The sequence below is a fragment of the Sarcophilus harrisii genome, chromosome 1, assembly GCF_902635505.1.
Source record: "Sarcophilus harrisii chromosome 1, mSarHar1.11, whole genome shotgun sequence".
NCBI lineage: Eukaryota > Metazoa > Chordata > Mammalia > Dasyuromorphia > Dasyuridae > Sarcophilus > Sarcophilus harrisii.
In genome coordinates, this window is record NC_045426.1 from 443,537,456 (window position 1) to 443,825,813 (window position 288,358).

General features: G+C 33.0%; 1 long non-coding RNA gene across 2 annotated transcripts; it reads right to left on the reverse strand.

Moving 5' to 3' along the window:
* Positions 1-68,140: 68,140 nt before the first annotated feature.
* On the reverse strand, positions 68,141-201,021 carry LOC116421288. Of its 2 annotated transcripts, XR_004231597.1 has the most exons (7): positions 200,931-201,021; positions 173,508-173,577; positions 163,031-163,141; positions 98,731-98,835; positions 82,440-82,573; positions 79,478-79,595; positions 68,141-68,317 (listed from the first exon to the last, which is right to left on the reverse strand). It is a non-coding gene; the product is annotated as an uncharacterized LOC116421288 (long non-coding RNA). The 2 variants fall into 2 exon arrangements; XR_004231598.1 differs by lacking the exon at positions 163,031-163,141.
* Between the last annotated feature and the right edge of the window lie 87,337 nt (positions 201,022-288,358).

The window sequence follows — 288,358 nt, forward strand, 5'->3', positions numbered from 1 at the left end:
AGAAGTAGGAAAGGAAGAGATTAAGTAAAAGTGGGGAGGCAGGCTGGAGACTGACGGAAGGAAGGACAGATCAGAGGAGGTGATGGACAGAAGCAAAACACTGGTAAGAAGGAAGAAGGGATGGAGAGAGAGGACAAACAGAAGAAAGAATAAGATAAAGATAAAAAACACAGGTAGTAATCACCACTATGAATGCGAATTAGATGAACTCTTCCATGAAATGGAAGTGAATAGCAGGGTGGATCAAAACTGGAATACAACAATAAGTAGTTACAGGAAACACATATAGAGAAAAGGTAAAGGGTTGGATCAGATCTATTATGTTTTACCTGAAAGCAAAAAAGCTGTGTTAGAAAAATATACCTAATTTTAAAAGATAATAAAATAAATTATGTCTTGCTTAATAATACCATGGTAATATAAATATTAAACATATGTGCATGAATTCTTTGCTGTCTGTTTCTTCTTACAACTTTCTTTTCCTCTAAGAATTTGGATGCTATATAGTACTTGGTGCATATATGTTTAGTCATTGTACCCTTTAGCAAAATGTAGTTTCTGGGGGCAGATAGGTGGTGCAGTGGATAGAGCACCAGCCCTGAAGTCAGGAGGACCTGAGTTCAAACACTTCCTACCTGTGTGATCCTGGGCAAGTCACTTAACCCCAATTGCCTCATGGGGGAAAAAAAGAAAGAGAAAGAGAATTAGAAAGCAAAATGTAGTTTCCTTCCTTATCTCATTTAATTAAATCTATTTTTGCTTTTGCTTGATTTGAAATCAGGATTTCTAACCCTACATTTTATTTTTTACTGCAGCTGAAACATAATAGATTCTTGTCTAGCCTTTTACCTTTACTCTGTATGTATCTCATTCATTTTTTTTTTTCTTATAAACAATATGTTGTTTAGTATGCTGGCTTTTCATCTACTCTGATGTCCACTTTGATTTTATGGGAAAGTTCACACTATTCATATTCACAGTTAAAAACACTAACTGTATTTCCTGCCATCCTATTTTCCTCATTATATTTTTCTCTTTCCTTTTACCCTTTCCCTCTTCCTGTTTGCTTCTGACCACTTCTTCCTTCAATCTGCCCTCCCTTTCTTCAGCCCTCCCCTTCTCATCCCTTTCCCCTTCTACTTCTATGCTACCTTCTATTAGCCTGTCTCTTTCCTTTCCCTTTCCTCTCCTACTTGCCTATAGGGTGAGAGAAATTTCTGCACCAAACTAAAGATGTATACTATTCCCTCTTTAAGGTAAATCTGATGATATTAAGGTTCAGTGTTTATAACATTCCCTTCTTTCCCTCAATTGTAATAGGTTTCTTGTGCTTCATCATGTTATGATAATGTTAATTATAATTACTATATATATAAATATAATTATAATAACATGTTATGTAATTTATCCCATTTTACCTTCCTTTATCTTTTCTCTCTGTACAATCCCTTTTTAATCCCTAATTTTTTATATCACCACATTAAAATTAACTTATCTTTTCACCCTCTAAGTATATTCCTTCTAACTACCCTGACAAAGATACAGTCCTATAGAGTTACATGTATCATTTTCTCATGTTGGCATGTGAACTTTTTAAACTTTAAAAACATAGGTTTCCTTCCATTTAATTTTTTTTTTTTATGCTCTTCTTCAGTCTTGTGTTTAGAGACCAAATTTTCTGTTCAGTACTGGTCTTTTCATTAAAAATGATTGAAAATATGCTATGTCATTGAATATCCATCTTTTCCACAGAAAGATAATGCTTTATTTTGCTTGATAATTGATTCTTGGTTGTATATGAATCTCCTTTGCCTTCTGAAATATATTCCAGGCCTCCTGATCCTTTAATGTGGAACTGTTAAGTCTTAGGTAATCCTCGCTTGGGTAATCATGATTATGGCTCCTCAATATTTAAATTGTTTCCTTTGGGATGTTTACAGTATTTTCCCCTTGATCTGATTATTCTGGAATTTAGTTATTACATTTCTTGGAATTTTCATCTTGGGTTTTTTTTTTTTTTTTTAGGAAATTATCACATCATGCTTTCAATGATTATTTTGCCCTCTGGATCAAGAATATCAAAGCAGTTTTCTTGGATGAATTTATAAAAGATGTCCAAATATACTGTGACTTTCAGGTAGTCCAATAATTTTTAGATGTTTTCTCCTAGATCTATTTTCCAAGTTAGTTGTTTTTCCAATGAGATATTTTACATTTTCTTCTATTTTTTTCATTTTTTTTCACTTTGACTGATTCTTGATGTCTCATTGAGTTATTCATTTTTATTGGTCCATTTCTAATTTTTAATAAATTATTTTCTTCAGTTAGCTTTTTTTTTTTTAATCTCCTTTTGCATTTGGCCAATTGTACTTTAAAATGAGTTGTTTTATTCAGTTGATTTTTCCCCCTATTTCTCCAATTCTGTTTTTTAAAGAGTTGTTTTCTTTTTCCATTTTGCCAAATTTATTTTTTAAGAAATTATTTTCTTCAGTCAAGTTGTTGGCTTTTTTATCCAAACTCTAATAACTCTCCTACATAGCGCTTATTTCTATTCCTCCATCTTTTCTTCTCTTTATCTTTTAAGATCCTTTTTGAACTCTTTCTAAATAGCCTTTTGAGCTGAAAATCAATTAATGTCCTCCTTTAAAGCTTCATCTGAAGACATTTTGCCTTGCTGTCCTCTTATGGGTTTGTATTCTGATCTACCCTGTCTCCATAGTAGCTCTTTTTGCTCTTTTGATCAAATTTAATGGTTGAAGTCTGCTCTTAGGCCAAAGGAGAGATTGTTCTGAACTTCTTTTGCAAGGCAACAGTGGCTTCTCACTGATTGCTGGTGCTGCTGTGCTGGGTGAGCTTGGTCAAATGCTGCCTGTCATGCTGCAGTTTGTGGGTTTAAAATTTGCCTTTTGTAGTTGTATTGGTGGTCTCACAGCTGATCTGCTGATCCACTGGCCTTGTGAACCAGGATGCAGTAGCTAATGCTATTGTATTTTGGCTAAGAACATCCTGCTAGATTCCCCTGCGCTAGGCTGTGCCTGTGCTGGAACATGTTCCCACCTGCCCAATTAAAACAGATCTTTCCCAAAGTCCTTGCAAGATATCTTGGGCTGGTAAATTATCACACACAATACCTGTGGGTTATGTAACTCCAAAATCCATTCAGAGGCTTGATCTAATGTTGATTCTGAGAGAAACTGGGGAGAGCTCAGGCAATTTTTTGTTTACTTTCTATCATCTTGGCTCTACCCTCTAGCCTCCAAATTCTTTTTTTTTTTTTTTTTAATGCTACTTGGGAGTTTTATTTATTTTTTATTTTTTTAAAATAACTTTTTACTGACAGAACCCATGCCAGGGTAATTTTTTACAACATTATCTCGTGCACTCACTTCTGTTTTGATTTTTCCCTTCCCTCCCTCTACCCCCTCTGCCAGATGGCAAGCAGTCCTAGACATGTTAAATAGGTTACAGTAGATCTTGGATACAACATATGTGTGCAGAACTGAACAGTTCTCTTGTTGCTCAGGGAGAATTGGACTTAGAAAGTATAAATAACCTGGGAAAAAGAACAAAAATGCAAGCAGTTTACATTCATTTCCTAGTGTTCTTTCTTTGGGTGTAGCTGCTTCTGTCCATCCTTGATCAATTGAAACTAAGTTAGATCTTCTCTTTGTCAAAGAAATCTACTTCCATCAGAATACATCCTCATACAGTATCGTTGTTGAGGTATATAATGATCTCCTGGTTCTGCTCATTTCACTCAGCATCAGTTCATGTAAGTCTCACCAATCCTCTCTGTATTCATCCTGCTGGTCATTTCTTACAGAACAATAATATTCCATAACATTCATATACTACAATTTACTCAACCATTCTCCAATTGATGGGCATCCATCTAGCCTCCAAATTCTTAAAGAAGAAGTTAAGTGAGATAGAGGCAGATATAGACATCAAAACTATACTAATGGGGATCCTCAACTTCTCTCTCTCAGAACTTGATAAATCCAACCAAAAGAAAACCAGAAATAAATTAAAGAGGAAAATAGATTAATAGATACAATAAAAAAATTAGAAAAGTGAGGGTGGAGCCAAAATGGTGCAGAGGACACATGTTTTTCCTGACCTTCTCCTACTATGACTCACACAAATTATGAACTCCAGCCTTTGGATTAGCTCTGGACTGGCAGAATCCCCAAATATTGGGAGTGTAACAAATTACCAGTAGAAGACAATTTCGAAGATCTCCAGAAAAGGTCTGTTTCAATTGGGCATGGAGGGAGATTGACCAAGTGCAAGCAGGCCAACCACAGACACTAAGACCAGGCAACACAGAGTCCCAGGGTGTGGGAGTTTTGTGTGGTTTGAGAATCTACAGGGAAGTACTGGTAAATGTACCTTGGCTGATAGCCAGTAAATCAGTAGAAAAGTTATAAAACACCCAACAGAAACACAAAAGGTAAATAATAAACCTCCAAATGCCAGAAACTCACAGGACCTGGCCATGCCCACCCAGCAGCTGGAGTGAGTCAATACAGACACAGCACAGCTGCTGCCACTTATAGAGGAAGCTTGGACAACCTCCCTTGCCCTAAAACAGGTCTCAACTTTAAAAAAAAATGAATAAACAAACAAACAACAACAAAAAAAAAAAAAAAAAAAAAAAAAAAAAAAAAAAAAAAAAAAAAAAAAAAAACCAACTCTGACCATAGATAGTTTTTATGGTAAAAGAGAAGAATGATTTCAAACCCTAAGGAGACTAAAATAGCAAATCATCTCTGGATGAAGCCCCAAAGAGTGATATAAATTGGTCTCCATCACACAAATCTCTCCTAAAGAAATTATAAAAGATCTTAAAAGAGCGCTGGAAGAAAAATGGGGAAAGGAAATTAGAACTTCACAAGAGGGTTTGGAAAGGAAACACAGAAATTATCTGAAGAAAATTCACTACAAAAAATGGAAAAAACATATAACTCCTTAAAAATAAATTTGACAAAATGGAAAAAGGAAACAACTCTCTGAAAAAAGAGGATTTGTGAAATGGAAACAGAAAACAACTCCATGGAAAACTAAATCTGTGAAATGAAAAAAGAAAATAATTCCTTAAAAAACAGAATTTGTGAAATGGAAAAAAATATATAGAACAAAACAACTCATTTAAAAATTCAATTAGACAAATGCAAAAAGAAGTAAAAAAGTAAATGAAAATAATTCACTAAAAATCAGGACTGAACAAATGGAAATGAATGATTCAAAGAGACACCAAGAATCAGTCAAGCAAAACCAAAAAAAAAGAAAAAAAAGAAAAAGAAAAAAATAGAAAATACCTACTTGGTAAAACAACTGACCTGGAAAATAGATCTAGGAAAGACAATCTAAGGATTATTGGACTTTTGGAAAACCATGATTAAAAAAAGAGCTTAGATATTATTTTCCAGAAAATCATCAAAGAGAACTGCCCAGATATCATAGAATCAGAAAGTAAAATAGCCATTGAAAGAATTCACCAAACGCCTACTCAAAGAGACTCAAAATTAAAACTCTGAGGAACATTGTGGCTACATTTTAGAACTATCAGCCCAAGGAAAAAATATTACAAGCAGCCAGAAAAAAAAAAAAAAAAAAAAAAAAAAAAAAAAAAAAACACAATTCAAATACTGAGGAGCTGTGGCTCCTCATAATAATAATAAGGATTACCCAGGACCTATCAACTTCCACCTTAAAGGATCAAAAGACCTGTCATCTGCTATTTCTGAAAGGCAAAGGAACTTGGAATGCAGCCAAGAATAAACTAGCCTGCTAAACTGAGCATTTTCTCTCAAGAAAGAAGATAGACTGTTGGAATACACGGAAGCTGTTGGAATACACGGAAGCCACCTGAGAGTGGCTGCTGGAGATCCAATCCAGATCTGCAGAATGGATCTCTTCTTGTGAGAGGATGATACAAAGAGACTGAGAGGCAGTTGCTGTTCTCTGACCACTCTGACTGAGAGACCATTGTGTTGTTTGACCTATCTTCTCTTCCCTCTGCCTCCAGTTTATCTCATTCTCAGTCCACAACATCTGTGTCAGCAAAGGCTACTTTGCAACTCCTTCAGATGTTATGATTCATAGCTGTGGAGGCTCTAGGAGAATTGACCTGTCTTTTAACAATAGACATTCAATGAAATAAGTGAATTCCATTCATTTCTGATGAAAAGACCAGAGCAAAAAAAGGAAAAAAAAATGACCTACAAATATAGAACTCAAAGAAAACATAAAAAAGTAAAAAGAAAAGAACTCTTGATAACTGTATTTCTGTTATGGGTATACAAAGAGAATGCATGTATAATTTGATTTTACAGTTGTGATATAAAAAAGAAACTAGAGATGGAAAGAGGATTGTAATAGAAAAAAGGGGGAAAGTGAAGGTAAAATAAGGGAAATTACATCTCAGGAAGAGTCAAAGAAAACTTAATATTATTGAGGAAAAAAAGGGAGAGGGGTGAACATTTTGTGAATCTTACTCTCATCAGATTTGGCTCAGAGAAAATATTATTCATATTTGCTTTCACAGAGAAACTTCTCTCCCCTTATAGAAAAGAGGGAGGGAAAAGATGAAAAGGGAAGGGGTAAGCTAAATAGAAGGGAATACAGAAATAGTAAGGTAAAGACATAAGAAAGGAAGAGGGACTCTAAAGGGGGAGGGCTGCTTGAGGCAAGTGGTGCTCATAAGTAAAATACTGGGGGGAGAGAAAGGGAAAAAGAAAAGTAAAATTCGGGGTTAGGAAGATGGCAGGAAATACAAAATTAGTAGTTTTAAGCATAAATGTGAATATTGTGAACTCTCCCATAAAGCAGAGCAGATAGCAGACTGGAAAATTAGAAAAGCAAGGAATAATATACTTGTCAAAACTGTGAAATTGGGAACAATTCTAAATCCAACAAGAGATACAGAGTATTATGAAAAACAAAATAGATAATTTTAATTATATTAAATTATAAAGTTTTTGTACAAACAAAACCAGTTCAACCAAGATGAAAAGGAAAGCAGAAACCTGGGAAACAAGATTCACAGCAAATGTCTCTGATAAAGGCTTCATTTCTCAAATATATAGAGAACTGAATCAAATATAAGAATACAAGATATTTTCTGATTGATAAATGGTCAAAAAATATGAACAGGCAATTTTTGGAAAAAATCTTTGCAATGAATTCATCTGTGGCTTGAGACTCCAGGAAGACCTCTACCATCTTGGTAAGATGGTCAACAATAACCACTAGGCAGACTTTTTTGTTGTTATTCAGTTATGTTATTTTAGTTGTATCTGACTTGTTGTAACCCTATTAAAGATTTTCTTGGCAAAGATATTGAAGTTATTTCCCATTTCCTTCTGCAGTTCATTTTACAGTCGATGAAACTATGGTAGACAGTGACTTGGCCAGGGTCACACCGCTAATAAGCATGTCAGGTAACATTTGATTTCAGGAAGCTGTCTTCCTGACTCCAGCTTTAGTATGTTTTCTACTTTATAGTTGCCCCTGGAAATATGCCCCTGCATATAGGAAAAAAATCAATCTGCAAATGTTCAAAGGTATATATATATATATATATATATATATATATATATATTAAGAGTGTCCAGCCTATAATGAGAGCCACTTGGTTAAACACAGGGAAAATAGGGGAAGAGGCACACACACAAATGCTAGGGGAAATCCAAGTCTTTCTTGTCAAATCTACAATTCCCTGATTGCCAAAATTGTCCCAATTATGAATGAACAGACATTTACCTTGAGATAAAAATCGAGAATTCAGCCTGGTTTGCCTTCTATAATCAATCCATTTCACCAAGCAACCTTTTTTGTCTTAATCCATTGGTTCCACTTCCTAGTTTCAAAGTTTCCCTAGGAAAGAGAGAGATTCTATTACAAAAAGGAAAGAGATTAAAAATATGTATAAGAATTTGTCAGCAGCCTCAGCAAGGTTGTTCCCTTTTTGAAAAGGGTAGCTTCCAACATTGTGGAACAAACAATTGTGGTGATTTTTTCCCTTAGCTGGTAAAGATATAATTTTGTCATTGAGATTATAGGGGCTAAAACTGTGCAGTTGTGGTCAGAAACTCCAGCAATGCTCTTCTAGTGAAGACCTGTAAATATTGAAAACATGAACAGGATTTAGCCAAGAGGTGTCAGAAAAGTCATCATAGACTTTTTTAGCTATATCTGCTACTGAAGTACTGTCATATAATTACTCCTCAGAGGTTGGTAGCTCAGGGAGCAATGTGGCAGGATTGAAAATAGCACAGCAATTGATGATAATAGTTTTTTATTCCTCATGTTCTTCCAAAGTCACAACATATTTGATAAGTCTCTGATCTGAAAAATCCTGAATTTGGTGATTAAATATGTGGACCTTGATTTCAAAGGGACAATGCACTATTAAGTTTAAGGGGGACACCCTTAAACTAAAACACAAGCCTTCTCTACTAAACAGGCACTTGTGGCCACAACAGACAGGCAGAATGGAATTCCAGCAGCCACAGCATCAAACTGAATGTAATAACAAGCCACTGGGTTCAGAGAGGGTCTAAAAAGTTTGCTCATGTATAAGAAGTGAGAAAGATTTACTGTAATCTGAAATTTCTAGAACAGAGAGAGAACTTAAGAGAGTTAAAGTCACCAGTGGTAGAAATAGGTTGACTGTCAAGCTTCAGAGGTTCTGGAATAAAGTTTTTAATCCTATTTAGAGACTTAGTAATCTCACTGAATGAAAGAATCCACTGCCTGTAGTATTTGGCTGCTCCAAGAATGCCACTAAGTTCCTGCTTAAGAGGGGTGTAGAGAATTGCTGGATAAGATGAATGCACTTATGAGAAACAGAATGATTCCTAACAGCCAAAAAAAAATCCAAATATTTTATCTCTGTAAAGAACTACTGAACTTTTTGATTTAATTATTTTATGGTCTTTGGTAAAGTTCTAGTAATAGATAATGACTTTCCTTCTGACCAATCTCAACTTCTGGAGTAGCTAAATAGGGATCATCCATGTACAATATTAAGATGACACCTTTAAAAGCAATGGAAACTTCATCCTGTTGTAATATTTGAGACAATAACATGTGACTGTGTGACTCTCTACATACCCTATGAAGTAAATTAATCTATGTCCTTGTCTATTTTTCCAGACAAAGGCAAATAAGTTTTCGGTATCTGGGTGAATAGAAATGCTCTTTATGTATGAAGGAATTTGGGATATATTCTCTAGATTTGTATGTGTTATGCTTCTGCTGAGTTACTTCAATTCTGCTTTGTTTATATAGCACAGCACCTTCTTTGATGTGGGCACTCCATTGTGGGTGGTCCTGTGCAAGTGTCTCCCATGACTTTCAATAAATTCCAAAGTTCTTGAGAAATCTTGAGAGTGTTCTTGCTTCACTTTCTGACCACTGTGTGAGCACTTGCCTTCTGTGAGTTCTCCAAAAAATACTCTTTTAGGCAAGCATATATTCATTTGGCATTCAAACAAAGTAGTCAATACATCACGGTTTTACTCTGGGCAATAAAGTTTGAATGGTTGACAGTTTAGTTCAAGAAAGGACCTCAATGTCTGGTATCTTATCCTGCCAGTTAACATTCAGAATCTTCCTAATATAATTCGAATTGAAGCGATTAAATTTCCTACCATGACACTGGTATTCTGTACAGTTTTCACAGGCATACAACAATTAGGTCAGACAATGACTCTTGTAGACCTTCTCTGGTACTCAATCTAATAGCTTTTCTCTTCTTATACTTTTCTTTGGAGATTCCAAACACTGAATTAACTCTCGCAGTGTTTGTGTCAACCTCACTGACAAAATGTACATCCCTTGAAAGTATATCATCAAGGTAAGTAAACTTACCCATAATATTCAAAGTTTTTCCATTGGTTGTAACCAAATACTTAGCACATATGGCTGATGTGGTGTTGCCTGGTAGAGCACCTATGTTTTCTTGACATTAATTATTAGGCCCAAATTAGCATTAACAGCAAAGATCCAATATACACTTTGTTGCATCTTGGTTTCAGAAACTGCATTGAGTGCATAATCACCTGTAAACAAATAAACAAATAAAAAGCATGCAACAACTCCACTGCAGTCTTGGTTTGTAGCCTTTTCAAGATAAATAATTTTCTATCCTTGTAGTAGTCTATCTTGATTCCATATTCATTCTCAATAAAGGTGTTTGCAATATAGTTGAAAACTTCATGCTAAAAAGCATGGAAGCAAGTACACAGCCTTGTTTTACTTCATTAATGACTCAGAACCTGGAAAGCGTTCTGACATAAAATCATTTGTGCAATACTGAAGAATTTCTCCTAGTAACCAAATTTTGTCATAATTTTATAAGCCCTCAGTAAAGATTCAAAACACTGTGTACAGACCTCTGTTTTCCTCCTTGCATTTCATGGCAGCAAACACCATATTGACCATTCACCATCCCTTTTTGAAATTACACCGGCTCTCAAGTAGATGACCATTTTCCAGATGAAAGATCAACATTATTAAAGATGATTCTGAAAAAAAAAAACCTTTCCAGCAATAACTAAAAAAAAGATACTCTTCACCCCTCACCACTGTGATTTGTTACAAGAAAATCTATTTCTTTTTCCTTTGTAAAGATGCTCAATGGATGGCTAAGATAACAGGAAAGGCTAATGATGAATGTTAGAGGGGATGTGGGAAAACTGGGAAATTAATAAATTGTTGGTGGAGTTGTGAACTGATGCAATCATTCTGGAGAACAATTTGAAACAATGCCCAAAGGGCTATTAAACTGTGCATACTAGTTGATCCAGATGTGTAGTATTGGGCTTGTATACCAAAGAGATTATAAAAAAGGGGAAAGGACCTACATTTGCTAAAATGTTTGTAGCAGCTTTTTTTTGTAGTGGCAAGGAACTGGAATTTGAGTGGATGCCCATCAGTTGGGGAATGGCTGAATAATTTATGGTATATGAATGTTATGGAATATTATTGTTCTATAAAAAGTGATCAGCAGGATGATTTCAGAGAGGCCTAGAGAGATGAACTGATGCTAAGTGAAGTGAATAGAACCAAAAGAACATTGTATACCACAACAAGAAGATTATATATGATTATTAATTATGATGGACATAGCTCTTTTTAACAATAAGGTGCTTCAAGCTAGTTCCAATGATCTTATGATGGAGAGAGCCATCTGCACCCAGAGAGAGGACTGTGAGGGCTGAGTGTAGTTCACAATTTAGTATTTTCACTTTTTTGGTGCTATTTGCTTGCATTTTTTTTCTCATTTTTTTTTCTTTTTGAGCTGATTTTTCTTATGCAGCATGATAATTGTGGAAATCAAAAATTGCACATTTAACATATTGGATTACTTGCTTTCTAGGGGAAGAGATGGTGGGAAGGGAGGAACAAAAATTTGGAATGCAAAGTTTTGTAAAGGTAAATATTGAAAATTATCTATACATAAGGGCCTTTTAATGACATTTTTGAAGGAGTATTGATGATGTGCATCTTTGAACCAGAAGCACCATTTGAAGTGGAAAACTTTCTTTAAAGGTTTTACTCGTTAAAGGAATTTCCTTGCTTATCTACTGTAAAATATTACTAAACAGTTACTCAGAATACAATAACTGAGAAAAACATTCAAAGTTGCAAGTTTCCCAACAGTGTGGGAGCCTTAACTTATCTCACAAGAGTTGGGACTAATGGCAGAGTCAGATTTTCACTGCAATATTCTATTAACATATAGAAATATGTCTAATATGTCCTGGGGAAAATGTCAACAAAACATTCTGGAGGTGTCCCCCTGAGAAATGATCCAGTCTCTCTCTCCTATAATTCATGGTCATTGATTGTTGTACTTGAGATTATGATAAAGTGTGGCACAAAATTGTGAACATAATCAATTTATCAGCAAAGCATGACTTTGCCCATAAATAGGGTCTGAGCTTCCTCACCTAAGACCTCAGCTGAGTGCTAATAGATCTTTTTCTTTTTTTAATAGCTAGAAGGAATATTCAAAAACTTTAAGGTTGCATGATAGATGGGAAAATAATGGAATTATTTGCCATCAGAAGCATCATAAGCATGAGAAACAATATGATTGGTTGGAAATTGGAAATATGAGCTTAGTAACCCCTCTTCCTATCTTGTTATTAGGAAATTTCTGATTGATTGAGTCCATCTGCATACTACAAGAATAAATAATGTCATGTATTTAACATATTAACTTTAATTGTGCAAGAACAGCTAGTGGTATAGAGATAACAGATTATCCTTTATTAAAAGTGATTTATAGGACAGTCGAACTTTTAAACTTAACTCAGAGAGAAAAAGTAGTCATTATAGGAAAGTTGAACTTTTAAACTAATGAGCCTAACTTAAAGACAAAAAAATGTGACTTTAGGCAGTCATAAACAATATTAGTTATACAGAATAGAATGTTATAAAAATAGAGACAATATCAATTTAATTTTCTCAAAAGAAAAAAATATATCTTTTATCTTGGAAAATCATATGAAATATATAAACTGAAGTAAATAACCATTAAGAAAGCATATACAAAATTAACTTACAGATCCATTTTGGATTAAGATAATTTAAACTAATAAACAATATACTCAAAAATTTTATTCCATATATTCAGGATACATATCTAACATATATGTGTGTATATGTACATATAAATAAAATTCACATATGTGAACATTTTTAATATATTTGAAGAGACATAAAGTACTGATAAATTGAATGTATAGGTTCCGGTAAAGAAAATTTAGGAAATCCAAACTTCAAAGTGTTAAATTTTGCCATTTTAGTAACTAACAGAAAATTTACAAAGAAAAAAGTAAAAGACCTAATTTCAAATAGCATGTTATAAACTCATTAGTTATGTGACTTTTGTCAAGATACAAACTCTGTAAGCCTCAATTTCTTCATTTGTAGAACAACAACAACAATAATAGTTCCTATCTCACAAGATCGTTATGATAACCAGAAGAAACATGCAGTGATGGTAATTGTTTAACTAAATCACCAGATATCTAGCATTATCCATTTATATCTTTATTTATCATTTCTAATTACTCATTTGTGTCTTTTGCTTTTGCTGGCATTTAAGCAATACACTTCTTTATAAAAACTACATTTAATGTGTCTGTTTAATTATGTATCTCTTGCATATGTTAATCTGTAAGTTCATTCATGAGTCTATATAAACAACAAATACAGTACCCACTAATTTAGTATTCTCTTACATTTAAGAGAATACTAAGGTTTAATTTCTAGCATTTAAATAAATTTCATCATCCTATTCCATGACCCCACATGCAAATTTGAAAGATGCTTATCTAAAAAGAGCTGGAAACATTTTCTAAAATCTAGGCAAGTTTTTCACATAGAACTTTTTTTTCTAACTTTCATGTATGATAAAGTAGTCTACATTCTGACTTATACGTCATTTACTTTTAATGTCACCCATCTGTGACAGCAAGGACAAAAGAATTATAATATAGATCTTCAAAAGAGATGTATAGTTAAATGTAGTAGATAGGCACCAGAATAATTTGTGTTCCTCTTTAGAAGCAGATAAGACTGATCTGGTTGTAATGGAAAATGCATGTATAGTTGGAAGCCTAAAGTTTTTTAGTTTTCTGTGTATTAATTCTCAACTATTTAAATCCAATGAGCACATTTGGGAAAACAAAATCATTCTAGTAATCAAATGGTAATTTAACTATTTTAGACTTACAAATATTTATTTTTTTTAAAAAATCATTTATCTGACACAGTATGCATGTATTTAATAAAAGAAAGGTAGGATATTATCTGAGATTTGAAAGAGGTCAAGAAGCAGAGATGAGAAAGGAGAGAATTTCAATGAAAAGCAAGGAAGCCTGGGCCACTAAATTGAAGATGTAGAAAAGAGTAAGCTATAAGAAAACTGGAAAGATAAGAAGAGGCAAGAAATTCAGAAATTTAAAAAGCAAACAAATTTTATATTTAATCTTAGAGATGAAAGGGAGATACTAGAGTTTATTGAATGGATTACTAAATGAACTGGAGTAGGAAGATAACTTGAGGTAAAGTGAGATCAATCGTTATATTATTGAAATACTTTGTAGACATGAGGTGATAGGGAACTAAACTAAGGTATTAGTATTGTTAAAGGAGAGAAGGTAATGATATAAGAAATGGTATGAGAGGTAAAATAAACAGAACTTTGCAATAAATTAGATATGGCAGTATAAGTTAAGAAGACTATTTTGGAAGAGATAATGTGTTCAATGTGTGGAGTTTAAGATATCTATCTACAAGACATTAAATTTGAATGCCATTGAGTCTAGTAAGCCAGGGTTTAAAATTGAATGTCAGAAGAAAGACTGGGACTAGACATTTAAGTATCATCTCCATAAGAATAATATTTAATCCATAGTCAGATGTGATATATTATTTTGAACTATATTTTACAGATGAGGAAACTGAGGCAAACAGTGTTAAGTATCCAGGGTCACCAGCTGGTAAATATCTGAAGCTAGATTTGAACTCATGAAGATAAGTCTTCCCTATTTCAAGTCCAGTGCTCTATTCAGGGTAACACTTAGGAAGATATGAAAAGGATTAATTGGCTAGAGTGAGGGCTCAGTCATTATAACATAATATAAATTTTGTAGTAGACCTAATCAGGAAGACTTTTTTTTATTTCCTCCAGCTTCTTTCAGCAATATAAAATAGTGAATTCAGTAGATTTAGAAGTAATCCAAGACTACATTTAGTATACTGTTTTCAATAGGAAAAAAAAAAGGGCAAGGTAATGCAGAAAAGAAAATAGTATGGAATTGAATTGATTCACCAAAGGGTAATGCTTTGAAAGGGAAGAGAGTGTAACCAGTAGAGGGGTAATGGTTTGTGAGAGAACTGAAGACTGAAAGATGGAGGTCAAATAACAGGACTTGGGTTTAGATGAAAGAGGGTGAGGTAGAATGACAACAGATTTTGATGATTCAAAGGAATTTTAAAGTTCTTGAAAATTGATATGCAACAATTTGGGGTTATGGCAAGATCAAACTGAAGTAAAACTGGGGTGGGGTGGAGAAATAGGTTATGAGAAATAAGTAAGTTGAGGAAGTAGAAGCTTGGTATTAAAGATTTATGTTGAAGTCCTTTAGAAAAGGCAAGATTTGAGGAAGAGAAAGGAACTGAATTTGATGAGGAAGTTAGAAAAGTGTCCTGGTTGTCAATGCACAACAGACTCTAGCATTTAGATTAGGTAATAAATGTAGTTTGAGTGAACTTCAAAAGTGAAGACATTATGAAATGATATTTGCAGTGGAAGAAGAGCTTGGAAATGATGAAAGGAGTCAAGTAGTACTATAATTCCCTCACTGCAATCAGTAAATTGAGGAATATGAATACAAGTATGGATAGGTAAGTGGCACAGTCATTAGAGCTACTGGCCTGAAGTCAGGAAGACTCATATTCCTGGGTTCAAATCTGGCCTCAGACAATTACTAGTTATGTGATACTAGGCAAATTACTTAACCCTGTTTGTTATCAGTTTCTTCATCTGTAAAATAATCTGGGGAAACAAAATGGCAAAAAACTTACTTCTGTGGAAATGCACTTGGTATCTGGCACATACTAAGCATTTAATAAATGTTTATTGAATAGATTGATTATAGATAAACCTTGTTTCTTCAAAACAACTAATGATGGATGTTGAAATACATTTTATTGGTGCCTTTTGTCATTACTCAGAATAATTTTTCAAAAAATAACCCTTCTCCCAGTACTCCTTTTTGAATCTTCTAATAAAAATGAAAAACAGTTAAGCAAAAATACTATATAGAATCATTCATCTGGCAAAATAAAGAACATTTTGACCTATTAGCCCTCCACTTCTCTAACTAGTGGCATATGCTATAATCTGACCTCCATGAGTAAGTCTCTAATTTTATTATCGTCGCCTGCCTACTTATCAACTGTTTAACCTCTACTAACATTTCTATACTTTTTCTGAATAGGAGGCTCATAAAATATGAATGTTAAGAAAATTTAAAATAGTCAATTTTGCCTTACAAGGGGAGAAAGTTTGGTATTTTTGTCTAAATTCAAGATTTGGGACTCCGTGTAGATTTTATTTGTAGAAAATCAATCCATGCATAATCAGAAATAATTGCCCACAGCAATTTTACAAAGTTAGTACTTCCTAATGGATCTACATGTCTATTTTGATTTTCTTGAAAATTTCATTGTTTTATTGTCATATTGGTTAAGAAAATTTTTCTTTCTAAAGAAATTATTTCTTCACCATTATCATTATGGTCATCTTGGCTTATCCAGCCATTCCTGATGTGCTTTTCCCTAATGGTTCCTTCAGAAAGAACAAACAATTGTTTATCCTAATGAATAACAATCTATTAAACTCCAATATTTAGGATTTCAGTTGCATGTCAACTTCACAAGGCTGTGAGGTCCCTTCTCTTTCTGAAACTGTAGAATCATGTCTCAAATGCTGTCTCCGTTTTCTACTAGCAGCATCATAAGCCTAAAATTCTTGAAAGAAAATGGCACCTCAAGAAGAACTGACCAATGTCATGATAGAAACAATGATATAAAGTCTCCCTTTTAAATATTTCTACGTCTCATCTTTCTTTGGAAAAGGGGATCCATATTTCCAACTAATCAGGAAGTAAAACTCTTTAGATGTGATTCTAGAACTTCAATGTGACAAAAATATTGCTTCTTGTTCTTGCCCCAATTCCTTCTCCTGATTTCCATAATTATTTCTATCGCAGCACCAGTGTTTTAACCCTACGTAAGATATTTGACTTTTCTATCTATCTTCCTCTCATATCCAAGTATTTCTTAAATTCTATCCATTCTATTTATGTAATATCTTATTTAAATACCTTTCTTTCTGTTCTAATGTATTTTTCCTTATATCCTTATTATCTTCTAATAGTAGTCTTCTAATGAGTCTTCTTGCCTCCTACAGTCTTCCCAATACATATCTCAAAATATCTTTTTTCTTCCTTGAAATATTTTAACCAAAACAACAATGATGACCACAACAAGAAATATGTGATGATTCCTGAGGGTAATTTAATAAACTACTGATAATATTATTTTAATTTTGTTCATCATTTTCTTATAATGAAAATGTTTGTCCCTCAAAGATCCTAATTAACCATAACTATGAAATACTAAAAATTTAACTATGATGAAGGAAATTGTAATTTGGAAGATGTTTAATGTAATGATATGAAATTTCTTTTTGTAAGGCAATTAGAATTGAGTTACTTGCTCAGCATCATATAACTAGTAAGTGTTAAGTGTCCAAAGCTGGATTTGTACTTAAACGCTCCTGACTCAGGGTTGATTCTCTATCTACTGCACATCTATAAAAATAATTTTGGCATTAAACTTTTTATTTGAAAATAAATGTTTGCAATATTTGGCTCAACATTTGACAAATCAGTCTTAAATCTGGTTCTTTACTGAATTTATTCCTGTATTTTGATTAAAAACAATAATAAAATGAAAATGCTTGCTCCTACAAATGTGTGGGAGAAAAGGTTTCCAAGTTCTCCTGGTGAGAAATGAAAACAAATTTAAAGTAGTTATGCACCTAACCAATTGATGAAAATTAAAAGCTAGTTATAACATAAAATATTTACTTTTCTTCTACATAATGACAAATGCTGTATTAAATGATAAATATATTTAACTTCAACTAATTATATTAAATTTTACAATTTAATTTGTAAAGAAATAATCTCTTCAGACATAACTTTCTTCTTTTCTACCTACTCCTATGATATTGGCTACATTTTCACAGAAACTTTAATCATTGAATAATTAGTGTTTTCTACCAGTTCATTTGAAAAGCTACCATAGTGGGGAAGGTAGGTGGCACAGTGGATAGAGCACCAGCCCTGAAGCCAGGAGGACCTGAATTCAAATCTGGCCTCAGACACTTAACACTTCCTAACTATGTGACCCTGGGCAAGTCACTTAACCCTAATTGCCTCAGCAAAAATAAAATAAAATAATAATTTTTTAAAAAGCTACCAAGCTACCATATATAAATAATAATAAGTTTAGGAAGATAAGTTTAAAACAGAAAACAGGTTTAATAATGCAATGAAAAGCCACTTAAAAATTATCGCTGTAAAATATTTGTGATGAATAGGGACAAACTTCTGATCCATAAGCTCAGTGTTTCCCAAAGTGTGCCTGATCCAGGGGAAAGTCTGATTGTTGCCTTCCTCACTCCACCTCATACAAATTTCTGATCTTAGTTTCAGTTGGAGCAACTGTAGATTTCTGAAAAACTCAAGTACTGTCAGTCATCTTGACAGCTCTGTTGTTTCAGAATGTTAGAATTACAAGTTCCTCTTTGGTATGAGATTCTTGTGCTGGTTATCTCTCTGAAGACTGAGTTAAATGCTAGAACCGAGAAACCTTCAGCATGTGTTGTCTGAACTACACAATTGCTATTTGTTTCTAAGCTTTCTTTATGTTTTAAATTCAGGGCTTCCCCATGAGGGGATGCCACTGCCACATAGTCCCCCTTTTAAATTTACCTTAAATCTGTTATCTAGAACTAGACAGTGAGTGACAAAGGTGTAGCTTATATCTTCTCCAGTTATGGTACCCCATGTGGGTCTCAGTGTCCTTTGAATCTGAAACCTTGTCTTGCCCTCATGCATAACCTTTCATTGTAGTGCTCCACTCCTGAACTAATGCTGTCTCCAGTGTCTACAGACTTCTCTGTTCCCTAAAAAGAGTTGTGGTAGACAAATGATTGTCACTTCTGCATTTTCCCATCAGGAATTAATCTAGTGTATAGTCTAAATTTATTTAGAGTTTTGCAGATGGGAACTCTGCTTTACTTCTTGATTCTACTCTGTTATTTTGGCTTTGTTTCTCAGTGATCATAATTATATTGTTATTGTCCAATCATGAGTAATGAATATTCTTTTAACTATTTAAATCATTTTTTAAAAATTGATCTTTTTATTTTATCTTCTAGTTCTAGAATATCAGGACAAATTTTTTTGATAATTTCTTGAAAGATAATGTTCAGGTTATTTTCGGCTAGACCAATGATTTTTAAATTATTTCTCCTATATCTATTTTTCAGGTCAGTTGTTTTTCCAATGACATATTTCACATTGTTTTCTATTTTTTCATCCTTTTGATTTTCTTTTATTTTTTTAAATTTCCCCTGAAGTCATTAGTTTCCATTTATTCAAATTCTAATTTTCAAAGAATTATTTTCCTCAGTGAATTTTTAGATCTCCTTTTCCATCTGGCCAATTTTTCTTTTTAAGGAGTTCTCTTTTTTTTTTTTTTTTTTTTTTTTTTTTTTTTTTTTTTTTTTTTTTTTTTTTTTTTTTTTTTTTTTTTTTTTTGTTTGCTTGTTTGTTTGTTTTATTTTATTTTGTTTTTGTATTTCCTTTTACATCACTCTCAATTCTCTTCCCAATTTTTCTATTACTTGATTTTCAAAATTCCTTTTGAGCTCTTCCACAAACTAAGAACAATTAATACTTTTAAAGGCTTTAGATGTAGGAGGTTTGATTTTGTTATCATTTTCTGAGTGTGTGTTTTGATCTTCCTTGTCACAATAGTAACTTTCTATGGTCATAATCCTTTTCTATTGTCTGCTCATTTTCCCAGTCTTTTATTTGGCTTTTAACTCTTTTTTTAATGTAAGGCTCTTTTTCTGGGTGGAAGGTGAACTGTGCCAAGCTTCAGGAGTTTTATGGCATTGTTTACAGAGATCCTTCTAAGGACTTGACCACAAGCACTCTTTTCTGCACTAGAATTGTTAGGAGTGTCCTTGCTCTACTGTAGCTCTAAGTTCTAGTGTGATAAAGCAACAGAGGCCTTTCTCAGTGCAAGTAGAAAAACTTCCTCTGAGATAAGACCTCCAGAATTTGCTGCCACTACCCCTACTTACACCCATTCCTGGTTTGCTGGTTTCCCAAGGTTCTCTCACCCTAATGACAAACCTTTGGTTGACTTTCCAGATCATCTTTAGTATCTCTGAGCTGACAGGTCTAGAAATTGCCAACATTATCATTTATTTGGAGGCCCAAAGCCCATTCCTTCTTTGCTGGGACTGGGATCGGGATCAGGGTTAGAGCTGCCTATGCCAGGAATGTGTGCCAGACTCCCATCCTAGTGCCCCAGATCTTTCCTGCCGACCTTCTAAGCTTCTAAGCTTGTCTTCAATTGGACAATGTTCTACTTCATATTTTTGTATGTTCTGACACTTTAAATTTTGTATAGAGTCATTATTTAAAGGAATTTGGAATGGGTTGGGGGAGAATTCAGTGAGTTCCTCCCTTGATTCTGCCATCTTGGCACTATCTTCCATCTATTTATCTTTTTAAAAAAGTATTTCATAATTGTATTTTTATAAGTCTTTTAATAAATGTTTAATTAATATTTATGTATTGATCCATTTGGTTTGAATATACTTGACCATTTAAGGAATTATAAATCCATAGTTCCTCATTTTATCCACAAGAAAAACAGCAAGAACTTTACCAGATGTTTTGTCAAAGCAAAAGTCTGTATTTTTAATATTTATTTCCAGGTGGAAACAATGCTATTTTTATCATATATTGAACAAGTGTAGATCACACAAGGGCAAGAGAGTAAAATGAAAACTGGATTCTGATTGCCTTAGTCTTAACCAAGAACTAGTATTAATCTTCCTTGATGATTCCACACATAGAGTTGGGATAAGCATTTCTATTGAGCCTAATATATACCAGACATTTTATTACTCCTTACTCTATTTCTATTAGATCTTTCTTTGAAAAAATGTTAGTACCTGAATTTCTATGCAAGTATTTCTAAGATATAAGTTGATTTATGATTTCTCTGGGAAACCTGTGCCTCTTTAGAAAGCTTCATTTTTTTTCTCATTAAAATGGTTTCTGTTTACATCATTAGTTTTTAAATCTTGAGAATTAACTCTCTTGAAATGGAATCCTCTTAAAAATTTTAGACCATAGTTTAATAATTTCTGTTCTCTGTAATGTCTTCTCTACAAATTTGAGATGTGTTATACTTTATTTAGCTTTTCCCTTCTATAATTCTAAATTGGCATTGTTAATTTCTCCTAATAATCTCATTTCTATTCTATTACAATTTTTTTCCTTAATAGGTCAGCAACAGATGCAGAATGTCAGTCCTCTATCTTTTTTCAGAATAAAATGATCATTTCCAAAGAGCAACAGTTCATTCATGGTCTGCTTTTGACAATGTCCAGAAGATGTCCAGCTGACAATGTCCTTCCTCCAGATATCAAGAGTTGAAAGCTTCTGCTGTTAGTATATTATGCTTCTGACTCAAGTATGTGATTTTTCTTAAATTCTTTCTTCCTTCTGCCCATGTGGAATATAGTACATTCCCAAGGGATTATTGCTTCTGTTTTTCCCTCCCTTGATCTTAATCTAAGTACTATCTATCTTGTTTTCCTTTCCTGGGGATTAGATTTTCTCATGTGAATATATTTTTTCTTTATACAATGTCACTACACCCACATTTAATTTTTTTTCTTTTCTATTCCTTTAAAATAAACACTATTTTGAGAAACAGCATACATTGAAGAATTTTTTGTGTATGTTCTTTCATAAATGTTCTATCACTACCATGGCTTAACAACTCTTCCTCCCACTCCATCAATAGGTACTACAACCTATTCATGTCTAAATCCTTTAACATTTGTACAATCCAATTGATCTATGGGCTCATTAATGTGTGTACTCTATTGGTACTAATAACAACCCACTTATTATCTGTCACTTTGTGTGATTCTTGTCATTGTTCTTCCATATATCCTCTACAGGGTATCCACCTAATATTCTAAAAGTCCTCATCTAGATTTTTTTCCCTTTATTTTTACATTTTGTGGTTATCAGTACTATACTGTTAATGTCTATGTGTTTAACTTTACTTTTGTACTTGACCAGGCCATTTCTTTTCCTTACATATTTCCTTAACTATTTGTCTTACAATGTTTATTGGTGAAAATGTTGCTATGTTACTAATGCTTTCATTCATTATATCCTTTACCATTATGCAGTGAGTCACACACATTTATTCTTTAGAGATTGTGGCATTCCAAAATGAAAAGTATTTAATATGACTGGAAAAAGAATTTGGAGACATAGGATTGTGTTTTCTTGCTGCATTATATTATTTAGGATTTCAGGAGAAAGCAAAAAAAGGTCCTATAATTTTGACATGTGTGTGTGGTGAATGGAAAAACAGATGACATGTATATTGGTTACTTTCTGAATCATTACAGGGAATTCTCATATCTATAATATAGATTTATTTGAGTATTATGGCTAATGATGAGAGACTTTAATTATCTAGGAAATTGGTTATTCTTTGTCAAAAGCAGAGTCATAAATAGCTTACTAATGTAACATATGATAAAGTCAATTTTTAAAAACTAGAAAACTAATAATAGAATAATTTTTAATGACTCAGATTATTACCAAAAAAAAAGAACTAGTTGCTGGGGCAGAAAATATGAAAATATTGATGAAAAATTACCCTCTTTCCCAGAATTTGTGATAGAGGAAAAGGAAGACAGTTATATTTTGAAAGACATCAAAAATTTCAGGAATCAGATTTCAAATGTAAAGAGGAAGGATAAACATGATTTCATTAATTAAAATGGCATAACTTAGAAACTAGTTGCATCATAAACAAATCTGAGAAGAAATTACTTTTAAAATATATGAATGGGAAAACTCCAAAATATATGGATGGGGAGAATGTTCATAACAAAACAAGGGATAAAGAGTATCACAGAAAATGACATGGGCAATTTTTGTTAATGACAACTGAAAACTTTTTGCACAAAATAGAAAGCATAGTTAAAATAAGAGGATAACAGATAACTGAGAAAAAAATCATTTTTACTAAATCTATTTCTAAAAATTTTCTTATCCAAAATATAGCAATTGAATTGAATATATAAGACTAAGAACCAATTTCCATTAGATAAATGGTCAAAGAATGTAGACAAGCTGTTGTCAAAATACTAAATGCAAACTATCAAAAACATATGAAAAATGTTCCAAATTTCTAATTATTATAGAAATGCAAATTAAAAGCAATTCATACTTGCTAATACCCATCAGTCTGACAATGTGAAAAAGACTAAAATAACAAAAGTTAGTGCACCTATGAGAAAATAAATATACTAATTCACTGCTGGTCAAGCTAAGAATTGGGTCCAGCAATTATGTAAAGTAACTTGGAATTATTTTATTGAAGTTTATTAAAGTGCATAGCCTTTGCCTCAATTATTTTACTAATAAACCTATCACCCAAAGAGATGAAATAAAGAAGAAAAGAACCCATTAGTACAAAATACTAATACTTTTAAAAAATATCCTTAAGTTGGAAAATAAGGGGTGCTCACTTAATGGTGAGTGAATGTTCAGAATACAGTTTCAAAGGTCCACTATAAAATCAAAAACTGAAATGAATATTTGCCCTAAACAGTAGGAAATGCAAATGGAGAATGAAATAATTGCAATTAATAAGCCAATCATGCTGAAATAAACTTTTTACTATTATATAAATTCCATGGATTAGAAAATTTTCTAACAAAATATTTTAATACTATTGCAAATAATCCATGTGTTCACTAAATGAGTTAACATAATATAATAAAGCACAAAATCTTAATTATAAATATCTCTTTTGATAGTATAAATAAGCAATACATAAGGAATAATTTTACAATAATAAGTTATTAGAACTGGTATTTTACTATATCATTATCTTTAGAAAAATGTTGATTGTTATGAACAAAATGCCATATATACAATATTAAAATGGTTAAAATGGAAATAGTTTTTACAATGACAATATGTTACATCTTACAAGGAAAATAATATTATAAAATAAATTAAAATTAGATCTGAAATATGAAATCTATTTCTTTGATCTACTATTTTGTTTACATGTTGGTTGGTTGGTTGTTGTTCATTTTCTGGGACTAAAATGACATAACTAAGCTAGAGTCAAGTTAATGTGTCTGACTGTGACTGATCAGGTCAATACAAGTTTGGAATGCTTGGCTACAGTCCCTATGCACATTTGGGGTGGATTCTCTAACTTTGTACATCTTGAGTTTCTTCTGAACTAATTCAATTCTGCTGTGCTTACAGAACACAGCACTTTCTTTGATGAGGATATGCCATGTTGGGTGGTCCTGTGTCAGTGTCTCCCATCTCATACAATTAACTCTAAATGTCTGGAAAGACCTCGAGAGTATTCTTATAACCTTGTGAGCACTTACCATGTCTGAGCTCTCCATAAAATATTTTTTGGCTATATCCATTATATTTGATATTCAAACATGGCCAGCCCAAAAGAGTTACGCTCTCTGAAGTAGATTTTGAATACTTGGCAGTTTACTTCAAGAAAGGACCTCAATGTCTGGTATCTTATACCGCCAGGTGATATGCAGAATCTTCCTAAGACAATTCAAATGGAAGTATTTCAGTTCCTTGGCATGGTGCTGGTATACTGCTCAGGTTTCACTGGCATGCAACAATAAGGCCCTCCTAGTGTCTCTGTAGACCTTCAGTATATTATCAATATTAGTCAATATTAGATTGACTTGTCTTCCACTGTTTCCTTCAGAGCCTTCCAAGCACTGAGATAGCTCTGGCAAACCTCATTATCACAGTGTAAATCTCTGGAAAGTAATGCTAATATAAGGGAATTCATCTACAGCATTCAAAACTTCTCTATTTGCTATAACCAATGGTTCCACATATGGATGGTGTGGTTCAATTTATGGAGTACATGTGTCTTCTTAGAGTTAATTGTTAAGCCAAAATTAGTACAAGCAGAAGAGAAGTGATACATACTTTGTTGTTTCTTAGCTTTGGGAGCCGTATTGAGTGCACAATCATCTGCAAACAAAATTTCATGTGCCAGCACTCCCTTCACTTTAGTTTTGACTTATAGCCTTGTCAAGTTGAAGACTAACATCAGTGAGGAGTTTTGAACCCATGTTTGTTCTCATTTTGTGGAAACATAGCTGAAAACATCATGCTAAAAAGCATGGGAGCAATTACACAGCCTTGTTTCACTGCATTGATGACTGGGAAAGTTTGAGAGATTGTCCAGAATTTGGGCATGTCATCATGAAGTCACACTGGCTTTCAGGTAGATGACCTTCTTCCAGACTCTGGCAAGAATATTGCCAACAATGACTAAGAGAGAGAGAGCTCTCTTTCCCTCTGTCCATGACATGACATTCCCTTTACTTTCATAGAGATGGACAGTAGAGGCATCCGTGAACTCCTGGAGCACAATTTTCTCTTACTATATAATATGGAAGATTTCAGTCAACTTTTATGTGAACAATGGAGCCCCCACATCATAAATCTCAGCTAGAATATAGTAGTAGCACCAGGTGCTTTGACACATGAAAATAATCTAATAGCATTCAAAACCCCGTCTTCAGTTGGAGCTTCAACTAAGGAGTGATTGATTTCAACCTGAAGTACAATCCATAGCTGCAGCATTGATGATGATCAGTTGAGAACATAATGAAAGTGTTCAGGCCAACTGTCTAGCATCATATCTTTGTTTTTTTTTAATTAAATAACTTTTATTGACAGAACCCATGGCCAGGGTAATTTTTTACATTATCCCTTGCACTCACTTCTGTTCCAATTTTTCCCTCCTTTTCCCCTCCCCAGATGGCAACATCCATCATATGATTACATAGATCTTGGATACAATATTTGTGCAGAACTGCAGTTTTTTTGCTCAGGGAGTTGGATTTAGAATATAAATAACCTAAGAAGAAAAAAAATGTGCAGTTTACATTCATTTCCTAGTGTTCTTTCTTTGGGTGGCCCCCTCCATCCTTGATCAAGAAACTAAGTTAGATCTTGTCTTTTTTGGGAAAATTCCTTCAGAATACATCCTCAGAAAATATCTTGTTGGGTATATAATGATTTCCCTGGTTCTGCTCATTTCCTCAGCATCAGTTCATGTGGTCTCCCCAATCCTCTCTGTATTCATCCTGCTGGTCAAACAGAACAATAATATTCCATAACATTAATAACAATTTACTCAAATTCTAAAATGGGCATCCAATTTTCCACATCTGGCCAATACAAACAGGGCCACAAACATTTTGTCACATACAGGTCCCTTTCCTTTTTTTAGTATCTCTTTGGGGGATAAGCCTAGTAGAGACCTGCTGGATCAAAAGGGTATGCACAGTTTGATAACTTTTTGGGCATAGTTCAAATTGCTCTCAGAATTGGATTATTCCCTTCCCCAAACAATCAGTGTCCCTGTTTTCCCACATCCCTCAAATTCCTCTTATCTTCCTTCATTCAAATCGTTGGGTGTTAGTATCTCAATTGTCTTAATTTGTTTCTCTGATCAATATGATTTGGAACACTCTTTCATATGAGTAGTAATAGTTTTAATTTCATCATCTAAAATTGTCTGTTCTATTTTGACCATTTTTCAATTGGAAAGGCCTTATAAATTAAGTCAATTCTCTATATTTTTTGGTAGTCCTTTATCAGAACCTTTGATTGTGAAAAATGTTTTTCCCAGTTTATTGTTTCCCTTCAATCTTGCCTGCATTGTTTTTTTGTACAAAAACTTTTCAATTTGATATAATCAAAATTTTCAATTTGTAATAATGATCTCTGTTCTTCTTTGGTCAATTCCTTCCTCTTCCATAGGTCTGAAGGGTAAACTATCTATGCTCTTCAATTTTATTTTGATCTCATTCTTTTCCAGATCTTGAACCCATTTACCTTATCTTGGTGTATGGTGTTAAGTGGGGTCAATGCCTAGTTTCGCCATACTAATTTCCAATTTTCCCAGCAATTTCTTAAATAATTCATTTTATCCCAAAACTGGGTCTCTAGGTTTGTCAAACACTAGATAATTAAAGTTATTGGTTGTTTTGTCCTTTGAACCTAACTATTCCATTGATCCAACAATTATTTCTTAGCCAATACTAGATAGTTTTATAACCGCTGCCTTATAATATAATTTTTAGATCTTAAGCTAAACCCACCTTCATTTGACTTTTTCATTAATTCCCTTGAAATTCTTGACCTTTTTTTTCCTAGAATTTTTGTTATTTTTCTAGGTCATCAAAATGTTTTGGGAATCGTTGGTATGGCTTAAATAAATGGTTAGTTTAGGTTATTGTCATCTTTATTATTTTTGCTCACCCAATCCAAGGCATTTAATTTTTCAGTTAGTTAGATCAGACTTAATTTTTTGTGGAAAGTGTTTTTATTTTCTTGTTTCTGTTTTCCCTTGGCGATAGATTCCTAAATATTTTATACTATCAGTAGTTACTTTAAACGGGATTTCTCTTTTAATCTGACTTTGTTTTTTAGTGAAATAAAATTTATATTATGTAGGTTTTTTTTAAACCAACAACTTTTAAAATTTGGATTTTAATAACTTTTATAGAATCTTGGGGTTCTTAAGTATACCATCCTATCTAAAAAGGTGATAATTTAGTTTTCATTTTTCTTATTCCTTTAATACTTTCTCAGTATTAAAGCTCATTTCTAATACAATATTAAATAGTAATGGTATGGTGGGCAACTTTGCTCCTGATCTTATTGGAATGGTTGCGTTTTCCCATTACATATGATGCTTCTTGGTTTTAAATAGATTTACTATTATTTTAAGGAAGGTCCATTTATTCCTTCTCAAGTGTTTTTTAATAGGAATGGATGTTGGTTTTTTCAAATGCTTTTCTGCATCTTTGAGGATATATGGTTTTGTTGTTTGGTTATTAATATAAATTATGGATAGTTTTCCTAATATTGACCAGCCCTGCATTCTGGTATAAATCCTACTTGATCATGGTAATTATCCTGGGGATGATTTTCTGATCTTTTGCTAATATTTTATTTAAGATTTTAGCATCAATATTCTTGGGAGTTGGTCAATAGTTTTATTTCTCTTTTCATACCTGGTTTAGGTATTATCCATGTCTGTGTCTAAAAGGTTGGGGTTCTTCATTTCCCCTCTTTTCAAATATTTATAAACATTGGGCTAATTGTTTTTTGAATGTTTGGGTAAATTCACATGTAAATCCATCGGTCCTGGGGTTTTTTTTTAGGTTTGATTAATAGCTTTTCTATTTCTTTTTCAAATGGGACTTTAAACAATTACTTCCTCCTCTTATAATCTGGGAAGCCTATTTTTTTGGGGTATTCCATTCATTTAGGTTATCAAATTTATTGGCTAAAAAGTTGGGCAAAAGTTTTATTATTTCTTTATTTCCTTCATTGGTGGAAAGTTCTCCCTTTTCATTTTAAGACTACTAATTTATTTTCCTCTCTCCTTTTTCTAATCAGTTTACCAAAGGTTTATCAATTTATTGTTTTTCTAAAAAATTAGTTTTTTTATTAGTTCAATAGTTTTTATTTTCTATTATTAATTTCTCCTTTTAATTTTAGAATGTCAAGTTTAGTAATTTTGGGGTTTTAATTTGGTCTTTTTCTTTTTAATTTTAAGCCCAATTCTTGACCTTCCCTTTCTCTATTTTTGTTATGCCTCTAAGGTTAAGTTTCCCTTATTACTGCTTTGGCTGCATCCCACAAATTTTGGTATGATGTCACTGTTGTATTATCTTGAGTGAAGTTATTAATTGTGTCTATAATTTGCTTTTCACCCAATCATTCTTTAAGATGAGATTATTTTTTCCAATTACTTTTGATTTTTTACACCTAACTTTTTGTTGAATTAGTTTTATTGCATTGTTTCTGAAAAGAAAGCATTTTACTATTTCTGCCTTCCTGCATTTAATTTTGGGTCTTTATGTCCTATTTATGGTCAATTTTTGTAGGTCCATGAACTGCCAAGAGAAGAAAGTATTTTTCTATCACCATTCAGTTTTCTGAGATCTATCTTATCTTTTTATTTTATTTACCTCTTTAATTTCTTTCTTATTTGTTTTGTGTTTGGTTTAACTAGATCTGAGGTGAAGATTGGGGTCTCCTGCTATTATAGTTTTTGCTGTCATTTCTTCTCTTCTCTTAACTTCTCCTTTAGGAAGTTAGATGCTATACTACTTGGTGCACATATTTTTCGAATTTGCTTCATTGTCTATAGCCTTTTGAAAGGGTTAGTTTCCTTTTATCTCTTTAATTAGATCAATTTTTTGCTTTTCATCTGAGATAAGGATGGCTACCCCTTTTTCTTTACCTGAAGCATAATAGTTCTGCTCAGCCTTTTACCTTTCCTGTATGTATCTCCCTGTTTAAATGTGTTTCTTATAAACAACATATTTAGGTTCTGTTGATCCAGTCCTTATCCCCTCCCTTTTGGGGGGTTTCCCTTCCATTTGATTAAGATTACTAATTCTGTTTTCCTGTCCTAATTCCCCAGATTTGCTTTTCTTTTTCTTGCCTCTTCCCTTCCTTATATTAAACTTATTGGTCTCCGTCCCAGCTCTCCCTTTTGTATCCCCCCTCCTCCCTTTGAATCCCTTCCCTTCCTTGTACCCTTTTATTACTCTTTTTTCCTTTTCCTTTTCCCTCCCACTTTTTTGAGGTGAGAGAAGATTCTCTAATAAAACAAATGTCAATTATTTCTTCTTCAAACCAACTCTGATGGAGTAAGATTCCACAATGTTCCTCCCCTCTCTAAGTTCCCTCAGATATATAGGTTTCCTTTGCCTCATCGCGCTAAGTTTCCCTCTTTTATCCCCTTTCCCCTTTTCTGACACTATCCCTTTCCAATTTCTACTTCCCTTTTTTTACTATATCATAAAATCAAATTATACATGTGAATGTATTCTAACAAATACAGTTCTCAAGGCTCCTTTACCTTTTCTGCTTGGTCCTATTTTTGGAATCAAATTTTTTGTCTGGTTTTTTCTTTAGAAGCAGATGGAATTGCTCTGTTTCATTAAATGTTCATCTTCCATGGAAAAAAATCTCGTTTAGCTGGGTAGTTTATTCTTGGCTGCATTCCAAGTTCTTTGCCTTTGGGAATATCAAATTCCAGGCCCTTTGATCCTTTAATGTTGGGCAAGATCTTGTGTGACCCTTATTGTGGCACCCTTATTTGAATTTTTCCTGGATGCTTGTAAATTTTTTCCTTTAATCTGAAAATTCTGAAGTTTTACAATATTCTAAGGTCTTTATTTTAGGGTCTTTTCAGAAGGTGTTCAATGGATTCTTTCCACCTTATTTTACCTTCGGTTCTATTACTTCTGGGCGTTTCTTCAATAATTTCCTGTAAAATAGTATCTAGGCTCTTTTTTTTCATCTATTTTTCGGTGTCCATGATCTGGTTTTTCTCCTTGATCTATTTTCCAGGTCCTTTTTTCAAGTAAATATTTGACATTTTTTAATCTTTCAGTTTTTGGTTTTTTTGACCGATTCTTCCTGTCTCAATGGGTCAGTCGTTTTCTATTTGTTCAGTTCTGATTTTTTAGCGGTTATTTTTCTTCATTGCGTTTTTTACTTCTTTTTTGTATATGTCCGATTGAATTTTTAAATGGTCATTTTGCTCTATGGAATTTTTTTCCATTTCACTAATTTTTTTTTTTTTTTTTTTTTTAGTAGGGTTATTTTCTTTCTCAATTCACAAATTCTGTTTCCACTTCTTGGGGTTTTTTACCTTTTCAGTTCACATTTCAGGGGTTGTTTTCTTTTCCACTTTGTCAAATTTTTTCTTTTAGTGAGTTATATGTCTTTTCTGTACTCTCTTGCATAGCTTCTCTTTCCTTTCCCCATTTTTCTTCTAGTTCTCTTTTAAGGTTTTTAATAGTCTCTTCTAGGAGAGCCTTTTGTATTGGGGACCAACAATTGTCTGGCTACTGTCTGCTATTAGTCTCTTCAGGGTTGAAAAGCTGTTCTCTTTCTGAGTAGAAACTATCAATCATCCTTTTGATTTTCTTACTCATTTTGTTAAAGCCTTTAGGGTCTGCCTTCAGGGCCAAGAGGTTACCAGCTCCCTCTGCAGAGCAGTGAGAGGTGTATGGATGGGTAGCTGTCCTGCTAGCCGGCTGCAAAAAAACAGTGAGCTACTGGAGTGCTCTGGGAAAGAGTTCCCCACCTGGAAGTAACTCAGGCCTTCAGGGGAGAGTTGGGAAAGTGCCCTGCAAAGAACCCCTACTGTGTGAGATAATGACTGCCCTGGGGCTAGACGCTGAGCAGTGAGAGTTTCACTATCCCAAGCCAAATCCTGCCCTGGGGTTATGGGTATTAGCAGTTGAGAAGTGAATGGATTTGCAGGACAGGAAGTGTCTCTGCTCCTGAAAGCACACTCCTGTTGGGGAAGTTCTATTGCCCTAGGCCGAGTCCCCCACTGTCCTGATTCGAGGCTGCCCAGGCTGTGCCCCCCTGCTGTGTGGGTTTGTAACTGTCTCCCCAAAAGCCCTGAACTTCATGATGTGGCTGCAGGACTGTGTTTCAGTCTCCTGAGTCACTTCTGGGTTTGAGTAGCTACAGCCAGTGTTAGCTTCTGGTGTTTTTTTAGAGTACCCTCTGTTCCAGGTTTTAATTTCTCTGCCAGTTTACTGCTTTGTAATCAAGGCAGAGCAGTTAGCCTATAGCAGAGTGGTCTCTATAACTTCTCTAGCCACAGAGATCATCCCCACCCCTGGTCTGCTCAGGACGCTAGTCTCTCACTGCCTGCTCTAGTCTGTTCCTGGCCCCTCAGGACAAACCTTTCCTGGCGATCTTCCAGATTGACTTCAGCAGGTAAGTTGTATGCTTCTGATCTTCATGAATTTAAGCAGTGAAGAGCTATTTCTGAGGCTGGATAAAATAATTGGTTATGAGGGGAATGAGAAAAGCTTAAAAAGTCGCGTGTGCCTTCTCTGCCATCTTGGCTCCGCCCCCTAGCATCATGTCTTTAACAAGAATTAATGTAACTATCAGCACTGAGTAGTTGAGATGTACCCTAAGTTTTTGGCTCATAAATAACCTTCAGTGCATCATAAAAGTACTCTGGATTGTTATTATCAGCACAAAACTTTATTTCATCTGCCTTCTTACTGAGTCAATAATCCTGCAACAATTTAAGTTTTTATTATACTTTACTTTTGATGGAATTGAATTCTGCCTTCTAAAAGATGGACAAACTATCTTGCTGGCATACCTTGTGGAGTTCTTGTTTTTCATTTACTAGCTTCTGAATTTTCCCATCATTTTCATCAAACTAATCTTGATGTTTGCAAGGTTTCTAACCCAAATGAGCAAAGGCAGTTCTGTATACCAAATCTTTGAAATCTGCTCCTTATTTTTCTGCTCCATTGTTGCCAATTCTGAATTGGTTTAACTTACCCTCCAAGTTAGCAACAAACTGTTCCTTCTCAGAGAAGTGCTCTCATCTCTTATATTAATTCTTCTAATGATTTTTTTTTTTTTTGCCTTAAGGCTGCCACTTTTGTAGAAGGTGAACATTCAGCTTATAGAAGATAAGTCTATGATTAGTCCCAGCACTCTGCACCACACATTGCCTTTGTCACTCTTTTGTCCTGCCTGTGTCTTCTCTTCATAATCACATAGTCTGTTAAATGCCAATGTTTGCTGTGAGGGTATATCCATTAAGTTCTAGATAAATGCAATATAGTGTTGGTGTTGAGAAAGTCATGAGATGCACAAGTCTTTAACAGTAAGTGACCGTTGCTATTTCTGTTTCCAACTCAATTTCTCCCAAGTACTCCCTGCCATATCTGTTGTCTGAACCTACTCTAGCATTAAAGTCACCTAGAACTATGATTTTGTCCTCTTTTGGCACACTGATGATAAAGATCTTTAGATCTTTATCAATATTTTCTTTGACTTCAGGATTTGTCATGTTGACAATGATGGTGATAGCATGGCATTATCCTGTAAGTGACAATGGTATCATCCTCAGTTTGTCATTCACTCCTTGTTTACTATAGTAGTAAACCTACTCCAGCTTCAGAGCATTTCCCTTTACTGTGGTCATTCCAGAAAAATGTGAATGCAGCTCTTGACTATAATAATCTAGCTTTCTTTGCCAACCTTGTTTCACTCAGAGCTACTATTTGAATGTAATACTTGTTGAGTTCTCGCCAAACGAGAACTGTTTATCTTTCAGGTCTAATGTATTTTGTGTTGTCTATAAATACACACACATTCAATGTACTAATGGTGAGTAAAATCAACTTTGCACTAATTTTTGTACATTTTTTGGTGTTTTGACCACAGGGTGGGATTCAGGATTGCTCCAAAAGAAAGGCCAGGGCTGCATAAAGCAGAGTTTTTAAAGCATCTTTTCTATCCCCTTCCTCACATTTGGAGGTGAGCAATATGATCCTTAGAAAACTGCTCAGATACCCAGAGGGTTAACAAATTCCATTGCTCCTTCCAGGGAGAAGAAGATCCTATAGCTTAAGTAGCCTCCATGTAGGGTTGACTACAACTCCCAGTTTATCTGTGTCTGCTGCTTCATCACTCACTCATTTGCCACAGGACTTAGAAAAGTAGAAATGGTAAAATGTTATCATAAGTTATCATAACTTTTAATTCATGTGCAAATTGATACAATACCATAGTAAAACATTTGGTAATAAATGTAAAACAGATATTTACCAGTTATGGGAAGCAATTTCATAAATGAATTCTTGATCTTTTAAAAAATTTCCAAATTTAAGACCATCTCTTACAAATGTCAATATGTTAACTAAGAACCTTGATAAAGTATTGTCTAATACTCCAAGTTATTAATTTTCTATTGAATTAACTTAGTACATTGATTGATGTAGAGCATATTGCCTGAATGACAACAACACTTCAAGTAATGGTGTCTATTTAAATAACAGAATTGTAATTGGCCATAAACCTGGCTGATAATTGCTTGAGTGATAACTACTGACAAAATTTTATTATCAATATCTAAATTTTCAGTCTTATGTTTTCTCTTTCTTAATATCAATATATTTTCCATCTTTTTCCTTCAATTCAATTTTATAAACTTTTATTATATATTGATTTTATGCAAAGCACTAATGAGGAAGCAAAGACTATATTAGTTAATATTCATATAGACCTTTAAGATTTGCAAGTACTTTACTAATGATGACTCATTTGATCCTCACAACAGGTAGATAGGTAAGTAGGTGCTATTATTAGCCACATTTTTGCAGAAGAGGAAACTAATGTATAGTGAAGTTAAATGACTTGCCTAGAGTCATAGATCTTATAAGTGTGTGAGACTTCATTGAAACGGAGGTCTACTTGACTCCAATTCCTTGCTTTTGTGAATTGTGCCACATCATTGCTCAACTGTCCAGTAGTTTATCATGTGTAAGTGAAATACAATAAAAGTAGAGATCAAAAAGTGCATTAAAATAGGGCCACTTAGAGGAGATTTCACAATAGAGATAGAAACTGAACTAAACCCTGAAAAAAAAAAAAAAAGATTCTCTGAGGGAAAAGTGAGGAGTCTATTCTGAGCATGGGAGAATCTTTCTTGTACATGCTTTTTGAATGGGAATAATGAATCTTTTATTTATTAATAATCCTTTTTCTTTCCAGTTATCACCATAATCTCTAGGTAATACCTATGGATATCTATAGGACACATGAAAATTCCGCTTTTCATGCTGGATAACTGCACTGAGAAGAATATATTTGATTCAAAAAAAAAGAGATAAAGGCAAAATAGTTTAAAAAAAAAACCCTCTACCTTCCTGCACATGGAATGATAGTAGGTCACATATTTCCATTCATTGACACAACAATAACTGATTTTTTTTTATTCTTCCTCAAGTCTGCCCTATAGAAGTCATTTTCTTTGAGAAAATGGTAAAAAGTACAAAATAATAAAGATTGAAAATTTTATTGTTCTTCATACGATGATAATTTAATAAATATTCAATTACACAAATGTTCCTCTTCCTTCTCATGCTTTATCTCACAAAAGCCCCTTTTGCTAAAGTTCTCATTTTGATTTAGCTTTTTTCCACCTAATAGAATAACATTATAGACTTGAAAATGAAAGCTCTCTCAAAAGAGGTATGATATCCCATTCAAATCATAATTATTACTTACTATATTCTATATAAGTTGTCTTTTAGTGCCTGATTAAACATTTGTAAGTGACAGAGTACTTAATTTGCCCATCAAGACATCATGGCCTGTGCTTAGATGGCTCAAATTTATATAAAAATATAAACGTAGTACATATCGCTGAAAAGAACATACTCGAATAAAAACACAGAGTAGCATCATATATAATCCAAAAATACATTATATTCCACTTGTAATATATTGGTATGAAACATAAATTAACAAATGAAAAATGAAAATAGTTTCTGATGAATTGTATTTATTAGATTATAGAGCTATTTTGAGAATCTTCCTCTGAGATTCATTAAAATCAAAATATGGCTGACACAATTTTATATTTATATTAAAACTACCAAGTATCACATACCAAGTACACCTGACAGACTAGAGGATCTTAATAAGTGCTGATTAACTGACCTCACTTAGTATCCCAAACATGACTAAAGATTTTATACTAATGTTATAAACTTTCCTAACTTTATGAAACTTACCTAAGTCCATTCAGAAGATCATAATTCTAGAGGTGAAGGAGAACACAAAAGATACTTAATATAACATCTTTATTTTACTGTTCAGGAAACAGATGAATTAAATTACTTTCCCAAAGCCACACAAGTAATAAATTGCAAGGGGAAGGTTCAAACTAAATCCTTCTGACTCTAAACCTAGATTTCTTTTGAATGAGCCTCAGTAGAGATGGATTCCATTTTATTGGTTGTCTCCCCCAAATTAGAGTATGGCTTAGTTGAGAGTAAGAACTAGTTCTCTTTTTCTATAAGTATCCCCAGAATTGAGCACATTCTTAAGAATATAATAAATGCTTAAAAATGATTTTTGTTCATTTATTCAGTCTGAACACATTATAATGGTTTAACTGACCCAAAACTTTTGATCTTGAACTAATTCACACTTCTGAATTATCTGAGACTTTCAATTCAATTCTGGACCAAATTGTTGATTTGGAGTAGTTTCTTTTTTAATATAGCAGTTTTTGAAGATTTTGTTGAATCTTTTTTTCTTGATCATTATTAGAAGTCTCAAAATCGGAACATCCACTTAAGTCAAGGTAAAGGATAAAAGTTTTGGCAGCACTTTTGCCAAATCTAAGTCATTACTTTGGTGATCAAAGTTTGAATGGATCATTATTTCCTGATATTGAAATATGATTAACAGACAGAACCATTTTCAAAGTGAAAATATATTATTGCATATATAATTACAGCTGGCTGTAAGATATGGTGACTCACTGATAACTCTGAGCCAAGGATAAATTTTGTATGTGCCAGGTTTTAGTAGGTTTAAAAAAAAAATCAAAATTGAAACAGCCAACCAAAAAAATAAATGGAGGCATGAGACCATCTTCTGTGGCCTGCCGTTAAGTGTAGAAATATCTTATTCTGTCAATGTGATTTCATAGCAGGATGAAAAATGTCAAAAGTGAGGATGACAAATCAGTCTAGTGAGGAAAAATGACTCTTGGACAAGGGTTGTCGTTTGTCATGATTGCCATTTGACTGCACTTTTCCCCTTTTTTCTCTTTCAGATTAATGTTACTTTGTGAGTAATTTAAAATTATACTATATTTGCAACAGGGTGATCATGAAAATAAAAGATTGTTGTTTTTTTAAGAATTTAGTAATAAGTCATTTTCAAAATAGAAAGCCACTTAAGTTAATCTGCATATTCAAAAAGAGGGTTTTTAAATTCCTTAATAGTTAACTTATCAAATATAATAGCTCTTTAGTTAAAGTGTCTATTTTTCCTAAATATAGGCAACAGCATGACTTTTTTTTTTCGAAACTGACACAGCTGAGCACAGCTCTCTGAGCCACTGCATAATACGGGTGGTAATTAAGCCACAGCTTCAAGGTTGCATGGGCACAAGACAATTCAGCCTAATGAAGTATCGATCCGCTGCAGTCGAGGTAAAACAAGTTGACATTCATTTAGGGGTAGCAATGCGAATGTACCATAATGCCACCAAAGAAATAAGGGGAACAAACAATGAGGCTGAATTTTAATCTTGCAAACACAATTAAGAATCTTATTTATAGCATGTTGCTATCACTTAAACTAAAGCTAATTGCATACTTACTGCTCTGATATAAGAAACCTAAATCAGCAGAAATTTAGATAGATAGATAAATAAATAGCCATCTAGATGGCTAGATACATAGATATCACAGTCAAAAAAAAAAAAAAAAAAGACAGGGGTGAGGAGAGAGAAAAGGCATATGAAGTTCAGTATTTCAATTAGAGCCAATCATAGTACTTTAGAAAATTTTCCTGATGACAAGTACTTGGAATATCCCCAATTAACTATTTCGCACAATTGAGTTTAGTTTAAGGTGCTATGCTGAATGTATTAGAAAAGGAAGAATCCCAACTAGGTTAAAACAACTTTATAAGGAAGTAAGTTAATCACTTTGAAAATAATTAATAATAATATTTTATATGTTCAATTCTTCATGCAAATAAAACTTGTCACATATTATCAAGGATGCATTTCTGAAGCAAACATAGCATATTCCAGGAGTTGTAAGATAAGTTTTAAACATCTAGAGAAACTAGATTTTATCTATCAAAATGTAAATACCATTTTAGGCTAAACAATGATAGGGTGTTGATACTAAATATTCAGAACACATTTTACAAAAGGTAATAAATACTTTTGTTTTTAAAACTCTTAAAAATATGAAAAAGGAATGGTATTTATTTTTTTTAATCAAAGAATTTTTTTTCTTTACTTATATTAATTTTTAAAGATAGAATCTCTTGAGGTTTATGGTAGTACCTGCTTTCAGTAATGAAAAACTCATGTGATTGATGTGAAAAAGTCATTATCTGTTCAAGATGATTAGCAAAGTTCCTATACTGATTACCAAACAATGCATAAACTTTAGCTGCATTTAGCTGTTTTCATGATTTCTTCAAATTCTTTTTATGTTTATTTTAGTATTAAAACATCTAGAAAAAGATATGGACAGTTCAAGACTATCACTGACATTAATCACAAACCTATTTTCTAATGCAGTGTCTGAAAAGTTCATTTTTGACAAATGGAGTCTTTGACTTTATAAACTAGTATGGGCAACTTGCTTCCATGAAGAGTATAGCTTTAAATCTTTCAAGGAGACACTGAGAAATGTTTATAAATGCACAAATGCTACCTAGAGAAGTCATTCAATCAAAGCATTTATAATAGAGTCAGAATACAAATGTATTCTGGCTAATCGGCCAAAGGTGCAAGCACTTTACAGCTTGCACCAGTCACATTTTCTCATGAAAAATACCACCAAATAAATGAGAAAGTGCTAATGTGTTTAATTGCATTGCAGACCTCAGGCAGATAGACATTTCTTTTAAAAAGTCACTCATTAAAACACTGAATGCCAGATGTTGTGATTCACAGCAATTGCCCTACTTGAGAGATGAATAAAAACATTATCTATCTCTGTGGGGAAGTAGATCTGAAAATATTTAGATAAGAGAATAGCTAACTAAAATAAATAAATAAATGAAAATATGGATTTTTCAAATTTCAATGTATTGCTTTGGATTTGAAATGTATCTTTTGTTGCTATATTGAACATATACTCCTACTTACTAAATATCCAATGTCTTTAAGAAATGGAGTTCAATGTACAGCTAAAATTTTAAAGTTTAAAAAAATGGTCTAGGTTATGATCCCAATAACTTCTTAGGCTTGAACTACCTTTATCCAAAGAATTTTGTATCTACACTCCAAAATATCACCATCATTCTGGCTTTTGTCTTGTAAATATGTATTGTTTTGTTGGGGATTTGGAGAGAAGAGATGAATAATAAACCTCAATGATTTAATAAGCCCACCATTATTAATGGGTAAGATGATAGTTCAAAACATAGATACTATTAAATCATACCTCAATTCAAAAAATATATTTTTTTGAAAAATCAGTCATTTTCATTTCAATGGGGGGAAGGGGAGGGGAAAACTTCTGTCTTCAAATTGCTAAAAGTGTTTTGGAATTAGTTATGTATTTCCTACAAATTTGTTCATCTGGTTTTTGTCTTTTCTATTGTATTTATGTAATCATGTAGACTTTATGGTAACTATCACAAAATTCATCTTAGAAATTCATAAATTTTCCAAATTATATGAAAACCAGTTAAATTTTCAAAAGAGAATAGATATTAGATTTATAATTTTACTGGTTTAGGTAATTCCCAGGTGAGCAAATTCCCTCTATCAATGCAAGTTTGCACTTTCTCTTTAATTTATAATCTTAAGGAATTGCCTGGAGGACTGACAGGTTAAGTGACTTCCCGGGGGGCACACAGACATTAAGTTTAAAAGAAAGGAATGGAGCCCTTGTCTTCCCAGTTTAGAGACTTATTTGCAAACCACTCTATACCATGCTACTGCTCACCTTTTCTACAATAGGACAAAATACAAACCTCACATAGTGCACTTGCCTTCAGGGCTGCTGTGATAGCATTCCTGGCTAGTAATATCATTTTCTGGAAGTACAGCATTGTTACCAAGCAAATTATTGTAACATATGTCCTGAGTATGATTTTCTTAAGGCTTTAACATAAAAATGATAATGATTAAAATAATGATGATGTTGATATAGACAAAGTGATGGGAACTGATCAAAACAAAGTAAAAGGACCCAAAATTACAATCCACGAATAGATGTATACATAGGAATGAACATTTGTGAATTTATAGCAGATAAAAGCTGCTGGTTTCTTCAGCTGCTCAGAGCTAATGAGGCCAAGGTCAGGAGGTCAGTTTCCCTGTGGGCCAGTTAACTTTATTCTTTTGCATAACCACATTCTGCAACTCAAGTCCTACTGAAGAAAGGTCAGTAACAACATCTTTGTATGTACAAATGATAGTATGTTATTAATATTAGTGGTATTATCCAATCAACATGTCTGTCTTTGATTGACATTTGAAATAGTTTAATATTTAATGAGTAAATCATATTATTCTAATTCTTAATGTTTATAAAATTAATTCTTCTTAGCAGATTTAAGAAGTTGTAGGTAGTGTAATATTACCTCTTTCTTGCAGATGAGAAAACTGAAATGAGAGACATTAAATTATTTGCCCAGAATTTCATGTTTAATAAATGCATTCTGATTCCATGACATTAAAGAAGATATCATTTTTGACATGGGTTCTAAGTACATAGAGCTATGTTAAGTGCTAAAAATGTAAGAGAAAACTGAAACAGACTCTGCCCTCAAACAGGATTTCACAAATGTACGGAGGGGAAGATGCTGTAAACCAAAATGCGTATGATTTACAGTGGAATGGGAAGAATAATGAGGAGGTCTTGGTAAGGCACATGAGGAGAGGTTATTTCCACTTTGGGTGCTCTGGAGAAGCTTTGATTGATTAGGTGACAATGGATCTGGCTTTAGAACGAAGAGAAAAAATGGACTAACAGGTAGAGATATGGAGGAATTATATTCTGGTCATGAGAATGGAAGTATGGTGGTGTGAATGAATGAAAATGGAAGACAATGAAATTAAGGAAGAATAAATCATTTTACATGAAAACACCACCAACAAGGATGGTATTACATTATGGAAGGCCTTAAATATCAATCTAAGGAGTCTGCATTTTATCTCATAAGCTCTTTCTTCTTGTTGTTCAGTCATTATTCAGTCATGTCCAAGTTTTCATTTCCTCATATGGGGTTTTCTTTTTTTTTTTTAATTTTTTTTTAATTTGGGATTTTCTTGACAAAGATACTATAATATTTTGCTCTTTCCTTCTGTAACTCATTTTTACAGATAAGGAAACTAAGGCAGGCCTACTTGAAAATTACATACTAAATCTTGGTCAGAGTCAAACAGTTAATCAATGTCTGAGACTAGATATGAAGTCAGGAAGATGAGCTATGCAGACCCACACTGAGTATTTTATCCACTAGTTGCTCCTTAGACAGTGTGAATTATGTGTCATCAAAATATATGCTCAGTGAAGAGATGTGGTCAGACTTGTGGATTATTAATAATTATCTTAGTAGTTATATTTGATGGGATAGACAGAGGAGATATGAGGGATAGGAAAGCCAATCAGAAGACCATTATAATAGTTCAGGTTAGAGTTAATGAGGATAGAATTAAGTTCAAGAATCTAACTGTGGTGAGATGTATATTGAAAACTTTAGACTTCTTTCATTAATATTAAATACATTAAAAATGGCTGCTTTACTATAAGCTATTATTGTTGTCTTCATATTGATAATAATTAATGGTAGGATTATATCTGTAAAGTTACAGTGAAACAGTGACCTGCAGTCAGGAAAATTCATTTGTTCACGTTCAGTTCAAGTCCAGCCTCAAAAATTTAAGTCACTTACCCTCTTTGTCTCAGTTTCCTCATCTGTAAAATGAGCTGAAGAGGAAATGACTAAGTACTCCAGTATCTTTGTCAAGAAAATTCCAAATGAGGTCACAAAGTATCAGATACAACTAAGAAACAACGTCAGTTATGTTACAGTCAATTTCTAGTTACCTAGTTATATTGTGCACATTTTATTCTAACATTCTTTTCCACAGGGGTAGAGAGACTGATTTATAAAAACAGAGCATTTCTTTAGCGTTTACTATCTATTTTTGGTAATTAAGACTATCCTTTCCCCTTAGAAACCATATTCTAATACAGGGCGGGAGGGGGAGATACAATACTGAAAGCAGAGATAAAAATTACTATGGGGACTGGAAAAAAGTTATGAAAAGCAAGATATGGAGACATCCAAAAAGTTGTATGGATGCTTGATTCCAGAAAAGAGGAAACAAAAGCTCATCCATCAAACTTTGATTTTCTAGGAAGTTGAAAGTCTGAGGGATTATAAGTCATTTACATAACTATGAAATATGAAATAAGTTTTATCAAGATTTGAACATCAATGACTGAATTTTTTAAAAGATATAGAATTTAGATATCATCTATTCCAATCACCTCTTTTTCACTTGTGAAAACTTAAATTCATAATGGTCAAGTGATAAATTCAATGTCACATATAGATGCTAGAAATCTTTAACCAGACTCCAAGTCAGAATCTTAAAGGTAAAAGGGACCTAAGAGGTTATCTATTTCAAATATATTGAGAATTGTAAGATTATTTACCAAATTCCCGATGTCCTTACCCTTGATGTCCTGTGATGGCAAACTTACTATCCATCTTTCTTCAGTCCTTCTACTTTGTTATAGATATAATTGTTAAGAAGTACTTCCGGATAGTTAGCTGAAATCTATCTCTGAAATTTCTATGAATTTGTTTACTTTTTGTAGAACAAAAAGAATAATTTTTTCTACTATGTGACAATCTTTCACTATCTTCCAAATATGAAAATACCAACATTTCACTCCTAGATCTTTTCTTTGCATTAAATATACTTTGTTGTTAAGGACCGTGCCTTAGGTGAAGGGGCAGATCAATTCTCCTAGCACCTCCACAGCTATGAATCATAAACTCGAAGGCGTTGCAAAGCAACCTTTACTTACTCAGATGTTCCTTGTGGATTGGGAATGAAATAAATTGGAGGCAAGAGGGAAGAGGAGAGAGGTCAAAGAACAGCACTTGCCTCTCAGTCTCCTTGTAACAGCATCATTCTCTCACATGAAGAGATCCGTTCTACAGGTCTGAGTTAGACTTCCAGCAGCCACTGGCAGATGACTCCTGTATCACAGGAGTGATTGTTGTATCACAAAACTTCATTTCTTTAATAAATCTTTGTATGGTTAATTGATAGAATAGTGAGTGGGTCAAGAGGCAGGAATACCCAAGATCATAATTGCACTGTGAATACTTACTTACTGTGGGAACCCTAGGCAAGTCACATAAAGCCTATTTACTTCAATTTCCTCAAATGGGAATAATAAGAGCACTTGACTCCCAAAGTTACTTTTAGGATGTTTGTCCTTGTGGGCATTTTGTTCTAACATTCTTTTCCACAGGGATAGATAGATGAATAGATGGATAGATAGATGAATGGATAGATGGATAGATAGATAGATGGATGGATAGACAGACAGACAGACAAATAGATAGATAGATAGATAGATAGATAGATGGATGGATAGATAGATAGATGGATGGATAGATGAATGATAGAGCATTTACTAAGTATTTACTGTCTGCTATGGATATTATGCCACAACAAGATATTTGTAAAATGCTTATTCCTGTGTCTGACACATAGGTGATGTTATATAAATACTATTATTGTTATTAACTGGTTTTCAGTTCCTTCACCATCTTAGTGGCTTTTGAAGTTGTCAATATTTTTTTTTAAATGAAGCTTTATACAGAACACAACAGAAAACTTATGAAGCAGGAAGGCTTAACAAAACTATTGCCTCTCCCACTCTAGACTTCCATAAAGGGATCCTGCAATCACATTAATTAGGTTTAATATCTACAGGAAGAATGACAAGGAGAAATATTTTTCTTTACCACATGATGACTGTTTTCCTTTAATTACTTTTATGGCTTAGTGGACATATTTGGAGAGGGAGGGAAAGAAAACCCCGGATGGGAAAGTAGAAATTTGCTATCAAGAACTGACAGTTACCAAGATAAAGTGTACTAAATGTGGCCAGAACCTGCATTAAATGAACTAATAGGCTTGAAAATGAGATCCAAACAAGTTAAGTTGAAAGGAGTTTTTTGATTCATAGGTGACAAGTTGCTTTTGATTCATAGTTAAGAACATTAGCCTTTATATCAGAATGCCTGAAACCCTGGATGTGCGGGTTAGGGGGTGGATAGAGATAAAGACAGAGATCTCTGAGAAAGTCATTTGTATGTATGTGTGTGCATGTATATGCATACATATATTTTTACATTTTTACAAGGTTTGTTAATAACTATCTCTGATAAACCCTATTATTTATATCATATACATCTACAGTATTAAAATAAATGGCTGATTTAGCACATTGATGTGAAATGAATGTTTATTTCATCATGGTGTGCCTCATCAGCCATTTATTTCAATACTATAGATGTCATCAGCATTTTGACTGATAGCCTTTTCCTAAGACTTTTCTTACCTGAACCACTCACCCAACAGTTTAATTTTAGATATGGCATTAATCTTTGTGGGTTTGAGGATAACTTGAGCCCAGAAATCTTTGCCTATACAAATTTGGTGTTACAAAATCAGTCCATTGTGAAACATTACAAAGATTAGGAGGACCAACCTTAGAGGCTGGAAATTGAGATCAAATTCAGACTTACTTAAATTCCTAATGATGATAAGACTAAGGGCAAGAAAAGTATCCTTAATATTTCTGAAGTAAAGAAAATATGTCCTTTTCTTTTTGTGGGGTGAGAGTTTTAATAATAGTCATTGGAGGAAGCTATTCTGGGTCAAATATATAGAATAAAATATTGAGCTTATAAATTAGAGTGTAGAGATTAGAACAGGAAAATATCTTCCATTTTCACTTATAACTTTCTTTCCATGTGAGAAAAAGTTTTATATTCTAGTTGTATAACTATATCTATACCAACTTGACTTGTAAAATCAGTATTTTAAATCCAAGTATAAGAATTCAAATTTGTCCCTAATAAATTTCATACAAATGAAGTTGAGTTAAAAATAATTTATTGAATACCTACTATGTGCTAAGTTTTATATTGTGAGGATACAAAGAAAGGCAGAGACCCTACCTTCAAGGAACTTAAAGTTTATTCAATGAGACATGTAAACAGACAAGATGAAATTGGAACAAATTAGAGATATCAGAAGCAAGGCACTTGCATTAAGGGGGAATCAAAAAGTTCTTGCAGAAAATGAGTTTTGAAGTTATGATTTGAAGCCAGCAGTGGTATTTGCTGCTTGGAACACCATTGATTGAAGAAGAAAGGCTTTCCCTGAACTGTTTGCTACTTATGTGGGACAAGTGGAAAGGATCACAGACTAGCCAAAAAAGAAAAAATGGAAAAGCTCTCCAGATGCTGGAATTGGGGCTTCTGCTTTTTCTGAAAGAATGTAACACTTTATTTGCAGCAGAGAAGAGAAGCAGCCCATGAAAGAATTGATGTAGTGTATCAGGAGAGGAGACATAAAAGACATTTAGCTCGTGTTGTATTCTGTAGAGAAGCAGTCCCATCATTGAAATTTTGTGCATATTGTACTTGAGAAAAACAAAGCATATCAAAAATCAAAATTCAGAATTGTGAATTGTCCTGGACATATGTGTTCCTTATGTGCATGTCGTCTGTCCTGTCACAGTTCTGCAAATGTGTGCACATAATCCACTATCTTGCCCACCCAGAACAATTTGGACATTTCTAGGAGAGAATGTTCCCAGTTTTCAGGTGAAATGTGTGAAGATTGTGTATTTTTAAATCAGCAGGAGTCAGGAATTCAGGTTAGGGGAAAATCGTCAGTCTTTATTCTCAGTGAAGAAGGATCGCAGGTGGAAGAGAATTGGCGATAGCAATGTGTGTAGCTGAGTTAAGAAGCTAGCTAGACCAGCAGCCACACGACCAGCAGCCAGGAGTATGGAACCCAGGCCCAATCTCCCCCAGCTTCTCTTCCTGTTCCTCTGTCTGCCTCCACCCACCAAAATCGTCATTTCCTGTACAACACATCAGGACTTGCACAGAGAGTGGGCAGGGACCATTCTTTATCTAATCATGTATATTAATAGAGTATAGCCCAATTACTATTTAGCCTCATGTACTTGGGACCTAAGTGCATCAACTCAAACTTCAGCCCATTACAGAAATGTTTTATTATTCTTGTTTTATTTTCTGTTTGGTAAATGTTTCTGATTAAGAATTAATGTCTCACCATGATTGACTTATTAAATTGTAAACATATTAATAGGAATTTTCAAGAACTAAAATATGCTGCAATAGGATAGTAGTGCCTTTCACCAAAACTTCCAGAACCATTCAAGTTAGCAATGGCTACCCCCTTTATAAAGAAAGCTAAGTGGCACAGTGTATATAATGCCAAGTCTTGAATCAGATAGCTGCATCTTTCTAAGTTCAAATCCAGCCTCAGACACTTAATTGCCTGTGTGAACCTGGGCAAGTTACTTAACCTTGTTGGGAAGTTACTAAACCCATGTTTTGGAAAAGAAAATAGCAAGCCACTCCAGGACCTTTGACAAGAAAATTCCCAAAGGGGTAATAAAGAATGGGAGATGATGAAACACATGGACAACAGTGAAAATCGCCTGTGTAAACCCTAAATTTGCCGGTGTGAGAATAGGTTGAATAATCCAACTAACCTAGAGAAGAAAGGAGGAAGAGGGAAGAGGTGTCTAATACAATTAGAATTGTATTATAGAAGTACAAAGATATCTATTCTAGTCCAAGGAGAAAGGTCATTAAGTCATTGCTTTTTTTTTTTTTTTAATTGGCATATATTTATGTTTTTGGAAGATTAGCCTGTTGTCATTGTGAAGAATGGGAGAAGAATAAAGAACATATTTTAGGTGAGTATAATCTAGGTATGTAGGGAAAGATTTGCATGAGGATTTGAATTTGGAAATACAGAGGAGTTCAGGAGTAAAAGAGACAGGACATAACATGGAATAGAAATAAAAAAAACGAAGGACAGGAAAGAGTTAGCGATAATACCAATATTTATAATATCCACTACCTGGGTGAATAACATCAGAACTGATAGAAATAGTAAAGTCAGGAAAAGAAGCAAAATTCCAGGAAAAATAAATTCTGTTCCGGACATTTTGAGATTTTAGAGTATAAGGACAGTTCTTTTTAAGACAAAGAGTTAATTAAATTAGCTTAAGTGAGACAACTGTAATGAAAACCCAATATCATCATAGTTATGGGTTTCTATTTATTTATCTATCTATTATTTATTTATTTAATTTCACTGACTTCTTTGACTTATATGGATTAAGCCAGGGTTTAGAAGGCAGAGTGCTCTGGACTTCACAGTCCCTAATCCTTGGCCATGGACCAAAACCACTGTAACTTACTTCTTACTTACATGTATTTACATCTCTTGGTATCATTGACCCTGAACCTTTAAAAACCATTTATTCATAAATGTGAGCCCCATATCACAGTTGAAGGGGTTTATCTGATAGTTCTATGATTTGCTATTTAAAGCTTTGAAACCTGAATGGTTTTTTTGTAGACTATCATGTTTCAAATTCCATTCTCTTCCTTATCCAATGATTTCCATATTAGCTTTTCTTTTTCAGTATCTATAGTATTAATTAATATTTGGCTATGGAGCCAATAATATGGAATAATATAAAAATGATTAACTATAAGTTCTAATTTCAGTTTTTCCACCAGAAAGTTTTATTTATTGTATATTTTAACTTAGAATTTTTTTTTATTTTCTGACCTAGAATATTACAATATATATGCACATATAAGTGTATGTATATACATGTGTATATAAAATATACCTATATCACCTCTTTCCATTTTCATATACATATATTTCACATCTTAGATATGGTCTATAACTGGAAACTAAGGGGAAATATTTGTCAGAGAAACAGTGCTTTGTGAATTTGCTGAGGAAAAGTTTAGGAGTATGCCAAAAGCTGAATGTGTTGTAATATTAATATTGCTTTCTACTTCTATATCTGGTTTGAGTGAGAGACCCAATGGAGACCAATTCTCCATCTTCTAAAGAATAAATTTGATTAACTGAGCTCTGACTGACAATGAAGAAAACTGTTGAATAAAGAGTTGAATGGAATTATCTGCGTTGCTCAGAGCCAGTTTGAACAGTTTTGTTTTGACCTTTGCTTTACTGTTAAAAGACCCTCAGATAACATAAATGAGACATCCTAGTAATTGATTTTGTTTAAATGGAAAACAGTCTAAAGGAGGTTGAGGAGGTATAGTGTCAAGAAGTAATAATAAATCCCTCTCTCCACAATATATGACTATGAGGACTTTGAGAGAGTATTTCATAGTTGTATGCTCATAGTTTTTTCTCTGGGAACCCCAGACTTTTTTTATTTGCGGGCATATTGGGAAAAAAAGAGCCACTACAGAGAGAGAAGAAATAATCATGGACCACTAGGGCAATGGTCAGAGAATCAGCTTCTTAAAAGCTTTTCAAATTTTTAAGACGTATTGAGACTGATGCCATACTGGCCTAGCCTTTGATAGTGCAGGGTCATTAGAAAACCAGGATTAGGCATCATAATAAAACTTTTTTGGAAGACAAAGACACATAAAGTTCTAAAATAGTAATAGACTATTCATGTAATCTCAGTGAATTAAAATAATGAATGCATGTATTTTGCCATGTTAATTATATGCTTAAGAATTTAGGTGGGCAGCATCTGAAAAGGATGAGTATACAAATAAATTGCTTCTTTATGATTACTAAATATGTGCTCATTTCAGCTGCAAATAAAATTTTTTGAACAGTCACATGAGTGGTGATTTTCTGACCTTATAGGTTTTCTTGATTATTAATATTATATAAATGAACTTTTACTAAATACTTAATTCCCAGATGATAGAAATTATTTTAAAACTACCACTTAATTGAATCTGATTTATTTTTTAAAAATTCCTTAGTACATTAATCATCTCAAATATTCTTTGTCAAAATGAATCAACTATTGGATGCATTCCAAGTGTAGTTAGGGAACATTTTCTATACCAAATTCTTTTCCATAAACCACTAGGATTTTCCCAGACATATTTAAATAACAACATGACTAAAACAATTAGAACAAATTTATGGATTTGGGTGAAGTTGAATAAATTTTTCTCATATGAGATCTTCAGTTTGTCCCACATGAAAGAAGAATGATCAAAGTAAATGGAAAGACTGTTGATACTGGAAAAGATCCATTATTTCATCAGTATGCCATTGATGCAAAATATATCCCTTCGATGTCTTGTCATCTTTTAATTTCTTATTCGTGTTTTTCCATAAATTATCCTACTAGGTATCAAGCACTGTACATTGTATTGAGAATATAAGTCCCTGCCCAATTCTGAGAGTCCTGAAAAGGTAATGCATTCTAGGAATGGAAAGTCAGAGAAAAGATGGGGGGTACTGAGTGAGGAACAGTTTATAGGCTAGTATAGCTGGTGTAATATAGGGAGGGAAGTGGTATTTATGAAAATTGGAAAGGTAGAAATGAGTAGATTGTAAATAGCATGACTTGTAGCTTTAATTGCCAAGCAAAAGATTTTATATTTGACTCTAGAGGTAACAGAAAGTATTTGAAATTCACTGAGAAAGAGGGGGAGAGTGGAGGCAAGAGTAACGCTTATCTTTAATTCTTTTAATCTTGTAATTCTTAAATTATGACAATAGCTTCCTAATTGGTTGGCCTGCTTTCAGTTCCTATTCAATCCATCCTTCAAAAATAACAATGATATATTCCTGAATCCAAGTTCTGATTGTGCTAGTTCCCTGCCCATAAAGCTCTTATGGCTCAGTATTGCCTCTGGAATAAAATACAAATGTTGGAAATTTGGGAATCCTTCACAATCTAAATGCAGTTTATATTATGGATATTTTTATAGATTGTTTCCATCCATGCACTCTAAACTTTAGCCATACTAATCTACTTGCTTTTCCTTTCATACAACATCCTATCTCTTCTAGCTTTATCTTTCCACTGGTGATCATTCATGTCTGGAATGTATTCTGTCCACCATCCCCCTACCTCTTTCTCTTAGAATCTTCAGTTCAACATATGTAGCAAGTCTAAAATTTTCTCATTCCCCCAACCTCTATCACCCTACCCCAAATACCACCTATTTATTTCAATTCTTCTCTTTAAAAAATTAAAAATTTTAATCCTTCCCTGAATTTATTGCTGTTATTGGTTTAGTTGTGTCCACAGTATCTAACACAAGAAGATGATCAATTCTAATGGATGTGACTCTTTTCAACAGCAAGGTGATTAAGGCCAGTTTCAATGATCTTGTGATGAAGAGCCATCTGTACCCAGAGAGAGGACTATGGGAACTGACTGTAAATCACAACATAGCTTTTTCACTTTTTTGTTGTTGGTTGCTTGCATTTTGTTTTCTTTCTCTTTTTTTTTCTTTTTGATCTGATTTTTCTTATGCAATATGATAATTGTGGAAATATTATAGAAAAACTGCACATGTTCAACATATATTGAATTACTTGCTGTCTAGGGAAAGAGGTGAGAGGAAGGGAGGGAGACAAAAATTTGAAATGCAAGGTTTTGCAAGAGTGAATGTTGAAAACTATCTATGCATATGTTTTGAAAATAAAAAGCTTTACAAAAATACTGACACTTTGTGACCCCATTTGGAGTTTTCTTGGTGAACACTCTAGAGTGCTTTGCCATTTCCTTCTCTCATTTCACAGAGGAAGAACTGAGGAAAACAGGATTAAGTGTTCTGTGTCAGGTTGAGTTAAATTAATTGCTGGGGCATACTCGTGTGTGTGTGTGTGTGTGTGTGTGTGTGTATGTGTGTGTGTGTTCTACCCTCCTTTGATCCACTGGGGTGAAAGTAAGTTTAAACAATGCCCACTGCTCCACCCTGTTCCTTTCTTCCTGGTGTAATGTTCTACTTATACACAGTGATTGTGTAAGATAGTAAATTTCCCCTTCATATCCCTTTCTACCTCAGTGCATTTATCTTTTTCTTTTTTTTCCTTTCTTTTATGATCATCAAAGAGCTTATGATCTAGTATAAATTCCTGTGTACTGCAAGAGTCTAGTAGATACTACACAGGAAAAATTAAATTTTATAAATCAATGGTATTTGTAGGGAAGTAGAGATTGTAAGGGACTCACATAAGGAATAAGAGAAACTGATCTTAACATTATTATTGAAATATGTTCAATATAATCACATTCATTCAAAAGAAAATTTGAAATTTAAAAATAAAAGGCTCACAGCCCTAGGCAGCCCATTTTAGTCACATAGGCCAAAACAACTTTCAGAGAAAAATATGAGTTACAAATAAGTTGCCCTGAACAGAAAGAGCCTTTGATAGGAAACCAAGAAAGATACAAAGAACCTTGGACAAAACTACCCTCCTCCCTGACCCTGATAAAGCTTGAGTATTCTGGGAATCCAAATAAGCAATCCATGACTTCTATTTTAGGAATGATATAAAATGCAATTAACATACATTGTCTAATGTCAAACATTATCTAGTTAAGTTGACTCTCTGATAGACTGTCCAGTGAAAGGGAAGTTACCAAAGTTTCTGCTAAACTAGATGGTTATTTGGTTTTCTTTCTCTAAAAGAGAACAGATAATCCACTTTTTATGTCGCACAAGTAACTAATTTGCTTCTTGTTACTATGGCCGAACTAGTCTATGCTATATATCATACCTGTAACAAAGGTATATAAGCCAATATTACTTGGTCTTCTCCTTGCCTTCAATATCACACTGAACGATCAAGTACATAAGTTTTTCAGGTTATTTTGACCCCCAGAACTAGAATAGTTCTCTTCTAAAGTATCCCACTGTGGAATAACTCAGGTGCCAAAAATGAGTTTTATTCTTTCAACTAAAGTAGAGTTCAAAACTTCATAAAGACAAGCATAAAATGAAGGAGATAAGGACAGAAGTCTTACAAATGAATAAAATTTGAAGATTTTAGTGGAATTCAAGCTCCATATGAGACAACAGGGTGATACAGTAGCCAAATAAATTAATTTTATGCTGTATTTAGAGAAAAATCATATCAGAGAGATTAGAATCTTAGTCATACTTTGGCCTATTGAGAACTTATCTGGAATATTGTATTTATTGTGGGAGCCAGAGTTCAGGAAAGACATTGATAAGCTAGAAAGTGTTCAAAGTACAATGACGATAATGAAGGTCGTCAAGTTCATCCTACATGACGTTTGATCTAGGAACTTGATATATTTAGCCAAGAGAGAACCCCAGAGGAAACTTATAGCAGCCATCAAGTATTTTAAAGATTGTAATAATGAAGGGGATGTGGCATTTTCTATTTGGTCCCCAAAAATAAATATAGAAATAATTTTCAGCTACTGTAAACCCACTGAAGAAACTCTTCAGTGCCAAAACTCTTGACATTATCAAATGGTTTAAGGATAAGAAATGAATGTAGTTCTCTTAATGGAACTGAAATTAAAAAAGCATTGCCAATCCCATGCTGCTACATGGCATCTCACCTTATTGGTATTATATTAGTACCCTTAAGAAAAAGGACATAATTGATTTTCTATTAGTATCTCCAGTACAGAGAACTATCTGTGCTTTGCACATAACAAGTGATTAATAAATGCTTTTTTCTACCAATCAATTAACAACATCAACTAACACTTCTATGGTGCTTACTCTATGGCAGTTATTATGCTAAGTGTTTTACAATTAATATCTCATTTGCCTTTCACAACTCTAGGAAGTCAGTTCTATTAGTAGCCCCATTGCAGTTGAGAAAACAGAGAAAAATAGATATTAAGTAACTTGCCCTGAGTCACAAAACTACTCTGTGAGACTAGATTGGAGATGAGGTCTTCCTGACTCCAGCCAGATGCTTTATCTACTACACCACCCAGCCACTAAAATTGCTCAAGATGAATCATTTAAGTTCCTTGTGTCTCATTTTCTTCATCTGTAGAATAAGGAATTGGAACCAGCTGGCCTCTAAAGTCTACTCCAGGTGCTGATATATGATCTTATGATTCTAGATCATCACCCTTCTCCCCACAGCTGATCTAAGACAACTTGTTGGACATGCTATAAAGGAGATTTTTAATTATTTATGGTTTGAAGTAGATAGACTCTGAAGTATTTACTTATTGTATTAGTATGAGGGACTACCATAGTTGGTCGCTGATCTATCAGCCTGAGAATTGCTTAGGTCCCATACAAATTTCACCCTCCTTTTAACTCCTGGCTTTCCTAATCAATGAACTGAACATTCCTGGATTTCAATTCTATTATCAAGGACTACTTATCCAGAATCAGGAGGATTTCTCTGTTTTCTATTTAGTCTTCTTTTAAACCTTTTTTTTTATTGTTTTCTTATTCTTTGGTTATACATGTACATTAATTTTTAAAAGACACATTAGGTTATGAATCATGTTGGGATTTCTTGATTCTTCTTTATAAGGTTAGAGAACACTAACCCATAAGAACTTCTTGCATTTAAGTCCCTTCATGTGCACACTGGATATAATGGTCATATTAGAGACAATCGTGGCTTCTTCTGTTTCCTAGAAATCAGATTTGATGTGAAAACCTGCAAAGAGAAGGAAAACAAGATAGCAGATGAGAAAGCTTGATAAATGTATTCTGTTGCATTTGCATTTAACTTCCCAGCTGATTGGCATTACCATTAGGTTAAAATATTTATTGCACTTGTTCAAGATAAATTGCATCAATATAATTTATCATTTAAGAACAAATGAAAAGAATCGGCATCCAGGAAGATAATATTTAGGATTCACAGTACTCTCAGCAGGAGGATTAAGCAAGTGCTAAATTATTTGTTTTATAATTTATAAAATGCAAAAATAGAGCTAAATATTTCAACAATTTTCACAATAGCAATATTAAAGGGTATTACAAAGAAACTTCACTTCAAAAAAAGTTCAAAGAATCTTTCAACCGCATAAAAAGTTGTGTTTTATTTCCCACTATGCCACGAATATGCCCAGTGACCTAGATATGTGAATTGCCTCTCTGGCCCTCCATTCCAAATCTATTGAATTATGAAGTTAATACTAGTAGGAGTTTGTGTTTATATGTGATTGACAATCACAATACCTATGTGACCTAAGCCATGAAAATATTAGCGCCTGCATTTGATAACTGGGGAAATTGAAGCTTAGGGAGATTTAGTGCTGTGATCAAGGCTCCATAGATTGAGAATGAGGCCCCAAGAATTAAATCCAAGTTTTTTGATGTTCAGTTCATTATACCTTCTACTATGTTATGTTGCTCAATTCCTCCCAGCTCTCATATCCAATGACTCTGTGCTATTCAGTCCTTTGAGGACCACTTCATCTAGATTATTACCCTAAAGGTTCTTCCATGATTGAGGAAAATAATTTATGTAGAAGAAGGTTTTTTAAATAAATAATTCCCCTAACATCTTAATGCTTCCCAGTGTTTCACTATAATTTCTGTGGTTAAGCATTGTGTTTCCAGGAATTTCAAATGAAATCATAATGTCTGACAAGAATGCTCTATTAGATAAGTATAACTTTCTTTTAGTTTCAGTAGATTTTCTAAACTACTAGGGAAATTTATATTGATAATTTCTTTTTAAAACTAACATCATAAAGGAAACTATAACAGTTTCCATTGTCTTCATTTTTGTTATTATTTTGACATCACCAGTGATATTGTTTCCCTATCATCTAGCTATCATAACATAGTCTTTACAGACTTGTTCTTAGCCTGCTTTTAACATCACAGTCTGGTCTATGTAGATTTGTATTGACCTCATTTTGCCATCAACTTGACATTGTAATTTGGTCTCCATGGAAACATTGAAACCATTTTGTCATTATAATTTGTCATTATAATGTGGTGTCCATAGACTTATCAAAATTGTTTTCATATAGCAATTTGACATCACAACCCAATCTCTGTAGGTCTGCCCCGAGACTGTTGTGACTATAGTAAATTACATTCAAATGAGTGGGAATAGAACTGTGATAAACATAATGAAAAATATCCACTGTGTATACTCAGTACCTTTTTTTCAATCCTGAATATGTGCATAATTTATGTTAAACTTTAAAATAATAACAAAAAATGCTTGGACTTCAGTATAGCTTTTGTTAACTAGAAAAGGAAGCATGTACTGAGTGTATTATAATGGAGAAAACAAACAAACAAAAACCAAACATACAATGAATCTAGAGTAAGGGATCTGAGATTCCAGTCCTACTGCTACATTTGATTTCACTTATTAAGTAGATAAGGGAAAAATGTCTTGTGATGTTTGACATGTCACTCAACCTTTGTAAGCATCAAATTATATTAATTGACATTCATATAGTGGTTTAGGGTTTGCAAAGAACTTTCAATACAAGTATTTCAATAAGCCTTAAAACAGCCCTCTGAATTTAGTACCATTATCCCTATTATATAATAGAGATTAGGAAAGAGATTCAGAATGACTAAGTAATTTGTGCATCCAGCTAATAGGGTTGCAGGTAAGATTTTACCACAATTCTCTCTCAATGTCAGATCTAACACATTTAACATGCCAAAATCCTTTTATAAAATGGTGGCAACAATTGAAATTTTATTTAGATCACATGAAATAATGCATGTAAAGTGTTTTAGAAACCAAAAGTTTCATAAACTATCTATAATTCTTTTGTTATTATTTTCAATGTCAATTATTTACTAATTTAATACCTATTCATTCATTTTATTTATTTATTAATAATTTCATTATTAGTATCTTTTTTTCCCTGAGGTAATTGGGGTTAAGTGACTTGCCCAGGGCCACACAGCTAGGAAGTGTTAAGTGTCTGAAACCAGATTTGAATTCTGGTCCTCCTGACTTCAGGGCTGGTGCTCTATTCACTGCTCCACCTAGCTGCCCTTCATTATTAATATCAAGAAATCAATGGTTTGATGGAGCTCAAATTGAATAAGATAAATATATTTCCAGATAAAGTATTTATTTATATAATGCCTGACTAAGTTTTGAATATAAAAACACAAGCAACATTAAAGACAATTCAAGACCTTGAGGAGTTTCTTGCACACACTTGAATGTGTGCATACGTGTGTGTACGTGTGTATGTAGAGGAGGTAATCATCATGTCAAGAAAATGTATAGAAGTCCAGAGCATCAAGAACAGAAAGAGAAATAGGAATACTTGGCTTGGATACTTCCTCAAGTGGAAGATCTGAAGGAATTAAAATGGAGATGAGGACAGGGTAAAAAAAATGCTGAGGCGGAGGTAGAAAAGTCCAGAGTCAGAAGGAGAACAGAGACAGGAAGTTACTGTTTTCCTATTATTATTTTTTACATATTTAATGTTCAACAAATTATTGCCCAAATGGATAAATGTTTCCAAATAGATATTAGGATCTAAGCTAAGTTTCTAAGGTTCATAAAAGGGATCCTCATCTAACTTTAGTAGCAGAGTGACAAGAATAATTATTTTATTTCCACATTGTTTTGAGTTTTTTCCTTATGTCTCTATATTTTGAGAGCTAAATGTTCTATACAATGTTGAACATGATCATTTAATATGATAATATCTATTAATTATTGCACTTAAGGCTTTTTTAAAAACTGATCAGTGTTTTCTGCATGAGCATGAGAAATACTTTGGTCTATAATTATGCTTCTTTTCTAGCATAGTTCCTTTGTTAAGTTCTCAAGGATATCTTGAGGTCTTTTTGTAGAATGGTAATTTGTAATCTGTCAGTTAAGGAAAGATCATGAGCTTCTGATGTGTAATTATGACAAACAGGTCTTATATTGCTAGATTTTTGATAACTATTAAATTTTTTGAGTCTGAAATAATGTCATAGTTTCTATTTTTTCATAACCTTCCCTGATCTATATAGCATATTCTCAAGGACTACTCTTTCATTTCATAAGGATAGATAGATAGATAGATAGATAGATGAATATAAGAATAAATATATATATACCCCCAGTTAAAAATCTCTAAGGGGTACACAATTACTATGGCCTCCTTAGAGTTCTCAGAGCGAAGAAGGGGAATTCTGTTTTCTGAGATTATAGCTCCTGAACCCCCATTATTGTGTGATCCTTGCTATCATTCAGCAATTGAATTCCATTTACTTTTAGAAAAAGGATTTCTAAAGAAGGCATGTAAGCAAAACTGGTACAAAATATTCCCTCTCAAGTAGAGGTACATGAGATCCATGGGGAAAATTCAATTTTAAAGTACTAAGTTATTGAGAACCACTTTTAGAGAATGCAAATCGTCAGTTTCTAATTCAGGAATACATATTAAGTTGCTTAGTTTCTATTCCATCATTTTTTGTACTATACCATGATCTTTCTACATTAATTATTGTTGACTTTTGAGGGAAAAGCACCTGTAAACTAATTCATTAGAAATATAGAAATGTCTGAATTAATAAAAAAAAAAAAACTTAATGAATTCCACATCACGTATTTGTTAATTTCTTCTTGCTTTTCATGATTTTTCATATCCATCAATATGGTCAGATGATATATAAAATTAAAGGATACTATTTGGAAGAATTTTTCTACATAACATTTTGAAAACTCAGTATAATCTTATTCACTATCTTCTCTTGCTTCCCTCAAACAGACAATGACCAGATTATAGAACAGCTCTGAAAATGATATCCTTTGTACTTGGTACAAAAAGAGTGATCTTATGTTGCCAGGAAATTCATTTTATGCACAGTGTTAATATGTTAATTTTGCTTGTAAAGCTGTAACTTTAAAACTTGCATATTTATCTTCTAATTATTATCCTCACAATTTACTCTTAGGAAAGATTTTTTTTTTCCATTTTAATGATGCTGTTGTCTTTTATTTCCAAACAAATAAGAAATTAGTGATATGAGCAGGATGGGATCCAAACTCTCAGCCATTAGAAAAGCATTGTATCTGGAGGCAGAGGACTAGAGTTCAAATCCCACTTCTTTGACTTGATATCCATGTGACCATAGTAATTTCAGCTTCATTTCTGATATGATAAATAAAGGGATTGTCTCTATTTTATATACATCATCCCTAATCCTTATGTGAAGCATGATTTCTAGTATATACCTCTTTCCATTTTAGAATAGTTTGAAATAATTTGTTTCCACTCTAAACGCCTTGCTCCAGGTCCTAGGCTTCACGCTTCAGTGATCTATCATCTGTTTTTTATGGAATCCCTTTTCACAGGATTCTTCACTAGAAGAAAATCTTTAATGTTTTAGCAAAAATTACTGACTTTAAATAATTCATCAGCTGTGTCATATCCTTCCTTAATATATAATACTGAGATCACTCCATGCTCAAATAAAAAAACCTATCTTTTCCCTTTAGTAAAAGAATTTCTGAAATTGGTAGATCCTGGAATAAATTTTTGTTTGGAGCAAGATTTGAAATATAAAGTACTAATGAGATTGAAGAATGGTGTTACAGGAGAGATACATATTTCTTGCTCCCTAGCTACTTGAACAGGATTAACCCACTCAAGAGAGATTTATTTGAGTTCTTGAAGAAGAAATGCATGAAAATGACTAAAATCTTTTTTTAAAGCTTTTTATTTTCAAAACATATGCATAGAAAATTTTCAACATTCACCTTTACAAGACCTTGTGTTTCAAATTTTTTCTCCCTATATACCCTTCCCTAGATGGCAAGTAATTCACTATATGTTTAATGTACAATTCTTCCATACATATTTCCACAATTATAGTGCTGTACAAGAAAAATCAGATCCAAGAAAAAAAAAAGGAAAAATGAGAAAGAAAACAAAATGCAAGCAAACTAGAACAAAAAAGTGAAAACACTGTTGTGTTCTAGTTGTGATCTACACTGAGTCCCCATAGTCCTTTCTCTGGGTGCACATGTCTCTCTCCATTACAAAACCACTGAAACTGTCCTGAATCACCTCACTTTTGAAGAGCCATGTCCATCAGAATTGATCATTTTATAATCTTTTGTTGCTGTGAGCAATATTTTCCTGATTCTACTAACTACCATCAGTTCACTTAAGTGGCTACAGGCTTCTCTGACATCATTCTGGTGATCATTTCTTAATATTCCATAATAACATCCTATTCATATAGCATAAATTATTTAGTTTTCCAATTTATTCTCCAACTGATGGGCATCCACACACTTTCCAGTTCCTTGCCACTATAAAAAGAGATGCCATGAACATTTTTGTATGTGGGTTTTTTCCCTTTGGAATGCATACAGGTCCAATGACAACACTGCTTGATCAAAGAATATGGTATAGTTCCATTTTGCTTTCTAGAATGTTTGGATCAGTTCACAACTCCACTAGCAATGTATTAGTGTGCAGTTTTCCCACATCTCCTACAACATTCATCATTAAATTTTCTTGTCATCGTAACCAAAATGAAAAGTGTGCAGTGGTACCTCAGAGTTGTTTTAATTTGCATTTCTCTTATCAACAGTTATTTAGAGCATTTTTTCATATGACTAGAACTAATTTTAATTTCTTCAGCTGAAAAATGTCTGTTCATCTTCTTGGACCATTTATCAATTGGAGAATGGCTTATATTTTTATAAATTTGAGTCAATTTTCTATATTTTTTAGAAATTAGACCTTGATCAGAACTCATGGATGTAAATTTTCCCCAGTTTATTGCTTCCCTTCTAATCTTGTCTGTATTTCTTTTGTTTGTACAAAATTTTAAAAAATTAATATAATTAAAATTATCCAATTTGCATTTCATAATGTACTCTAGTTCTTTTTTGGCCACAATCCCTTCCTTCTCCAAAGATCTGAAATACAGACTATCCTTGGCTTTTCCAATTTATTTATAGTACCACTCTTTATATAGAAATCATGAACTCACTTTGACCTTTTCTTGTTATAGGATATTAAGCATGGGTCAAAGCCTACTTTCTGCCATACTAATGTCCAATTTTTCCAGCAATTTTTCACACAATGAGTTTGTATACCAGAAGCTCCAAATCCCCAGAAAGTGTTTTTGGATTTATCAAACACTAGATTACTATTGTCATTTTCTATTGTGTCTTGTGAACCTAACCTATTCCACTGATCAACTATTCTATTTTTTAGCCAGTACCAAATGGTTTTGATGATTGCTGCTTTATAATATGTTTTAGATCTGGTACAGGTAAGCCACTTTTATTTGCTTTTTTTTTTCATTAATTCCCTTGAAATTCTTGACATTTTGTTTTTCCAAATGAACTGTTATTATTTTTTCTAGCTCTTTAAAATAATTTTTGGAAGTTTGATTGGCATGCCATTAAATAAGTAAATTAACTTAGATAGAATTGTCATTTTTATTATACTAGCTCATCTAGCCATAAGTACTTAATATTCTTCCAATTAATTAGATCTGATTTTATTTGTGTGGAAAGTGATTAGTAATTGGCTTCATATAGTTCCTGACTTGTTAGCAGGTAGAAGCCTAAATATTTTATATTATGTACAGTAATTTTAAATGGAATATCTCTTTGTATCTTTTGCTGCTGGACTTTGTTGGTAACAAAGAAACACATGATTTCTGTGGATTTATTTTGTGTCCTGCACCTCTGCTAACGTTGTAAATTTTTTCTAGTAGATTTTTCAGTTGATTATCTAGGAGTCTTTAAGTATACATCATATCATCTGGAAAGAGTGATACTTGGTTTCCTCATTATCTACTCTAATTTCTTTAATTTCTTTTTCTTATCTTATTGCTAAAGTTAATATTTCTAATACAAAATTAAATAGTAATGTTGACACTGAACAACCTTGTTTCACCCCTGATCTTATTTGAAATAGTTCTAGTTTATCCTCATTACATATGATGCTTGTTGATGGTTTTAAATAAATGCTACTGATAATTTTAAAGAAAAGTCAATTCATTCTATACTCTTTAGTTTTTTTTTTTTTAATAAGAATGGGTTTTGGATTTTGTGAAAAAAAATTTGCATTTACTGAGATAATGATTTTTATTATTTTGGTTATTGATATAAACAATGATGCATATAGTTTTCCTAATATTGACCCAATCCTGAGTTCCTATATAAATGCTGCTTGGATGTGAGATATTATCCTGATAATAACTTGCTGTAATCTCTTTGATTATGTTTTAAGATTTTTGCATAAATATTCATTAAGGAAGTTGGTCTATAATTTTCTTTCCTTGCTTATTCTTACCTGGTTTAGGTATCAGTACCATATCTGGGTCATAAAAAGAATTTGGTAGGACTCCTTCTTTCCCTATTGTTCCAAATATTTTTCATAGTATTGGAATTGTTCTTTAAATGTTTGGTAAAATTCACATGTAAATCAATCTGGCCTGGAGATGTTTTTCTGAGGAAGATAATAAATACTTTGCTCAATTTCTTTTTTCTAAAATGGAACTATTTAAGTAATTTATATCCTCTTAATCTGGGCAATCTATGTTTTTATAAACATTATACATTTCACTTAGATTATCAGATTTATTGGCATACTGTTGGGCAAAATAGCTCCTACTTACTTCTCTAATTTCCTCTTATTTGGTGGAAAGTTCACTCATTTCATTTTTGAAATTATCAAAACTTGATTTTCTTCTTTCATTTTTCTAATCAAATTAATTAAAAATTTATTTATTTTGTTGGCTTTTTCATAAAATCACCTTTTTAGGCTTTTTGAAATTAGTTTAATAGCTCTCTTTCTTTTGACTTTGTCAATCTCTCCTTTTATTTCCAGAATTTCAAATTTGATATTTAATTGGGAGTTTTAAATTTGTTCTTTTTCTAGCTTTTTATTTGCATGCCTAGTTTATTGATCTTCCCTTTCTCTGTTTTATGCAAGTAAGCTTCTAGAGATATAAAATTTCCCTTAAAAACTGGTTTGACTTCATACCATAAATTTTGCTATGCTGTCTCATTATTGTCATTCTCTTAGATTAAATTATCAATTGTGTCTATGATTTGTTGTTTCACCTATTCATTCTTTAGGATTAGATTGTTTAGTTTCCAATTATTTAGTCTATTTTTCCCTGGCCCTTTATTACAAGTAATTTTTATTGCATCATGATTTGAAAAAAAGATGCATTACCCATTTCTGCCTTTCTATATTTGATTTTGAGGTATTTATGCTCCAATATATAGTCAATTTTATTTAGTTCCCATGTACTGAGAAAAACTTCCTGTTTCTATTCAATTTACTCCAAAAGTTTATCATACCTAAATTTTCCAAAATTTTATTTATCTCCTTAGCTTCTCATTGATTTGGTACTTTGATATATCTAGTTCTAATACAGCAAGTTTGAGATTCCCCCACTAGTATACTTTTGCTGTCTATTTTTTTTTAACGCTCTCTTTACTTCTCTAGGAACTTGGATGCTATACTACTTGGTGCATTTATGTTTAGTATTGATGTTACTTCATTATTCACGGTACCCTTTAGGAAGATGTATTTTCCTTCCTTATCTCTTTCAATTACATCAGTTTCTACTTTTGCTTTATCTGAGATCTGGATCACACTTGCTTTTTTTTTTTTTTTTTTTTTTAATCCAGCTGAAGCATAATAGATTCTGCTCTAGCCATTTAACTTTACTCTGAATGTATCACTCTGTTTTAAATGTGTTTCTTGTACGCAATATATTGTAGAATTCTGGCTCTTAATTCAGTCTGCTATTCACTTCTGTTTTATGGGAGAGTTCATCCCCTTCAGAACAACTAAGAAAATGATTGACTCTGTATTTCCCGTCATCTTATTTTCCCAAGTTATATTTTTCTCTTTCTCCTTTCTCTCTTCACTAGTGTTTTGCTTCTGACCACCCCCTCTCAATCTGTCCTCTTTTATAGCTCTTCCTCCCTTTTTTATCCCTTTCCCCTTCCCCTTCTCTTCTACCTTCTGTTAACTCTCCCTTTCTCCTTCTACTTTCTTATAGGATGAGACAAGTTTCTATATTAAACTAAATATGTCTGATATTCTGTTTTTGAGCTAAATCCAAAGAGATTAAGGTTCACACAATGCTCATCCCCTGCCCTTCTTTCCCTCAACTATTATAGTTTTTGTTTGTTTGTTTATTTGTTTGTTTTTTGCTTCTTCATGGTATGTAATTTACTCCATCTTACCCTGTCTTCCCTTTTCTACCAGTACAATCCCTTTCCACCTATGGCTTCTTTTTTATATCATCACAGCAAAGTCAAATTATACCTATGCCCTCTAAGTATATCCCTAGCAAATGTACAGTTCTCAAGAGTTAAACATGTTATCTTCCCATAGAAGGATGTAAAAATTTTAGCCTTTAAAAAACCTTTTTTTTCCCCTTCCCCTTTGATCTTTTTAGGCTTCTCTTGAGTTCTGTATTTGAAGATCAAATTTTCTGTTAAGGTTTGGTCTTTTCATAAAAAATAAATGAAAATTGCCTATTTCATTGAATGTCCATCTTTTCTCCTGAAAGATAATGCTTAATTTTCTGGGTAGTTGATTCTTGGCAGCAGTTCAACTCCCTTTGCCCTCTGGAATATCATATTTCAGCCTCTTGATCCTTTAAAATGGAAGCTGCTAGATCCTGGGTAATCCTGAATGTGGCTCCTCAGTATTTGAATTATGTCTTTCTAGCTATTTGGAATATTTTCTTCTTGATTTGATAATTTTGGAATTTCACTACAATATTACTTGGAGTTTTCATTTTGGGGTTTCTTTTAGGAGGTGATTAGTGGATTCTTTCAATGGCTATTTTATCCTCTGGTTCTAGGACATCTAGGACAAAGCAGTTTTCCTTGATGATTTTTTTTAAAAGATGTCATCTAGGGTCTTTTTTTATCATAGTTTTCAGGTAGGCCAGTAACTCTTGGGATTGTCTCTCCTAGATCTACTTTCCAGTTTGGGTTTTGTTTTTTGTTTTTTCCTCATAAGGTAGTTTACATTTTCTTATTTTTCTTTTCTTTTTTTTTTTCTTTTGGTTTTGTTTGACTGATTCTTGATGTCTCATTGAGTTATTTGCTTCTATTTGTTCAATTCTAATTTTTAGTGAATTATTTTCTTCAGTTATCTTTTTTATCTCCTTTTGCATTTGGCAAATTGAACTTTTAAATGAATTATTTAGTTAATTGGATTTTTTTTTAATTTATGAATTTCCATTTTTCAAGAAGTTGCTTTCTTTTTCTACTTCTCCAAGATTATTCTTTAAGGATTTATTTTCTTCAGACAATTTCTGTGTTTCTTTTTCCTGATCTTTCATTTCCTCTCCCCATTTTTCTTCCAACTTTCTTTTATAATCCCTTTTGAATTCTTCCAAGAGAGCCTTGTGAGGCTCTCTTATATCATTCTTTGAGGCTTCATCTGGAGATGTTTTGCCTTTAGTGTGCTTAGGGTTTAAGGTCTGTTATTCTCTGTTTCCATAAAAGCTATCTATGGTCAGAACTCTTTTTGATTCTTTGCTCATTTTTAAAGGTTGAATTCTGTTCTTAGGGCAAAGGGAGAGTGTGCCTAACTTCCTTTACAGGAGACAATCGGCTTTACCCTGCCCTGGGGCTGGTGCTGCTGATTTGCTTCATGTGCTTGGTGAACGTGTCCAAGTCCAGTGTTATGCTGGGGTTCAGGAACTCATTATTTGCCTTCTATAGTTACATTGGAGGTTTTACAGCCAATCTGTTGATCCACTGGCTTCTGAACCAGGACAGGGTAGCCAATGCTGCTATATTTTTGTTATGAGTCTCCCACTAGATTCCCCCAATGCTTAGAAGCCTCTTTATCATGGGTCTCCCTATATTGCCCTGTGCTGGGCTGTGCCTGAGCTAGCCTACAATCCTGCTCTCCATCCCCACTGCCATAATAAGACAGATCTTTCCTAAAATTCTTCCAAAATATCTCCTGCTGGAAATTCATTACACTCTAAATATTTGTGTGCTCTGTCCCTCTAAAACCCGTTCAGAGGCTTGATCTTGTATTGATCTGAGGGAAGTCAGAAAGAGCTGTAAGACCTGTCTACTCTTGGTCATCTTGACTCTCAACAAAATGACTAAATTCCAAATGGAAATCATGGAGGGTTTAGCTTTAGCTCTTTCCCCTTGTCACATAGGGGTGACTTTGAATAAATTTTATTCACCATTTTATGTGTCTAAGGGATGAGGGTTTGACAATTCTCTACTTAGGGAAATATTGCTAGGAAATGAATGGAAACATTGAAAGTTTAGAAATGTTCAATAAACAAGCCAGTTCTTTTGTTTGCTCTGAATCTTTAGTGCCTTTTATTGGGGTTATTCACAGAGTACTAAGATAGATTCTAGGAACTGAAAAACTACAAGATAAAAGTCTAGCATAGGTAGACATAAACTCAGGGAATTAAAAAATCACAAGTAAGAGGTATAAGAAGGCTGTATGGATTCATGTACATGGGACAAAGAATATAAAAACCCAACATAAAGTCCTTCCTAAAACCCCCACCCCTCAAAAAAGTCCCTCCCTTCTGTCCTATTTTCTCTTTTAAACTTGTATAGAAAAAAAGTTATCACAAAAGAAATCTCAGCATCAAAATAGTAATGTGTGATAGGGGTGGAAGGTTGAGAGACAAAACAAAGAAAACAAAATCTTGCTTCCAATATTTACCCATGTGACCTTAAACATATCAAAGGTTTGGGGTCTCAGTTTCCTCATCCCTTAAATAGGGAAATTGCACTAATTGTCTTTTTTTTTAAACATTTATTTGAGCATCCATTTATTGAAAAACATTGTGTTGCCATAATCTGTACTCTCAAGATGCTTAGGTTGTATAAAGCCTGAAAAACATTAAAACAAAACAAAATGCTTATCATTCAACTTAGCTCAAGTGTGTCTTGCCATGGCTCTTAGCTAAGAGAAATAAAAATTGTTAAAGTTGAAAAAGGAAGAAATCATCTAACTCCATTCCTCTCATTTAATAGCTCAAGAAATGGAATCTATTAAAGTGAAGGAGTTAGGCTGCTATAATCATTTTAGATGGGTAGCTAGATGGCACAATAGTGCCAGGTCTGAAGTCAGGGAGACATCTTTCTGAGTTGAAATCTCACCTTAGACACTAATTGTGTGTCCCTGGCCAAGCCACTTAACCCCTTTTGCCTCAGTTCCTCATCTTTCAAATGAACGGAAGAAAGAAACGGTAAACTATTACAGGAAAACCCCAATGGGATCACAAAGAGTCAGTCACTACTGAAAGGGCAGAACAACAACAAATTATCTTTAAAAAGCAATTGTCCCAAAAAGATAAATTGAATGAAATTTGTTCCTCATTTGCAAAATGAAGGGCTTGAATTTAATGCTCCCCAAAAGCCCTTTTAGTTTTAATATTCTCTGGTTTTATGATTACAAGACATGAACAGAGTTTATATAGAGAGGGAGCCCAGCATTTAAGAATGTCCCAATTGTAGAGTACCTAGAGCTGACAGTCATTGACTTAAGAGTCAACTAGCTAGTTCACAAAGCTAATTCATTTATTGCTTATCATTTGGTAAATAGCTTAAAGTCCCAAAACATCATGCTTTGGAAAAAAGACATCTTATACCTTTGTTGCTTTTAAGGAGGATTTTGGAGGCTAATAGGCAAAATTCCAAGTGTCCCTTCATTTGCTAATTCAGCTTCAAGGTTTAATCTTTGAACTGCATTTAAAAGAGAGAAACTAGGTCTCTCATTTATTTCATCTCACCTTCAACTGCTCCCCATCTGTCAGGAGTGTATAAAAATGCAGTTTCTTAAAAATATAAAAAACACAATATGTAAATTAAGTAAATATAATAAATGTTTCTATTTTTTGCAAGCATAAGGACAGTAATGAGAAGTATGATGAAGTAATTGGAGTTATCTGTTCCTAATATGGAATTACTTAGGGATATAATATAAAACCTTTCTGACTATATACTTCAAAGTCAATCTTGATTTTGAATTGTTCCCCCCCACACGCACCTTAGGAATACCGAATGAGAAAAGTTTCTAAATCTGAATCAAATGGAAACTATTCTAGCAAATAAAGGAACAAAAGTAGACTAACTTTAAAGATTATTGTTGTTGAAAATTAGTGACTATGCATATAAACATAAATATTATTTTTTATCCCAAATTATATAATATGTAATGTCACTTATGCTTTCATATTTTTTCAATTCCTCTAATTCATACAGCCTTCATTGATACATTGATTTATTTTAAACCTTAAGTATATAAGCAAACATTCCTTTTCCCATGGCTTAATGATTTTTCCTATGTCTCCATGTTATATATTTTTTAACCTTTAGCTACCAGAACAGATCCCATATTTTATTATATCTACTCTATAATTCCCTGTCTTTTTGTGAACTTGAGGGATAACTGCAAAAAAATTCACAATCAGATAAGGAAACTGATTTTAAAAATGATAGGGTACCAGGGGATGAGGCATCTTATATAGTGCCTTGGTTATACCAAGTAAATAAAAGGCTTATTTGTAGAAATCAGGATATCATATCATGACTGGCAGCAAAATTCTCTTGAAGATTATTCAGGGGCTGAATTGAATCCAAACCTAGGAATCAGACTAACATTGAAAGTGAGGGGTAGCCTTCATTCTGGAGTTTGGATGGTAGACAGAGAGTTTGGGAAAAAGAAAGGAGCCAGGCCAAACATTCATTACTCATGGGGCCAGTAGTTCTCTTGAAAATGATTTAGGTTTCACAAAGCTTTTAACTACCTTAGTACTGGTTTGCAAATGCTTAAAATTTCTCTTCCATCACCTCCGGTCTTTCCCTAGTGATGTTATAATGAGACTGTACTGTATTAAATTTCACCTGTAACTTTTCCAATCACATCCTTATTCTGTTAAGATTTCCCTGTAGTTTTTATACCTTACTCTTCTCCATCCACTGTTTTTCCAATCTAGGTATGATACAGTTTGCTCTTGTTTCAAGGTCATTTATATGGAAGTTAAATGAGATTGGCCCTAGTACTGAGCCCTGAGGAACTCTGGTTGTTACCCTTTTATTCTGCACAATCTTCTACTCATGGAGCTTTTTATTCTTATCTTGTCTACAACCTTGTCACTAATTCTCATACATTCTGCTCTCAATCTGTGAACATGCAACTTGATGAACTTTCCTTCAATAAACACAAAGCATGGACTCTTAAAGAAAAACAACGTTTGTCTATTCATTCCAACGTCTTCCCTTCAAGCAGCCTATGAAAAAGGTCTGCAAGAAAATCCTTGAACATCAAGAAGTGAAAATCATAGGAATAAAAATGTTCAGGGAGAAGGGAAATATACAAATCCATAAATATAACAAGGTCTCCCACTTTAAGCTTAATGTTAACATTGAAAATTTAGCATCCTTTTCATAATTTAGATGTTTTTTCTTTTCAGAAATCATAGTTTTCTAGTTTCAACGTTTCAAATGAATATGATGCAATAAACTTTGACTTCAATATTTTTATTTATTTATCAGGGCGATTTGGAAGCATTTGCATCATTTTTTCTTATAGTGCTCCTGTTGGCTATGTCTTTATGAAACATATATCTTGCAAAAAATTACAAAGTTATTATCTCATTAATTCATGCAACATTCTTGTGAAGTTAATCATTCTTGCTTTGTAATGATTCTCCTGAAAAAAAGAAGGGAACACATTATACTAGAGATGCCAAGGATCAGGTTCTTTTTTTTTTTTTTAAGAATTATAAAATTCAAAACAATTTTATCAAAACCATTTTTCTTTTTATTGAAGAAAGATAACAATTCTGGATGATCCTTATTTTGCCACATCAATACTGCCATCATTGTTTCAGGGATCCCTACCCCTTAATTAAACACTTAAAATTCCCTGGGATAGTTATTTTCTTGAAAAAGACCCTAGAAGTACAAGGTCTTGCAGTTAATGATCAGTTGAGGAAAACAAATGCATAATAGTTCTCTCAATGGACTTTACTGTAGAAGCCCCAGCTGTTTCTTCCTTCATCCCTCTCATAGAAGTTAGCAATAAGTAGAAGAGTCCATTGTTTGAAATTTCAGTGTCAACCTCTAATGGAAACATTGCTACTATCACGTAGACTGATGAACATAAGCTTATTTGAAAATTTTAGATAAGTATGTAAATAACCTAAATGTCATTTTCCTCAAATCTGATATATTATATAGTTATTTTATTTATTTGTTTTTTGGTTACTCAAACATTTTTCTCTTAGTCTACTGGAAAGGAAGAGAGAGAAAGAGTTAGAGACATACATGCATACATAGAGATTGATAGAGATGAAGAGAGGAATGAACAAATAAATGAAGAGAGAGAAAAATAATTTAAAAAAGAGAGGAGATAGAAAGGAAGGAAGAAAGGAAAGGGAGAGGAAAAGGAGGAAAAGAAGGAGAGGATAAGGGAAGAAGGAAAAGGGAGGGAGTGAAAAAAAAGGAGAGCAATTTGCATAAGTATTAGCAAGCAAAACAAATTCCTATCAGCAAAAATGCTTTTCTAATTATGGATATTCTTATTGTCATAAGGGGAACAGTATTTTTTTTATCATCTTCATATCTAATAATAGCTAACATTTACAGAGTATATACTATGTGCTAGGCACTGAGATAAATACTTTACAATAATGATCTTATTTGACCCTTGCAATAGTTCCTAAGATGTTGGTGCTATTATTATCCTTATTTTACAAATACAAAAACTGTAAGAAACAGAGATCAAGTGAATTATCATAGGTTACATACAATTAATAAGTTTTCGAAACCTCATTTGAACTACTGTCTTTCAGTAAAAACCCTGTTTCACATACCTGCCTCTTGTTTTCTGGAATCATTGTTGATTATTTATTTCAACTGATTTTTTTCAAAATAGTTCAATTTTGCAATATTGATTTTATTGTATAAATTTTACATGACTCTTCAAATTCAATCAATAAATCAATAACACTGCTTAAACAACTATTATGTGTCATGCTCTTAGTTAGGCAATATAGATTCAAGGGGAAAATGAAACACTCCCTATCTAGAAGAAGCTTGTAATAAATTATATTACAATATGTGTATATGTAAAGATATGTCCCAAATAAATAGAAGCAAAATGGCCTTGGTTCTGAACCTGAAGAATTTAGACCAGTATTCATGAAAAAAAAAAAAAAAAGAAAGGGAAAAAAAACATCTTGAGTGGTTCTTGAGCAGACTTTTTCAGGAACCTTGGGATACTAAGAAGGACTAGTGTAATAAACTGAAAGAAATACTGGCTTTGGATTTAGAAGACTTGGGTTCAAATCCTAATTCTGACACCTACTAACTATGACTCCTGAATAAATAATTACATCACTCTGTGCCTCAATTTTTTTTCAACCCTAGAGAATTGAAAGTTTGAAGCAAATGACATCAAATGTTCTAAAAATCTATGATATTCCGATGGTAAATACAACTTAAAGAGGCAGAGAAACAGTGTCAAGTTGCAGAGAAGCAAGATGAAAAATGAAAAGAATGGTAACATCAATTTGACTGACCCATAGAATGTGAACTTATTTTTATAATATGTGACTCCCTCTAGCCCCACCTAAGCTTTGAAAGAAGATGCTTGGGTAATTTGATAGCCCATTTGGTCATGTGATTTGAAGGGAATCATCTCCCAACGTTATGATCCATTCATAATTGTAAACTTTTACTTGTAAACTTTCTAAAATTTCCTTTCAGAAGCAACCTTCAGATTTATCAACAGGGATAGTTCTTAAAGTCTGATATAAATATCAAGAGAATGAGAATAATGAAAAATTCAGAAAGTATTCTTAATGATATACATATGAATGATTTTTGAAGAGACATATATCATCATCCAAATCCTTCAATTTTCTTTATGTCTAAAAGTTCAGAAAATATACAACACAGTGAATCACACAAGAACTTTTTAAAGTCACATACAATACAGGAGAACATTAAGACAGTCTTAGGAAAATAGTCAAAAATAATAATGCCACAATACTTTTCACAAAAGGTAGTATTGCTCTGTTTCTTTCTGCATTATTGTCTGTTTCTCTCTCTGCCTCTTCCTGTTTGTCTCTCTCATTCTATCCTTATCATTTCTTTGAACCAAATAGTTCAAAAAGATTGAATTTTAAAAGGGAATTTATTAAAATCAGAAGAGTTAAGTTCATATCTTTGAACTGACTATGACCTCCATTAAATCACTTTGACTCAATTATTTCAAATGCCAAGCTAGATTAATAATATTCATGTTATAAATTAATTAATTAACTGAACTGTTAGGGAAACTAGGTGTTTCAAGAATTGGAGGTGAGGAGAAATTGCATTCCAGGTATAGGGAATAGCTACTTCAAAGGCAGAGGGTGGAGCTACAATGCAGTGTATACTCCAAGATGGCCAGTTTGGTTAGATCCCAGATCCCAGAAATGGAGTAATGTGTAATTAGACTAGAAAAATAAATCCAATAAAATTTATAAAGGATCTTAAATGAGAAAGAGTTTGTCTTTGATCTTTGATGTAAAAGAAAGCCAATGATGCTTATTGAATAGGGAAATGATAGTGTCATATTTGCATATTAAAATTCACTTAATGAGTCTAGTTTCAACTCTTTAAGTTGTAGTCTACTACCCTAGAATTGTCTACCACTAGACTGATACCCTTTCACAGGTTGGTCATATTATACCTATATCTTTAGATCTGTTGATCTGTCTATCTATCTACCCACACACACTCATATATATGTATATGCAAACATACATTAACATATACATAACACACATAAGACATATAAGGCATATATATAAACATACAGCTATATATATGTATATGTATGTATCTGGTAGGTAGTCAAGTAATTTACAAGCATTTTTTTTTTTTTTTGGCAATTGTTTTGTTATTGTTCACTAACCTAAAATAGACCCTCAGATAACAAAAATCTTACCTCAATCTTTACAACAACTCTCTCCCCTTCTTTGTATTTATACAAACACCACCTTATTTCAGGTCTTCATCATCTTTTATTTGGACTATTGCTTTAGCTTGTTAACTGTTCACCTGACACTCAATTTTCCACAAACTATCCTTCAAACAGCTGCCAAAATGAGATAATCACATAATTTCTGTGGTTTTGTTACTGATGTGGTCCAATATACTAATAGTTTTCCTAATACTAATATTAATACTGAACTAGCCTTTAATAATTGGCATAAATCCCATCTGGCAATAGTGTATTATCTTTTTGACAAATTGCTGTAATTTCTTTTCTACTGTTTCATTTAAATTTTTTGCTTACATATATATTTTTTCATTTTTTATTTATTTCAACACATTTCTTTATGAATCATGTTGGAACAGAAAAATCAGACAAAAAGAAAAAAGCATGTGAGGGGACAAACCAGAAAAAAAGAAGTAAATAGGGTATGTGATTTACATTCAATCTCCATAGTTCTTTTTCTGAAAGCAGATGGCATTTTCTAACCAAAGTCTATTAAGATTTCTTTGGATCACTGAACCACTGAGAAGAACCAAATCTTTCATATTTGATCATTTCACATTCTTGCTATTATGTAAAATGGTTCTTGGTTCTGCTTGTTTCGCTCAGCATCAGTTCATATAATCTTTCCAGGCTTTTCTAAAATCAGCCTGTTCATCATTTTGATAGAACAATGATATTCCATTACATTCATATACCACAGCTTATTCAGTCATTCCCCATTTGATGGGCATCAACTCATTTTCCAATTCATTGATACCACAAAAATAGCTGCTACAAACGTTTTTGCTCATGTGGGTCCTTTTCCCTTCTTTATTATTTCCTTGGGATACAGATCCAGTAATAGCACTGTTCAATCAAAGGGCATGCATAGTTTTATAGTGCTTTGGGCATAGTCCCAAACTGCTATCCAGAATGGTTGGATCATAATCCATAATTTCTCTTCTCCAAAGATCTGATGGGTAAATTATCCTTTGTTCTCCTAATTCATTTATGGTATTTTCCTTTATTCTCAAATCATGTACCCATTTTGACCTTATTTTGGTATGTGGTATGAATATAATTTTGTGCTGAGTTTCTGACATATTATTTTCCAGTTTTCCCAGAAATTTTTGTCAAATAGTGAGTTCCTATTCCAGAAGCTGAAATTTGGGGTTTTTATTAAATACTAGATTACAAGAAGCCTTGATTATTATGTCATATGTATCTAATCTATTCCAGGAATCCACCACTCTGTTTCTTAGTCTGTACCAAATGGTTTTGATGACTGCTGCTTTAGATTTGCTTTAAATTTGGGACTGATAAGCCATCTTTTGTATTTTTTTTTTTATTAATTCCCTTCGTATTCTTGAACTTTTCTTTTTCTGGATTATTTTTTAATTATTTTTTTCTGATTATATACAATGGTTTTTTGGCAATTTGATTGATATGGCACAGAACAAGTAGATCAATTTAGGCAAAATTGTCATTTTTATTATATTAGTTAAGCTTAGCCATGAACAATTGATATTTTTCTAATTGTTTAGATCTGACTTGATATGTATGAGAAGTGTTTTGTAATTGTGTTCATATAGTTCTTAGGTTTGTGTTAGCAGATATATACCCAAACATTTAATTCTATCTATAGTTATTTTAAATGGAATTTCTCTTTCTATTTCTTGCTGATGGGTTTTGTCAGCAATACATAGAAACTCTGATGAGGTTGTAACTTTGCTAAAACTGTGAATTGTTTTGAGTAGTGTTTTGGATGATTTTCTAGGATTCTCTAAGTATGTCCTCATGTTATCTACAAAAACTTATAGTTTTATTTCTTCAATGAATATTCTAATTCTTTTCATTTCTTTTTGTCTTATTGTTAAAAAAAAAAAAAACAACAACATTTCTAGCACAATATTGAATAACAGTAGTGATAATGGGAATCCTTGTTTCACCCCTGATCTCATTGGGAACATTTCCAGCTTCTCTCCATTTTAGATAATGGTTGCTATTTGTTTTAAATAGATCCTGCTTATTATTTTAAGGAAAGCTCACTTTATTCATATGCTCTCTACTGTTTTTAATAGGAATGGCTCTTATATTTTTAAAAAATCCTTTTTCTTCATCTCTTAAGATTATCATATGATTTCTGTTGGTTTTGTTATAGATATGGTTGATTATGGTAATCATTTTCTTGATATTGAACCAGCACTGCAGTCCTGATATAAATTCCATTTGGTCATAATGTATTATCCTGCTCATAAGTGGCTATAATATTTTTACTGAAATTTTATTTTAAAATTTTGCATCAATATTCATTAGGGAGATTGGTCTGTAATTTTCTTTCTCTGTTTTGGCTCTTCCTGTTTTAGGTATCAGTACAATATTTGTATCATAGAAGAAATTTGGCAGGACTCCTTCTCTATTTTTCCAAATAATTTGCATAGTATTGGAATTAATTGTTCTTTAAATGTTTGGTAGAATGCACTTGTAAATCTATCTGACTGTGGAGATTTTTTCTTAGGAAACTTAATAGCTTGTTCATTTTTTTTTTTTTCAAAAATGTGACTAAGTACTTTATCTTCTGTTCTGTTAATCTGGTAAATTTATATTTTTGTAAATATTCATCCATTTCAGTTATATTGTCACACTTGCTGCCATACAGTTGGGCAAAATAGCTCCTAATTATTGCTTAATTTCTTTTTTGTTTATAAGTTCACCCTTTTCAGTTTTGATGCTGGTGATTTGGATTTTTTTTTCTTTTTCTAATCCAATTAACCAAAGGTTTATCTATTTTGTTGGATTTTTCCTAAAACCAACTCTTAGTTTTATTTATTAGTTCAATAGATTTTTCAGTTTCAATATTATTAATTTCTCCTTTGATTTTCAGAACATCTAATTTGATATTTAATTGGTGGTTTTTCATTTGTTCTTTTTCTCTTTTTTAGTTGCATGCCCAATTCATTGGTCTCCTCTTTTTCTAGTTTATTTTTTGTAGCTATTTAGAGGTATAAAATTTCTCCTAAGAACTGCTTTGTGTTGGATGAAATTATGGATTGTTTCTGTGATTTGTTGTTTGACTCACTCATTTTTTAGAATTAGATTATTTAATTTCCAATTGATTTATAATCTATCTTTCTTGACCTCTTATTTAATATTATTTTATTGCATTTTGATTTTTAAAAAAAGCATTTACTATTCCTGACTTTCTGTATTTGATTGTTAGGTTTTTATGCCTTGATACAGTTAATTTTTGAGTAAGTACCATCAACTGCTGAGAAAAAGGTGTATTCCTTTCTGACTCTATTCAATTTTCTCCAGAGGTCTATCAAATCTAGGTTTTCTAGAATCTTATTAACCTCCCCAGTTTCTTTCTTGTTCATTTTGTGGTTAAATTTGTCTGATTCTGAGAGGGGAAGATTGAGATCCCCTACTAATATAGTTTTCCTATCTATTTATTCCTGTAATTGACTTAATATATTCTTTAGGAATCTGTATGCTCTACCACTTGGTGCATATACATTTAATATTATTACTACTTCATATCTAAGTTTTCCAAAACTCCATTCACCTCAAACTTTTTTGTTCATTTTGTGACTCAATTTATCTAGTTCTGATAGAGAGAGGTTGAGATCCCTCACTAATATAGTTTTGCTGTCTCTTTCGTTGGGCAACTATGCTGTACCACTTGGTGAATATTTGTTTAGTATTGATAGTAATTCATTGTCTATGATATCTTTTAGCAATATAGTTTTCTTCTTTATGCCTTTTAATTAGATCCAATTTTGTTTTTATCATCTATCTGAGATCAGAATTACTATCCCTGTTTTTTTTTTTTTTAACTTCAACTCCAATCTTTTACCTGTACTCTGTGTGCCTACTTCTCTGTTTCAGACACATTTCTTGTAAGCAACCTATTGTAGCATTCTTTGTTTTTAATCCACTCTGCTATCTGCTTTCATTTTCTTATAAAGTAGACCCAGATTTTGACAAGGCCATTCAACTTGTAGAAACTCAGAAAGTTTTAAAATAAAGGATCATTTGCCTTAAACTGAAATAGGTATATTTTTTATAATAATGTGACCATTCAGAATGTGTCAGTCTAAAGAATTTTGATGTTGCACATAGAATTAAAGTGGATATTCATTCAAGTGAAGTTGTACACTATGTTCAAACCAGGGTGTTAATGGTATTTTTTGTATCTTCTGTAATTTTCAAAATCCTTATTGATAATCTTGATCAGTGACCTGAAAAACTCATCAAAAATGAAGAAACACTTTCCTGAATCCCTACTATATTTTAAGCAATGTATCTGATATTTCCCTTTTATGTTTAAATAATTAGAAAAGCTTTAGATGTAAAACATAAATGCAAAGCTGTGCGTTGCTATGTAATTGGCACAATCATTTATTTTTCGGTGGAAAAGAGTGAAATTGAGATTAGTCCTTATCAATGAACTACCACCAGATCTGTTTGAAAGACTTTTATGCGGTAGCTGGCAATAACTGCTTTTTGCTGTTCTACAAGTTTAATTCTACCATTTGTTTTCCCTTGGTATTTTACAAGTGAACACAACTTGAAGAAGACTTTGCTAGAAAATATGTCCCTACCAATTTGACATATAATTTGTTACAGTAGGATAGAAACTTCTACAAATCCTCCAAAAGGTGATGTATACTTTTCAGTGTACTGGAAAGATATTCTAAATATTATAAAATTTACTGGACCACTTATTTTAGGATGTTCTTTATTTTTTTTCCACTTAAAGCTTAATAACCAAGTAGTCAAAAAGGAAAATTGAAATGATAGCAAGATCGAGATACATAAATAGATGTTAAATAATGTTAAAAAAATAAATACTAGATGATAGATGATAGCTAGCTAGCTAGCTAGCTAGATAGATAGACAGTGTTTTTTTTGGTTAAAAGAGAAAATCAAGGTATATATACCAAGCAAGGAAAGAACTTGATAAAGAGTTAAGAAAAGATAGTATTGGCCAACATACTCCAGAATACTTTTGATGACCACTTTAGTATGATAGATTTAGAAGATCACAAATATGGCTTGTGGCTGTTGCTGAAGATGAAAAAAAATCAAATAACAGAATGGTTCAATTGAAGGCAATAAACCATTATTGATATGGTTACCAGTATAGGACAGTTGCTCAAGCCTGTGATGTGAGGACTATCATTGGTTTGGTCCAAAGCAAAGATATAGATGTTTATTTATTTATTTGTTTGTTTATGTATTTATTTATTTTTTGCTACCACTGTCTTATCAGTAAAATATGTTTAAGCTTCAATAGCTGCTGCCATTTTTACCTCACAATGAGAGAGAGACCACTGTATGCAGTATTTCACTTCATTGACTGACAGAAATCAGGCAATCTCTGGCTGCTCAGAAGGGAGGCTTACAGTGTTTTGGAAGAAATGAATTTGCATATACTGAAAGTTTTGGTGAAGTTCCTTCAGCATGTGTAAAGCTGTCTTATTTTCAGCCCTTGGTGAAACATTCTGAGTTTTCCACACATTGTGAGAAAATCGAAGCAAATGAAGGCCTGCATTTCCAGAAAAAGATGCCAACTTCAGTTATAAAGATTAAATACTTAGTTTCTCTTCCATTAAGGACCTTTTCTTTGCATCAGTTTATAGTTTATACTTTAAGATGGTGACATTTGAAAGGAACCTGAAGTAATCCTAATTTTTGCTGTGACTGGCTCTCTGAATCTTCACCAGAAGCAGCATCAATGGATCTGCAATCAAAGTACCATTATGCAGTTTTTAAACAGAAAAACCTGCCACACGGTGAATATTTGAAATTGGAGAAGCTACTATTAAAGACCAAAAAGATTAGATTTAGATTTTATTGAGGGTCTCTTGAAGGGAGCAGACTTTAAAAAAATAAATAAACCATTTAGGCTGTCTGCATTTTAAAGGTGGCTTTTTCATTTCTGAGTAATAACTGGAATTGCAGATGCAATTTATTATATGTTTCTATTGCTAAAGATATATAATTTTCTTGGGCATCAGCTTAGGCTAACCTTTTAAATAATGTATTATTTTGCTATTAATTTATTCTCCAATTAGAATTGAGGCTTATTGCTTAATCCAGTCTTTAAATATCAAATAAACTTGTATTTAAAAAATATATATATAGATCATTATTGATCACAAAATAGAAAATTTTGATTACATCAAATTAAAAAGCCTTTGTACAAACAAAACTAATGCAAACAAGATTAGAAGGGAAGCAACAAACTGGGAAAATATTTTTACAGTTAAAGGTTCTGATAAAGGCCTCATTTCCAAAATATATAGAGAATTGACTCTAATTTATAAGAAATCAAGCCATTCTCCAATTGATAAATGGTCAAAGGATATGAACAGACAATTTTCAGATGATGAAATTGAAACTATTTCCACTCATATGAAAGTGTTCCAAATCACTATTGATCATAGAAATGCAAATTAAGACAACTCTGAGATACCACTACACACCTGTCAGATTGGCTAAGATGACAGGAAAAAATAATGATGAATGTTGGAGGGGATGCGGGAAAACTGGGACACTGATACATTGTTGGTGGAGTTGTGAACGAATTCAACCGTGCATACCTTTTGATCCAGCAGTGTTACTACTGGGCTTACACCCCAAAGAGATCATAAAGAAGTGAAAGGGACCTGTATGTACACGAATGTTTGTGGCAGCCCTCTTTGTAGTGGCCAGAAACTGGAAACTGAGTGGATGCCCATCGATTGGAGAATGGCTGAATAAATTGTAGTATATGAATTTTTATAGAATATTATTGTTTGGTAAGAAATGACCAATAGGATGATTTCAAAAAGGCCTAGAGAGACTTACATGAATTGATGCTGAGTGAAATGAGCAGGGCCACAAGATCATTATATACTTCAACAACAATACTATATGATGACCAATTCTGATGGACCTGGCCATCCTCAGCAATGAGATGAACCAAATCAGTTCCAATGGAGTAGTAATGAACTCAACCAGCTGCGCCCAGCGAAAGAACTCTGGGAGATGACTAAGAACCATTACATTGAATTCCCAATTCCTATATTTTTATCTGCCTGCATTTTTGATTTCCTTCACAGGCTAATGTACACTATTTCAGAGTCCGATTCTTTTTTGTACAGCAAAATAATGGTTTGGTCATGTATACTTATTGTGTATCTAATTTATATTTTAATATATTTAACATCTACTGATCATCCTGCCATATGGGGGAGGGGGTGGTGGGAAGGAGGGGAAAAATTGGAACAAGAGGTTTGGCAATTGTCAATGCTGTAAAGTTATCCATACATATAACCTGTAAATAAAAGGCTATTATTTAAAAAAAAATTAAAAATTGTATTTGAGCAATATTTAGAACTACTTAGTGATGTTATATATTGCCTAGTTTGGATTTGACAGACATTTCCTCTTACAAAATAGGATTTTTTTTGAGTGATGAAGAATAATATATATATATATATATATATATATATATAAAACAATGATTGTTGATCTTATTGTTTATCAATGAAGAATTTAGTTTAAAGGTGGATTAAGAAGAATTTTGTTGCATCATATAGATGTGACAGATGGTTGAAAGTTCAATATATTTAGTTACACAGTTGTTGGGGAAAGTATGAAAACTAGAATTCACAAAAGTAAGCCTGTAGGTTTTTCTGACCCATACCTCATGACAGAGGGATGCTTTAGTATGGAAAATTTCCATTTTTATTTTTTCAACTAATAACCCATAACTTAAAACACATGATTTTTAAAGTTAACTTGAATTTTAATTAATTTGATTAATTAATTTGAAAGATTGATACACACCTATTTCTGGAAATCTTAATGCAGTAGCAATAGCTATTTCGCTTATTGAGAAGAGAGTCTGGGAATGATGTCCAACTTGTTTAGAATTTACTGGAAGTTTGTAGGCAAATCACCTTACCTAGAAGAAGGAGAGTATGATTACACTGAATATTGATGAAAATAGTATTGGTTGCATCTTTAAAATCTGTAACATATTTTAAATTCAGTTTTATTTTGAGTATCACAATAACTCTGTTGAGGTCAGGAATTTTACTTCTTGAAGATAAAATGACAATGTGTTTAGTTGCCATTGGCTTCTTCAAAATGAGGTTCATAAATATTGCAAAGTAAGAATAATACAGATTTTAATCATTCATAAAACAGCCATTTTATTAATAAGTTAATTTCATTAATTGCTTGTTTTCAATGCAACTTGTAGAAAAGACTAATTTTGCTTTTTCTTCTCCAAGATAAATACCTCAGGCTTCTGACTACATTTCAGTGTGATTGTTTAAATGATTCTGAGGATACCTATGCTGGGCAGTTGCCAGTACTATATATTCCGTTTTTTTAAAATAAGGTCCAGTAAGACAGAAAGTTGCTATTTCTTATTATAGATCTTGATTCCTCTCTCTCTCCCCTTAAAAACAACAAAGCACTTGCTTTGCTGCACATATATCTTAGGCAGAGGCAAAGCTTGAGTTCTCCTTTATCCTTAGCTATCATAGGTGGGAATCAGACTGGAAAGTAGACTGTTAATAGTCCCCTTCTGAAGTCTGAGACTGAGCAGATTTGCAACCTTATGGACACACTCAAAAAGCATGTTGAAGGTACAGGTTTCTTTCTGTCACATGAAGATGGACAAAATAGCTGCCAGCATTTCACAACTGGAAATAGAACTGGAAATGATGCTTGGAAAATCTTCCCATTTGTGTTTCCATTTGTGTTCATACCTAATAGTGTCTCTGAAGTTCTTTTGTAATTATTGGAATTTGAGGTAAAAATCATGAATTTTCACTTTCTTGGTACTGTTGCTACATAAATTCATACTTTGTCATTTTATATAATAATAATTTTGTGTCCGTGGGAAGTGTGGAAAGTGTTTAAAAATCAATTAAAAAGTTAAAAAAAGAAAATGGGTCCTGAGACTTCTATGTCATGTGGCTGCTATGATAGTAAATTTGTCTTTAACTCTATATTTCTAAAAAAAAAAAAAGAGGTGGTGGTGGAAGATTTTTGTATCACTTGTAATAGAATCACAATGGAAAAAAAATTCTTACAAATTATCAACAAGTAAATCTAATCCTAAAAGCACTCATTCAGTATCACTTGTCAGTACTATGCCCCTAACAGTTTCTATTCTTCAAGCACACACACACACACACACACACATTTGGGTCAGCCCACCACAGCATTCTTTCTTATGATGTCTTTTCCTTTCCTCTATACCATGTTATCTCTCTTAACTCTACTATGCTTTCCAACCCACTTCTCCTCCTTAAAGCTAACTAACTCTTTTAGGTTGCCAAGTCCCTTTCAGGATTTAGCCTGCCAATTAAAGGCATACACCAAACTCGTGGAGTACTCCCTTTCTACTGGAAAATTGTGGGTTCCATGAAGGAACTTATATAAAAGCTTTTTCCTTGCTAACTATATGTTTTCTCAAATCTATCACAACTTCAATGCCTTTGTAATTTGGTTAGTAATTATTTTGATCATGGCCTGGAATCTAATGAGTCTATTCAGCATACAAATTGGGGTTCTATACACCCAACTTTCATCTGGGGTCATCTATTCCCCCAACCATTTGTGTCCCTGGTAATTAGAGTAGGTAATCTTTCACAAATAAAAATGCCTATTAGCAACAACAACAAAAAGAAACAGATATATGCTTCTAGCAACAGATAGATGACTGGACCAAATAATCAATTACTTACTTATTTAGGATATAATGACCACATGTTTTCAAATGGGAAACTGCAATATCTGACATCAACTGAACACTTGTCCTAATTATAGAAATTTGTTTAAGAAGAAAAAGCAAGGACATGATTATAATTAAAACTGGTCCTTCAGGCCTCAGCCTGAGAGAACATACACGACAAGATAAATCATCCTTGGTTCAGTTTCACAAGTCCACCTTATAGCCAGACTCTGAAATAATCAGGCACATTCTTATTCAAGTGAACATTGCTGGAAAACTGAGTTAGAAGGCTCCTACCTAAAGTGGAGGCCAAAGTTGTCCTCCAAATTCTTGCTCAGGTACTAACCTTTACCATTAAGAATTAAGGATCACATTCCTCTGAGTAACTTGTGGCATATTCCTTTCAGTTGGGAGATTTCTGGCTTAATGATCCATCAGAAAATCATATCTGAATTCAAAACTCCAAATAATATCAGCTACAGTTCCAGGAGATTTTATCTCAAATAGCAAATCTCATTAAATCAAGGATCTCATATCCTAAATAAGTCTTGACTATACCTACTTACACTGCTAACAATAAGAGATTTATCCTACAAAGTTCACAGCTTATCTTCAGATCTAAGTAGATGGATTTCAAGTTCAACATTACATAAATCATTTTACTTTAGGATGCTCAAAAACTGAGCCATATTAAAACATGTTCAGATATTAACGATGTTCAAAGGGACAAAGTCATAGACCACTATTCTCAGAATCTCTCTAAACAATGGGACATCTTTAAAGTAAATCAATACAACCAATTAAAACTCACATAGAATATAGACTATCCTAATTTCACACTAAAAAACCCTATCAGAAATAACTTTAATAATTTCTTCATCCAAAAAATTGTTAATTCATCTTCTTCCAATTGAGAAATTCCTATAAACTTTTCTGGAAATATAAATAACAGGTACAACATCAATATTGTTAAAATTCTTCTAAGCACAATTAATCTCCCCTCCCAACAAAATATTCCTAAATATAAGTCCATTTTAGAGGTTTTAAATTGTCCTTAACAGTCCATGCTTGAGGTTCCTCCATAGGTCCTTTAGGATTGGTGTTCTCAGCCTCTAGACTGCACTCTCACTCATCTGGAGCATCTGGCAAGGTCCTTCCCACTCTGTTTCTTCTAGGACTCCTGGAATTACAAACTTCAAAAGTGTTGTCTGGATCAGTATCCCTTGTTTCCTAGGCGCTAAAAAAGGATGTCAGATATGATTTATTAAAAACTTATCTTTTGGAAAATTAATGGATGTCCATCAATTGGAGAATGGTTGAGTAAATTATTGTATATGAATGTTATGGAATATTATTGTTCTGTAAGAAATGACCAGCAGGATGAATACAGAGAGGCTTGGAGAGACTTACATGAACTGATGCTAAGTGAAATGAAAAGAACCAGGAGATCATTATATACTTCAACAACGATACTGTATGAAGATGTATTCTGATGGACGTTGATTTCTTCGACAAAAAGATCTCATTCAGTTTCAATTGATCAGTGATGGACAGAAGCAGCAGAAAGAACACTGGGAAATGAATGTAAGCTGTTTGCATTTTTGTTTTTTTCTTCCCAAGTTATTTTTACCTTCTGAATCCAATTCTTCCTGTGCAACAACAGAACTGTTCGGTTCTGCACACATATATCGTATCTAGGATATACTGTGACATATTTAACATGTATAGAACTGCCTGCCATCTGGAGGAGGGGGTGGAGGGAGTGAGGGGAAAAGTCACAACAGAAGTGAGTTCAAGGGATAATGTTGTAAAAAATTACCCAGGCATGGATTCTGTCAATAAAAAGTTATAATTATGAAAAAAAATTTTTTATAAAATCTTTTTAAGAATACATGCCTAGGATGACACTATTTGTCAAAGGATATGCATAATTTTATAGCTCTTTGGACATAAATCATATCATTTGATAATTTATCAATTGGGTAATGGCTTTTTTTAAAATAAATTTGACTCGGTTCCAAAAAACAAAAAAAAAATTATCTTTTTTTTCAAAAGAGGGTCTTTCCTTTTCCTTCTCCCAATAAAAATAAACCAAATAGCATCTCATATGAGGACAGTACCAGATCACTTCTGGGAACTGTCTTAATTCTATTAACAAAGGAAAAACAAATATTTGATCCAAGGCAATTTAGTCTCCAACATCAATTTAGTAATCTGTTTCGTAAGTATCTGATTCATTCGATTTGCATTCCCTCCCCATTATTTCTTATAAAACCTTAGAAATAAAGTATGTTTAATTATCAGAATCAAGTCTCTACCAATCCATACTTAGATACAATTTGTTTCAATGTTATTTCACTAACCTCTCTTAAAGAAACAGAGCTCAATGGAAAGCTTCTCCATCCCCTATATCTCAGTTTGCTCCTTGGTATCATTTCATTAAAACCTAACCTAAATATTTTGAAACCAGGGTCCCTCCCTCCATGTGGAAGGGTGGGGAGGGAAGAAATCTCTCCTCAAAACCTTCTAATTTGCCTTTAGACAATTTGTTCTGAAATTACACACATCCCTATACTCTAAATTTTCTTGCTTTTACTTTGTTAAAGGAAGAACGCAAAACAAACCTTAAGATTCAGAATATAAGTAATATCAAAATAACTTTGGACTAACTTTGCAAAATCTTTACCCCATATCCAAGTGGGCTAACAAAATGTTAAAGCACAGAATATACAATTTTTTAAAATTGCCCAGTGAGTGGATCAAATGAAGATATCTTAGAGACTGTAAGATAAAGTAGATCAGAATCTAGCCCTAAGGTTCAGATTTCTAGAAGTCATGAAACCATTAATGGAATCCACTCTGCTCTATCAGTATTGCTCATGCCAAATAAGGATGCATTATTGTACATTGACCAATAGTCTCTTCCATGTTATCAAAGTTATCCAAAGTTATCATAGCTTGGAGTCTGGAGGAAAGAAATCTACCAATAGGAATGTTAGTTCACAGGTTATGAAGAAGCTTCAAGGAAGGTGGTGTAGAAGCATTATGAGTGAGTTTGCCCGAATAATTTTAGAATGGATATCCTACAATTATTATATGGGTAAGAGATCCTTTCTGGCAAGAAAACAGGGGATAGTCTGCTTAGTTATTCCCCTGGGGGGAAGCTAGTACAAATGGGGTGGGAATGGTGGCATTTGGGAATGGGGTCTTTGCAAATAATGCATCAAGTCCCATATATGGGCTGCCTTGAGGATGCTGAGGTTACACCCAACAATCCTGGATGCCCACAGAATTCCCTAACCTGACTAAGGACTAAGAAGTTATCTCCCCACTGGTGGGGGCCACAGAGTGACACTGAGAGAGCTGGAGGGATAATACTAAGAGTATTGTTACAGGTATACCTGGAAAAAGTGGAAATAACAAGAAAGAAAGAGAATGAGGGAGAGAAGAAGACAATTTCACCCTTCTCTATCCAGTATATTTCCAGAGTTTCCAGGAATTCTATGGAAGAGCAGTTTCAGGTTCTTCTATAGGTTCACAGGAATATTCAGGAATGTCTGAGGGAGAAGAAGTAACAGGAGTAGCTCTCTTAATTCTAGAAACATGAGTCCAGCTGGAGAACCTTCGAGCTGGAATAGTCAGAATGACTTTATATGGTCCTTTCTTTCTTTTTTTTTTTTTTTTATAATAGCCTTTTATTTACAGGTTATATGCATGGGTAACTTTACAGCATTAACAATTGCCAAACCTCTTGTTCCAATTTTTCCCCTCTTTCCCTCCCCCCCTTCCCCAGATGGCAGGATGACCAGTAGATGTTAAATACATTAAAATATAAATTAGATACACAATAAGTTTACATGACCAAACCGTTATTTTGCTGTACAAAAAAAAAACAGACTCTGAAATATTGTACAATTAGCTTGTGAAGGAAATCAAAAATGCAGGTGGGCAAAAATATGGGAATGTAATGGTTTTTAGTCATCTCCCAGAATTCTTTCGCTGGGCCTCGCTGGTTGAGTTCATTACTGCTCCATTGGAACTGATTTGGTTCATCTCATTGCAGAGGATGGCCAGGTCCTGTATGGTCCTTCCTAATGGGAGATTCTTCACCCAATCCTCAGAGCCTTCAGGCATAGTTTTAGTAAAGACATGATTGCTGGTGTGATTCATTTTCTCCACCTTTCCAGGCAGAAGGGAAAAATGATAAGTAATCTTAAGTGGGCTTGATCTCCATTTGCAAAAACCTCTGAGCCTTTTCAGTCTTACAAAAGAAGATTTTTACACAATTAGTAAAGGTGTCAACAAAAAAACAAGCAATTTGAAGCACCCTGAGATGAGGGGGGATATTTGTAGAATCTATCAGCCAGTCTTCCCCAAATATATACCCAGATTGGGTTCATGAGATGGAGGGTTTAACAGCCCTTTCAGAATTTACTTGGGCACAAACTGGGCAGACCTGACAGATCTGTTTAATTGTTTCTCTCAGCTTTTTACCAGTGAAGATAAGTTTCATAGAGGATTGGAGAGCATTTTTTTCCCTGAGTAGCTTGGTGCAGGTCAAAAAGAAGTTTCCACCAACTTGCCTTTGGGATTAAAAGTTGGGCCTGAGTTTGTTTGAAACCATCCAGAGGGGGAAAGGGCGTACCCCCTTTCTTCTGCAAGGGCCTGTTCCTGCTATATGAAGGGGCATAAAAGTCAGGGAGCAGGGGAATTAAAGGTGCCATGGTCAGGGGCAAATGGGCAGCAGCACGGGCAGCTGAATCTGCAAGCCTGTTCCCCTTGGCCTGAAGTGAATCTCCTTTCTTGTGTCCTTTACAAGACATAACAGAAACCTCTCTAGGGTTTATGTACAGCTTGCAATAATTGTAGAATTTCACTTGCATATTTAATAGAAGAATTTTTGCTTTCAAAAGTCCCCTTTCTTTCCATATAGCTCCATGAGCATGCAAAATATGAAAAGCATGTTTGGAGTCTATAGAGATTCACTCTCATTCTTTTTTCCAGTTCCAAATTCCTAGTAAGGACAATGAGTGCAGCTTTCTGTGCACGAGTCCCGGTGAAAGTGACTTAGTCTCCAAGATGCTACTGAGGGTCACCACAGAATAACCTTCCTTCCTTTACCCATTTTCAAGAAAACTGGACCTATATGTAAACCATTCACTATCTGGGTTGTCAAGAGCAATGTCCCTCAATCAGGTTGATTGAAGTAGACAGAATCTAAAGCTTTCTCACATTTATGAATGATGTCACCCGACTGAGTGTTGTCAGGGAGCAGAGTAGCAGGCATAAGAGTGTGATACATCTGGAGAGTCAGGTCGGGGGTATCTAACAGAAGAGCCTGATATCTAGTAAGCCTCCCACTAGCAAATGACTGATGCCCTTTGGCTTCCAAAATGCTCTGAATCTGATGGGGAGTCAGATCCTTCAGTAGTTGGTCTACTGTGAGCTTAGAGGCTTCCTCAATCAGAAGGGTTGTAGCAGCTATCTCTAAGGTAGGTGGATTGCCCCCAAAACATCCAGTTTCTTTGAGGAGTAAGCAAGGGGTCTGGGATAGGATTCCAGAGACTCTAGTCGAGTTGAGACCCATAGAACCTGGCCCTGCCTTCCATCAATGTACAGTGTAAAAGGCTTTAGGTAGGGCTAAGGCTTGGGGCAAGAGATTGGTTTAGTTTTCAGGGTCTTAAGAACCTTATCCTCACCAGGGCCCTCATTCAAGAGGAATTGTGTCAGGGCTTTGAATAGAATCCTGGAGGGGCTTGGCAATAATTAGAGTTAGGTATAAAGTCCAGTCATGATCAGGAAAGTACACAAAGGTTCAAGGAGTGATTAACAAACTGATAGCCAATGTAGGCCTTTAGACAAAGAAACTCATTTCATAGCACTGGTAGGGGAGGGAGGCTGGAAGTTGGGATTTTTATGGCTACAGCCAGAGAAGTCTTTCAGATGGGGCTGCAGATCAAGATATCATCTACATACTGGATAGCTAGGGCCTGCCCCAGTATGTTGGGGCTGTCACCGAAGCCCTGTACTATTTCCATTTTATGAACATGACTGCCCATGTTAATTGGTGGGGGTTATGTTTACCTGATTTGCCCCTTCAAGGACAAAAAGAAATTGTGAATCTTTATACAATAGTATGCAAAAGAAATCACCTTGAAGATCTAAGGTAGAAAACCATTGTGTCCCCTGGGATACTTGTATTGGGCTCATGGCTTTTACTGATCATTTGCTTTGATTCTAGAAATTTGCTATAAGAGGAAAAAGCAGGGATATGATTATAATAGCAACAAAATAGGTCCTTCAAGCCTCAGCCTATTATGAGAAGATAAAGCATTCTTAGATCTGTTTGACAGCCAATCATGCAGTAATAATTCCACCTCATAGCAAGAATCAAAATAATCAGTTGGGAAACAAAGAAACAGAACTGGGAAAATGAATCAGAAGGATCCCACCTTAGGAAGAGAGCAACTCTTGCCTCCAACTCTTGCCCAGATAAGATATCCAGGAAGGCATTCCTATGGTATTTCTCTGGAATGGTGGGTTACTGACTTAATGATAAGGTAATGAAATTCAAAACTCAAAAGTTACAGTCCCAAGTGATTTTATCTCTAATAGCAAAATCTACTAATCACAGCTTAGGTCTAGATACATTATTTTAAAAGTTTACCAGGACTTACACACATGAGATTTTTGTTTAAAACTGACAAGCTTACAAATTAAGGGTAGGGGGAGATTTGACAGAGATTCCAGAGAAGGGGCTGAGCTTGCTGTTGCCCACCCCAACCATTTGTAATATTTTCTTGGGCTATGCTGTTTGATACTTCCCCCCTACTCTGTGAAGGGGAAAAAGGTGTTGTACACCTTATACTTGGAGATGAACTGATAAGGCTTTTACCTCATCCTTTTGTTCCACACAGTAATTAGCAATTTTAGGTTTAACATGATGACAATAATTCCAAATAACTTAGTTAACAATTTTAGACTTTTCCTAATAGCCAAATAGTCTTAGGTATAATTTCTATCCCCTTAAATAAGTTTCCCTTTTGTTTTAGGGAAAAAACATGACAATTCTTAAAATTGAGATAGAACAGATTTTAAAATTGACAACTTTAATTAATGAGATTCTCTAGATTCTGATTAAATGTTCTATACAAACTGAATTGCCATTTGTTTATTTTCCAATTTATACAAATCATTTCTCTTTTGTAAGCCAGGAAAAGGATTGAGGTGCCATTTTTTTTACTGACAAGGCCCCTGGAAGTCTGATTCTAGATAGCTCAAAAGCAGACTGTTTGGGTAGCCAGAGTTTTAAAGTTATAGCAAATTGCTTCTCTGTTTTCCTAAAGTTTTTAAATTCTAGATTACTATACTCATTGATTATTGTGTCTTCTGAAACTTATCTATTCCATTGATTGACTACTCTGCTTCTTAACCAGTACCAAATAGTTATGATGATTGCTACTTTATAATATAGTTCTAGGTCTGGTACTGCTAGGCCTAGTGAAACAAATAGTGAAACAAAAAAAATTGCAGAAACTTCCTTTGAACTTATATAACCTTGCAACTAAAGTCTTAAGGTTTTCTATATGTCTCTATTCTCATGCTTCACATTGTCTATTATCTATCCAGGGCTATAAGTGAAAATAAATTACAATTTACCTATCTCTTTAGTGGGCTGTAATTGGAGGTCCTTTAAAATTGCTTTTATTATCATATCTCAAATTTTTAAATTACTTTACATACACATAGAAATCATTTATCTATTGGTCACAGCTAAAAAAAAACAAATTTTCAAATATGAAGTAATTATAGCCAATAAAGCACTTAACATTCATATATCATGTTTTATCCTAAGCACTTTGGCAATCATGTGCTCTTCACAACAACAATTATTATTTCTCTTTACAAATCAGAAACAGGGCAGAGATAAAATAATTTGCCATAACTTACATAGCTATTACATATCCACAACTGAAACAAATGCAGAAGCTGACTGGAATTCTAACCTCACACTACCCTGCAGGGTGGTTATCAGGCGTAAATAAATTCTTCCCAGGAAGTTCTGGAACAGAACCTGCTGAAAGTTGGGATTACTGTTGCCATGGTCTCCCTTTGATGGTAGTTTCAGGTGCTAGGGCACAGGAAATGCTTACCACTGGGCCTTACCCCCAAAACTTAGTTGAGATCATGTTTGGGCTAAGTTATATGGGGTACCCACAGCTATTGCTACTTCCCCTATTTCTACAGGTGAGACAGAATGAATTTCCCTACAGTTCTGAGATGAGAAGAGTTAGCAAACAGCAGTACTTGGGCTGTATTGATCTTGTTATCAATCCCATAAATGAGATTAACTCAGGACCACTCTGGGGAGTGGAGTGGAGAAGGTCCCCTAATACCTTCTGGGGTGCTTCCCCAAAGGATTAGAAGGGGACTCTGAACAAGATAGAAGGAAAGGAAGGATTAGCAGAAAGTTGCTATTTACCTAGTTTGTTTTTTTTTCTTTTTCTTTTCTTTAAGAATGGGATAAATTCCTGGAATCATCCCCAATGTTTCAGGATTTTTTCTTGCAATCTTAAAATAACAAATTACCAAACTTCTTAATTCACTGCTCTTAAAACTTTCAGAATCTACTAATATGTTATTTTATTTTTAATTAGTTTACTTTTTTGTGCAACCCTCAGCTTGAACAAAGCTGAAATTCACAGAAAAAAAAAGTTAGGCTTTTTAAGAAGTCTTACCAGCATTCTAACTCTAGTATAGAGGGTTTTTTTTTTTTTTGTTTGTTTGTTTGTTTGTTTTTCTTGCAGGTTGCAGTTTAAATATTTCCAGGTAACAGAATCTAGCTCACAAAACAAACATGAAATGGACAGTCTGCACATGTCTGCAGACAAAGACAAAAATGAAATGAAAGAGGACTGTCCCATCTTTGCCAAAAGTCATAAAATTTTGCCCAAAACCACCCTATAGCACTTGTCTCCTCTGGTGTCCCAGAAAGGTAAAAGGGAGGCAAAGGTTCGGTAGGAAGTTTGCTGAAAATTGCAAGAATTTCCAGGTCTAGGTGTCCGTAGTCAAGGAAAACTTGCTGCTCATGAAGCTCATGATGACCCAGACAAGTCTTCTCCCAATGGGTTAGGGTGTCCTAGCTATAGGATTAAGGGAGAAAAAATGGGGAACTTAACCTTAAGAAGAAAGGAATCCAGGGAAGGCCAGAGTCTCCCTATACTGGGCCACCAAATGTTGAGGTTGGGAAGAGAACCCAAAAGGTTCTGATCATAGACAGGTGTTACAAAGTGTCTCAAAAGAATTTGCAGTCTTGAATCCATTTCCAAATCAAGAGGTAAAGTTTATTGTAATTGTAAAGCCAATTGAAGAGGTCTAAATTCCTAGAGAATTTAGCAAAGAAACAGAATTAAGGAGACAAATGTATGCTGTTAATGTCATTGATACACTAATTTTATGGCCTAGAGGTAGAACCAAGGAGGTTTTCACTGACCAACAGATTCTATTCTAAAGCCAAAAGACTTGAAATCATTGACAGATTGTTAGAATAATAGCACCCTAAGGTCAGAGAGGCTCAGTATCACAGATTCTAAAGCCAGAAGATTTAGAATCACTGAGAGATGGTTAGAACAGAAGCCCAGTAAGGTCAGAGGACCTTAAAATTATTGTTTCCCCTGGAAGCTATCTTACATCAACTGGACACATGTTTCTAAAATTTATACCAAAATAAACAAGTTCACAATTTTAGCACACACTAGTTAGTAATAATTATCTCATGCAATTCTAGAATCAGAATTCCAATTTAAACAAATTTAAGATAGCAGAAAACTGCCCTTTCAAGTCCATCCGCAGGGCTTTAAGAAATTGGCAGAGTTCCAAGGGAAAATCAGAAACTTTATGAGCAAAATTACAGACCACTTTTCACACAAATTAAGTCTGATCTAACCAATTGGAAAAATATTAAATGCTCTTGGATAGGGCGAGCAAATATAATAAAGATGACAATATTACCTAAACTAATCTATTTATTTAGCGCTATACCAATCAGACTCCAAAAAACTATTTTAATGACCTAGAAAAAATAACAACAAAGTTCATATGGAAAAACAAAAGGTCAAGAATTTCAAGGAATTAATGAAAAAAAATCAAATGATGGTGGCTTAGCTGTACCAGATCTAAAACTATATTATAGAGCAGCAGTTACCAAAACTATTTGGTATTGGCTAAGGAATAGATTAGTTGATCAGTGGAATAGATTAGGTTCAAGGGATAAAACAGTCAACAAATATAGCAACCTAGTCTTTGACAAACCCAAAGATCCCAGCTTTTGGATAAGAACTTACTGTTTGATAAAAATTGCTGGGAAAATTGGAAACTAATATGGCAGAAACTAGGCATTGATCCATACTTAACGCCGTACACCAAGATAAGGTCAAAATGGGTTCATGACCTAGGCATAAAGAATGAAATTATTAATAAATTAGAGGAACATAGGATAGTTTACCTCTCAGACCTGTGGAAGGGGAAGGTTTTTATGACCAAAGCAGAACTAGAGATCATTACTGATCACAAAATAGAAAATTTCGATTATACCAAACTGAAAAGTTTTTGTACAAACAAAACTACTGCAGACAAGATTAGAAGGGAAGCAATAAACTGGGAAAATATTTTTACAGTCAAAGGTTCTGATAAAGGCCTCATTTCCAAAATATATAGAGAATTAACTCTAATTTATAAAAAATCAAGCCATTCTCTAATTGAAAAATGGTCAAAGGATATGAACAGACAATTCTCAGATGAAGAAATTGAAACTATTTCTAGTCATATGAAAAGATGCTCCAAGTCATTATTAATCAGAGAAATGCAAATTAAGACAACTCTAAGATACCACTACACACCTGTCAGATTGGCTAAGATGACAGGAAAAATAATGATGATTGTTGGAGGGATGTGGGAAAACTGGGACATTGATTCATTGTTGGTGGAGTTGTGAACGAATCCAACCATTTTGGAGAAGTAGTTTGGAACTATGCTCAAAAGTTATCAAACTGTGCATACCCTTTGATCCAGCAGTGTTACTACTGGGATTATATCCCAAAGAGATTATAAAGAAGGAAAGGGACCTGTATGTGCACGAATGTTTGTGGCAGCCCTTTTGTAGTGGCTAGAAACTGGAAACTGAATGGATGTCCATCAGTTGGAGAATGGCTGAATAAATTGTGGTATATGAAAATTATGGAATATTACTGTTCTGTAAGAAATGACCAACAGGATGATTTCAGAAAGGCCTGGAGAGACTTACACGAACTGATGCTGAGTGAAATGAGCAGGACCAGGAGATCATTATATACTTCAACAACAATACTAGATGATGACCAGTTCTGATGGATCAGGCCATCCTCAGCAACGAGATCAACCAAATCATTTCTAATGGAGAAGTAATGAACTGAACTAGCTATACCCAGAAAAAGAACTCTGGGAGATGACTAAAAACCATTACATTGAATTCCCAATCCCTATATTTATGCACACCTGCATCTTTGATTTCCTTCACAAGCTAATTGTACAATAATTCAGAGTCTGATTCTTTTGTACAGCAAAATAATGTTTTGAGTCATGTATACTTATTGTGTATCTAAGTTATATTTTAATATATTTAACATCTACTGGTCATCCTGCCATTTGGGGGGTAAGAGGTGAAAAATTGGAACAAGAGGTTTGGCAATTGTTAATGCTGTAAAGTTACCCATGTATATATCCTGTAAATAAAAGGCTATTAAAAAAAAAAAAAAAAAAAAAGAAATTGGCAGAGTTTAGGACTCTGGGGGGAAGAGAATCAGAGAAATTTGGACTCAGTTGTCTGGCTACAGATTTGTGACCTAGGGATTATTCTACTGGGGTGGCTGGGGCATGCCAAAGGTGTTGGGGTGCCAACACAAACCCTATAATGCAAACCTAGGCCAGTCAGGGACATCCTCCCTAGCCAAGATAGTTTCCACAAACCCTAGATGCTTGGAAAATCCCAGAAAAGGTTTTATTTTTTTTTTCCTTCTGCAGTTTATTTTGTTGCACCACAGTTCTCTTTTATTGTCCTGACTCAGTTTCCCTAATTGTCTTCACTCAGTTTCCCTAAATTGTCCTGCCTAAGTTTCCCTGAATTGTTCTGTCTCAGTTTCTAATTGTTTTGCTAAATACTGCAAAACCACCCCTCCCTTTTAATCATCAGAATATTTGATAAGAATAAAAGATCTTATATTTTAGAATATCAGAATGCCTCTCCTCATCCCAATCTATCAGAATATCTGCCTCCCCCCACCCTGTCAGAATCCTGTTTCCACTCTCAGCACCCAGACTCCACCCCTGCCTCCATCTACTCCCTGTATCTGAGCCCCGTGTATATGTGTCATTGAGAAGTCAGGTTGTTTGCTGGATTCTTGGAGACTGTATCCAGCTGTGGGACCAAACCATGGATCCATTTGATCCCAGCAAATCTCTCCCTTTTAAATAAAATATTAAATACTCTCTTATCTCTATCTTGCCTCAGTTTCTCCGGCATTACAATTTCTGTAAACCTCAAGTTCTGGTTTCCAGAAGGCTTTTAATCATGTAAATTAGGACTACTTTAAAAATATAGTAGACCAACTCAACTCAGCAAGCAACTTAAAATTTAGTCTCAAAAATTCCAGAATCTGTTAAAATGTTTTAATAGTTCTGTAACTTTTACTATTTCTGCAGACTCAAATTGGCCAATTCTAGATCCAAAAAAAAGTCAGTTTTTTTTTTTTTTTTAATCTTTTTGGTGTGGCAGTTAAAAATTTTCCCTGTTTCAGAACTCGTCCTTCCTCTCTCTAGCTAAAAGCTATTTGCATAAGTCCAATTATGTACAAAACAAGCACTTTTTAAACTCCAAACAGCTAGATCTTTTCCTTTGTAACTCTGCTGACTGAGAGAAAACACAGAAGAAAAACATAGCCTCATACACACATAAACACAAACTGCTTTTCTAAATGAATCAAGTTCTCCTTCTTCACTGCAAAATGAAGCAAAATGAGTGGAAGAGAGGAGGAAGTTCTGGAACTGAAGCCTTATGACCTAGGCTGCCAATATTGAAGGCTTCTTTTAATTTACATCCAACCCTCAGGAATGGACAGTTCGTTCCTCTGAGTGAGTTGGGCACCTGCCCAAACAAAACAATATTATTTCCCTATACATTTTGGTACTTCATCCCAATTTTTCCTAAACAGCTATCTTCCCAGAACACCAATATCAAAGAGAAATTGGAGCCTTTTATAGACTTTAACTGCCTAAATTCTCCCAATCCCAATCCTAGTCACCCAGAAAGTTCACCAGTTGCTTGGCAGAGGCAAGTACTTTTATAGATAGAGTCTCTCTCTTCCTCCTCAGCAGTTCTTGCTCATCTGGACTGGGCTGCACAATTTATCTGATTGATTTAAAACTTTCACAACTGGCTTATCTCCTGGGCTAGCCCATTTCTGTTTTTGCTTTCCCCGAAGTGTCACTCTTTGGAAGTTTACCCGGGATTGGGAGTCCCTGAGCCAAATCCAAGGACCACTGGAATACTCTCTAGAGATACAGGAGAGACCCCTCACGAACAGGAAATATCCTGCAATGAGGCCCCAAACAGTGTGGGACAGTAGCGACCACAAAAACAATCAGAGACTCTCAGAGTAAGAAAAAGCAAAATGAGGTTTATTCAAGAGAAAGGACATCTCCCATCTGACAAGGTATTTGTCAGTAAAAGGAGTGCAAAGCATAAAGTGCAAAACAGGATTAAATAAAACAGAAGCTCCCCCTCCCCTTTGACCTTTTCTCCCATTGTTTGGTAGAGTCCTGGCTTATGCTTTATGCACAGAACTTTATCTCAGAAACAAAAGAATAAATTGCCTTTAAAAGAAGTACTTAAATGCTAATTAAGAGTTGGATAGTTACAGAAGACTAGAGATCAAAGCATAGGATCATAAATGCAGAATTTAAAATTCAATCAGTTTATTCTAAAAATAGAACCAACAAATGCAAGATTCTGTAAAGAGGTGAAAGACAAATGAGCAGATTTTAGAACAGGAAAAACAATAGTGGAGTAACAGCTAGCAGAAATGAAGCAAATAAGTAAGAATATTAAAGGAATATAAGATTTTTACAAGAGCCAATGTGATTGCTCTTGAATAGAAGATGCACAAGGATAGCTTTAAAAATCAAAATTTTCCAAGAATGTGATAAATAAAAAAAAATTTCCAAACATGAACATGAACATTTATAAACTGCTGAGAACCCCTTGAAGCAGTCAGCAGAATACTAATTGAGCAGATCCAAAAATTGCCTCTAGAAAAGCCAAAATGAAATCTTATCCTCCAATCTCTAAGTTACATATTCATTAAATATAGTTATTTCACTGACAATCAAAACATTTTAAGTGTAAATAATAAATACTTTCAAATAAAAAGGAAACAAATTTCATTATCATAAGATTATTTTTTAACCCAAGAAATTATGGAAAATAATGGTATATAGAAAGTGATGTGAAGCCTTAATCAGGTCATCTGACTTCCATTGTCAGTAATTCTAATACATTCATTCTATTTTCATCTTGATAAGCATATCTTTAGATAAGTCTGGGGTCTGGTCAATCTTGTAGACTCTTCATGGCTTCCCCTTTATCAACCCTGACTGGTCCCTCTTGAGCTCCTTCGCAACATTCTGGTTGTGCCCTTTACTCCTCTGACCCTTCCCTTGCTCTTCCTCTCCTTTGAGACTTTAAAGGTTCCTGAACCATGTAAGAATGCTACTTTGTAATGCCGGAGAAACTGAGGCAAGATAGAGATTAGAGAGTTTTTAATATTTTATTAATTGGAGAGCATAATTGACTGGACAGGACTCTTGTCTCAAAGTATCCAGCGATGAATGGGAGAATCCCAAATCTTTATATACTCTTTTCAGACAAAGAAGGGGAAAGAAGTGGGAAATATTTTACAGACCCATTTGGTTCTGTCAGGATGGGGGGAGGCCATAAATTCTTACTAAAAGCCAGACTCAGGATGTCTGAATAAAGAGAAGTGAAGATGTCAATGAGGTATCCGGGATAGTCTTATCTTTTGGAATATTTTAGAGGGGGTAGTGTCAGAAATTCTTGAGGGCAGAAGGAGTTAGGAGTCAGGAAGTCTGATCTCCCCCTCTTCTTGAGTCTCACATTGACTATTTATAACCTTAGAGCAAATGGTCCTCAGTCTTAATGGACCAGAGTGGGGTTTTACAACTAAGGGGATTGAAGCAGAACAGTTAAGGAAACTGAGATAACAATTCAAGGAAACTCAGTCAGGACAATAGTGCAGGGAAACTGAGGTAGAACAGTTCAAAGAGACTGTGGCGTAACAGTTTAATCATGTATGATTCTGCCTTGTTTAGTCAAATTTGGTTGATTCTAAGATTATTTCACATAATAAATGGCCAATCTTTGTGACCCATGAAAAATGCCTCTGACATGATTTCTTTGTGTTGTGAACCATTTTTATCTGTCTAAAACTATGCTCTCTTAATCTCATAATCCAATTCAGAAAGTATATACACATACTTGCATGTGTATTTACTGCAGAAAGTATATTATAAAATCAAAATAACTCAAACTGATGAGGTCAGGGAATCAAATGATGAGGTGTGGGAATTGGGGTGGGAGATCCCTCTAGTCAGAGCCACAGGTCCTATGAAAAAGAATTCGCAAACCTGAAATCTGTGTGGCAAAAAGGGATTTATTCCCATTGAGAAGTCAGCATGCTAGGAATTCAGCCTTCTTAATGGGCAGGGAATATAGCAAAGGTGGGATACACTGAGAAGTTATCCTCACCAGCAGGCAAGGTCCTATTAGGATGCTTCCAAGATTGCTGGTTCAGAGTTGTCTTTTATAAATGTCTGAGGCGTGGGGTTTCAATTCAATTCAAAATTGAATGAGATTACTTAACTGGGTAGTTTGAGTCGCTCAATGTTGATTATGCCCCAGGCTTAGATTTCCAATTGAAAAGAGATTACTTATCTAGGGAGTTTCCTTTATGGAAAGAAGGGTGTTGCCCCTCCCAAGAAGCTGGGAGAGTTTGAGACCCAGAATCACCCTTCTTTCACAGATCACACAGTTCACATCCAGGCCTCTCCACCCCTTCCCCCCCAAAAGATCTCAGTTTAAATCAAAACTACAACCTAAAATCATATGGCTTGCAAACTTGAACCTAATGATCAATGAGAAAAAGATAGATATTTAAGGGGGGGAAATGATATTTAAGTTGACAAAGGTATGACTTGAATATGTGAACAGAATTCTGACATGCAAGCACTTCAAAGAAAGGGAACGCTCACAAAAAAATAAATAAAAGAACTACCAAAAGGAAAAATATCATGAGATAAAATAATCCAAAGGCAAGATAAATGTAAATGGATAGAAAACAATGACAAATTGAGAATGGGTCAAAAAAAAGTTGATATCTATTAGAAGGAAAACATTGAATTAAATGAAATTAGTCCATAAAGAAATAATATATTTAAAGCAAATATTTATATTACACAAAGACTAGTTGACCACTCAATAAAAATTAGAAAACAATCAAATTTATAAATCCTATATATAAATATATATATATATATATATATATCCAATATTTATATATATAAATATATATATTTAGTTATTTGTAATATATACATATACACAGAAGAAAATCTGAAAATTAAGGGGAATTAGATAACTTGAAAGTAGAAATACTGTAGAACTAATCAGCAAAACCAAAATCAGACTTTTTCTGGGGAAAAATAAATTAACTTAACATAAACATTTATCCACCCTTAAATGTCATTAAAATATGCTACAAGTTGAAATCACAAGGAAGAAAAATTAAAAGAAAGTTCTGAATGTACTGCTATGTACAATTATGTGTGAAACAAAAGTGAGGATTAAAGAGACAGAGACACAGAGACAGAGAAGCATTATCTACAAATACATAGAGTACTAAAAATAGACATTAAATAAACATCTGTTTCAGAATCTTCATATGTAAAAATGGAGATAATAATAGCACCTAAGGATAAAATAGGACAATGGTAGTGAGGTGATTTGCAAAATATATGGCAATGTGTAAATGCTGGCTATTAGAAAAAAAGAAGTTGAACTTCTTTTAGGTCCACATATATACATACAGGAACATTCTATCAAATAGCTAAAAAAAAATATATGAAATTAATATAAATAAATGCCACTTTCAGAAAAAAGGAAGAGGGAGATTGAGATTCCAACATAGTCTTGACAATGGGCTAGAATCATCACAGAACCAGACATAAATATATAGCTACTGACCTGGCCAAGATCCAGAGCAAGTTGTGAGTACATTTCTAAGAGAGTTGAGGTTCCAAGTTTGTCTTCTTCTATAATTCCTTCTATTTGTGACTAATCTTGTCATGTCTAAAGAGAATATCACAATTATCAACAACTTTTTCTAGGATTTCAAAAGTATATTCCCCAGGTTCCTTTGATAATTGGAAACTTTTGCCTCCAAGTATCTCTTATCAGCTACTGCATTTTAGGTTCTACATCACAACTCATAAATGAAATCTATTTGATGGTCTCTGCTATTTTAAAATAGGGGGCAATTAGATAGTACAGTGGAATGAGTTTAAGGCCTTAAGTCAAGAAAATTGATCTTGCTGAATTCAGACCTGGCTTCAGATACTTCCTAGCCTGAGTGACCCTGGGCAAATCACTTTTTGACTCAATTTCTTTATTTATAAAATGAGCTGGAGAAGGAAATGGTAAACCATTCTAGTATTTTTGTTAAGAAAAGACTAGTCAAAAAGTCAGGCACAACTGAAAAATGACTCAGCAACCAAAACAGTCACTTTAAAATAGTTCAGTTTTAAACAAAGATGGTTTATATTTATGATATAAGAAAGCCATCTCCTAGAATCTAGTTGCATGATACATTGCTCCTCTTTTATATAAGAAGGTTTCTTTATTTTGCTTTCCTATAGGGATGTTAGTTAACAAAATAGAATATTGAAGGAAAAAAAAATATTAAACTGCATGCCATCCCTCCCATTCTAATAGTTAGGATGTTATAAAACCTTTCAAATTCAATCTTTCCCAAATTTCTTCTACTAATATCTGGGGAATAAGGTGAAAGTTAGGAAAAAGACATTTCATGTAGTGATTAGAATGTTGGATTTAGAATCAAGAAGAGTTAGGTTCAGATACCCCCTCAGAAATTTACTAGTTATACAGCACTGAACAAGTTACAGAACTTCTAAAAAATCAATCTCTATGTATTCCTTTCACCTCACAAACTGTTAGACTGAAATGTGTTAATAAAATGTTTGGCAAACCTTAAAACTATAGTTTTCTTTAATAATAAATAACAATAAATTGGGCTGTTAATGACCAAATTTATACCCCTTGTTTTAGAATATGGAAAATTATTAATTTATTAATCATTAAGAAAGTAACATTCATTTCTCTTCCTTGACTGACCAGTAGTATACAAGTTGACCAGAAAAAACTACATGTATTAATCAACTATCAATCAAAGTAGATTGTTCAAAAATATATGCATGTAATGTATTATGGATAGTAGAAATAGATGTAGGGAAGAAAGAGAGCAAGTAGGAAGTAAGGACATTTGGTACTTTTATACATAAATATTTGGGGTCTTCAGGGAAAGTTCCCCTCCAATAATGGATAGGATCAAATTTCCAAGAGGAGCTTAACTGAATATAATTTAAAGTATAACTGTGAGATTATATCAAAACATCTGAATCTGTCTCATGTGCCTCCAGAAAGCTTCAAGTTGGCCATAATCCCTGCAACAGGAGATGGTTTACTAACTCCTTATAATTACATTATCTATAGAAGAATCCCTGCTAGGCTCTGAAGTATCATCTAATGGCATTGTCTCAGCAAACTATAGGTTTGCAAAAATAGTCATCAATAAATCACTTTGGAATTTGATTTAGAAGCATAAAGGGAGTACATTTAAAAAAGCACTTTTTCCTAATTGCTTGTTCTTTAGGTTATCTAATCTAAACATGATAGCACGCAGTTCCATAGAAGAAAAATCTTTAACAGAATTAGTGGTTTCTGTTTAAGAGTCTTCACATAGTACTTGACCTCCTTTCTTCTAGATTAACTAAACCATCTTCCTAGTTAATTAAAATCTAGATTCAAGTCTGCTGAGCCTGTAATCTTTTTTTTTTTCTTTTCTTTTCAGTATCTCTAACTAGTCTTCATTTTAGCCTGCAGCATCAGTTTAAGAGAGGGCAACAAATAGTTTCATATAAAAAATGGCATAGGTAACTATTATTACCTTCTTCAGTACTTTTTTTTTTTTTTGCTCTGCATGATTAAAGAGGGAACAGTGAATTCTTTTAAGGTTAGCTAGTATCTTTTTCTTTTCTCTCCTATTTTGTTTTCTAAGTTTCAGGAATAATACAAAGCATTTTTATTGTTTTCAAGTTCAGGAGCCTAAGGCTACAATTAAGCAGAAAGCTAAAGTATTTGATTTTGTGTTTCAGGTAGGAAAATGTCCAATGACATAAAAGACAGATGACCTAATTTGGTAATATTGTATCAACAATAAAGGAAGACAGCTTTCATTATTTCTTTATCATTATAATTTAAACCAAAGTGGAGATCTCAAAAGTTCTTTTTCAAGGCTTTATTTTATTATGACATGGAAAGAACCAAAATAAAATAGTATTTTAAAGTTTAAGAAAAAACCTGGAATGTTGCAGGAGGACATGAGCTCAAAATTTCATTCTGCCATCACATCTCTATGACCTTGGAGAAGTCACTTAACTACTAGATGACTTCTCCAGCAGCACTTTATGATCATAATATATTTACATATATTTCAGCAGAGTATAAACTCAGTCAGTGCTCTACAAAGAGAAAAGGCTTGGAGTATGATTCCAATGCTGTTTCAGTATCATTTTTAGCACAGCTAGCCTAACACTAATAGATAAATCATAATGAATAGATAATTGTTAATAAAACTCATCAAATAAAGGGAAAAAATGTAAAATGACATTCAGTCCTGAGTGGTACTTCCTGTTTCCGCAGATGACCAAGGAATATGAGGCGAAGGAGACTATTGATCTATTTAAGTTCAAATGTGATAGTTCTCTTGTCATAAATAGTGAAAACAAATTATTATAAATAGTAATAGAGCAACAGGGAAGTAAACAAAGTTCTAAGACTGAAAGAATTCTTAAGTTATCTTTAAATGTTGACTATTGATATTCCAAATATATGATCTGTCTAATGCCTAATGTGTGTCTTACACATAATAATGTATTTTAGATATTTGCTGAATTGAATTAAGAAGTAAAACATAAAAATATGTGTATTTTCACTAGAGCAGCAAAGAGAACCCCAAAACAAATTAAAACTACATGGGAGGGCAGCCTACAAGTTCATCTAAGCCAGGCAAAAAAATATGGATTTAGTTTTATTAGTATTCAAAGGAAAAAGAAATCTCTAATAGCTTCAACTGTGGCATTACTGGTGGTCATTAGCAAAGACATCTTGAGGAAAACAATTACAACTTGTCCAATACTATCTGTTGAAGAAATTTAAGAGGCAGGAAAACTCTACATGAAATTTAGCAAGATGTTCTAAATGAAATTGACATATAATTTGATATTTTGACATGAATTGCCATGAAAAATAACCCCAAAGGGGTGTACATTTCAGATTTCATAAATGAAAAAGGTAAACTCCATGCAATCTGCTCTGAAGCACTTATAGTCCATCAAATCTTCTCAGGCCTTGTGAATTTAAAATGTAGTATTCTATATCCTATGCTATGCTGATACTAATGTTGTCACAAAGTGACTGTTGGCTCAAGTTTTAGAAGATCATGGAAAATAATAAAGGATATGAGAAGGGCAAAGATTGTCTTTTTTTAAGGGAAAAGAATGAAATCTCCAAACAATAGTCCCCTGAAATCAACCCTTGGCAAAATTCTAGATTTTCAATAGATAAATAACATCTATAAAAGGAAGCAATAATCAAAAAGAAGTCAGTATTGCTTTAAAGGAATGCTTAACATTTTGCTGTTTCATTGACCCCTTTCTTAGTTTTAATAGAATATTTTAAATACATAAAGTGAAATACATAGAATTACAAAAAAATTACATGGAAATACTGTTATCAAAATACTTAAACAAATAAAAGGTGCTAACATATTCCAGGCCAAGAACTCTCTCCTTATCAAAAGCAGATAGTTGAAAATAAACTAATTAATATCTTATCTTTTTCAGGAATACTTAGTTCATATAATGGAAGAGTACAAGAGTTATGATAAATCTTTATGTAAGCAAAGAACTTGACAAAGTATCTCATGTCATTCACATAGAAGATTGACTAATGTTGATTAATAAATTTATATGGATCCAAAATTGCTTAAATATTTCAGCCCACAGAATCATTAGAAGACTGACAAAAATTAAAAGGTCTTGTGCATATCTCCCAGTAATCATTTCACAATGTTTAACATTTTTTATCAATGAATTAGAAAATAATAATTGTATTATTGTAATATTTATGCATATAAAATTTTGAGGTGCCAAAGAACTAATAGGAATAGTTAGCATGTGGGTGGTGGTCAAGATTCCAAAATACATTGACTGGAAAGGATATGGGAGAAAACAGAAAAGACCAGCTTCTGGAATAAAAATTCACTATTTGACAAAATTTGCTAAGAAAACTAGAAAAATGGTATGTCAGAAACTAGAAATTGACTAACATCTAAAGCACTACCCTAAAATAAGGTTGAAATGGGTTCATGATTTAGACATAAAGGGTGATATCATAAACAAATTAGGAGAACAAGAGATAGTAATAGACTACTTGTAAGATCTTTGGAGAAGAGAGGAATTTATGGCCAAAGACATAATTATATAAATGTAAAATGGATAGTTTTGGTTACATTAAATCAAAAAGATTTTGTACAAACAAAATCAACGCAGCCAAGATTAGATTTCCCCAGTTTCAGAAAACTGGGGAAAATTTTTATAGCCAATATTTTTGAAAAAGTCCTCATTTCTAAAATATATGGGGTATTGAGTCAAATTTATAAAACAACAAGCCTTTTTCCCAATTGATAAGTGGTCAAATAATATGAACAATTTTCGGATGAAGAAATTAAAACTATTTCTAATCATCTGAAAAAATGCTCTAAATAGTTATTGATTAAAGAAAAACAAATTAAGACAGCTCTGAGTTACCACTTTACATCTCTCAGATTGGCTAATATAAAAAGAAAAGATAATGGTAAATGTTGGAAGGGAAGTAGGAAAACTGGGACATTAATACATTTTTGGTGGAGTTGTGAACTGATCCAACCTTTCTGGATAGTAATTTGAAATTATTCCCAAAGTTCTGTCAAATTGTGCATACCCTTTGCTGATTTGTATCCCAAAAAGATCATAAAAGAGGAAAAAAGATTCATATATGTAAAAATGTTTGTAGCAGACCCTTTTGTAGTGTCAAAGAACTGGAACCTAGGTGGATACCCATCCATTGGGGAATGGCTGAATAAGCTATGGAATATGAATGTAATGGAATATTATTGTTTTATAAGAAATAATAAATAAGTTGATTTCAGAAAAGCCTGGAAATATTTACATGAACTGAAGTTAAGTAAAATAAGTAGAAACAAGAGAATATTATACAGAGTAACAACAAGATTAGGTGATGACCAACTGTCGTAGACTTGGCTCTTTTCAACAATGAGGTGATTCAAGACAGTTCCAATAGATTTGTATTGGAAAGAGCCAACTGCATCCAGAGAGAGAGAACTATGGAGGCTGAATGTGGATAAAAGCATTAAATTTTCATTTTCATTTCAATTTTTGTTGTTATTGTTTGTTTTTTTTTTCTTTTTAGTGTCTTTTTTCCCCTTTTTGATCTGATTTTTCTCATGCAGTCTGGCAAATTTGCAGATATGTTTAGAATAATTGCACATGTTTAATCTATATTAGATTATTTGTTGTCTATGGTAGAGGGGAGGAGGAAAGGGAAGGAGAAAAATTTGAAACAGATTTTTGCAAGGATGAATATTGAAAACTATTTTTACATGTACTTAGAAGAATAAAAAGTTATTATTATTATTATCAAAAAAGTAATTGTTTATCTTTAGAAAAGTCATTAACTTCCCCATATTTCATTAACTCCAAAATGATGACACCCATTTAATTTGTATCCACAGCTGCCTGGAACAGATTAGGTACTTAATAAACACTTGTTAGTTGATTGATTGCAGTTAATGTGATGATTGAATAAAATGATCATGAGAAATCACTTTGTAAAATTTTATATATGTATATATATATATATATATTTCAATTGAAGAATTAAATATAAGGATTTTCAGGAGCCATCTCCTCTATTGCTTTGATTTAACAGATAAAGAAATTGAAGTCCAGAGAATTTAACTTAGCCAATATCACTCTGGTTATAACTGTCAGAGATAGGATTTGAATCATGAGCCACAATTTCAAGAATCAGGAGATTTTCTACTGCACCATGTGTTTCAATAAAAACCAATAATTATTTCCCATATCACTGTATCTGCTAATATCCATAAAATTTAAAACATGAGGGAGAAAAATCCATGTGAATGAAAACTTTCTTATGCTTACATACACTACAGATTTTTTTGTTTGTTTTTCTTGAGTTCAGTGTATTTTTATTCTAAATGTGTCTGTATCTCTTTGCATCCAGTTGTCTGTTGTACAAACCAATTAGCATGATACAGGGCTTTCATTTTAATCTCAAGATTTTTGTGACTAATTTATTTTTAAATATGACAAACCTTCACAGGTCACTGAAATATGGATTATTCTTCCTACCAAATATGTATAAACCTTACTATTACTGAATCATGCCTAAAATATATAATTAGAATGATGCTTAGAATATTTCTGTTATTGTGTTAAATATTACTCTGTCTAAAATTAATTACCAAAAATGTAAAATGAAAGATTTCTATATTCTTACTACTATTTCCTATAAGTAAAATGAGACTAGTGAACTCACAATGGACCATAATAAAATAGTGTAGGTAACATTTTTACTTTTTTAAAAATATATCTGTGATTTCATCAAGTGGAACACTAGAACTCAGGAACTTTATTCTATCAATGCAAATTACCACCTTTTCTGTAATAAATGATCATAGTTCCATGGGACATTAACTAAGAGAATCATAGAATCATAGTGGTGGAGCTGGACAGGATCTGAGAGATCATATAGATTAACCCCTTCATTTTTATAGATGAGCAAATCAAAGGAGGGTAAGTAATTTGCCTTCAACAACACTGGTAGTAAGCAACAGAGGCAGGATATTAAGCGATCCATCCAGAGTCAAACACACACTATACATCAGAAACCAGACTTGGATGTAAAACTTTACAACAATAGAATTGCATCTTGACTATATCAAGTTATTTTTAATAGGAATTTTTGTCTCTTGGAAATATTTCATGATTTATTTTTACTTATATACATGCAATTCACCCATATTTCAGGCTTTACATTTTTATTTAATTTTATTTTGCAGTGAACAGAAAATCTATTTTCTCTAATTCCCTATTGAAAGGGGGGAAATCTTTATAATACATGCATAGGAAAATAAACAAACAAAAAATTATTTCATTAGCTGTCAAAAAAAAAAAAAAAACAACAGCTCATTCTGTTTCCTGACTCCATCTCCTTTTTTTTTTTTAACAAAAACTGTAAAATATGTTGAAATAGTTAATAAACATTTAAATGACTAATGTGTACAGTCACTGTGTTAAATGACGTGGGCACAAATAGGAAAAGATGCATGCTCATCTCCTTAAGGAACTTAAAATCTAATGGGGGAAGATAAAACACAAAAGAACATTGAAAAGAAATAATGTGGGGGTCTAGTGGAGAAGTCAGAAAAATCCTAAGGTAGTTCAGCTAGATAACTTAAGAGATGTCTCAGCTGTCATCTCTCCTTAAATGGAGGTTTGTAATTTTATCATTTGTCCTCTGACATTGTGGTGTGTCATTATCATGATGACAATCCTTAAATTTTCCCAAGTTCTCTTTGCAATATTGTTGCATGAATTGTTCTGATTGAGATCACTCCACTATGTATTAATTAATATAGGTCTTCCCAAGTTTCTCTGAAGTCACACCCTTTATCATTTATTACAGAAAATAGTATTTCATTACATTCTTTTATAATGATCTATTCAAACATTTCTCAATTTATTGATACTTTCTTAGTTTCTAATATTTTACTACTACATAAAGAAATTATATATTTATTAATATGTACATCATTTCTTTTATGTATATGTACATATGCTTTTTTCTTAAGTGTACACAATGAGAAATGGTGGGAGAACAATGTTCTGTTTCTATAGAAGTTATAAGTTGGCTATAAAGATAAGGAATTTGAGGGGAAGTCAAATCAGTGGTCTATATTCTCTGAGTCAGCAGTAAAGCTTGGAATCACAAAAGAATTTATTCAAACACAAAGTCAAGATGAAGGGAAGGGTGAAGTTTTCTGCTAAGGTATCTCCAACCAATCACCTTGTGAGTCAAGGAACTGACTAAACAACAAAGTTCTTGATAAGGAGGCCCAAGCCTAAATTTGCTAGAAAAAATTGGGGTCAATGACAGGATACAAGTTTTTTTGCAACCATGCATGCTAAATGAATCTCATATATATTAACTGACACACTTTGAAGATGGGATTAGTCAACATCTTTAAACATGAAATGTATGATCAGGGAGGGGAGACATATCAAGGAACATATGTAGTGGGAGGGGAATGACATGGGAGATTTCCAAAAGATCTCCTCCAATGGAAATTCTGGGAAGGAAGAGGAAGTGGGGTTAGGGTCAGATACCTATTGGTTCTGATACCTGTGAGGGATTTCATATCTGCTTCTGCAGGAACCTATTAAAAATTCAAACTGCTTCACTCATCCTGAGTCTGTTCATTCATGGCATTCTTTTTAGGGTGCAGAGTATTATTTCTAACAAACACATACACACATTTTTTAAATATCTGAAACCTGTTCCTATTTCTTTGATCTTTTTAGGTCATATAAATTAATATATTTTGTAGCTTAATACTTTTCTGTGTTTAGTTTTGTCACCTGCAAAATCTGCACTTTGCTTAAAATTAATCCTGAGACTTCAAGACAGATTGTTACTGACAAGGCAGGATTTTTTTTCTCTAAACCTTTTTTTAAGATTAATAATTAATTTTTCCTGATAATCAGTTTATCTATTGATATCTTGTCTCTATCAGACTCAAGATGTGTATTATCCTTAAACTTTTTTCTTTGTTTTTGTTTTCCTCTTTTTTCTTTCCTTTCTTCTTCATGTTGCCTTGGGTAAAGTGTCAAGAAGAAGGAAGCACAGCTTTCCACACAGGGCTATTTATCGGGATGCTCATCATATAATAAGGGTATCCTTTAATCTATCCATTAGTAGCTGAATTAAATAGGGTCAGCTTTAGAGCCTTAGAGGAACTGAGGAAAATCAATTGGTAATTGTTCATATGGAGGTCAGTGATATAAATATTTCTGAAGATATTCATAATTTTTTTTTTATTCCCATGTTTCAGTCCAAAAGAAAAACTCTGCTAGAAAACCTTTATATCCAGATAATCAGTGATGTTATTAACATCAATAGATTGCATAAGTAATATGCCAGAGACACACCAATTCTATGCCATAAAAAAGGCCAATTTAATCTTTGCCAATATGCATTAGACATTTGTCCAAGAAAAGAAAGGAATGACTTTTTATGGGACACAAATGAGCTTAAAGAATACCTGTACCTACTTAGACCCTTTCTATAGTGATTCCCATGCAGAATACTTTGTTGTGAGTTTCCCCTAAGGCTGACCCTGAAGCAACTAGTCAGAACCTACCTATTTTTTTTTCCAGAGAAAGGAAAGCATAGGAGGCAGTTTCCTCATTAGCATCAGAGCTGCTTCTCCCATTCCTGGGATGCTTAAGTGGGGAAAGAGGTCAACCAGTGAGGATGGAAAAGCAAATACTGATCTGACAATCAAGGGTCTCAAGATGTGCTAAGGAAAAGAGAAATTAAAGGCTTGAGGGAATTATTCCAAATGTTTATTCACCTGTGCTCCAAATTTATGACAGGAAAGGAAAAAAAAGTAGAATGAATGTAAAGAAAGATAATAAATATCCCACATAATGATTAGGTCCTGTATTAGAACTAATGTGGGTGATGTAGACTCCAAATGATGGTAGACACCAAAAGTTGGAGTTCAGTCATGTGAAGAATTCACAATTTAGATTTTTATTTAGCTTTTAGAGTTTTGGTGATTAAATTTAGACAGAGTAATATATTAACACAATGATAGAAATATTCTAAGCATCATTCTAATTATATTCACAATATAATTATATTATATATTCACAATTGCCAAAGATAGATTTATTTAGGGGAATAGGTTACAGACAAAATGAAGTTATACAATAGACATGGAAAATGGTAAATATGAAATACAGTTGGAAGAGCATATGAAAGACAAATTCCTCAGTGGAACTCACAATTATCCTGTAGAAAGGGGGCAGTCCATGAGTTTGGGGCATGATCTTAGATGGCATACTAAGAGAGGGACTGAGCATCTTAAAAGAGTGAATTAGCTGTAAGGAGGAGAACCAGGGTTGAGAAGTGTAATGAGTTAGGAGGAAGAACACCTGACATGGAGGCTGGGGTGGTAAGGAGAAAGATAGCAGGAGGCAAAGTATGGTGACAGACTGACCCAAAAGAAGGCAACAGCCAAGGATCTATTGATGGCCCATAAATAGATTTTATAGGTAAATTTTAACCTCAGGGACATGACTGGGACTTCTAACAGGACATAACAGGGCCTTTATAGAGGATGGGTCTCAAGGATTTGACATAACTTGGATGTGACCAACTTCCCAAAGGGTGGGACCATGGAGATAACTTGTACTCCATCAGTGACTTCTCCATGCCTGACTCAGGGATTAATTTTATCATTTCCTCTGCTAACCACACCTAACATTGAAAACCTCATCAGAACTGTATGTCTTTGCCTTATATATATGTTCAAAGTAACTGGTAAAGTTTAGATCATAATACTTAGCACTCAATGTTTTATGAGATATTTTAGGTCTTTAAAAAGACTTTAACCTGGGGCTGCTTCTTACCCATGGTTATTCTTTATTTTGTGGTATCAGAGCCCCATTCAAGGTATTTCCTTTTAAGGAAAGTCATAAACTCTAAATCAATATTTGCCTAGTACATGGAAACAAATACCGAGCACTTCATTTCTCAGTGGTTGTCATCTTCTGGATTTTGCCATCAGACCTTACCTTACTCTTCTTTTCTCTCCCCTTTTCAGTTTTCTTTTATATGCTCTCTCACTACATTAACCATAAGCTCCTTGAAAACAAAAACTCTCTTTTTTTGCATTTGTATCAACAGGACTTGTAGTAGGTAGATGCTTGAGTTGAATTATTTTTTACTTGTCTTCAACTCTTTAGGACCTCATTTGGAGTTTTCTTGGCATGAATACTGGGATGTTTTCTACTTTCTTTTCTAGCTCATTTTACAGATGAGGAACTGAGTTAAACAGAATTAAATACCTATGACTGCTGAAGGTGGCCACCAAATGATGGGGCTGAGGTCCAGCACCAAATGATGGAGTTCAGATAGCAATTCACATGTGAAAAATTCACACAACAGCATTCTCCTTACCAAAAGATACAAAGGTACCTTATGAGAAGAGGTTATGGACAAAATGAAGAGATAAAATAGACATCAGAATTGCAAATATGAAATAAGTATCAGGAAAGCCAAAGAAGTTAGCAAATGAGTTAGGAAAAGTTAGTTAGCAAGGAAAAGGATTTTAACAATTAACAAGGAAAAAGATAAGTTTCCTAGTGGAACTCATAATTACCAGAAGAATGGGAATATATCACAAGGTGGGAATATGCCATTGACTGGCCTGCAAATTCCATAGAGGAGCTTAGCACCCTAAAAGAGTTAGCTATAAAAAAGAGAAAGATACCATGAATACATAGTGAGGTGTGAAAAGAAAGTCATCCTGAGGCAAAACACCATGGCAAGCTAATCCAAAAGGCATTCAGCAAAGATGGCATAGGCCATGGATAGAATTTAATCTTGGGGAGTTGACATCATTACTGATTTTCTTATAGGATACACTGATGGGATTTTCCAAGACCTCCACAGGAGTATGACTCTAAGGCTGAGTTGATCCACGCCAATGTCCTTCCCTGATTGCCTCTGGGATTATTATAATCTTGTCAGTATTTCAGGTTTTCTCTGCCAACCCTACCCATGACCTCATCAAGAACTAATAAATATCTGAGGCTGGACATGAACTCATAAAGAGACTGCTTCTGGAATCTAGGTCCAGAACTCTATCCACTGAATCATCTAGCTGTTCTTTAGTCAATGTCAAATAAATATGTCAAATAAATGTCTATTGACTGCCTGTCTATAATCAAAGTTGACCAAAATTGAATACTGAGTGATGAGTAGAAAGAGGTCCAATTTGGCCTCTAAAATTGTTTGACTTTTCTTGGGCTTCATTAGCTTAAGAAACTGTGTTGCATAGTGGACAAAAGATCTAGCTTCAAAGCCAGGAAGATCTGGATTCAATTCTTATCTCTGACACATATTACCTAAGAGATCCTGGTCAAGAAATTTAACCTCAGTTTTTTTTTTTTTTAGACCACTACTTAAGATTATAAAATGCCAAGAGAATTCCCAAATACATTGATAGAGGGAGTTTCCTTACCCAGATGTTCTTTATGCTAATAATCTCGCATATCCAGTTCCTATTCATAGTATCCGGAATAATTATCTCACACAATTGATGACTGTGAGAATGTAGGCAGATAACTATAAAATAATAGTTTTTTGGATAAGGACCTAGAATATCAGTAGATATTAAGACTAAGTTAAAGTTAAATTTACTTTCCACTATCTATCACAAAACCAGAATATGTCTGAAGTTTAACTTGAGTTTGAGTATTCCTGGTTCTGAGGTGCCATTTCTCTGTTCAATTCATATAAACATATTCTATTGTTGTGCCACAATTCCCTTTTGATGTTCTGACCTAGTTTCCCCATTGTCCTATTTACTCTGCCTCAGGTTATAACCTTTCCCTCTTAATGTTTGATGAGATAAAGTCTACCTCAGTTGCTCTGCCCCAAAACCCCTGGCTATAACCATTCCCTCTTAAATGGTTGATGAGATAAAGGTTTTATATCTTTAGGTTATAATCATTCCTTCTTAATGTTTGACTGGATAAAGGTTTATCCATTTTAGATGTCATTAGAATATCAGTAACCTCCCTCCATTGTGTCATCCTAGGTGCCTTCCCCTATTAGGTTATCCCAACCCAGGTACTCCCCCCATTATGTCATTGTTCTTGTTATCCTATAAAAAAGCTTGCTCTGTGATACTGACCAAACATGGATCCATTGGTCCTTGTATATCTCTCCATTTAATAAACTATTGAATTGGTCTCTAATCTCTGTCTTGCTCAGTATCTCTGGTATTACACTATAAGCTACAATTGATTTGCCTTTTGGACTTCTTGAAGTACTTTTAAAAAAAATATGCTGTGGTCCAACATCTCAGTAATCAATTAATCAGTCAGTAATTTATCAAACAATCATTAAGCACCTTCAATGTTTTAGGAATTATGTGACAGGCATGGGAGGTTAAAAGACAAAACAAAAACATTCCTGTTCTGAAGGAGCTTAAAAGAGAGGTAACATTTATGTGGATGAGTATTTGGGAAATATCTACAAAATTAGTACAAGGCAATTTACTTACAAGAAAATAGTAGAGCTGGAAGTATCAGGGGAAAAAATTGTCTTAAAAATAGCAGTTACAATGGCTTTTGAAGGAAATAATAGAGATTCTGAGCCAAGGACATGAGGAAGGAGAGCATTCCAGAAAGAAATGATAACCAATGAAAAAGAAATTATGTCCAGGTGTTGTAGAGAAATAATTAGAAGAATATTTATTTGCATGAAATAGCTGAACATTTCAGAGTAATATATAAATCATTACTAATAAAAATAATAATAAATGGCTTTATAAATCATAAAATATTTCCAGAAAGATGTTCCAAGGCTTATTGAAGGAATTTTTAACTAGATTTTTAATGAGGGATATATTAGTAGACAGAATAGGGGCCATTCTTAACATATGGAATGACATGTTCAATGGCACAGAATTCTAAGTAAATGTTCTAACATTTTATGATTTCCAAAACGCATTCTTCACTTGTTTATGAGATAGTGTAAACCAAGTTTTCTTAACCTGTGTTCCATGAACTTAGAAGGTTTTTGTTTAAAAAAAAATTTTTTTTGACAACTGTATTTCAATAATTGGTGTCCTTTGTTATATTGTGGTTTTTATGTACCCTAAATATTATTCTGAGAAAAGGACTATTCACAAGACTTCCAGAAAGATCCCTGACATAAAAATCCCCATTGTGAACTTTGTTATCCCATTTTACATACTTGCTCTGAGACATTATGTGACTTTTTTAAGGAAAAAATGTAACTAATGAGTGGGAGAACTGAAACTCAATCCTTCATGTTCTGATGTCAAATTCACAATTCTCTTCACTATAGTAGTCTCATATTGATGAATAAAAACACCAAGAGACAAAGTTTTGGGGTAACTGCTAATCAATTTATTAGTCTACCAAATAATCAATGAATTGATGCTAAATAATTAAATGTATCAATTTAATATGTTAATTTAATATGTTAAATAAATTGATAGTAAATTCGGGAGATCATCAGATATGATGACTGCGTTAACACCCAGGATACCTTAAAATCAGCCAGAGTCAGGATAGGCAAAAGTCCTTAGTCTTTATTCTTGGTCTTTAGAGGTAGAAATGAAGGTGATGGAAATAGGATCTCCGCAACCACCTTCTTCCTCTCCCATGGCCAAAGTGACCCTGGTTAGTCTTGCTCCACTCCCTAGTCCCTCCTACAATCCTCTGTATACACCAATCATTGAGCGAGCACAGGATAGTGGAAGGGCCATTTTCCAAGCACATGTCCATAGAGTATTGTCCAATCGGTAGTTAGCCTCAAGTGCTCGGCTGTCCTGACCTCAGTGCATCAACTCAAGAGTTTCAGCCCTCTACACTCAGATGCTTAAATAGCTTTGAAAAGGTGGATAATTTCATATTAGATCCCTGCATGAGGGTTAAGTTTGGAAAGGTAAGCTGGGGCCAGGTTGTGAAGGGTTTAAATTCCAAGAGTTTATGTTTTCTTAAAGAGGAGATAAGGAGCTGCTGGGTTCTGATATCTATGTGTAGTAATAAGTCACATGCCTACTTGTCTATAACATTTGAATTTAACTTTTCCTGCCTCCATATGCTATGCACTGTATATCAGAAATTTTAAAAACACAAATTTCAGTATATACCCTAAATTCTTGATTGCAACTCAACCACATTCAAAGACTATGAGAAAACATTCAACAAAATATACAAAAATACAGTAAAACATATAGTGTAAATCTTTGGTTTTATAAATCCATACACAGCTTGCAGGGCTCTTTGACAGTTGCAACTCTGTACTACATGATGAATTATGTAGGCTAGAAGCCCAACATCAGAATGATGATACCATTAGACCAAAGCATGGAGGGATCTCAGTATTTCTGATTTTACTTGCCAACTGATAACCCATTTCCTTGATTCTTCATTCTATCAGCCCACTTCAAAATGTAATTAAATATTAAAATCATCTTCTGAAACCTCATTTTCTGCATGTCTACATGATCTGTCTTGGCAATCCCAAAAAAGAATTATTCCACTAAAATGAAATAGCTGCAAGCTTGGATAAAACATTTCTGCAGATGATTCTACTGAGAGGCTCTAGACTTGAATCAATGATTGGCTATGCTCATTGGAAGTGAACAATTTTGAAAAAAAACATAGTTTTTCATCAGTTGTTCAGTCTCAGACAGTTCCCATAATAATAGGATTTCTTCAATAGAAGGTAGGGAGGTGAGCTGAGAGAGGATAGATTTAAAAGTACTCCTTCTCAATGCCGTTTTTAGAGAGCAGCTACAATATTCTTTATATTCTTCATTTTAGCAACATGAATGGGTTTATTTGTCAAGGGTTTCACATCCAAACTCAGTGAAGACAGCTGTTGGCAGGCAAAATTCTGCTTTAAGCTATGTTTCTCTCTTATTCTGTTGATGTTTTCTGAACTTGACATGTTCACAGATATACACTGGGAAGTGTAATGAAATATGTGTTGCTCTTACTTCACTGCAATAATAAACACAGAAAGAAATGGAGCATCTAATGTAGTGAAGTCTGCCCAGGAACAATACTTGTCATTTACCTCAAGTAGAGAATCCAGAATTAAAGATTGCATACTGGTCCTCACCTTGGTTCTTGAGGGCTCTTTTTCTCAATGGTGAATTATTTCCAGAATTTCTATTTTTGACAAAAGCCCTATACTACTCTTTCTTCATTTTTCTGAACTCTGTCAGCATGCTTCTTCTGAGACACAACGCCATGCCTACAGTTTGAACTCTCTTTTTCTTTGTTGTCTTGTCCCCTGTTCCTTGAGAATAGATACTCTCTTTTAGCTTTTATTTGTGACTTCCAGTGCTTAGCACAGGGTCTAGCACATGTCAAGAATTTACTACATCCTTTTTGACTTTCTGACTATATTTAAAGAGAAATGGGTTCATATAGGCAAGTAAAGATGACAGAAAACAGGCAGGGACTCACTTGATCTCTCCCCCCAAACCCATCAAATACATTTAAATAATGACTCTCAACAAGTTCTACAGTGGCCAAAAAAAAAAAAAAAGTACAAAAGACAGAGTAAAACAGTTTTCCAGCCCCAGATTAGCAGGAAAAGCCTGGGGAGGAGTGGACCACAGTTCAGCACACTTGTGCCCATTCAGTTCTGGTCCCAGGAAGCCAAAAGCAGGCCTTGGGATACATCATAAGCAAATCATCATTGGCTTCTTTTACAAATCTCAGTCCACAGACAATAAGGGTGTCAAACAGAAGATTATAGAGTTTTTTTGTTAGCACAGAGTCAGGACTCTATTGCATTGCCCATACTCAGTTCTGGGTCACAGTCCTGAGTGACACTTCCAGGACAAGGAGAAGTGCTAGACACAGGAACTCTTCCCAAAATTCCAGAACAGAAAAGAATGTTGTGATCACTCATCCATAAGAGCATAAGACAGAAGAGTAAATAGTAAGCACATCTCTGTAGACCACACTACAATGAAAGAAGTGAATACTCACAGGTCCCTAGAGGTATATCTGAAACTAGTTGAATAAATTCCCTTAAGTTTGGGACACTACACACTCTATCCTGAAAGAAGAACCCTACATTAAAAAAAAAAGTTTAAAGTCAAGTAAAAGGCTGAGAAAATGAACAAACGGTAGAAAAAAATCTGACCATAGGAAGTCACTATAGTGACAAGAAAGATCAAAACACACACTCAGAAGATAATAAAGTCAAAAGTCATAACCCAAAACTTCCAAGAAAAAAATGAATTGGTCTCAGAGCATGGAAGAACTCAAAAAGCATTTTGAAAATCAAGCAAGAGACATGGAGGAAAATCTAGAGAAATCAGAATGATGTAAGAAAATCATGAAAAACAAGTCAACAGCTTAGTAAAGGAGACTCAAAAAAACTTAAGCAAATTATATTTAAAAAAACAAAGTAGCCCAAGAAAATATGGATAAATAAAATGCAAAAATCCAGTGAGGAGAACAATGCCTTAAAAAGCAAAACTGACCAAATAAAAAGAAGCATGAAAATTCACTGAAGAAAAAACAAAAACAAAAAACAGCTCACTGAAGAAAATAATAATAATAATAATAATAATTTTTTTTCTGGTTATAGACATAAATTAAATTAAAAATTTTAAATACACATTTCTTAATCAATCATCTTGGAAGAAGTAAATCAGAACACAAAAGGAAAAACCACAAGAGAAAAAAAAACAGAAAAGAATTAAACATACAATGTATTGATTTACATTCAGTCTCCATAGCTCTTTTTGTAGATGCTGATGACACTTTCTATCTAAAATTTATTGGGATTGCATTGGATCACTGACCCACTGAGAAAAATCAAGTCTTTCTTAATCGATCATCACACAATCTTACTGTTACTGGTTCTGCCTGCTTCACTAAGCATCAGTTCATGCAAATCTTTCCACGCCTTTTTAAAATCAGCTTGTTCATCATTTTAATCCAACAATAATATTACATTACTTCATATACCACAACTTAGTCAGCCATTCCCAACTTGATGGGCATTTATTTACTCATTTTCCAATTCTTTGTTACCACAAAAAGAGAACTTTTTTCTTTATTATTTCCTTGGCACACAGCCCCAGTAGTGGCAAGCACTAATCTGTCAAAGGGTATTGCACAATTTTATAGCCCTTTGGGCATAGTTCCAAATTGCTCTCCAGAATGGTTGAATCATTTTACAATTCCACCAACAATGCATTAGTGTTCCAGTTTTCCCACATCCCCTCCAGTATGTATCATTATCTTTTCCTGTCATCTTAGTCTATCTGAGAGGTGCAAGAAAGTTCCTCAAAGTTGTTTTAATTTACATTTCTCTAACCAATAGTGATTTAGAGCATTTTTTTCACATGACTCTAATGGCTTTAATTTCACAAATTGTTCATATCCTTTGACCATTTATCAACTGAGGAATAACTTGTATTCTTATACGTTTGATACAGTTCTTTATATATTTTAGAAATAAGACCTTTATCAGAAACACTGGCTATAAAGACTTTCCCCCAGCTTTGTACTTCCCTTTTAATCTTTTTTTTTTTTTATTCCTTTTGTTTGTGCAAAATTTTTTAATTAACTTGTCCATTTTGCCTTTCATAATATCCTCTAGTTCTTCTTTAGTCATAAATTCTTCTCTTCTCCAAAGATCTGATAGTAAATTATCCCTTACTCTCCTAATTTATCTATGGTATCATACTTTATCCACAAATCATGTACTTATTTTGACCTTATTTTGGTATAGAGCATGAAATGTAGATCTATGCTGAGTTTTTGATATATTATTTTCCAGTTTTCCCAGCAATTTTTGTCAAATAGTGAGTTTTTATTCCAGAAGCTGAAGTTTGGGGGTTTATCAAATTCTGGATTACTATAGTCATTGATTATTATGTCATGTGTATCTAACCTATTCCACTAATCCACCACTCTACTTCTTAGCCAGTTCTAAATGGCTGTGATTACTGTTGCTTTATAATATAGTTCTAGGCCTGGTACTGAGAGGCCACCATCCTTTGTATTTTTTTTTTCATTAATTCCCTTGATATTATTGACTTTTTGTTCTTTCAGATGAGTTTTGTTATTTTTTCTAGCTCTATAAAATACTTTTTGTTGGTAGTTTAATTGTTATGTAACTGAGTAAATGGACCAATTTAGACAAAAATGTCATTTTTATTATATTAGCTCAGCCTAAAAAAAATTACTTAAAATTAGAATTGAGTAAACAGAAATTAATGACTGTAAAAAATCAAGAACAAAATGAAAAGAATGAAGAAAAAGAAGACAATGGAAAATATCTCATTGGAAGAACAACCTGGAAAAATAGATTCACATAAAAAGGACCCACATGTACAAAACCATGTGTAGCAGTATTTTTTGTAGTGTCAAGGAAGTGGAAACTGAGTTTCTACCAGTTAAAGAATGGCTGAAAAAGTTATGCTATATAAATATTATGGAAGATTATTGTTCTATAAGAATCTGATTTTTAAGTGGCCGTGACAATGGTGGTAATTGGTATCTCCAGGCAATGTCACTATTTCTGCCCATTGCAAAAGGAAGGATTGTTTTTAGGCCTATGTGCATGTATATAAATCTGTAAATTAAGCAGAGCCATATATTAAAGTAACTCTGGAGTTTAAAATTTTACTTTTGTCATCAACTCTAGGAGGAAAAATATTTCCCATTTCTGGTTCTTTCCCCTGGGGATAAATTCATCATAATGTGGCCCAATGAACGAAATACTTGTGCTACAACTTTTTAGAGAAAGCTGCCAAGGTGTCTATGTGAGCAATGGACAGAGAAATCTTTTAATTCAATTTAATCCCATTCAATTCCACAAACATTTATAAAATGCATGCTATGTTTTAGATACTGCGTATATAAATATAAAAATGAAACAACTTCTGGTCTCAAGGAGCTTAGATTCTACTAGTTTATATACTAGTATATCCCCAATATTTGCCAGGACTGGCCATTTTAATAATTTATTTTCATTATGAAATTGTAAATGTGAGTGAATAGGCATTAATTCTAAGGAAGCAAATGAAATGTTTGACTGCCAGTATTCACTGTTAACATATGGAGGTATTTTTGTGCTATTACTGATTACTTTAATTGATTCCTTCTTTCCTTATAATAATTCTAAAGTACTTCCAAATAATTTTAAGGTTGACATAAATATTTCTTTTTTGGGAATACATTATGCATTCCTGGAATGAAAGTTCTATATTTTAGTGAATTATAATTCATTATAATTGAGGAGTCCATGGCATGGAAACTGGTAAACAGTTTAACTTGCATGTAGGTGGAATATTCCTATTTGATGTAGAGAAAGCCATCCCCCTCCCCCAAGTCAAAAAATCTCTTCTCCAAATTGTCTTTCATAAGGCACATATCCCATTTGGCATCAAGTACTCATTTGTGCTGGCCATTAAAAAATTCAAGGCTGCTGAATTTCAGGCAAGTAAAGAAATAAGGACAATATTCAATCATTCAATATCTCTTTTCAATGAGCTCTCTCTCTCTCACATTGAAGCTTTCCAAAGCAAATATAATCACATGTCAGCTAGATGTCACAGTGAATAATTTCATATCTGGAGTCAGGAAGACTCAGTTTTCTTTTTCTTTTTTATAATGGCTTTTTATTTTCAAAATACATATAAAATTAGGCTTCAAATTTACCCTTGCAAAACCTTATGTTCCATATTTTTCTCCCTCTCTTCCCTTTTCCCCCTCCCCTGGAAATCAAGTAATCCAATATAGATTAAACATGTGCCGTTCTTCTACATTTATTCTGTCTACATTTATCATACTGCGCAAGAAAAATCATCAAAAAAGAAAAAAAAATGAAAATAAAAAACCAAGCAAGCAAACAACAACAAAGGTGAAAATACTGTGTTGTGATCCACATTCAGTCCTCAAAGTTCTCTCTCTGAATGCAGATGGTTTTCTCCATCACAACTATATTGGAAGTGGCCTGAATCAACTTAATGTTGAAAAGACCCAAGTCCATCACAGTTGATCACTATATAATATTGTTGTTGCTGTGTACAATTTTATTTTGGTTCTACTTACTTCACTTAGCATCAGTTCATGTAAGTCTTTCCAAACCTTTCTGAAATCATCCTGCTGATCATTTTTTACAGGACAATATTCCATTTCATTCATATACCATAACTTATTAAGCCATTCATTACCTGATGTGCATCCATTCAGTTTCTAGTTCCTTGTCACTACAAAAAGGGTTGCTACAAATATTTTTACATGTGTGGGTTCTTTTCCCTTTTTTAATAATTTCTTTGAGATACAGACACTCTGGGTGAAAGATTATACACAGTTTAATAGCCCTTGGGCATAGTTCCAAACTGTTCTCCAAAATAGTTGGATAATTCCACAACTCTACTAACAATGTACTAGTAAGGCTCATTTTTCTTAGTTTAAATCTGGCTTTAGATACTTACTATCTGTGTGACCCTGGGCAATTCATTTAACCCTGTTTGCCACAATTTTCTTATCTCTAAAATGAGCAAACCACTCTCACATCTCTTATAAATGTCAAAGTACTATTAGGAGACACCCTGTTTTTAAGAGATAAGGTTCAGCAAACAAGTTGTGCTTTGAGCTTGGTATAAAAACAATCCCCTCCACTTATAATTACCAAATGAATCAAACAAGGTGCCCTGTAGCTTCTCCCAGCCATGTTAATTCTGGTTCTGTGTTCCAACAACACTAATGACTTGGAGTATGTTGTGGAGCAGCTGTGGACTTGGAGAATATTTACTCAAGACCTAAAAATGTCTGCATTCAATCCATTTGTGGTTTTCATGCTTAAAAACTCTACCCTTGCCATAAATGTACAATTCCTTCATCTTTATATATGAAAGCCATTTCCCTTATTTTAAAATTAAACTTGTTTGATTCCTGACCTTCTTACCTTCTTGTTTCTGCTCTGTTTGGTGCTGACCATTTACAATTTAGAGGACAGTTTGGTCCACTTGACATTAATTGGTGTCAGAAGTGGGATTGGTTACAAAACCGGACCATTGAACTGTGATACCAGTGAGAATGGAGTAGGTGCCACTAGCAATTTATTCCTCCAGAATCCAACCCTCCTCAGTTGGTCAGTTCTCTGTCTTTATACCTGCTCAATCCTCTGATCATGATCAAACTTGCCATTCTGTGTGAGGAAAACTACAGGATTCTTCTACAGACCTCATTTGTCTCAGCTCCCTCTGATAAGTATATCCTTTCTTAAACTCCACACCTCTGCTAACTGGCCTCCCCGCTGCCTCTGCTGTTTTTAAAGTGCATGTCTCAATACGATGTCTTTGTTAAACTGGTTAAAATTAGAATTGCAGTTGTGTACTTTTAGAATTGTTTGTTTGTTTCTATTTTGACAGTTTATTTATGTCTCTTTGAAATGTAAAATATATGTATTGTGTTTGTGTTATTTGTTGATTCTGTTACATTGAAAGATTTAAAATGCAGCTGAAAAATTATAATAACTACTGCCAAAGTACTTAGAAGCCTGGAAAAAATAATGATCTTTCATATAAGAAGCAATTGCCCCAATAAATAGGGCCAACTCCTATTTTAGACTTTCTGCAGAAAATGAAAAGAGAAAAAAAGAATCTTCAAGACACTTTTCTTCCTCATTTCAGTTTTGGCAATATTGTAGTTGTAGAAATCAAGTCATATAATCAAAGTTTGTAGAAATACTAAAATCCTTTTATCAGGTTAAGGAGTTTGAAGAATAATCATATTAAGATTGAAGAGGAGAATTCCTGAGACTTTGGGATCATTCCAGAAACGCATTCCCTTCTGAAGTATCTTAGTAAGTTTTGGGGTATCATTTTCAGATTTTTGTTTGAAGGAAAAATAAGGATTAAAATTTATAAATGTTACAAGCAGATATTTTCCCTTAAAGACTGATAGCTTCATAGTTTTTAGGCAATGAGGAAAAGCAGATTTTTTTTTTTTTTTTTTGCTGAGGCAACTGGAGTTAAGTGACTTGCCCAGGGTCACACAGCGAGTTAATGTTAAGTGTTTAAGACCAGTGAACTCAGGTGCTCCTGCAGAGCTGGTGCTCTCTCCACTGAACCATCTAGTTGTCCCTGAAAGCAGCTAATCTGAAAGTAACTTCAGAATGAAGAAGGAAAAAAAAAAAAAGGTTAACAACTTGTACCTTATACCCACCTCTTGTTAATCCTTCCTTGACAATGAAAAAAGAGACTCCTGTTTTTTCCCCTATTTGAAATACTGTCTCCTCTTCTCTCATCTCAAGTCAGATTCTAAAATAAAGATGCTGAAAAAATGCTGAGGGGAAATGAATTACATTCTGCCTGTGGAAATTTATTATCTATATAATCTTAACAAGTTATGTTACCTCTGTTTGCCACAGTTTTATGAGAAAAATAATGACATCCATCCCCAGCATTGTGAGGATGAAAATGAAATCATGATTGCAAAGTGTTTAACACAATGATTGGAATATGCTAAACATTATATTATTAATATTTCTTTAATTAAATGTAATTATTTCATACCAGGTAATTTTAAAATGGGTTTTAAAAAGATAACAAGATTAATGATTTTTATATTAGACAATTTGGAAATGCAACTGTTTTCATCTCAAGTTTTGTTTCATGTTTTAAATACATGATGTTGTTTGTGTTACTATTGTATTTCTACATTCTTTTATATTACAAAATTTTAGAGACCATTGTAACAGAAATCCTTTTGGACAAAACTTCCTTTTTTTTTTTTTTTGGCAATTTATTTATTTATTTTTATTTAATAGCCTTTTATTTACAGGATATATATTGGGTAATTTCGATTAAAATTGCCAAACCTCTTGTTAATTTTTTACCTCTTACCCCCACCCCCTAGATGGTAGGATGACCAGTAGATTTAAATATATTAAAATATAAATTAGATACACAATAAGTATACATGACAAAAGTTATTTTTGCTTTACAAAAGAATCAGACTCTGAAATATTGTACAATTACTTGGAAGGAAATCAAAATGGGGTTAAAATATAGGGATTAATTAATGAATGGTTTTAGTCATCTCCCAGAGTTCTTTTCTGGGCATGCTGTTCATTCATTACTGCTCCATTGGAAATATTTGGTTGTGAGGATGGCCTGGTCCATCAGAACTGGTCATCATATAGTATTGTTGTTGAAGTATATAATGATCTCCTGGTCCTGCTCATTTCACTCAGCATCAGTTCGTGTAAGTCTATCCAGGCCTTTCTGAAATCATTCTGTTGGTCATTTCTTACAGAACAGGTCATTTCTTATCAGTAGTTACTTTAAATGAAATTTCTCTTTGTAACTCTGACTGTTGGATTTGTTAGTGATATATAAGAATGCTGATGACTTATGTGGGTTTATTTTATAACCACAACTTTGCTAAATTTATTATTTCTAATAACTTTTTAGAAATCTCTGGGGTTCTTAAATATACCACAGTCATCTGCAAAGAGTGATAATTTGGTTTTCCTATTTGCCTATTCTTATTCCCTTTAATCTTTTCTCAGCTCTTATTGTTGATTTCTAATACAATATTAAATAGTAACGGTGATAGTGGGTAACCTTGTTTCCCCAGATCTTATTGGGAATGGTTGGTTTGCTCCAACATTGATGCTTACTGATGGTTTTTAAAAGATGCTGCTGATTATTTTAAGGAAAAGTCCATTTTTCCTCCTCTCATGTTTTAATAGGAATGGATGTTGGTTTTATCAAATGCTTTTCTCATTAAGGATGATATATGGTTTTTTTAATTGGTTATTAACATGGAATTATATTGATAGTTTTCCTAATTTAACCAGCCCTGCATTCCTGGGTATAAACCTTGATCATAGTGTATTATCTTGGAATGATTTTTTAGTCTTTTGCTAAATCTTTTTAAGATTTTAGCATCAATATTAGGGAGATTGGTCTAAATTTCTTTCTTGTTTTCAGCCACCTGGTTTATATCATACCATGTCGTTATAGAAGGAATTTGGGACTCCTTTCCCATTTTATCAAATAATTTATAAATTGGGGCCAATTGTTCTTTAAATGTTTGGTAAAATTCATTAAATCCATCTGGTCCTGGGGTTTTTCTTGGGAGTTGTTTAATTGCCTGTTCTTTTCTTTTCTGAAATGGGACTATTCAAAAATTTACTTCCTCCTCTTTAGTCTGGGAAGTCTATATTTTTAGGTATCATCCATTTCATTGGTTATAAATTTATTGGCATAAAGTTGGCAAAATAATCCTTTTTTTCTCTAATTTCCTCTTCATTGGTGGAAAGTTCTCCCTTTTCATTTTTAAGACTACTAACTTTTCCTCCCTCCTTTTTCTAATCAAATGTACCAAAACATCTATTTTTTGGCTTTTCATAGAACCAACCCTTAGTTTTATTAATTAGTTCAATAGTTTTTACTTTCAATATTTTTTTTCTCCTTTTAATTTTAAATTTCCAATTTAGTATTTATTGGGTTTTAATTTGGTCTTTTTAGTTTTTTTAAGGAAGCCCAATTATTAATCTTTTCTTTCTTTTTATCCAAATAAGCCTCTAAGGTATAAAATTCCCTCTTATTACCGCTTTTGCATCCCCCAAAATTTTGGTATGATGTCTCATCATTGCTTATCTTAGTGAAATTATTAATTGTATCTAAATTTTTCCCCAATCATTCTTTAAGATGAGATTGTTTGTTTCAATTTTTTGGTCTATTTCCCCTAACTTTTTGTTGAATGTTTTTATTGCATCATGATTGAAAAGGCATTTCTTTTCTTTCTTGCATTTAATTTTAGGCTTTATGTCCTAATATTGGTAATTTTTTGAATGGTTCATAAATGCTGAGGAAAAAGATTCCCTTTCTATCTCCATTCAATTTTCTCCCAAAGATAAATACCTAATTTTTCTAATATTCTATTTACTTCTTTAATTTCTTTCTTATTTGTTTTGTGGTTTGATTTGTCTAATTCTGAGGTGGGTTGAGATTCCCACTATTAAGTTTTTTGTCTATTTTTTCTTGCATTCTTTCTTCTCCTTTAGGGTTGGATGTACCTGGGTATATTTTAATATTGATTTGTTCATTATTTTGTTTTGTAGGATTGGTTTTTTATCTCTTTAATTAGATCAATTTTTGCTTTTTGCTTGATCTGAGATAAGGATGCTTTTTTTGACCCACCTGAAGCATAAAATTTGCTCCAGCCTTTCCTTTCTCTATTTGTATCTCCCCTCTTAAAATGTGTTTTTGTAAACAAATATTGTGGGTTCGACTTTGATCCAGTCTCTATCTGGTCCTCTTTATGGGGGTTCATCCCATTCATTTTCGGTTAATCTGTTCCCCTCCTTTAACCCCCAGATTTGCTTTACTTATTCTTGCCTCCCAACCCCTCTTTCCCTTTTAAACTTTGTCCCCTCTTGTATGTGCTTACCCTTTATAATCCTCCTCCCCCCTTTGGTCTTTTCCTTCCTTCCCTTATTACTTTTTTTCTTTTCCTTTTCCTCTCCCCATTTTAATGGGCAGGAAATTTTTCTAAAACAAATGTCAATTATTTTTTCTTTGGGAAACTCATAGAATAAGATTCATACAATGTTCCTCCCTCTAAATTCCCTCAGTTGATAATTTCTTTCCCTTTTGGGATGTTGGTTTTCTTTTTTCCCTCCTTCCACCTTATTTCTGCCATCATCCCTTTTTCCATATCATTTTTTTATGTTATATCAGTAAATCAAATTATACATGTATTTTTTTTATCCACAAAGAAATACAATTCTCAAAGGTTATTTTCCTTTTCATCTCTTGAGGTTTATGGTTGGAATCAAATTTTTTTTTAGTTCTGGTTTTCTTCAGAAACAAATGGAATTCATTTGTTTTTAAATTCCATTTCTTCCTTGGAAGAAAAATGCTCACTTAGCTGGGTAGTTTTTTTGGCTGATCCCAAGTTTTGTGCCTTTCGGAATATCATATTCCAGGTCCTTCATTCCTTTAATGTAACGAATCTTGGGTGATCTATTTGGCACCCTATTTTAAATGGTTTTTTGGCTGTTTAAAATTTTTTCTTAATCTGATAGTTCTGAAATTTTCCCTATTTCTGGGTTTTTATTTTAGTTTCTTTCAGAAGGTGTTGATGCATTCTTTCAATCCTATTTTACCTTCTGATTCTATTCATCTGGGCAGTTTCTTTGATGATTTCTTGAAAATAGTATCTAGGCTCTTTTTTTCATCATAGTTTTCGGAAAGTCAAAATCCTCGTTTCTCTCCTAGATCTATTTTCCAAGTCTTGTTTTTGCAATGATAATTCATGGTTTTCCAGTTTGTCATTTTTTGTTTTGTTGACTGATTCTTTGTTCAATGAATCATTAGTTTCTATTTGTTCAGTTCTAATTTTTTAAAAATTATTTTCTTCATTGCTTTTTTACTTTTTCTGTTATGTCAATTAGGGGTTTTAAATGTATTTTTTTGGTCTGTGGAATTTTTTTTCCATTTCACTAATTTTTTTATGAATTATTTTTTTTCAATTCACAGATCCTACTTTCTTGGGAAGTTCTTTTCTTTCAATTCAAATTCTACTTTCTATGAATTCTTTATTTTTTCAATTAAATTTGTTTCCTACTTCCTGGGAATTTTTTAACTTTTCAATTTATTTTCGGAATTGTTGTTTTTAAAGGCTTTTCCCTTTCCCTTTATTTCTAACTTCTTTGGACTTTTAGTCTCTTCTATGAGGACATGTAAAGAAGGACAGTCTGAGATTTTGCTGTTTGAGGGGTCTCTTCAGGTTTGTATCTCTTTTCTGATGAAGCTGTCGATCTTCTTTTCTCTTTTTTATTCATGTTTTAAAGCCTTTGGGGTTTTCCTAGGCAAGGGGGTTCCAGCTTCCTCTGCAGAGCAGGGGAAATGTAAATGGTTTCAGACCCGAGGTATGGGGTACTTGGTGAGGTTTTCCCTTCCCCAACAGGGGTGGATTCAGCATGGCCGAGCTATCAAAGTGCCCAGTAGGGCTTTGTGGGATTGCCCTCGGCTGGGGCTAAAGGGGTGAAAGGCACTGCCCAGGCTGGGCCTCGGGGACTGTAGTTTGGTGACTGCAGACAGACCCCAGTGAACTCTGCCCCCGTCCTGCCGATGCAAATTGGCCCTGGGAAGCTCATGGCCCGCTGGGCCCCCCTGAGTTTGAGGTTAACCGGCCGTCCTTGGTGGGATCACAACTGCCCAAGGAAAAGCCCTTTATGGGTTGGGGCTGTGGGCTTGTGTTGAGATCTGTGCTTTCCTTTGAGGCTCTCCTGGGAACCTAATTTCTCTCCCAGTCTGCGGATCTCCCCTTTTGGAACCAACCTTTTTGGGAGACTGCAGATTTTCTTCGGCTGGTGAGTTTTATACCTTATCTTTACAAATTTGCAGTAAGACTATTTTGAGGTGGAAAATAATATTATAAAGAGGTAAAGAAGAGTTAAATAGGTGTGTTTCTTTGCCATCTTGGCTCCGCCCCAAAACTTCCCTTTTAAGGAACATGAATATATATAGTGGTTTAAAAATGTAGCTTCAACATATTGATGATGAGTCAACTATCAGATATTTGCATTATGTATGAAGCCCCAGAATATGGATAGTTTTAATTTATAAATAAAGGATAGATGAAAGGTTAACTTGTAGAGAAAGTTCTTCAAGCTTGAAATTGTAGTTATATTTCAAAGTAAAAAAAATTGGGGGCTATTATTTGATATTTTAATGTAGGGATAGTTGTCTAAATTTTCATGAAGCCAATAGTAAAAATTAGTATGTGCTGACATTTAGGAACTGCTAAAGGTAAATATCTATAGCTGGGAAAATTTGGAAGACAACTTTGATATGACCTAAAGTGAGATCATCCTGACTCTATTTCCCCATTCTACTATCTCCTTGCTTTTTAATACCCTGTAACTATATGTCAGATATGATTTATTGATGGGATATATGACATTTTTCTTTTTATACCAAATTTTTATACTCAAGGTTTGTAAGCAAAGTCTATTAAATGATAAATTGACAGTAGAATATCTTTGAGTTACTATAATAAGATGCAAGCATGAACATCTTAAAATTTTAATCTGTATTTGTGGTCAAATTATAATATAGGGATGATATCTTAATAATGAAAAAATGATTAGGCAAGAATAAGACAAGATTCAAAAAAGTTTTCTAAATAAATCGAATAAACAGCAAGTTTTGAGAAAAGTAACAGTATTAGACTATTCTCTCTGAAAAACTATAAACGTGTCTGGCTTCCAAATTCATCTATCATGGAAATTCAGACTGAGAATGTTTCAGAATAAGTTTTCAAAATTGGACTAAGAATTCCACACATAAATTGTGTTGATAATGGTAAAGAAAGTAAAATTTTAAAGTATCTCTCTGAGAATTTTATTTTGTTTTATTTATTTTATATTTTATCCAGTTACAATTAAAATAATTATTTTTACAATTCTTAATTTTTTTTGAATTCTAGGTTCTTCTCTTATCCCCATCAACAGTTAAGAAAACTACATGTAAAGTTATACGAAACATTTCCATAAAAGTCAACTTGTGAAAGAAAACAGACCTCCCATCCTAATGAAAATAAAAACCCTCAAGAAAAATTGAGTTTAAAAAAAAAGAAAGAGAAAGAAAGAGAGAATGCTTCAATTTGTATTCAGTCCACCAAAACAAATCCAGGAACTATATAAACATAATTATAAAACATATCTCACAAAAAGTTAGATTTAGATATTTGTAAAATATCAACTGCTCACATGTAGGTTGAGTTAATATAACAAAAATGACCATTCTACCTAAATTAATTTACTTATTCAATACCACACCAATCAAACTATAAAAAGTTATTTTTCTAGAGCACAAGGAATTAATGAAAGTCATCTGGAAGAACAAAATTCAAGAATATCAAGAAAAGTAATGAAAAATGCAATCTTCAAAATTAGTTGATACTGGAATTAAGAAATAGAGTGGTTGATCTGTGAAATACTTTAAATCAACAAGAAACAATAGTCAATGACTATAATAATCTATTGGTTGATAAATCCAAAGACTCCACCTTCTGGGAAAATAACTCAATATTTGACAAAAACTGGGAAAACTGGAAAATAGTATGGCAGAAAATAGGTAGTGACCAACATCTCACTCTTACTCCTTACACTAAAATAAGGTCAAAATGGGTACATGATTGTTTTTGTAGTGGCAAGGAACTGAATATTGAATGGATGTCCATCATTTTGGGAATGCATGAATAAGTTATGGCTTATGAATGTAATGAAATATTATTGTTCTAAAAGAAATGATGAGTAAGCTGATTTCAGAAAAGCCTGGAACAATTTATATGAACAGATGGTGGATAAAGTGAGCAGAATCAGGAGAACATCTGATGCAGTTTTATGTGATTATCAAGAATGATAGATTATTCTCAGCAATGTGGTAATCCAGGACAATTACAATAGGCTTGGGATAGAAAATGTCATCTGCATTCAGAGAGAAAACTCTAGAGACTTCATGTGAATCACAGCATAGTATTTTCAATTTTTTGTTTGTTTGCTTGCTTTTTCTCTCTTGTGGTTTTTTCCCCTTGTGGTCTGATTATTCTTGTACAATATGACAAAATGGAAATATGTTTAGAGGCTTTGTACATGTTTAACCTATATCAAATTGCTTGCTGTCTTGGGGAGGAGTGACTCAAGAGAGGATGGGGGAAATTTTTTTGGAATACAAAATTTTACAGAAATGAATATTAAAAACTATTTTTACATGTAACAGGAAAAATAAAATACTATTGAGGAAAAAAAAAACAAAAAGGGGGAATCTGATTTAGACATTAGTGTGATGAAAAGCAAATTAATAGAGCAAGGAATATTATAGAGGGCCAGAACTCTAAAGAGGTATACTTGAATCAAGGACAGCATGGTGCTTGTAGTTGAGTACCTACTCAGTGTGAGCTAATGGTTTTCTATGGTGATGGAATGGTTGCACATGCTCAAGTGTCCTGTAGTGATGTAATTGTACTGGGGTATTTAAGGGAGTCTCAGACACAGAAAGAAGACTCTTAGCCACAGACACAGAGAAGAGTTTAGGCTCCAGACTCCAGATTCTAGACTCCATCTTTGACTACCCACATGGTAGCTATCTTGCCTCCTTCACTTCCTTGTCTGGTTGTTCTCCTTAGAACTTTTCCTTTTTTTAGAACTTGTGTGATTCTTTAAAGCCAATTGTATTATAGTTTACATAAGGAATGTTTGTTCAGTAATTCCTATAGCTTCATAATGTTCAATTAGTTGATCTCCCACTAGTTCCCATATATCTGGCTCTAATTTTTCTTCTTTAGATAGCCAAGGAGACATGCACTCTAATATATTTAAGAGCCCAGTGATGTGCCTCTGAGCTACTAACAAACATTGGTTCTTTATTACCCTAACTATGCATTCTATATTCTTCCCTTGGGGTTGGGAAGGCTCTTAGTATTTGCTCTATTTCAGCTAAAAAACAAAAGTGACTAGTTTAGCCCTCACCAAAGTTTCCTACTTGTCTATTTTTATACTCAACCTATTTCCAGCTCACAGGGACTTCTCCACTGAACTCACTGTTGTGTCAGTCGAACTGCTTTGTGCCCTGCTTTGCAAGGCCCTGTGTTTCTAGGACCCCAGGTTTGGCCACCAAAATGTAATGTCGGGGCTAGCTCTCTGGAGGACCTTGGGATCAGCCTGAGTCCTTGGTCTTTACGTGAAGAAGTAAAGGAGGCAGGAGAGTTACCATGTGGGTAGTCAAAGATAAAGTCTGGAATCTGGAGTCTGGAGCCTGAAGTCTTCTCTATGTCTATGGTTGACAGCTGTGGCTAAGAGTCTTCATGTCTGAGATTCTCTTAAATATCTCAGTACAATTACATCACTACAGGACACTGAGCATGTGCAACCATTCCATCACCATAGAGAACCATTAGCTCACACTGAGTAGGTATTTAACCACAAGTACCATGTTGTCCTTGATTCAAGTATACCTCTTCAGAGTTCTGGCCCTCTGTAATATTCCTTGCTCTATTAATTTGCTTTTCATCATACTAATGTCTAAAGCAGACCCCCTTTTTTGTGTATTTTTTCCTTGATAGTATTTTATTTTTCCTGTTACATGTAAAAACAGTTTTAACATTCATTTCTGTAAAAAAAAATTATTCATTTTTAATATTCTTTAAAAAAGAATTCTGAATTTTCTTTCTTCTTTTCACACCTCCCACACCTATTAAGGAGACAAAAATATATAAATTTTACATATGAAATTAGATAAAACATATTTCCATTGTACTCATGTTGCAAAGAAAAAAAAAAAGAAAAAGAAAGTGAAAAAGAATCATGTTTCAATCTATACTCAAAGTTCTAGCACTTCCTTTTCTGGAGATAGCTAGCATTTACCATTACAAGTTCTTCAGAATTGTCTTGCCATTGCATTAATCAAAATACTTAAGTTTTTCACAATTGATAATTTTATAATATTGTTACATAATATTATGTTCTCCTGGTTCTGCTTACTTCACTCTAAATCAGTTCATAGGAGGCTTCCCAGGTTTTTCTGAAACCATCCTGCTAGTCATTTTTTAATAGCATAATAATAATCCAACCCCATCATATAATACATGTTCAACCCTTTCCCAATTTATGGACATCCCTTCAATTTTTGATTCTTTATCACAACATAAAATGCTTCTATAAATATGTGTTTATGCATTGATTCTTTTTCCATTTTCCTTTGATCTATTTGAGATACAGAGTTAAAGGTATTCAAAAACTTATAGTCATCTGGGCATAGTTTCAAAGTTCACTTCAGAAAAGTTTGGCCGATTCAAAACTCCACCAATAATTCATTATTCTCCCAATTTTTCAATATCCCCTTGAACATTTTTATTATTTTCTTTTTCTCTTAAATTAGCCAATATGTAGGTGCAAGGTCTTATAAGAGATTTTTTAAAATGTGAATTTCTTTAATACTGATTTAGAACATTTTTTCATATGTCTTTACATAACTTCTTCATCTGAAAACTGCCTATTCATACCCTTTGATTATTCATAAGTGGGGGAATGACTTGTATTTTTATAAATTTAACTCAATTATATATTTAAGACTTCTTTATCATTAAAAACTTGATGTTATTTTTTTTCAGTTTATTTCCATTTCATATAATTAGAACTATTTATTTTACTTCATCTATATTTTCTTTTTTTTAGTTTGATCATAAATTCTTCCAAATATCTAACAAATAAAATATTTTGTTCCCCTAATTTGTCTGTGATATTTTCCTTTATATCTAAATCACATATTCATCTTGACCTTCTCTTCATTTATATTATGAGATGTTTACCTATAACTAGTTTCTGCCAAACTGAATTCCAGATTTCCCACTAATTTTTACCAAATTCTGAGTTTTATCCCAAAAATATTTATCAAATGTAAGATTACCATTATTATTTACTACTGTGTATTATGTGCCTAATCCAGTCCACTGATCTACCACTCTATTTCTTACGCGGTATAAAATTATATTATAATTATTGCTTTGTAATGAAGTTTGAAATCTGGTACTGTTAGGTTGCCTTATTTCACATTTTTTTGTTTGTTTCTTTGTTTATTACTTTTAAATTCTTACTCTTTTGTTCTTCCAGATAAATTTTATCAGTATTTTTTCCTAACTTTATAAAATAATTTTGGGTACTTTGCCATGGCATGGAATATGTAAATTAGCTTACATAGAACTCTGAATTTATTACATTGGTTTGGTCTACTCATGAGCAATTAATGCTTTTTCCAATTGTTTAGATCTGACTGTGTGTAATAATAGTTTCTTAGGTAGATTCAGTAGGTAGATTCTTAAGTATTTTATATCGTATACAGTCATTTAAAATAGAATTTCTCTTTCTTCCTGTTGGGCTTTTTGGTAATAAATAGAAATGCTGGTGATTTATGTGGGCTTATTTTATATCCTGTAAGTTTGCTATAGTTATTTGTTTTTCAGATTGATCCTCCAAGATTTGCTAAGTATAGTATCTTATTGACTAGAGTGATAGTTTTGTTTCTTCATAGCTCATTCTAATTCCTTACATTTTTTTTTTCTACTGTTATTGCTATAACTAACATTTCTACTACACTGTTGAATAATAATTATGATAATGTATCTTCTTACTTCACCCCTGGTATACTGAAAAGGACTCTTCCATATCTGTAATGGGCTGAGGCTTGAGTTGATGCACTGAGGTCCCAAGCACGTGAGGCTAACACTCTATTAATATACATGATTAGATAAAGAATGGTCCCTGTCCACTCTCTGTGCAAGTCCTGATGTGTTGCATAGGAAATGACAATTTTGGTGGGTGGAGACAGAGAGACAGGAAGAGAAGCTGGGAGAGATTGGCCTGGGTTCCATACTCCTAGTTGCTGGTCGTGTGGCTGCTGGTCTAGCTAGCTTCTTTACTCAGCTGCACACATTGCTATCGCCGATTCTCTTCCACCTCTGATCTTTCTTCACTGAGAATAAAGACTGATGATTTTCCCCTAACCTGAATTCCTGACTCGGGCTGATTTTAAAATACCCTGTCTTCACACATATCTGCATTAGTGATAACACTTATTGATGGTTTTAGATAGAGTTCACTTTTATATCTTATGATTTCTAATGCTTTATTTAATAGGAATGAGTGTTTTATTTTGTCAGAAGTATTTTTTCTGAGTCTATTAAGATAACCACATGATTTTTTGTTATTTTTGTTACTGATGTTGATAATCCTAATTTGAAACAGCTCTGCATTCCTGTAAACACATCTGATCATAGTATATGACCTTTGTGATATATTGCTGTAATGTCCATTTCGTATTTATTTAATTTTTTTTATCAGTTTAAATTTATATTGATAGATCAATTAAGTAAATTGGTCTATACTTTTGTTTCTCTGATTTTGCTCTTCCTGGTTTTAATATCTGAAAGCATATTTGTAATATTAAAGAAATTTGGTAGGAATTTAATTGTATTATTTTGGAATTAATTGTTCTTTAAATTTTAGTAAAATTTACTTGTGAATTCTTCTGGTTCTGGAGGTTTTTCCTCAGGAAGTTCATTTATTCAATTTCTTTTTTTTTTAAGATGGTGTGAAATACCTTATTTCATCTTCTATTAACATGAGCAATTTTTATTTTTATAAAAACCCATCCATTTCACATAGATTGCCAGAATTTTTGGTATGTAACTGAATAAAATATTTCTTAATTGTTTCACCTTCATGTTCTTTGGTAGTACAGTAACCCTTTTTATTGTTAATACTGATATGTTGGGTTTTTTTTACTTTTTAATTCAAGTTAATGGGTTAATAATTACTTGATTAATCAAGTAAATGGTCTTTAAAAAATAAACATTAAAAAAGTACTTCTTTGGCTACATCCTACAAATTCTGGTAAGATGTTTCATTGTTGTCATTCTCTTTCATGAAATATTTTGTTCCCTGATCCTCTCATTTTTTTACTATTAGATTATTGAGGAAGATTCTGGGAAAATGCCAGAGTAGGTTGATAAATTTCAAACTCTCCAGATTTTCTCTGCAAATAGAGCAAATTTGTGCCTCAGGGCAAACACAGACTGCCGAAAAAATCAAGAAGACTTGGGGTCCTCTAGATACTGCCCAAGAAGATAACAAAGAAAGACCCAACCCTGGGATTAACCTAAATGAAGTGCAAATATCTCCAGGCTATCTGGAGGAAAACATAAAGTGGGGAGCCCTGGGACTAGTTGGGTGTAACTAGATGCTACTGGCTACAGGCACTTGCAGGAAGTGGGGATCTCTTGGTTGAAGTTCCTGGTAAGAAGGGAAAGCTGAAGCAAAGTCAGAAGCTAACCCAACTCACAATTAGAGGTGCTTACACTAATACTTCTTATTTAAAAAGTGAACCAGCAAGAAAGAAAGAATCCCACCATAGAAACCTACTATGGGAATAGGAAAGTCCTGTGTTCATCTTCAGAGGACAACACTGAGTTAAAAAATGCTTCTACTCCAAAGGCTAATATTAAATATCTCCTTACCCAGAGAGAATTTACAGAAGTCAAAAAAGAATTTAAAAATCAACAAAGAGACATTGAAAAAAAAACCTAAAAAAAAATTTAAAACATCCAAGAAAAACAAGAAGGTTATTAAAAAAGTTAACCAACTAGAAAAGGACATATAGAGATTCAAAGAGGAAAATATTTCTTTGAAAATTAGAATGGGGCAAGGGGAAGCAAGTGAAACTATGAGAGATTAAAAAAAAATAACAAAACACATTATAAAGAAAGAAAAAATGGAGCAGAATCTGAAACTTCTTATAAGAAAAATGACAAATCTGGAGAAAATATCAAGAAGAGAAAATGTAAGATTAATTGGATTGCTTGAAAGTTGTGACCCTAAAAAAGAACCTTGACATAATAATGCTACCATACTCATTGTTCTAAGCTGATATGAAAAAACAGGACCCAAAGCCAACTTTCATAGTTTCACATCATCGACCACTACTTCCAGTTAAGTTTGTTTAGTTCGTTAGTTAAGTTAGGAACAGAATTAAAGCAAAGAGTCAGCAGGAATAGGAAATATATGTGTATGTGTACATGTGGGCCATGTGTGTTTATGTATATGTGTATGTATATATCTACACATGTATACATAAATATATCCTTTTTAAATTATAGTTAGCTTGAGGGTTGGTGGAAGGCTGAAAGGGAGAAAATGGATAAAGTAAACAGATGAGTAGCAGAGAATAAAAGAACAATTTCAATTTAAAAGAAAGTAAAGATGGACACTCATGAATATAATTTCTTATATATATATACTTTCTTGATCTGGTAATTTATTGTTATATATTTTGAATTTTTCCTTATGTTCTGCTGGGCACATGACAATGTTCTTTTTTGTATTCCTTTTCTGTTTTTCTTTTTTCTTATTATTTTTTAAAATAAAATAAATTAAAAAATAAAAAAATAGTTTCTAATTAATTTTAACCTATAATTTGAAGGCCCTTTGTTGAATATATTTTTTTGCATTGTAATTTTTAAAGCTTGCATTTAATATTTCTTCTTTTTTTCATTTACTTCTAAATTTGTTATGCTTTGATGCATTACTGATTTTGTGTAAGTACCACATACAACTAAGAAAATGTAAATTATCTTCTATTCCCATTCAATTTTCTCCAGAGGCCTATCATACGTAATTTTTCTAATATTCTATACGTTTCCTTAACTTCTTATTTACTTTATGAATAGACATCCAGTTCTGTGATGGAAAAGGTGAAGTCCCCAGTTAGTTTTAAGCTTTATTTTCTTTCCTTTCACAACTCATTTGACTTTTCCCTTAAGAATCAGGAACTATATGAGCAAAACTACACTTTCCACACAAATAAAGTCAGATCTAACCAATTGAAAAAATATAAATGCTCTTGGATAGGGCAAATAAATATAATAAAGATGACAATACTACTAAACTAATCTATTTATTTAGTGCTACACCAATCAGGCTCCCAAAAAACTATTTTAATGACCTAGAAAAAACAACAAATTTCATATTGGAAAAACAAAAGGTCAAGAATTTTAAGGGAACTAATGAAAAAAAAAAGTCAAATGAAGGTGGCCTAGCTGTACCAGATCTAAAATTATATTTTATAAAGTAGTGGTTACCAAAATCATTCGGTCTTGGCTAAAAAATAGACTATTTGATCAGTGGAAAAGGTTAGGTTCAAGGGACAAAATAGTCAATAACTTTAATAATCTAGTGTTTTACAAACCCACAAACCCCAGCTTTTTGGATAAGAATTCACTGTTTGACAAAAACTGCTGGGAAAATTGTAAATTAGTATGGCAGAAACTAGGCATTGACTTACACTTAACACCATATACCAAGATAAGGTCAAAATGAGTTCATGATAAAGAATTAGATTATAAATAATCTAGAAGAACATAGAATGGTTTGCCTCTCAGACCTGGGGAAGAGGAAGGAATTTATGAGCAAAGAAGAACTAGAGATCATTATTGATCACAAAGTAGAAAATTTTTATTATATCAATTGAAAAGTTTTTGTACAAACAAAACAAATGCAGATAAGATTAGAAGGGAAGCAATAAAATGGGAGAACATTTTTACATCAAAGATACTGATAAAGGCCTCATTTCTAAAATACACAGAGAATTGCCTCTAATTTCTAAGAAATCAAATTTATAAGAAATGGGCAAAGAATATGAACAGACAATTCTCAGATGAAGAACTTGAAACTATTTCTAGACATATGAAAAGATGCTCCAAATCATTATTAATTAGAGAAATGCAAATTAAGACAACTTTGAGATACCACTACACACCTGTCAGATTGGCTGGTATGACAGGGAAAGATAATGATGAATTTTGGAGGGGACGTGGGAAAACTGGGACACTGATTCATTGTTAGTGGAATTGTGAATATATCCAACCATTCTGGAGAGCAATTTGAAACTATGCTCAAAACGTTATCAAACTGTACATACCCTTTGATCCAGCAGTGTTACTACTGGGCTTACATCCCAAAGAGATCTTAAAGAAGTGAAAGGGACCTGTATGTGCAAGAATGTTTGTGACAGGTCTCTTTGTAGTGGCCAGAAACTGGAAACTGAGTAGATGCCCATCAGTAGAATGGCTGAATAAGTTGTGGTATATGAATGTTATCGAATATTATTGTTCTATAAGAAATGACCGGCAGGATAATTTCAGAAGGGTCTGGAGAGACTTGCATGAACTGATGCTGAGTGAAATGAGCAGTCCAAGAGGGGCCAGGAGATCATTATATACTTCAACAACAATAATATATGATGATCAATCTGATGGACATGGCTCTCTTCAACAATGAGATGAACCAAATCAGTTCCAATAGTGCAGTAATGAATAGAACTAGCTACACCCAGTGAAAGAACTCTGAGACACAAGAACCACTACATAGCATTCCCAATCCCTCTATTTTTGTCCACCTGCATTTTTTTATTTCCTTCACAGGTTAATTGTACATTATTTGAAAATTCAATTCTTCTTGTGCAGCAAATAACAATATGGACATGTATACATATATATATTTTTTAACATATACTTTAACATATTTAACATGTATTGGTATACCTGCCATTTGGGGGAGGGGTTGGAAGGAAGGAGGGGAAAAATTGGAACAAAAGGTTTTGCAGTTGTCAATGCTGAAAAATTACCCATGCATATATCTTGTAAATATAAAAAGCTATAATTAAAAAAACCCAACTTTTCCCTTAAGAATTTGGACATTGGCACATGACTAATAGAGAAGTATAACATGATTGTATATGTATAAAATATACTTATATCAGATTGCTTGCTGTCTTAGAGAGAAGGATAGAAGGAACAGATGGAGAAAAATGTGGAACTCAAAAATCTCACTAAATGAATTTTTAAAATGATCTCGATACATAATTTTAAAATACTATTAAGTAAAAAAAATTGGTTATTATATCACTTGATATATATTTCATTAATTGACTGGTATCTTTTAGCAAAATATACTTTCCCTGATTATCTGTTAATTAGACCTATTTTTACTTTTGCTTTATTGAGGATAAAAGTTTCAGAAGATGGCACTGCTCTGTCACTGACATTTCCAATGCTTATTGGTGTTCCTGTACTTTTCATTGCCCTCCAGGCAGCCTCTGATCCTGATGTTGCAGACCTCTCTTGCCAACCTTCTAAGTTAGTTTTGGCTAGAAAAATGTCTCACCCCAACTTTTTGTTAGCTCTTCCAATCCAAAATTCAATTTTAGGCATTATTTTGAAGTTATTTTCAGGGAAGTATTGGAGGAGATTTGTCAAGGTGCTGCCTATATTCCCCCATCTTGTTTCTATCACTCAATTTCTCTTACAAGTTCTGATAATTTTTTTTTTAAATTTGAATCATAAAATTATAATTGTACCTAAGCTCTCAGAATTCCTTTTAAGTAATAAATCCCAGAACATTTCTGTCCAAATAATTTTCGATATAACATTGGACTATAAATTTAACTAAATTTTGGAATCCATTTAGCAAAAGTATATCATCTTGAGTATGATTCCTAATATCAACTGAAAAATATTTTTTGATATAATAGAGACTTGGTATACTTAGAAAAATAAGAATAGGGAAACATCAATTTAAGACCTATGTTAGGAAGGAGAGAAGAAAATAAGCATTTATTAAGTGCCTGCTACTACTTGCCAATCAATATACTCAGCATTTTACAAATATTACCTCATTTCATCCTCATATGCTTAGATTTAGGTGCTATTATTGCCTACTTTTTAAAGTTAATGTTATGGAGGCAAGTGGAGATTAAGTTATTTGTCCAGGGCCAAACAACTGATAAGTTTCTGTTTGTTCCCAGATCTTCCTGACTCCAGGTCCAGAATTCCATTTACTGCCTTTTTTTTTTTTTAAGGGAAAATCTGCAACCAGTGAGAGGATTATAGGGACTGAATGTGGATTATAACATAGTATTTACACTTTTGTTGTTGTTGTTGTTTTGTTTGTGTTTTTTTCTCTCTTTTTCCTTTGTGATCTGATTTTTCTTGGGTAGCATTATAAATGTGGAAATATGTTTAGATGAATTGCATATGTTTAATCTATATTGGATTACTTACTGCCTATGGGAGGGGCAAAGAAGAAAAGAAGGAGAAAAATGTGGAACACAAGATTTTTTCAAGAGTTAATGTTGAAAACTATCTTTGCATGTATTTTGAAAAATAAAAAAAGCTATTGTAAAAAATAAAAATAAGGGAAAGACAAGTAATAGAATTCTCAGGATTTTGCAATAACAGTTTCTGAAACTCATTATCATTTACTCGTTGGTTTGGAAAGTGATAATAAAGATCACATTTCTACAACTAGCTTCTGAATCTATCTAGAAATTTGTATATTATTATTTTTAATCAGTGAATTAAAAATTATCCCTGACTAAATGATATCTGTAAATATTTAGTAAATATTTGATAAAGATGTTTTCTTTATTAGAACATCAATGTTTTTAGTTAAGTCTTCAAATTGACAAGTATGCCCCTCTAAGCTATAATAATAGCTTGTAGCTATGTAATGCTAGTTCATTACACAGTTCACTTGCTTGATAAACATATGAACCCTGGAAGGAAGGTAAATTAACTATTATTATCTCTAATTTCCCTTAGAGTAAAAAGACTTATAGCACTGAAGTGACTTCCCCAAGGTCATATAGCCTCTAAGTGGCAAAGTTGTTATTAAACTAAGCTCCTCTTTCCATATCTTTACTGTTCTGCCTCTTTGGGCAGAATTTTCTATATGTGAATATGGATGAAAATTGCCATTGAGGTTTAGACTCAGCCTAGGAAATGATATATATCCATCAGCATACACAAGCTGATTCATTAGGCATACATAAAAATAATTACCACATATATTCCCTTGCTTATTAAAACAAAAAGCACACCCTCAAACCAGAACAAATAACATTTTCCCACAAGAAACAACATGTTTAACTGTGTTCTAGTTTTTACACAGCCACATAAGACTCACTGGCATAATTCTTTTAGTCTATTGCTAGGATCTCTATAATTCCTTTATTGGCATCTCTCCAGAACAGCCATTAAGCTCTTAGAATCTTCCCTTCTGCTGCTCATTTATGTCATCCTTGTCCTTCAAATTGTAGTTATTAATACTAGTCTTAAATTGACCCAAATACTGCTAATAATTTATAAGGTAATGAGTCATTAATGTTTAGGTGTTTTCAACTCTGATAGATGTTTGTAAATTGAGTCAGTTTGTCTTAGCTCTGGGATTGAAAGAAATGCACAAGGCTTAAATTTTGTTGCTATCTGATCATCATTTCTCAAGTTTCACCCCATAAATTGAAATATATCATCACAAGGTTGTCTATTACATAAGAAGGTTATCAGTTATCTATTAATTTACTCTTCCTTCTGATACTATGTTAAAATCCACTTTTTATTAGGACAGACGATATCCAATCCACTCTATCATGATGCTTCATTTGACCTTGAGAGTATCATTTAAGATAAGATCCTGGGTAGTTTTTCTTTCATAAAATTATATATTTTAGTTCCATAGATAGTACTGTGAATATCAAATCTAATAATATTTTTTGTGGCTTTGTGATCATTTTCTTTTACCAATCCCCATATATGCTATAACTTGATTCTGATATTGTAGCAATCCTTCAAAAGGTCCAGAGTTTTATCAAAGTATAATATAAATGGAATTCTAGTTCAGTTCCTTCTTTTTGAAGTTGAGGAAAACAAGGGTTAGAAGTGGGGAAAGTAAGTTATCAAAGGTAAAAGGCATTATCAATTATGTAGTATCACTCACTATTCATTACAAATTAACTATCAATTTCCAGAAACTGAGAATGGCCACTAGTACCTAACTTACCTTGGGTCAAGCACTTTTGTTTTTCAATTACATATGAGTGTTAAGATATTACACAGGAATATAGTCTAAGAACTTAAAGCTTTCTCAAAGCTTATCTTGTTTATTTTTAAAAATCATTTCTTGGATGGGGAAATTAAGGCCTAAAGAGTTCAAGTAACTTTTCTATACATAATTATTCAGTAGCAAATTCTCAGCAGCAGATCTCAGATTTCTGTTCTTTAAATTCAATATTTTTTTCACAGAGTTGTTTCCTCCCACAGTATTGATATTATGCTGCTGAACATTCATTCTATATTTAAGTGGAATATAAGATAGGGTTAAAGAAAAAACATTTGGGGTCTCAATGGTAGTCATTTTCTGTAGAGTGCCACAGGTAACGCTGGAGAACTTCTAAATTTATTTAGCTCTTTATACCATTAATTTCTTTGATTTTTGATAAAGATGCACTGGCTTCAGCAGACAGGTTTTATAACCCACCAGAAGGGCAGTGTCCAGTGCAAGCTGCTCCACTATCTTTAGATAATCGCTAGGTGATGTGGAGAGATCCAGAAAGTGGTGCATGGAAGGGACCAGATAAGTTAACTGCTTGGGGGAGAGGGTTTTCTTGTATCTCTACAGATGGAGAAGGAATCAGATGGGTGCCAACGAGCCATATTTGCCTTGTCCATTGGGGAGAAACATAGCAGACCCTTGAAATGAAGGAGAAGACTCAAGAAACACTGGGTGGTTCCATTGCTGACTGTGATTTGTATAATTACACTTTCTTAAAATACAATGAATCTTAAACCATTTGCCTATTCCTTTTTTTAAGTTAAAATATCTATCCATAGCTCTATTTAGGTGATGTTTTCATGCCGCTATATATCAGTGATTTCTATGACATATATCTATATATGTAAAAGTTCTGAGGGTAAAGCAAGATGGTAAAGTGAAGTCAGGAACCTGATCAAACTCTCTCAATTTTCTCAAAAAACACATGAAATCAAGCTTCTGAACAGAGTCTGGAATGACAGTCTGTGATGACCACATTAACACCCTGGATACTTTAGAATCAGCTGGAGTCAGGATCAGCAAAAGTCCTTGATCTTTATTCTTTGCCGATGTGAACAGAATGGCGATATGAAGTGAGAAAGATGGCCATAGGAATCCAGACAGGAGTTACTCTTGCTTTCTCACTCCACCCTCTTTTCTCTTCCCCAAATCTCTCCATAGGTCAACAGATTGAGCCAGCATGGAATGGTGGGGAGAGCCATTTTCCAAGCATATGCTAATAGAGTACTGTCCAATTGGTAATTAGCCTTAAGTGCTTGGACCTCAGTGCATCTGCTCAGTTTCTGCCCATTACAAGTGTCTATGAAGAGAAAGAATAAAAACAGTTTTCTAGCTCAAGTTAGGTTGGAAGGACTTCAAGAAATGTCAGTTTCAAAGGGGTGTGCAGCCCAGGTCAGATAGTATCTGGGAAAGCCAGTGGGAGCATCATAATCACAGCAAATTAACCTCCGAGACCTTCAGTCATTGCTATGTAAAATGGTAGCTTAGCAGACAAGTGGGACAGCTTCCAGTCACAGTGCAAAAGGCAAGTTGTCAGCCTAGGAAACCTGACAACAACAGGCCTGGGAGAGACTACCCCAGCACTTTGGTCAAGATGCCAAATACAAGGGGCTCCTGCACTCAAAGCTAGGTTCTCAAATCTACACAAGAAGTTTGGAATAATGCTCTCTGTACCCCAGGAGTAGAGCTCTAATTTAAAAGTCGAAAGGGGAAAAGAAAGAAAGAAAATGAATAAGAAACACAAAATAACCTTAAGTATAGAAAGCTACTATAATAACAGGAAAGACCAAAATACCAATTTAGAAGAGGAAAAAATGCTCACATGCAATATGAATTGGTCTGAAGTCCAAAGAGTCTTCCTGGAAGATGACATAAAGGACTTCAAAAATCAAACAAGGGAGATGGAAGAAAACTGGAGGAAAGAAGTGAGAGACTCAAAAGCTTAGAAAAGGAAAATAATTCATTAAAAAATACATTGGTCAAATGCAAAAAAAACATCTACTGGAGAAACTGATTCCTTAAAAACATACAATTGGCCAAATGCAAAAAAAATCCCTAAAGACATTTAAGAGTACAATTAATCAAATAAAAAAGGAGATACAAAAGCTAACTGAAGAAAATAATACATTAAAAATTAGAACTGAGTAAATAGAAGCTAATTATACTATGAGACATTAAAAATCAATCTACCTAATTATAAAACAATGAAAAGATGGAAGAAAATTCTGAAAGCTACAACCAAAAAAACATCCTGGATACCATTGTTCAAGTGATCATCAAGGAAAATTTCCCTGATATACCAGAAATAACATCGAAAGAATTCATTGATCACCTCTGGAAAGAGGACCCACAAGTAAAACCCCAAGGAACATTGTTACAAAATTCCAGAAATACAATCTCAAGGAAAAAAATGTTGAAGTTTGCCAGAAAAAACAAAACAAAACAAAACAAAACAAAAATTCAAATATTGAGAAGCCACAGTCAAGACTATCTTTAATTTTCAACTTCTACAATAAAGGATCAGAGGGACTAGAATACCATATTCCAGAAGACAAAGGACCTTGGATTATGACCAAGAATCAACTGTGAGACTAAGCATCATTTTCCAGGGATGAAGAAGGATCTTCATTGAAGTAGGGGACTTTCTATTATTTCTACTGAAAAGACCATAACTAAACAGAAAAATTCATCGTTAAATAGAGGACTCAAGAAAAGTATCGTTAAATAGAGGACTCAAGAAAAGTATAGAAGGATAAAAAGGAAAGGGGGAAAAACATTTTTTTTTAAAGATTAAACTGCTTACATCCCTACAAGGGAAAATGATACTTGTAACTCTTGAGACTTGTATGTTTTATTAGGGCAGTTAGAGGGGGCATACATAGACAGAGGATGTGGGTATAAAATGACTCTGGATGTGATGATATTAAAGAAAAAGTCCTTAAGAGGTGGAAAAAGGAAAAAAGGATTGTAATGGAAGAAGAATGGGGAGATAATATAGGGCAAATTAGATTACATGAAGAGACCCAAAAGACCTATTACAATAGAGGGAAAGGAGGGAGACAGAATATTGTTGTTTGAAGTTTAATCTCATTAGTTTTGTCTCAAAGAGGGAATGGTATATTCACTCAGTTGGATAGAGAAATATACCCTTCCCTAAAGGGAAGTAGGAGGAGAAAGGAAAAAGAAAAAGGAAAGGGGATAGATAAAAGGGAGGGCAGAAACACTGGGAGAAAGGGGTAAGAAAAGGGAGAAGACATGATAGAAGGGAGGACAAGTTGAGGGAGTGAGTAATAAAACACAACTAAGGAGGAATAGAATGAAAAGAAAGAAAAAGTTTAAACAGGAGAGAAAATATGATGGAAGAAAATATACAGCTGATAATCATAACTGTGAATGTGAATGAGATGAAAACTCCCATAAAACAGAAATAGTTAGCTAAAATGGGTTAAAAATCATAATCCTACAATATGTAGTTTACAAGAAACACATTTGAAACAGAGAAGTACACACAGAGAAATGGTAAAAGGCTGGAGAATATATTATTCTTCAGCTGAAGCAAAGAAAAGCAGATATAGCAATTCTTTTCTTAGACAAATCAAAATAAAAAATAGATCTAAATAAAAGGGATAAGGCAGGAAGCTACATCTTGTTAAAATGTACAATATCAATACTAAAAATATATGCACCAAGTAGTACAGGATCAAAATTCTTAAAGAAGTTAGATCAGTTACAGGAAAACATACACAGCAAAACTATAATGAAGAGGGGATTTCCCCCTCTCAGAATGAGATAAATCTAATGATAAAATAAACAAGAAAAAAGTTAGGAAAGTTAATAGAATCTTGGAAAACTTAGATATGATGGATCTTTGGAGAAAACTAAAAGGCAATAGAAAGAAATATGCCTTTTTCTCCTCAGCAGTACATGACTATGTATTGAGGCAAAAAAGCCTTTTAATCAAATGCAGAAAGGCAGCAATAATAAATGTATCCTTTTCAGATCACCATGGAACAAAAATTGCATTCAATAAAGAGAGAGACAGAACTGGCCTGAATCACCTCACCATTCCCTCATTTTAGAAAAAAAAATTTAACAAGCCATTAATGAACTCTCTAACAAAAAGGTCCAGGAACAGACAGATTTACAAGTGAATTCTACCAAACATCTAAAGAATAATTAATTCCAATACTAAATAATTTTTTTGTAAAACTAGGCAAAGAAGTTCTGCCAAATCCCTTCTATGACACAAATATTGTACTGTACATAAATCAGGAAAAGCCAAAACAGAGAAAGAAAATTATAGACCAATCTCTCTAATACAAATTGATGCAATAAAATTTAAATGATATTTTAACAAAGATATTATGCAACTATTACCAGGATAATACATTGTAATAAAGTGGAATTTATATCAGGAATGCAGTGCTTGTTCAATATAAGAAAAACTTTTGCCATAATTATCGATATTTGTAATAAAAGTGTGAGAAATCACATGATAATCTTAGTAAATGCAGAAGACAAAATACAACATACATCCCTATTGAAAATAATAAGAGATCATAGAAATAAATGGAGTTTTCCTTAGAATGATAAGCAACATCTATCTACAACAATCAATGAGCATTATATGTAATGAAGAGAAGCTAAAAACATCCCCAATAACATAAGGGATGAAACAAGGATGCCCATTATCACCACTATTATTCAGTATTGTACTAGAAATGTTGAGTCTACCAACAAGAAAAGAAAAAGAACCATAAGGAATTAAAAAGGCAATGAGGAAATAACCTATCACTCTTTGCAGATCATAGGATGGTATTCTTAGAGAACCCTAGAGAACTATCAAAAAAAAAAAAAAAAACTACTCCAAAACAATTAAAAATATTAGCAAAGTTGTAGAATATAAAATAAAGCCAAATAAATCACCAGAATTTTTATATGTTACCAAGAAAGCCCAGGAGCAAGAGATAAAGAAATTCCATTTAAAATAATTGCAGACAAATTAAAAAAACTGTAGACAAAATAATTTAGCTGTCTACATAGCAAGAGAAACCTAGGAAGTATATAAACACAATTACCAAATACTTTTCACAGAAATTAAGCCAGATCTAAAAAATAGGGGCAAAAAATCAATTGCTTATGGGTAAGTAGAGCTTATATAATAAAAATAACATTAATTAGTCTTAATTAGTCTACTTATTCAGTGTCATAGCAATGAAAAGCCAAAAATAAAATATTTTATACTGCTAGAAAAAATAATAAAAATATTTTTCTTAAAAAGGAGAAGTTCAAGAATATCAAGGAAATCAATGAAAAAATTCAAAATATAAAGTCCTAGCATTACCAGACCTAAAAATATTATAAATAGGAGACATTAAAACCATCTAGTACTGGCTAAAAAATAGGGTGCAGAAAGAGGTTAGATAAACATGACACAATAATCAATGATTCATAGTCATTGTAAATTACTTTTTGACAAACCCAAAAACTTCAGCTTCTGGGATCAAAAATCACTATTTAACAGAAATTGCTGGAAACACTCTAAAATAGTATGTAAAAAATTCAGCATAGACCTACATTTCACACCTGTTACTGAAGTAAGGTAAAGATGAATACATCATTTAGGCATAAAGGGTGATCCTATAAGCAAATTTGGAAAGGAAGGGATAGTTTACCTACCACATCTGTGGAGAAAGGAGGAATTTATAACCAAATAAGACCTAGAAAATATTATGAATGAAAATGGCTAATTTTTATTACATTAAATTAAAAGTGTTTTACACTAATAAAACTAATATAGTCATGATAAAAGGGAAGCAGAAAGTGAGGGAAAAATTTACATTTAGTGTTTCTGTTAAGAGACTCATTTCAAAAATATAGAGAGAGTTAATTCAAATATTTAAGAATATGTCATTTCCCAAGTGATAAATCATTAAAGAATATGAACAGTTAAATTTCATATTAAGAAATTAAAGCCCTTTCTTGTCATATGAAAAAAAAATGGTCTTAATCACTCTTGATTAAAAAATTAAAAAAATTAAGACGACTCTGAGGTACCAGTTCACATCTCTCAGATTTGTTAATATAAAAGGAAAATATAATGGTAAACATTGGAAGGGGATGTGGGAAAACTGGGACATTAATACATTGTTGGTGGAGTTGTGAACTGATCCAACCATTCTGGATAGCAATTTGAAACTAAAATTTTATTAAACTGTGCATATCCTTTGCTGTGTCTGTATCCCAAAGAGATCATAAAAGAGAAAAAAAGAATCATATGTGCAAAAATGTTTGTAGCAGCTTTTTTTTTGTAGTGGCAAAGAATTGGAAATTGAGTAAATGTCCATCAATTGGAGAATGGCTGAAGAAGCATAGTATATGAATGTAATGAAATATTATTGTTCCATTAAAAAAAAATGATGAACAAACTGATTTTAGAAAGACCCAGAAAGATTTATATGAACTGATGCTCAGAGAAGCAAGCAGAATCAGGAAAACATTTTACACAGCACCTGCAGAATTGTGTGATGAATAATTATGATAGAGTTGGTTCTTCTCAGTGCTTCAGTGATATACAGCAATCTCAATAAGCTCTGGATGTTAAATGCCATTTGAATGCAGAGAGAGAACTATGGACACCGAATGTATACCAAAGCATATTATTTTTATCTTTTTTCTTCTGTTTTTCTTTCTCATGGTTTTTCCATTTTGTTCCAATTTTTCTTTCCTTAACATGACACATATAAATGTGTAAAATATGAATGTACATGTATAACCAAAAAAAAAAAAAAGGTCTATATATAACTATAGACATTTGAGATAAAAAGTTTTTACACTTTCTTGGAATGGCTACAGTCTGTTAAGAAGGGAGAAAAATTGAAATGATCCCAAGCTAATAGTATAGAAAATCTAAGAACAAACAAGTCCCTTCATCTAAAATGTCAAATATTACAGATACATATACATATACAAGTGATATATATGTGTGTGTGAATTATGAATTTATATATATATATGTGTGTGTGTACAATTGTATGTTACATAGAACATGATATATATGTATATATTATAATAAATATATGAATTTAATTATATTACAGATATGTTACATGTTTTTGTGTATGTGTGTATGAGCATACATATACACATAATCTATTACATGCATAGGACATGTGCTTATTGTGCATATTTATGAATGTGCATTTTTACATTTATTATTATGGTTAACATTATTAGTGTCATAGAAGTTGTCCCAAAAATCTTAGTATAGTTTTAACACTAGGTGAAAAATAATGTGTATGTTCACATAAATATATTTACACACATGTGTATATAAATATCTATATACATACTTACATGTGTTATGCACATTTGTGTGTATATTTATATATGCCTACAAATATATGTGTATATGTATGCAGTGTATATGTATGCAATGTATATTATATGTATAATATACGTATATAATATGTTTAATAATCTTTATCTTTCTGTAGAGAGACAAACAGGTAGAGAGACAGAGATGGGAAAAAGATGAGAGACAGAGAGATGAGGGCAGAGATATAGAGATGGAGAAAGAAACAGAGAGGAAGAAAAGAGAATTCTTTCTTTTTATTTTTTTTTATAAGTTTCAAGTTAACTCTCTCCTCCCTCATTTGAAAATTAAATAGCATTAACTTTCCCCTGTTAACATAGTGGTAGGTCTGGAGCTAGAATTCAGATTTTTTTTAATTCTCTCTCTCTCTCTCTCTCTCTCTCTTTTTCTCTCTCTCTTTCTCTTTCTCTCTCTCTCTCTCCAGTTTTTTGCTACATTATTTCCTAATCAAGCAGAGTTATTAACCATACCTTATCAAGGTTCAAATATAATGCCATGAGAAGGTTGTTTTGCTTTATTTGTTTTGGTGGTGAGGGTCAATTATTTCTCTTTAAAGAAAGATATAACGATTTTGGCCTTTAAGTATTGATCTCAGCAAAAGCTGCTGGATGGTATCCCTGGTCCCTGGTCAGGAATATCCAAGTTCAAATCCACCTAAGACATTTATTAGCTTTGTGATCCTAAGCAAGTTATTTAACTTCTTTGTCTCAATTTCTTTACCTATAAAATGAGCTGGGGAAGTCTGCTCCAGTGTCTATTTTTTTTCCCAAGAAATTTCTAAGAAATGCCCAAATGGCATTACAAAGAATCAGATGAGCCTGAAAAAAAGCAGCAACAAATGATCTTATCAAATTCTTATAATATATATTATATAATAGTAATATAATAAAATAATATAATTATTTTATATAATCTTTAATATTATACATTGATTTATTATAAATTTATTAATTAATTAAATTATTAATAATTTGATATGATAATTAGTAATAAAATAATAATTATAATATATTATCCTGATGAATGACACTATCATTTTTCATATAATTTCTGTATTTTTGCATTGATAGTTGTCAATATGAATCACAAAAATGATTTCTTTACTAGTGCCATACAGTGGAAAGAGTTCAGGATTGTTAGTCAAAGAAAATGGTTCTGAATTCTAATTCTGCTGCCTATTAAATTTTGTTTGATCTGAGTCAAGTCTCTCATTTTTGACCTCAGGTTCTTCATCTGTAAAATTGAATTAAATGGTTTCTAATGTCTTGTAACTGACTTTTAACTTTATTTCTATCCCTAAATCTGTGAACGTACTTTCAAATCTTGTTTGAGCAAAATTTGCTTCTTCATGGACTGATAATTCAATTTATTCAGTTGTCCTGATTCAAATTTATTTTGGCTTTTATTTTTCCATTATCCCTCTTTAGAAGCATGAAGCTTTGCTTCCATTTAAGAAACAAATATATATATATATATATATATATATATATATATTTATATATATAAAACACATACAAAATACCTTGTAGATGTTGCAATAATACAAAAATTCAGTTGTAATCATAGACAAAATAGTCCACATTGAGGTAATATAGACACTGGGTAGAACTACAATTTAAGGAAAAGTTAGAGAAATATAAAGTAAAAGTTAAATAAAGTTCTATGAGCAATTTGGATAGATTATTACCCATTTGGATTTTAGTATAAAGATATAAATCTTCTGTTTGATATTCATTTGCTGGGTTATCCTAGATGTCATATCAATCAATTAACCAGCAGACATTTCTTAATTTTTTGGTATACTCCAGGCACTGAATTAAGTGTATAACCTTTACATGCCTCTAACCACACTCTAGACACACTTATAGTCATAGAAAGTTTTTTGTGTGCATTGGGAAAAGAAGTTTCCACATTAGGAGTTTTATAACTTTACAAATCTCAATTTTTAGTGTATGCTTTTTTAAATAAAAAAATCAACAGTGTCACAATCGAACAATTTTGTGATAAAAATCTATAAAATATTATTAAAATATATGTATAAATAATCCTAAAATCTCTATAGGAAGTCTATTACTTTCTCATTTAAAAAAAGGAGAAAGAAGATTGCTAATTTTTTTTTTTTTTGTTTTGTTTTTTAAACACAATTAACAACTAAAAACACAAATACTTTTGGAATAAACAGCTATCATCTCATTGGGTCAAAGTAAAGTCTAATAAGCATGCATACCAGTGATTTGTAAAATATGCCTGATAATTTTTTTTTTTAAATCTAAGGGTAAAATCAAAAAGGGCAGCATCACTATGAACTTAACAAAATAGCAACCAAAAGAGTCAAATTGGCTATCATGTATATTTGTTTATAGAAACAATGGCGTTTATGATGGCAGCTATTATAGAAGAATTACCCTTAAGAAATCCAGTCATATTGTTCAATTCACATTATTCAAGGAAGTAATTTGTAAATATTTCTCAATCTTATTTTTATAGATATTACCATTTCAAATACTCATGATTCCAAAAAATTGTGGAATTAAAAGCTACAGATACATTGTCAGCCATGTTGTCATTTCTACTACAGAAATACCCTTGGAGATGCTTTTCAGTGAGTTTATATAAGTTATCTTTCAACATTTTTATTAAGTTGGAAAAGACTGAATTATCTTATCTACCAATATAATATTCAATGGAACATCCAAAAAAAAGAATGAATTTACAGGCTAGCAAATTTTCCTAAGACTTTTTTAAAAAATCTGAACTTAATATTAAAAATATGAAAAGAAAGAAATTATAATAAAAATAAATACTTTGCCTATGTAAGCTATAAAGCTTTAAAGTTTTTGAAATGCTTTGCTATAACTAACATATTAGTATGCAATATCAGAATTTTTCTTAGTTCATTTGTATATATATTCTCTTGTCTTACTAGATCCATCACAAACTGTTGAAATACTTCTCTAATCATGATTAATAAGCATAAATGTAATGGCAATATTTTTATTAAAAAGAAATTAAATTAAAAAAAGAAATTAAATGCAATGAATCAAACATTGAATAAAAATAAAATTGATATGGTACTCAATTTATATAATTTTTTTTATTCTAGGAGGTGCTTGAATTGGTGAGGAGTTCTAACAAATTTAAAAGTTGATATTAATCCAGCTTGAATCCTGTTCCTTTTTAATAGCCTCAAGAACACATATATGGATGATTTGTCAAATTGGGAGTGTTGGTTTTGCTATAAAAGCATCTTCAGTACCTGATGGTATCTGAGTTATTAGGCTTTAACTACAGAGTCTCATCCATACAATAACAAAGAAAGATAAATAATCAAGAAAGTGTTTTTATTTTACCTTCATCTAATCACTAGATACAATTTGAAAAGTCACATTAACCATTTCTCTTCCCTAAAAATCTTCCCCTTTCTCTTCATTATAATTTGCCTTAAATTTTCCCTTCTACCAAAGCAATGCTGAAAACAAAATTAAAACAAAATTCATCATGATTTTAATGTTTGAACAATAACATTGATTTTATTTTTGTACATGTGTGAAGGACTGTTTAAGGACGTGAAAGGGATTTTCTTTATTATTATTATTATTATTATACCAAATGTGAATCTAAGTATATTGAAGTGCAAATGAAAAGAATAATAGAAGTAATAGAATAATTGTCTTAGGTTAATTTTATGTATTCTAGTATATTTATGTCTATATCTGCATTGATCTATCTATCTTCTATCTATGTAGGAATTGTCACATAATTTCACTAGTATAAAGAACTTCAGTGGAGAGGATATCAGTGCAGCTTAAGACCTTCTCTGAAACTTGTACTCCTAGAGAGCTGCTTAGAACATCTAGAGGTGAAGAAATTTACCCAGAGTTTAGAGTCAGTATATTTCAGAAGTAGAACTTGAATTCAGGTCCTCCTGACTTCAAGGCCATCTCTTATCTATACCACACTGCATTTTAATTGTTAAATAAGCTATAATTTTAGTTGCATAATAGTGATTTCCCCATCACCAGAAGTGTTCACTTAAATAATTAATCTCCCTGGGGTACCATATTCAATTCTACTTAATTAAGAAAACATGTATTAAGCACATAATTTCTATAAGACAATGTGTTGCTGTCAGGGAAATGGGAGTACAAAAACAATTCCAGACCTTAATATCACATTAGTATTCTTACAATGCTTTAACTACTGCAAAGAGCTTTATGTCATTGTCTCATTTTATCCTCAGAAATGCTGGTAATTAAGTACTATTATTAGAGCCATTTTAGAAATAAGGAAACAGAGGTAAATAAAGATTGAATGAGTTAACCATGATCACTTATCTAGTAAGTGCCTGAGGCTAGTTTTGAACTCAGGTGTCTGATTCCTGGCCAAACACTTTATCCATTATACCATGTATTGCTTTATGATTGTTGTTTAGTCATTTCAGCTTTGTCTAGTCCTTAGGATTACATTAAGATTTTCTTGGAAAGTGGTTTGGCATTTCCTTCTAGGGCTCATTTTACAGATGAAGAAACAGGAAAACACGAGTAAGTGCCAAAGTATAGAACTTAAAGTTCACAGATTTTATGAAGGCTAGATAGCTTACTCCAGAAAAAAGTGATATTGGCCAAGAGAAAAGTGACTAAGAGTGTGCTATTTAATGTTTAATTTTCATTATTTACATTTTCCCTGTCATTTTTTAAAGTCTAGATTATCACCTAAACAATGAAGCAAACTATAATAAGTAAAGTTTGTTGATTTCAAGGTATAAATATTTATACTGAATTTAATAATCTACTTTTTAACCTCTGTTTATACTACAACCCTAATATAGTCTTCAGAGAATCAAAACCATAAAAACAATTTACTACAGAGGAACTGACAGAATTTGAATCTTTGTTATGATTTATATTGTATGAATCATTAACTGATTTTAACTGAGGCCCAAATCCTGTGAATACATCCTTTTTTTATGAAAGCCCAATATAATGATTTTTAACACTTGGACTAATCAATAGAAAATATTTTATATTACATAACAGGATGTACTGTCAAAAGATAGCTATGAATATATATATATATATATATATACAAATAATGTGAGAATTGTGCCTGTTTTATTCAATAATTCTCTTGCCTATATTGCTTTATTACCTATATTATTGCTATAATAATATAACCAAAAAGCTTCCACAGTAATAATGATGTCCCAAGAGAAATGCTTGGTTTCTTGGTATCCCTTGGTTTCCCTTGCTGATATCTATTCTAATAATGTTCAGGATTTTGGGAGCAAGATACTGAAGGAATATGGATTTGACAAGAATAAAAAGTCTAAAAATATACTACAATGTTTTCAAATAATATCATAGTAAGAACATTATAATCTCACCATGAAGATAAATGCTGGAAATGTTGAGTGTTTAATAGAAGACTCAGAGGATTCAGGATGTGACTTCTCTAATTCATGTCTAAAATGATATCAAGAAAAATGTCCCAGGACTTATTAAATTTGTGCTAATGTTTGTACATGAACAACATCTGTATATGATTTGGTGTTTGAGGGGAGGGAAGAGATATGAGTCTGATCCCTTTTTCTAATCAATTGATAGATAAATTAAAGAAGGTCTAACATTTACCTATGATCTCAGCTCAGAAGAGCACAAATCAAAAAACAACGAACCATTTAAATTTTAGGTTAATTGTTAGTAGTTCTAGTCAAATAAAAGAATATGACTTTGAAACATGGTACCCTGAGAAAATACAACAATAAACTGGGAAGGGTTATTACTATAAAATAATGGAAATGCTGAATAATTCCAGTTTATAAAATGGTCAGTACAATGGATATACTTCTTCAAAGAAAACATATTATAATCATCTATTATAATCAGTGAGTAAATTATTTGATATGCGTATCTAATTACTAACGTTGTTGAGGCTAAAATAAGACAATGACAATTTTTCTGGTAGTTAAAGCATTGTAAAAATATTAACTTGATATTAAGGTCTGGGATTGTCTTTGCTCTCCCATTTCCCTGATAACAATACAATGTCTTTGTAGAAATTATGTGCTTAATACATGTTTTCTTAATTAAGTAGAATTGAATATGATACCCCAGGGAGATTAATTATTTAAGTGAACACTTCTGGTGATGGGGAAATCAGTACTTTTATACAACTTCAATTATAGCTTATTTAACAACTGAAATGCAGTATGGTATAGATAAGAGATGTCCTTGAAGTCAGGAGGATCTAAATTCAAGTTCTACTTCCGAAATACACTGGTTCTAAACTCTGGGAAAATCACATCCTTAGGTGTTCTAAGCAGCTCTCTAGGACCACAGGTTTCAGAGAAGATTTTAAGCTTCATTTGGTAGTTCTTTTCACTGAAGTTCCCTATGCTGTGAGGAAGGAAGGAAGGAAGGAAGGAAGGAAGGAAGGAAGGAAGGAAGGGAGGGAGGAAGAGAGGGAGGAAGGAAGAGAGAAGGAAAAGAAGAAAGAGAAGGAAAAGAAGAAAGAGAAAGAAAGGAAGGAAGGAAGGGGAAAGGAAGAAAGAAAGGAAGAAAGAAAGGAAGGAAGGAAGGAAGGAAGGAAGGGAGGAAGGAAGGAAGACAGATCAATGTAGATATAGACATAGCCTCATATATATTAGCACCTTACACAAAGTTAACCTAAGATAATAGATCTATTTCTATTATAATTTTTAAATATGTACTTAGACTCATACTTGGCATAATACAACAACTCTAACTTAAAAAAAAAAGATATTCCCTTTGATATCCTTAAACTTTTCACCAAAAAAAACCCCCTCAATATTATTGTTCAAACATTAAAGTCATATGATGAATTTTGTTTTAATTTTGTTTTCATGTTGAGTTGGTAGAAAGGAAATTTAAAGCAAGTTATAATGAAGAAAATGGGATTATTAGGGAGGAGAAATAGTTACTGTGACTTTCCAAATCACATCTGGGCATCAGATGAAAGCAAAATAAAAGAATTTTCTTGGCTATTTAGCTATGTCCTTATCTTATTGTCTTCTCTACCATGTGGTCAGTAATGCCATACTACCCAGTATATATAAACAAGGAGCTGAAGAAAACAGAGTTAACTGATTTATGCAGGTCTCAGTATAGGTATGATCTCAGGAAAATGAGTTTTCCTTATTCCAAGCCTGATACTCTATCCATTGTGCCATCTAGCTGCCCTTATTTGTTTTATCTTATTCAGTCCATCAAAGACTAGAATTTCTTCAAGTCCTGACTCTATTATCCATCATATCAGATTTACTTCTAAGTTTTACATGTCATTAAAATTTGAAATATTTCTTCCATTTCCATTTAAAAATGTAAAATTAGGGTTCAGTTAGTTGATTCTCTCATTCTTATCCTCCTTTCCTCCCCCAAAGAATTCAAATATTCGATATGAATACCTATCATACATCATCTGGGATATTTTGTTTATTTCTGGTTATCACACTTTAATAAGCACATTTATAGATTGAGGGAGGTCTAGAGGAGGAAATTAGAAGATTAAATAAGTATTGGTAGGTATAGATTGGTTGGAAGAGGAATTAAAATCATTTTGATGTAGCTCAAAGGGCAGAAGTAGGGTTAATGTTTGGAAAGCACAGATAGGTGAATTATAGTTGAGATAAGGGAAAATTTCCCAGTAGTTGTACCAAACATGAGACATGATGCCTTGGGAGTTATTAGGTTCCTCCTAAATTCCATATCCTCATATAAAAGCTAAATAATCTTTCAACATTATTATCATTTCCATCATCACCACAATCATCACCATCATCATCATCTTTGCTAGGATTTATTTAGTACCCACTATATATTCCAGGAATTGGGATTTATAAATACTTTACAAATATCTTATTTGATTTTCACATCAACTGTTGAAAAGTAGGTGTTGTTATTACCCTCATTGTATAGAGCTGAAGGAGTTGAGGGAGGAAAAAAAAAGATTAAGTGATTTGCTCAGGGTCATGTAGTTACTAAGTGCTGCAGTAACTAGGTGACTCCAGGCTAAGTGCTGTATTCATTGCTCCCCCAAGCTGCAATTGATTGATTCATTGCTTCATTCAACAATTACTTATTATTTACTATGTACTAAATATAGTTTTAAATATTAATACTAAGAAAAAAATAAAGAAAAGAAGAGAAGGCAGGTGGACACCAAAAATAGATGAACAGATTTAAAATGGCTCAACTAGCCCTCCAATTAGAAATGGTAATCGTCCTTGAGCAACCCATACAATCACCTAGAAGGTAGTATCACAAGGAAGACACCTGGAAGTAGAGTTGGATGCAGAATGAAATAGGAAAAGGCTACATATCTAGGGCAAATTTGATATCTTCCTTGACAGAAGCCAGGGAAATATGAGAAGGAGTTAAGATGTCAAATTATACAAGGAACAATGAGTGCAAAAATACAAAATGGGAGATGATTCATATTGGAGAAGAAACAATTAAAGCAGTGTGGCTGGATCACAGAGTATATGGAATAGAATAAAGTGCAAGGGCAGTAAAAGGGAATAAAGTGTTGGGATATAAAGGACTTTAAATGCTAAAGTGAGAATTTCTTATTTCATCCTGGAAGTAATAGGGGGGAGTCACTGAATTTACTGAATAAGGGCTGGGAAAATCAGTGTGGCAGATGAATGGAAAAGGAATTAGAATCTGGAGAGTTCTCTGGCTGGATACCAATTAGAGAACTATTGTAATATCCTGAGAGAGAAATGATGAAGCTCTAAAATAGACTGGTGGCTATGAGAATGAAAAGAGAGAAACTGAGACATCTGGGGAGAATATTATTAAGACAGAAAAGACAATAGATTAAATTAGATACATGAGGCGAGTATGAAGAATTGAGAATGCCAGTGAGACTGGTGATTGACTGTGTTCGTGACAATAATAGAACAGTTTGAAAAAATGAGATTTTGTTTTGAACATGCTGAAAATTTGAGATACTTACTAGACATCCAGTTTGACATGTCCAAAAGGCAATTAGTGACACTTTAGATTAGGACAGAAGTTAAGACTAGATATATAGACCTCAGAATTATTTACAAAGATAATAGTTGATCCAATGAGGATTGAAGAGAAAATTTAAAGAAGAGAGATATCCCAAGCAGAACCTTGGGGGACAGTTGTGTTTAGTGTGTACTTCATACGTGAAATTCCAGTAGAGAAATAACTAAGAAGAAATTAGGTGAAGAACGAGGATAAAAATGTCACAAAAATCCTAGAGAGGAAAGACTATTCAGGAGAAGATAGTAATGAAGAAAGACTCACTTGGGATAATTCTGAGAGAATTCTTGATTAATTATAGTTTAGGATAATTGATATTTGAAATCCCTTTTAACTCAGAATCTGAGTTACCTAACCTTTTAAGGTCTCTACTTTTCATCTGAAAAATGAAGTTCTTGGACTAGATGGTCGCTCACATGCATAAATTTATGAATGAAAACTCTGAGATTCTATGAGCATCTAACTTCTAACCTGTGACAAAGTCATGCATAAGAACCATTTGAGAGAGCTCAAATAATTTCCTTTCCTAGAATTCAAAACTGAAGCTGTTCTTCTGCCAGCTAATATTTCCCAACTAGGGATATTATATAACTATGTAGTTATTCATCTGAGTCAAACAAAGTAGCAATTCCCTTACTTATTTTTCTAATTACTTTTAAATGAAAGGAATTCTATTTAAGAATAAAATGGAGTTTTTCTTTGCTTTGCTTCCCAATCTCACTGCCTGATCCCCATAACCATGTTTTAGTTCTTAAAGAGAAAGCTGTACCACAAAGGGATTGCTGAAAGAAAAGAAACTAGAAAAAGAAGGAAAAGAAAGGAGATTGAATTCCTTTCTCACAGAGGAAGCTTCATTTGTTGAGAACAACTGATACAATCTCAGTATACCAATGAGTCTGCCATGAATATGTTAAGAAGATGATGAGACTGGCAAGGAATTGCATTATCATCTTGGGGATTGCAGGCACACTACTGGGAGTTATCTAATTAAAAGTCCTGTGGAAAATGAACCTCTCTTGCTTACAGTAATGATTCTTCTCATCTGAAATAGTCTGCTCAGCAATGTGCATTTTTTTATTACAACCTACTGAAGTCAGTTACAAGACACTTCAGCAGTGGATCCTCTTAGAGTAGTACCAGCTGGGAAGAATTCTATGTTGTACCAAGATACACATCTAGTGTGGATGTCAGACCATTTTACTTCATTCCCAGCACTAGCACTCTGAGGAGCCAAGATGTTACTCCTTCACAATAACTAATGAGGACTGATCAACCCCCAGGAGTTTGTCAAGTTCCACAGACCTATATGCCATCACCCAAATATCAGTTCTATAAATACTTAAGGTAGTCCATATACTCTACAAACATTTAACCCACAATTATACTGAGTTAATTGCAAAACACCCCACGAAGCTGGTGAATACTATTATTTCAACTGATGAACCAAAGCACTTGAGATAAAGAAAAGGAAAACAAATGACGAAAGGTTTCTGAACAAGTCAGTAGGAGATATGCTGGGATTTCTGGACCCTAATTCTAAACTCCACTAGGTAGTTAATGCTATGATATAGTGACTGTTTAATATTATATGGTTAATTAGACTAGCTATTCAGAAAGTACTGGTCACTCTTCAGATAATTTCATTTGGTGGACACATCTTTGTCCTATTGTTGTAAATAAAGTACATGATTATTTGTACATGTGTGCATGGATGTGTATATGTTTTGTGTGTGTGTGTGTGTGTGTGTGTGTGTATTAGGGATTAGAGGAGGAGGGAAATTTATTTAGCAAAGCAACTCCATTCCCTTGCCTTGAGGTGAAAGAAAGCTTATTTAGGATATATTTGTACTAAAACTTTTCCTGAATTGTTTCCTCATGCAGAATTCTTTTCAGGTTCCTTCATGATAATCCTGTTAAAACATCAAATTCAAAAGCCATCTGGAGGTTGTGTGTGTGTGTATGTATATATGTGTGTATATGTATGTGTTGAGCGTTTTAGGGAGCAGAATTTGCATATATAAACAATGACTGACTGAATAAATTCATTTCATTTATGCAGCGTCTGGTATGAAAGGAAAGGACTCCTGCTGCGCCTGCAATTTAAACAGTTTTCTTTCATTATTTAGTGTCCACAATTTCATCCAAATGGTCACATTCTGTTTTAAGAGACAAGATTATTCACCAAAACAAATGAAATAATATGGAGAGGCTGAATCTACTTACACACTAACAAGTAGAAAGAATATGCTTAAAGTGTAAACACATAGAGTTATCTTTTAATTTAGTTTTGAGAAAAAGGTCCAAACCAAAGTCTTTCATGAACAGAGCATTCTCAATGAAGTCACTTTAAATTTGGGTGTATAAAAGGGTATATCAGGACCAAGACTGAAATATTCGATTCTATTCTTCCTAGTAGAAAGATTCAGTAGACTAGTCCACTCACGAAAGAAAGAAAAAGAGAGACAGAGAGAAAGAGAAAGAAAGGAGGCAGGGAGTGAAAGAGGGAGGGGGAAGGGACAAAGGAAGGGAGGAAGGGAAGGAGGAAGGAAGAGGGAAAAAAAGAAAAAAGAAACAAAAGAAAAGAAGAAAAAACCTTTCACTCAGTCTCAAATCTTGGCAAAGCAGATAAGTTGTTCATATTGTCTTCCAAATGCACAATGAGAATAAAAATGAATACGAATAAGGAGAAGCTATCAGGAGAAAATGCATGTGTTTTTTAAAGGTTGTTTTGTCAGCTTAAATTTCGAGTTTCCATACTCCTACCAGTGCTTAATAGAAGCAAAGGTTATCTCCAAGAAATGTGAGCTCATTTTTGACCCTTAGAGATTCAGCTATGTTGTTCAAAGGAGGGAGGGATTTGAGTAGGGTACCATACACATCCCAATGGTCTACAAAATAATCTGAATTCATGCTGGGAACAATGCAGCCAACCACATTTAAGTCAGCACAAGTAGATAGATGTTGGAAAATAAATAAATCCAACTTTTGTTTTCTCAAATTAACACCAAAATAATATTGGAGGCAGTAACTTCTTAATCAGGTCCTAAATTGGAATAAAAGACTTTTTTCTCTTTACTCTAAGCTTGGTCCCATTCTTAAAGACTAGGTTGTCAAAATAAATGTTATGAAACAGAATTAATTAAAAGAAATGATGATGGAGATAAGGCTCCTTCCAAACTCCATTCTTCCCTTCTTCCTCTATGTCCAGTGGTCTCTGGGAATAGGCCAGTCCTTGTTCTTTTTAGGCTAACTAAAAAAAGGTTGTTTTAGAGGCTATTACAAGAGAATTTGTTTCCACAAGGGAATTAGATTGCTTTTTAATTATTTCTGGTTCAGTAGAAGCTCAAATCTTAGAATGAATGTTTTACATGTGATCAAAATGCCTAGAGAAAAGAGGATAAAAAAGTACCCTCCCCCAAACTTTCAGGTAAAACACAAGGATAATACAGGATTAAAATAAAAGATGGCAAAGATAAACATTCTTCCCACTTTTTCCCCTATGTGTTCACTGTGTTCAGATCCATGACACTTCGAATTAATTCCTTCCCCTGGGGATGGATTACCTTATCTGGTCTGGGCATTTCAGTAGTTGACAATGAACCAATGCATTAATCTGAATATAGAAACTAATTACAGTGAAACCTGCTCACTGTTCTCCCTTACAACATTTCTTCACTCCTAATGCTAATCTTTACAGGACCCATGTGATTGGGCACAAAAGCAGTGTTTCTCATTTATGACATTTCCTTATTTAAGGAATCTTATTCTTCCAAAATGTAAATGAATCCCTTAGAGTAAGTCTGGAAATTCACCCTTTTAGGCTATTGGGGCACAATTTAATAAATCACATTGAGGTAACTAAAATAGTGAAAAAGACAAGAAGTAAGCATTCTCAAGGGAATTTCATAGAGAATATAGGGAGGAAATATCATGAAATCTTAGAATATTGTCTTTATAATTCCTTGTGTTCATCTTAAATATATTGCTCTAAGAAAAAAAGCTTATCAATTTTACTTTGAAATATTTGAGTTATTTCGTTATTGGTTTACAGCATGTACAACATAAATATATGTCTTCATAGACTTTATAATTTTATTATCTTTCCAATGTTTTCCCCTGTGAGAAAGAGGTATTTGTTATGTGTAGGAACATGCTGGTATCATACTTTCTATGTTTTCTAAGTCACATATTGCCAAGCAGTGGTAATTATTATTCTGTGCCATTTAGTGTGCTAGGTGCTAGTGAAACAATGACAACAATGAAGGGATTTACTGTCTTTGGAGGAAATAACATGTACATAAAAAGCTATATATAACATAGATTCTTATTTGTCCTTTGTTCTCACAGAGAACTAATGACATCAGGAGGGTGATGTTTTGATTTGCAAGTGATTTGGGTTTAAGTGAGACACAAATTGGCAAAGTCATCTGTCTCAATATTTGTTCCAAAGCCATCTGAACCCAGTGGCTACATACACATAGATCAGCATGACTAGCTATGGCCCCAGAAGCAATGGAAAGAACTTGGACTTTTTTTTTTTTTAATTCTTTCCTAGATCTCAGTTTGTCTGAGGCAACAATTCAAGGATTCCAGGATTCTGGGATTTTAGGTTAGGTAAGAAGTTAGACAAAAGCAGGCCTAATTTTCCTAATCAAAAGAAAAAATAAACAGTCCAAAAGGGAAAATCCCTTATGATTTCTGGTTAGCACAGAAATAGGTGATAGTTATAGGTACTCTGAGCTATCAAAACTGAAACAATGACTAGATAAGATTTGGGTTGGAACTCATTATTGATCAATCAGGGAGAGGTAGGGTGAGTTGGTTTAAGGAATAGTCAAGTAGTTCTATTTGAATTCCATTGAACTTTATGAAAACTTGGTTTTCCAGAACTTATTTTAAGAAATTATAGATGAAAAAAAATCAATATAAATATAACTAGAGACACAGTGGCATAATGAATAAAATGCTGGCTTTTTGACATACATTTACTACATGACATTGAAGAAATTACTCCCTCTTGGTGCTCTAAAAGTCTAGAGTCCTATACAATAAGTTTCCTCATCTGGGATATCCATATACCATAAAAGGACAATTTTAGTCTCTCTTCCATACAAAATAGATAAAGTTATTTTTTGGAGAGAAGGAAAGAGTAATTTAGATGATTAGCAAAGGCTTCATGTAGAAGTAGAATTGAGCTGAGTTTTAAAGGAAAATAGGTTTTAAAAACAGCAGAGGCAAGCTGGCAAAGCATTTCATGAAAGACTAAAGCAAGAATAAGTAATGACATATCTATTACTATTTGCTTGCCCAGAAGCTGACATCTCTACTACCTTGGAAGCATGATAATCACATTTACCTGAGTTTCATTATCCTTGAGACCTAATAAGTATAGAATCAGAGCAGGATTCCAAATAGCTTACATACTTTGTCATAGTTTATAGGCAGTTTCCTCTGGTAAAGTATAAACCTAGTATAGAGAAAGAGAGAAAAAAAATAATTCTGGAGGGATATTTATGAAATTTCAAAACTCTTCTATTATCATAAGGTTGTCATCCTCAGTATAAAAAAAATAGTAGTCACTGTTTTAATCATTTTAAGAAAGATTCAGCTAAAGCACAAGATCTGCTAATGCACCCTAACAATGCAGTAGAAGTACATTATAAAAGTACTCACCCATTTTCCTCTTTCTCCAATACAATATTAATATTAGGATCTAGAAGTGATACTTCTAGAAATCAAATTTCAATTATCATGAATGTGATGAATACACAGGTTTCTGGACATACTTATTTTTGATATATCAGAGGTCACCAGAGTATTGTGAATTATGTGAGGGAAAAACACATGAAATTTTATTTTCCAAACTTTTTTTTTTTTGAGGAAAAACTTGACTTTAAATTATGAACAGCAATACCAAAGCAACTTCCCCCACTTTTCATGTTACTAGATAGTCTAAAATGTCAAGAATATTAAGGAATTAATGGGAAAAAAAATACAAAGGGTGCTGGCCTAGTAATACCAGATCTAAAGCCATTTTTGATTCACAGTCATCAAAACCATTTGGTATTGGCAAAGAAATAGAATGTAGGTCAGTGGAATAGATTAAATACACATAACGCAATAATCAGGGCCTATAGTAATGTGGTATTTGATAAACCCCCAAAATCTAATTTCTGGAATAAGAATATAACAAAAATTCCTAGGGAAACTGGAAAATAATAAGTCAGAAATTTGGCATGGATCTACATCTCACACCACATGCCAAAATGAGGTCAAACTGGGTACATGATTTGGACATGATATTTGGGTGATATCATAAGCAAAATAGAAGAGCAAGGAGTAATTTACTTATCATATCTGTGGAAAGGGGAGGAGTTTGTGGCCAAAGAAGAACTAGAGAATATTATGAAAGGCAAAATGGACAACTTTGAGTAAGTTAAATTAAAAAGATTTTGTACAAACAAAACTAACACAAACAAAATTAAAAGAGAAGTACAAAGCTAGGGGAAAAATCCCATCTAGTGTTGATGATAAAGGTCCCATTTCTAAAATATATAAAGAACTGTGTTAAATTTATACTACAGCTCAGTCATCAATTGGTAAATAATCCAAGGATATGAACAAATAATTTTCAGATGATGAAATTAAAGCTATCTCTAATCATATGAAAAATGCTTTAAATCACTATTTATTAGAGAAATGCAAATTAAAACAACTCTGAAATACCATCTCACACCTCTCAGATTGACTACAATGACAGGCAAAAATAATGATAAATGTTGGAAGGAATGTGGGAACACTGAAACACTAATGCATTGTTGGTGGAGTTGTGAAATGATCCAACTATTCAGGAGAGCAACCTGGAGCTATGCCCAAAAGGCTACAAAAACCTGCATACCCTTTGACCTAGCAGTGCCATTATTGGGTCTGTATCCCAAGGAAAACATAAAGGAGGGGAAAGGACCCACATGTGTAAAATATGTTTGTCACAGCTTTTTTTTATGGTAATAAGGAAAAATAAGTAGATGCCCATTAATTAAGGATTGACCAAATAAGTTGTGATACATGAAGATAATGGAATCTTTTTGTTCTATAGAATGATGAACAAGCCAATTTTAGGAAGGCCTGGAAAGATTTACGTGAAGTGATGCTGAGCAAACCAAGCAGAACCAGAAATACATTGTAAAATAACAGCAAGAATGTGCAATTATCAACTATGAAAGAGTTGGTTCTTCTCAGTGGTTCAGGGATTTAAAGCAATCCCAAAGGGCTTTGGACAGAAAATACCATCTGCATCCAGAAAAAGAACTTTGAAAATTGAAAGCAAATCAACACATGCTGTATTCACCAGTCTTTTCTTCTCCTTCCCATGTTTTTTCCCTTGTTTTGATTTTTCTCTCCCAATATGATTCATAAGGCAATGCACATAAAATTAATTAAATTAATTTAAAATAAATTAATAAATATTTCAAGGTTCTATGTCTTCACTGAAATGGAAACTTCTTCCATTTTCATAGACTCCTACCTCACCACACTTTAATAGACAATCTTCATAACTTTTTGGGGTCATAAAAAATCCACTGTCTGATGGCAGTACTAGTTGTCTACATTTAGATAAGCTTTTCTTTTGATGACAGGTATAGTTAAACCAGTATGGAAAGCTTTTTCCACTTACCAGAATCTAATAGCACTTGGAATCTGCTAACATAGCCTGTAATAAACAAGGGTATTCTCCATAGCATGATAAGGATTAGGATTTTAACGAAAAATTGATAAACTAAGATTATAGAAATTAGTGTTTCTCTAGTTTATACTGATTCTGTTTGACTATGGATATATGGTAGGAACACTGGATTCATTTTAATCACCGGATTTGTTTTTGTTTTTCACATATGGGTTTTAACATTTTGGGAACTCTTATAATTGTGCAATGTTAATGTCAACAAAAGCAATTTTTTTTTATTTATTATTACAAAAAATACAAGATAAAGTGAAGAATAGGACTAATGCTGAAGCAAGTAGGATGATGATTTATGGGAAATCAGAATTATTTAAGGGCTTGATGTATTTCAAGGAAAGGTTGGATGATCATTTATCAAGTTACAAGAGAATTCCTTTTGGGGGGATAGGTAAAACTAGATGGAAACTGGGCCCTTCTTCCTCTGACCTTTGGATAATTCTTATTTTTAGCTCTGCTTTCATCTGCCTTGAAATTGATCTGTTGTTGTTGCTTAAAAGTTTTATTGATGCCTTTTATTTGGACATCACTGTCATTTTTCCCTAACTGCCAGATAACAAAAATGAAAAATAGATAAGCAACCCAAATTGACACAGCAACTCAATCTGACAATGTATATGATGTTCTACATCTATAGTTCTCCACCTTTCTACTTATATATGGCAGTTATTTTTTTCATTAAGTGAGGGAAACAATATTTGAATTGGAAAGGATTGAACCAAAGCTTAAATGAAAGCCATAATGGACAGGGAGATAGTAAGAGAAAAGTTTCATGCCTTAAGTAATTTAAATCCTCAAGATCAGAGAAACTGCAATACAGGCTATTTAAAGAGTTGGTAAATAAGCTTCACAAATATCTGAAAATGTTCAATTAATTTTTTTGACAGATTAAGAAGAAAAGAATGTAGTAGTTAGATGTCACAAAGGACAGATCTGGAATTGTGATGATCTGAGTTCAAATCCACATACTTTTTAACTATATGAAGTTTTGAGGATCAGATGAGATGATAAAACTGTAAAATGCTTAACATAGCACTTTATACATAGTGTTAAATAATAGTGATAATCATCTTAGTCACAAATAATAATAATAATAATAATAATAATAATAATAATGACACTATTATGAATATTACAGGGAACTGGCTGAAGTCTGTGAATGTACTGAAGTCTAATTTAACAAACATTTTAATTTTAACTATGTAATTCATCAATCATGCTATTCACAAATATTTGTTAAGCATCTACGGCAGGCACTATGCCAAGTGCTAGAGATGCAAGGACTATGTCTGATTTGTGTAAGTGTAGAATTAAGGAATCGGTATTAGAAAGGGCTTCAGAAGTTATCAAATCTAATCAATTCTTTCATTTATTTAGGCAATGTAGTTAAGTGAGAAAAATTAAAACTTAAAATTTAAAAAGTTACAAGTTTTGGCTTCTAGGTATTAGTTATCTGGAAGTATGTTTGTGGTGGAAAGTCAATTCAGATCACTCTTAGATTCTCAGAGGACAAAAAAGCTAGAGCAGTAGTAAGTAATTTAAGTTTGAATTTTCATTCCCATGAATAAGATTGAAAAAGTTCGCATAACTGTAACAAAGATGAAATAGCATCCAAACTTTTACACATTTCACTAAATATCAAACCCTTAAGGTCTCTAAGTCTCACCTTCAAGCTTCCATATAATGGCCCTCATAATTCATGTCAGCAAGGACTGGTTGAGAATCTTTTCATAGTCCTTCAGTGTCATTCTTCAATTTCCTAGTGTATTCATAGTTTAGTAAGGGGAAAAAAATCTTTCCCAAGATCAAACTGATGTTAGAAAAGTGATATAAGGAAATTTAGATTTTTACAGCAAATATTTTAGACACACGCACATACACAAAGTATATGTAGACATGTATCTGTCTACATTTATACATATGTGTTTATATGTATATTCTCTTAGTTGATGGGAAGTTAACTACATACTACATATATACCCCATGTACACGTCCATATGTATATATTCAATAATATATCACAATATTTCTATTAATTTAGAATTAAAACAACAAATTGGATGTTGCTATTTTCTCATGAGTTAAATTTATAGCTTTTAGGAATGTCAAACAGTAAATTTTCTGGACATTTTTATTTGCCTTTTTAAATTCAAAGCCTATCATTCTCTTAGTTACTCAGAAATTAAAAGGTAATTAAGAATATTATCTATGACCATTGGATTATTAATTGATTAATGAATCAAGCATACTTTTCTGAAAAACTACTTTGCTCATTTCTTGAAAAAGGCATCTTTCTCACCCATCTTTTCAGGAATTTTTTTCTCAGGCATTTCATCAGTTTCTTTTCATCTCCAGAAACATAGGCTTTGTTTTAATATGAAGTACAATTCACTAATATATCCTATATCAATACATTGACCTTTTTCTATGATTTCCAGCTCTAGAAAGAACTCAGACTTACAATGAGTTTCAATTTGAGAGAGAGGTTATTTTCCAGATCTCTCTTGCTGCTATTTGGAGGTCAATTGGTTGTGGTAGAGAAAATGAAAAGGATATTTCTCATCATGCTTGGAGCAATGTATGCCACTGTAGGGCACTGATACTAAGAGAGAATGTAGAGAGGCAGATAAAAATATGATGAAAGTTACATGGCCTAAAGGTTTGAAAGATTTCTAACTAAGACATCTACTACTCATAGACTGTAGAGATGGTTTAACAAGCTAAGAATTGACCCTGGGAGCTTCATGTTCCAAAGGACTGAGATTGACAGTTGGGCTGGGAATCCTAACCCTGTTAACCTAACAAGATGTTCAATTCTGAAACTCTCAGAAGAGAATCAGTCCTTCTCAGTTTCCTGGGAAGAAACAGGAAACAACAGTTCTCATGTTTGAACAACTTTGGCCATTAAGGCCCAGGCCCAGTATATATTGTCCCCCATAATGAGCCAGATCCCCCAGGGCTAAAGTAATTCTTGATGGTAAATTACAATTGTATTTGAGAAATTAAATTAACTCTTTCAATATTCAAGCTCCTAGGCCATAGCTAGCTTCCTGAGAAGTTAGTATAACTATGCAAGGCAGCTAATTCATTACTCAACTGGAGGTTAGATGTTGATATCATCATCATCATCATCATCACCATCACCATATTGATAATTGCCTTTTACTTCCTTATCTCTATTTTATATTATTTTCATCATCAGTGCTTTTACCTATAAAACAACCCAGAATATTATGTTCAAAAGAGATTTGTGATATGTTATTCCATTTAATTCTTACAAAAATAGTGTGAAAAATACTAGTAGAATATTATGGAATGAAAATGGATCGATTTAAGGCATATTAAATAGAACACTGTTTTCTAATTCAGTTATACTTGTAATAATAAATATTGGTGAAATTCATTACAATGAATAGGCCATATCAAAAAGATATAAATAACTTTCAGTGAGATAAATGTGAAAAGAAGAAATATTTCAATATACATTATATATCAAATATTCTGCTCTCCATTTATAGGTTTAAAAGACTACATCTAATTTTTTTATTGTGACTGCACAGTCATGACAAATGCTAATTTCAAAAAAGTGGCTTGTATGTAACTTGTAATTGAATTATTCCAACATGAATATCAACAATCTATCATAAAGGATTTTATTAATATTGTAAGAGAAATTACTAGTTGTGTTCCATTTGTTTAGTTATTTAAAGGGGGAAATAATATATCACCAAAAAGAAAATGATGATATGTAAAGTGATATCACGTGTCTTCTCCACATTTAGGGAATAATTCTCAAGACACAAACATAAACTTTGCTCTTTTTAATGAGTATATCCAAATCAATGTCATTTTTATGAAAGTATAAATAGTAAAAATGATAATATGAAAACTATTTTAGTTATGAAAACTAAAATTTGAAAGCCACTACCTATTCAATGTTATGTCAAATTTTTAAAAAACATAAATTCAAATTTCTATGAGATTAAAGATTGGTTACATGTGAATCTATATCAGAAAGTTAGGTAATTTAGAATGAAAAAAAGATAATAGAGAATATGATAAAAAGTATATATATATGTATATATGTATACATATATGAGTGTATATATATGCACACACATATTTATATCCTCATGCACTGAAAAGAATGTGTATATAGCTATATGCACATGTATGTGAGATGTATTTATGTATATATAGAGATACATATAGATATTCATATATAAGTAAATGCATGCATGTGAATACGCAATATGTCACGAAGCCCTTTGACACCTAAGTCTTTTAATTCCTCAGAATAATTTTTTTTTTAACACTTGAAGAAAAGTGCTAAATTTTAGAGGGTGGCAAAAATAAAGATGTATTTTTCTTATCTGAGTTCATGAACCCCACAAAATTTATTGACAGACCTTCATGGCTCCATAGCTCCCAGGTTAAAAATCCTTTTCTAGCAGAATATAAGTTCCTTGAGCACAGGACGCTATTTTATTTGTTCTTTTTCTGTCCTTGTATCCCTTGTGCTTTGTGCTGTGCCTGACATGCAATAGATTATTAAAATGTTGATGGAATTGAAATGCATTTATATTTCATCTTCAGTATTTAGAGGATAGGGTGATAAGCATAAATAACATTCCCTTGTTTACATGGAAGGAAGCCCAATGTAATAGAAAAATTTTTAATCTGAGACCAGAAAAGGTATTGATTAGTAAACACTGGCTTTTTACCCTGCCTTGGCCAAGTCACTTAACTCCCCTAGGATTTTGCTTTCTCCTCTGTAAAATGATGTGGTAGGAACTGGACGATTCCAAGATGTCTTCCACTTGTAAATTCTATGTATCTGAACACTGGAGCCAGGTCTAACTTGGCTCTTATCATTTTAATTCATATTAGATAATTTTCAAAATTGGCCAGAATCAAAATATCAATTCCTTTTATATGCCATAATGTTACAGGAGATGACATATTTTTTCATATTGAGCAAATAGCAAAATGATCTTAGCAATTTGAGAAAGAAAAGGGAACAGATTAACCCAGTGACATTGTCAGCAGATATATAAGCACTGGTATTTTAATTCTCAAAACTTCTACTTTAAGCTATTAAGAAATCAAAGGTTGACATGTAAGGTCTTTAAAAAGGGGTCATTTCTATGGGAAAGGATTGGCAGGAGCAAGACTCTCTTGAACTCCTTCCTCTTTACACTCTCCATCACTCAATGAACAAATAGTGGGTGACATTGAAATCCCAAAGGGGCTGCCCCTAAGCAATTTGTGAAGAAAAGAAGACCATACATTTGGTATTACTTATTCTCTGACCTCCTACTTTTTTCTTATCTTCTTCAGCTCTCAGAATGTTCATACTGCTTCCTGAAGATCTAAGGATTCATCAATATAGTGCCAAATTGTAGCACAAAGTATTCTGTGCTCTAGGTATCTCAGAAATTGCACTTCTTATCCAAATATGTCTTCTGTCCCAAATTTCTTTAGAATCCTGTTTTCATTTAGGTATAAAGGTGGCAAGTACATTAAATATTCTTGTAATAGATTGATTGGCTGAGTCATTGGTTCCCTCCTTTCTTTTCTCCCCAACTCAGCACACTTATATTTGAGCACTTACACAATACCTTTATCCCATCAAAGTAGATATACTTAGAACGTCCCTAAAAAGTGAACCACCTTCTGAGATTTAAGATATTCAATTAGATGGTGGTGATAATTTTGGTCAAGTGGTCTTCTGGGGATTTTCAAAACATTCCAAGAATGATGGAAAGGGTAAAGTCCTGAATGTGAGTATAAATATATATTTATATGTATGTATGTGAGTATAAATGTATATACATATATATATATGTGTGTGGTATATGTACATATGTACACATACATGTATGTATAATCTGTGCTGGGAATAGCAAAGACCTCTGCAAATATGTTAAAAAATAGTCAGAAAGTGGGGATAGAAGCTGATAGAGAACAGAAGAGGGAAAGTAAAGAAAAAGAAAGAATCTAACACAAATACCATATAATCATTCATTCATTCATTTAGCAAGCTCTCATATTTCTACTATGTGTCAGACTGAAACAATTCCTGCACTCACAGAGATTACATTCTACTGAGATAGTACCATCTACCAATTAAAATGGAGCATAGCAAAATGAAAGCGAGAACTACTTTCCATTGAGGATTTATTTATTACTCCATGAAAAGTGCTAGCTGCAGGGACAGTTAAGTGGTGCAGTGGATAGAGCCTTGAAGTCAAGAGGACCTGAGTTCAAATTTGACCTCAGACACTTAAGGCTTCCTAGCTGTGTGATTCTGGGCAAATCACTTAACCCCAATTGACTCAGCAAAATAAATAAATAAATAAACAAGTAAAATGCTGGTTACAACTGTTAAGTTGTTATTGCTCAGCCTTTTTGAGTCAAGTATGACTCATTATGAGCCCATATGAGATGATATTAGCATGTTTTGTTATTTCCTTCTCCAGATGGGGAAACTAAGGAAAAAAAGGTTAAGTGACTTCTCCAGAGTCTCTCACAAATAAATGTGTGAGGCTGTATTTGAACTCAGGAGAAAGAGTCTTTCTAGCTGCATGTCTGAATCTATTTATTGTAACACTTAGCTTATGCCAAGTACTTGGTATAATAGAGAAAAGCATAATATCTTAACCTTCAAGTAATTTACATTATATTGCAAGATTCGATATAGATATAAAGAAATAAACACCCTCTGTGTGCCTTTTAAAACTTGCCACCATTTTTGATTTTCTAGTCTTAAACTATACATATGTTCTATGATCCAGAAACAGTGGCTTTCTTGATGCTCTTCACAGGTAATACTCCATCTCCTGCCTCAGTGCCTTTCATAGGCTGCTTCCCACGAATTCAATGGTCTCTCCTAGAACTCCAGGCTTTTTTAAAAGCACAACTCACTCCCTACATTCCGTAAGAAGTGTTTTCTAGTTCTCTTCTACTTTATTTACTTCCTTCCCCACATACACACTGATAGTGTCTCCCCTCTGCTGGTACCATCAATTGACCTCCAATTTATGTCTTATATGTCTATAACTGATAACGTCATCTCTTATAATTTATTTCCATTAATTGAATTCCAAGAACTCTTAATCTGAAAATCTTATGTTATAACCTATTGTGTAAATGAAAACAGCATTGATGAATCTCCAGGGAATTGGTATCTATCTGATTTTTCTCACTTTTTCAAATGCCACCCACAGACTCAGAAATGAGACTTGAAAATCATTTAACAACTCTGTATATAAAGTTTTCTAAGTTTTTTATTTTAAACACACTAAGGGTAGTTTAACATTACTGTATCCCTCTTTTTTCCAGACAAGTTACCAGCAAACTTTTAATTCTGTATTTCCTTATCTGAAGTGCATTATTTTAGGTAAAAGAAAAACAAAAATAAGGTGATCTGAGTTTAGTACAGCTATTACTAGCAATATAAACTATTTAAGCTCTTCCAGTCAAATTCCTTAATTTTAAAATTGGAATAACAATAATTATTAATCATATCTTACTTTTTGAGGAAAATCTATGATTAAAAAGAGATCAGGGAAAGAAGGATAATTGGGCTATACCAGAAATGCCCATATAAATATCAATGATCCTAAATGTTCAGAGTGGAATTCTATGTTCTGTCTGGCTCCATGATTTGTCCTTTCCATTCTTCTTCTTTATTAACATTTAGAGTTAAACATTTATTTTGTATTTTTCCCATAAAATTTATTTAATAATGAATTCAATTTAAGGCTTTGAATATCTCAGAAACTTACAAATATTTATTAAATCTAATAAATGTACCATATGTATTGATCAAGAAAATATTGGTTAACTCCAAGGGTAAGATGGCTCATTACTAAAAATACAGAAATAGCATAAAGGACATTGACAAGGTCAGCAAAATGCAGTAAGCCTGTCATGTATTGAGAATGAGAAATAATCAAAATGCCTAATTGGGCTACATGTAAAATATTATCAGAGAAAGCAAGATCTCCAGTGTTTGGGGAAAATTTTCTAGAAAGTATTTACAGGAAAAAATAAGAGTTACATGGGATAAGAGCAAATGATTGGGGAATACCTGTTCTAATGAGATGATGTATCCATGGTGATGTTGGGCTCTATGATGATGTTTGTTTTCCAGAAAGAACCTGCAAGGTAAAATAAGGTTAAGGGTCAAAGTGAATTGCAAAAATAATGAAATTAGTCATCTGATAAATAGCTGTTCTTGTACATTTAGACAATTTATCTCCCCAATACATTGGGGGGGTGCTGTTTGAGCTTTTAAAAATACAGATATATTCAGTATTAAAGAGTTAGACATTTGAGGAAAAAAATTGTAAAAATATTGCCTTTTTTATATAGACCACAATTAACCAACCCGAAGTTTTTGATCACTTTTTGGGAATCCTATATTTTTTAGTTTTCTCTCTAAATTAGTTTACTTGTCCTAGTGGAAGGTAAGCTAGGAACTTCATTTGGTTCATTGTATTGCCTTGATATGGAGTCCTGTGAAAATTTGGGGTATCTTATAGAATGCAAACCCAGAGGAAATATATATCTGTATTTTAATAGAATGGCTTTATATGTGAAACAAATTTCTAGAGATATTTGATGTATCTTGTATGTGATGATATATTTGTAAATGTTGTGTCCAAATCCAAAGTTGGACTCTTATATGAAAAAAATGTCAAAGAAGTACTACCATACATGAAAGTTTTGGTTTCTCACCTGAGAGTTAAAAGGGTGATTTTAAATTGATCTCCTAATATCTGTGGAAAGCTCTGTAAGAAACAGATTTCATATTTTTTGATCATTCATCCCTAGACTATGTTTTTTAAAATGAATATACAATATGTGTATATTTCTCAAAATGTATGTATTTAATTTCTTAATCTGTATGCTTATTTATTATACTTTAATATTATACTAATAATGAATACTATAAAATATGAACAAAATAGGAATAGAAAAGGATAAGATAAAGTAGAAATATTTTTACGAGTTAGCTTTAGTTTATTAATTGCACAAAACCTTTTTTCCTTCTCATTTAAATCTTATTAACAATAAGATTTTAGTAAGATGAATGTGATATTTTAGTTGGAGAAATGTAATTACATATGCTTCATTACTTTTTGAAAATATTAGCTTAACAGTTTTTGATTTAAGATATGAACATTTGATTCAGTTTATTTTGACAATTGATTTTAATGGATGTCATAATTGAAAATAAGCTCATAATGACAAGCTAATACAAAGGGGAGAAAAATCATTGGCTACAGTGATTACATCATAACAATATGTTGGTGATATTTCAAATACCATTACCCATTCTTCACAGCCTGATTCCTTATTTCTATTCCCTCAACCTTCTTGCACCAAAGTTTAGACCCAACACTTCCCAGTCTTTCTATTCTGCATTGTAAACTACTTCTTCCATAGATGTTCATCTTGAATCTTTTTCTCTTTAATTTCTTGCACTTATTTTACTAAATCTGTTCTGGCTTCTTTCCATTACTGTCATGATGCTTTCTAGTACTTGCTAGATACTTCACTCATTCTTTTTGGTCACTGGTAAAAATAGAGGAATTGGAATGTTCTTGCTTTCCCATTTTCACTTCCAAGTTCTCCCCCTAATTACATCAGTCATTAACCTTTCCTTCTTTGAAGTTCATGGTATTACTATCTACTCCCAATTCAAATCCTAATAGGCATTGCCTAAAGACTTCTAGATCATTCCTTTTCCTTCCTTAATGACTTTAGGATATGACTCATTTTTTTTCTCTTCTTGAAAAATCCTGCTCTTATATAGGGAGATTTCAACATATATATTGACTATCCCTTAAGTACTCTAAATACTCAGTTGTTCAGCATACTCACTTCCCATGACCTATTCCTCCATCCCACTTCAGCCACAAAAATCATATCCTTTATCTTGCCATCTTTCCACAAATATACAACTTCTCTATTCAAGAATTCTGAAACTCCCCTATCTGATCATAATATCTTGACTTTTTTCCTTCTTTTTCTGCCTTCCCTTAAGTCTATCCTGAACCATGACTGCCAATCCTCCAGCTCCTTAATTTTCTTCCAGGTTATTTCACCAGCACTCACCACTTTCTCCTCTTTTTCTCATCTTGTACCCTTAAAAACACTCAATTTTACTCTTTTCTTTCTTGGATTCCTAAACCATTTATCATTTCTCTGATTATCCTGTGTCAAACATTAATTTTGGATCACTCCCCCATTCATGTACTTTGTTCCTACATATATACTGCTAAATGAAGGTGGAGAAAATCATGCAACCATTGTGACTAGATCCACTATAAATTCATGTAATACATCTCAAATGGACCATCATTGTTGCTTGGCAATCTTTCTGTACATTTCTTCTTCAACTCACTCCTTTCCACAGAAGTTCTCCTGAAGTTTTTAAACCATACTCAAACACTCCCATGGCTTACTTTCCTGTCACTCTCTTAGGTAAGAACTGTTTTATATTTTATAGAAAAAAATCTGCCTGTTTTGAATAAGCACTCTTTGTCCTCTCTTCCTTATCTCTAGATCTTCATGTCTTTTTTAGACCTGTCTCACATTATGAAGCAACCTCATTCCTTATCCTCCACAATACCAAGCCCCTTAAATATATCCACAGAATTTTTGAAATAGAAATAGAAAATAAAAATAGAAGAGAAAAATTCTATAGAAATAGAATTAGAAAAAATAGAAAGCAAACTAAAGATATCAGCTTATGTGTGTGAATATATGTTAGGAGAGGGAACATAAGGAGGGTTCTGAAATATTATCTGAAATCTGAATTTCTGAATCTGAATCTGAAATCTGAAATTTACCTATCTGAAAGATAGGTAAATAGATAGAGATATCCATATTAAAATTAATCTCCCTGATCATTTTGAATTCTTGGGGAAATTTTTTTGTCAATTATGTTTTTTTTAGTTTATAATTTGGCTTAAAAAACTCCTCAATAGAGTTATCAGTTCTGCAATTTTCATAATTCATAATGTTATTTTTTTTTAATTCCTAGGTGCTCACAAAACTTGTCTTTCCTTTTTCCAGTCATCGTGGACTAATTATGAATGTTCTACTACAATTGTAACATTGTGACAAGGAAGTTAAAACAAAAATAAGTTGCATTTTTCCCCAGTGAAGATTTCATAGTGTCACTCAACATATTGTCATCACAATATCTAATCATACTATTCAGTTCTAGAGATAATAAGAAATGTGATTGCTCAGTCAGTAAAAATCACTGTGGGTCATTGTGGTACCTGCTACAATGGGAACTGGGAGTGTTAGAATGAAATGACTTTAAGTATCACAAGCTGAGTTACTGCCAGGAATTCTTCAATTTCTGGGATCCTGCAGACAGTCAGTCACTTGAAAAGGCTGAACAAGCAAGGTTAGTAGACATTATCCCTAAGAGAATACAACAAGAAAGAGAATATAAGGAAAGAAATAGGTATCTCTCTATATAAATTAGAGGAAGGAACCAAACAAAAAATGATGTAAAAAGTATGAAGTTAGAAAAAAAGAAGAGAGTTAATAAGATGGTGAAAATACAATGATAATAATACACCATAAGAAGAAAAATGAAGCAACAGGGACTCATCGGAATGGTTCAGATGTCCAGTGAAAAAGATGAAAAGGAAACATGTTTGAAAAATATTTCCTAAATAAGAATATTAAAATACAAAGTAGAGAATAAAAAGATGAAAGCAATTTAAAAATTGAAATAATGCAATGGTTGTATAATAGTTGAAAAAAAAGAAGAAAGAATAAATATCACTGCAAACTAAAAAGACAGAAAAATACTAAGAAAATATAAAATTTGAACATCTAAATAGCTGTTTCAAAGCAAAAGCTGAAAAAGAAAATTTAATCTGAAGTCTCTAAGATAACAAAACTAAGCTTAAATGTTAAATTCTAGAAATGGGAAGAGAATACGATGAAGAACTCTAGAATCTAGACATTGCTTTAAAAAGTATTAGACAGGGAGGGTAAAATGCAAATCGATATAATTTATAATATTCTAACAAAGGGAAATCCAAATTTTTATTCTAGAAGTTTTAAAACTCCCATATGAAAATGAATATCAATTTTCCTTAAAATGTTTGTATATCAAGAAGACTTCATTTCATATTTCAGGATTATAAATAAATGATAAAGGGGGAAATGGGATTGTGTTCCAAAAGAGCATGTGTTGCAAGTACGAGCATACTCCTTTATGAAAAAATAGATAGTTCTTCAATAAGATCAAGAACTTCAATCATTTCCCTGACAAAAATCATGTGAATCCAACAAGGAAAAAGAAGATTAGGAGAAAGGCTACCAAACTAAACTCTTCTTTGGTTTGAATCATGAAGAAACCATATAATATATAATGATTCTATAGATAAGAAACAAACAAACAAACAAAAAAAAAAACCCCACAATCTATGCAGACAAAAGAATTATGTCTAAATGGGGATGCAGATCCTTGGAATGTCTAGTTAAAAAATGTTTCATCCAATATCCTGTGCTTATATTTAAGAATGCTACATGATAGCTACATGAATGCTAATAGAATGAGTTTTTACATAAAACTTTTATATAAAATAGTTTTATATAAAACAGAATCATTACTAAATGGATTTGACAATTAAAAAAAACTTGTTATATAAAAGAAATAACTGCAACATGAGAACACATCCAACTTTAGTTCAGTAGTAGAAATAAAATCTAGCATTCTTGATATTCCTATGCTGATAACCTGGGACTTTTTTAGGGAACTAGATGTGGCTTTTCAAGAAACTATGGAAACAGAGTACATGCTTTAGTAGATTCTGTAATTCTGATAAGGCTTTGTTTCATTGCTAGTGAAGATAGGAGTGTGAATAGGAGCAGAATTGTCTGATTCTCATACAAGATCCCCAGCAAAGGTTTTTTAAAAGGTCATCAGAGTACACAATGATCAATAAAACCAAAGAGAAATTGTAGGACATAGGTTTACCTGGCCCAGAACTACACAAAGGTCAACTCATATGTATCAAGTAAGAGATCCCACAAGAAAACTTGAGGCAAGTCAGTCAATCAAGAAACATTTTATTAAACACCTGCTATGTGTCAGACACTTTGCTGAGCTCTGAGCATATGGAGAAAGGCAAAAGATAGCATCTGATGAGAAGGGCAAAACATAAACATATATGCACAAATAAGCTAAATGCAAGATAGAAATAATGTTAAAATTTAAGGAAATATAATTGAGTGATTGGGAAAGACATGAAGAATTGAAATTTTATCTGGGACTTGAATTCAACCAAACATTTAAAGGACAATTAACTCCAATGTTATATAAACTATTTGAAAAAGTAGGGAATGAAGGACTCCTACCAAATTCTTTTTATGATGCAGACATGGTACTGATACCTAAACCAGGTAGATTGAAAACAGAGAAAGAAAATTATAGACCAATCTCCCTAATGAATATTGATGCAAAAATCTTAAATAAAATATTAGCAAAAAGATTACAGAAAATCATCCTCAGAATAATACACCATGACCAAGAAGAATTTAAACCAGAAATGCAGGGGTGGTTCAATATTATGAAAACTTAGCATAACTGACAATATCAACAACCAAATTAACAGAAACCATATGATATCTCAATAGATGCAGAAAAAGCATTTGATAAAATCCAACATCTATTGCTATTAAAAACACTTGAGAGTATAGGAATAAATGGACTTTTCCTTAAAATAGTAGCATCTATTTAAAACCATCAGTAAGCGTCATACATAATGGGGATAAACTAGAACCATTCCCACTAAGATCATTTGCCATTACTCTCACCATGACTATTCAATATTGTATTAGAAATGCTAGCTTTGGCAATAAGAGTTGAAAAAGAGATTAAAGGAATTAGAGTAGGTAATGAGGAAACTAAATTATCACTCTTTGCTGATGATATGATGTCATAGTTAGAGAACCCCTGAGATTCTACTAAAAAGCTTTTAGAAATTATCCACTACTTTAGCAAAATTGCAGGATACAAAATAAATCCACATAAATCATCAGCATTCTTATATATCACTAACAAAATCCAACAGCTAGAGATACAAAGAGAAATTCCACTTTAAGTAACTGTCGATAGTATAAAATATTTGGGAATCTATCCGCCAAGTTAAAGTCAGGAACTATATGAACATAACACTTTCCACACAAATAAAGTCAGATCTAATCAATTGGAAAAATATTAAGTATTCTTGGATAGATTGAACAAATATAATAAAGATGACAATATTACCTAAACTAATCTATTTATTTAGTGCTATACCAATCTGACTCCCAAAAAACTATTTTAATGACCTAGAAAAAATAACAACAAAATTCATCTGGAAGAACAAAAGTTCAAGACTTTTAAGGGAACTAATGAAAATAAAAGCAAATGAAGGTAGCCTAGCTATACCAGATCTAAAAGTACATTATAAAGCAGCAGCCACCAAAACCATTTGGTATTGGCTAAGAAATATACTAGTTGATCAGTGAAATAGATTAGTTTCACAGGACAAAATAGTCAATAACTATAATAATCTATTTAACAAACCCAAAGACCCCAACTTTGGGGATAAGAATTCACTGTTTGACAAAACCTGCTGGGAAAATTGGAAATTAGTATAGCAGAAACTAGGCATTGACCCATACTTAACATTGTATAACAATATAAGATCAAAATGGGTTCATGATCTAGGCATAAAGAATGAGAGTATAAATAAATTAGAATAACATAGGATACTATCCTGTATAGGGTAGACCAGTGGAGGAGAAAGGAATTTGTGACCAAAGAAGAACTAGATAGAGTTCATTATTGATCACAAAATAGAAAATTTTTATTATATCAAATTAAAAAATGTTTTGTACAAACAAAACAAATGCAGAAGGGAAGGAATTAACTTGGAAAACATTTTTACAGTCAAAGGTTCTGATAAAGGCCTCATTTCTAAAATATATAGAGAATTGACTCTAATGTATAAGAAATCAAGCCATTCTCTAATTGATAAATGGTCAAAGGATATGAACAGACAATTTTCAGATGAAGAAATTGAAACTATTTTAAGCCATATGAAAAGATGCTCCAAATCATTATTAATCAGAGAAATGCAAATTAAGACAACTCTGAGATACCACTACACACCTCTCAGATTGGCTAGAATAACAGGAAAAGATAATACTGAATGGGAGGGGATGTAGGAAAACTGGGACAATGATGAATTGTTGGTAGAGTTGTGAATGCATCTGACCATTTGGAACTATGCTCAAAGGGTTCTCAAATTGTGCATACCCTTTCATCCAGCAGGGTTACTACTGGGCTTATATCCCAAAGAGATCTTAAAGAAGGGAAAGGGACCTGTATGTACAAAAATATTTGTGGCAGACCTTTTTGTAGTAGTTAGAAACTGGAAATTGAATGGATGCCCATCAATTGGAGAATAGCGGAATGTCATGGATTATTATTGTTCTATAAGAAACAACCAGCACAATGATTTCAGAGAGGCTTGGAGAGACATACCTGAATTAAGGCTAAATGAAATGAGCAGAATCAGGAGATCATTTTACATGGCAACAGCAAGATTATACGATGATCAGTTCTGATGGAAGTGACTCTCTTCAATAATGAGATGATTTAAACCAGGTCCAATTGTTCAGTGATGAAGAGAGCCATCTATACCCAGAGAGAGAACTGTGGAACTGGATATGGTTCACAACATAGCATTTTCACTCTTTTCGTTTTTGCTTCCTTGAATTTTCTTCTTTCTTCTTCTCCTCCTTCTTCTTCTGCTTCTTGTTCTTCTTCTCCTTCTCTTTCTTCTTTTCTTCTTCTTCTTTTTCTTGTTCTTCTCTTTCTTTTCTTCTTGTTCTTCTTTTTATTGGTTTGATTTGATTTTTTCTTGTGCAGCACAATAATTGTATAAATATGTATGCATATATTTGATTTAACATATATTTCTACCATATTTAACATATATTGGACTATTTGCCATATAGGGGAGGGAATGTGGGAAAGTAGGAAAAATTGGAACACAAGGTTTTGCAAAGGCTAATATTAAAGATTGTCCATGCATATATTTTGAAAAATAAAAAGCTTATTTAAAAAAAAGATCAATATAGAAAAATGGATGTAATGGCAGAGCAGGGTAAGAAGCATCACATGCATCCAATTTTCATCTGATTCAGACAAAACAAAAATGAACACAAATAACCATACACACATAGGAAATGTTTATAGAATAAACAAATTCAACTCAATAAGAAAACGAGTAAAGCTAAAAATAATGGATTTCAGGTTTAACAGAGATTATATTTAGGGATGTTAATCAAAAACTAAATAAAGGAAGGAAAAAATAATATGGGATTTTCATGGCTTGGGAAAGGGGAACAATGGAGGACAAGTAGATCATGTGTTTTATAGATATATAATGTTGAACTTGCTAATTATTTTTTTTCATTCTAGTTTCATTATTTTTTAAATAACTTTATTGACAGAACCCATGCCAGGGTAATTTTTTACAACATTATCCTTTGCACTCACTTCTCTTCTGATTTTTGCCCTCCCTCCCTCCACCCCCTCTCCCAGATGGCAAGCAGTCCTATACATGTTAAATAGATTACAGTATATCTTAGATATACGTGTGCAGAACCGAACAGTTCTCTTGTTGCTCAGGGAGAATTGGATTCAGAAGGTATAAATTACCCGGGAAGAAAAACAAAAATGCAACCAGTTTTCATTCATTTCCCAGTGTTCTTTCCTTGGGTGTAGCTGCTTTTGTCCATCCTTGATCAATTGAAACTGAGTTAGATTTTCTCTTTGTCTAAGGAATCCACTTCCATCAGAATACATCCTCATACAGTATTGTTGTTGACGTATATAATGATCTCCTGGTTCTGGTCATTTCACTCAGCATCAGTTCATGTAAATCTCACCAATCCTCTCTGTATTCATCCTGCTGGTCATTTCTTACAGAACAATAATATTCCATAACATTCATATACCACAATGTACTCAACCATTCTCCAATTGATGGGCATCCATTCATTTTCCAGCTTCTAGCCACTTAAAACAGGGCTGCCACAAACATTTTGGCACATTCAGGTCCCTTTCCCTTCTTTGGTATCTCTTTGGGGTATAAGCCCAGTAGAAATGCTGCTGAATCAAAGGGTATGCACAGTTTGATAACTTTTTGAGCACAGTTCCAAATTGCTCTCCAGAATGGCTGGATGTGTTCACAATTCCACCAACAATGTATCAGTGTCCCTGTTTTCCCACATCCCCTCCAACATTCATCATTATTTTTTCCTGTCATCTTAGCCAATCTGACAGGTGTGTAGTGGTATCTCAGAGTTGTCTTAATTTGCATTTCTCTGATTAATAATTATTTGGAGAATATTTTCATATTGTTAGAAATAATTTTAATTTCTTCATCTGAGAATTGTCTGTTCATATCCTTTGACCATTTATCAATTAGAGAATGGCTTGATTTCTTATAAATTAGGGCCAATTCTCTATATATTTTGGAAATGAGGCCTTTATCAGAACCTTTGATTATAAAAATGGTTTCCCAGTTTATTGTTTCCCTTCTAATCTTGCCTGCATTAGTTTTGTTTGTACAAAAACTTTTCAATTTGATATAATCAAAATTTTCTCTTTTGTAGTCAATAATGATCTCTAGTTCTTCTTTGGTCATAAATTCCTTCCTCTTCCATAGGTCTGAGAGGTAAACTATCCTATGCTCTTCCGATTTATTTATAATCTCATTCTTTATTCCTAGGTCATGAACCCATTTTGACCTTATCTTGGTATAGAATGTTAAGTGTGGGTCAATGCCTAGTTTCTGCCATACTAATTTCCAATTTTCCCAGTGATTTTTGTCAAATAATGCATTCTTATCCCTAAAACTGGGGTCTTTGGGTTTGTCAAACACTAGATTATTAAAGTTATTGGCTGTTTTGTCTTTTGAAACTAACCTATTCCATTGATCAACTAATCTATTCCTTAGCCAATATCAGATGGTTTTAGCAACCACTGCTTTATAATATAATTTTAGATCTGGTATCGCTAGGCCACCTTCATTTGATTTTTTTTCCATTAATTCCCTTGAAATTCTTGATCTTTTGTTTTTCCACATGAACTTTGTTATTTTTTCTAGGTCATCAAAATAGTTTTTTGGGAGTCTGATTGGTGTAGTGCTAAATAAATAGATTAGTTTAGGAAGTATTGTCATCTTTATTATATTTGCTCGCCCAATCCAAGAGCATTTAATATTATCAATTTTGTTGGTTTTTTCATAAAACCAATTCTTAGTTTTATTTATTAATTTAGTAGTTTTTAATAGGAATGGATGTTGAATTTTTTTTTTTACTTTCAATATTATTAATTTCTCCTCTTAATTTTAGAATTTCAAGTTTAGTGATTGATTGGGGGGTTTTAATTTGGTCTTTCTCTAGCTTTTTAAGTTGCAAGCCCAATTCATTGATCTTCTCTTTCTCTATTTTATTCAAGTAAGCCTCTAAGGATATAAAATTTCCCCTAATTACCGCTTTGGCTGCATCCCACAAATTTTGTTATGATGTCTCACTGTTGTCATTATCTTGAGTGAAATTATTGTGTCTATAATTTGCTGTTTCACCCAATCATTCTTCAAGATGAGATTATTTACTTTCCAATTACTTTTTGGTCTATTTATACCTAACTTTTTGTTGAATGTAGTTTTTATTGCATTGTGATCTGAAAAGAAAGCATTTACTATTTCTGCCTTCCTATATTTAATTTTGAGGTCTTTATGTCCTAATATATGGTCAGTTTTTGTGTAGGTTCCATGAACTGCTGAGAAGAAAGTATCCTCCTTTCTGTCACCATTCAGTTTTCTCCAGAGATCTATCACGCCTAAATTTTCTAATATTCTATTTACCTCTTTAATTTCTTTCTCATTTGTCTTGTGATTTGATTTATCTAAATCTGAGAGTGCAAGATTGAGATCTCCCGCTATTATAGTTTTGCTATCTATTTCTTCTCACAACTCTCTTAACTTCTCCTTTAGGAAGTTAGATGCTATACCATTTAGTGCATATATGTTTAATACTGATATTGCTTCAGATAAGGATGGCTACCTCTGCTTTTTTTACTTCACCTGAAGCATAATAGATTCTGCTCCAGCCTTTTACCTTTACTCTGTATGTATATCCCTGTTTTAAATGTGTTTTCTGTAAACAACATATTGTAGGGTTCTGACTTTTGATCCAGTCTGCTATCTGCCTCCTCTTTATCAGAGAGTTCATCCCATTCACATTTATGGTTAAAATTACTAATTCTGTATTTCCTGCCATCCTAATATCCCCAGATTATGCTTTTCTTTTTCTTGCCCTCCTTTCTCCCTTCCCTAGTATTAAACTTATTGGTCCCATTTGCGTCACCCAGCTCTCCCTCTTTAGTATCCCTTCCTCCTCCCTTTGAATGCCTTTCCCTTTGTTGTACCCTTCCCTTGTCACTCTTTTTCCTTTTCACTTTTCCTCTCCCACTTTTTAATGAGGTGAGAGAAGATTCTCTGTAAAACAAATATGTCAATTATTTCCTCTTTGAGCCAACTCTGATAAGAGTAAGATTCCCACAATGTTCCTCCCCCTCTCTAAGTTCCTTCAGATATGATAGGTCTCCTTTGCCTCGTCCTCACATGTACTTTCCCTCTTTTTATCTCCCCTTTTCCCTTTTTCTGATACTATCCCCTTTCCATTTCTACTTCCCTTTTTTATGTTATATCAGTAAAATCAAATTATACATGTGGTTTTTATGTATATGCACAGCAGAAATATAATTCTCAAGAGTTCCTTTTACCTTTTTCTACTTGTCTTGAGTCTTGTTGTTGGAGATGAAATTTTTTAAGTCTGGTTTTTTCCTTAGAAACAGATGGAATTCCTCTGTTTCATTAAATGTTCATCTTCCATGGAAAAAAATGCTCAGTTTAGCTGGGTAGTTTATTCTTGGCTGCATTCCAAGTTCTTTTGCCTTTGGGAATATCAAATTCCAGGCCCTTTGATCCTTTAATGTTGAGGCAGTCAGATCTTGCAGGACCCTTATTGTGGCACCTCTGTATTTGAACTGTTTTTTCCTGACTGCTTGTACAATTTTTTCTTTAGTCTGAAAATTCTGAAGTTTGGCCACAATATTCCTCGGAGTCTTTATTTTAGGGTCTTTTTCAGAAAGTGTTCAATGGATTCTTTCAACGTCTATTTTATCTTCTGGTTCTATTACTTCTGGGCAGTTCTCTTTGATGATTTCCTGTGAAATAGTATCTAGGCTCTTTTTTTCATCATAATTTTCAGGTAGTCCAATGATCCTCAGGTTCTCTCTCCTAGATCTATTTTCCAGGTCTATTGTTTTTCCAAGTAAATATTTGACATTTTTTTCCAATTTTTCATTTTTTTTTTTTTTTTGGTTTTGCTTGACTGATTCTTCCTGTCTCAATGAATCAGTCATTTCTATTCAGTTCTGATTTTTAGTGAGTTATTTTCTTCATTAGCTTTTTTTATTTCTTTTTGTATATGTCCAATTGAGTTATTAAATGAGTTGTTTTGCTCTGTGGAATTTTTTTCCATTTCACTAATTTTTTTTTTAGTGAATTATTTTCTTTTTCCAATTCACAAATTCTGTTTCCCTGCACTTCTTGGGAGTTTTTTTACCTTTTCTAATTCACATTTCAGGAAGTTGTTTTCTTTTTCCACTTTATCAAATTTTTCTTTTAATGAGTTATATGTCTTTTCTGTACTCTCTTGCATAGCTTCTCTTTCCTTTCCCCATTTTTCTTCTAGTTCTCTTTTAAGGTTTTTAATAGTCTCTTCTAGGAGAGCCTTTTGTATTGGGGACCAACAATTATCTGGAGACTGTCTGCTATTAATCTCTTCAGGATTGAAAAGCTGTTCTCTTTCTGTATAGAAACTATCAATCATCTTTTTGATTTTTTTACTCATTTTATTAAAGCCTGTAGGGTCTGCCTTCAGCGCCAGGAGGTTACCAGCTTGCTCTACAGAGCAGTAAAAGGTGTATGGACGGGTAGCTGTCATGCTAGCTGGCTACAAAAAAACAGTGAGGTACTGGAGTGCTCTGGGAAAGTTCCCCACCTGGAAGTAACTCAGGCCTGCAGGGCAGAGCTGGGAAAGTGCCCTGCAAAGAACCCCCACTGTGTGAGATAATGACTGCCTTGGGGCTAGAGGCTGCACAGTGAGAATTTCACTCCCCCAAGCCAAATCCCGACCTGGGGCTGTGGGTATTAGCAGTTGAGCAGTGAATGGTCTTGTGGGGACCAGAAATGCCTCTGCCCTGCGAAGTACAATCTGCTGAGGATGTTCTATTATCCCTGGCCGAGCCCCCCACTGTGCTAATTAGAGGCTGCCCAGGCTGTGCCCCCTGCCCTGCGGATTTGTAACTGCACCTGCAAAAGCCCCTGAACTTCATGATGTGGCTGCAGGGCTGCATTTCAGGCTGCCTGAGTCACTTCTGGGTTTGAGTAGCTACAGCCAGATCTTGTTAGTTTCTGGCGTTTTTTAGAGTACCCTCTGTTTTAGGCTTTAATTTCTCTGCAGTTTACTGCTTTGTAATCAAGGCAGAGCAGTTAACCTATAGTAGAGTCCTCTCTATAACTTCCCTAGCCACAGAGATCACCCCAGCCCTTGGTCTGCTTAGGAAGCTAGTCTCTCACTGTCCTAGCTAGTCTGTTCCTGGCCCCTCAGGACAAACCTTTCCTGGTGATCTTCCAGATTAACTTCAGCTGGTAAGTTGTAGTGCTTCTGATCTTCATGAATTTAAGCAGTGAGGAGCTATTTTTGAGGCTGAATTAAATAGTTGGTGATGAGGGGAATGAGAGGAGCTTAGAAAGTCGTGTGTGCCTTGTCCGCCATCTTGGCTCTGCCTCTCATTCTTATTAATTATTTTTCTGCTTTTTTCTTTGCACATTTAGGCATGGGACAAAAAGTGAATAATATATAAAGGTCAAGGAATGTGTGATAGAGGAAACTGTACAATTAACATCATGTAGATGGGATGAATGTAATAAAGCACAAGAAGAAAGCAGAACTGTGAAAAGAAGAATTGAATAAGAAATTGTTTACAAGAAACTAATTTGAAACTGATATACTCATAAATTTAGAATGAGTGGCTAAGGGAGAATTTGTTACACTTCAGGTAAACTTGTGATAACAGGAAAAGAAATTATGATTTCAAATAATGCAATAACAAAAGTAAGCACTGAAAGAAGTAAAAAGAAAATCTGCACTATGTTTAAAGAACAATAGGACATGAATTAATATGAATACTTAGTATACATGTACTAAAAATTGTTTGAATACATAAATGATATATTCATTGAATTACAAAAAAAAAGATAAAGGAAAAGTGTAATAGAGCATTTTTCAGATCTACAGAAATAGGAATATGAAATAAATTAAGTAGCCAGATAGAACTGGAAATTCTAGGTAGGTAGATATACAGACAGATAGCTAGATAGCTATATAGGTAAGCCAATTGGCTTTGTTGTGACTTTTAGTAAATTGGGATATCAATGAGAATATATATTTTTCGTGATGCATGATACCTTTATAAAATTCGATTATATTATGCCATAAAATCCTCATAAATAAATGCAGGGAATAAAAGAAAACTATCAGAAAATATACATACTTACAAATCAATCAAATTATTATAAAATTTTATCATAAATGTAATTTATGATTATAATTATATACATACAATTTATATTATAAAAATCTAATTATTAAAATGAAATAGATATTTATAAAATATAAAAACATATTAAACATTTAAATAGATAACCCAATCTGCAAAAAAATAGGTTATTGAACAGACAATAAGTTAAGGGAATGGTGGCACAAGACTTGATGGATAATGCCTTTAAAAATAATTTCTATCACATATTCCAAGAACAATTAACTTCCACATTATATAATCTACAACAATGAGGGGAAAAAAGGGGTAACCTAATAAACTTCTTACATAACATAGATATTATCATGATACTAAAACAAAGGAGAGATAAGAACACACAAAAAGATAGAATAATAATCTGTTTTTGTTATTTCTTGGTCTCTCATAGCATCACTGGCTTCCCCTTGTCTAATTTTAATTTTCAAAGAGTTATTTTCATCTTTGAGATTCTGTACCTCCTTTTCTATTTGGTTAACTTTTTTTTTCATAATATTCTTGTTTTTCTTGAATAGTTTTAAATTTTTTTCCTTTGGTTTTTCTTTAATGTCTTTCATTATATTTTTTAATTCTTTTCTGAGTTCTATAAATTCTCTCTGGGCAAGGAGTCATTTCCCATTACTCTTTAGGGTAAAAGCTTTTTCTTACTAAAGTGTCCTCCTCTGAAGATGAATCCCAGTTTTCTCTGTTCCCATGATATATTTCAATGGTGGGGCTCTTTCTTCTTTGCTGGTTCATTTTTTTTTTTAATAAGAGGTATTAGTGTTAGCACTTCTAATTGTGGCATTGGAGATGGTGCCTCCAGCTTCGCTTCAGCTCTTCTCTCTGACCAGGAACCCCAAACCAAGAGCTGCATCCTCCTATAAGTGCCTATAGGCAGCAGCACCCCTGCCCAGCTGCTCCTGCACTCACCAGATGTTGGTTCCTTCTTGCCCAGGGGTGTGTCTCAGCAACACAGCTGAGCCTGGCATTCCCAATCATTCTAGGTTTGCTCAGTTCTCCAGACCTCAAAACCCAACTCTACAAACAGTGTGGAAGGTGAAAGTCTCAGTGGTTCTTGCTGGAGCTCCACCCACAACCAGATAGCCCAAGAGATTCCCATTTAATGTTTCTGCAGAGCTGGACTTGAGGTATTTGCACTTAACAGATTAATCCTAACCTGGGATCAGTTTTCACATCTGTAGGGTTGCATCAAGAGGATACCTGCTCTGCCCCAAGTCTTCTTGGTTTTCCATCTGTTTATGTTCAATCTGAGGTTCAAATTTGTTCTATTTGTGGGGGATATAGGGAGAGTTTGAAATTATCAACCTACTCTGTCATCTTCCTAGAATCTTCCCCTTCAAAATAGAATAATAAATCCAATGAATATGAAAATATAATATTAAATAAAATATTAGTGAAGAGGCTAAAAAACTTATAAAATGTTATCAGATTAGATTTATACCAGGAAAGCCAATTTAATTTAACATAAAGAAAACTGTGAACAGAAGTCCTATTAAAAACAAAAACAATAAAAATAACAATCATAGCCAAAGACATTGAAAACACTCTTGGAAAATATTATAGTAATCTCTGGTTAAATGTCTAAAAAGCACAGTCATTAAATGTATTCTTCCTTAAGATGGTAATTAACTTTCTAAAATGAAGAGCCAACATTACATGTAATAGAGAAATGCTAGAAAATTTTTTCTTTTTTTTTTTTTTTTTTTTTTACAAAAACAAAGGGGAAGGAAGATTTTAAATTATTAACACTGTTATCTTCATGGCTACTATCTTTTAATGTAGTTATAATAATGACAAAAAAGAGGAAGTGATTGGAAAAAGACAAACCCTTCTAATTTTTGAAAAAGATAAGATGGTCTATTTAGAGAACTAAAAATATCAACAAAAATTTGAAATAAATTCATAACTGCATCAAAGTTTATCATAATTGAGTCATATTTTATATGAGATATAAAAAACACAAATCATCAACTTTGCTGTGTATTAATCAAGAAGCGAACATTAAGTGACTACTCTGATCCAGCAATTGAGAAAGAAGAGATAGACCAGATTACACAATATGTTTATCTATAAAGATACTATATGAATAAATTACAAAACACTTTTCACAATGTAGTATCCACTTTGTTTTCACTCTTATAAAAAACAGTATTAAAGTAATATGATTGTGTGATCCCCTGATTTTTTTTTTGGGGGGGGGCTTCTGTTCTAACAATAAATCAGTAGTCCTAAATCTTCTAGCTTTGGAATATGTCTCAGGAAACCCCCACATCCAATCTATCTGATTCTGACCACTAGTAAATTAGATAGCTTCTGGGCTCAGGAAACTCCTACAGATCAAACTCCTGAGACAATAGTGATTAAAACCACCCCTCAATTCATTTCTGACTGGTAATCCTGTCAGGGATAATCTAGTCAACCAAGAACCACTCCTGGAAACCACTTCTTTCTACCCTTTAGCCATAGAATTAACATATATATAATTGAAAGCTGGAAAAAAGTTTCTCCTTATTTCTGTTTCTCTGCTGAAATTCCCTTAGAATGCCAGCCAGATTTTTTTTTTTGTGGCATTATAATTACTATTGTAATAAAACTTTGCCCCTTAAGTAGGAGATAGATTCAAGCCTGTAAATTCTTTTGAGATACCTCAGGACACCTGTGAGGAACCCCAAACTTTTGGGGCCTCCTTTCCCAAACTCAAGAGTATCACTGGAAGATATGATTTCCAGAAAGGAGACTACTATTACTCTGTTAGTTTGTGGAGTAACCTTCTGAATGACTATCCTGTAGTCATTGATACTGTAGATCATGATCTGCCCATCACTATGCTTGCCTTTTGAGTCACCAATTAAATTTGTTAATTTTGTTTAAATGACTAGAATGGTGTTTATTTAGGATTTTCCCATAAAACCTAAATTATATAGTCTATACTTTCTCACAAATAAGTAAAAAGGCTATGGAACTTTCAAAAGTAGCCACAAGGTTATAGTAAAATGGAAGTGAATCACATGAGCAGAGTACATATGGCCATGAAAATTCGTAATATTGAAACTGCTGGATCTCATGCACTATCTTTCTCTGGAAGATGTTCATAAAATCTGCTATAGAATGTGGCAATGGTGACACAAAATTATTTCACTATTCAGCGGGACTGGTTCCTTACAAGTATGTCATCTCAGTTGGATGCATTTATCACTTGCTAGGCTATGTCCGACAGATTGGTTGGCTTTTGAACTAGTTTATTACTGAACTCAATGATGGTTCAGTGACTAATTGGGCATGCCATTATGAAGTTAGTTAGGTTTTGAGTGTTTAGATGAGAAAATTTGCTCTTCTTCACTACTACTTCTTGTAATCTAAGACAGGAGTATTGCTCAGCCTCTAGAATATAGCTAGGGAGTAGATCCTCTATTGGATGGGTTAATCTACTAGATCCCATAGGTTACCTCTTTGATGGACAACTATAGTCTTCACTTCTGATTCTGCTTGAGCATTTCTTTACTCTCTTCAGTTGTTGTAAAAGTACAACATTCTTTTGAACCATAATGCTACAATGATCTTTCATGAAGGTCAAGTACCTGTGGCCTAGAATTAATATAGAAGCCTACCATTTTTAAAAATCTCTTAGAGCCTCAGCTCCTCAGATAAGAGAGGAGGTGAATGAGGTTCAGACTTTCCTGTTCAGTGATTCTTCCTATATCTGAACTAACTTCACTCAATGAAAAACTCTGCTTGTACTTATGGCCACCCAAGTTATACTTCTGAAATTCCAGTTGAATATCATTCAGATGAATGACTGGGGAAACATATATTAAGGCATTCTATATCCAAGAGGCAAATTCATTGTTTGTTTTTTTTTCCCCGTGGCCTTTCTTATGCAGTAGATTTATTCAAGTGTTTGCCCTTTATTTAAAGTATAGGATGCTTAAATATACCAGATTAGATTAAGTTTTGATATTAAAAAGATTAAACAACCTAAATTAAATTATTATTGTTGTTTATTCCTTTCAGTCTTACACCATTCTATGCAATCTACTTCTTTTTTTTCCTCTGGCAAAGATACTGGAATAATTTGCTATTATTTTCTCCAGTTCCGTTTACAGATGAGTAAACTGAAGCAAACAGAGTTAAGTGACTTGCCCTAAGTCACACAGCTAATAAGTGTCTGAGACCTGATTTGAATTCTGAAAGAATCTTCCTGATTTCTAGCCCATTCCTCTATCCCCTGCATAACTTTTGTTTTTTTTACAATACCCAACAAATTACCAAAAACTAACTTAATTGAGAAAGATAGAACAAGAGTAAAATAACAAAATTAACCTGGAATAATAAAAGTTTTAAGATTCTCAAAAAGATCAAAGGATATGAACAGACAATTCTCAGACAAAGAAATTGAAACTATTTCTAGCCATATGAAAAGATGCTCCAAGTCATTATTAATTGGAGAAATGCAAATGAAGACAACTCTAAGATACCACTACACATCTGTCAGATTGGCTAGAATGACAGGGAAAGATAATGCAGAATGTTGGAGGGGATGTGGGAAAATAGGGACACTTATACATTGTTGGTAGAATTGTGAATACATCTAGCCATTCAGGAGAACAATTTGGAACCATGCTCAAAAAATTATCAAACTGTGCATGATCCAGCAGTATTTCTACTGGGCTTATACCCCAAAGACGTACTAAAGAAGGCAAAGGGATCTGTATGTGCCAAAATTTTTGTGGCAGCTCTGTTTGTAGTGGCTAGAAACTGGAAAATGAATGGATGTCCATCAATTGGAGAATGGTTGGGTAAATTGTGGTATATGAATGTTAAGGAATATTATTGTTCTGTAAGAAATGACCAGCAGGATGAATACAGAGAGGCTTGGAGAGATTTACATGAACTGATGCTAAGTGAAATGAGCGCAACCAGGAGATCATTATATACCTCAACAACTATACTGTATGAGGATGTATTCTGATGGAAGTGGATTTCTTTGACAAAGAGATCTAACTCAGTTTCAATTGATCAATGATGGATAGAAGCAGCTACACCCAAGAAAGAACACTGGGAAATGAATGTAAACTGTTTGCATTTTTGTTTTTTTCTTCCCAAGTTATTTTTACCTTCTGAATCCAATTCTTCCTGTGCAACAAGAGAACTGTTTCATTCTGCACACATATATTGTATCTAGGATATACTGTAACATATTTAACATGTATAGGACTGCTTGCCATCTGGGGGAGGGGTGAAGGGAGGGAGGGGAAAAGTTGTAACAGAAGTAAGTGCAAGGGATAATGTTGTAAAAAAATTACCCAGACATGGGTTCTGTCAATAAAAAGTTATAATAATAATAAAAAAAAAGAAAAACAAAGAATCTCAAAAAGATTTTAATAGGAAAAAAGAAGACCTACCTCTATCAGATCTTTCTTCTCCAAAGTTATCAACAACTTTTTTTTAAATATTGTTAAAAAAGTAGAAAAGTTGATCAAGTAGCATAGACTTGAATTGAATGGTTATAGTGTCAGTCTTCAAGAAACCTAAAGACTTCTTCTACTAAGACTATTAACTAACATCTATAGTGCTTTAAGATTTATAGATTGTTTTTACGAATATAAATTCATTAATCCTTACAACAACTCCATAAAACAAAGCTATTTGACATCCTCATTTTTCAGATAAAGAAACAGAACTTAAATGAGAGTCAGTGAGTTAACTGGAATCATCTAAGAAATAAGTGTTTGAGGCAAGATTCAAATTTAAATATTATTTATTCCAAGAGTTATACAATACCAGCTACCTGCCTCTACCAACTGAAATAAGAATAAAAAAGGTGGGAAAAGTTAAAAGCAGTCTGGCAGAAATTAGATTTAAATAATAAGCTTACACCATACACTAGAAAGTTCTATGTATAGATAAATGACAGAAATAAAGATCACATCACATAAAGGATCAGAGCAAAATATGTCTTTAGTGTTTATAAATTGTAGTAGAATTTTTGATTAAACAAAGTATAAAGAGAATCATGAGAGATAAAATAATCAATTTTAATTATTTAAAATACAAAGCTTTTACACATGCAGATGAATGTGGGAAAAATCAAATGAGAAATGATTAACTTAGATGGGGAAGGAATATTTAAAGCAAGATTCTCTGATAAAAATCTGACATTTTAAGATATGTAGGGAACTAATTCATGTAAGTTTTTTCATTTATAATAGTGAAATGATATAGCAGGCAATTCTGAAGAATGAAATCCAAGCTAACAATAAACACATCAGAAAGTTACTATTAATAAGACAATTCCAAATTAGGATAATTTTGAAATTTTATCTCGTACCCATAAAATTGGTAAGGATAACAAAAAGTTAAATTAGAGTAATTGAAAGTATTGTGGAAAGACAGTTCTCTAATGTAATGTTGGGGTAACTGTGAAATAATCTATTCTGGAAAGCAATTTAAAACTATACCCAGAGAGTCAATAAACTATGAATACTTTTTGGCCCAGTTATACCTCTTCTAGTTTTATCCTCCAAAGATATAAAACATGGAACAAAAAAGTCATTTGTACAAAAGTATTTATAGCATCATTTTTGTTGTTACAAAGAACTAGAAATACAAAGATTCCCTGAAATTGAGGAATGGCTGAACAAATTATATAGGAATGTAATGGAATATTATTGTGCTATACGAAATGACAAATGGGATGGATCAGAGAAACATACTAAGAAGTAAAATGAGCAAAACAGGAGGAACAGTTTATATAGCCAACAAAAAATTATAAAGAAAAATAATTTTGAAATATTTATGAATGCTTATCAATCACTGATCATTCATGGCTCCCTAGAATCAATGATGAAGTACACTACAGAGCTTCTGACAGAGAACTGAGCTCATGTTTTAGCAGAAATCTATATGATTCCTTCCAAGTACTATACGTTGACCACTTAGTGACAATTTTTTTTGCCTTGGAAACAAAAGAAAAAAAGCCATGTTAATCAATTTTAAAGTGTCAATAAAGATAAATTTAGCTAATAGTACTTTAAACATGAGACAATTAGATGATAATAAATAAGTGACACAAATCATTCAACAACTGAATGAAATCTATATTGATGTTGTCCTTGTTAAAAAAAAAAAAGGAACAATAATTTGTAGTAAAATGAAATGATCACTCTAAGGTTATCCTTGGGGAAATTAAATGGACATTGGTAGAATTATACTTTTATTTTGTAGGAAAAAACAAAACAAAAAATGATACTCTATAGGATCCTTGATTATTTGATATTATAATAGACATGAAAACATGATTATTAACATAATTACAGCAAATGTGTCTATTTTAATTATAGAGGACAAGGAGTTAGAAAAATCCTACAATGTTAGTAATATCCACCAAATTGGAATAACAAATATTTTAGGGTTAGTGATTGTTATGAAAAGGTGGGAATAGATAAGGTCAGCTAAATAGATCTAAATATATCAGTTAATAGTATAAAATGAAGGAATGCATTAAGGAATGACTAAAGAAATTATGATCAATAAATTTGATGGAATATTACTCTACCTTAATAAAAATGAATATGATAAATTTAAAGAAGATTTATTTGAACCGATGTGGAATGAAATAAGCAGAAACAACAAAAAAAAAATATGTGCATGATGGATAAAAAATGTGAACAGAAGGAACAATGAAATGAAATCCAATACTTCATACTTATTCTATAAGTTCCAATAGAGAATGAAAAAAAATATTTTTCTAGTATTGAATACGTAGGGGCACTATGAAATCACTAAACAAATCAGTTTGTTGTCAGACACTGTTAATGTGTGGCAGCTTTTGTTAAATCTTTTTTTTTCATCTTTATTACAAAAGAAGGCTCAGAATAAGGAAGGCTGTAGAGAGGAATATATGAAGGAATGAATGTAAAAAACATCATTTAAAGTTAAATAGTAATACATATGGAGAAAGGTATTTGTTTAATGCTCTTCTGATTACAAATAAGAAGTGAGGAGGAATGAAACATATTATATATAATAAAAGTGAGGGAAAAAAAGACAGACTATACAAAATTGTTAACCATTGTCATGATGAAAAACAGAAAGAATAAGTATTTTTTAACTTAGTACATATTCTGGTAATATTTTACAATTTCAAGATACATAAAATTATAGCCATTGTATTATGGACATTGACAATTACCAAAAGAACAACACAGAAATCTGTGTTCAGCCTAAGAAGGTGGCAGCACATTTTAAACAAATTATTATATTGAAGAAGTGGTATAAAAGTTGTCTTTATTGGACAAATATATGACTGAATAAAAAAAGAGAAATGATAATCATTGAGAAAAAAAAAAACTGCCATACAAACTGTTTGCTCCATTGAAATCCATTCAATATGAAGAGACTGAAGTATGGCACAGTCCCATCAATGCTGATTTTTTGGATGAATCTGTATGAATAGTATACAGAATTGAAAAGAATGAATGGATTGAAATTTACATCAATGGACTGAATATTTATATTGATAAGGTCATGAACTCAATGAAGGATAAGAATATAAACTAATCTCAAAAAAAGTAATTATGCAATTATGACAATGATTTTAAATCAGATAACAATCAAAAATCAAAATATAAGCAATATCTACATTACGCTTTTAGATGGTATATGCTGTAAAACAAACAAACAAATATCAACATAAGTATATGCATATGAAATGTAGTAAGTACCCAAAAATAATACCTAAGGAGGGAATAATTTTTCATATATAGATTTTTTTTTCTTTTAGAATTTGAGAAATTCAACAAACAGAAGGAAAGGGAATTTATATTTTTGAAGAAAAATGGCAAAAATAAAATTGTCAGAACTAAAATGAAAATGAAAATTTGGTTTTAATATATACATTCATTTTTCAGGAAAAATGATAGATTTTATAGTGTTATAAATATGTCAACAATAAGATTTGTTTCCCATACCTGTTTAGATACTCTGAAAGGAGGCTTGCCCCAAAGGTAATGATTATACTAATTCTTATCTCAGTACAAAGTTGTCATCAGAATATTATATATTCCAAATAATAAGAAAAGCCTCTAAATAACTGGGTCAATTCCAATTTCACTATGGGAACAAGTGACAAAATTTGCATCAACAAATAAATATTGGAGGAAGTATCTACAGAGAAATAGATTTACAATTTCACATTAAAGGGATGGTAACAATGAAGTCAATTTTTGTGGCAAGATATTAAATTTTAATAAAAATATTAGACATCAAGTATCTGTTTGCAATGTATCTTGAAGAGAAAAAGATTAAACTGGAATGGGATAAGAAAAAAGGAAACAAAAAGAAAAGAACACAAGAAATTAAATGCATGTGCCTACTCTCTTTGCTTTAATCTTTAATCATTATTCAAGTTGCCTTTTTGACTATTTCATGGAAATATGAAAAGGGAATAACAACCCTTTTTTTTTAACATGACTTTCTACAACAGACTACATTTTTTTCAGCCACACTATTGACTCACTCAAAAATATGGGAAATATCAAATTCCTTTGTTAATTGATTAATTAGTTAATCAATAAGCATTTATTATGTATTTACTTTAAATGTTTTAATAAATTGTTATTACTATTATTACTGTTATCATCATCATTATTATTAATTGGTTCAAAGTGAAATAAATAGAACCAGGCAAACAATTTATACAATAACATTGTAAAAACCAACTTTTTTAAAAAAGATTTAAGTACTCTTTTTACAATGCAATGACCAATGATTTCCAAAGACCAATAATGAAGCATGATGTTCACTCCTTGACAGAGAGGTGATTGCCACAAAAAAAGTACAATGAAACATTTTTGCACATGGTCAATACGAGAATTTGCTTTGCTTCATTATGAATATTTTATAAAGGCTTTGAGTTTCTTTTACATTTTCAAAAAATGAGATTAAATCTTTTTGTTTTCCTAATGAGGGAAAGATAGAAAGCAGGAAAAAAAGTTTATGTTGGTTAACTGAGAAAAACAAAACAAAACAAAACATGGTCACCATATATGGACAATGAGCTAAATACAGAATTGAATGTGATGAAGAGGAAAAATCAACATTAGTTTAATTACTTGGTTCTTGTTTATTCTTTTGAGCTACTTACTGCCATAAAAGTCCATCTTTTAAACCAAGATAATAATGAGTTTAAGGATATGTTACATAAAAATTGTGACCATAAAATCACAAATACAAGTGACTCAAAAGATACATAGTATAATGAAGTATGTTAAAGCATGTTATCAGTTACTATTTTCACAAAAGATGTATAATAATGGACATCATCCTGAATCCAGGATATCTATCTATCTATCTATCTATAAGAAATTGGACCATCATACATTTTAAGTAAGGAAAAAAAAATTAAGAGAAAACTGATTTTTTCCTGGTCACTGTGAATTACCATAAGAACTGAAGCATGACAACCTGTTGATGCTCTATGGAGTTTTAGTGAATATTATGGGGGAAAAAAATCACATTTTATGACGAATATGAATGAATGGAGATTTGCAATAATGTAGGGCTACCCATTATTTTTACATGAAATGTCCAGTAAGTATCTCTTGGTTTGAGACAGGAATCAATGAAATAAGAACTGGAACTATGTATGTTATATAGAAATTGGTATACACAATTCTTATTTGAGGAAAGTCCTATAAAAATAGCTTGAAATTTTCTTTATACTTTCTAGTTGCAGAGAACGGAGCATTTAAGTGACTTGTCTGATTAAAGGAAGGACTTACACCCTGGTTTTTATATATTCAAAGCCAGCTTTCTACAACTACTGCTTCTTAAGATTACTAAAGTTTCTGAAAAATAATATTTGTGGAATGAAAGTCATGTATTTTGACTTTCTATATGAGGCTATTGGATGGGAAAAATGGGCATGGGAAACTAAATTTGCACTTGTTTTTTGATTACATAATTACATCTCTCCTGATCATAAAGAAGGAAAAGGGACCTGTATGTGCACGAATATTTGTGGCAACCCTCTTTGTAGTGGTCAGAAACTGGAAACTGAGTGGATGCCCATCAATTGGAGAATGGCTGAATAAATTGTGGTATATGAATATTATGGAATATTATTGTTCTGTAAGAAATGACCAACAGGATGATTTCAGAAAGGCCTGGAGAGGCTTACACGAACTGATGCTGAGTGAAACGAGCAGGGCTAAGAAATCATTATATACTTCAACAACAATACTATATGATGACCAATTCTGATGGACCTGGCCATCCTCAGCAATGAGATAAACCAAATCAGTTCCAATGGAGCAGTAATGAACTGAACCAGCTATGCCTAATGAAAGAATTCTGGGAGATGACTAAAAACCATTACATTGAATTCCCAATCCCTATATTTTTGCCCACCTGCATTTTTGATCTCCTTCACAGGCTAATTGTACAATATTTCAGAGTCTGATTGTTTTTGTATAGCAAAATAACGGTTTGGTCAGTATACTTTTTGTGTATCTAATTTATATTTTAATATATTTAACATCTACTGGTCATCCTGCTATCTGGGGGACGGGGTAGGGAGGAGGGGAAAAATTGGAACAAGAGGTTTGGCAATTGTCAATGCTGTAAAGTTACCCATACATATAACCTGTGAATAAAAGGCTATTAAATTTTTTTTTTTAATTACATCTCTTCCTTAGTAATTACATGATATAAATTTTAACACCTGTTTCTCTCTCACTTTTCTTCCAGTTATTTAGTGAGCTCTAGAAATCTCTTTATCTTTTTCAAGGTTATTTAAAATCTGGTTCAGTATCTCATTTTATTTGCCTCCTTAGATACTTCACCATTCATAATGACCTCTGTCATTCAGTGCTTGCCGCACAGGAAGCATTTCTTTCTCTCTGCTGCCTAATCTCAAGTTCCTTTGAAATAAAAGAAAATAGTCAAAAATAAAACCAAAAAGTCCATTCAAAATCAATCAAAATCAATATGACAAAAACAATGTAACTGGTATATATGTACCAGGAATGTGACAACATTTATTTTTATTTCAGTACTGTAAACCACAAAAGTTTTTGTTATTTTCAAAATATCAATCAAAATACCTTCTTTCCTCCCAAAACAAACAAAACATATAGAAAATGAGGACAAAGAAAACTAGACAAATAATTAGAGTCTAAGAGGATGATAAATTTTTTCAGGGTCACATTCAGTTACTACACTCATTTTGTAAGCTCCAGGCCTGGGAGTTTGTGGTCTAGGGAGCTTGGATGGTGAAGGGCTATACCTAGAACTGGTGATCAACCTTGCCTGGGTGAACCTACTTGGGTTGAAGAGAAAGGGGAAAAGTCAAGGGAGAGTAAACACTGGAGAAGTGACACCTCTTCAAATTTTATAATTCATTGCAGCTTGCACCTCAATGTAGCCAAGCCCAATTAGTTCCATTTCTGAAATGTCTTCCTTCTAAGACTTTTTGAGGGGTGATTAAGAACCCTCAGGGTAATAGGAAACATTCCACTAGTAAAGGGATTCTAGGACAACTCTTTTTATGAGATCTGTTCTCCACTGTCCTCAAAGCAAGTAGGGATAGTTTCTTCCTTTGGGGTAAGATGTATGACCCTGACATTTATGCTTTATTTTCTTTCACTGAAGAGCTACTACTACTGTTCCCTTGTTTAGTCTCTGGTTTCTGCTCTGAAGTTATCTGAGATGGAGACTGAGAAGCTATATAATTCTTACCTGGATCCTTTTCATTCCCAGTCCCTGTTGGTTCTCTTTCATCTCTTCCTCTGAATCTGTGATCTCCTCTTCTATGACAGCATTGGCAAAATTGACTACAGTGTGTGAAGGAGATTCAGAGAAAAGTATTGATGTCAATATTGGTTATGGAAAAAATGAGAAAACAAGACACTTTTCACTCAATAGATTCAGGAAATTTTGACACATGATGACAAAGAGCATTATATTTCCAAAGTGCAATAAATTTTGCTGTGCAGTTTGCTCATAAGGTTGCTTCTAAGAATTATAAAATCAATGTGGAAAGAGCATCTCAGTTGACCATGAAACAGAAGAATTGGAATGCCAGAATGCAATAAGAAGAAAATTAATAAACTGATTTTTCCTATTCCTAATTTATGTTAAATAAAATCTCAGACCAAAGAAGAACTGGAGATCATTATTGATCAAAAATAGATATTTTTGATTACAATAAGTTAAAAAGCTTTTGTACAAACAAATGCAGACAAAATTAGAAGGGAAACAATCAATTGGGAAAACATTTTTACATTCAAGGGTTCTAAAATATATAGAGAATTGACTCAAATTTATAAGAATTCAAGCCATTCTCTAATTGATAAATGGTCAAAGGATATGAACAATTTTCAGATGAAGAAATTGAAATCATTTCTAGGCATATGAAAAGGTACTCTAAATCATTATTGATCAGAGAAATACAAATTAAGATTAATCTGAAGTACCATTCCACACTTCACAGATTGACTAAACAGACAAATGTTGGAGGGGATGTGGAAAAACTGGGACTCTAATACATTGTTGGTGGAGTTGTGAACCAATTCAACCATTCTGAAGAGTAATATGGAACTATATCCAAAGAATTATCAATTGTACATGGCCATTAATCCAGCAGTGTTTCTACTGGGCTTATATCCTAAATAAATCTTAAAGGAGGGAAAGGGATCCACATGCACAAAAATTTTTGTGGCAGCCTTTTTTGCAGCAGCAAGAAACTGGAAACTGAGTGGATACCCATCACTTGGAGAATGGCTGAATAAGTTATGATATATTAATGTTATGAAATATTATTGTTCTGTAAGAAATAACCAGCAGCATGATTTCTGAGAGTCCTGCAGAGACTTACATGAACTGATGCTTAGTGAAATTAGCAGAACCAGGAGATCATTGTATACAGCAACAATAAGATTATACCACGATCAATTCTGATGGACTTGGGTCTATACAACAATGAGATGATTCAGACCAGTTCCAATGATCTTGTGATGAAGAAAGTAATTTACACCCAGAGAGAGGACTGTAGGAAGTGAGTGTTGTTCATAACATAGCATTTTCACTGTTTACGTTGTTTGCTTGCATTTTATTTTCTTTCTCATTTTTTCCCAGTTTGATTTGATTTTTCTTGTGCAGCAAGATAATTGTATATATATATATATATATGCATATATTGGATTAAAAAAATTTACCATGTTTAACATACAAAAATAAAATAAATAAGACCTCAAACTAACATCTGTAGACAAATTATTGCATCTAAGTCAACAAAAATGATAAGGATTTAACTGAAAATCTGCCATTTTAATTCTTTTTCCTTCTAATCTTTTTCCTTCTCAACTCCTATTAGCATCTTCCTAATCTTAACTCAAGGGTAACTGCTCTACTATTTTTCCACTGCCTTTTCTGAGACTAAGGTCAGTGAGTGAAAGATCCATGAAATTATTATAATTTTATTAACAATAAGTTAATGTTATGCAGGTATAACTTAATCAGCACTATTATTTATCAATTCTTAAGTATTTTTTATCAACTTTTTCAGCCTCTATAATAGCTATTCCATATTTTAACTCTCCTCAGCCATATTTCATCATTCTTAAATTCAGTCTTTGACCCTCTTTCCTATTATAATGGAACAATTGATGTCATCTCTTATGTGTTCTCTAGACTCTCTTCTTACCTATCTCAGAAACATGGTATCATTATGGATCTTCTTTATTCTTTATTCATATGAAGAGATTCAAGGTAAATATTTGAGCTTAATATTACCATCCTATATTCTCTCATATTTCTCCAAGTATCCTTTTTCTTTTCTAAACTTGTATCTTTATATTTCCTTCTCCATTGTATCTTTTTGTTACACCAACACACGTAGCCAATTAAATATTGTTATTGAATAATTTCCTTTGATTGGCTATCCCTCTCCAAATATGTCCCCCTTTTTTACTGACAAATTTCTTTAAAAGAGAGTTGACATTATTTAATGACTCCATCCTCTAATCTTTCACAAAACAATAAAAATCCTTGCTTTATGCTTTATCTTCCCATCATGATATTAAAGCTACTCTCTAAAGGTCCCAGAAAATTCTTAATTATAGCATTCATTGGTTTTTTTCACAATTTTAACCTCCTTTACTTCTTTACAATTTTGAAAACTGTCTACCAATCAGTCAGGAAACATTTATTAAGAATCTTCTTTATGCCAGACACTGTACCGAGCTCTAGCCACATAAAATAAGGGTAAATATATAATCCCAGCCTACAAGGAGATCATATTCTAATGTGGGAGCCATTATGAATTCTACTGTATTGATATAAGACATATACAATGCAAATAGGAGTTAATTTCATAAAAATGACATTTGGTATTATTCTCAAATCCATATTGTCTATAAGACAATGCCTTTTGCCTTTTCTATCATGAATTGTAGGATACAGTGTTTATTTGCCACTAAAGATTCCTGTGATTTATTCTTCAATAATAGTTTGCTTGGTCATAGCTTGTCCAGAACAACAGTCCCTCGTTTTGTATTTTTCATCATTTGAAAGATAAAAATCATTAAGGCAAGTGAAGAATTTGTCCAATTATCTGCTTTTGAAATAATTCCAGAAGGTTAGTGAGACTTGAAGTGTATTTCATTATACAATGGAGAAATTACTACTGAGAATCCCCATTTCTTCTATAATATTCTACTGATATTTAAAATTTAGCATGCTCAAACAGAACCCATACTTCTTCAATGCAAATAATTTATTTTTTCATGAATTTCCTATTCCTTTTTACAATGCCATTTTTTTTTTATGTCTACAATTCTCCTTACATAAAATCAATTGTCTTAAATGTTTACTTCTTTTACCTCCTTTTACATTTTAGTTCCATGGTATCTTCTATATCAGTCCTCTTTTTCTTTTTCCTTTACCACTTTCCTACTTCTAATCCTTATCGCATCTTACCTTGTCTATAGAAACCACCTACTCTATTTATTTATCCAGCATTCACTTCTTAGCTCATCCTTCTTTTTTGACCATAATGATCTATCTCATTCAAAACTTTTTTTATTGTGTGACTTTGAGCAAACCACTTAACCCTATGTAAAAACCTTCAATAGTTTCTATTTATTAATTAATAAAATCTGAAATATACTCTATAGGCATCCAAAAGTAAGCTTACTTTTCCATAATATTTTCAAATTATTATGCCTTATTTTTATTCCTGAACAAAGAAAAGATGGGAGAGAGGAGAGAACAAGCCTATCTAAAACATTTAATATATGCCAGACATTGTGTTAAGTTCTTTAAAAATACTATCTCACTTGATTCTTACATCAACCCTTTGAGGAAGGCACCATTATCTCCCCCATTTTATAGTTGAAGAAACTGAGGTCAACAGAGTTTAAGTGATTTTGTCAAGGTCATACAACTAGTATCAGAGATCAAATAGAAGAAGAGCCATGGCCTAGATAATGGCTGATGTGAGAAAAAAAAAGTTAGAAGTGGTTTTAGTGGATATTTAGTGTGGGTCAATACAATGAGAAAGGAGAAAAAAAAAAGAAGAGAAAAACCTTGATATAATCCTAGATTGAATTAAGAATAGCAATAGCAAGATATTTGAAACACAAAATTTTAGGTCCCATTAACTATCCTTGGTGAGATGGTATTTGTTGTACTGTGTTCAGATCTAGGTGCAACATGTTAGGGGGATAGTGACAATCCAGAATATATTCATAAGAAAGTGACAAGGATGCTGGGAATGGTGGAGAATATGCTGGTTCAAACAAATGAACAACAACAAAAAAAAATACTCAGGGTAAACACAACTTCACCCCGAACTCCCAAATATTTTCTATAGGAAAAATGTCAACCTCACATTTTTGCAATTGTAATAATTTTAGGAGGTAAGGATTTTCTATTTCTAGTAATACATTATGAAATCATACCTTGTTGTCCTTACCAGGCACTGATGAATTACTAAGGATTGTTTTTCTATTAACTATTTGTTGCCTTGCAATGTCTAACAGTAGAATGTAAGCAACTTGAGGTCAAAAACTGTTTCATTTCTAATGCTGCACATAGCAACATAATGTAAATAGTAGTAAATACTAGCAAATAGTTTGATATTTACACTGGCACACAGAATGCATTTAATCAATGTTTCTTAATTTTTTTTATTAAAGCTTTTTATTTACAAAACATATGCAAAATTTTTTTTTTGCATATGGGTAATTTTTGCAACATTGACCCTTGCAAAATCTTTTGTTTCAAATTTTCCCCTGCTTCTTCCCACCCCCTTCCCTAGCTGACAGGTAGTCCAATACATGTTAAATATGTTGAAATTCATGTTAAATCCAATATATGTACACATATTTATACAGTTATCTTGCTGCATAAGAAAAATCAGATCAAGAAAGAAGAAAAAGAAAAACTAAGAAAGAAAACAAAATGCAAGCAAATAACAGAAAGAGTGAGACGCTATGTTGTGATCCACTGAACAAATTAAACTGGTTTGAATCATCTTGTTGAAGAGAGCTACGTTCTTCAGAATTGATCATCATATACACTTGTTGTTGTTGCCATGTATAATGATCTCCTGGTTCTGCTCATTTCACTTAGCATCAGGTCTCTCCAAGCCTCTCTGAAATCATCCTGCTGGTCATTTCTTAGAGAACAATAATATTCCATAACATTCATATACAATAATTTATTCAGCCATTCTCCAATTGATGGACATCCACTCAGTTTCCAGTTTCTTGACGCTACACAAAGGGCTGCCACAAACATTTTGGCAAATGCAGGTCCTTTTCCCTCCTTTAAGACCTCTTTGGGATATAATCCTAGTAGAAACACTGCTGGATCAAAGGGTATGCACAGTTTGATAAATGTTTGTTAAATTGAATTGAAAATAGAGATTAGGGCATCACTTCATATGCATAAGATTCACCATTTTCTCTTACTTTTCTTAACTGTGTAAATTTCTCAAAATAAAAATTATGGGCAAGAAATCAATTGCTGTTACTTGCAAAGACCAAGGCATCAAGAAATCCAACAGAACACTCAGTGATGAATTAATCTAGAGAAGGGTAACTCCTGGGGGCGGAGCCAAGATGGCAGAGAAGGCACACAAGACTTTCTAAGCTCTTCTCTTACCCTCTCTATCAAAATTATATCGAGCCTCAAAAATAGTCTTGACTGCTACAATTCATAAAGATAAGAAGTAGAACAACTCACCAGCCAAAGAAAATCTGCAGTCTCACAAAAAAAGGTTGGTTCCAGGGCCAGGGGGTAGATCAGCGCAGACTGGGAGAGAAATTAGGTTCCGAGGAGAGTCTCAAACCGAAAGCGAAAGCACAAATCTCAGCACAAGCTCGCAGCCCCAACCCACAGTATGGGGCTTTTCCTTGGGGCAGTTGTGATCCTGCACGGGAGGGGGACACAGACTGAGTTAGCCTCCAATCTGCACAGTCGGGGGCTCAGCTTGGGGCCATAGAGCTTTCCCAGGGTTGATTTTGTCGGGCAGAGACGCTGGGGCAGATTTCTGTAGAATCAGGGGTCTGTGGTCAGCTGCTAATACTCACAGTCCCACAAGAGGCTCCGGCCTGGGGCAGTGACACTTTCACCCCTTAGTCTCTAGCCTAGGGCATTCGCTAACCCACACAGCCCAATTGGGCACTTAAATAGCTCCGCCAGTGCTGAATCCACCTCCTGTTGGGGGAAGGGAAAACTCTCACTCAGAGCACTCCCAAACCTAGGAGCCGGAAATCGGTTTACATCTCTCCCTGCTCTGCAGACGAAGCTGGTAACCCCCTTGCCTAGGAGACATACCCTAAAGGCTTTGAAACATGAGTAAAAAAATGAAAAGAATGATTGACAGCTTCTATGCAGAAAAAGAGCAGGTCAGCAAACCTGAAGAGACAGCAAACAGCAAAAATGCACAAGATTGTCCTCCTTTACATGATGCTCTCATAGAAGAGACCATTAAAAGTCTCAAAAGAGAGTTAGAAGATAAATAAAGAAAGAGAAGCCTTACAAAGAACAACAATTCCTAAATTGAATTGAAAAGTTAAAAATTCCAGGAAGTGCAGGAAACAAAATTTGTGAATTGAAAAAAAAAGAAATTACTAGAAAGTAGGATTTGTGGAATTGAAAAGACAAAAGAACTCACAAGAAAGTAGGATCTGTGAATTGAAAAGACAAAAAGAACTCCAAGAAAGTAGGATCTGTGGATTGGAAAAAGAAAATAATTCACTAAAAAAAAAAAAAAATTAGTGAAATGGAAAAAATTCACAGACCAAAACAATACATTTAAAACTCAATTGGACATATACAAAGAAGTAAAAAAAGCTAATGAAGAAAAAATTCTTTTAAACATTAGAAACTGAACAAAAGAAAGTAATGATTCATTGAGACAGCAAGAAATCAGTCAAGCAAAACCAAAAAATGACAAACTGAAAACCATGAATTATCTACTTGCAAAAATGACAGACTTGGAAAATAGATCTAGAGAATAATCTAGGATTTTGACTTTCCGAAAACTATAGAAAAAAGAGCCTAGATACTATTTTACAAGAAATCATCAAAGAAACTTGAGATATAATAGAATCAGAAGTAAAATAGGATTGAAAGAATTCATCGAACACCTTCTGAAAGAAACCCTAAAATAAAAACCCCAAGTAAATTGTGGCCAAATTTCAGAACTATAGATTAAGGAAAAAATTTTACAAGCAGCCAAAACAAAACAAACAATTTAAATACCGAGGTACCACAAAAGGATACCCAAGAATCTACGTTCCACATTAAAAGGAACAAAGGGCCTGGAATATGATATTCCAAAAAGCACAAGAACTTGAGATGCAGCTAAGAATAAACTACCCAACTGTTGAGCATTTTCTTCCAGGGAAGAAGATGGAATTTAATGAAACAAATGAATTCCATTTTGTTTCTGAAAAAAACCAGAACTAAACAAAAATTTGATCTCCAACCTAAGAACTCAAAGATGCAAAAAAGGTAAAATAATTTGAGAATTGTATTTTTGGGATATACAAAAGAATACATGTATAATTTGATTTACTGATATAACAAAAAAGAAGAATAGGAAAAGGGATGATGCAGAATAAGGGGGAAGGAGGGATAAAAGAGGACACATCCCATGAAGAGGCAAAGGAAACTTTATCATATCGAGGGAATTTAGAGAGGGGAGGAACATTGTGAATCTTACTCTTATCAGAGTTAGCTCAAAAAAAAATAATTGACATTTGTTTTAGAGAAAATTCTCTCTCACCTCATAAAATGGGGAGGAAAAGGAAAAGAAAAAGAATAAGGAGGAAGGGAAAAGATTCAAAAGGGGAGGAGGGATTATAAAGGGTAAGCATCATATACAAGTGGGTACATAAGTTCAAAAAGGGAAAGAATTGGGGAGCAAGAAAAAGAAAAGCATAATCTGGGGTTATTCAGATGGCAGAAATACAGATTTAGTAATTTAACCATAAATGTAATGGATGAACTCCCCCATAAAGAGAGGCAGATAGCAGACTGATCAAAATCTAGAACCCAAAAATATGTTTTTATAAGAAACACTTTAAAGCAGGAGATACATATAGAGTAAAGGTAAAAGGCTGGAGCAAAATCTATTATGCTTCAGTGAAGTCCAAAGGAGGGTAGCCATCCTATCTCAGATCAAGTAAAAGCAAAATTGATCTAATTAAAAGAGATAAGGAATAACTACATCCTGCTAAAAGGCACATAAAAACAAGCAATATCATTAAACATATATGCACCAAGTGGTATGGCATCCCAACTTCCTAAAGGAGAAGTTAAAGAAGATGCAAGAAGAAATAGAACAACAAAACTGTAATAGTAGGAGATCTCAACTCACTCTCAGAATTAGACAAATCAAACTACAAAAACAAAATAAGAAAGAAATTAAAGAAAATAGAATATTAGAAAATTAGAAGATCTTGAGAAAATGAATGGAGATAGAAAAGAATACTTCTTCCTCAGCAGTTCATGGAACCTATTCAAAAATGACCATATATTAGACATAAAGACCTCAAAATTAAATGCAAGGCAGAAATAGTAAACACTTTCTTTTCAGATCATGATGCAATAAAAAACTATTCAACAAAAAAGTTGGAAATATCAAAAGTATTGGAAACTAAACAGTCTCATCTTAAAGAATGATTGGGTGAAACAGCAATTATAAGATACAATTAATATTCACCCAATAATACAATGATGAGACATCATACCAAAATTTGTGGATGCAGCCAAACAGAATAAGAGGAATTTTATATCCTTAGATTACTTAAATAAAACAGAAAAGAAAAGATTAATGAATTGGCTTGCAACTAAAAAATTTAAAAAAGACCAAATTAAAACCAATCAAATACTAAATTTGAAATTTAAAATTAAAAGGAGAAATTAAAAATATTGAAAGAAAAAAACTATTGAACAATTAATAAAACTAAGAGTTGGTTCTAGAAAAACAATAAAATAGATAAGCCTTTGTAAATCTGATAAGAAAAAGGAGGGAGGAAAATAAATTAGTAGTCTTAAAAATGAAAAGGGAGATCTTTCCACCAATAAGAGGAAATTAGAAAATAATAAGGACTTATTTTGTCCAACTTTATGCCAATAAATTTGATAACCTAAGTGAAATGGATGACTACCTCAAAATATAGACTTCCCAGACTAAAGAGAGAAGTAAAGCTTGAATAGTCCCATTTCAGAAAAAATAGAATAGCAATTAAACAACTCCCTAAGAAAAAACCCAGGACCAGATGGATTTACATGAATTTTACTAAACATTTAAAGAACAATTGCCAATGCTATATAAATTATTTGATATAATAGGGAATGAAGGAGTCCTACCAAATTCCTTCTATGACACAGAATGTCCTGATACCTAAACCAGGTAGGTTGAAAACAGAGAAAGAAAATATAGACCAATCTCCTAATGAAATTATGCTAAAATCTTAAAAAGATATTACAAAACTACAGAAAATCATCTCCAGGATAATACATAGATCATTAGGATATATACCAGGAATGCAGGGCTGGTTCAATATTAGAAAACTATCAATATATTTCTACCATATTAATAACCAAATTAACAAAAACCATAATCATCTCAATAGATGCAGAAAAGCATTTGACAAAATCCAACATCCATTCCTACTAAAAACACTTGAAGTATAGGAATTAATGACTTTTCCTTAAAATAATCAACAGCATCTATTTAAAACCATTATAAGCATCATATGTAAGGAGACAAACTGCAACTATTCCCAATAAGATCTGAGTAAAACAAGGTTGCCCACTATCACCGTTACTATTTAATATTGTATTAGAAATGCTATATGTAATAAGAGCTGGAGAAAGAGGATTAAAGGAATAAGAAGGCAATGAGGAAAACAAATTATCACTCTTGCCGACGATATGATGGTATACTTAGAGAACCCCAGAGATTCTACTTAAAAAGTTATTCGAAATAATCCACAACTTTAGCAAAGTTGGTTATAAAATAAACCCACATAAGTCATCAAGAATTCTTATATATCACCAAAAAATCCAACAGTCAGAGTTACAAAGAGAAATTCCATTTAAAGTAACTACTGATAATATAAAATATTTAGAATCTATCTGCCAAGGGAAAATCAGAACTTTATGAGCAAAATTACAGACCACTTTTCACACAAATTAAGTCTGATCTAACCAACTGGAAAAATATTAAATACCTTGGATAGGGCGAGCAAAATAATAAAGATGACAATATTACTAAACTAATCTATTTATTTAAGTGCTATACCAATCAGACTCCCAAAACTATTTTAATGACTTAGAAAAATAACAACAAAATTCATTGGAAAAACAAAAGGTTAAGAATTTCAAGGGAATTAATGAAAAAAAGTCAAATGAAAGTAAGCAGCTGTACCAGATCTAAAATTATATTATAGAGCAGCAGTTACAAAAACCATTTGGTATTGGCTAAGGAATAGATTAGTTGATCAGTAGAATAGGTTAGGTTCAAGGGATAAAACAATCAACAAATATAGCAACCTAGTCTTTTGTAAAACCAAAGACCCAGCTTTTGGGATAAGAACTACTGTTTGATAAAAATTGCTGGGAAAATTGGAAACCAATATAGAAACTAGGCATTGATCGATACTTAACACCGTACACCAAGATAAGGTCAAAATGGTGATGACCTAGGCATAAAGAATGAAATTATTAATAAATTAGAGGAACACAGGATAGTTTACCTCTCAGACTGTGGAAGGGAAGGACTTTATGACCAAAGCAGAACTAGAGATCATTACTGATCACAAATAGAAAATTTCGATTATACAAGCTGAAAAGTTTTTACAAACAAAACTAATCCAGACAAGATTAGAAGGAAGCAAATAAACTGGGAAAATATTTTTACAGTCAAAGGTTTCTGATAAAAGGCCTCATTTCCAAAATATATAAGAATTAACTCTAATTTATAAAAAAATCAAGCCATTCTCTAATTGATAAATGGTCAAAGGATATGAACAGACAATTCTCAGATGAAGAAATTGAAACTATTTCTAGTCATATGAAAAGATGCTCCAAGTCATTATTAATCAGAGAAACAAAATTAAGACAACTCTAAGACACCACTACACACCTGTCAGATTGCTAAGATGAGGAAAAATAATGATGATTGTTGGAGGGATGTGGGAAAACTGGGACATTGATGCATTGTTGGTGGAGTTGTGAACGATCCAACCATTTTGGAGGTAGTTTGGAACTATGCTCAAAAAGTTATCAAACTGTCATACCTTTGATCCAGCAGTGTTCTACTGGGATTATATCCCAAAGAATATAAAGAAGGGAAAGGGACCTGTATTTTAAGAATGTTTTGTGGCTGCCCTTTTTAGTAGCTAGAAACTGGAAACTGAATGGATGTCCACTAGTTGGAGAATGGCTGAATAAATTGTGGTAATGAATATTATGGAATATTACTGTTCTGTGAAATGACCAACAGGATGATTTCAGAAAGGCCTGGAGAGACTTACAGAACATGCTGAGTGAAATGAGCAGGACCAGGAGATCATTATATACTTCAACAACAATATTATATGATGACCAGTTCTGATGGACCTGGCCATCCTCAGCAACAAGACCAACCAAATCATTTCCAATGGAAGGTAATGAACTGAAATACATGAGAGAAAGAACTCTGGGAGATGACTAAAACCATTAATTGAATTCCAATCCCTATATTTATGCCCACCTGCATTTTTATTTCATTCACAAGCTAATTGTACAATATTTCAAAGTCTGATTCTTTTGTACAGCAAAATAACGTTTTGGTCATGTATACTTATTGTGTATCTAATTTATATTTTAATGTATTTAAATCTACTGGTCATCCTGCCATCTAGGGGGGGTGGGGGTAGAGGTGAAAAATTGGAACAAGAGGTTTGGCAATTGTTAATGCTGTAAAGTTACCCATGCATATAATCTGTAAGTAAAAGGCTATTAAATTAAAAAGAGAGAGAGAGAGAGAGAGAGAGAGAGAGAGAGAGAGAGAGAGAGAGAAGGGTAACTCCTGAACCTTAAAATGCTTATTCAACACCTCTTCCCCTAATAGAACTAAAAGCAGCACAAAACTGTCTAAGTTATTGCACAGTCTCTTTGAGCGTAACTTGTCCAAGCCCTCACCTAATTATTCTGCAGAAACAAGAAACATAAGAAAATCCATTCTTACATACCTGCTTTTTGTTTTGCATACAAAGTCTCCCCCTTCCATATCTATGTTTTTGCATTGATCATCTTCCATGCCTAGAATTCACTCTCACCTCATTTCCACTTTTTGAAATGTCAATTTTCCTTCAAAATCCAGCTTATATAACATACTCAACATGCTATCTTTGATTGCTATTTCTCTCCCTTTCATAACCGCCTTGAATCAATTTCATATATTTTCTATGTTCCTATTATGTATATCTAACCATAAACATTAGAATATAAGTTCCTTGAAAGTTGTAAATGTTTTACTTTTGTTTTTGTAGTCTCAGTTCTTAGCAGTGTCTGGCATGTAATAAGCACATAATTAATCCTTATTAACCAACTGCCTTTCTTTTCCTTAGAATTTCCTTTTGCCTTCTAGTTTTATTTATAATGAAAATGTCAAGAGTGATATGATTCCTTTATTATAAGAATATATTGATGTTTTGTTCTTTGGACAGGTATTTCATATTTAGAGTTAATAAAGCTAGATAAATGTTTAAATGCCTTCAATAGCATCTTTTAAAAAGGTCCTTTTGCATTTTGAGGGGCCTTCTCTTGCTGTCACCATCTATTGTGGGAGCAGAGAGAGACTGGAGAGGCCTGAGGATTACTTTATATTTTGCTTTGTTTTACAGATTTCAATGGCTAAAGAAATCATTTTCGTGAAGGTAGCCTCTGGATCTGGTAAGCTGATCAAATAGTATGGTTGATTCTCACAGAGCAGTTTGTTACCAATATTAAATATATTAATTTTTTCATTCCAGATTTTTATTTCAAAAGATATGCATAGATAATTTTTTTAACATTGACCCCTGCAAAACCTTGTGTTCCAGATTTTCCCCCTTCTCCCCTTCCCCTCCTATAGACAATCCAATATATGTTAAACATGGTAAATTATAGATTAATCTAACATATACATTCATTTTAATACAGTTATCTTGAACAAGAAAAATTAGGCAAAAGAGAAAAATGAGAAAGAAAACAAAATTCATGCAAACAACAAAAAGAATGAAAATGGTATGTTGTGATCCACATTCAGTTTCCATAGTCCTCTTTCTGTGTATAGATGGCTCTCTTCATCACAATATCATTGGAACTGGTCTGAATCATTTCATTGTTGAAGAGAGCCACATCCATCAGAACTGATCATCATATAGTCTTGTAGTTGTTATGTATAATGATCTCCTGGTTCTATTCATTTCACTTAGCATCAGTTCATGTAAGTCTCTCCAGGCCTTTCTGAAATCATCCTGCTGATTGTTTCCTATAGAACAATTGTATTCTATAGTACAGAACAGAACAATTCTATTCTATAATAGTATCATATACCATAACTTATTCAGCCATTCTCCAGTGATGGGCATCCACTGAGTTTCCAGTTTCTTGCCACTACAAAAAGGGCTGCCACAAATATTTTTGCACATGTGAATTCCTTTCCCTCCTTTAAGTTTTCTTTGGGATATAAACCCAGCATAAAAACTTCTGGATCAAAGGGTATGCACATTTTGATAGCCCTTTGGGCATAGTTCCATATGGTTATCTAGAATGGTTGGATCCATTCATAATTCTACAAATAATGTATTAGAGTCCCGTTTTCCCACATCCCCTCCAACATTTGTCATTATCATTTCTTGTCATCTTAGTCAATCTGAGAGGTGTGTAATGGTATCTCAAAGTTGTTTTAATTTGGATTTCTCTGATCAATAGTGATTTAGAGCACTTTTTCATATGCCTACAAATGGTTTAAATTTCTTCATCTGAAAATTGTCTGTTTATATCCTTTGATCATTTATCAATTAGAGAATGGCTTGAATTCTTATGAATTTGAGTCAATTCTGTATATATTTTAGAAATAAGGTCTTTTTCAGAACTCTTGAAAGTAAAAATGTTTTCCCAATTTGTTTCCCTTCTAATCTTGTCTGCATTAGTTTTGTTTGTACAAAAACTTTTTAACTTAATATAATCAAAATTATCTATTTTGTGTTCAATAATGGACCAATAATGGTCCTTCTTTGGCCACAGATTCCTTCTTTCTCAACAGATCTGAGAGGTAAACTTTCCTTTATTCTTCTAATTTGCTTATAATATCACTTTTCATGTCTAAATCATTTACCTATTTCTCAGTATATGGTGTTTGGTGTCGGGTCAGTGCCTAGTTTCTGCCATACTAGTTTCCAAATTTCCCAGCAGTTTTTTTGTCATATAGCAAGTTCTTATGCTAAAATCTGGAGTCTTTGGTAAACATGTTACTTTCTAACATTATTAAAGCTTCCAAAACTTGAGTTTCATTGCCAAAACCTTCAAGAACTCAGGATCACAGAAACTGCATGAATGATGAAATGGAATTAGAAGGGGGTTTAGAGATAACATAGGTTAATTCCTTAATTTTATAGATGGGGAAACTGAGATCCACACCGGAACTGAGTGATAGAACAGAATTAGGGAAAACATCTTACATCTCTGAATCCCAGATTCTTCAGCAGTCATGTATAGGAAGTAGCACAGTGGACTTTGGCATCAAGAGACCAGGGGTGAACTTTGGCTCTGACATTTACTAACTTTGTTACCATAAGCAAGTTATTCCAATTCCCTAAGCTTATTTCCTCCTCTGTAAAAACACTATAGAGATAATGTGTAATATTTATCTTCACAGAATCATAAGGAACAAATTGCTTTAAGACTTTGAATGTGCTACATAATTCTAAGTTTATATCACAACTTGCAGAAGCATCAATCTATACTTGATCAATGGAGAACAAAGACTTGAACCCAAATCTCTTGACTCATAGGTAAATTTTCATTGATTATAGAATAAGGTCTCTAAACATATTTTAGTTCAAGAAAATCTCTCAAAATATATCCAGCTAAATACTTTTTAAAATTTATTATTCAAAACATTGACTTAGAACAAAGAAAAAAAGGCTGGAAAAAAGCTTTGATTTTCTTTGGATCCCCCTTTTTCAATCCTAAAATCATTCAATGTGCTCCCAAGTCCTATGCATTATTTTGCAAAATTCCCAGAGAAAAATCAATGTAAACTATCAGATATATAGCATATTTTATTACCTCCTATCATTTTAGTTGAAGGAAAAATGTTTACCATTTTAAAGACTATAATAAAATGTGTGTGGTTTAGTTTAATATTTTATATGTTCAGACATAAGATTTCAATGTAAGCTTCCACCCCACCCCCCAAAGAAACATCCATGTACTATAGACTTTTCAATAGAATTACAGACTACAGTTTGTTTTCGCACCAAATATGTGCCTCTATTCAAGTTAATGGATAAATTTGCTCATCTCTTTCTTTATTATAAGGCAAAGATAAATAAGTCTTTTTCACTCAATCTGCTGAGATAACTTGTGCCCATGCCAAAAGGTGATCTGTTCTAATCAACTTCGTGAAGTCTGATGGAATTACACTGAACATATCTCATACCTGACACAACTACAGAATGATACAGTTCAGGACAAACATTGGTGACCTGAATAATACATGACAGACAGATGACCGGGTAAGAAAAGTAATTTTTCACCTACTCCACTTGAGTTTCTTTATTAAAGGCTGAGACATATTTGATGGAAAGAAGGCTGCTTTGCCAGCTAAAAGCTGTTGTGGTTTATTAATAGCTCAGTCTGTATTCCCCTGCTGCTTTACTATTTCAAGAGAGTTATTTTGGCAGTAAAATACAATAAATATCTATTCTACATGAAAATGCAACATATAAAAAGCACATCATAAGAATATGTGGCTTGCTAGTAATCAAATATCATTATTTAATAGACTTATATGATCAGAAATATTGAGACTATTGAAAAGAAATATTAAGTTAAAACATTATTTCACATTACTAGCATTAGTAATAAAGATGATAATGATACACATAATAAATATAACACTATCAATGACAATTCAACTGTTAATTAATATTTATTGCATTTATGGCATATTAGTTCAAAATTCACATGACAAAATTATTTCAACAAAATGTATCACTGAAAATTATCTTACTTATGTTTTATAAAATAATTTTCATTTTTTAAAAATTTCATTATGCATATGTAAAACTAGTTGCTAATTTTTACAAATTTAGAAGGTTGAGCTAATAAAATGATTACACTATACAACATATGCAAAGAAATGTCAGTTTGTTACATTAAAGCATATTGGGTGTCACAAGGCAGTCACTGGGTCTTGCTAAAGTGTTATCTTAGTATTATATAGTAAGTTCAATGAGGGCCAAGATCAAATGTTATATTAATTTGTGTTCGTCCCAAGATCTATAATATTGATCTAGAATATCAAGAGTTCAAACAGCTCTTAATAATATTTTGATGATTTAATGAGTAAACCAAGTTTTCCTCTTCTTGGGTTTTGCTTTGAAGTATATATTTTAATATAAAATATGACATATTTGTCATTATTTATTTTATATGACAATAACGAATGCATAATTTTAGAATGTTTTTCATAGAAAAATATCTGCATCTAACAATATAGGTACAAATCACAAGAAGTTGATTCAGGAAGTGGTAACAATGGGGTAATGCAAAATAACATATTTTTTCTTGAAACTTGATTATAGCAGATTTTTATATACTGAAAAAAATACAACCCAACTTGTTATTTTCAAAATTGTATGCAACTGGACTTGCAAGTGAGATGGGGCAACTTGTTTCTCTCAGTGGTCAGCCTTGCAAATGGACAGGGCAAATGGCTGGACTGAGGAGGAAATAGTAAAATGTGTGGGGTAAAATTTTATATAACTGATTGCTCTGCCTAAAATGGAATCATTTATGTAAAGAAGAAGCAGATGCAAAATCCCTTCCACTTTTCCTCTCCAAAGAGGAGGATTAAATATAATTAATTCAAATTAAAGTTTGTTAATATTTACTTCTACATATCACTGACTGGATATATATTTATTCTATAGAGTGTCTACAATTTATGAGAAACCATATTAGGTATCTAAGGGAAACACAAACACAATCTCTCCCTTGAGGAACATATAGTGTAGTAGCCCAAAATGTGGTATATGAATACATGTGAATATATTTATATGCATACATGTATGTATATATGCATGCACTGAGTATCCATCTGCCTATATTACTATATGTGTATGTATATATACACACATGTATATGTGGAAGAGAGATGGTATAGATATTTAAATGACAATATTCACTGTGCATATACATATATACATACATATATATATATACACAAATACCCACACATAGTTCATTTGCATATACCTAAGTATACACCTACTTATGTCAATTTCTGCATTCTGTTGGTTCCACCGAGTTCAGATCTAAAGATTGAATTGCTGCCAAATAAGTCCTCATATCTACTCCTGTTGGACTGAGGTCGTAAAGAGTTTATTGTTTCGTGCATTAATGCTGCATTGACTACAAATTCAGATACTAAAATTCCAGAGATTGGTCAGCCAAAGTATTCAAAGTTAGAAGCGATCATGGGTTCATAAATAAAATCAAAGTAAAAGAACTTTATAAGAAATCTATAATACAAATTCATTGTTATGGACAGATTTTCCTTTTGTCTTTTTCTGTTCCAAATTACTATGATATCATGAATATAGTAGGTGCTTATGTTATTATTGAATTGGATCTAGTTTAATCTCATATTTTTAAGTATGAAAAAGAATGGTTGTCACTTAGCATATAGCAAAGTTTACAAGCAAATCCAGGTCCTAGAATTCCTCCCCTAGTAATCATGTACTTTCCCAAAAGTACATGTGATGAGTATTAATTGGTTACTCGTTGCTGAAGGATACAATGATAAATACTTGCCAAACTTACACAGACAATAAAAAAAGTCTGTCTTCTCAAGGCATATATGTGGGACATGAAGAAGAGCCTTTCAAAACTTGTCAGAACTGTAGATAGTAAGCCATATACATATTAATGAAAGGACATGAGGATATTTGGCCAGAAGAAGAAAAGACTTGGCTGTGGTATAATAACTATTTTGATGATTCAAAGGATTGCCAAGTGGAAGAGAGATTAGAGTTATTCTGCATTTATTTAGAGCATATTAGAAGCAAAAGGCATATTTACAGGAAAATTTTTTGAAGAAATAAAGTTGCCCCAAATTAAAAAGAAATGATTCAGTTGAAAGTATATAAACTTCACCTCCACTGAAGATTTTCAGGCTGTGACTATATAACTACCTGGTATGTAAATCAGAAAAGAAAATCTTGTTTCAGTATGTGTTGGATTAGATGACTCCCTGAAGTGTCTTCTAACTCTCAGGCTCAATATTTCTGTGATGGTTTAAACATGTGTCTGTGTACTTGAGAAATAGTAAATCTTAATCTGATAAGTCCAAATTGTTATACTTTATTCCATTTTACAGGTTGCCACAGGAAGACCCGAATTCAAATTCTACTTTGTATACTTCCTAGTTTTGTGTTCCTAGGCAAGTCACTTATCCACTGTCTCAGTTTCCTCAATTGTAAAAGGTAGGAGGTCTTGCTCCTACAAGTCTTGTGAGGAGCAAATGAGATATTTGTAAAGTTCTTAGTACAATGCTTAGCACACAGTAGATGCTTAATAAATGCTTATTGTCTTCCCCTTATTTTGGAGGAAAAAAAAGTTATGTGACTGTTGGGTCCCCCAAAATGTTGAGAAGAAAGAAATAAACAAAAGATTAAAAAAAATTAAACCAGGGCTATAAAGAAAGGAAAAAAATGGAAGGAAAATAAAGAGCCTAGAAGAAAAAGTAGAAAAGTACCCAGATAGATGATGCCCTGAAAAAATTGAAATGTAGCAAGCAAAGTTCAGTGATTTAACAAACCAACAACAATGACACTGCATTAACACTGGAACCAAAAAAAAAAAAAGGGGGGGGGAAAGACAGAAAAAATAGAAATGATTTTACTGTAAAAATTTGGTATTTAGCATATAAAAATGAAATGGAAAACAATTATCTACATAGAATATAAATATTGTTGCTATATTTGTAAGAAGCAATGGAATCTTGTACTTTTAAAATTTATGTTCAGGAATTAGGGAAGATGTGGAAGGTTTCATTGCTTGTCATTTAGAAAAGTTGATGAGAAAGTTAAGTAGAGGACTTTTGAGAAAATGAGACAGCAAGAAGGGAAAGATAAGGAAGAGAATAAGCATTTATATACCATCTACTATGCATCAGGAATCATGTTAATTTGTTTACATTTCACAAATACTGTTTCATTTGATAGTTACAAAAATCTTTCAAAATATGGTAATTTTTTTTTCAAAATGCAACACATATTTTAACTAAATGCTATAAAAACAAAGATTATTAAAATTCTTTAAGATCGTATAATCTATGTAAAACCTTAGTTAACATTATATGTAATAGAGAAATACTATAGGTCTCTTCATTGAGATCAGAGGCCAACATGATGTGATTTTTTTTTCTTTTACTGAGGTAATAGGAGTTAGGTGATTTACCCAAGGTCACACAGCTAGAAAGTGTTAAGTTTCTGAAGTCAGTTTTGAACTCAGGTCCTCTTGACTTCAGGGCTGGTGCTCTATCCACTGCACCATCTAGCTGCCCCAATGATGTCATTTTTCACAACTATTGTTTGACACAGTTTAGTTATACTTGTTAACAATAATAAAGATATTGAAAGAATAAGTATAATGAAAGGAGTGGCAAAAGCATAATTTTACACATCTTATGCTAGTTTAATCATATCCCATAGATACAAATAAAAATAGAAAATGAATAATTTTTGTGAATTAGAAGTATATAAAAATAAACCCATATATTTAATAAGCATATCTGTATTTAGATAACAGAACTAGCATGAAGGATTAGAAAAAAATCCATTTCAAATAAAAATAACTATAGAATAAATAAAATATCTGTGATTCACTTACCAAAATAGAAAAGGCAATTATATGAATACAATTACAAAATATACATTATAAAAATGAAAGAAGACAAATAATTAGCTAACTATAAATTTTTTATGGTGGGACAAAGCTAATGTAATAAAATGACTATACTTCCTCAATTAGTTTACCGATTCAATGCTGTACATAATGAATTCCCAAATAATTACTTTATAGAACTAAACAAAATAATAATAAAATTCATCTCACGGAATAAAAGATTAAAAAAATCTCAGGAGAAATAACGAAAAAAGGGAAGAAATGGTGAAGCAGCTAACAGTAACTGATTTTTAATTAACAACAAAGAAGTAATTAAAATTATTTGATCATGACTAAAAATACAAAATGTGATCAATGAAACAATTTAGGTACTTAAATCCTAGAAGAAAATAAATGAAGTAGCTTTATGTTATACAAGGGCAATGACATGAACTACTAATATCAAGATTCACTTTTCAAAACAAATGCTAAGAAAAAAAAATAAAAGCATTCAGGCTCTAATTAAGTTTAGATCAATAATTTACATCATGATCATCAGTAAATTTCAAATGGATGCTTGGTCTTCAAGACCTCCCCCCCTTTTTTTGGCAATAATTTGAGAATAATTTCTCTTTTCCTTCTCTAGCTTATTTTACAAATGAAACAACTGATACAAACAGTTTGAAGTTACTTATCCAGAGTCAGTAAGTATCTGAGGCCACATTTGAACTCAGATATTCCTGACTCCAACCCCAGCACTCTATTTCCTGTACTATCTAGATGCCCTTACAAATGGTTACATGTGTTAAATATAAAGGCATTTATCATAAACAAAATTTCTTTCTTGAATGAATAAAAATTATCATTAAGACAAAATGGATAATTTTGCAAATAAATGTTCCAAATCATAACCTCATTTTCAAACTCATCAGATTGTCAGAGATGACAGAAATTAGAAAATGAAGTGGTGTGAGAAGACAGGTATCAAATTTCCCTTTTGATAGAGCTGTAAATTGGTCTAAGCATTCTGAAAAGCAATTTGGAACCATATCCCCAAAGTCTTAAATTTTAACAAGTTCTCTGAAAAAGTAATTTCACTACTAGAGCTGAACTTTAAAGATGTAAAAGAAAAATGAAAAAAAAATCTATGTACAAAAAAACTTTCTAAAACAATTTTGATTGTTGCAAAAGAACAGGAAAGAAATTGAATACCTGTGAATTAAGGGATAATTGAACAAATTAATGGCATATTAAAGGCAGCAGGTGGGTATAGGGGTTAGAATTGTGTTAACAAGAGCTCAGCTTAAATCTGACTTCCAATAATTAATAGGTATATCACCCTATACAGATAATTTAATCTCTGTGCCTCAGTTTCCTTAACTGTAAAATGGGAGATAAACATATTTACTTCACAGGATTGTTATGAGGATCAAACAAGACAAAATATGTAAGATCTGTAATATAATAGGTGGTTGATAAATGCTGCTTCATTCCCTTTCCCATATAAATAAGTAATGGAATCTTATTTTGTAAAAGATGAAATTGAGATTGATTCAAAGATTTCTGGAAAGACTTTTCTTGACTGATGCAGATTAAAGTGAGCAAAACCAGGGAAATAACATACAATGGTTGCAATAAAGTAAAGGAAAATAATTGAAAAACTTAAGAACTGTGATTAATGCAATGACCAATTACCATTCTGATATACTAATAAATAAATTATCTTAACATCTTTTGGTAGAGAGATAATATATAAGAAACAGAACATGAAATATTTTTTAAAAAATGACAATATGCATTTGTTTTGCTTGTCTGTATTTGCTGGTAAAATAGGAAGGATTTCTTTTTTCTTTACTTAGAAAGTGGATAGGAAACGGGAATTAGGAAGAAAATGAATGGGTATAAAATGATAATTAAAAAAATAAAAGATAAAAGAATGTCTAAAATATTACAAAATAAATAAGAGAAAAATCTATATAGGGACACAGAAAGGCATAGTGATACTTGGACTGTCATGAAATGCAATATATACTTTAATTTTTTAAAAAGCAGTATATGCTAGTTTTATAGTTTAATTAAAAACATTTTCTTAATTTTAAGTAAAATTTCACATTTGTTTATATTTTATATATAATATATATTATATATAGTTTAAGTTTATATATTTTTAAAAAACAATTAACATGGGAAGTTGTGATTTATTTTTTATTTGCTTATTTTCCAAGTATGATGAAAGTTAAATATGTATTCCACAAGTTTTTGAATCTACACAAGCTGTTTTATTTTTTTAATTATTTTTTTGCAATGAGCACATTCAGTCATGTCCCTTAGAATTTTGGAGCTTCCTGAGCATATCTTAACCCCATTTGAAGTGATCCATCCTATATTTCAAAGTGATAAATTTAATGTTATCAAAAATGCATGCAATGAACGAAAAGAGGCCCCTTTCTGTGGGTTTCACTTTTTTTTTCTAAAGTGCTACATAGATTGATTATAGACAATGTATGGGATATTTAATATAACAAAGTCATGGAGGGAAATTTCCACATTTATTAACTTTTTGTTCATATTAGAAACATGGAAATATAAGATATGTAAGTTACTTGATAGGCGTACTAAATCAGATTCATGGCCATTCCCCCCGAGCTCCCCTAAAAAAATTACCTATCATTAAAAAACAAAGAATTCCAGGAGCCAAGATGTTAGAGTAAACAATAAATCCCCATATCTCTTCCATATTTATCTCCAAATAATAATAAAATAATGGCCACATAAATCCTGCTAGAGCAGAACCAGGAAAAAGACAAGATGAAACAAACTTTTAGCCCTAGAAACTTTGAAGATTAGTGAAAAAGATCTGTTTAACTCAGATAAAGAGGGAATGCAGTGCAGAACAGAGAGTGTTCCATAAATCTAGTCACAAACCTCACATCAACAAACTAGAGTGAGATCCCAGTGCACTGGAGCAGGCAAACACTGATACCAGGATCCCTACATGCTTCGGCAGAGGACCCTGAGAACCAGCATGTAATTCAGTGTAGTCTTGAGCAAACAGGCATCCTCCAGTGGCCAGACAGCCACATGCTTAAGTACAGCCATGGAGAAATGCAGAAACAAACCCACACTAGATACCAGAAGTAGAACCCCAGGTCAGCATCAAGTAAGTTGCAAGACCTTTACAGCCACCAGCAGTGCCAGTTAATATAGAGCCCAATTCCTCTCTTCAGGACCAGACTTGAGAGTTCCCTATTGGCCTCAAGGCAAGTAATGCATGGCCAGGTAAACAACCAGTTTATCTTCTCCTGTAATTAGAACTCAAATTTAAAAGAAAACAAAAAAGGCCAAAAAATAAATAAATAAATAAATAAAATAATAATGAAAAAAAAAAAAAGGAGGGGGAGGAGGAAATAACAAGAAACAATTTGAGCATAAAGCTCTTATGGGGACAAGGAACCAAAAAACACAGACTCATTGTTTGAAATAATGAAACAATGTAAAAACTCCCATAGTTTTTATCCCTGAAACCACTCATGGAAAAACTCAAAAAGGAGCTTAAAAATCATAGAAGAGAAGTAGAAAAATATTCCAAAAATAAATGAGAATGATGCAAAAGAATTATGAAAACAGAGTTAACAGCTTGAGAAAAGAAAACAACTGGTTTAAAAATAGAATTGACTAAATGGAAAATGAGACACAAAAATCTACTAAAAAAAAAACTCCTTCAAATAAAATCTGCCAAATGGAAAAGAAAATGCAAAAAATAATTGAGAAAACTACTTCTTAAAACTAGAATGGAACAAGTGGAAGCTAATGAATCTATGACACCTCAAGAATCAACCAAATAAATTCAAAAGAATGAAAAAATAGAAAATAGAAAACACCTCTTTGGAAAAACAACTGTCCTGGAAAATAGATCCAGGATTGAGAATGTCAAAGAACTAGATTTGATTAAAAGTCTAAACTTCTAAAGGAAAAGAAAATTAAATAAGTGCATTAATCTATGGTTTAGTGATGTCTGAAGTGAAGTGATAGAAATTCTTTTTATTTTTAATAATATTTTAGTTCCCCAATTATATAATGTTTTATCAAAGTGACAAAGAAATGGAATCTCACTAATTTTTGCATAAATAAGATGACTCTCTACTTAGAGAATGTTTTACACCCACAGTAGTGCCTTTATATTGCTCTATTTTTGTCCTTTAATCCAATCTTTGAATACTAAAGCTTTTAGAGAGTTATCCAGTAGATATTTGTGCTTCATATTTTTGCTGTTTGTGATGATTACATTCAATACATGACCTTCTTAAAATGTTTGAAATTAATAACTATTTTCTTCATTACATTTTAATGTCATAAATTATACAAAAATATAATAAGCTTCATTTATGCAATATTTCTATAGATTTTATTTTATAATAAACAATCTCTTGTACTGGGTTTAATGTATTATGTTAAATAATGAAATTTAGAAGTATCAATAACAATTAATTAAAATAAAAATGGTCACTTATTTGTTGGTGACTTTCCATTTTCTAATTTAAATGGGACTCATCTGCTACTCATAGAATGAGGCAACATTTCCCTTTTTGGTCCAGATTTATAGCATATCAGCCAAGACACAAAATATTAGTCATTTGGAAATTCATGTGAATACATTACTTAATGCTTTTATGTTCTTTGGTTGGCAGTATACCAGGGACAGAATAACAAATAGCATACACTGAGTAAGTCACAATAAATATATTTAAGGTTGGTAGAATGACTAATATAAGTAAAATAATAATCCATTGTCCTTATACTTGTGAGATATAAGGCACAAAGTTTTTTTTCAAATTCTTTCTATATTTTCTCAACATAATTTTGAAGGATATTAGAATTAGTTTTCCTCATAAATGAGCAAAAAAAAACACAGTAACCTGTTTTAGCTTGAGAAACTGAGTCATAATGAATCAGAATATTTTCAAATCATAAATTAATCCATAATAAAATGAAGAGGCTGTTTTCCTCTCCTAAAGGTCAGTGCCTGCCAGCCAATATAATCTTGTTTACTAAACTATGATTTTAATTTTAATCTCCATCTCAAAGTAGTGAGCTTGTGAGGAATGAATTAATGGAACCTTCAAGAGCTAAATCCATAGATACAAAAGTTTTAAGTGTTGTAAAGTCTTTATTGAACTGAGCCATTCCTGATGATTTCACATTTGGATATAATAAGAACTAATAAATTAATATGAATCTCTCTAGCCTAATAATGTGAAAGCTTTTTGAGTATACATGTTTTGTTATAAAATGCATAGTGTTGTTCATATTAACACTTGTGTCCTTATCTAATTTTCAAGAATTATTACTTTAGTACTGCCCCATAGCTTCCTTATTTATATTCAATCAATCAATTAAAATAAATAGTAAGTACTTATTTTTGCTAAGTATTATGTTTAGCACTGAGGCGAGGAAGAAAAACAAAAGGGGGAAAAAGCAAAAATCTCTGCTGCCAAGAAGTACATTTTAATGTCAGAGATGTGTAGATTAATAACTAGGCAAATATGACATATGTCCAGAGTAGATTCAATTTAATCTCAAAGGGGAAGACACTAGTCAAAGGGGGAGGCCATGTATAAGACATGGCCTCTTGAAGAAAATACATCTCAGTTAAGACTTAATGAAAATTAAAAAAGCTTGGAGCCATAGAAGAAAAGGCATAGAATTTTAGGCAAGGAGTATGATAAGAAGAGGGAAAATGAAGGAATGATATTAGGGTAAAATACACTGATAAACTTCATAGAACTTTAGAATATAGGCCATAGAGCCACAACTTTAATTGAGACTGAAGTAAAGGTAATGAAAGGGGCAGATATTCTACATGATGTAAGATAAGGATGAGAGGAAAAAAGGAATGTTTTAGTAAATGGTTTCTTTTTTTCAATAAAGTATAAAATACCAACATTCTCTTCAGAAAATATCAGTGAAGGAGATGCCATGTGAGGTGTGAGAGAAAATGTGAAGGTTTGTAATAAATGCAAATGGAAAGTTGTAACAATTAGGGTGAAGCAAAATTATTGCCTTGAATGTAAATCTCTAGTAAACCCTAACTTCAGAGTTTTTTTTTTTTTTTTTTTTTTTTTTTTTTTTTTTTTTTTTTTTTTGCTGAGGCAATTGGGGTTAAGTGACTTGCCCAGGGTCACACAGCTAGCAAGTATTAAGTGCCTGAGATCATATTTGAATTCAGGTCCTCCTGACTTCATGGCTGGTGCTCTACACACTACTCCATCTAGCTGTCCCCAGTGTTTTATTTTTACCAGCAGATGAACAGGAATGAAGGAAGAGGAAGCTAAGATTAAAAGTTCAACCTCATGTGTCATGTAAGAACCAAAAGATCTGTTTCACAGCTGACTGAAGCTTGAAAAAGTATGAATACCACATGAGACTCTTGCTGTGCCTGCTTTGACTGTATGAAATAGGTCTTGAAGATCTAGAAGTAGAGGAATCTAGAAAAGATGAAACTAGAGAAGATCTCTGAAGTCATGCAAGCTAAAGGCTGGCAGTGGGGCTTTGTCTTTGCTATAGGCTCTTTGGCCTGAAAAAGAACTCCAGGAAATGGGAAGGTAGGTGGAAGCATCTTATCTTGGTGAAGTTCCTGGGAGAAAAAAATGAAAAAAAATAGTAGTAGCACAATCTTTCCTTCAGCTGAAAAACATGCATGAGATCCCGAAATATTGAATTGATTTCTGAGAAAGATCATTAATAGGGGACATATGTTTTTTTTCACATCTTATCACAATCTGTTATAAAGAAAGAAGTTGTAAAGAAGGTACTCATTTTCTACTGCTACAATGACAATGATACAAATAAATATATTAAATCCTTAACTATTATCTTAATAACTTGCTTTTGAGAACTTTTAAAAAGTTTTATAATAAAAAAAATTGTTCAGAAGAAAGAACTCTGGCTTAGGAGTCAGAAAACTGGTTCCATATTCAACATTGACATATAGTATCTATTGATCCTGGACCAATTTCTTACCTGTTCTATGTCTTAGTCCCCACATCTATAAAATGAGGACATTAGACTCTGATTTACTGAAATCCCTTTAAGTTCTAATTCTGTGATTTTTTTTACTTTGTATTTTATTTGATTTTTCTATGTATTATTTCATTTTACCTTATAAATTTATTTATTTTTAATACACATTACTTTATGAATCATGTTGGGAGAGAAAAAAAGAAATGAACATGATGTATTGATTTACAATCTCCTTAATTCTTTTTCTGGATGCAGATGGCATTTTCTGTACAAAATCTATAGGGATTGCTTTGGATCACTGAACCACTGAGAAGAACCAAGTCTGCAATAGTTGATCATCATACATTCTTGCTGTTATTTGTATTCCTGGTTCTGTTTGTTTCACTTAGTAACACTTCATGTAAATCTTTCTAGACCTCTCTAAAATCAGCTTGTTTATCAATTTTTATAGAACAATAATATTTCATTACTTCCATGTACCACAGCTCATTCAACCATTCCAAAATTGATGGGCATCCAATCCTTTTCCAATATTTTTTGCTACCACAAGAAGAGCTGCTACAAATATTTTTGCACGTGTGGAAATCCTTTATAATTTCTTTGGAATGCAGACCCAGTAATGGCACAGTTGGATCAAAGGGTATGCACCGTTTGATAGCCTTTTGGGTATAGTTCCAAGTTGCTCTCCAGAATGGTTAGATAATTTCACAACTCCACTAACAATGTAACAGTGTCCCAGTTTTCCCACATCCTTTCCATCACTTATCATTATCTTTTCCTGTCATCTTAGTTAATCTGAGAAGTACATGGTGGTAGAGTTATTTTAATTTATATTTCTCTAATGAATAGTGATTTAGAGCAATTTTTATATAGCCATAGACGACTTTAATTTCATTCTCTGAAAATTATCTGTTTAATAATATGAACATTTATCAATTGGAGAATGACTTATATTCCTATAAATTTGACACAGTTCTTTATATATTTTAGAAATGAAACTTTTATCATAAATGCTGGGTGTAAATATTTTCTCCCAGTTTTGTACTTTGAAATCTTGTTTCCATTGGTTTTGTTTGTGCAAACCCTTTTTAATTTAATGTAATTAAGGTTGTCTATTTTGACTTTTATAATGTTCTCTATTTCTTCTTTGGTCATAAATTCCTTCTTTCTCCAAAGATTTGATAAGTAAATGATCCCTTATTCTGTATGATTCTTTTGGATTTATTTATCTTGTTCTTATTTCATCATATTTTCTGAGAAGATAATACTTTTTATATTGAACAAAATAAAGGTAATATTCTTTCACAATAACTGAATTCCAAGTCATGTTTAGAATTTCTTAAACAACAGTAACCTAAATTCACTCTTGAATGTCCATAAAAATTTTTAAAGGGCTCACAGTAACTATCTACAAATACTTCAAGCTTTGCTATGTAGATTAAAGATAAAGGTTTGTTCTTCTTGGCCCAAGAAGGAAAAGGATTCAATACATAAAAACTGAAGATTTTGGCAAGTTATGAGGAAAAAAACTCCCTAATAACAACTGTCCAAAAGATGAATGTCCATTTTGGAGTAAATGTGGAATCTATTTCTCAATGTCTTCAACTGATGTTTGGATAACCATTATTCAAACATGTTGTGGTAGACTTTCAATGACATATCGGTGGGACAAAATCAGAAGTGTCTTCCAAGTCTTCTATAATTGAAAGATACCAAAGATTGCTCTGATTTGCTAGATCATTTGTGTCATAATTAAAAGCACTGACCAAGGAATGAGTAGATCTGATATTTTAATTTAATTTAGCCTTTAATAGATAAGCAATTTAATGTTATATGTAGAGTCAGACTAGAAGTTATAAGGACCTGGATTCAAATCTTGCTTTCCATATACACTTGCCTTGTGAAACTAAGAAGATTGCTTAAATTCTGAGTATTTTAGTCAACCATTTCAAATTATAAGTGTTAGAAATGATGTAGAACTGCATTTCTACTCACAAGATTTCCTTTACCTATCATTCCCTATGCCAGTACAAAATTTCAAGTCCAGCTTTTTTCCCATCTAGTATGGTATAAATTTCAATATTTCTATAATTTTCTTTATTTTTTTTACATAAAATTAGAGTAGGTCACAATCAAATATAAAATTTAATGAATATCTAACAAAATATATTCACTGAATCTTTGGAGAAATCCTCATTTTCTTTTTTTTTTAAATTTTATTTTTTTTCTTCTTTTTTATTTTGTTTTTGTTTTGTTTTGTTTCTTTAACAAGAGGTGTTAGTATCAGTACTTCTTTTTTTTTTTTTAATTTAATAGCCTTTTATTTACATGTTATATGCGTGGGTAACTTTACAGCATTAACAATTGCCAAACCTCTTGTTCCAATTTTTCACCTCTTACCCCTCCACCCCCTCCCCTAGATGGCAGAATGACCAGTAGATGTTAAATACATTAAAATGTAAATGAGATACACAATAAGTATACATGACCAAAACATTATTTTTCTGTACAAAAAGAATCAGACTTTGAAATATTGTACAATTAGCTTGTGAAGGAAATCAAAAATGCAGGTGGGCATAGATATAGGGATTGGGAATTCAATGTAATGGTTTTTAGTCATCTCCCAGAGTTCTTTCTCTGAGCGTAGCTTGTTCAATTCATTACTGCTCCATTGGAAATGATTTGGTTGATCTCATTGCTGAGGATGACCAGGTCCATCAGAACTGGTCATCATATAATATTGTTGTTGAAGTATATAATGATCTCCTGGTTCTGCTCATTTCATTCAGCATCAGTTCATGTAAGTCTCTCCAGGCCTTTCTGAAATCATCCTGTTGGTCATTTCTTATAGAGCAGTAATGAAATCCTCATTTTCAACATTGATCACAATGTATAGCATTATGGAGATTTAATGAAATTAGTTTTACAGATCACTGATTTTTGGCCATATCTCAGTTAAGAATGCGGGTGAAAGTATTAAAAATTCTATTGTATTAAGGATTCTGTGAGGTAAGAGCTTGTGCTTTAGTCCTTAAAACTGGACTTGGCTTATTCTAGGTATTTGATTTCAGACACCTTTAGATCTCTTCAAGAAGATCCCAAAAAGCCAGTTTAGAGTTTTCTGAGAAAGTGGATCAGATCCTGAAGAACAATAATAAAAATAGTAATAACAGTGATGATAAGGGGAAAGAAGATGGTAAGCTTTTATAGGTAATGTTAACCACTTTACATATAATATTTCATTCTCAAGCTAAAAGAAATTAGTTGGGTTTTTTTTTTTTGGGGGGGGGGGTTTGCTGTACTTCTAGGATTAGATCAGACAAACTTCTTAAAGGCAGAGACTATGGTTTTGTTTTTGTTTTTGTATATATTACTATAGCACAGTTCTGCCCACATAATACCTATTTAATGAATTCTTGTTAACTGCCTGAGTGTCATGTACTGGAAATTAAGGGAGCTATAGAAATTAGACCTTATCAGGGCCTCTTCCCACTATGGCCCTTCATCCTCAATGTCTGATTAATCATAGAGAGTACTTAGAGATGGAAAGGATTTGAAAGGTCATTTAGCCCAACTCCCTCATTTTATAGATAAAACAGTTCAGTATGAAAAATAATTAGTTGAAATAGAATCTTCAACATTCATTGCATCCCTTTATGGACAAATCAATAACTGGGTATGAGGTATACATTCCCATTTTGGAAACAGAAGATGCAAATTTCAAATAATTCATTAAGCAGAAAATGTTATGGAGTGGGGGAAAAGATTTCATTTACACAAGAAACTTTCAAATAAGGAAACTTGCTCTATCAATGAAGGGCAGCACATTTTCTGAAAACTGAGAGTTTTAGGTACCTAGTTTGCAGAAATCATTCTTTTAAACTTTGCAGATACTCAATTTGTACTGTACAGTAAGTAAAGAGTAAAATAAATTTTAGTGGGTAAATGGGTTGTATGATGTTATATTTATGTTAGGCTATCTACAAAATAAAGAAAATGTATTTAATTCATGTCACCTAGAAAAATCTAACGATTCATTTGTGATTGAAGACAAATGTCCTTTATTACAGAGATGGTTTGACAGCACTATAATTGTATTCAAATTCACATTCTGCAGGTGAGTATTTTCTTGCTGCTTGACTTGCCACCTCCAGAAGGCTAATTAATGATCAATGTGCTTTGCTTAAGGGGAAAAATTTTACTTTAATATAGGGCTATAACTTTTGCTATTATCTGTTTAAACAGCCCTGTAGGTAACTAGTCTCATAAACTGTTGCTATAAACCAAAGTCATTAAGAACCCTTATTGTAAACCTATTTTCCACCCATCTCCAATCTTTCCACAGGAGTCAAGAGTTATGGGAAGTATATTGATGGCATAAAATTTTGTTTAAAATAATTTAACAAAGGAAAAGATAGAGCTAAATTCTCTCACCTAGCAGAAAAGAGAATATTGAAGTTTTGAATTCATAAACATATTGCAATAGATATCCATGATTTTTTCTTATTACTTGCGGTTGCTGGGATTTGTCACAGTCTTATGGAAATACAATTATTTAAAAAGAGCATGTCTATATATACTAAATTCAGAATTCAATACTTTGCAGAATAAAACTAGCTGAAACATTATTCCGAGGTAACTTAGCTAGACATTAAGGCATTAAGAAATGGAGAAACAGAACCTGGGAGAAAGAAAGAGATTTATTATTTCCATAGTATTTGTATGAATGAAAAAGGAGTATGGTAATTTAGTAGTAAGAAAAAAAGTCTACAGAGATAGTTTGAATACAACATTATCTCCAAAGGTAGTAAGTGGGAATAAGTGGAAAACACTGAATTTAAAGTAAGAGAACTTAGATTAAAATATCATCTCTACTACAATAATTTTGGAAAACTCATTTGACCTTTGTGGGCCTATTTCCTCCTCAGTAATATGAAGGGGTTGACCTCATTAACTTCAAACATCAATTCCATCTCTTAATCCATATTTCTATAAATTTACAAATTATAGTACCAATGGGGTAAACTCTGAAACTCTCCTCTGACACAGACCCACCCTTCAGAGCAGTTAAGTGGTCTCATTCAGTTGGAGATCTGGCCAGATATATGGCCACACCCACTACTGAGTTGGAGATTAGTCCAGTTGAACTGCCAGTTATTGAGTGATTTGAAACTCCAAGATAAGTACTCTCTTTTCAACTGGAAATCTAGGCCTGGGAGCACTGACAACATTGAATGAATCTCATTCAATGGAAGTGCTAGCCTCAGATTGCTATAAAAGACAACTCTGAGGCCCATATCTTTGCAGAAGTCCAAAGCAGGATTATGCTTTGCCAAGGAACCTCTCTTCTTGGCACAGCTGCCTGCCAGGACCCTTACCTGCTGTGAAGACATTCTCTTCTCAGTGATAACCTTTGTTATTCTCTGACAGGATCTTGCCACTGAGGAGTTTTCTAGTTTTCTTAGCAAAGCTGGTTTCTCAGTGCCAATAAAATTTCCTTTTGCCTCAGACGTTTGGGTTTTCGAATTCTTTCAAATAAGACTTGCATGGACCAGAGGGGATTCTCCACCCCAATTCTCACATCACTAGCATTGCATCAATATTACAAAGAAGAAAGCCTTGGAGGCATTGTTTGGATTATCTATGTGGGATTTATGGAACAAGATTGACAAAATTACATGAAATTTATTCATAAAATGAGCAAAACATATTCATATTCCCTAAAATCATAAAACAATTTCAAAAAGTTTCTATTACCTAAGTAATTCTTTTCTTTTTCTTGATATATGTCAGAGCATTCTTATTAAGAAAAGTAAAGTCATTTTATTTGTATAAATATCTAAAGATGAAAATTAAACTATATTCTTTAAGTTGGTGAAGCAAAATCCAGAGTAGTGCCCTTAAATTTCTAAAAAAGCTATCCTATTCTTAGCATTCAGAGAAAATATTTTTCATGCAAAAATTTAATATTTATTTATTTGGTTGATGGGTTATTTATTTATTTTTATTTTTCTCAGTTTCATGTAAAAAATTTGTTTATGAATATATGTTCATTTTAAAAACATTGCCTTTTGAATTATTTTGGGAAAGAAATATCAGAACAAAAGGGGAAATGGATGAGAGAAAAATAAAACAGAAGAAATAGAAAAAACAAGGGCATATAGCATGTGTTGATTTATATTCATTCTTCATTGTCTCTCTTGATGCAGATGGCATTTTCCATCCAAAGTTTATGGAGATTTGCCTTGGATCACTGAAGTACTAAGAAGAAACAAGTCTATTGTAGTAGATGATGCACAATAATGCTGTTACTGCATACAATGTATTCCTGGTTCTGCTTGTTACTCTCAGTATGAATTCATGTAAATTTCTCCAGGTCTTTTTAAAATCAAATTATTCATCATTTTTTGTAGAACAAAAATATTGCATTACTTTCATATACGATGACTATTTTACTGACCTAGAAAAAATAGCAGCAAAATTCATCCAGAAAAACAAAAGGTCAAGAATTTCAAGGGAACTAAAAAAAAAAAAAAATCAATTGAAAGTGACCTAGCTGTTACAGATCTAAAACTAATTTGATTATATTAAGTTAAAAAATTTTATATAAACAAAACTAATGAAGATAAGATTAGAAGGAAAGCAATAAACTGGGAAAACATTTTTACATTCAAAGGTTCTGATAAAGGCCTCATTTCCAAAATATATAGAGAATTGACTCAAATTTATAAGAAATCAAGCCATTCTCCAATTGATAAATAGTCAAAGGATATGAACAGACAATTTTCAGATGAAGAAATTAAAACCATTTCTATTCATATGAAAGGGTACTCCAAATCACTATTGATCAGAAAATTGCAAATTAAGACAACTCTGATGTTCCACTACACAGCACTCAGATTGGCTAAGATGGCAGGAAAAGATTGTGACAAATGTTGGAAGGGATGTGGGAAAACTGGGACACTGATGCATTGTTGGTGGAACTGTGAACAAATCCAACCCTTCTGGAGAGCAATTTGGAACTATGCTCAAAAAGTTATCAAACTGTGCATACCCTTTGTATGTATACCAGCAGTGTTTCTACTGGGCTTATATACCAAAGAGATATTAAAGAAGGGAAAGGGACCCACATGTGCAAAAATGTTTGTGACAGCTCTTTTTGTAGTGACTCCATTCAGTGGAAACTGAATGGAGGCCCATCAGTTAGAGAATGGCTGAATAAGTTATGGTATGTGAATATTATGGAATGTTATTATTCTATAAGAAATGATCAGTAGGATCATTTCAGAACCTGGAGAGACTTACATGAACTGATGCTAAGTGAAATGAGCAGAACCAGGAGAACACAGTACACAGCAACAAGAAGACTATATGATAATCAGTTTTGATGGATATGGCTCTCTTCAACATTGAATTGATCAGACCAGTTCCAATTCTTCAATAATGGAGGGACATCTAAACCCAGGGAGAGGACTATGGAAACTGAGTGTGGACCTCAACATAGCATTTCCTCTCTTTCTGTTGTTGTTTGCTTGCATTTTTGTTTTCCTTAGGTTTTTTTTTTTTTTTTCTTTCTAGATCCATTTTTTCTTGTGCAGCATGGATATGTATACATATATTGGATTTAACATGTATTTTAACATGTGTTTGAATACCTACCATCTAGGGGAGGTGGGGGGGGAAAGGATGGAAAAATTTGGAACAGGAGGTTTTGCAAGGGTTAGTGTTGAAAAATTGCCCATGTATATGTTTTGTAAATAAAAAGCTATAAAATAAAATAAAATCAGTTCATTCCAAATATTACTCCTAGATGCAAGATTGCAATGTCTTGCATCAGAAATCCACATCTCACCTACTTTTGGTGGTGTACCTAGCCGAAAAAAATCTCCCTAAGTTATAGATTCCTTTTATTCTATATCAAAAGGAAAACTAAAGTCAGCATTTGAAGTTCCTATTTATATAAAAATATTTTTAAAAACTCTCCTTAAGACATAACTTAAGTTACAAATTCTGGGAACTGGTAAAGTGTCCCTAAAACATGGGTCCTGAAAACATATTATTGGTGGTTAGGCGTTTGGAGTTTGATGATGAAATCCAAGAACAAAAATGTCTCCTATTTGAACAATAAATCAAAATTCAGTTACCTAACTGGCATAAACTATTTGTGTCAAGTTTATTTGTAAAGAGAGATTTTATAATCTTTCATGTTCTGTCTTTTCTCATGCCCAAAGCTCTGATTTTGTATTGTAAAAATGTACATGTGAAGTATAAGCTTCTACTTTGCCTAAAATTGATGAGATTGCAAAATACATATCATATAAATAAAAATTATGGTAGCATAACTTTTTTGTGAAAAGAGATTTAACTGTGATATCATAAATCACTCTAAGTCATGCAGAAAATATTTTGTTTCATTTTGTTTGTATTTTGGATTGGGTGTTTGCTTTGTTTTTATATTAATAGCATTCAGCTTCATCTCTAAACCTAGGAAAACTGATACACAAAAGTAAATCATTTATAAAAACAACAACAAGAATATTACCTTCAGAACTAAAAATTGTTGAAGGCAAAATAGTTCAAATGATTCCTAATGCCTTTCAGGCACATCTGAATCAAATAAGGTAATTATTCTTTAAAATGCTTACACAAAGTCTGATTTGCATGCTAGTAATTGCTATGCCTTGTGGCATCGAGCAATTGACACAGCAATGATTTTAATTATTGTAATTTCATCAGTATAAATACTTCAAAGTTATGCAAATAGTATCTCATAATCCACATAGACAGTTCAGAGTATTTGATTTACTAGTCTTGTAAGTCTCTTTGTCTATGCAGTTTACTCTCAGATGTGACTACGCATCACAATTGAAGCCTTTCACTCACATCAAAGCCTTAAATCATAACAAGATGAGCTAATTTCACAAAGACTGACACTTTAAACGTTAACTTGCAAATACAATTATAAGATGAAATATATATTATATATATATACATACATATATATATATATGTATATACTTTACTTGGATATCATCAGGCATGGATACCTACATCTAATCATGTCTAATGTATTCTGTGGCACCAGTGAGAAGAAATGCAGCCTGGGCAAGTCCTTTTGAGCAAACAAGGGCAGAAAACTCCGCCTTTGTACATAATTAATTAAAATGCTCACAAAGTAGAATGCTGGTCATTATGTAATCAATGATAATCAACCCAGTGTTTATTGCTGTGATTCTTACTAGCTATGGTCTGAAGGTCATACTTCACTCTTGGAAACCCATTACTAACTCTTGGATTGTGGTCTCTTCATTTTAAGAGTGGAAGACCTCATGATTTCATGCACTAATATTCTGTTACTCTGCCTTCTGAGAGGTAAAGCATTATTATTTCTTTTGTTCTAGTGGTTAAGTCTAAGAATTTTCTTTGTGGGAAAGATACATAAGGGACACTTTAAGAGCAATTTGAAATATATCTGTGCTTTCCTGTTTTTCACTCAAATGAAAATCTTTCAATGATTCAAAATTGTTTTTAACTCAAAAGGACTTTTTTTGTTTTGACCAATACACTCATTTTTTAAAAGTGGAAATGGAATTTAATTTGAACTCATTTTACTGTACTTTCTACTAATATGAAAACAATATATTTTACTTAAATGTTGAATAGAAACAAACTAAAGAAGAAAAAAATTAGCAAGTCCTATCCCAGGAATTTTCCACCTGCAAAGGGGGTCATTTGGACATATTATATTTCTGAATCTTCTAATTACAGTATAAGCCCCTCACTAGTTAAATACCTTTAAAGGCATCTGGAATAAGGTTGTATCAGAGACAATCAGACATTGACCTAAATCACCAATATTTCAGGCAGTGTTACCATGTCAGCTGTGATTCTGTCTTCCTGTGTAACATTTTCTTTGAAGCAGGAGCTGTCCAACAATCTTCAAATGCAATAAGTATCGTTTACATAGATATATGTTTTTGTACATATTCACATGGAGACCTCCATATGAGCCCAGTTACATAAAAGGTATCAGTAGACAAACTATTAAGATATGAGATAAGTAGGGAACTATTATGTAAGTACATTTGAATAGAACTTTTTTCTTTTGGTCTCTATGAGAATTATGAAAAGAATTTGATATTTTTTGAAACCAACTGGACAAAATAACTCTGAAAGGATTATTTTGCATAATTTAAAATAATCCTATTATTGAAAGGAATAAGAACAGCTAAATCTTGAACTACCTGACAATTCATATCTCACATCTATTCAGAAACAGAATTCATAAAAATGAATTTGGACAAAGTGAATAAGCATTTCATGGAATCTCAACATATAGTTATTTGTTTGTTTTGAGTAGCACATTAACACATTTATCTATCTATCTATCTATATATATATTTTAATTAAAATTGTGCTTGCAAAATTTTTGGATGAGTCTCAAAAAGTTGACATGCACCAAAACAACAATGTCAACCTCAAGTTGTATGGTCAAACAACATGTAGTTTAAAGCTGGAAGAACTGCAAATCCACTTGGTTCAAAGGGAAAGAAAAAAAGAGTAGACAGAGGGTGACCTGACAGGGAACTCAAAACTCCAAAAATAAGAAAACGAATGAGTTTCCAAATACATTCTATACAACTAACAGTAAAACACAGAAAAAATATTATTATGCTAACATGCATAGTAGAGAAAAGTGACAGAAGTGACAAAACAATGTAATCAGATGCAAAAAAAAAATTGCTTAATTGTAGGTGAGGGTAAAGGAGAGAACCTACAACTCAAAAATCTTTTTAAAAAATGTAAAAAGATAAAATTCATTTAGATACAACTCAAACTATTACTTATCAATATTTGAAATCAAAAGTTTAAAATACATTTGTAAACCAAAATCATAACTCTCTTCATAGCCTACCTGCTTACTTTATGGATATGCGAGAGGGGATATTAGGACATAAATATTCAGGAGTGCTGAGGAGGAAGACAAGAGAAAAGACAAAGTTAAGAATTGGGGGTGGGGGTGGGGCAGGTATCAAGCAAGTAAGTAATACAATGGATACAGAATGGACCCTAAAGTCAGTAGACCAGCCTCAGACAACTGACCCATATTATCTGTGTGATCTTGGATAAATGACTTAACCCTGATTGCCTTGCCAAAAAAAGCAAGAAGAAAAGAAAAAGAATCAAGGAAAGTATAAGAAAGGAAATTTAAAAAAGGTTAGGAAAAGGAATAAAAAGAAAAGAAAATGAGAAGAAAAAAAGATGAATATTAGAAATAAAGACAAAGTAGATTAGAAGAAATGCTTTGGAAAACAAAGGATGAGAAAAAATCATGAGATAAGTGCTGACTGTTTGAAATAGAAGATGTTGCTCTAATAATAGGGATGAATATGAAGACTAGAAATTGGATTTTATTGATATAGTGAATCCTAGAATGTGGAAACTGCTTTTGCTCTGTCTTTAACATGGAAAAATAATATAATGTATTAGTGTGCAGCAGATTAATGTTGAAACTCAAGAAAATATGAGAGTTTTATCTGGAAAAGATATGTGATATTTCCCAATACCAAAGCATCATTATGAAAAATTAGTTTCTATAGAATTTACTTGTAATTAGACAGCCCTTTGGAAAATAGGACCTTCACAACAGAAGTCAGTTTAATGTGGCACATAATCATGCTGACTCCCTTTCATTCCCTAATATATGTCCTGTACTTTCTGCCAAAGAAATACCATGGTTCTATGGATTGTCATCTGACCTTGTAGTCAGTCATACTTAGGTTTAAGTTTTACATAATATATGACATCTCTCCATGCCCCATGTACTTTGGTAAGACTAGAAGTTAATTTGTAATAGAAGTGGGAATTCACACTTTTGATGATATCATGAATTTAAACTTTTAAAAATCCAATTTACACAGTTCTTCATAATTTATTCACCAATGTCACAAATTCTATTTCATTTGATTCTAACAGAGAGCCAAATGTAATCCCCAATTATTTTTATTTATTACAGATGAGGAACCTGAGGCAAAATGAAGGGAATTTAAGTGGTTTGCTAAAGTTCACATGTTTAGTCAGTGACAGATGCATGGCTTAGAATCAAAATCTCCACCTGTTAGCATCCTGGCTTTTTTGACTATACCATGCTGCTTCAATCACACATTAACAATAATAATTAGAATTTATACAGTATTTTATGGTTTACAGAGTCCTTTATAAATAGTCTCATTTGATCCTCATGACAACCTTGAGAAGTAGGTCCCATAATTATCTCTATTTATAGATGAGGAAATTGAAGCATAGAAGTTAAATGACTTGCTTAATATCAAGGCTGTATTTGAACTTTGGTCTTCCTGACTCTAGAGTTAGTATTTTGACCAAAGCACCATTTATCTTCCTAAACACACTGTCCTACATGTTTTCTTATTTATCTCATTTAGACTGGGAATCAAATTTAGCTTTGCATCATATTATATCAAAGCATAAGGTGGAATATAAGGGGAGTGAAATCAAGAAGAGGTGTGTGTGTGTGTGTGTGTGTGTGTGTGAAGCCAGGAAGCTGCTCAGGTTTTCCCAGTTTCCCTCAAAAACCACATGAAACCAGGTCTCTGAACTATCTCATGGGATGAAAGGACTCTTTTGCTCAAGATAGATTGGAAGAACTTCAAGAAAGGTCAGTTTCACTTGGGTAAAAGAAGTGTTCAACCCAGTTTAGCTGGAGTCTGGGAAAGTCAGTAAGAGACTGCTAATCAAAGCAGATCAGTAGCTAAGATTCTTGGTTCTGGCTCAGTAGCAGAGCAAACACATGGGGCAGTCCCAATTATCAGCTCAGAAAGTCAAGAAACCAGGATGTTTCCTGGAAAGAGCAGCTAAAGCTACACCCTACTGTGAGCAAAAGATCAAACACAAGGGGCCTCTGTGCATAAAGCCAAACCTTAGAGCTACACAGAAAGTTTGGGACAGTGCCCCATTTACTCCAAGAGCAGAAATCCACCATAAAAGTAAAAAGAGAGGAAATACGAAAAAGGAAGGAAAATTAACTGGAAACACAAAACAAATCTGACAATAGAAAGTTATTATGGTGACAGGGAAGACCAAAACAATTCAGACAAGGACAAAATGTCTACACAGAAAATCTCAAAGAGTGATATAAATTGGTCTCAAGCCCAAAGAGGCTGCTTGAATGTACTCATAACAGACTTTAAAAGGCAAAATAAGAGAACTAGAAGAAAAATGAGAATAGGAAGAAAGTCAACTCAACAGCTGGAAAAAAGATAATTTTAAAATAAGTTTTTAAATTAATTTGTTTATTTAATATTTTTCTCAGTTACATTCATTTTTTTTTACATTTTTTAAAAAGATTTTTGAGTTGTAGGTTCTCTCCTTTACCCTCACCTACAATTAAGCAATCACATGTGAAGTTATGCAAAACATTTCCATAAAAGGCAAGTTGTGAAAGAAAACATAGATATATGTTTTCTAAATATATATTTAGAAATTTTTATATTCTAGAACTAGAGGGTAAAATAGACATTGAAAGAATCCATCAATAACTTCCTGAAAGATATCCCAAAATAAAAATTCCAAGGAATATTATAGTCAAATTCTGAAACTCCCAGGTCAAGGAGAAAATATTACAAGCATCCAGAAAGAAACAATTCAAGTATTGTGGAGCCACAGTCAGAATAACACAAGCTTTAGAATCTTCCAAATTAAAGGACCAGAAGGCTTGGAATACAATATTCCAAAGAGCAATGGAGCTAGGATTGCAACCAGCAAAATTAAGTATGATTCTTCAGAGGAATAAATGGTTATTCAATGAAACAGGATTTTCAAGCATCATGATGAAAGACCAGAACTGAATGGAAAGTTTGGTTGTCTTATACAGGACTCTAAAAATATAAAAATCCTCAGGAAATATTAATTTTAAAATAAAGAGAGAGATAGAGCGTAATAAATAATTCTTCCATCTATATTCAGAGTTCCTTCTCCGGGTACAAAGTAGGTATGGATTATTGTACTGCTGAGAATAACAAAGTCATTTACAGCTGGTCACCCCAGAATATTGCTATTACTTTATATGCAGTATATTTCACTTTGCTCATGGAGGACTTTTCAGGTTTTCGTTTTTTCCCTGAGAGCATCCTGCTACTGATTTTCCAGAGAACAATAATATTCTATCAGAGAAACTTTGAGAATTTTTAACAATTAGTATTGCTAATTATATTTCCTACTATTTATTTTCTCTTTCCTTTTACTCTGTCTCTCCTCAAAAGTGTTTTGCAACTGACCACTCCCTCCTACAATATACCCTTCCTTTGGTCACCCTTTCCCTCTTCCTATATCCCATTCTCCTCCTATTTTCCTTAAAGGTAAAATAGCTATTCCTTAAAGGTAAAATGCTATTGAGTACGTATATTATTTCCTATTTGAGTGAATTTTGATGTGAGTAGGGTTCACTCATTCACCCTCTCCTCCAATTCTTGCCTTTCACTGTAAAAGCTTTTCCTTGCTTCTTTTTGGTGGCAGATAATTTTCATTTCACTTCTCCTTTTCCCTTTCTCTCAGAACATTCCTCTCTCACCCTTTAATTTCATCATTTTTTAAAAAACAATATACTATCCCTTCATATTCAATTCACATCTACTCATTCTAACTGCGATATTAATGAGAACATTCTAATGAGTTACAAGTATCATCCTCCCATGTAGGAATGTAAACAGATAAATCTTATTAAGTCCCTTATGATATCATTTTCCTGATTACTTTTTTATGCTTCTCCAGAGTCCTGTATAAGACAACCAAACTTTCCATTCAGTTCTGGTCTTTCATGATGATGCTTGAAAATCCTCTGTTTCATTGAATAACCATTTATTCCTCTGAAGAATCATACTTAATTTTGCTGGATAAATGATTCTTGGTTGCAATCCTAGCTCCATTGCTCTTTGGAATATTGTATTCCAAGCCTTCTGGTCCTTTAATTTGGAAGATTCTAAAGCTTGTGTTATTCTGACTGTGGCTCCACAATACTTGAATTGTTTCTTTCTGGATGCTTGTAATATTTTCTCCTTGACCTGGGAGTTTCAGAATTTGACTATAATATTCCTTGGAATTTTTATTTTGGGATATCTTTCAGGAAGTTATTGATGGATTCTTTCAATGTCTATTTTACCCTCTAGTTCTAGAATATAAGGACAGGTTTCCTTGATAATTTCTTGAAAGATGATGGCAAGGATCTTTGATCATGACTTTCAGGTAGACAAATAATTTTAAAATTAGCTCTACTGATTCTTTTTCCAAGTCACTTGTTTTTTCCTATTTTCAATTTTTTTTCATTTTTTGGTTTTGCTTTATGTATCTTGATTCCTCATGAATTCATTAGTTTCCATCTGTTCAATTCTACTTTTTAAGGAATTATTTTCTCAATGAGCTTTTGTACCTCCTTTCCCCATTGTCTAATTTTGATTTTTGAGGCATTCATCTCCTCATTAGCTTTTTGTATTTCCTTTTGAAATTCTCTCAATTCTTTTTTTTCTAATTTTTCCTTTCTCTCTCTCTCTCTCTCTCTCTCTCTCTCTCTCTCTCTTTCTCTCTCTCTCTTTCTCTCTTTCTCTCTCTCTCTCCTGAGTTTTTCAATGGCCTGAGCCCAGTTCTTTTTTTTTTTTTTTGGAGACTTTGAATGTAGAACCTTTGACTTTGTTGTGATCATCTGAGTGTGTATTTTGATCCTCCTTGTCACCATAATAAATTTTTTTTTGTTTTCTGCTTATTTTCCTAGCCTACTACTTTGTTTTTAACTCTTTGTTAAAGTAGGGTTCTATATCTAGGATGGAGGGTGCACTCTCCCAAATTCCAGGGGTTTTGTGCAGCTGCTTTCAGAAATTCTCCTAAGAATCTGACCACCAGAACTTTTTTCTGCCCTGGAGCAGTTAGGTATATCCCTGCTTCACTATATTTATAAAATCTAATGTGCTGGCTGGGTTTGGGGCTCTACTGACTGGGGCTGGACTAGGACTGCACCCCAAATTTCCACTTCATTGCTACAAACACTCTTCACTGACCTTCAGAGTCCTTTCTGGTGCCCCCAGACTGAGAGGTTCACAAACCTCCAGCATTGCTGCTGATTCAGAGGGTCTGGCTTGTTTAAACTGGTATCTGGGCTGAAGTTGGGGTTGAGCCAACCTAGGCTGGGATGGGGCACTGGATTCTCATTCTCATTCCACAGACCTATTATGTTGACCTTCCTGGTCCTCATTTGTGTCTCTGGACTAAGAGGTCTGGAAGCTATCCGTACTGCTGATTCAGAGATTAAGCCTGGGCCAGGCCAGGACTGGTTCTAGGGCTGCTCTTGAATCTGCTGCCCCAGAACTATCACCTTGGTGACATGGATTTTTTCTGCTGAATATTTAAGTTGTCTTTAGCTGAAAAATGTTCTACTCCACATTTTTTAACGTTCTGATGCTCTAAAATGTGTTTAGAGTCATTATTTAAAGAAATTGGGAGCATTTGGGGATTGGGCAAATTCTTGATGTTACTCTGCTATCTTCATCAATACCTTAAAAAATACAATTGACTAACTGGAAAAAAATTCCCTGAAGAAAACCACACCTTTAAAAGTAGAAGCAATCAAATGGAAAATAGATACAAAAGCTAGCTGAAGAAAGAAAATCACATTAAAAACTATAATGGGGGAAATGGAACCTAATGACTCTTTGAAGTATCAAGAATCAATCTAACACAAACTAAAAAGAATGAAAATATTGAAGAAAATGTAAAATACCTCATTGTAAAAAGAGCTGACCTGCAAAATAGATCAAGGAAAGATAATTTTAAAATTATTGGTCTACCTGAAGGCCATGTCCAAAAAAAGAGCCTGGATAGCATTCTTCAAGATATCATCAAGGGAAAATGCCTTGATATTCCAGAAACAGAGGGGAAAATAATAATTGAAAGAATATACTGATCACCTCTAGAAAGAAATCCCATAAGGAAAGCCTTGTGAACATTGCTGCAAAAATACAGAACTATAATCTCAAGGGAAAAATACTGCAAGCTGCCAGACAAAAGCAATTCAACTACCAAGGAGCAACAGTTAGGATCACCCAGGATTTGGCAGCATCTGCAATAAAAGATCAGAGTATCTGAAAAACTATATTCTGAAAGGCAAAGGACCTGGAGGTGCAACCAAGAACTAACTACCCAGTGAGACTGAACACCATTTTTCAGGAGAGAAGGTGAATCTTCATTGAAGTAAGAGACAAACATTTCTGTTGATAAAACTAGAGCTAAGCAGAAAATTTGCTCTTCAAACACAGGCCTCAAGAGAAGCATAGAAAGGTAAACAGGGGAAAATATATATTACTTAAAGGTTTAACTGTTTACATCCTTAGGTGGCAAAATGATTTCTGTAACTATTGAGAACTATATCAGTTATTGGGGTAGTTAGAAGGGGTATACACAGATGGAGAATGTTGTGAATGGACTCTGATATGGATGATATCAAAGAAAAAGACATTAAGGAGTGAAAAAAGAGTTGTATTACAAGAGAGAAGTAAAATGGGACAAATTAGATCACATGAAAAGGCAGAAAAGAACCATCAATATAGAAGCAAAGAAGGAGGGGGACGGGCATCGTGTGAAGTTTAATGTCATCAGTTTTGACTCAAAGAGGTTTAATCATTCAGTTGGGTATAGACATTTATTTTACCCTATAAAGAAGTAGGAGAAGAAAGAGAAAATAAAAGAGAGGGAATAGACAGAAGGGAAATTAGAAACACTAGTAGAAAGGCTAAGAGAAGGGAGGAGGGTTGATAGAAGATAGGGCAGTTTGAAAGCAGGATGTATCGGAAACAAAACATTAATAAAGAGGGACCTAAAGGAAAAAGAAAACAAAAGGTTATACAGGGAGGAAAATAGGATGAAAGGAAATACAGAACTGGTCATTATAACTGTAAATGTGAATGGGATGAACTCTATCATAAAACAGAAGCAAATAGCAGAGTGGAGTATAAAACAGAATCCCACAATATGGTGTTTACAAGAAAAATATTTGAAACAGAGAAATACATACAGAGTAAAGCAATTATAGCAGAATTTATTGTGCTTCAGCTGAAGCAAAAAAAAAAAAACAACACAAAAAACATCAGAGGTCATAATTCTCATCTTAAACAAAACAAAAGTTAAAACTAATTAGAAAAGAAAGGAAGGAAATTGCATTTTATTAAAGAATACCATGAACAATGATATTAAACATATATGGAATAAGTGTTAGAGAATACAAATTTCTAGAGAAAATATTAAGTCAGTTACAGGAATAAATAGACAACAAAACTTCAACCTTGCCATCTCAGAATCAAACAAATCTAATCACAAGATAAATAAGAAATTAAGTAGGGAGGTTAATAGAATCCTATAAAACTTAGAGATGATAGATCACTGGAGAAAACTGAATAGGGACAGACAGGAATATACCTTTTTCTAGATAGTACACGGCATCTGCACAAAAACTGCTCATATGTTAGGGCATAAAAACCTCACAATCAAATGTTGAAAGGCAGAAATAGTAAATGTTTCCTTTTCAGGTCACAATGAAATAAAAATTATATTCAATAAAGAGCCAGGAAAAGTTATTTAAAAATTGGAAATTAAATAATCTAATTCTAAAAAATGAGTGACTCAAACAAGCAATCATTGAAACAATCCATAATTTCACCCAAGAGAATTTCAATGAGACATCATACTTTGGTATGGAATGGAATACATCCAAAGCATTTCTCAGGGGAACTTTTGTATCTCCAAATAGTTACTTGAATAAAATAAAAAAAAGAGGAGATCAATTCATTGGACATGCAATTAAAAAAGCTAGACAAAGAACAAATTAAAAACCCCCAATTATGTACAAAATTAGAAATTCTCAGACTCAAAGAAGAGATTAATAAAATTGAAACTAAGAAAACTATTGCATTAATAAATAAAACTAATTGCTTTTATGAATAGAACAAAATGGATAAACTTTGGTTAATTTGATTAGAAAAAAAGAAAGAAAACAACCAAGTTACCAGCATCAAAAATGAGGAGATAAAACTATCACTCTTTGCAGATGATGGTATGATGATATACTTAGAGAATCATAGTAAATCATCCAAAAACTTACTTGAAAAAGAAAATGAACAACTTTAGCAAAATTACCTGATATAAAATAAAATCACACAAACCTGCAACATCTCTCTATATTGCTGACAAAGCCCAGCAGCAAAATTAGAAAGAGAAATTCCATTTAAAAAAACAGTAGTCAAAATAAAGTATTTGGGTGTCTACATGCCAAGACAAACCCAGGAACTGTATGAACCCAATTATGAAAGAGGGTTCATACCCTTTACTTCTCAGAAAAGTAAAATTAGATCTAAACAACTGGAAAAATATCATTTCTTGTTGGGTAGGCCAAGTGAATATAATAAAAATAACAATCCTACTTAAATAGCTCTACTTATTCAATGCCATACCAATCAAACTACAATATTTTGTAGATCTAGAAAAAAACTAATAACAAACTTTGACTGGAGTTACAAAAGATCTAGAATATCAAGGGAAATAATGAAAAAAAAATATAAACGCTGGTAGCATAGTAATACAAGACCTAAAACGGTATTATAAAGCAGTAATCATCAAAACCATTAGGTATTGGCTAAGAAATAGAATGGTTGATCAGTGAAATAAATTATGTATTTATATATGACACAATAATTAATGACCATAGTAATCTACTATTTTATAAACCCCGAACTCCAGTTTCTGGGATAAGAACACAGTATTTTACAAAAATTGTTGGGAAAATTAGAAAATATGTCAGAAACTCAACATTGACCTACATCTCACACCCCATACCAAAATAAAATCAAAATGGATACATGCTTTGGGCATAATGGGTGATACCATAAGCAAATTAGGAGAGCAAGGCATAATTTACCTATCAGAACTTTTGAAAAGGGAGGAATTTATGACCAAAGAAAAACTAGAGAATTTTATAAAATGTAAAATGGACAGTTTTAATTACATTCAATTTAAAAAAAGTACTTGAATGAACAAAACCAACAAAAACAAGATTAAAAGGGAAGTACAAAGCAGGGGAATTTTTTTTCTACAATCAATATTTCTTGTAATATTTTCATTTCTAATATACATAAAGAACTGTGTCAAATTTGTAAGAATACAAGTCATTCCTCAATAATAAATATCAATTTTCAAATGATAAAATTAAAATCTTTTATAGTAATATGAAAAATGTTCTAAATCGTTGTTGATTAGAGAAAGCACATTAAAACAATTCTGAGGGACCACCTCATAGGTCTCAGATTACTTAAGATGACAGGAAAAGATAATGATAAATGTTGAAAGGGAGATGGAAAACTGAGACACTACTGCATTGTTGATGGAATTGTAAAATTATCCAAACTTTCTGAAGAGCAGTTTTGAACTATTTCCTAAGGGCTATAACACTGTCCATTCCATATGACCTCTCAGTATCACCACTGGGTCTGTATGCCAAGGAAATAATAAAAGAGAGAAAAGGACCCACATGTGCAAAAATGTTTTTTTCTTTTTGTGGAATTTAAAGAATTGGAAAATGAGTACATGCTCATCAAGTAGGGAATGGTTGAATAAAATGTAGTATATAAAGTGTAGTATATAATAATAATTACCCAATGAATCACACAAACACATGCTTTCCCAGGTGAGAGATGATGTAAAAGGGTACAGGTGCATTCATTCACTTTTTTTTTAAAAAAAATGAGAACAAGAAGAGAGCATTCCACTCTTTTTCATTCTAAATTACTTGGGATCTAGAAACCTCATTCAACAAATATATCAATTAAATTAACATATTTTGCTTATACTTTAAAGTGAAATATGATATTAGGAGAAAAAAGGGAAGGAAAAGGATGAAATTTTAAGGTTTATCAAAACTTTAAGATACAAAGCTCTTTTAGCAGTTAGAAGTTAGAATTTTTTTATAAAACTCCTTTTGATAAGTGCCATAATTTTTTTAAAAAAACTTTTAGTGATACAAGAGTTCTTAAAATAACTTTCCTTATTTTCAATAGAGAACATCTCTGTCTTTCCATATTTGTCCTTCTAGGCACACTGTGCATATCACATTCCATTTGGAGATAGGGTGAAGAAAAGAAACATCTATTTTCATGTTCATGAAGCATGATATCTATCTTATGTTTTTGGGGGTACAAAATCTTTAAAATCAATCTATGTTTTTGCACAAATGAGCTTTAATAGAATCACTTCTTGGTATTTATTCCAGATGGTAGATAAAATCAAATTTTAGCTTTACCAATTAGAGAAGAAAAAGAAATTGTAGGAATTAGACTATGTAATGAAGAAATAGAAGTTTCACTTTGCAGATAATATGATAATATACATATAGAATCATTGAAATAATTAACACCTTTATCATTTCTAATTATTACTAACTAATCTCAGTAGGAAGAAATAACATCATAACTGGAGACAATATAAAATATTAGGAAAGCTATCTACCAAGAAAAACCCAGGAACTATATGAACATAATTGCAAAACATTTTCCAGACTGATAAGTTCAGATCTAAATAATTGGAAAATGTACCAGTTCTCATGGGGAAGTCGAACTAAGAGAATAAAAAAGACAATTCATGTGCAGCCAAGTTGATGAAGAAAAGCTAGGAAGTTGCTTGAGCTCTCCTTACTTTCCCTCAAAAACAACATTAAATCGAGCCTCTGAACAAACTGTGGAAATACAAAACTTACAAAGAGATGGATTGAAACATTTTTTTCCTGCTTAATATAGTTTGGAAGGATTTCAGGCAAGATCTATCTCACTTGGGTGAAAGCACACAACACAGCATAGATGGTGTGCCCAGGCAAGACAACAGTAGAGTATTTGCCATGGCACAGATCAGCAACTGAAACCCCTTAGTCCTCGCTTAACAGAACAGTAGCACAATACAACAATGGTGGATCTTCCAGTCCCAGAGTAGAAGGCAAATTGCCAGTTCCTGAAACTAGGCAATAACAAGATTGAATAATTTGGATACCCCAGTGCAGTGAGAAAATCCCCAAACACCTGAACTCCTAGTATTCAAAGTCAGTGATCTTGCTCTTATCCCTGAGGATGCAAAGCTTGGGATAGCACTCCCTATACTCTTTATTTTCTAAAGGTAGTGTGACCAGTTACCATGACATAAGGAAGAGGTGAGCAAGAAACAAAAGATAACTTTGATCATAGAATGCTAATATCAATACCAGGCTGAATGAATCAAAAGCCAGAATTAAAGTTCCCAAGAAAAATGTTAACCATGCCAAATATGTAGATGATCAAACTGGCAGAAAGTGAAAAAAAAAATCAAGTCTAGTTATTATGATGAAAGAGGACTGTATAAAATTAAGATTCAAGGTAATCTTAATATAAAAATAATACTTTGGTAACTGGTCACACTACCTTTAGAAAATAAAGGGAAAAGAAATGAAAGAAGTATCAGATTTTTATATTCATGGACTCAAAGATCACTCCAGGTGGCAACTGCAGGCATGAAATTAAAAGATGATATTCTTGGAAGGGAAACATTGGCAACTATACACACAATACTGAAAAGTAGGGACATTGTCTTGTTGACCAAGGCCCATATAGTCAAAGGTACTTTTTTTCCCAAGGACAATATGTATGGTTGTAAAAATGCAATGTAAGGAAAGCTGAGAGCTATAAAATTGAAGATTTAGTGCTTTCAAACTGTTTTCTAAAGAAGACTTTTGAAAGCCCTTTAACAGTAAGAAGATCAAATCAGTCAATACTTGAAGTTAATTAACACTACTAAAGCTGAAACTTAAGTAGACAATGTCATGGAAGAAATGAATTTGAGGTTGGAGAACCTTCAAGAGTTAGTGGAGGATACAAGGACCTAGTGTGCTGTGGTTCATGGGGTCATGAAGAGAAAGGCAGTGACTGAAAACTGAAAAACAACAAAATTCTCAAAAACTCTTTTCCAAATAGAACTCTATACATAAATCTCTAAATTTTGTATGTCTTCCAATAAAATTTATATTTATCTTGTATCATTACATGATCTTTTCCATGCTATTAAACAATAAGGGAAGTCACTTCAAGCCATTAATAAACTAATTCATTTGTAAATCAATTATATCATCTCTACTATTGTTAAAAAGACAATGAATGTCTATAGTTCTGGGTAAAACACATTGTAAAAATACATATAATTTTTATAACTCCTGAAAGGAATTTGGGTGTCATTAAAAATTGTGTAGCATCAAATGTGAAAGGAAACCTGACTACTAGGTATGTGTTTAGAAGAACAAAGTTATCTGGTAAAAACTGAATTATTAAGACAAAAAAAAAAAAAAGAAAAGCATCTAAAATAATATAAGACTGTTTCTTGTATTTTTTATTATGCATTGTTAATAGAATTCCACAATTCAATTAAAACAATAATAGTTTAGCTTAATATAATGTAAAATATTGGGAAGAAAGTACATGGGTTCAAAATTTGGAATTCAATAGATTTCTGAGAATAAATCATGTGCTCTTAATCTGAAGCTAGATTTCCTTATTTGTAAAATGAAGGAACTGACTCAGATACTATTTAGCATCCTCTACTGCACCTAATTTAGATTACTGGTGGGTCTTCCTACCAAAATCTTTTCCCACTCCAGTACATTCTCTACTCAGTTTTCAAAGTGACTTTTTAAAAATATAATTCTGATTATGTTATACACAAAACCACACACCACTCAAAAAAAAAACCACCAGTGTCTACCTATTATTTCAAGAATCAAAAATAAAATTCTTTGTTTAAACTTCAAAATCCTTTATAATCTATTGCCTACACCTTTCCATTTAAAAAAAAATATCATATTCTATCCTGTAACACTGACTTCCTTGGTCAAATTCTCCATCCCCTCATCCTTAATTACTCATGCCTCAAGCTTCCCTTAAACTCTCCACTCTGATGGAGTACCAAACCAAGAGCTCCGTCATCCTGCAAGTGCCCATAGCCATTAGTATCCCTGCATTGTAGTTTCTGGAGGGTGCTGGTTCCTTCTCAACCAGAACTGGGTCTCAGTAGCACAGCTTGGCCTAGCTTTCCCAATAAGTCAATGTTCTCTAAGTATTCCCATATTAAACTCTGATTCCACAAGCAGTCTGGAAGTTGAAAGTCTTTCTGGTTCCTGCTGAGACTTCAGCTACACTCAGCTATCCCAACAAGTCCCCACTTGATATTTCTGGGGAACTAGTCAGTGGGTGTTTGCACTTTAGACAGGTTAATCCCCAGGCCAGGACCTTTCTTCAGATCTTCAGGTTCTATCAGGAGGACCACAGTTCTGCCCCAAGTCTTCTAGATTTTTCAGTAGTCTATGTTTGACCTGACACACAAAATTTGTTTTATTTGTGGGAGAAAATAAGAGAGCTTGAAATTGAACAAACTACTCAGCCATCTTCCCAGAATCCACCCATATTACTTTCAAGAATATTGCCTGAGAGGGCTGAGGATTCTTCAATCAGGAATGTATTCTATGCTGGAGAACAAGAGGCAAGTATATAGTGTTATTATTACCTGAGTAGTGTTGATCAGTATACTAAAATTAACTCCACTTCCCTATCTCCAAAATATTACATGGCACAGTGGAGAGTTATGAATGTTTACAATTTGATAAACTTTCCTTAGAATCACTGTGAAATATAAGTAATCTCTTTATAAATTATTATTATCATTTCCAATTCTAAGGTTGAATGGAAGACAGAAACATTGTGATAAGTAAAGATATTCTTCATTATGAAGTCCAGTGGACTCGGGGATATTTCTGAAATCATGTAGATCATGAAACAGTTTGTTCTACCTTTATCCTTTAATATTATAGAATATTCCAATGTAATAGCTGATCAAAATGACATAAAATTGTGGAATTTATGCTATATGTATCAGGAAAATTATTCATTTAAAAAATAACTTTTGATTTTCAAAATGCATGAAAAGACAATTAATTTTCAGCATTCGCCCTGGCAAAATCCTTTGTTCCAAGTATTTCTCTCTCCCTTCCCCCTAAGCTTTCCCTAGACAGCAAATAATTTAATATATGTTAAACATTCACAATTCTTTTATACATATTTCCATATATATCATGTTGAACAAGAAAAATCAAATCAAAAAGGAAAAAAAAGGAAAAGAAAAAAAAAACAAGCAAACAAAAGAATGTGTAAATACTATATTGTGATCCACATACAGTCTCCAGAGCCTTCTTTCTGAATGCAAATTACTGTCATCACTAGTCATTGGAATTGGTCTGAATCACCTCATTGTTGAAAAGAGTCAAGTGCATCACAGTTGATCATCACATAATCTTGCTGTTACTATGTGCAGTGTTCACGTATCCTAGTCACTTCACTTAGCATCAGTGTCTGTAAGTCTCTGTAAGTCTTTCTGAAATAATCCTGCTAATCATTTCTTATAGAACAATAGTATTCCATAATATACATAACCACAACTTATTCAACCATTCCCCATCTGATGGCATCCACTAAAGTGTCTAAACTCCTTGCTTGTACAAAAAAGCTGCTATGGACATTTTTGGCAAATGTAGGTCCTTTTCCCTTTATAATTTCTTTGGAATACAAACCCAGTAGTGACATTGATAGGTCAAAGGGTATACAGACTTTTACAACCCTTAGGGCATAGTTCTAAATTACTCTTAAGAATGGTTGGATCAGTTCACAACTTCACCAAAAATGCATTAGTGTCCCAGTTTTCCCACATCCCCTACAACATTTACCATTACCTTTTCCTATCATCTTAGCCAATTTGAGTGGTATAAAATGGTACCTTTGAGTTGCCTTAATTCTTATTTATCAGATCAATAACATTTTTAAGAGCATTTTTAATATGACTAGAAATGTTTTCAATTTCTTCATCTGAAAATTGATATCCTTTGACCTTTTATCAATTGGAAAATGGCTAGTATTTTTATCAATATAAGCAAACTCTCTAAGGAGAAATCAACATCTTTACATTAAATTAAAAAATTTTTGCCCGTGATAGGAAAAGAGAAATGCAATTTCTTACTTCAGTTTTATTAATCTCCCCTTTTATTTTCAAAATTTCAAATATGATAGTTAATTAAAGTAGGCATCAAGAGTTATACAATTTCCCCTAAGAACTGCTTTAGTAGCTCTGCCCCTAGAAGGCCCAAGTAAAAAAGATTTTTTACAAACAGCCATAAGTATTATTCATTCTTTCAACCAATTCCACTGAGAGTGAAGTTCAAATATTGATCATCATCCTACTCCCCATTTTCTCCTCTACTATAAATCTTTTTACACCTTTTTACATGAGATAATTTATTCCATTCTATTTCTCCCCCTTTCATAGTGTATCGTTCTTTATCAACTCTTTCCTTTGATTTTTAGATATTATTCTATCATGCTCAAGTTGCATGCATATCTTATCTATATATACTTCTAATAGCACAAATATTTAGAAAGTTCTTAGGAATTAAAAATAGTATCTTCATTATTCATCACTCAATATTCCTATATCTGCATCCACAGCATACTTTCCATAGGATCCTATCTCCTTATATCGCCTAAGTTATCTTGCCTAAACAGTTGAAATTGCCTATTTAAATTGTTGTCTTGACATTATCATTCCAATCCATTCTCACCACAGGGGTCAATGACTTTCTTTTTATTTAAATGTTACCCTTTCACATTCCTGCTCAACAGATTCCAGTGGTTCTCTCTTTTATCTTTAATAAAATATATATTTTTTTGCTTTTTTAAGAACTTTTCAATCTGGCTTGACCTCTCCCAGTTTTCCTGGAAAACCATATGAAACTAAACCTCTAAACATAATAATAGAGACTACCAAAAAATGGAATCAAACAATTTTCTAGCTCAAGATAAGTTAGAAGGACATCCAGAACTTCAGTCTCATTGAGATGAAAGTGTGCAGCCCAGCTCAGAGAGTGTCCTGGGAAGCCAGTGGGAATGTTTAATCACAGCAAATAAGCAACTGAAGTCTTTAGACCTAGCTCAGTAGAACAGTAGAAGAGCAGTGGGGCAGCTTTCCATTGTAGTGTAGAAGGCAAATTGTTAGCCCAAGAAACCAGATAATAATAAAAGGGACTAAGTTGGACTATCCCCAGCACTATGAATAAATCACTAAATACAAGGGGCCCCTATGCCAAAACCAGACATAAAAACTGCATAATAAACTTGGGACAGACCCCTTGTGCCCCAGGAACAGAGCTAATTTTTTATTATAACTTTTTATTTACAAGATATATGCATGGGTAATTTTTCAGCATTGACCTTGCAAAACCTTCTGTTCCAACTTTCCCCCTTTTTTCCCCCACTCCCTCCCTTAGATGGCAGGTAGACCTATACATGTTAAATATGTTAAAGTATGGTAAATATGTAAAGTATGTTAAAGTTTCTAGCCACTACAAAAAGAACTGCCACAAACATTTTTGCACATACAAGTCCCTTTCCCTTCTTTAAGATCTCTTTGGGATATAAGCCCCATAGTAACACTGCTGGATCAAAGGGTATGCACAGTTTGAGAACCCTTTGAGCATAGTTGCAAATTGCTCTCCAGAATGGTCAGATGCATTCACAACTCTACCAACAATACATCAATGTCTCAGTTTTCCTACATCCCCTGCAACATTCATCATTATCTTTTCCTGTCATCCTAGCCAATCTGAGAGGTGTGTAGTGGTATCTCAGAATTGCCTTAATTTGCATTTCTCTGATCAATAAAGATTTGGAACATCTTTTCATATGGCTAGAAATAGTTTCCATTTCTTTAACCAAAAATTGTCTGTTCATATCCTTTGACCATTTATCAATTGTATAATGGCTTGATTTCTTACAAATTAGAGTCAATTCTCTATATATTTTGGAAATAAGGTGTTTATCAGACCCTTTGTTTGTAAAAATGTTTTCCCACTTTAATGTTTCCCTTTTAATCTTGATAGAGCTAAAATGTAAAAATCACAAAATAAGGGGGAATAGAGAAAGTAAAATGAGAAAAGGAGAAAGGAAGGAAAGAAGGAAAGAAGGAAGGAAGGAAGGGAGGATGGAAAGAGAGAAGAATAAGAGGAAAGGAGAGAAGAAGGAATTAAGAAGGAAGGAAAGAAATGAGAAGGAAAAATGATCAAGAAACAGAAAGAATCTTGATCCTAGAAAGTTATTATGGTGATAGGGAAGACCAAAACACCAACTCAGAAGAGGGCAAAATGTCCACATGTGAAAACTCAATTGAAGATATGAATTGGTCTCAAGCCTAAAAGCCTTCTTAGAAGAGCTTATAAAAGATTTTAAAAAATTTAAATGGTATTTTATTTTTCCAAATGACTGCAAAAAATAGTTTTCAACATTCACTTTTTTAAAATCTTGTTTTATATTTTTCTTTCTCTCCTCCCCCAACCTCTCTCCAAGATAGAAAACAATCTAACATAGATTAAGCATATGCAATTCTTCTAAACATATTCTCATATTCCTCCTGCAGTGCAATTTTTAAAAATGAGATCAAAAGGGAAAACACAAGGTAGGAAGAAAAACACAATTAAAGAAACAAAAACAAAAGGTGAAAATTTTATGCTCTGATTCACATTCAGTTTCAAGGATTCTCTCTGGTGTGGATAACACCTTTTATCTTGAGTCTATGGGCATTATCATGAATAATTCATTGTTCAAAAGAGCCAAGTCCATTATAATTAGTCATCACATAATCTTGTTATTCTATACAATGTTCTCTTGGTTCTGCTCAGCATCCTATCATGTAAATCATTCAAGGCCTTTCTGAAATTATCATGCTTATAATTTCTTGCATAATACTCCATTACATACTATTTCATATATACCAAAACTTATTCAGCCATTCCCAAACTGAGGAGCATACAAGTAATTCCTTGCCACTATAAAAAAGGCTGCTACAAACATGTTTCTCCAGTTAGATTCTTTTCATTTTTTAAAGATATTTTTTAGGATACAAATCAAATAAAGTTGATGCTGAATCAAAAGGTAGGAAGGAAGCTTTATAGCCCTTTGGGAATAGTTCCAAATTACTATCCAGAGTGATTTGGTCAGTTCACAGCTCCACCAACAATGCATTAGTGTTCCAATTTTCCCACATCTTCTCCCATATATATCAATATTTTTCCCTTTATCTTAGCCAATCTAATAGGTGTGAAATGGTAGATCATATTTGTCTTAATTGGCATTTCTGTAATCAATAGTGATTAGAGCATTTTTATATATGAATAGAAATGGTTTAAATTTCTTCATCTGAACATTGTTCATATGTCAATTGAGGAATGGCTTCTATTCTTGCAAATTTTAGGCAATTCTCTATATGTTTTAGAAATCAGGCATTTATCAGCAACCCTGGCTGTAATTTTTTTTTTCTGCAGCCTTCCCTTTCCCTTCTAATCTTGTCTGCATTGATTTTGTTTGTACAGAATATTTTTTTAATTTAATGTAATGAAAATTAACCATTTTGCATTTCATAAGGTTCATCATAAATTCCTTTCTCCACACATCTGAGAGATAAACTATCCCCTGTTCTCCTAATTTGCTTTATTTCTAAATCATAAACTGATTTCAATCTTATCTTGGTATAGGGTATTAGATTAAGGTCAATGTCTAGTTTCTGCCATATAATTTTCCAGTGTTTCCAGAAATTTTTATCAAATAGTGAGTTATTTCAGAAGCTGAAGTCTTTCGCTTGACCAAACACTAGATTACTATAATCATTGACTATTGTATTCTGTGAGCCTAACCTATTCCAGTGATCCTTTACTCTATTTCTTAGTCAGTACCAACATTTTCATGACCACTACGTTTTTAAAATAATTTTAGGTCTTCTACAGCTAGACCATCTTCCTTTGCATTAATTCCCTTGAAATTCTTGACCATTTGTTCTTCCAGATGAATGTGTATGTGTGTGTATGCATGTGCTCTGTAAAGTATTGTCTTGGCAGTTTGATTGGCCTGGCACTGAATATGTATATTAATTTAGATAGAATTTTCATTTGTATTATATTAAGTAAGCCTGTCCATGAACACTTGCTATTCTTCCAATTGTTGAGCTCTAAATTTATTTATATAAAAAGTGATTTGTAATTGTATTCATATAGTTCCTGACTTTCTCTTGGCATGAAGACTCCCAAATATCTTATATTTTCTACAGTTATTAAAATTGGGATTTCTCTTTCTATCTCTTGCTGTTGAGCTTTATAAGTGACATATTAAAATGCTAATATTTTATGTTGGTCTATTTTATATCCTGCAACTTTGTGAAAATTGTTTATTTTTTCTAGTACTTTTTTAGTTGGTTCTCAAACATTATCTAAATTTACCATCATATCTTCAAAGAGTGATAGTTTTGTTTCCTCATTACCTACTCTATTATATCAATTTCTTTTTCTTCTCTTATTGCTAAGCTAACATTTACAGTACAATATTGAATAATAGTGGGGATAATGGGCAACTTTGTTTCACTCTTGATCTCATTGTGAATGCTTCAAGTTTTATAAAACATTTTAAAAGTCAAATAAGAGAGATAGAAGAAAATTTTGGGAAAAAAGAAATTTATCTTATTTTATAAGGAAGTAGGAGGGGAGGGTGATAAGAGAATGAATGATGCTGAAAGAATGGAGGGAGAATTTAACTAGACAGTGGTCTAATGCAGAACACTTTTAAGGAAGAACAGGTTGAAAGAAGAGGAGGGAGACACACACACACACACACACATAGAAAGAGAGAGAGAGGGAAATGGAGAGGAAGAAGGAAAAGGACAGTGAAAGGGAGAAAGGGAGAGGAACAAAGAGAGGGAAGGGAGAGAGAGAGAAAAAGGGAAAGGGAGAGAGGGAAATGGAGAGGGAGACAGAGACAGAGAGAGACAAAATCAGAAAGAATGTGAAAGAAACAGAGCGAGAGAGGAAAATAGGATAGAGGGAAATACACAGTCGGTACTTGTAAATTTGAACGTGAATGGGATGAGTTCATCCATAATACAAACATGTATAGCAGATTGAATTAAAAACAAGAAATCTACAATATGTTGGGTTGTTGTTGTTTTTGTTACAAGAAACACATATGAAACAGAGATACACAATCAAAATAAATGTAAGGGGCTGGAGCCAAATCTATTATTCTTTGGTTGAAGTAAGGAACAAAATAGAAAACAAAGAAACTGGATCAGTGACAAAAACCATAGAGAAATGGCAGCAAAAGGAATACTACTGAAACTAATTTAAAAGAAAAAAAAAAGATCTGTCATTCTGATAAGATGTGATTAATAATTATAATTGCAAGACCCTCTTCACCTAAATAAAGAAAGAGAGACAATTAAGGAATGTTAATGATTGGGCCATGACAGAATAATTAATATAATGATACTGTGAGAAATGATTTATACTATATTTCAACCAATCAAAATACCTGGGAGGCACTTTTAAAATTAAACAAAATAATCATCAAGAGAAACAAAGCATCTAGAATTTAAGGAGAATAAAGGGAAGAAAGTGATAAGCACCTGCATTTCAGACAGTAAAGTATAATTATTAAAATGTAATAAAATTATTTTGGAACTGTTCTATGATAGAAAAGGAGTATGTATAATGAAAGTGAAAAGATTGTTTTTAGCCAGATTGAAAAGTTCTTCAAAAAGCAAAAAATACTTTATATGTTATTAAAAATAAAAGAGAGAACCACTGGAATTTGTTGAGTAGGAATGTGAAATGGTCACATTTAAATAAAAAGAAAGTCATTAACACCCATGGTGAGAATGGATTGGAAAGACAATGACAAGAAAACAAGGCAATTTCAACAGTTTAAGGGTACTTAGGAGGTAAAGAGAAAGAAATATCATCATATGTAACTATGCTGTGGATATAGAAATAGGAATATCTGTCACTTAGAAATATTGGGTGATGAATGATGAAAAACTGAGGATAAATCTGAGGTCAGGAATTTTGTTGATTGAAAGATAGGTGATACATGTGCAAAAATGTTTGTAGCAGTCCTTTTTGTAGTGGCAAGGGACTGGAAATTGAGTGGATTTCCATCACTTGGGGAATGGCTAAATTATGATATATGAATGCAATGGAATATTATTATTTTATAAGTAATGATGAGCAAGCTGACCAGAAAAGCCTGAAAGACTCATATGCACTGATACCAAGCGAAAGAAACAGAACCAAGAGAAGATTGCACACAGTAACAACAAGATTTTGTGATGATCAACTGTAATAGATTTGGCTATTTTCAACAATTCAGTGATCAAGGCAATTCCAATGGACTGGGATAGAAAATGCTATCCATATCCAGAGAGAAAAATTTAAAGACTAAATGCAGATCAATGTATAGTATTTCGCCTTTTTAAGTTGTTGTTTGCTTTTTTTTCTTGGGATTTTTTCCCTTTTGATCTGATTTTTTTAATAATATGACAAATATAAAAATGCATTTAAAAGAATTGCACATATTGCTTGCTATTTTGGAAAGGTGGGGGGGGGGAGTAAAGGAGGAACAGAGAAACAATTGGAATATAAAGCTTTCCAAAAATGAATGTTGAAAACTTTCTTTACATGTAAAATGCTATTGAAAAAAGAAAGGTAAGTGATAACTGAAGAAAATATGGAAATTTGAAGGTTTTTTTTAACATTAATTTTGCAATATTTTGAGTTCCAAATGTTTCTCTCTCTCTTCCCCCCTTCCTTTCATTTGGGATTTTCTTTTTGAGTAGAAAGGGATTTTAATGAGTTTGAGGTTTTCCTGGATTATCCAGTTCACAATGTCTAAAAGCAAGGAGTATTCTAGGAGAGAAACTTGGGGAGAAAATTGGAGCTGCAAGGCAGCTAGTTGGTGTGGTGGATAGGGTACCAGCCTTGAAGTCATAAGGACCTAATTTTAATCTGGCCTCAAGATACTTAACACTTCCCAGCTGTGTGACCCTGAGCAAGTCACTTAACCCCAATTGCCTTAGCAAAAAATAATGGAGCTGATTATGCAATTCTATAAATCATCTGCTTAGATATTATATTTTAGTCTATGGAAAGTGGGGAGGTCAAAAAGAGAAAATGTAGAAAGAGAAGTTTCAACAGTTTCAGTTAGTGGGAAGGAACAATTAGCCTGGTAAGAATAGAACTGAGAGGGAATAATGTCATGAAAACTCAAAGAGGAGATTCTGGACTGCCAAACTGATAAGAGATCTTTGGTTAAACTCCTAGCAGTTTGCCTGCTTCTCCCCCTAAAGACCAAGGACTTTTACTTGTCCTGATTCTGGCTGATCCAGAGGCCTCCAGGGAGCTAACCCTGACTTAACATGTTGGTGCCCCACATGGGGCCAAGGACCCTAATTTTATTGAACAAGTCCCTGTGACCAGGAAATAGGGTGAGTATTTTAATAGACAAACAGGGAACTTATTTTAAGAGCTACACTAGTAACTTTTTCTAGCTGAAATGGGGAAGATAATAGGAAAAGATTCTCTCCCACCCCTAATCCCACCCCTACCCCTGCCCTGAGGGAGCTCTATAGAAAGCATATTTAGGTTGATAAAGAAACAAGGTTTGCTTATAATTTGGGAGCAGATTGGTAAACTCTTGGATACATTAGAATGCATGTCCCCTTGGTTCTTCAAGGAAGAAGAAATAGAGGCAGATAATTGGAAACTAGTAGGAGATCAATTATGTGAATATTATAATGATAAAGGTCCTAATTCAATTTCTAAGGAAACATTCTATATGTATAACTTAATATAATTGGCCTTAAAGAATCCCTCAAATTATAAAAAAAAGAAAACTTTTAAGAACAGCCACATAAGGAGAAAAAGGATGAGAAAGAAGAGATTAATGGAAATATAGCCAGAGGGCATGAGGACTTAAGTGAAATTTAAGGGCTTGGTGATTTTCACTCTCACAGTCCAGCTTCAACTCTATCTATACTGGAGCAGGCTATTGACCCTCCCCCATCAACTTCATCTTCTTGGGTGGAGGGAGGTGGAGGAGTGGGAGGGGCAGTGATATCACTAGCACCTCCCCCCCCAGCAATCACCCCCTCTTAGGGACTAGATTACAAAGGGCACTACTTAGAGCCAAAGAAGAAGGGTAGGATACAGCTAATTTAAGAATAGAAATGTATCCTGTGATTGAACAGCTTGACTCTTCAGGTCAAGAAAACAGAAGATACACTCCTTTTGATCTAGAAATCATCAAAGACCTAAAAAAAGGCTTGCACTCTTTATGGGGCTACATTATCTTATGTTAAGATGTTATTACAGAATTTGGCTTATGAAATTTTAACCCCTAGTGATTGGAAATCTATAGCAAGCACATGTTTAGAACCTGGACAAAACTTGTTGTGGCTTTCTGAATATAGTGAACTCTGTAGGATACAAGCCAATGAAATAGGCAAACTGAAGTTAATACTCCAATCATCTGTAACCAACTAACAGGTGTAGGTTCTTATGTAGACACTTCAGCACAGATTAATTACCCCATAACAGCATATGAGCAAATTGCTTCTGCTGCTATAAAAACATGGGGTTCCCAGATGAACAGGACAGAGGAGAGGCCTTCACAAAAATAGCACAACAGCCAAATGAATCCTTTGCTGATTTTATGGGATGTCTGCAGACAGCTGTCATACGAACTATTAGTGAAAATGCAGCAACAGAAATTATGATAAGGCAAATTGCTAAAGAAAATGCTGATGAGATTTCTAAAAGAATTATACTAAGACTACACAAGAATGCTCCTTTAGAGGAGATCATAAGACACTGTGCCACAGTGGGCACAAATGCCTTTTATAGCCAGGCTATGATGCAGACTTCCCAAGATCTGAACATGGGAAGACAGGGTCCCTTTTAGCAAGCGACTTCCAGAGAGACTAGTCAATACTTTCAATGTGGTAAAGTAGGGCACCTGAAAGCTCAATGTTGGCATGGAGGCAGAGTAAGAAAACAGGGTGGGAGAACAAGACCCAAAACCCCATGTCCAAAATGCAACAGAGACTTGAATTAGGCATCAGAGCATAGACAGATTCAGAAAAATGGAATGAGGTGCCCAGCCCCAGGGCCCAAAACAAAAAAATACTTGGGGCATGATGCTACACCCAGAGAGCCTTTAGAAGTTCAGTACTCAGACATGACCAATCAGCCAAGAAGCAATCTGATGGGAGAAAGGGATTATACAATCAATCAGCCAGGAAGCAACCTGATGGGAAAAAGAGATTACAGTTGGGGAGAATAGAGTTGTATGCAGCTGGGACTACTGAGATAGCCCCTGGAGAGGTGAAATCTCTTCCTCTCCAGCCTATGGATCCCTTGCCTCCAGGTACAGTAGGCTTGACCATTTCACCTCCTAAGAGTACTTACAAAACAGTGTTCATCCATACACTGATGTGGGAAACTAGGAAATCTGTAGATAATATCCCAGTCACTAGTATATAGGTAGACAATGTGTGACTTATCAACCAGGAGAAGTAGTAGCATCAGGTTTACTGATACAGACTCCTATTAAGCAATCTGGTAATAGCTACCCAGATTCTGACTCCAAGCAACAGAATCCAGGAATATTCTTAACTTCAGCAGTTACAGCTGACCATCCTATGCTCACTATATAAATGGAATACCACTGGAAGGATTGATAGACACAGGGGCAGATCGTACAGTCATTAGAGGTACCAACTATACAGTCACTGGCTAAAGATTAAGGCAGAGACCTACATGTCTGGAGTAGGAGGATCAATAGCAGCTGAAATTAGTGCTACCCCTTTGAGATGGACTTTTGAAGGCAAAACAGGAACTTTTACTCCTTTTATATTTGAAAAAATCCTCATCAATCTGTGGGGAAGAGACATATCACAACAATAAATGAGTACTTCAGTTTTTTAGGCAGGGCTGCTGTTGAAGGCTTGACAACACTTTCACCCATTCCTATGCAATAGAAAATTGATACATCAATGTGGATAGAACAGTGGCACTTAGGTAGTGATAAAATTCAGGCCTTATTAGATACAGTACAGGAGCAACTTGACCAAGGACACTTACAACCTTCTCTAAGTCCTTGGAATTCCCCAGTAAGAAAGAAATCTGGAAAATGGAGGATATTGACTGATTTAAGAAAGGTAAATGAGCAGATGAAAACTATGGGAACACTTCAGTCTGGACTTCCATCTCCTACTCAGTTGCCTAGAGAATGGTCTCTTTGGATTATAGACATTAAGGATTGTTTCTATTCTGTCCCACTAGATAAGGATATGAAAAGATTTGCCTTTGCAGTGCCCAGCATTAACTTAGCTGATCTCATAAAATATATTAATGGACAGTTTTGCCACAGGGAATGAAAACAGCCCTACTATGTGTCAAATGTATGTTGTTGCTGCTCTTACTCCAGTAAGAAAAGCATTTCCAAAAGTTATGTTATTACATTACATGGATGATATATTGGAATGTGCACCTGAGGAACAAATATTAGAAGCATGTCTACAAAAGACCATGGAAACACTAAGGAACTTCAAATTGCACATAGCTCCAGAAAAAATTCAAAGACATGATCCTTTTCAAAATTCAACAAGTCATATTTGCCTTGTCCATTGGAGAGAGACAGAAAAGGAGAAGATCCTTGAAACAAAGGAAAAGACCAAAGAAACATCGGGTAGTTCCATCACTGAAACCCCACCACTGAAAGTCCCACCACTGAAAGAGCATGGCAGTTATGGCAATTGACTCATGGACATCAAAAATTGTTAATGAGACTGATAAAGGATTTCAAAACCCTCAGGAATTGTTGGAATCCCTAAGACATGGTAAGATTGTTGTAGGACTTGAAAACCCTCAGGAATCATTGGATTCTCTGAGACATGATAAGACTGTTGCAAGACTTCAAAATCTGCAGGAATCACTGGATTCTCTAACACATAAAAAGACTGTTGCAGGACTTCAAAAACTTGCAGGGATCATTGGATTCCCTGACACATGAAGTAATGGACAATAGAATGGTTTTGCATGTCTCTTGGCTGCAGATGGGGCATATATGTGATTGTTATTTATATACCCTCCTTCTAGGATTTCTGGAAATCTTTTACACCATGTTGATTCATATTATTTGTTTTATCACTACTTCCATGTACAATTCATGTTTGTTATACCACATTGAGCCTGCACTGGCTGTGGGGAGACTCATCACTGCTAGCCTGTGCTTTTTTGCTTATGTGCTTATGTAATACCCCTTCATGCTGATGGGTTTGGGCATACCAGCTTCTAGTTAGACCCTTCAGCCGAGAAACCCACAAGCAATATATGGCTTGACTCCCCTTTTCCCTTTGATGTTTTTCATCCCTCTTCCTGAGAAATTAGGGAGGGTGTTATCATTTCCTTTTTAGTGCTTTCACCTCCCTTCCTGAGAAGTTGGGGGGCATAATCACCTCCTTTTTGGTGTTTTCACCTCCTTTCCTGAGAAGTCAGTGATGCCATGACCACTGTATTCTAAAACAAAAGAAAACAGGAGATATAAAGGGCTGAAACTCCAAAAAAGGTGAGCTTGAATCAGACAACCAAGTACTTAAGGCTAATTGCCTATTGGACAATAACTCTATTAGCATAAATTTGTAAAAATGGCCCTTCTCACTGTTTGGCGCTGGCTCAATGTTTATTGTTAAGATAATCGTAGGCAAGGATTATAGAGGGAAGGAGGAGGAGGAGAAAGGTGGAGATTCTGGACTTCAGATTTGAAAGATCTTTGGCTAAACTCCTGGCAGTTTTGTCCATTTCCTTCACTTCTCCCCATAAAGACCAAGGATTTTTACTTATCCTGACTCTGGCTGTTCCTGAGGCCTCAAGGGAGTTAGTCTGGACTTAACAAGGAGAGGATAATGTCTTATGACAGTATCTAATACAGCAGAGGAGTTAGGAAAGTTGTGGACTAAGAAAATGACCATGAAATTGACAATAATGAGATCACTAGTAATTTTAGAGAGAGTAGTTTGAGTTGAATGAGAAGGTCAGACAACAGGCTATAAAAGGATGACGAAAGAGTAAAAAGAACAGAAGAGCTATGATTATAATCAACATTTTCCCTAAATGTTTGGCTGCTAGAGGAGAGATATAAAGTAGCTCCTCTCATCTCATTTTAGGAAATAGGAGAGAGAATGTTGAGCCAGAAAAAGGACCAAGAGGAGTCTTAAGTTTATATAATATGAAGGTATTTTAATTGTACCAAGTGAATTCAACTTAGAAACAGTGATAATTGTGATAATTGCATTCAAGTGTTACAGGGTACTTATAAGGAGGGTGGAGCTAACCTATTCTATTTGAATCTAAGGAAAAAAAGAGTTCTTTTTAATGTTTGATGTTGTACAAAAGAACCATGAATTACTTAAGGAAGCAGTCAATTTCTTTTCATTGAGGACCTATAAACAAATGTTCAATGAGCATTTTCCAGGTATGTTATCATACAGATGGCTTTGCAAGGCAGAGCGGGGTATGGTCTGGTCTGGACTAGATAACCACTCAGTTCTGCTACTGTTTTAAAATTCTGTACTTTTTTCTTTAGTGATATGTCCAGTATGAAATCTAAATTAACAAGAGATTTTCTCTATATTGTAATGACCTCCAGAATCTGTTTTATGAATATAATTTGATGCCAACATTAAGACTGAGAACACTTTTAAACCACCTAAATAAAATTCAAAAAAGAGATAGCATGAAATTCATATGAGGAAAAATAAATGGATGAAATATACATATTGTCTGGGAAGCAAAATGTATTTTAATGAACAACTCATAGAGCTAACATATCAATATACATAACTCGAATGAATATTGTGCCTTGTCTATAAGCAGAATGCTTAATTGGATAAGATTTGGTAAGTGGGTTGTATTAAATTTGAAAAACTTTTCAGTGATCAAAATGATTTCAAATTTAACCCTGTAAAAAAGTCCACTCATTTTCACATTATAATTCTTCTGAACATGCAAAAAAATAGTTTGTGAAAAAAAGCTATTTTAGTCAAGGAAAGTCTAATGGAGAACAAAGGCAAATTGTCTTGTGATGGATAATTGAGGAAAAAAAATAAATGACTAGAAAATAAGAGAAGCAAGAGATAATATGAGCAAGGAATAACCAACAGACAAAATCCATGTTTCATTGCTATCTACACAAAATCAAGCAAATTAGAAGACAATTCATAGCACATTGGAATGATTTCAAGAAAACACATACAAATTTTACATAGGATAAGAAGTGTACAAATGAGTTTTGAGCTATATCTTTAGAAGGAGTATGTCCATAACTTTATAACAGATATGATTACAAAATCATTACATATATATATATATATATATATATATATATATATGTATATATGTATATGTGTGTATACCTTTACATACATATATAAATGTATTATACATATATAACTTAAAAATAAGTAATGCTTTATATTTAAATAAGTTGTAATATATTAATGTTAACATATATGTTTATAAAGATAGGCAATATTATGATATAGAGAAAAGTCTTTTATTTTATAACTGAAAACTCATAATTGGTAGGTGACTCTTTTTCTCTGTTGGGACAAGGTACATACTTAGTTAAGCAAAGGATTCTTGTAAAATTCATCTCATGTAATACTATGTTCAAAATAATGACATATGTTATATATAATGAAATTATATAAAATAAAATAAATAAATAACAATTAAAAATAAAATGAATATCTGGTAACTTCTTCTAATTTTTACTAAAATAAATACTTTAACATATGCCATAATAATTATAGAGAAAAACTATTGAATTTTCAAAACATATTTGATATGTAGTTACTACTGTCCTGTACAGGAATAAAATAAAACAATTACTTTTAGGAAATATGGTATTAAAATTCATTTAGAATGAAATAGTTTTTGTTACTAATAACTCTCTATTCAATTGATGAAACATTTGATGAAGAGCAGAAAAATAAACTCTAGTTTGAAATGATGCATATATGTGATTTTATTATATTAAAGAAAGATATTCAGTCAACAAATTTAATCCAAACAGATAAAATGTGATCTTGGTCTACACTTTCTTTCATGGCTTTGTGTTGATCTTGTCACTGTTGAAGAGGCTTGCCTGGCAGCTGTTAACTCTCAATGAACAATATGGTCTAATAAGCAAAGGGGATGTCATCTGTCAATGGACCATATGCAGATGATGAGCAAAGTGACAGACTGAAGAAAAGATTTATTAACCTCTATACTGTACCCTCAGGTATGGTTTCAAGACAGATTGTTAAACATAACACAATATGTTGAGTATCTGAGTGTCCATCAATCCACCATCAAATTTTAAGAAATTAGTAAGAAATTGTTGCTTAGGATGAGTTTTTAAAAGAAACATTTATCTTTCCATTTTAATCCAATTCAATCCAACAAGTATCTATTAAGTATCTAATATATGCAAAGCACTACGTTGGGTACTGGTAATCATGAAAATTAAACAAAAAGAAGTTCTTGCATCCATGTACCTTATGTTTTATTGCAGGGTCAGAAATACAAAATTTAAATAGATAATTATTCAAATCATAATTTGGAGAAAACATAACATCTATTAAAATCAGGAAAGGCATATTGTAAGAAATGATTTATGAGTTGACACTTGAAGAAATCTAGGTGTTCTGAGAAGTATAGATATGGAGAGTGTCAATTACAGTCATGAAGGATCAATGCTGAAAAAGCACAAATATTGAGAAGAGATGTCAAACACAGCTATCTGTGGGTTTCATGTACCTATAGAGCCTCAACCAGTTTAAAATGTGATTGGGAAATATTTAACAAAGTAAACATACAATAAAAATGGATAACAATAGATTTTAAATCTAATTCAATCCATGCACTCTTTAGGGAATCCTTATGTACAGTTTGGTGGCCACTCTTTCTAGCTGAATTTGAACTTCAGATATTGATTTTAGAATTGCCAATATGGATAAGAAGTGTAATGGAATTTGTAGTGCATGAGAGAAAACCTTCAAGAATTGGGTACTCTATATTGCTATATTGCTCTTTAAAAATCTCATCCTTAACCAAAATTTATAGAAGAGTTGAAGCAATTATTTATTTTAAAAAGGCCTATTTTAGTTCCAAAAAATGATAGTGTAAGAGAAAAGTAAAAAATAAATTAGTACTATAAAAATATTGGAAGGAAATTAATAGATTGAGCAAATAGATAAAAAAATATTGCAGAAGTTCAAAGTTTCTGAAAATTAGAATGAACAAAATAAAAATCAATAGTCCCAAGAAAAAAGAGAAATATTTTTTAAAAGTAGTATATTAAAAAAAAATAATCCTAAAGTACATAGACCTAGAAAATATATTGAAAAGAAAAAAATAAATAAATAAGAATCATGACATATAATGTCCGGGCTAGCTCCCTGGAGGGCCTCAGGATCAGTCAGAGTCAAGATCAGTCAAAGTCCCTGGTCTAGGAAGAGAAGTGAAGGAGGCAGGCAAACTGCCACATGGGAGACTGAAGTCTTCTCTCCTCAGCCTGCTGTGGCAGAGAGAATCTGACCCTCCAATCCTTGCCTCTGATTACCTCACCACACCACATTCAGCAAGTGCCAATCATGAGAAGAGCCATTACATCACCATATCATCTAAATGAATGCTTATAGAACCATTATTTCGCAATGAGTAGGTAATTACCCTTAAGTGCTCTACTGTCTTAGATTTAAATACACCTTTTCAGAGTTCCAGCCCTCTACAATGACACAACCTGAAAATTACATCCAAAAATAGAATGTAATAACATTAATCTAGTGTTTGAAAAATCCAAAGAATCCAGTTTCAGAGATAAGGATTCACTATTTGACAAAGTTTTCTAAAAAAAATTGGAAAATAGTATAGCAAAATCTAGGTACTGACCAATATCTACCACCCTATATGTAAACTTATCTTGTTAAGGTCAAAATAGAATCCTGATTTAGACATAAATGGTGATACTATAAACCAATTAGGAGAACAAAAAATAATTTACTTCTCATATCTGTGGAGAAGGGAGAAATTTATGGCCAAAGAAGAACTAGGGAATATTATAAAATGCAAAAAGGATATTATTGATTTTATTAAATAAAAAAGGTTTTGCAAAAACAAAATCAGTATAGCCATGATTAAAAGAGAAACAGAAAGCTGGGAAACAAATTTTACAGCTAGTGTTTCTGATAAAGTTTTATTTCTAAAATATTTTGACAACTGAGTCAAAATTTTAAGAATAAAAGTCATTCCCCACCTGTTAAACAGTCAAAGGATATGAACAGACCATTTTCAGATGAAGAAATTAAAGCCATCTATACTCAGATAAAAAAAAAAATGCTCTAAATCACTATTGATAATAGAAATGCAAATCAAAACAATTCTGATGTTCCCTCTCATATCTCTTAGATTGCCTAAATTGACAGAAAAAGAGAATGGTGAATGTTGAAGGGGATGTAGGAAAACAAGGACACTAATTCATTGTTGGTGGTATTGTGAACTGATCCAACTATTCTGAAAAGCAAGTTTGAATTATGTCCAAAGGGCTATAAAACATGCATACCTGTTCATAGCAGTTCTTTTTATAGTGACAAGGAATTGGACACTGAGTGGTTGCCCATTAATTGGAGAATTGCTGAATAAGTTTGAATTAATAAGAATATAATGGAGTATTATTGTTCTATAAGAAATGCTGAGCAGGTTTTTTTTTTTTTTTTTTTTTTTTTTTTTTTTTTCAGAAAAGCCTGCGGACAGCTAATGTTTCAGTGGATAGAGTACTGGCTCTGCAGTCACAAGGACCTGACTTCAAATTTGGCCTCAGACTTTTAATCATTTGTAGCTGTGTGATCCTGGGCAAGTCACTTAACCCCAACTGCCTCACAAAGAAAAAAAAAGAAAAAGAAAAGAAAATTCTGAAAAGACATGAACTGATACTGAGTGAAGTGAGCAGAACCAAGAGAACATTGTTCATAGTAACAGTAATACTTTATGATGATGGACTTAGCTCTTCTCAGAAGTAGAGTTATTCAAGACAATTCTAATAGACTTGGGATGGAAAATGTCATCTGCATCCAGAGAGAGAGATTGGGGATCAAATTATAGTATTTTCACTTTTTTTGTTTGCTTGATTTTTCTTCTTGTTTTTCTCCTTTTGGTCTGATTTTTCAAATGGAAAAAAGTAATGAAGGTAGGAAAGAAGGAAGGAAGGAACAAAGGAATGAAGATAGAAAAGAAGGAAGGAAAAGAGAGTGTAAAGAAAAGAATAAAGAAAGAAAAACAAAGAAATCAAGAAAGTTTATATTCAAAAAATATCAGTTTTTTCTCTGTATATGGATAGCACTCACCTTGTGAGTCCTTGGAATGTTTTTTTATCACTATATTGCTGAGAATAGCTAAGTTATTGCAGTTGATCACTTTACAGAATTGCTGTTACTATGTACAGCGATTTCCTGTTTCTGATCCCTTCATTTTGCATCACTTCACAGAAGCCTTTCCAGATTATTTTTTTAAATCATTCTGATGGTCATTTCTTACAGTACTATACTGATGGGAATCCTTTCCATTTGTAATTCTTAGCCATCATAAAAACAACTGATATATATATATATATATATATATATATATATATATATATATTTCCTCCTGAGGCAATTGAGGTTAAGCGACTTGCCCAGGGTCACATAGCTAGGAAATGTTAAGTGTGAAAACAGATTTGAACTCAAGTCCTCCTGACTTCAGGGCTGGTGCTCTATCTACTGCCCCTACTAGCTTCCCCTGCTATAAATATTTTTATACAAGTAGGTCCTTTCCCCTTTTTTGATCTGTTTAGCATATAGATCTAACAGTGATTTTGCTGGATCAAAAGGTATGCACATATTTATAGCCCTTTGGGCATATTTCCAAATTGCTCTTCAGAATGGTTGGATCATATCACAACTCTACCAACAAGGCATTGGTGTTCCAGTTTTCCCACATCTCTTTCAACATTGTTTTCCATTTTTGTTTGTCATATTAGCCAAGCTGAGACATATGAGGCAGTACCTCATATTAATTTTGATGTGCATTTTCTAAAACACTTTGATATGTCATTTTTTACATTACTACACAGAACTTTAATTTCATTGTTTTAAAATTGCCTGTTTATATTTTGTTGACCATTTATCAATTAGAAAATAAATTAGATCCTTATAACTTTGACTTGATTCTCCATGTTTGAGAAATGATTCTTATGACAAATACTTTTCACAAGTACCCTCCAGTTTTCTGCATTTCCTTCTCATCTATTTTATTGCTTTTGTTTGTACAAAAATTTTCAATGTTGTATATTCAAAATTATTTATTTTACACTTCATAATGTCTTTAAATCTTTTTGGTCTTACATTATTCATTTATTCACAGATGTGAAAGTTAAATTATTCCACACTTTCTTGCCTTGCTTAGAGTATCACACTTTATGTGTAAATGATGTGTTGATTTTGACCTTATCTTAAGTTAGAAGTCTTAATTATGTTATTTTTTTATTATAGCTTTTTATTTACAAGACATATGCATAGGTAATTTTTCAGTGTTGACAATTGCAAAACCTTTTGTTCCAGCTTTTCCACTCCTTCCCCCCACCCCCTCCCCCAGATGGCAGGTTGACCAATACATGTTAAACATGTTAAAGTATAAGTTAAACACAATATATGCATACATGTCCATACAGTTATTTTGCTGTACAAAAAGTTGACTATGTTCTTATCCCAGCCTATTACATTAGAGACTTTGGGGAACTTCCCTTGGGTGAGATCTAAGACCCCCACTTGATTGAATTGAGGCATCTCATTCCCAATGGAAAAACTCCTTTACTCTGTATTATCTGGTATATAATCTTCTAGGTATACTTACTCTGATTTTTGTTTTGCTATCACCTTGGATAAATGGGTTTCTTTGCTCATTACTTTGAGTGCTCATTGTGGAACTAACATCTGGGAAATAAGCCTTAGCTATAAAGTTTGGGACCCTCATTATCCCATTAAGAAACAACAATCAAAAGTTTAGCTTAAATCTAGTGCTCACATCTTCTTTCCACTAGAACTGCCACCACTCTAATTGAGATACTCATTTTTTCAGTTCATAAATTTAAAACATATGCAAAAGACAAATTGATCTCTGAAATTTCTGAGAGCATACAGTCTTTTTTTTTTTTTTTGGTTTAAAATTAAAGCTTTTTATTTACAAAGTATATGCAAGGGTAATTTTTTCCAACATTGATCCTTGCAAAACCTTTTGTTCCTAATCTTCCCCTCCTTCCCCCCACTCCCTCCCCTAGCTGGCAGGTAACCCAATACATGTTAATATTTGATAATAGAAGAGGTCATAACCAGAAATAATTTCTTTTTTCAGGTTTGTGGAACATAATTTGTATACTTATATATCTTTGTATCATCAGTTTTTCTACTATTCATTTAATTGTTTTATTTCTGAAGCTTTAAGACTTCAAAAGATAATTTATTGTAAATGAATTTAATTGTATTTAAAATGCATTTAAAACAAAAATAAATTATTTATGTGCAATTTTCTTTCTAGTGCCATGTGGTCCATGGAGAGAATATTCTAAACTATTTCAATAAAAATATTTTAAGTACTATATTACTTTACAGATTAATGACTACCCCTTAATAAATTACATATTAAAATGCTTTTGAAGTGTGATTTACCTTCTAAAGGCTAGATATTGCTAATGTTAATATAGTTAAAAGAATATCATTCAATATTTAGTTTTAATATGACTAGGGAATATATTAATTATATTAATAGAGTATTAATTTTATCATCTTGGAGTAAAGGGAAAAAAACATACACTGCATTTTTTTGCTGAGACATTTGGGGTTAACTGACTTGCCCAAGAGCACAGCTAGGAAGTGTTGTTAAAAGTTTGAGGTCAGATTTGAACTCACGTCCTCCTGACTTCAGGGCTGGTGTTCTATCCATTGCACCACCTTACTGCCCCCTAGTCTGTATATTTTAAATGTTTTGTTGCAGTAACATAGAACAAATGTTTAATGCCCAGTTTAAAATAAGGAATAAAAGCTAACCTTATGTTGTTAGCCAACTAAGTTCTATTTGTATTTAGGGCAAGGAAGATTTAGAGAAATAAGAATCAAGTGATTTCTTAAAGGTCATTTTTTTAAATGAAAAATATTTTCTAAGGACAAATAAAATTATTTTTAAAAGCATATCAAAACAGTCCTTTATAATATATTAGAAAAAAACTTCCTTGAAAATTCAGTACATTCAGAAAAATGCTCTTAATGACTGTAGTTTATAATCCTCTTCACTAATTTACCTCACCTCAAACATATCCAAATAGGAAAACTGAAATTCTCTGCAGCTTGCAATCTGTTCCAAATAACATTTATTTATATTCTAAGAGTAAATTTTGGGACAGAGCAAAGATGGCAGAAAAAAACCAGGAAGTTGTTTGAGTTCTCCTTATTTTCCCTCAGAAACATTAAATCAAAATTTTGAACAGATTCTGGAGCAACAGAACTTACAAAGAAAAAAGAAAAAGTAAAAATAGTATGCTTTCATCTGTAATCAAACATCCTAGTTCTTTCCTTAAATGTGCATAACATTTTCAATTATGAGGCTTTTGAAAAAGAGAAAAGTCTACTATGTAAAATATTCTACTGGTTCTTCACTCTTCATATAGCATCAGTTCATGAAAGTCTTTCCAGTTTTTCCTGAAATCTGCTTGCTCACTATTTCTTATAGCATATTAGTACTATATTACATTTGTATACCATGCTTTGCCCCACCATTCCCCAACTGATGGACATCATCTTGTTTGTCAATTCTTTGCCACCACAAAGAGAGCTTATATAAATATTTTTGTATATGTGTATCCTTTCCATGTTTTTGTGATTTCTATATGATACTGATCTAGTAGTGGTACCATTAGATCATAGGGTATGAACAGTTTTGGTCACAGTTCAAAATTATTCTCCAAAATGATTGGATCTGTTCACAACTCCACCAACAATTCATTAATATTCCAATTTTCCCAATCCTTTCTAACATTTATCATTTTCCTTTTTTGTTATTTTAGCCAAACTGATTCATGTGAAGTGGTACCACAGAATTGTAGAAAACAACTTCTTAAAATATTCAATTGAGTAAAGGGAGGAAAAATCCACTGAAGAAAACTCTTTTTAAAGTAAAATTAGCCAAATGGAAAAGGAGATAGCAAAAAATGAAAAAAATCATTATTTAAAAAGTAGAATAAGGAAAATGGAAATTAGTGATGCCTATGTTAAATATCAAAAATCAGTCAGAAAATAAAATCAATGAAAAACATAGAAGAAAATGTAAATGGCCCCTTGGGAAAAAACATTGACTGGTTTCTGCACATAGAAAAAGTACTATGGAGTTTGAATGCTAATTAATATATGCTATGTTAACTTCTTTTTTCTGTTTTTTTTTCCATTCCCATGCTTTTTCCCTTTTATTCTGATTTTTGTCTCCCAGCATGATTCATAAAGCAATGTGTATTAAAATAAATACATTAAAAATGAAAAAAATAATTAGAAGCTCTTTTGGCTAACTTTATGCCAATAAATCTGATAATGTAAGTGAAATGGATGACAACTTACAAAAATATAAGTTTTTATTTTATTTTCTTCAATTTTTCAAATTAATCTTCAGATTAGCTGGAGAGGAAATGAAATACTTAAATAACCCTATTTTATAAAAAGAAATAGAAGTCATCAATGAACTTCCTAAGAAAAAATCTCCAGGGTGAAGTATATTTACAAGTTAATTCTACCAAATTTTAATTTAAAGAGCTTAAAGAACTTTTATTTAAAGTTAAAGAATTTAAAACTGATGACAATAAAATTTGCACAATATTCATCTCCCTTCCTTCTTTCCCTCAATTGCAATAGTCTTTTTTGCCTCCTTAAAGAACAGTTATTTCATCAAGATGCCAGAGAGAAGATATGGCTTTTTGTTACCTCCTCCAAGCTTTCCTCAAATTAACAACAGATTAAACATCTAAATTGGTTTTGAAGTGACAGAACCCACAAATACTTGGAGTACAACAAATTTCCAAAAAAAGATACTGTGAAAGAACTTAAAAAAGAGTCTGTTTCAACTGGGCAGGAAAGGCTGCCAAGCCTAAACCTCAGTGCATGGAGCCTAGAGTAGGGAGCCAGGGACAGGGAGCCAGGGCATCCACCCACTGGAAATCTACTACAGGTGCTTAGGTTACTCTGTCCTGGTTTCAAGCCAGTGGTTAAGCAGATTTGCTATAAGACACCTAAAGGAGATACAGAAGGCAAATTGTGCCTGGAAGAGTTCAGGAACTGGCTGTGCTTACCCAGCCCTGGAAGTCAGTCACCAGAAATGCCCCAGGGCAAACTAAGATGACAATTGTCTCTTTGCCTTAAGAGCAGAGCTCAATCTTTCAAAAGTGAGCAAAAAAAAGCAAAGAGAACTCTGACCTTGATAGCTTTTATGGAGAAAGAAGAACAGACCTCAAATCCTGAGGGACCTAAAGGCAAGCCAGCTCTAAATGAAGCCCCAAAGGGTGCTTTGAGTTGACCCCTATTTCACAAGACTCTCTTGGAAGAATTCAAAAAGATCTTTTAAAAAATGGGGAAAGTAAATGATATCTTTGCAAGAGGATATGGAAAAGAAAAACCAGAAATTATCTGAAGAAAACACTTTAAAAAATAGATTTGATGAAATGGAAAAAGCATATAACTCCTTACAAAATAAATATCAAAAAGAAACCAATTTATTGGAAAACAAAATCTATGAAATGGAAAAAATGCAATGAACAAAACACTTCACCATAAGAGTTCAATTGGCCAAATACAAAAGGAGACAAAAAAGCTAACTCAAGAAAATAATTTACTAAAAATTAAGAACTGAACAAATGGAAATGATTCAATGAGACTTCAAGAATCTGTCAAACAAAACCAAAAACATGGAAAAAATAGAAGAAAATGTAAAATAATTTATTGGGAAAAAAACTGATCTAAAATAGATTTAAGAGAGACAATCTAAGAGTTATCGGAGTTCCTGAAAACCATGATTTTAAAAAAGAGGTTAGACATCATCTTTCAGGAAATCATCAAGGAAAATGGCCCAGATGTCCTAGAGCTAGAGGGCAAAATAGCCATTTAAAGAATTCATGGATCACCTCCTGAAACAGACCCCAAAATGAAGGAACTTTGTAGCTAAATTTCAGAAATATAATATAAAGGAGAAATTGTTGCAAGCAGCTAGAAGAAAACAATTCAAATATCAAGGAACCACAATCAGGATTATCCAGGGCCAACAGCTTCCATTTTAAAAGACTGAAGTACAAGAAATCTGATATTCTGAAAGACAAAGGAACTTGGATTGCAGCAAAGAATCAATTATCCAGCAAAATTGAGCATCATCTTTCAGGGGAAAAGATGGACACTCAATGAAACAGGTGAATTTCATCTATTTCTGATGAGAAGACCAGAGCTGAATAGAAATTTTGATCTTGAAATACAGAACTTAAGAGAAGCATAAAAAGGTGAAAAGGAAAGAAAAAAATTTCTTTTAAAAGTTAAAAAGCTTACATTTCTATTTGGGAAGATATGTTTAATTGTTGAGATCTGTATCTCTATTATGGATATATTTAGAGGGTATAGATTTAATTTGATTTTACTGTGATGATTTAAAAAGGAAATTAGAGGAGAAACAGTGATTACTGGAAGAAGAGGGAAATAGAATTAAAACGGGCTAAATTATATCTCATGAGGAGGCAAAAAAGCCTATTGCAATTGAGGGAAAGAAGAAAGGGGGATGAGCATTGTGCAGATTTTACTTTCATCAGATTTGGTTCAAAGAGAGATTATCAGACACATTTAGCTTCACAGAGAAGCTCATTTGACCTTATAGGAAAGTAGGACAAAATGAAAGAGGGAGGTTAATAGAAGGGGGAAGAAAAGTAGAACAAAAAAGATATAAAAAAGGGATGGGCTGCAAAAGGGGAGGGCTGTTTGAGGGAGGGGATGTTGAGTGACAAAATACTGGGGAGGAGGAAAAGGAGGGAAGTGAAATGAGCAGAATCAGGATATCATTGTACATGGCAACAGCAAGATTATTCAGAGATCAAATCTGAAGAATTTGGCACTTGATAATTAGATGATTGAGACCATTTTCAATGATCTTTTGATGAAGAGAGCCATCTACACCTAGAGAGAGGACATGAAGTCTATTTTTTAAATGTGGGAACCACGTATGGATCACAACATAGCAATTTCACTGTTTGTGTTCTTTGCTTGCATTTTATTTTCTCATTTTTTTCCTTTTTGATTTGATTTTTCTTGTGCAGCAAGAAAATCATATAAATATGTATACATATATTGGATTTAACATAAATTTTTGCCAAATTAAAAAGAAAGAACAATTAATTCCAATACTATGTAAGCTGGAAAAAATAGGCAAAGCAGGAGTCTTACTAAATTATTTTTATAACCAAATATGGTGGGATACTTAAACCAATAATGGCCAAAACAAAGGAAAATTATAGATCAATCTCCCTAATGAATACTGATAAAAATTTTTAATAAAACATTAGCAAAGAAATTGACAATCATCAAAATTATTTTATACTCATGAAGAAATAGAATAGTGGATTAGCAGAATAGGTCAGGTACAATGACTATAATTCAAACCCAAAGATTCAAACTTCTGGGATAAGAATTCACTATTTGGGGAGGCAGAGCCAAGATGGCGGAGAAGACACACTCGACTTTCTAAGCTCTTCTCTTACCCTCTTTATCAATATTATATCGAGCCTCAAAAATAGTCTTGACTGCTACAATTCGTAAAGATAAGAAGTAGAACAACTCACCGGCCGAAGAAAATCTTCAGTCTCGCCAAAAAAGGTTGGTTCCGGGGCCAGGGGGGAGATTGGCGCAGACAGGGAGAGAAATTAGGTTCCGAGGAGAGTCTCAAATGGAGGGTGAAAGCACAGATCTCAGCACAAGCGAGCAGCCCCAACCCGCAGTAAGGGCTTTTTCTTGGGGCAGTTGTGATCCTGCACGGCAGGAGGACACAGCCCGGGTTAGCCTCCAAACTGCGCAGTGGGGAGCTCAGCTTGGGGCCATAGAGCTTTTCCAGGGCCGATTTGCATTGAGCAGAGACACTGGGGCAGAGTTCCAGGCGGTCTGAGGTCTGCAGTCACCTGCTAATACTCACAGTCCCACAAGAGGCTCCGGCCTGGGGCAGTGACACTTTCACCTCTTAGTCTCTAGCCAAAGGCAATCGCTAATCCACTCAGCCCTACTAAGCCGTTTGATAGCTCTGCCAGTGCTGAATCCACTCCTGTTGGGGGAAGGGAAAACTCCTCACCAGAGCACTCCCATACCCTGGAGCGGAAATCGGTTTAAATCTTTCCCTGCTCTGCAGAGGAAGCTGGTAACCCCTTGCCTAGGAGACCCACCCTAAAGGCTTTAAAACATGAATAAAAAGATGAAAAGAACGATCGACAGCTTCTATGCAGAAAAGAGCAGGTCAGCAAACCTGAAGAGACCCTCAAACAGCAAAATGCATCAGACTGTCCTCCTTTACATAATGCTCTCATAGAAGAGACCATTAAAAGTCTCAAAAGAGAGTTAGAAGATAAATGGGGAAAGGAAAGAGAAGCCTTATAAGAGAGCAACAACTTCCTGAAATACGAATTGAAAAGTTAAAAATTCCCAGGAAGTGCAAATTGGTGAATTGGAAAAATAAAAAATCACAGGAAAGTAAGAATTGTGAATTGAAAAATAAAGAATCTACTAGAAAGTAGGATCCGTGAACTGGAAAAGACAAAGAACACGCAAGAAAGTAGGATCTGTGAATTGAAAAAGAAAATAATCACTAAAAAAAATTAGTGAAATGGAAAAAAAATTCACAGACCAAAACAATACATCAAAACCTAATTGGACATATACAGAAAGAAGTAAAAAGCTAATGAAGAAAATAATTTTTAAAAATTAGAACTGAACAAATTGAAACTAATGATGCATTGAGACAGCAAGAATCAGTCAAGCAAAACAAAAAATGACAAACTGAAAAACCATGAATTATCTACTTCTAAAACGACAGACTTGAAAATAGATCTAGAGAGATAATCTGAGGATTATTGACTTCCTGAAAACTATGATGAAAAAAGAGCCTAGATACTATTTTACAAGAAATCATCAAAGAGAACTGCCCAGATGTAATAGAATCAGAAGGTAAAATAGGCATTGAAAGAATTCATCGAACACCTTCTGAAAGAAACCCTAAAATAAAAACCCCAAGGAATATTGTGGCAAAATTTCAGAATTATCAGATTAAGGAAAAAAATTTTACAAGCAGCCAAAAACCATTTAAATACGAGGTGCCACAATAAGGATCACCCAAGATCTGGCTGCATCTACATTAAAGGAAAGAAGGGCCTGGAATATGATATTCCGAAAGGCACAAGAACTTGGGATGCAGCCAAGAATAAACTACCCAGCTAACCTGAGCATTTTCTTCCAGGGAAGAAGATGGACATTTAATGAAACAAATGAATTCCATTTGTTTCTGAAGAAAAAACCAGAATTAAACAAAAAATTTGATCTCCAAGAATAGAACTCAAGAGATGCAGAAAAGGTAAAAATAACTCTTGAGAATTGTATTTCTGTTGTGGATATACAAAAAAAATACATGTAAAATTTGATTGTACTGATATAACATAAAAAAGGGAAGTAGATATGGAAAAGGGATGATGGCAGAATAAGGTGGGAAGGAGGGATAAAAAGAGGGAAACCACATCCCACAAAGAGGCTAAGGAAACTTATCATATCTGAGGGAATTTAGAGAGGGGAGGAACATTGTGTGAATCTTACTCTCATCAGAGTTGGCTCAAAGAAAAATAATTGACATTTGTTTTAGAGAAAATTCTCTCTGCCTCATTAAAACGGGGAGAGGAAAAGTGAAAAGAAAAAGAGTAATAAGGGAAGGAAGGGGAAAGACACAAAGGGGGAGGGAGGGATTATAAAGAGGATTAGTATCGTGATACAAGAGGGGTACATAAGTTTAAAAGGGGAAAGAGGGTTGGGGAGGCAAGAATAAGAAAGCACAATCTGGGGTTATTAGGATGGCAGGAAATACAGATTTAGTAATTCTAACTGTAAATGTGAATGGGATGAACTCCCCATAAAGAGGAGGCAGATAGCAGACTGGATCAAAGTCAGAACCCTACAACATGTTGTTTACAAGAAACACATTTAAAGCAGGGGGATACATATAGAGTAAAGGTAAAAGGCTGAATCTATTATGCTTCAGGTGAAGTCAAAAAGTTAGGTAGCCATCCTTATCTCAGATCAAGCAAAAGTAAAAATTGATCTAATTAAAAGAGATAAGGAAGGAAACTACATCCTGCTAAAGGGTAGCATAAACAACGAAGCAATATCAATATTAAACATATATGCACCAAGTGGTATGGCACTCAGCTTCCTAAAGGAGAAGTTAAGAGAGTTGCAAGAAGAAATAGACAACAAAACTGTAATAGTAGGAGATCCTCAACCTTGCACTCTCAGAATTAGACAAATCAAACCACAAACAAATAAGAAAGAAATTAAAGAAGTAAATAGAATATTAGAAAAATTAGGTATGTTGGATCTTGGAGAAAATTGAATGGAGATAGAAGGAATATACTTTCTTCTCAGCAGTTCATGGAACCTATTCAAAATTGACCATATATTAGGACATAAAGACCTCAAAATTAAATGCAAGAAAGCAGAAATAGTCAATGCTTTCTTTTCAGATCATGATGCAATAAAAACTACATTCAATAAAAAGTTAGGGGAAATAGACCAAAAAGTAATTGGAAACTAACAATCTCATCTTAAAGAATGATTGGATGAAGCAGCAAATTATAGATGCAATTAATAATTTCACTCAAGATAATGACAATGATGAGACATCATACCAAAATTTGTGGGATGCAGCCAAAGCGGTAATAAGAGGGAATTTTATATCCTTAGAGGCATTACTTGAATAAAACAGAGAAAGAAAAGATGAATGAATTGGGCTTGCAACTAAAAACTAAAAAGACCAAATTAAAACCCCCAATCAAATACTAAATTGGAAATTCTAAAATTAAAAGGAGAAATTAAAAATATTGAAAGTACAAAATCTATTGAACTAATTAATAAAACTAAGAGTTGGTTCTATGAAAAAGCCAATAAAATAGATAAGCCTTTGGTAAATCTGATTAGAAAAAGGAGGGAGGAAAATGAAATTAGTAGTTTAAAAATGAAAAGGGAGAACTTTCCACCAATGAAGAGGAAATTAGAGAAATAATGAGTTATTTTGCTCAACTTTATGCCAATAAATTTGATAACCTAAGTGAAATGGATGACTACCTCCAAAAATATAGGCTTCCCAGACTAACAGAGGAGGAAGTAAATTGCTTGAATAGTCCCATTTCAGAAAAAGAAATAGAACAGGCAATTAAACAACTCCCTAAGAAAAAATCCCCAGGACCAGATGGATTTATATGTGAATTTTACCAAACATTTAAAGAACAATTGGCCCCAATGCTATATAAATTATTTGATAAAATAGGGAATGAAGGAGTCCTACCAAATTCCTTCTATGACACAGACATGGTACTGATACCTAAACCAGGTAGGCTGAAAACAGAGAAAGAAAATTATAGACCAATCTCCCTAATGAATATTGATGCTAAAATCTTAAATAGGATATTAGCAAAAGACTACAGAAAATCATCTCCAAGATAATACACTATGATCAAGTAGGATTTATACCAGGAATGCAGGGCTGGTCTCAATATTAGAAAACTATCAATATAATTGGCCATGTTAATAACCAAATTAACAAAAACCATAGGATCATCTCAATAGATGCAGAAAAGCATTTGATAAAATCCAACATCCATTCCTATTAAAAAACACTTGAGAGTATAGGAATAAATGGACTTTTCCTTAAAATAATCAGCAGCATCTATTTAAACCATCAGTAAGCATCATATGTAATGGAGACAAACTGCAACCATTCCCAATAAGTTCTGGAGTGAACAAGGTTGCCCACTATCACGTTACTATTTAATATTGTATTAGAAACGCTAGCTATAGCAATAAGAGCTGAGAAAGAGATTAAAGGAATAAGAATAGGCAAATGAGGAAGCCAAATTATCACTCTTTGCCGATGACATGATGGTATACTTAGAGAACCCCAGAGATTCTGCTAAAAGTTATTAGAAATAATCCACAACTTTAGCAAAGTTGTCTGGTTATAAAATAAACCTCACATAAGTCATCAGCATTCTTATATATCACTAACAAAATCCAACAGTCAGAGTTACAAAGAGAAATCTCCATTTAAAGTAACTACTGATAATATAAAATATTTAGGAATCTATCTGCCAAGGGAAAATCAGAAACTTTATGAGCAAAATTACAGACCAACTTTTCACACAAATTAAGTCTGATCTAACCTAATTGAAAATATTAAATGCTCTTGGATAGGGCGAGCAAATATAATAAAGATGACAATATTACCTAAACTAATCTATTTATTTAGCGCTATATCCAATCAGACTCCCAAAAACTATTTTAATGACCTAGAAAAATAACAAACAAAGTTCATATGGAAAACAAAAGGTCAAGAATTTCAAGGAATTAATGAAAAAAAAAATCAAATGATGGTGGCTTAGCTGTACCAGATCTAAAATTATATTATAGAGCAGCAGTTACCAAAACTATTTGGTATTGGCTAATAGATTAGTTGATCAGTGGAATAGATTAGGTTCAAGGGATAAAACAGTCAACAAATATAGCAACCTAGTCTTTGAGAACCCAAAGATCCCAGCTTTTGGGATAAGAACTTACTGTTTGATAAAAATTGCTGGGAAAAATTGGAAACTAATATGGCAGAAACTAGGCACTGATCCATACTTAACGCCATACACCAAGATAAGGTCAAATGGGTTCATGACCTCAGGCATAAAGAATGAAATCATTAATAAATTAGAGGAACATACGATAGTTTACTCTCAGACCTGTGGAAGGGGAAGGTCTTATGACAAAGCAGAACTAGAGATCATTACTGATCACAAAATAGAAAATTTTGATTATACTAAACTGAAAAGTTTTTGTACAAACAAAACTAATGCAGACAAGATTAGAAGGAAGCAATAAACTGGGAAAATATTTTTACAGTCAAAGGTTCTGATAAAGGTCCTATTTCCAAAATATATAGAGAATTAACTCTAATTTATAAAAAATCAAGCTCATTCTCCAATTGAAAATGGTCAAAGGATATGAACAGACAATTCTCAGATGAAGAAATTGAAACTATTTCTAGTCATATGAAAAGATGCTCCAAGTCATTATTAATCAGAGAAATGCAAATTAAGACAACTCTAAGATACTACTACACACCTGTCAGATTGGCTAAGATGACAGGAAAAATAATGATGATTGTTGAGGGGATGGGAAAACTGGACATTGATTCATTGTTGGTGGAGTTGTGAACGAATCCAACCATTTTGGAGAGCAGTTTGGAACTATGCTCAAAAAGTTATCAAACTGTGCATACCCTTTGATCCAGCAGTGTTACTACTTGGATTATATCCCAAAGAGACTATAAAGAAGGGAAAGGGACCTGTATGTGCACGAATGTTTGTGGCAGCCCTTTTGTAGTGGCTAGAAACTGAAACTGAATGGATGTCCACTCAGTTGGAGAATGGCTGAATAAATTGTGGTATATGAAAATTATGGAATATTACTGTTCTGTAAGAAATGACCAACAGGATGATTTCTAGAAAGGCCTGAGAGACTTACACGAACTGATGCTGAATGAAATGAGTAGGACCAGGAGATCATTATATACTTACAATAATACTAGATGATGACCAGTTCTGATGGATCAGGCCATCCTCAGCAACAAGATCAACCAAATCATTTCTAATGGAGCAGTAATGAACTGAACTAGCTATACCCAGAAAAAGAACTCTGGGAGATGACTAAAACCATTACATTGAATTCCCTATCCCTATATTTATGCACACCTGCATTTTTGATTTCCTTCACAAGCTAATTGTACAATAATTCAGAGTCTGATTCTTTTGTACAGCAAAATAATGTTTATGGTCATGTATACTTATTGTGTATCTAAGTTATATTTTAATATATTTAACATCTACTGGTCATCCTGCCATTTAGGAGGGGCGGGGTAAGAGGTGAAAAATTGGAACAAGAGGTTTGGCAATTGTTAATGCTGTAAAGTTACCCATGTATATATCCTGTAAATAAAAGGCTATTAAATAAAAAAAAATTAAAATTAAAATTAAAAAAAAAAAGAATTCACTATTTGACAAAAACTGATGTGAAAACTAGAAAATAGTTTGGCAGAAACTAAGCACTGACCAATGGATCACACCATATACCAAAGTAAGGTCAAAATGTATATAAGATGTATACATAAAAATTGATACTATAAACTGTAACATGCTCTCATAGCATTTACTATTGCCAGTCTCTCCTGATTCCTAGGCCCTCAGAGTACCTCTGGTCACTGACCTTTGCAGTGTCCTCTAATTCTACCAACGTGCCTCCTCTGAGGCCTTCAGAGGCCTCTGGCCACGATTTCTTGAATTGTAGTTTAACAACTGATAGCGGGCTCAAGAACAGCCAGCCACGTGCAAACTTAAAGCCTTTATTATACCTACTCACATAATCCTCTGACTTGCTAACTCCCTAGTGAACACCTGGTCCAAAGACCCATGTGTTCACAATTAACCGTCTTACATCTCTTGGCTATCTCTCCATTCTGCTCGGCTACCCCAGGATAAAGAGCAGGACTTGATGGCCACAGTGGGCTTAAAGAGGGTCTGTGAGGTCACACACACAGCCAATCAGAAAGAGAGCTTTCTCCCATTAAGAAGCTATCTCAATATGTACAGGATCCCACCCAAGGAGCAGTCCTATATCCAAAGAGATTACTTCTGGGCCACTCAAATCTCCTGTTGCACTGTGGCCGCCCATTTAAAGGACCCTTACAATAAATAAATTAGGAAATGAGAAATAGTTTACCTTTCTGATTTACGGAGAATGGAAAATTTTAGGACCAAGCAAGAGTTAGAAAATATTATGAAATAGAAAATGGATAATTTTAATTGTATTGAATCAAGATGGTTTTGCATAAACAGAACTAATACAACAAAGATTAGAAGGGAAGCAGAAAGCTGGGGAACAATTTTTTGCCACAAGTGTTTCTGGTAAAGATTTTAATTGTAAAATAGAGAACTGTGTCAAATTTATAAAAATAAAGTCATTACACAATAAATATTAAAGGATATGAAATGGCATTTACAGGTGAAGAAAATGAAGCTATCTATATTCAAATGAAAAATATTCTAAATTACTCTTGATTAGAGAAATTAAAATTAAAACAACTCTGAGGTCCTGATGCTTATCTGATTGGATTGATTGGATGATATGACAGAAAAGAAAAATAAGAAATATTGGAGTGGATGTGGGAAAATTGGAACATTAATGTATTGTTTGTGGAGTTGTGAAGTGATCCCACCATTCCATAGAATAATTTGGAACTGTGTCCAAAGGATTGTAAAGCTGTGAATACCCCAATTCAGCAATATTAGGTCTGTATCCCATAGAGAAATAAAAAAGGGGAGAAATCCACACGTACAAAAATGTTTACAGTAGCTCTCTTTATGGTGGTATAAATTTGGATATCAAAGAGATGCCCATAATTTGAGAAATATCTGGACAGATGGTGATGTAAAAATGTAATGGAATACTATTGCTCAGTATTGTTCAATAAAAAATGAGTGAGCAGATTTCAGAAAAAAAAAAAAACATAAAAGAATTATATGAATTCTGAATGAAATTTGCAGAACCAGAACATTTTACATAGTAACAGCAACATAATATGATGATCTTTTTGGGAGATTTTGCTTTTTTCAGCCATACAATGACTTAAGACAATTCTAAAAACCTCATGAATGAAAATACTAACCACATCCAGAAAAAGAACTCTGTGGTCAGAATGTAAATCAAAGCATATTATTTCTACTTTCTTCATTAATTTTTTTCTTTCTTGTTTTTCTTTTTGTTCTGATTCTTCTTTACATCACAACTAATGTGGAAACATGTTTAATATGATTGTACATGCATAACCTATATTAGATTGCTTGTTATCTTTAATAGGGGGCAAGGAAGAGAGGGAAAATGGAAGTCAAAATCTTATAAAAGTAAATGCTGAAAACTTTATGTAACTGGAAAAAATAAATTTTATTAATAGGGAAGAAGAGTGAGGGAAATATGAATATATTTATATAGAGACCCAATGATACTGAAGACTAATGAGAAACTGGGTATGAAGGACAATCTGCTGGAAAAATGCAATGAAACAGGATCAGTTGTGTATGTATAGGGCTTTGGCTTAGCAAGGAAAAATGGCAATTTTTCATTTGCACTGAGACACCAAAGAGATTGTGGTAGAAAATAACTGAGTAATGTGAAATGAGGAAAGAGGATTAAGGGAGACTTCTCTGCAAATCATCTCATTTTTCCCCACTAAAATGTAAGGCTAGTTTCTTAGTTTTGATGGTAGGTAGAAAAGTATATTGAGAGGATAGAGGAATTATAATTTTTTTTTAAATCTAGAGAAGTTTCTTCCCCAGTCTGATATATAGTTGAATATACTGAAAATACAATCAATAGATCTGGATCATCTGGAGGTATAGTTTTGATGCATTCTGACAATAGCCAATGTTGTGGATTAGAATTGAAGAGTAAAAGGAGGAGATTTCTGGCAGTGAAGTCAAGATGGCAGAGTATAATCAGGAGGCTGTTCAAGCTCTCCCAATTTTGCATAAAATCCACATAAAATCAAGTCTTTGAACAGTCTGACAGAACAAAATTACTCTCCAGCTCAAGATAGACTGAAAAAACTTCAAGAAAAGTCAGTTTTACTGGGGTGTAAAGCATGTTCAGTCAAGATCAGAAAGACACTGGTGAGAGGGTCTTAATCATGGCAAATTAGCAACTAAGACCTTTAGTCCTGGATCAATAGAGGAGCAAATCAGTGGGCAGCTTCCAATCCCAGCTCAGAAGGCAAACTCTGGGAAACCAGGCTATTTCCTGAACAGAGAAAGCAAAGCTACTCCCTACAAACACAAGATGCCCCTGTGCTGAAAGCCAAGGTGCAGAGTTATACAGAAAGCTTAGGACAGTGCCACCTGTTCCCAGGAGTGAAGGTCCACCTTAAAAGTTAAAAAAAAAAAAGGGGGGGAATACTAAAATAAAAAGGAAAAAAAATGAGCAAGAAACAGGAAAGAATTTCATCATAGAAAGCTACATGGTGAAAGACT